This window comes from Filicampus tigris, chromosome 4 (assembly GCF_054856515.1).
Source record: "Filicampus tigris isolate MCC_2025a chromosome 4, RoL_Ftig_1.0, whole genome shotgun sequence".
NCBI lineage: Eukaryota > Metazoa > Chordata > Actinopteri > Syngnathiformes > Syngnathidae > Filicampus > Filicampus tigris.
Genome location: NC_141220.1, coordinates 12,147,191 through 12,435,548, shown reverse-complemented (window position 1 = coordinate 12,435,548; position 288,358 = coordinate 12,147,191). Strand labels below are relative to the sequence as shown.

Genomic DNA, 288,358 nt, shown 5'->3' with positions numbered 1-288,358 from the left:
CAAACCAAAAAGAAAACAGACAGTAATAAAGGGTTGCCATACAGCAGCTTCTCACCACCGAGACCCAGCTCTAAGTCTAAGGCAACAATTTAGAGGCTTCAAGTAGAAGTCACAACACTGACGCTCAGGTTGTGTTTGTATGCTTTGTCAAGGCTTTGTGTGACATGTTTTCCCAAAGTACGCTATGTGTCAATATGACACATACTTAAAACTACAATGTGCCCTTACTAAGCTGCTCCTGAAGAAAGAAAAGAAAAGAAATTGCTTTTAAAGTTATGTGTTGGCATGACAACTGTACATCTGGATTTGTGTCCTTGTCAGTCTTGAGGCTGGAACACAGGATGATTGTCAATACTGTATTTAACCTTGTGAACCTTGTGAATTGAAAATCAATGCAATGCCTAGAATACCATAAAATAATAATTATTTATATCCTCCCACTGTAACCAACAATATTTCAGAGATGTCTTGTTGGGAGTGTACATGTTGGACTGTCTTGCACAAGGGTTTGTCCCAAATTTTATTGTATCCGCCCATACAATGACAATCAAGGCTTTCTATTCTATTGTCATGATGTCACATATAAACTGAGTCAGTGACTATTCTGGGTTTCATTCCTTCCCATCTTGCTCTTCAGATACATCTTCATCCTCTTGCTCCTCCTGAGCTCCTGAAAAGATCTCATCCCGGAACTTTTGGACAGTGAAATGTCTACTCATGGCACCAGCAAGAAGCCAAATAGGGGTCCTTTGATTCAGGGTATCTTTATATCCTCTTTACTCAATTTGTCTTTATTATGTCTGAGATCGTTTTGGGTTTTTTTTTGCTTTGTTTTGGAGCTTGTGTAAATCAATGGGTTAGCTGCAGATCAAAAGTGCAGGTGCTGGTCAAATGCAAGTTCAATTCGTACATCAATCCAGTTTCTCTGTGTTGATTTTTTGTTTTTGTGTGTGTGCATGTGTGTGAGTTTATGTGTCTGGGTGTGCATGGGTTTGTATGTGTGTGTATTTGTGTATTTGACAGAGTTTGTGCGCCCTTTGAACTTTTTTCTGGTGTTTATATGCTTTTATAATTGACGGGTCAAAAATAACCCATAAGACAATCTTTGCACCCTAGTCGTGTACAGCTCACATGGAAACATACACAAAAACAAGGTATCACTTTTTTCTAATTGTGACGCCCATTTAGGAAAAGTCATCAAATTTCAAGTGGAAAAAGATTGTTTCAATTGTGTCAATTTTGACCCACAAGACAACACAAGGGTTAATTATCAGTATTTAGGAGAAATGTAAAATGATGGTACTGTATTTGGTATCTGATCTAGCGCGAAGGAGGCAGCTGGGCAAAACTTGAACTGTGGATGAAATAAGATCTATAACCCAAGAGATCCAGTGTATCAGGCCAACTCAGGTCACACATTAAAAAAATGACAGACTACGTTGTTTAACATTTCTACAAGTAGAGTGAACATAAAATTTAGCTGCCAAAGGTTCTCTGAATGATTTAATGATCCTTTTCCCTCTTTAAAATTCCTTTGTGGTGGTATTATAAGCAGATGATTCCATCCTCTTTCTGGGTTCTACAATGGCCCACTTCCAAATAGAGAATACTGGTGCAGCCGGGTCATTAAATATGGATCCTCTCCCCTGAGTGCGGTGCTGCTGCAGGAACGTGTGGGAGGGATGAGAACAGTAGAAAAGAAAAACGAGAGCAACGAGTGATTGGGTTAAATCTCTTTGTTTGCAACGTTTGATTACGGGTAAATTACAGTTGTAGTTCTGTTTAATGATCCTAGTTGTCAGAATTTATTTTTAAGTGTGTGGCGTGCGCTGCAGTATCTAATGTTTAATGACCCGGCTGCACCAGTATTCTCTATTTAGAAGTGGGCCATTGTAGAACCCAGAAAGAGGATGGAATCATCTGCTTATAATACCACCACAAAAAAAATGGTAGAAAAAATACCTTAAACAATCTTTTTCCAACTTGAAATGTGATGATTTTTCCTAAATGGGTGCCATGATTAGAAAAAGTTATACCTTGTTTTTGTGTATGTTTCCATGTAGGCTGTACACCATTAGGGTACAAAGATTGTCTTATGGGTAATTTTTGACCCGTGAATTATAAAAGCATATAAACACCAGAAAAAAGTTCAAAGGGCACACAAACAATCTCAAATACACAAATACACACACATACAAACCCTGGATTTAAAAGGATTTACACTAGGGGCTGACTTAACTTCTATTGCCAGCTCATTCCATTTGTAACAGCTAAATGCAACTTCCCCATGTTTACCTTGAACTCCGAGTTCCACTTATTGACCCAACCCTGCAGATCTCAGAGCCCTAAAGGGTTTATATTCAATCAGCATTTCATTAATGTATTCTGGACCCAAACCATTCAGTGATTTATAGACCAGTAGAAAAATTCTAAAATCTATTCTACAGTTAATTGGGAGCCAGTGTAAAGCCTTTAGGACTGGAGTAATATGTTCCGATCTCTTTATTCTGGTAAGAACCCGAGCTGCAGTGTTCTGAATGAGCTGTAGCTGTTCGATGCTCTTTTGAGGGAGACCAGTAAGAAGAAGACCGTTACAATAATCAAGTCTACTGGAGATGAAAGCATGGATAAGTTTCTCCTGGTCTGCTTGCAGCATGCAACCCTTCAGTCTGGATATTTTTCAGCTGGTAAAAGGCTGTTTTCGTGATTGATTGTATATGATTGCTGAAAGTCAGGTCTGAGTCTATCAGCACCACAAGATTTCGGACTTGGTCTTTGGTTTCTAAAGACAGTGACTCCAGGTGTTTTCTAATAGCAATCCTCCTTTCTTTATTGCCAAAGACAATTACGTCTGTTTTGTTTTGGTTTATCTGAAGAAAATTTTGGTTCATCCAGTTGTTGATTTGCTCTAGACAGTGACACAATACGCTGATTGAACTCGTGTCATTTGGGGACATTGATATATATAGCGGTGTGTCATCTGCATAACTCTGATAGCCAACATTGGTGTTCTGAAGCATTTGACCCAAAGTTAACATATACAGACTGAACAGAAGGGGCCCAAAGACTGACCCTTGAGGAACCCCACATGTTAAGGCCGTCCAATCTGATTCAAAACTTCCAATGGTCACAAAGAAAGTCCTTTCCTCTAAGTAAAACCTAAACCATTTTAGGACTGTTCCATTTAATCCCACTACTCATCAGTGTTCACATAAATACATCTGAAACTAAACCTTTTCAGTATTCTTTTAATGACTGACTGCATTTCAGTATGAGTTTTTATTATGAAGCTTTTGTGTTTTCAATAGGAGCTTGCTGGAGCGTGTGTGCACGTGTGTGTGCTTCTTTATAACATTGTTGATCTCTATCTCATTAAAGAGAAAGTGAAGCACAAAACGGAGATTGATGTACAACAAGCCTTTTAAATTTCGTCTTGTAAAGCAACAGAGTGCTGGTGTAGATCACACGGGCAGAGTATAAATAATCAAAATGGTACTTGGCAAAAGGCCTTTTTAAACATCTTAAAGTTGTTAATATGTCCAAGTTTACTGCAATATAACACCATTTCAGATTGTCTGTCAGCCCTATGATACTCTTATCCTCCTTCCATTGAGGAAACTTATATAGCATGCAGACTTCCTCTAAGGTTTGTGTCAGTTTTAAAGTACTGCACTGGACTTGCACTCACTCTGATCCCTACGAGTGCCCCCCTCTGCATTATAATTGAGTGAATGACTAATAACTAATTAAATAAATACTGTAATAAATAACTGATAACGCGGCATGCTTTGAGCTGTGGTTGGTCGTTACCTGAGCCCTAGGCAGAGGTGGGTGATCCAGGTCCAGAAAGTAAAAACGATGCCACAGTTTGGCTTTAGCCACAGGTGCATCTACTCAACCGTCAGGTAAATGAGCTCAGTTGATTAGAAGCACCTGTGGCTAAAGCCAAACTGTGGCAGGGTTTTTACTTTCTAGACCTGGATTACCCACCTCTGGTCATAGGCAACTGTGATATCATTTTCGGTTGACAAGTGACAAAATGGCCTCCCCCATAGCTGGCTAAAAACGGGTGGATTAACTCTTATTCCACAAACGCAATATTAATCTGAATGCCTTGTTTCCACTAGTGGGCCTGCATAGAACATATTCTTTAAAAAAATATGTTTGGGTTGACCTTCACTTTTACAAAATAGTTTTTTGTGTTAGAAATATATATGTTTAGTCAAAATAATTGGATAATTTACCACGACACACCTGATGATCTCTCACAACACACTAACATGCCACGGCACACTGGTTGAGAATCACTGTGCCAGCGGCTGAAATGAGAAGTACTGGTACTCCGTATCCTGGATGTTTTATATGTCTCCCTGCTCCAACAAACCTGATTCAAATGATTATCTATCTTATGTGTAGCTTGGTCTGATCATTTGAATCAGGTGTGTTGGTCTTGGAGTAGAGAGACATCCAGGATAGCAGCCCTCAAGGACCGGAGTTGCCCACCCCTGCACTAGACCATCTGACTGAGAGACCACGTGACTGAACAGGGCTGGCCTGGTATAATAATGGTTGCAGAGGCGTCGCGGCCATGTCACGGTGACTTCAGGACGAAAGGGTCTCCGTGAGACTTCGTCCTGGTGAGAGCACAAGCCATTTTTTGGTCTCCTCAGTCGCCTGAGTCTCTGTGAGTCGCGAATGATAAGTGACTCAGACAACGCATTCGCCAGTGAGAAATGCCCTTAAAGAGGAAGTCCGCCCCAAGCATACTTTTTTCAAGAATATGTTCTATGCAGGCCCACTAGTTGAAACAAGGCATTCTGATAAATATTGCATTTGTGGAATAAGAGTTAATCCATCCGTTTTTAGCCATCTCTGGGGCGGCCATTTTGTCATTTCTGCCAATTGTAAATGATATCACAGTGTCTCAGGGCCAGGGTAACGACCAATCATAGCGCACCTGTTTTCTGAAGCTGGTCCGTGATTTTACCATTATATGAGCCCTGAGACACTGTGATGTGATTTTCAGTCAACAGAAGTGACAAAATGGCCGCCCCCGGAGATGGCTAAAAACGGGTGGATTAACTCTTATTCCACAAACGCAATATTTGTCAGAATGCCTTGTTTCAACTAGTGGGCCTGCATAGAACATATTCTGGAAAAAAATATGTTTAGGTAGACTTTCCCTTTAAATGACAAAACGCGGCAATCCCACTCTTGGCCAACATACTCACGGCTAAGCTCAACTGAACTGAGGTAGGAATGTATCTTATTAAGAAAATGTCCCGTTGAATACATTCACGATAAAGAGTTGTTAGTTTGAAAGAATCGTTCACGAGCAAACGACACAACACTAGCTATACTTCAAAACTGTCAGTCTTCAGTGACTTAAGTGCTAAATGAACCCTTTTGAACCACCATAATGACCCGGCAGATATGATGTAAAACCTCCAACCTGTAAACAGACATCCTTCAGGTACCGAGAGCCAATTGAGCCTGTTTGGTATGCAGGAGCGAGGAGGGCAATAAAAAGGCTCACTGCAGGTGACATCCTCCTCGGGGCACACAGCCAACATAAAGGCTGATAGCGCGTTCATTCCGGAGCATCAATTCATATTCATTACCCTGGCAAGTCAGTGGAACAGGACAGCTTGATGGAAAGTGAAGACCCAAAGCTGGTGAGCCAACTTTGTGCCAGAAACTGCATGTCTTTGTGACTATTCATTCCGATTGCAGCCTTTAGACACAGCAACAACAAAATATTTGTGTGGAGAGGATGTCAAGACATTTTACAATGAGCTAATGGTTCTTAAGTGATTCATTGTTGATACAACATGTCAAACTAGAAACAATGGTTGTGTGTATCTCTGCTTAATGGCTTTACCACTGATATTTGACTCTATGACCCTGCCGCTCAGTGGTTCAAAAACTCACTGATGTTTAACAATCTTAAGAATCCATCCATTTTCGATACCACTTATCATGTCCATAGTAGCGGGAAGTTGGAGCCTATCCCAGCTGAGTTTGAGCAAGTCGGACTACACACACATTTAAGTGACAAACAGCGATTCACTCTCACATTGACATTGTCACTGAGTGGGAAGTGAACATAACTGCCAGTCAGGCAAATGTAACACAACCCCATCAGTTACACTCTTAAGAATTACAGTGTTCCCTCACTTTTCGCTGGTGATATGTTCCATGGTCTTCTGCGATTAGGTGAATTTATACAAACTAGATGTTGGCTTTTTTTTTGTTTTTTTGGTAGGGACTTTTTGCCTCTATTAAGCCATTACGAACTCCGACACATGGTTTCCACCCTTCTAAACACTTGTTTCACTTAATAAATTCAATTTTCAAAATGCAAAATGAAGAATAAATACTGGCGGTGCAAATCCTTCCGGAAGTTCTTCTTCTTTGTCTTCCATTTAGAAGACAAGAAGTCAGGGTAACCGCAGTCAGTGTTTCATTAAATAAAGACAAAAGAAGACAAAAGTGCATTAAAGAGTACCTCCGACGGCTCATTTTGAGGTTTTGATGGGGAAACTGAGCAATGTAAAGTTTGATAAATATAGGTTGTTCCCATCTTTGCGTCTAGTCTGCACTCCACCTTGTAACTTTAATGCAAGGCGCCATGTTAGGAACATTACTTTTTATTGATGATGATAATGTCATTGACTGGGCTTTCCTTTTGCACCCACCAGTTGCTATTGAGTGATACACCAGATCGTTGTTGTTGTCATATACATTATATTGCCATATATAGTGCTTAGGGGCTGGACTCATACCTCAAATCTGCGAATGCTCTTTGTTAACCGTTTAACCAACGATAATTATCAAATAAATAAATATTGTTATACACGCGCAAACACTTCGGTGTTTTGTTCTCGAACATACATACTGTACGTCACACATAAATGTGAGACGTGTGTGTGTGTGTGCGTGTGATATGCCATATGTCCGAACACACCCATGATGACGGAAACTTGGATTTTTAGGGTGACGAGCTTCAACGTCCATGGTCTTGTTTTTTGTAAAAAAAACAAAAAAAAATTTAAGAGGAAATAAAATTGCGAGAAAACCAGCAAAAATAGCGAAGTACAGCCGCAATAGTCAAAAATGAAAACCCCGCCACAGAGTTAAGCCCAATAACCGAACCGCAAATAAGAAGGCGTACACTGTAGCTTCAAAATGTAGCGGTTATCCAGTTACAACATTATAGCATTGTGTGATGTGGGTTAAACCCTACCTTTAACTTTCAAGGTGTTCTGCAAGGCAGTGTTTTTTAAAATCATCACATGGGAGTTGTATTTCAATGGTGACTTTATTAAAACAAGCTAAAAATTGAGGCATAGTGTCCTAAAGTGTGACAAGTGAGGATGGGGCAGTCTCTCCAACTTCTGACAAAATCTCCTGCCTACCACACAAGGTCTATGTTTGTAATTGACACTGGGCTGTATGAATTAGATGTTAACACCAAGCAAGTGTTTATTGAGGATAGGCACAAATTTTACATTTGAAAAATCACAGTACACCATCAAACAAAATTATCTCCTAGAGGTACAGCATGTAAAGGAAAATGATGATATCTTCTAAATTTACTCACGAATGTTAATTAATGATGTACTTTCTGTCAGTGCACAATACACCGCCAATGTGAAAAACGCGAGAGGTACTTAGCTGCACACACGGATGAAGCATTCTTCACTCCCCCACTGATGCTACAGGGGCCTCCTCTTGCCTCTTATCACTCCCCAAATGGCTTTCCACTGCCAGGCCTTCAGTGCTGTGTGCACACTGCACCAGTGCTTGCACTTCCAGTTTCACTTCACCCCCTTGGCTGTTAGCCATTATTTGCATGGAAGTCTCTATCTCCAATGCCTTTCCCAATTCAAATTTAATTGACCCTTTTATATTAGCATTCTCCCCGACAAACTGGTCCTCAGATAAGAAAAAATAATCAGGCATTAAAAAAAAAAAAAAACTACAAAAAATAAAAAATAAAACTGAAATTTGACATTTTCATCATCAATAGAGAGTAATCCATCCATCCATTATCCAAACTGCTTATCCTCACGAGGGTCGTGGGCATGCTGGACCCTATCCCAGCTGTCTTCGGCCAGTAGGCGCGGTCCAGTGATCCAATTTCACTTAAAGCAACACTGTGTCATATTTCAGTTTTTGTTGATCATGGCGGCGCTATGTGGACAAATGCAGTAGTGTTTTGACAAAAGTCAACCACATTTCCCATGCGCGCTAGTGAGTAGTTCGTGAAATTCTGAGCTCTCGCTGACCTGCAAGTTGGGTTGAATTACATTTCTGTTTCCATTGGCTGTGTTAACGATGAATAGCGATGAGGTAGTGAATCTAATTGTGTTAAACAATACTTATGTTTTTTTTGTTTGTTTTGTGGCTTCTGCCATATCACCAGTAATAGCGCGTAGACGTTCGAATCGACTTCCGTCGTTATAGCGAAAGGAGGAGGTGAGTATGCTGTAAAGCAATTCAGGGCATATGTATTTTTTTTGTGTGCCAGGGTTGCTCCGATCCTCCTCTAAGTTGCTTAGTGCCAGTACAAACGATGCAACAACTAAGAAAAATCACATCAGTAGTAAAACCGCCTTTAACTACATGAAGCGTTGTTTATGCAAAGCAATAGATGTCAAAAGTTCCAAAATAACTCAACTTGAATGCTTCCGTGTTCGTTTTTTGGGGGTTTTTTTTTTTTAAAAAAGAGCGGTTATATGACAATTAGGTCTCCCAAGTAGTTGACTATGCATTTTGTCTGCTGTTTATAATCAGCTTTGCCTAACAAGATTGCGCCATCATCGTGATAACAAGCTGCAGGGAGCTAGGGGTTTCAAAGTTCTTGCTTGTGTGTTTTGCATCGTGATTTATGTTACGATGGTTCATCAAATTCTCTGTAGCCAAAGTTTCTATGCCAATGGCATACCAAAACGCTTACATGTTAGCACTGTCTTCATTATTATTATTTATTTTTAGACTAAATGCTTCCAGGAATGATCCTAAAACATGTTATACTCACTGGTCCCAGTAACATCAAAACTTATTTTTAATTGGATAAGTGCATCTAATGAAACTATTGTTTCATTGGTTGATTCATCCCTCAGATATGAAACAATGGTGGATATTGGCTTTAGCAATTCAGACATGCAGATCTCTCTTTACAGTTCTGGCCAGAGATGGGCATTTTACTAAAATTTCCCGGTCCGTTTATCGCCTTCCGTCTGCAGCTGGGGTACCCTTCAGCTGTCTGTCTATACGATTACAAAGATGGGAAAAATGCGCTTCCAACTATGCTTAGTCTGTCTATTTTTTTTAAGTTTCCGTCCATCGTTTATCGCCTACAAAATGGGCGTCCGTCATAGGCGGATAGACAGATCGATCCGTTTCATAGTCGGAATGCCCAGTTTAGCTAAGCATGAAAAACACAGACCTTTATCAGGAATTCGGTTTTCTTGTTGTGTGCTTCACTATCTTTTAAGACTTTTAAGTCGGCCAGTGGCGTGGCCGCTGGCGTGGCCGCTGGCGTGGCCGCTGGCGTGGCCGCTGGCGTGGCCGCTGGCGTGGCCGCTGGCGTGGCCGCTGGCGTGGCCGATGTGACACAACACCTCAATGAAAGGTGGCCATCCGCACGTCCATCATTTATCATAACATCCACAGTCAGGGTTTCATGAAATAAAATTTACACATATCCAGAACAATGTCCATCACACTTATAATCAAGCAGTAACTAATATAAGTAAAAAACATCGTTTTGCTGAGCTGAATTTACTAGATAGTTCCATTTGATTTGCTGTTACTTTGCTCTTCCCAGTTCTTCCCTTTCATATAAGCTCTCCTTTTACATTTTTGTATCACCTTCAATTTTGTCTGTTTTTCCATTTCAGCAGTCTTGTGTGTAAGGAGTGTGTGTAATTCCTGGCGTTAAGATCAGCGTCCGCCATTTCTATTATTAACTTTTCCCTGAAGACTGCAGCTTTTGCATTTAATGTTTGCTCCATTTCTGCGTTCAACTTGTTATGGGTGGAGCACTTGAAGGCCTTGAAGTCTGTGAGAATTGTGTCACGTTCCTGTATTCTGATCCAATACTTTGTTCAGGTTCTATACTATTCTTTTTGTCATTCTATCATGGGGTGATGAGCATGATTTCACAAGTCGTGGAGTCATATCTTTTGACCAATTTCTAAATTTTTAGTAGAAGTTATTTGTCTTTCTCAGTAAAGTGTTCAAACTCTTTTGATGGACCATGATATAATTGTCAGTCATGAAATTCTGTAACTCTTTGCACGACTTACACGACCAAATTCTGATATCATTGATGCCAAAATGTTCAGCTTGATTTGAACAAGGCCGACATTTGAATCATATGCCATTAACATTGCCATTTCATTTGTTCTCTTGAGCTCTTTAGGTAATTTTCTATTCCTTGGCATTTCATTTTCCTATTATTTTTCACTTTTTCATAATTCTTTATTCTGACACTTAATTGATATTCCTTTACCCTGCTCTGTATTTAATTGTAATTGAATTTCCATGACCATTTTCATCCATTCTAATGTTTACTGGTCTTACATATTATATTATATGATACACGTATCACCTCGATCCAATTGATCTTTTAATTGGCATTCCATAACTAGTATGATGCATATTGCAGTCTGTTTTCTCTTTTCCAAAATATCTGTTTCTTTGAAGTGTTCCAATGAATAAAAAGTTTAGTTTGGCACTCAAAAGGATTATTCAATCCACATGATAACTATGCTATTGAGGCAAGTCCACCTCCAGAAGAACAGATTGGCAAAAATCAAGAATGGATCTAGAGAGGAGCAACAACAACAATCGCGTTCACAACGCCGACTGAGGGAAACATGGCGCCGTGGCAAGATGCAACCCTATTAGTCAATGTCAAGGCGCTATATCGCAGAGGTGTCATGGTTAAGTCACGTTACATTGGAGGTCACTAAAAAAAAAAAAAAAAAAAAATCAAACATGCTGGAGTTTTTATTTTAGCATCATAGGACTTCTCCAACACCAAATCGTTGATTGTAGATTATGTCACACTACAAGGAGTTTTAGTATTCCCGACAAATTATGTGGGGCCCAATCTGGAAAATTGTTCACAATATCAAATCGGGCCAGTATAAGGGCTAAAATATTGTAGTCTCATCCAGGCAGAAGAGACCATTTTAAAACAATCAAATGCAAAACAACTAATGAAACAAAATAACCACAGACAAGCTGAAATAAATGCATTTTGTCTCTCAGGGAGATTTTACTTTATTAGACTTGACTTTAGTTATTATGACTTAACTTATTATGTTATTATGTTTATGGTTATATTTAACAATGATGTTCAAGCACATACATTGAACCTCCCAGCAATAAATGTCTTATTAGTCTCATCTGCTCTCTGTAAACCAATCATCTCCTCCCCTTGTGTCTTTCCCAGCTGTCTCTCATTGTATAATTAGTCAGTGGTTCTCCAGGCTGTTTACTTTTTTTGTTTCCTTCTGTCAAAATTTAGTCATGGCTATGAAGAAGAGGGAAACTGAAAAAAACAGGGTGGTTAACTGCTCAAAGTCCTCAAAATATGTTAGCATCAATAATCCAAACAAAAGCACTAGGGGCAATTACAAGGAATATTAAAAAAAAAAAAAGAAACAAGTTGATTAAATGACACTGGAGTCCATGGAAGACAAGACCAGTCACAGGGAAAGCAAGTCGGACAAGAAAATGACCTCAACTAAAAAAAATAGAATAAAAATAAAAAATCAAAGAAAAAGAACAATGACAAATATTTATTTTACCTTAGTTAGTTTGGTTGTATTTCTTTATTCTGGCTTTACTTCATCTTATTTTACTTCATATTTCTAAACAGCAATGAGGGAATGAGTGAGAGAGGTTTGCGTTTTCAAGATGGAAGTACAGTCACTATTTTCAGCTAAAAATGTTACGGGTTGCATCAGGAAAGGAAATTGGCGTAAAAACTAAAAAACAATACTATGCGAGTACCGGTAACTCACTGTAGCTTCCCCTGCCTAAATGGGAAAGTGAAACACCAACATCTGATCTGTTAACTCATGAACCTAAAAATGCTAGTTTCAGCATTAATATTTTAAGGCTTACCAGTCAACAGATGTTGACTTGCTGGCATTTAAACCTTTATAATTTGCAAGGGGAGGAAAATGTCATGATAGACTTTAATACGAACAATCAAAGTCAGTCCACAGAGTATCAGACAGTCGAGGCTGGCAGATAAATCAAGAGTAGACATGAGATATACAGACAATCTACTTTTATAGGGCATACATTAAAAATAAACAAAAAAAGATCTTTCATCAGTCATCTGTCTATCCATCCATTCTCTACCACTTATCCTATTCAGCAACACGGGTGGGCTGGGACATCTTCCAGGAGACCTTTGGTGAAAGGACAGACAAGACTTGTCGCCAGTCAATCGCTGGGCACACGTAGACCAGACCAAACTTTTGCAACCGCATTCACACCCATGGGAAATAAATTACCTCTTGATTTGTGTCATGTATTAAATCATTACAGCTAGGGATAGCATGATCATTTGCCGTGGTCTCCTTTTAGCTGAGCATTAGCAAGATGAGAGCTACCTGGTGGCTGTTTCCCCAACCCTGATGACTACCAGATGACCGTAAAAGATGGTTTGAGAATATAAATCATTATGGATCTGACAGATCAGAAGGATCAAAGGGGCCTCCCAGGATGCTGATGAAAACCAACTACTGGAGTATGGCTTTGCTTTTCTCTTGTCTTTATTTATCAGCGATCCGGAAAGTGGATACAAGGGAGACTCAATTTTGGTGACTTGACCATAGATTTGCTGAACGGTTTGTTCCTTTTTGTTTTTGTTTGAGGGCTATCTCATGGCTTTCAGACAAATAACGGTTGACCATGAAATGTGATCACTCACCTTTAGACATTAAAATTCTACTCCACGACTCTTGAATCGGATCTTAGCATTGTGAGCCTCAATGAAAATGCCCCTCGGATAACTCAGCTCATAAAAGAGTACATCCAGGGAATCAATGGCTGGAGCTCCAAGGACATATGACCTCAAGCAGCTCCAAACACATTGATACATCCTCCCTTTGTGACAGTTTTAAGAGCTTCTTGGTCTGATATGATTGGTTGATAAGGACATTGTAAGTATCGCAAAATAAATCTGATCGGGACAGATTATTGTCATTCATAGTTTTAGACAACATAATGTGAGGATTCAGTTGTCTCTTTTCTCTGACTTTTACATCTACAATAAATATGGTAGTTTCCTTGAAAGGACAAATCTTGGTAATAGATCCTACTTAACTGTGATAAAAAGTTTCTCCTTGAACCAAATAAAAAAAATTATAGCCAACCATAAATATTTATTTTAGCAGTGACGCTTGTTAAACTTTTACTTCTTGCAATAGATAAAATCATCACAGTTGCAGCCCCCGTTCATTTATTATTCTAGAATGTTGGTAGGCCAACCCAGACACCTTTTATATTGTTTTAGCATTGAAATTGAGACTAGTGTTATTATAAGGCATTATATATTTTATGAATTTTACCTTCATGTATGTGCTGCTTATTACAATCACAATAAAAGTGGAATACAAGCATTTACTTTTTAACGGGTACAGCATTTTCCAAAACGTTGCAGCTCATTATTGTCTGGGTTCTGTAAAAATGATCTCATTCAGTCATCCATTTTCTATAGCCCTTATCTTCATTAGCAATATGGATAATTGGAGCCTTTCCCAGCCGACTGTCAGCAGAGAGAATAAACACTTGGTTGCCAGCCAATAGCAGGGCAATTCTGATCTTACACATCCCAAAATAGCCACAATTTGTAAAAGGTTACCTTTCTGGAGTTTTCAATAAAGTCAGAACAAGTCCTTTTCAATGTGCGATGTGCTAGAAAACTTCAGGGGAGGAATGAGAAGATTGAGAAAAGTAAAGGCAAGTTAAATCTATGCTTACTTGGTAATATGTCAAAATTTACAGAGAAGAGGTAGTCTGTCAATTACGCCGGTGTCCCATTAAATTTTGCTGCTGAACTGTGAGTAATAACCATTCATAAAGGTTGGCCAGGAGCAGGGCAAGAAGGTGGCTAATGGGTGGGCCTCACTGAGCACAATCCTCCTGTATCAAACACAAAGTATATTCAAATAGAATGACAAACTCAAACTCAAACAAAAGAATAATATGAAGGTCAGATCTTCCTTAGACAACCACAATTATGCCATTCTTAATATTCAATCAAATAAACACAATGAAAAACAAATTCAAAAATCATTTAATAAAAATTTACAAAACATTTTAAAGTGTTTTTTTTTTCATTGGGTTGGGCAGTCTGTCAATCTGGGTGCGGAGCCATAGGTGGGCCTGTGCACAACCAGGCCCACCGATGGCTCTGCCCCTGGCCAGGTGTACCCTTGGCTGAAGATGGCTTAAAGTAGATGTATCATGCTCAATCAACTTTTTTGAGCATTTATCCATATTAAAATGCCTTTTCCTTGCCAAAAACACACCCAAAGTGTTTCTCCTCCATTCACCCATCTTCAAGCATTCCTGCTCTATCCTCCTCTCTTAGCACCAGCCCCGCCCAACAGAAGAAAACGACCGGGTCTTGACATTGTTATGTAACAATGCCCCGTACCGCCCCTACCGAGTAAACACACACCCACTTTCTCCAGAATCCAGCAGTGGTCGGCCAAACGCATATATTTTGGCACTGGAGTCAGGAGAGATCTATGTAGTTGCAACATTTTTCTTTATAAAATGTGCAAAAGGCAAAAATGTGTGTTTGGCTGTCAAAAGTTTAGATGCTTTGGGATGACATAATGAAAGAAGTGTGGCAGCCACACGGGAGAGTTTGGGTTTTGGTGAACCAGGCTCTTACTTAGGCATTAGAAAAAGAGCTACCAAAATAACTCATCTTTCATAAGAAATTTGATCACCATTGTTTTAGGTAATGTATCATCATGTATATTAGGGGTGTAACGGTACGCTAAATCATGTTTCGGTTTGGTTCGTTCTTTTGGAAACTTCGGTTCGGTATATTTTCGGTACAAAAAAACGTTTTTAAAAAAAAATATTTTTATTTTGAAAGGATGTCAAGTAAACTATACTTTTTTTCAAAAAAACAAATAAAAGCGAACCAGTCGGTGATATTTTAAGAAATTACACCAGAATAAAAAATACACTAACAATAAAGAGCTCTTAATTTTGTAAATTATTAAGACAATGAAATCTTTAAACACTCAGCAGCAACAGCCTATGCAAGTCTAAGTATTCAAGTTAAAGCCAAGTTGTCATTACAGTACATATATACACTTTTAGTAATGGAAAAAAATACATACAATAACAGTTACAATTATTGCTTACTATATTAAAACTATTTTTTTAATGAAAAAAATACAGTAACTTTAAAAAGTCTTTATGAAATTGTATACACTTTTTAGGCATTGAAATCTTTGAATGTTCAACAGCATATTGTAACAAATTGGGTTATCTGTGCTGTGATCGGATTTGTGTGTTGCTGAGTTGTTATGTTTCCAAGGTTCATGAATGCATCGTATGGCAAGCAAGTGGAGCAGCGGAGAAAGAAGAGCGCGAGCAGTTGTACTTGAATTAATAAAAACATGATAATTAAACTACATACGTCTGACGCCGTGTTCCTGGAAGACGCTACAATATGATAAATCTCGCTATTTAAATTTGACGGTTTTGCTCCCTCGTCTAAGAAACATTCACAGTCGGATGATGCCGTGCATGTTAGACGTGCTACCCATCTCATGTAGCAATGTCGGCACACAACTTTCGGACTTAACCACGTACCTTTCCCCATCGCCGATTTTAACAGGACTGCCAGAATGTTCCCAAACAGGAGACCGCAGTGTACGGGGGGACCTTCGAGCTCTGGCTCTTTTCTGGCTCTCACTGTTGTGCCGCCATTCTTCTCTCCCGCATGCAACAGTCAATAGCGCCAGTGTGTAAGCTTGCGCTAATAAGTGGACCGAACCGAACATGCCATACCGAAACATATTAATACATCCAAGTGTACCGTTACAGCCCTAATGTATATGCCTATAGACATTTTTTTTTAAGTTTCCTGTTTATCAAATACCGCCGCCAAAATTGGTGGCTAGGCTACACAGGCTTATAGGCGGACCAGTCCATCACATAGGCGGTATGCCCTGCACTGGAAATTTCCTAGGCAAAAGCGAGAATTTGAAAAGGCACCAAGTGTCACTTGTTGGCATTTCATGCTGAGGGACAAAAAAATACACGTTAAATAAATGTGTTTTATTCCTATGTTACAATACTGTAAGAATAAATTTTAAATAGTTTTTCACACATTTGCTGATTATGCTAAATGAACATATGTTTGAGTTATTTTGTTTACTATATATATTTGTATTGTAAACTAAATATAAAAATGATGTTATATTTGCTTGCAATGAAGAAATTGCTTCTGCTTTCATATCTATATTTATTATAACCAGCCGAGGAGAAAGTGTGAAAAGAAGAAGCAAGAAGGAAAAGCAAGAAAGAACCCAAAGTTGTTAAGTTTTTGCAGTGTAATGCTTTGACACATGTACACCGTAATCTCTTTTGCACACACAAACACATAGAAACCCAAGTTCACGTATCTCCAACAGCTTGCATGAAAACAGTAATTTCTAACCCACATACACTCATATAGATAACAAGGCCAAGTGTTTCCAACGGTTTGCATAAATTCCCCGCCCCTTAGGTTGGAAACACCCATGTAACCACGTAGTCCTGAAAGTTAATAAACAAAGAGGGAACGGAGAAATAAGTTTAGAACGCAGAAGAATGTAGAAAGAAGCGTTCTCCTCACGAGGACAGCGGGAAGCCGAAATTGTGCTATCTCTCCGTTCTCCTCATGAGCTAGTAACAAAGAATTTAGTGTATTTCCTCTTCATTTGTGTTGTGTTATAAAAATGTCAAATTGATGAACCTGACAAATACAGAGCACCATAATCTTCCAAATTAGATTCACATTTGAAAATCAAATGAACTATAGTAATGGAAATTCAGGCTCTTTTTAGAGAACTGTCTCTTTTGCCTTGGCTCACTAAAAAGACCTGGCTCTTTCTGCTTTCAAATGGCTCTTCAGATTTTTTGTTCACTTAAATTAAGTTATTACCAAAAATAATGTAAAAAAAAAAAAAAAAAGCATCCACTGTTTTTTTAAATGTTTATTATAATGATTGCAATTCAATTAATTGGGGTTGCTAGTTGCTGTACAATATAGTGCTAAAAAAGAAAGTACTTACATTTGAATTTTGAAATAATTTAACATTGTATTGTTTACTACTAATTAAAAGTCAAACAATACAATCACACATATTACACAACACAAAATACCACTTAGAATAAAAACAAACAAAAAATAATAATCAGCATCCAGATAACTTCTGTATAGTTAATATTGGCATAGTGAAACAACGTGCCTCAGCCTTGAGGTGCTGGTCCAATTTATTTTGTTGGAAATTATTTGCACTGTTTTGGAGAAGATTCTCTCAGGAGGACTGGCTTTGTTACAGTGCACATCTCTAGCATCAGCAGGAAGAGTTGATGACACTAAATAGATATCACGTTTTCCGTTTGCAGACTACACTCTGCCTTGGTTTGGTCAATAATGTATCCAGACTTTATTTTCTTAACTATTCCTCAGTAGTTTGTTGTTTTATTTCTACTATGGCCTCTAGCACTGTTTGCTTGCTTTCCTATCTGCCCCCCAACTCACCCACTGTAAAATTTCCACCACTGCTTACTCACCTCCATGCAGTTAGACATGACACTACACACTTTGAGACATGCAGGCTCCTTGAAGTTAATGAAGTAAACTCGTCATTCACTTCAAAGAGCCGACGTTAAGAGTTTTTTTGTTAAGTCACTGACTCATCACTTGAAATTAAATATTTATTACTTATTTTTCAAAGTCACAGAGAGCCACAACAGAAGGATCAAAGAGCTGCATGCGCCTCTGGAGCTGCGGGTTGCTGACCCCTATTCTAAACTTTATGCCTGCTGGTGGAATCACGTCTAAGTTTTGGCTCAGATAGACTACGACGATTTTGGTGAATTTGGTCAATTTAAAGAAAGCAGAAGGATTCAGAGCTCCATGGCCAATTTTGGTGAATGTTGTCATATTTCATTCATAAATATAACATTTGCATTTGACTCATTGCAGAAATCAATTCATTAAACTGAATATCATTTTACATTATTACCATATATATTTTTAAAATCATCCAACTGGCAAGGTATGAAGGCCTGGTAGGTGGGTGCCACACATGGAAACAAATGATTAGGGTGGAAGGCGATCTCCAAGTGCTAAACTCACTCGATCTCCCTAGCCAACTTTATGTCATCTGACTGTGGACATCTGATTGCAGTTCCTTATAAACATACTTTGTGCGCTTTGACTTGACCTGTCTTAGAACTTGAGCAAATGAGCAAAATGAGAGAAGCTGTTTCTCAAGTGGTAAACCAAGTTGACTTTGTTCACGCCTACAAAACACCCATTTTTTGAAATCTGACACACTGCCACACTTGCAGATGTCTGTGAAAATACCAATACAATGTCTAACCCGCCTCCACGCAGATTTAGAGCATGCCTTGTGCTATAGTGCTGGGCATGAAAGAAGAGCCCTAAATGTTGAAACAAAAATGCAAAAAGCTGCAAGATGCAGGGGATGCAGCAAAAAATTATTTTATGGTTATAATCCACTTACTGATATACAGTACCTGTCATATTGGCAGGGGCGACATTTCCATCAAAGGCAATGGAAGCATAATGTCATATATATTCCATAATTTGTGAAAATGCTTCATCGAATGTTAATAAAACTTTTTCTTTATGTACAGATTTCCTTTTGTTTTTTTAAAGAAATGTAACAAACGTAAATTGTTAAAATTCTTTTCATGCCTAAATGGATACAATAGTATAGAACCCGCAACAACGATATCTATAACACACCATCTGTAGTAGTGGTACAAATATTGATTTCACAACATATGGTATCATTTTCCTTTGTGATAAATTATCGAGTCAATATTCATATTGCTGTTATGCAATGAAAATCTGGTACCGGTATGTAAACTAATCAAAACAATGTTGAAGTTTTAATATGATGTGATTTTCCATAGTCTGTGATTGGCTGTCACGCTATCCAGGGCATAGCCTGCATCTTGCTTAGTGTGAGCTGGTGGCTCGAACTCTGCGACACGAATGACGACCAATGCTATATAAAGTGAAAGGATGGATTGATGTCTATAGTCCCTGTGTACTGTTGACTGAGCATATATCGATCACTAATAAAAAAAAATGTGTCAGTCCACGCTCTCAATTGTTCTTTTTTCAAGAAAAAAATACAAGAAGTTCCCAAAGGCTGGCTGCTTCCCATTTTGAAACGCCCTACTCTAGACTGAATGATTACACACGAAACAGCCGCTAAGTGTCCACCGCACTCAAACACGGTAATGAGAAAATAGTGTTGACAGTAGACGATCCCAATGTATGCAGGCCATTTTCCCATCAGACACAATCGTTTCAAATGAGATTTAACTTCAATTTAGTGAGCTTGTGATTTCCGTCATACTCAGTGCTTCCACTCTCCATGCTACCTGCTCAGGATAATGTATTTTGCCACTAATATGATTAAAGGTCAGGACAGCGCTTTAAAGCTGTTTCTGACTTTAGCCCATGGTTAGGACAAATGCAGCACTGATCCAAACTTACCAGATGTCATGTAAAACAAATGTTTAGGGGCATAACAATTATGCCCCATAAAAATGTTGTGGGGAAATCAATGTCTTCAAGTTAGGCGGGCTTCGCAAGTGCCAATGTAAGATGGCTGCCAGTGGCTTCACTTCTGCAGATAGGGAGTGAACAGCATTGTTAGTACATTCATATATACAGTAGGTCCATGGTGTGTTCGAGGTTAGCACTCTGGATTTTGAGGGCCTTGGGCAGATTACCCTGGTCGACAAAGGAAAGTTCATAACATTGTGGTTGGATCAGTTTGTCGTGGAAGAACATGTGCTCCCGCCCACCGCTTCGGAACCGGTGGATGTGAATGAGGCAGGTGGTTCAAAGGGCCTGGTGCTTGTGTCATCTCCATGTTGATGCACCATTTAACAGAATTCAGCCTGCTGGGAGGAACAGAGCACTGCAGATGCGTTCTCACGATCTCTAATGGAGAGTACTGCTACTTTGTACACACGCATGCACGTCCAGACTTCCCATCATATCCATTGCTGCTGTTTTATGTACAGAGTTGAGCACATCCATCATTGCGGAAAGGGAAGCAATCATTGCAGGCTGATGTAATGCAGTATTGTATTGCCAATCTTTTGAAGCACACACAAAAACCTTCACAAATGAAAGATGAATAAAACAAAAAGAGTAGTGCATTGACTTAAGAGTTCGAATTGTTTTATTACCAAGCATATAACTCAATTTACTAGACTTTATGGGGCCGCCCTCCATAGTGCCTGCATCTACGAGTTTTCCACTATGATGTGTTCTTTATAGTTCTGTATATGAAATCACTGCATAATGCCAGTTTCAGGATCACATTCCTACCCTTGAATAGTAGTTGTCTAATCCTGCTGTCAAGGGGATGGTGTGCAGTATACAGGAGTGCAATAGAAGTAGTTAGCCACTGAAAACATGGTTTTCTTGGTTCCCAAAATATGAAAGAAATTTGGTATTGTGACTTTTGTGCTACTACAGTGGTACATATGTATATGTGTGTATGATGGATAGAGTGTATGCATTTCCTTTGATTAATTTAACACTGTTTATTGTACATAATTAGAGCCTCTCTGATGGTACCTATAATGAGTGAGCCATCACTTGGTGATTAACGTCATTAACCTCTCCTGCCTCTTCAGGCTTCTGCTTTCTTTCAGCCATATGTTTGCTTTTTTGCATTTGAAAGAGTCTTGGCTGTTTATTTTTCCTCACTTTGATAATGATGTTCCATTATGTTTACTTGTGAATGAGGGGAATGAACTCTATGGTATCGATCCAAATGGGCATACTTTAACGTTGGGCTCTGCCTTAAACAACCTTAGCTGTTTTTATGGTTAATATATGTTTTTAAATTTAAATCTGTGGGTGATTTGTGACGCAAGGTGAAATTTACGGGAATTTATGGGAACTCACAATGGCACAGCGGTCACGGGGGGTGGGGGCAGCGGGGTGTTCACAATGGCACAGCTGTTGTGGGGGGTGGGGCACATCTTAGACGATAAACGATTTGTGAAAAAATGTGAATATGAATTTTGAATTGTGACGTATGAGGTTTTGGCCCAACGCCGAGGATATGTGTATCTGAATGGGCAGATAGATTTTTCCATTATGTACATATCTGAATGATGAGACAATTACATAATGAATGCAATTGAATTGCCATTGAGATGATAATACTATTTATACATTGATTTTTACATTATATCTGTGTAGCATGTGAATAGGCAGGCAGCCTTTTCTAACATTTGTGCATGGGCAGTCAGCTCTATTGCAAAATTGATGTATCCATAAAATTAATATCTACAGTATATATCTTTGTTGCTCTAATCCACTGTTACAAACACGCAAAGTTCTTTTTCAGGATCAATGACGAATACGAAAAAGTTTCATCATAAAAGTGCAACTTTAGGTGACTTGATGACTTCTCACATTTAATAGGATCTCTGTGTGAGCTCCCACACTAATATGGTTAGAAAAGCCAGAGTGGATACATTTATTTTACTTATACCATGCAGTCAATTAGAGATAACCCAATTTATATCATCAAGGCCTTTTATTAAATTGGAGTTCAACATTTTTTCACATCATAATATTGTGTGCATATTTCACCTTCTAACTTGAAGGATTCCTGCTTGACTCAGATGGTTATGTCCTCCTATAGTTTTATTACTGTTACCCAAAGCAACTGGTTTCTAAAAGCGTAAAAGGCAGAACGGATCAAAAGACAGACGGCGGTCTGGTTGTAGGTCCAATAGCCTTTGCCGCGAATCCCTGATAGCATAGAGAGCTCCACATGGGCTACCAGCTGATAAATGAGCTGACAAGGATTCTCTCCACTACACTTTCCTTCCAGAGGGAGGCAAAAGGGGAAAATGAACACATTAGAAAGGGAGACAGAGAGAAAGAAAATGAGGAAATGACTATGCGACAAGGCTATTTTTAGTAAGCCTGTAATATGCTCTGCTATCTTGGCAGGGTTATGGGGTTAGTTCAGTGTGAAGAGAATGAGAACTAAAGCCGTGTTCCCTGGTCTTCTTTGAGCCAAGACACATATTTTACAAAAGAAAAATGTCATATAAACAAAACTGCCACAAAAACGAGTGTGCAAGTGGAAGTAGGTCGAAGTTACTAGACAAACGCAAACGGAAGCCCGTTTAAAATGATAGGCGAACCAGCCTGTAACGATCACCATTTGTTCCGGCCGGACAAAAGGTAGACTGGTGACGGAAGTTTACCCTGGTTGCAGGCTGAAGGCCATAAACGCATTCACCAGGCACATCCACCTCACAGTTCTGAGGCTGTGCGTTCGAATCTGGGCTCCGGCCTTACAGTGTAGGTTTCACATGTTCTCCCTGTGTCTGTGTGGGTTTTCTCCAGGTACTCTGGTTTCCTCTCACATTCCCAAAACATGCATGGTAGATTGATTGAACGCTCTTGTCCGTAGGTGCGAATGCTTGTCTATTTGTTCCCTGCGATTGGCTGGTGACCAGTTCAGGGTGTTGCTCAATGGCAGCTGGGATAGGCTCCAGCAAACCCGCCACCCTAGTGAGAATAAGCGGGTCAGAGAATGGACGGATGGATGGACAATTTCTTGTGCCACATCTGAAAATATATACTAATGTGTCATGCCGCAGTGGTTAGAAATCACTGAGCTAAAGAATGGTGCAATGATAATGAGTTTATAAACGGCTCAACGTCTTAAAACATAAAAACGCACATTTGCATTGAGCCATATTGTGCAATCTGCGTAGTGAGGCAACCACTCCAGAGTGTTGATCACTTTTTAGATGGTATTTAGTGTGCTGGGACAGGTTCTAGCTGTGCTGCTACCCTGAGTAGGATAAGTGATGGATCAAAAGCAAGATGTTATTCATTCAAGAAGTCTTGGGGTGTCAAATAAAAAGGCCACTACTTTAGCGTAATTTACTCTGGTATTAGAGAGTGGCTTTTAAACACCGCTATTATTGCTATTTTATTAATTTAACGTGATTTGTTACAGCTGTAGCTGTCATGAAATGCGCTAAATAAATAAACAGAGCTGGGCATTTTACTAAAAATTGAGCGTCCGTTATTCATCATCCGTCTGCGTTATGGGTACCCTTCCGTCATTCGCCTTTTTTCCGGGGTTGAAAAAAATAGTACCCGTCTATAGGCTGGTCGGCCTCTAAATTTAAACAGCCTTCCGTTGGCGAGTTCGACTAAACTTTGACTCACTGCGCTTTGGAACACTCTTCACAGCCTGGTCCCTCAATCTAATCTGTCCCCCAAGCAACAATGACTCACTATTTTCCTCCCCGCTCTCGCCGAGGCCATCGAAGCCTCACTGCGAAAAGTAGACTAATGACGTACTGCAGACAAATGGTGGACTAAATAAAGGGGTTTCAGTCTATGCTTAATCCATTTTAAATTTTATTTTAAAATATTTTCCATCATTCGTCAACCATCAGCAAAACGGGCGTCCGTCATGACAAATAGACGGACCGGTGCGTCACATAGACGAAATGCCCAGCTCTGTTAATATAGTTGTATTGTATTGTATTGTATTGTATAGTATTTGGTTCTTTCATGGTGACTACGGATTGGAAAAACGTACAGCTGCCAGTTCCACTTCCGCCGTAGTTTCATCCCATCAGTCTTTTTGACTCCAGAATAAGGTAGCCAAAATTTAAACATGGCTATCACAATCATGCTGTACATTTCAAAAGTGCAGACGACAACCAAAATAACATAAAATGTTAAATCAATACCTCTCCCTAAAAATGCCTTATTATAGCATATTTGTAAAGGCGGAATAGTTGATACAACTTTTGGATTGGATATCATTATATTGAAAATGTGGTCCCAATATTATAATTGGCATGTGCATAGTGATAAAATAACACAATATATCAAGATAAAGACGTAATAGTATAACTCTGAGAGTCACAGATGATGTAGTGGTACACACGCCTGCGTTGTGTGCGGGCAGCGTGGGATCGGTTCCCGCTCAGTGGCGGTGTGTCCCCTGCGAATGGCTGTTGACCAGTTCAGGGTGTAGTCTGCCTTTCACCCATTGTCAGCTGGGATAGGCTCCAGCCTTGAGTGTTTGGTGAAGTTGTCAACGTTTGCAGATTTGGTGGGTATTGAGAGTATTTTTGCTCGGCTGACCAGAAATAGACGGTAGCCGAGAGGCGGAAGCGTGCTGCAAACTGCCAAAGGCTGCCAAGAGAAGCTATGTGTCAGGTTCACACCAAGTGAGACTTGAATTAAATGTCAGGTAAAAGACAGAGTAAGTCTATAAAACTGTAAGGGTGACGGTGTCCTGTACGTACTTAAACTCAGTGAAAAAACGCTGCTAAAAGTGTGACTGTGCAAACAGTGTGAGTGGATAAACAGGATTGTAAGTGACAACTGTGTGACAATTGTGTGGACGGCAAGAATCCTCTGCCACTTGTGGTAGAAGCTTGAGGATTGCCACACATTGAGTTGATTGTCACCCTGTTTAAAGGTAAAAGTCAGTATAGGACACCCTAGGTGTCATAAAACTGACTTTATATCAAGAAAATGGGGAGAGTTAACAGTAAAATCGGTGATAAAAGTGATCCGAAACAAAACCTCGCATGCAAAGATTGTAAATTTGTGGAATTTCACTATCCTCCCAAAATACAACATTTGAACCTTTGGATAACAAAATATAACTTTGCTGGCCAGCTCAACACACAAAAATTGATAAACGTGGAGTATGAAATACGGACTAAACGCAAAAACAATGAAGCTAACAAGCCTAATAATAATCGAACACATGAATCATAATATACATTATTATTCTTACACTATGCAAATAAGATGAAGAACTAAGTTTCCACTCATGACTCTGCGTTAGTGACCAGTCCTACAGTATAAGACATCACCAATTACAGGTGACAGCCACACCAAGTGCAACAATGGCCCGCTTGACGACCAGAATGTTTGACTGCAGGTTGGAAAACATCACACCCTTCACCCCACCACCAAGACAGCTGCCATCCACTCCCCCCAGCTCTCGAACCTGTAGCAATGGCCACCATCACACCTCTAACTGCCTTTCTTACTTCACCATTCAAGAAGAGGAGGTGAGTCGGCTCTTCAAGCGATAAAAGATCAAGAAGGATCCCGGCCGGGATGACGTGTCCCTCAATGCTGCCTGAAAGTCTGTGCTGATTAGCTGGCTCCAGTCTTCACTCAGATCTTTGGTCATAAAGTCCTTTGAACACTTTGTGTTACCATCTCAAGAGCCCCTGCTGGTCTTCCTGAAGTTTCCCTACCAAGCAAATAGATCATTGGATGATGCAGTTAAAATCGGGTTGCACTTCATCCTGGAAGACCTCAATGGTGCAGCGGTCTATGTGAGGATCTCTTTTGTGGACTTTAGCATTCAACACCATCATCTCTGAACTCCTGTCCTCCAAGCTCCTCTGGCACAGCATTTCTCTTACTATAGCTATCAGCGGATGCATATCTTACTGACAGGGAGGACACAGCAGGACTCCAGGAGACATTCTTCACCACAGCTGCCTCTCATACTAACATGTCTAACAGTGTGTTAATATTCAATCCCTTGAGGTTTCTGGAAACTACAATTTCTCAGAACTTGAATTTGGAGGCCAATTTCAAGCCCATCTTCAAAAAGCAACCCTCTATCCTCTACACCAGTGTTTTTCAAACTGTTTTGAGTCAAGACGCATTTATTTCATTGAAAAAATCCCGCGGCACACCAGCAGCTGAAATTGTGAAAAGAAGAAGCTTATTTTAATTATAAAGTGTTATATTGTTTGTATAAGCACTTTTTTTTAACATTAAAGAATGACATTATATTATAACGTCTTGAATAGGAATTAAATAAACACAAAGAAAAAAGTATTCTATAATGTTTCATATTGATACTTAGTGTGAAACATGGGCCTGTTTGGATAAACATGTGTCACTAATTCGCTTGTCTATATAGATAATTAGCTACCTGCTGCGGCCAACTGCTGGTATGGAAGAGTACAATGTAGTAAAGACATGATTACGCTGCCAGGCGCTGGACCGCACAGGCACACAAATTAGATAATTTCCCACGGCACACCTGACAATATCTCGCGGCACACACAGTTTGAAAAACACTGCTCTACACAACAATTACAGAATCAGTTTCATGTCCATTCATCACAGTCTGCTTTGGTGTTGCTGAAGGACGAAATCAACATTCAGGACTGCCAACTGGACCGTCGATACCCTTCTACCCACAGGACGTAAGCTCTTTTCACATCACACTAACTATTTATTGATTGTGTCCAAATTCACAGGATGGGTCCTCCGAAGTCATGATGTTACTTCCATCACGACTCGACTGGCCGTGGTGTCTAAATTCACATTAAGCCTGTCCTAATTCGCTATGGTGTATGCAGTCCATAATCTACATGAAGATGAGCCTTTGAAGTTCTTGGAAGGACCCAGCAACCACGTGCTGTCGGGTTGCACAGGAAGTGACGTCATGTGGACGAAAGAACTAGGTTAGTGGCGAGGGGCGGGCATCACGGAATGGAGCATTACTGGGCTTGAAGGACATCTGCCGTGACGGCAAAGCACTTAGAGAGAAAAAACAAATCTATTATAAAGTGGTATCACCACAACATCGGACTTCACCTCCAATAGAACAGGAGCTGGATTTAGTGCTATTTTGGTGGACTTTTTCATCACTTTACAGACGGACTACCCATTAAAAATGGGGAGTATCTTGCTGGGTTGCACCTATTTGCAATCAGCCTGGGCTGGGATTTAGGTGCAGCTCCAGTCGAAGGAAGGTGCCAGAATATTGCCTTGCTTAGTATTTTGCTTGTTGCCATTACTCTAATACACCCTGCCTTTTTAATTCTGTCATTAATTATTATTTCCTAGTTGGTTCAAGAAATATTTAAACTTTGATTTTGTTTTAAGCACTTCTGCGATTGTCAGTTTCCATTTTTCATCTTCATTCCACTGGGCCTCGGTCAACCACTTTTTGTCTATGTAGTTATCCACATGTACTAACTTTCACAATGGCCTTTCGTCATTGTTTTTTGTTTGTCATTACATTTATTTGTTGTGTCTTACACTCGTGTGCTGTTTTAGTTAGAATAAATACTGCATTATTGTTGCAACTTGTCCTGTCTATTTCATCATTCAGCCGTAAGCTGACAATCACGAAAATAATGGGATAATATTCATCACGATAAAAGCCACTGACTGAATATTAAAACATCAACTTTTTCATTCTAAACTTTGTGAAGAGAGAAAAATAATTTAAAAAGAAAATAGAGCACGAAGGAAATACCAAAGCCTTTGCAATCATCTGCTGTTTCATGAGCTTCTTCTTCTTGTCTTGTTTCGGCTATCACCGTGGATTGGTTGAGCCGGCTCCACCCGTTGAGTTGACCGCATCTCGAATTGAGGAGGACCATGCCCGACGATCCGATCATGCACTAGCCAGGAGCGTGAGCCATCCGCAGTTCCAGCGACGTAGACCGCACAGGTGAGGCCCCAGAATCAGCTCGGCATCTTGTTTCACCGTCTTGATCCAAGTCTTCAGATGTCCACGAGACGATTCTTCCAGCCCTGCAGCGGGGCCGGGTCGATGGCTTCGGGGATGAAATCACCCGGTTGTCGACGAAGGGCATGGCCAAACCATCGAAGAACCATTGAAGACAAGGTGAGCGTTGTTGATGCGGTTGTGGATATCTTCTTCCCCTTGACCGTTTGCAGTGATTATGGAGTCAAGGTATTTGAACCGGTCAACCTCCTCGAGGGTTTCCCCGTTGAGAGTTATGGGTTGTTTTTCGGCTGGATGGAATCCCACAGTTAGTAGCTTTGTTTTCTGGGCGTTAATCTTCATACCGACCTTTGCGGCAATGGACTGCAATGCGTTTACGGCCTGGTGGATTTGGCCAAAGTGTCTCCAAGAATGGCAATGTCATTGGCATAGTTGAGGTCCGTTAGTTGAAAATTGGACCCTACCGTGACACCGGGAAAAGTTGCCAGTGCGGTGGAGGTTATCCAATCAATGGCGTACTTGAACAGTGTCGGTGATAGAACGCAGCCTTGTGCGGAGCGGATGTCAAAGAAATGGGATTCCTGACCATAGCCACTAACTTTAGTGCGGGTGGAGAGGTAATAGACTTGAATCAGATTCAGCAGCCTCGGTGGGATGCCATCTGCATGCATGATCTGACTTCATGAACTGACTTAGACAACCCAATAATACACCAACTCAAAAATTAAGTTTTTCTTTTTGATTTTTTTTTCATTTAGGAGCAAACTCTAATCCAAGACAAGAACCACTTCACTCTCATTCTCCCTTCCAGCCACCTTGAGGTCTGTCATTGGCACATCTTCATTCTCTTTAGCACCATCTGGGAACCAAATGGAAAAAGAAGTGATTAAATCTGGCCTTTATCCTTCTGTTTTTACTTTAATTTCCTATCTCTTTCCTTCTTATCCCTCCTTTATGAGAGTTTTCTGTTGTTTTTTTCCCCTCTATTTGTCTGCCACACAGGATGTAATTGTAATCCATTGGAATCTGTACTCCCATTTGTTTTTGTTGTTGTACATAGTACCATGTGTCACCACTAACAAATTGCACGACATCCACAAAATTCAAAATTTTGTGGAAATTGTATGAATATTACTACAATGCACCTCCATTTTTAAACACGTATTGCAGTACAATTTGTTTTGAACAAGATCAATTAACTGTCAGTTTATCATTGTATTTCTGGACTGCAGTTTCCTAAATAGGCATACTGCAGGAAGTGATGTTGTCTAACTGACCTTCCATCCATTTACAATGGTTGTATGAAAATAAAGTAGAAACAAAGAAGGTCATGGAAACCTCTAACAATGAGATATCTTTATTTATAGCTAATATACAGGGAAATGCGCCCAGATGGGAGGCCTAGATGAAGCGTTTAGAATGTGAATCAAATAATTTTCCTTACATTAGGCCTACATATTCGACCTAATTTGGTCTGGCAACTCCAGCTGTAAGACTTTCAGGGTTCAAAGACTTCATAATAGCAACTTTCCAGTGCAAATGTCTGTTTTTGTTAAAAATCATTTATCAGTGTCATAGCCTAGCTCAATGGCCATGACAAACAATAGGAGCACACCACTTCTGAAGATAAATCTGAGTAATTTAATGTAACTGAAGGCATGTACAACAAAAGAAACTAAAGGCGAAGGAAAGTGTTCACTTGTCAGGAGCAGAGCCCGTCAGGGCTGGCCAGGTGTTCGACATTTCCCTGAATGTCACTGATGACACAGCACCTTAGAAAGTACAGATGTTGCCAGTTGTCATAGCCCGGGTGTTACTCCCTACCTGTGTCACCCCCACCCCCAAGACGTGGCTCCAAAGTAGCACCTACCCAAATCACTGTTTACAAAACAAAAAAAATACTACCCATCCAAATTCCATCCTATCCATTGTTCACATTGTCCCACCCATGAGCTGTGCACTCTCAGCAACCCTGGTACCTGAGAAGCAGATTACACACACAAGGCACAAATAAAGCAAAGGAAAACTGTAAAGGCCAGAGGAACCTAAGGTCCTTGCATAGTCAAGGTCACTGGCGCACGGGACAAAGCATCAGCCATGATATTCTCTGTCCCTTTATTGTGCAAAATATTAAGGTCATAGCCCTGCAAAAATAAGACCACCTTGCCAATCTCTTATTGGGCTCAGGAACCCCATCTCCCTCCGACCCCATCTGTCTCCGAACACCGTGACACAGAGCTCACGGCCAGCACAGGCTGTACAGACTCAGAAACATCCCCTATTAACAGATCTGACTCACGTTTGTAATAAGCTATAACCCTTTCATGCATAGTGGTCACTACAGTGGACAGCTATTTAAAAGTTACTTTCACCTATATTAATTAATCTAAATTTAAAAAAATATTTGGAACCCTTTCATGCATCAATTATGTCATGTCATGTCATCTTCCAAACCGCTTGTCCTATACAGGGTCGCGGGGAGGTGCTGGAGCCTATCCCAGCCGTCAACAGGCGAAGGCAGACTACACCGCGAACTGGTTGCCAGCCAGTTCGGGGCATTAATTATGATTTAATGTTATTATTTAAAATATAAATATGTTTTTTAGTTTAATTAATATAGGCGAAAGAAACGTTTAAATATCTGTCCACAGTAATGACCACTTTGTATGAAAGGGTTAAGTAAATTAACATGACACAACTGTTTGGATTGTTTACAGCCCGGCGTTGACCTTGCATAACTGAGATCAGACAATTTTTCTACAACAATGTAAGGGCCTGTAACGGCCTCAAACGATGAACCCACAACAGGCACGAGTGCCAAAACCTAATCTCCTGGACTGAAATCTTGACCTGCTGAGCGTCGATCATGTAATTTTTTTATTTTATTTTGGGCTGTCTGCAATCTTTCTTTCTTTCACCAATGCCCCAGCCACAAACAAGTGATGATAAATCCACTGACAAAGTCCATTAAGTTTTGGGGGGGGTTCTGTTTCAACCCAGTCATCTTTGAGGACAGACAGCAGACCATGCACATGTGTGTCCAAAAACCAACTAATTTGGAGTAAACCCTGTGCTTTCCTGAACTGCCTCCCTCGCAGATAATATCAACCACGGAAGACCTTCTTCCCAGTCCCTGTCCAACTCTGTGCAGTGCGCCCGCAGCAATGATTTCAAGGTCTGGCGAAACCTCTCAAGCGCACCCTGGCTTTGAAGACTTGTGTTTTATTTTTAATGGTTTCAATACCTGTCCAAACATGTGATGTAAAGTTTGAACCTCTATCACTCTGTACAATTTTGGGAAAACCATTTACTGAAATAAATTAAGTGCCTTTACCACAGAGCTGTAATTGACCTCAGTGGATATGCAGCAGGATAACGCGTGCTTTCCTTCGGCTCCAAACCAGATGTATTTTACAACAGCTGGCACGCACGCAGCGCAAGAGCCGCAAGGGACAATAGGTGCTCCACCAATTGTTTCTCATTCATTTATATGACATAATTTACATTAAATTATACTCACAACAAAATTTTAATTGACAAAATACCTTTATTAGACACTTTGTCAATGACGTCATTGATAGAGTGCACCAGAGCGCATTCCGTCAAACTGACGGGTCTCTTACTTCTTGTAGTGTCAAAATCCTGTTAGTCCTAGTGTTAAGTCAGAGTGGAACATGTTCCGCACCTCCATTATCAAGGCATCCAACCGGAATTGTGGCCTTAAAGTGGTAGGCGCGTGTCGTGGCGGAAATCCCCTAACCCATTGGTAGACACAACACCAATGGTAAGTAATACCGTCAAACCGAAGTCCTATCAGGCCTTTTTGCCATGTGAGACTCCGGATGCAGCTGATGGGTACCTGCTGGCCAAGGGGAATGCAGCTTTAGTGGTTGCCGAGGCAAAAACTCTGGTGAACTCGAAAACGACTTCTGGAGGTCTTTTGGTGTCCCAGGAAGGCAAAGCAGTGTACCATTAATACTGTGTATGGTGGAGATGGGCGCTTCTCACCACGACTTATGACGTTGTGAGTTGGTAGGGAGAATATTTTGAAGACCTTCTCAATTCCACCGACATGCCTTCCTTTGAGAAAACCTAGTCTGAGTACTCTGAGGTGCACTCTCCTATCTCTGGGGTTGAAGTCACAGAGGTGGTTAAAAAGCTCATCTGTGGTAAGGCCCCAGGGGTCAATGAAATTCACCCTAAAAGCGAATTTCATTCCTAAAAGCTCTGAATGTCGTGGGACTGTCGCGGTTGACACGCCTCTACAACAGCGAGTGGACATTGGCGATGGTGCCTCTGGACTGGCAGCCGGGGTGGTGGTCCCCCTTTTTTAAGATGCGATCGGAGGAAGTGTTCCAACTACAGTAAATCACACTCCTCAGCCTCCCTGCTAAGGCCTGTTCAGGGGTGCTTGGAAAGCAGTGTCCGTCGGGAAGTTGAATTTTGGATTCAGGAGGAGCAGTGTGTTTTTTGTCCTAGCATGTAAACCAGTTTACATGTATTTTGTGGACTTGAAAAAGTAATTTCACCCTGTGCCCAGAAGAGTAGTATGCAGGGTGCCTCAATAGTACGACGTACAAAATTCCCTGGTATGGGCTGTTCAGGCCCTGTGCGGTCAATGTCAGAGTTTGGCCCGCATTGCCGGCAGTAAGTCGGATTCATTTCCAGTGACGGTTGGACTCGTGGCTGCCCTTTGTCACAGACTGCATTCATAACCTTTATGCACAGAATTTCTTGGTGCTGTCAAGGCGTTGAGGGGTCCGTTGTGGTGGTCTCAGAAGTGCATTTCTGAATTTTGCAGATGATACAGTTCTTTTGGCTTCATAAGCTGCGATCTTCAACTCTCACTGGAGCAGTTTGAAGCTGAGTGTGAAACAGTTGGAATGAAAATCATCACCTGTAAATCTGAGACCATGGTACTCAATCAAAAAAGGGTGGCATTCCCTCTCCAGGTCGCGGACGAGATCCTGCCCCAAGTGGAAGAGTTCAATTATCTTGGGGTGTTGTTCATGTGTGAGTAGTGAGTAAGATGGAGTGGGAGATCAACAGATGGATCGATACGCCATCTGCAGTGATGCAGACTTTGTATCGGTCCGTCGTGGTAAAAACGGAGGTGAGCAGAAAGTCGAAGCTCTCGATTTACCGGTTAATCCGTCAGTCCCTCAGTGGTCAGTCCCTCAGCAATGGTCACGAGCTGTAGGTTGTGACCGAAAGAACAAAATCTTGGATAAGAGTGGTCGAAATGAGTTTCCTCCACAGTGTGTCTGGGCTCTCCCTTAGAGAAAGGGGGAGAAGTTTAGTCATCTGGGAGGAATTCACAGTCGAGCTGCTGCTCCTCCACATTGCGAGGAGCCAGATGAGGTGGTTTGGGCATCTGGTTAAATAACTCATTCACTGCCATAGATGAATACATTTGTCAAACAAAATAGCCACGCCCACTGCCTTTGACGAATTGATTCATCAAACCGTTTTTTTTAGCTGGGCGGGTGGACCAACGGGTGGGTGGACCAACTTCTCTGAAGTTTTCAAGGGTATCCGGCACGGGGAAGCATTTTTTTTCCCAGCATTGGGTGGCTGCGCTGCGGAGGATGAGTCATCAACCAATGTGAAAACACGAAAGGAAGAAAAAGGTGGAGGGATAGGGCCCCTAAAACGGGGGACGACTTACTGTAGAACAGAGAGTTACAGATGGTTGACGCTCAAGCAGAGTATATTCTGAGCTAAACGGAAGACAAAGATGTCGTCATCCTTGATGATGACGGCCATGAAAGAGAAAAAGGAAAGCTGATGTCTATGGATGAGTCACGGTTCTCAAGAGGCAAGTGCCACCATGCCAAAAGTGACGCATCAAGACTTCTCCCCAACAGTAGCGAAGGTACTTTGCTAACTGCTCGCTATCAAAACACCTCGTCCTTTAGTCACGTACATGCCATTATTCTGCTATATTAAACATTTGTTGGCAGTACTAATGTGTGTATACATCGTGCACCGGCGTGTCCATATGGAAAAAAATATGTAACGTCGCACGTGTGCTCGTAACGTGATCACGGCCAAACTGCACAGCTTGAATCAGACCCAGTCAAACGTTTGGAGAAATGATGTGAAACTGACTGTAAATGTGTATAAAGTGCAGGAGATTCTGGCATGTGTGTGTTGAAGAAAGGTCAATTTTTTTCCATGCGTGAGGGTAGGTGGCACAGAAGATGGATAGATGGATACTGCAGCAATAAAAATATTTTTGAATAATTGTATATAATTCTACAATTTCCAGATTGTGCATCAAGCAAGAAGGTCCTTCCCACTGCCGTTGGCAGAGCAAAAAAAAAAAAAAAAGGAGTTAAAAAAAAAAAAACATAATGCAGTAATGTATTTTCTATAATTCATCGGCTGGCATCAAGCTTGCTGGAATCCAAAAGAGTTGCTGTGAGTTGGACTCTGGCTCTACTGTTGACTGTTGACAGCTATGTTTCACAGACAAGATACTCCAACATATTGTGAATGAGTCGCACTCACAGTGCCTTTATACGTGGAAAAGCGCTATACAAGTGAAAGACCATTTATATAGTTCAAACTGAAAGTACTTTTTTTTGCCAAATGTAAAAATTGTAAATACTTATAACTGATGTGAACAAATACGCACGCACTCACACACATGCACACGTGCGTGTGGACATGCACACAAGCATGTACATACTTGCATATAGTTTGAAGTTCATACAGTTTGGTCAGGAAAGCAAAAATTATTCTTTATTTTATGAATAATTGTAACGATGAGTGCTCTTGTTTGGTTTGAGCACCCGTCCCCAAAATTGTGTGCGCACAGCTCTGTGTCACACCGATTTTACCAGCAGCATCGACTGTGCTTCTCATTAGCAGTTGTTAAATTTCTGATAAGCGAGAGTAAAGATGTTGAGCAGAGCCAAGTACTGTAAATGTCAGCACGTTATAACTTTTATTGTAAGCACATTAGCAGACCGGTATTTTACACACTGGAGTATCCACTCTACATCCTGTGTCTGATTGAGCTGCTCTTGACTGAGCTGTCTATCTTTAGATGACTTTGAATGGAATAAAATGTAACAGACTAGTTGTAGAATATCCCATTTAGGCCTTCAAATGCTGTTGGAGTTTGTGTCTAACAACACTCATCTTATACCAGCGGCAGTCCGTGCATTTCACAACAAGGCCTTCAGTGTTGTCCTGTTTAGTCTGACTTAGATAAATACTCCAGTTATAATGCCATCATTTATGACACCACGGCTAGAGAAATCACATAGAAGTACTCATACGCATGACTGGGCGTTGCATCGCCTTAATCGTGTACAACACAGGCCATTTTCCGGAGAATTTAAACATCAATAAACCCGCATCAGCAATTAAAACCTATCTATGTATGTGATACTGTCAAAACCTATAAATAAAAGGGAATTTAAAATTGAAAAAATAAATAAATAAAATGCTTGCGCTTACCAAACCAGCTGTCCCCCAAAACACTTATCTCAACACGAAATCCATTCTCCTTTCTTTCCTCAAGAAGACTTCAATGACTTGGTTGGACAGGTTGTCTCTGCGTTTCAGTTCCAAGAATAAATCATTTTCTATGGACATGGAGGCCAATGCTGAAAGCCGCCTCTGTCCCGTGGTGTTTCTGGTGTATGTTTTAATTCACTTGAATGACCACTCAACAAGTTAGCTAGGGCGGATTTTTTTTCTACTATAGGCCGGGTCTGCATAACACTTCCCCCATTTTGGTCAAGGTGAGTATCCAATCACAGGGCGCGTACATGTCACGTTCAAGATGAGGCCTTCTAGCTGGCCTTCATGTCGCCACCTTGTGATCTGATTGGCTATCGCAATCATCCATCGACAATGTGCCCGTTCTTTCGCCCGTACTGTTCATTCTAAAGGCCTCGGGCCATACAGCCTGGCGACCCAAACTAGCTAAATTCTGATTGGATAAAAACTCTAACCAAAAATTACAACTTTGGAAGGAGGGTAACCAAATGGAGGTAATATGACATGAAGATAACAGAATATGGAGATATGATATAATATGAGATATGATATGATATGATATGATATGATATGATATGATATGATATGATATGATATGATATGATATGATATATTATATATTTTCAGGAAAAATACATTTAAAATGAAATTTACTTTTATTGTAATTATGATACTGATAGAAGGCCTTGCTGGCCCTGAGGGAACACAACTGTCTTATACTCAAAATTGTTACAGAAGCTGACCCCGGAATTTCTGCAATAATCCCAGAGATTAAACTATCCACCGCAGTAACAAAACAAGAGCAGACCTCCACCTAGGTTTAAAGATTTGGCACCTGTTAAACAAAGGATTGAATGGCCACAATTTAAGATTATAATAGAAAGGTTGCTAAAGGTGCTAAAGGTTCTAATCTCTAATTGTTGAATGACAACTCTAAAATTCAAACAGATCTCAAGTTTACCTATTTAGATTTCCCCTTCATAATCATGTTTTGTTAAGACTTGGATTAGATCATGTTTTGAAATTAATTGAAGAAAGTTGTATGACATTAAAAATACAAATCTGTCAAATGATTGGGATTTTACAATATTCATTTTATGATACTGTTAACAAGTGTATTGCCCCCATTAAAAAAAATCTAAATGGTAACATAGTTGGGAAATAAAACTGTAGAGGTTGTACACAGACCAATGAACAAACCCGCACAGATGAAAACAACTTCCATGGCAGAGGTTGTAAATCATATTTAGAGCTGGCAATATACTGGAGACTTCAACTGCATCTTAAAGATAATTTGTTCAAGTGAAATGCTTTTCCACATTTTTAAGACCACACACACTGCACAATAAAGAGATGTTTAAAGTTCAAGCCTGTCAGTTCCAATTTGTTCACATCTTCAAAAGTGTTAATAACAGTAATAATAAATGATGTTGCCTACAGAATGCGATGTTGGAGATACACCACACAATTTCACATCACTTAAATTGCAAGTGGAGTATTTTACTATTTTACTCGGACTTGCTGTGTGTAAATCTAGCAATTCATCCTCAGACTCATCAATATTTTGAAGCAGATGTAACGCCTCCTCTACTCTATAGGATTTCTTTTTTAAATCAATCATGCTGACCAGCAGCATTTCTCCATGCAACCGCTGGTTGCTAAAGAAACCAGGCGGCGCCGTCCCAGCGCAACGTAAGTAGAAATGTCAAATTGACTAGGACGTCGTAGTTAAAGAAATAATGACCCATAACTATTTTTAGATTGTTTAATAGCCCTACTATAAAATTGCACCATAGTAATGAAATATTAGAAAAATTAGGAAAAGTCAACGGGCCAGGTCGTGGGTTCGATCCTGGCCCCGGCCTCCCTGTGTGGAGTTTGTATGTTCTCCCAGTGCCTGCGTGGGTTTTGTTCGGGTACTCCGGTTTCCTCCCACATTCCAAAAACATGCATGGTAAGTTGATTGGACTCTCTAAATTGCCCCTTGGTGTGATTGTGAGTGCGGATGTTTGTCTCTGTGTGCCCTGCGATTGGCTGGCAACCAATTCAGGGTGTCCCCCGCCTACTGCCCGAAGACAGCTGGGATAGGCTCCAGCACGCCCCGCGACCCTTGTGAGGAGAAGCGGTATCGATAATGGATGGATGGATATATATATATGTATATATATATATATAATAACACATCAAACTTAGAAAACAGTCAAAATGACTGCTCTCTTACTCCTCGTGTTAAATATCTCTGTAATATAATATATATTATTTATGTTGCAGCCTATCCACCTTCAAGGAGTAAGTTATTGACATATGTTTTTACTTTTGTGTTTCCGAATGTGCATATTTACCATGGAGTTGGGTGAATGCAGTCAGCATGTGTGCATCATATGTTCGAACAGTAAAGTCACTCAAAGCCAAATGTATACAGTTTGTTGAGGCCGTCTGGAAACCACGGGTGAAGTCATAAATCCTCTACAAAGTATTTAAAGTATTCAGGTTTTATGGCCCACAATGGAAGCCTAGAGTGTCATTTCAAACATATTTTATGACAGTTTTAAGGATTTTTTTGTAGCCAAGTTAGGCCATAGACTTATTCATTGGTGTGACGGAAACACATGAACCATAAACCAGAGTGAGCAGGCATTCAAAGCGGCTACAGCTGTCAGAAAAAAAACAACAAAAAAACGAGGAAATCACATGAAAGCACCGTGCCCTCCTGTTCTCATTTTGCTAAAAAATGCTATAGTTTAGTGTACTGTGTTAATTTCACAACTGGGGCAAAAGGTTTCATTTTGGGACAAAATATAGCATTTTATGGCAGTGTGAATGTAAGATTTTACGTTGCCGTGTCCATTCTATGAGTTTTACTTCAACACACACATCACACATTAAAACTGTAGCAGTACATACTAGCGAACATGAACATCTGAGTCTTGATTACAGTCGCTTGCTATAGTTCTTACTGTTGATTTGTAATGTTATATTTTTGTAACCTAATATGGTACTCTGTCATTACTGAATTTCATCTAATGCCATATTTATGTTTTATCAGGTTGTTTATCACTGACATGAGCTCTAATCACTGTGCATTTGCTTTATTTCATAAACCTCCTTGATCCCACTGGACATTCTCTGTTTCAATATACTGATGGAAAGCAGCCATGTACTGTAATGAATACAGGTGAAATGGGGAAAAAGACCATTTTGCCACGTCTGTCGACTGAAAATGACATCACAGTTGCTCGGGGCTCAGGTAACGACCAATCACAGCTCTCCTGTTTTCTGAAACTGAGCCATGATTGGTCATTATTTGAGGCCTCAGGGAATCTGTGATGTCATTTTCAGTCGACAGAAGTGATGAAATTGCCGACCCCTGAGATGGCTAGATTTTGCTTCTTGACTCATATTCCTCAAACACAATATTGATTAGAATGCCTTGTTTCAACAAGGAGGCCTGCATAGAACATATTCTTGAAAAAAACAATGTTTGTGTTGACTTCTTCAAATGAAAAAACAAGCATTGGATTCAACTCACACAAACAGCCAACTGTCACTTTCATCGTGCTTTGGCAATGACTTTGACTAAAAAGATTATTACTCGCTGCTCGAGTGTCTAATAAAGGTATTTTGTTTATTAAAATTCTGTTGTAGGTATATTTTAATGTAAATTGTGTCAGATAAATGAATGACAAACAGTTGGTGGATTGCTGAGATTGTCCCGTGCGGCTCTCCTATGTGTGTGTCGTGCTGTTATAAAATACATACATATTATTTTGTATTTATTTTTTCTAAAATGTCGCAGTATGTGAGTATATATTTATTTATGTATATTGTGCTTAGGGCGGCACGGTGGCCGACTGGTTAGCACGTCCGCCTCACAGTTCAGAGGTCGTGGGTTCGATCCCGGCCCCGGCCTCCCTGTGTGGAGTTTGCATGTTCTCCCCGTGCCTGCGTGGGTTTTCTCCGGGTACTCCAGTTTCCTCCCACATTCCAAAAACATGCATGGTAAGTTGATTGGACTCTCTAAATTGCCCCTAGGTGTGATTGTGAGTGTGGATGTTTGTCTCTCTGTGCCCTGCGATTGGCTGGCAACCAATTCAGGGTGTCCCCCGCCTACTGCCCAAAGACAACTGGGATAGGCTCCAGCACGCTCCGCGATCCTTGTGAGGATAAGCGGTATAGATAATGGATGGATGGATATTGTGCTTAAGTATTTATTCCTTTTTGATTTGGTTTGGTACGGCACATTTCCTGAGCGAAGAAGAAATGAGAGAGAGAGGTGAATTAGAGCGAGGCTCTAAGACGCAACAAAACACTGTCCTGCCGTGTCGGTTGTCCTTAGCAAGGAAGACGCCAGAAGAAATACATAAAGTCAAACCTATATTGTAACCCGCCATACCACGGCCTCAGAAGATAAGGAAGAACAACTTTTAAGAGTTTCACCATACTAACAACGTACGTCACGACTATCACTGGGGCAGGGGGACTCAGCCGCGCACGTGTCAGCCGAGCAATTCATCCTCATCGTCAATATTTTGAAGCAGATGTAACGCCTCCTCTACTCTAAAGCTTTTTTTTTTTAAATGTACTTGCAAAGATCATGGTGACCAGCAGCCTTTATCAATGCAGTCGCTGGTTGCTATGGAAACCTTAATCACACGATCAAAAAAATTGACGGTGTCAAAAGAGGGTTAGGTTAACGCCGTTATTATTATTATTATTATTATTATTATTATTATTGTTATTATCGCTCTAAACTGACACCCATATATATATATATATATATATATATATATATATATATATATATATATATATATATATATATATATATATATAAATATATGTATATATATATATCAATTGGTGCACTTACATCTGTTGTCAGGAGATTTTTTTTCAATGAGCACCTGCCAGACACATTGATGGCCCATGCTGGATAAGACGATCAGGTGTTCTGCAAGTGGCCTGCAATGTCCCCGACCACGGGCCTAACTGCTTGTGACGTATTTCTCCAGCACGCCCAACATCAATGTTTGCAAAGTAAGAAGAAGGGTGCACATTGAGTGTCTGTAACTCTATCCTTTAACACATGAGACGGACTGAAATTGTGCATCTGTAGCTCATAGTGTGAAAGAATGTGACAATAAAATTACATCTTATCTGATTAAAATCTGAGAGTGTTGTCGACACCCCATAGTACAGCACATGGAGTACATCTGGAAGGTATTCACAACACTCACTTTTTCCACATTTTGTTATGTTACAGCCTGATTCACAAATATACGTGTTAAATGGCAGAATGATACTGGTAAATGATAACTTTACATCTACATTATCAAAAGGAAAAGCTGTGGTTGATTATACGATCATATGATCCACATGATTGACTGGATTGCCTGTGATGAATTGCAGGCCATTACATTATTTGAGCTTCTTAATAATAAGCTTGCCTATATTGATGTTGTTGATGAAAGATGTAGTCAACAAGATCATTCAGTATTATTGCTGAAATTTGCAATTTCCTCTTGAGATGTAGGGCCCTATTTTGGTAGACTGATGCCCGTGCACTTGGCGTAAAAACGGATGTAACAAAATTTTTGTGATGACGTGTTTGGGGCTGTGTTGTGCCAGTGCACGAAGCAGCCTCGCCCTCTAGCACACCTGATACTTTTGTGACAGAGAGAACTCTGCGTAAAAACAGGCACATGGTCATTTTCGTGCCAAGGTCTAGTTCAGAATTTGGTTGACACACTACGCTTCACTGGTCGTTTCTGCTCCGCCCCCCAGCGCATCTTGCAATTTGGGCACAAAAAGTAGACAACATTTTACACTGGCTCAAATGTGGTCTATTTTGCATTGCAGGGGGTCTTAAGTGATTTTGGTGTATTTAATCGAGGTGCATCACGGTGTACTTGGGCATGCGCTCGACATATCAATCAGATTTTTATGCAAATGAGGGATGTCACGAGGATTGGCCAGGAAAATACTTTACGTTCCATCCCAGAATAGCAATTCCCACAAAGGCGCGAATGCACCGTACACCCATTTTTACTGGCCCAAAGTCAAGCAAAATAACATCCATCCATCCATCCATTATCTGTAACGCTTATCCTCACAAGGGTTGCAGGCGTGCTGGAGCCTATCCAAGCTGTCATTGGGCAGTTAGCGGGGTACACCCTGAATCGGTTGCCAGCCAATCGCAGGGTACACAAATACAAACGACTATTCACACTCACAATCACACTTAGGGGCAATTTAGAGTGATCAATTAACCTACCATGCATGTTTTTGGAAAACCCACGCAGGCACGGGTAGTACATGCACACTCCACACAGGAATTGAACCCACAACCTCTGAACTGTGAGGCAAACGTGCTAAAGGTCGACCACCGTGCCGCCAGCAAAATACCAAAAGAAAGAAAACTCTCTGCGCTTGACTTGCGCCCGGAACAAAAATGGGGCCCGTACTCCACTGGAGTTAAGTGGCGTTAAGTTACTGGAAAGACAGCCGAGAACATGTCAAAAGATCACTTTTTTTTCTTCTGATATGAGTTGTGTTGTTCTGTTTGAACTTATGAATAAATTAGAAAAAGGTGAGAAAACAAGTCGATCATAAGACTACACACTTTCACCCAGTTTAGTCTTTGCTCTGCAGATGTGTTTAAGTAAACCAAGCAGTGTTGAGCATGGTCACCCTGTGTGCCAGTGGATTTGATTGACTCTACTAACAGAGGCTCTATGGGTGTCTGTGAACAAAGGTTTGTGGATACAAAGCTGTTTTTGTTGGTGTTGTTGTTTTAGATCTCTGTGTTATCTTTCCAAAATAATCTCAAGCCTTTCATTCTGAGTCCTGGTAATCAGATCCTTACTCACTGTCGCCCAATACTCCCATCTTCCCCCTCGCCGCCATTATTTTGCAACAATAAAAGATGCCTAACCATCTAGTGAAATGTGCCGTCTCTGTCATAATGGTGTGTAGTTTTCTCCAGAGTTCCTGACATGAATGCTGATGACTTATGTGAGCACGCCCCTCACCAGACAGCAGCAAAACAACCTTGAGACAGGACATGCAACCAGATAGCTCAACCCCTTTTCTCAAAATTTGACTTGGCCTGTAAAGGGAAAAGAGGTAGGAAACGTAACGTTAATGCTCAGATGCTTGAACTGTTTTTTTGTTTTTTTCATGTTAAGGGGTGTTTTTTGTTTGCTTGTTTTTGCTTTCATGCATTCAAAAGACATTTGTCAATTATTGAACTATAAATATATTTAATCAAAGTCAATGGATTGCGCTATATACAATGCATCTGGTGAGTATTAAAAGCAATCCCCCATTTTCTACTAACGGTACTTTGCTGTATATTACAGATTTATTCCTTCCATTCATGTTTAAATCGTTTATCCTTATTATGGTCACAGGAGAGTTAGAGCCCATGCCAGCAACTTTAGAAAAGAAGCGCAGTAATCTGCACTGGTTGCCTGTCAATTGCATCCTCACAGGGCACATAGACAAACAACCATTCACACTCACTCACATTCACGCCTATGTACAATTTAGAGTCTTAAACGAATGTAACATAAACCTTTCTGGAATGTGGGGGTAAGTTGAAGTACCTGAAGAAAACCGGGACAGGAAGAACATCCAACTCCACAAGAAGGACGTGAAGGACGCTGAGATTTGAATTCAAAACTATGAGGCAGATGTTTCTTCACAGTGTTGCCCAGCCTTATTCCACAATAGAGTACAGTAAATACATTTTTTCCCCTAAATTTGCATAAAACCCCATGATGACAACAACTAAACAAAGGAATAATAAAAAAAAAAAAAAAAAGTAATTATTAGTAGCCTACATTCACCACCCTTGCTCAATACTTTGTTAATGCATCTTTGGCAGCAACTACGCCTATATTTGGGCAGTTTCACCCATTTCCTCTTATCTAATTGCCCTCAATGGATTATATATATATTATATATATATATATATATATATATATACATATATACATCCCCATACCCCAGTAGCATAATTTAGAAGAAATGGAACACAAACTTAGTCGATCCCTTTTTTTCAAACGTGTCACCCCCCGCCCTTGGCCCTAAAAATGGGCGTCCAGCCGGGCCGGAGGGTCCGACCGGTCCGGCCCCGGGACGGACTGCCCAGCTCTGAGAGAGTGAGAGAGAGAGAGAGAGTGCAGAGGGGGCGCATATCGGGCCATTATTTTCATGTGTTTATTTGTGCAGCTTTTCTAAAATATCGAGTGAATTAACTTCAAGTCGGTGCACACAGTGAAAAGATAAGCACAGGGGCCTTCTGTGGAACAAACCCTTCATGCATTATAAAATTACAAAATTACAGTTAAAAGAACCGCAACGCTTAATCATACTGTATTTTGAATTCGATAATATGCAGATAACAATAAAGCTGTCCAAAAAAGCAGTCTGCAAATATGTTTTTTTCGTAATTGCGGGATAAATCTGTTTTTTGTTGTTTTGTATTGTTTTTCAACATATTAAAAACAATAACTATACGTTTATTCACAAAATGTGACTGTAGTTGATGATTTCCAAATTTGTTTGTGGATGTTTAGCATTGTCTTCCTCCCAGGCTCATTCTGCGTGGACTGTAAATTCATTTGTCATGGTTTTATCGTACAGAACACAAACACTGAGGCCAATTGTTCCATGAACCAAGCTGTGTTGGCAGTGTATATTAAACAAAAGGAGGGTGCAGAGCCTGCAGACAACCCTGAAGACATTGCAGTCCTTAGTGAAGGCGTAGAAGTGTTCTGTCATTCGGCAACAGAGCTCAGATAATACAAAGAATGTGTCCTAAAAACATAAATAAATAAGAATATAAACATGCAAAACACACAAAAACAGCAAAAGATTAACACTAGAACTCCCATGGTTTTTCAACCTACCTTGAACTCCCATGCCGAGTCATTTGACCAGGAGGGAGAGCTGCGTCGGGGGATTCGCCAAGCTATTGTTATGTTAAAGTATATTAGCTCCAGAAGCCAGCCCCCTTGCTTTGCAATGCAACCATCTAAAAGAACTTATGACAGTTTAGAAAAATACTCACTGCTGCTTTGCTACTGTTTCCAAGAAGTAAAACTATTTGCGAACATGTTTACAATGTTTTATGAGCCCTGAAAAAAACAAACATTTGCTACCCTGCAAGTACTCACCGCTCAATAAGATCTGGCCTTTAGGCTCAGCCATGGCTACCCCTGACAAAAATAGTAAAAAAAGTATTGTAGTTGACTATTTATGCGTCGGGTAAAAATAAAAAAAATCAAGGTGTGTGGACACGAATGAAGTCATTTTGTTTTTATTTTCTTCACCTCATTTTTGTTAGTTTCACCAGGTTTTGTCTATGTGTTTGTGAGCAACAAATTCTAATGATGGGTATGCGACAAAAACCTGTTTGCTTTGTTGCGCTAACTAACGTTGCCATACATGTCAACAATTGATATTTTAAAATTGTTCAAACTTAAATGACTGTTTTAATCTAAAACAACACAAGTTGTGTTTTTTACAGTGCAGCAAAATAGACTTTGTTCTGATAACATGAAGAAAGATTCAATGTAATGATGGTTTGTCTAGATGGAATTTGGGTATGAAGATAAAATCATCTTCATCCAATGAATTAAAAAAAAATGTTCTGTACATTTATATGTCAAGTGATTATCATTTGTTGGCAAATCAGATGGTTGCCCCCACATGCCATCAGTGACAAAATGCAGACCTTCCTCAAAAGATGTATTGTAATAGGAACCTGCAAGAATGAGGACACTACCAAATTTTATGAGGTGCCCAGTTCTCATTATCTATTCACAAGACTGCAGTAATGATACAATAGAAAATAACCTCATGATTAGGTAAGATTTATTTTATTGTTTTGGCTTTTGTTTTAATAATTACTTCTGGGAAACTAAGAATAATAAAATTGATTTAATATGTTTTGCGCCTTCAAGGGCATATACATTAGAACTTCGCAACACCTTCAACCATATGGTCTTCAGCTCTAAGCTGTGGAATGCCTGTGGACACAACAGGGTAGATCTCACTAAATAGAGCCGCTTTTCATTCATCTTGAGGCAATTTAGATTAATCCCATATCACTATATTTGCTATCTAGATGATTATGGGGGGACCACCCGTAATTTAGTGTTTTCTTTGTTGTTGTTATTTATGGCTCTTATTGTGGGTGACATACTGTAGTTCCAGCCAGACCAACAAGGACTGGAAAGAGCGACAAAGCAGAATACAGCTTAAAAAATGTGGAAACAGTGATAGCAAACTTTCAGCGGTGCCCGCCTGTTCCATCAAGTAGATCATTGTCCTTGTGTGTAAAGAGTGAAGGACCTTAAGGGAACTGTTCCCATATGGGTCCATCGATACAGATGATGATAATGTGATTTGGCTGGCTTGCCTGTAATTTTCCAACTTTTCGGGTCATGTGGGACCATTTAAAGGCTACTCTGATACCCTGGATCTCTTTATGCTCTATTTGAATTGGAGTAAACATAGCTGAGTCGAATAGGGCTTGCCCTTCAGCAATGAAACCCTCTCACAACTACTGGACTTGGCACGAGTCACCACTGTTCCATTTCATATTTAAATCACTTAATATGTGATGCATATAAAAATAACAATAATGGCAGAATATATATTGACAATACTCCTTGAAAACAAATCCAAGACTAAAATTATTATTATTATTATTATTATTATTACATTATTATGATTATTATTATCATAATTTGGTGAATGTGTATATTTTAGCTGGAAAGAGAAATACCTAAAGTAATATTTTGGACATTAAACTTTTTCTTGACAAAATGTAAAAAAAAAATTTATATATATATATATATATATATATATATATATATATATATATATATATATATATATATATATATATATATATATATATATATAATTAAAATAGCAAATACATGCCTTAGTCACTATATTGTCATCATGTGTCATTTTCAGGTGGAAGATGCAGAACAAACAAATACTCCCTTGACTGTTTTTGGCATGGAAATGAATTACTGGATTGAGAAAAATTGTATTTGATCTAATATACTAAATACACACATGGCATGCATACACACACACACTCGCACCCCCCCTACGTAAGAGTAGTTTTTCATCCCCTTCTCAAATCAAGTCTGTAAAATGTGTTTTCCTTGTACTTCTTTTCTTTTAAACTTCAGCCCTCTAAGTCACATTGCAATTCATTTTCAATCAGACATGTAATAATTTTTTTAATAGTCATCTTTTAAATTGGTTGTCATTAGTGCTTTAAGCAATTTAGATGGTTAGTTAAGGACAAAATTAATGTGTCGATGTTACTCATTTTAGTTTAATAGAAAATTGTGTATTCTGTTAAATTTAACTAAAGAAAACTTCACTTCCTTCTAACTGAATCAAAATAGCTTCTTTGTTTTCCCCTTAAACAGCATTTTCACTTCAAACCAAAGTGTCATCAGACCAAACGACATAACACCAGGTCGCTCGTGGATCCCTCGCCGAGGAATGTCTTCGTTTTAAGAGGGAAATTGTGTTTTTTTGGGGTGCTTTATAGTTGGTAGAAAAAGAAGCATGAACACAAAAACAAATAAATAAGGAGGAAAGGAATATACTGAGAGCATATAATGTGTATGTAACCGGGCCTGCATGAATGATGCATAAGTGGTTACCACGTCTGCATCACAGTTCTAGGTTCTGGGTTCAGATCCTGTCTTCGAAAGAAAGAAAGTAATGAAGAGGAAATGAAAAAGGAAAAAAGAAATTCGAAGGGGAAAAAGAAATGGAAATAGTCTGTAATAAATTATATATTTAGTTTGTGTTCATGTAAATTTTTGAGTAGAGCAAAATTAATACTTTTACATTGGATGAAATCAAAATTTAAGATGTTAACTATCTAATCACAATCGGAGACAAACTAGAGTATTTTACTGTAATGAATTTGAGTAAAATTTGTAGAGTAAACAATATACAATATAATCATCATTTTATGTTTGGGTATAGTATGAGAATTTAGTAATTCCTATGCTGGCCAAGATGTACTGATTTGTCCAACTTTGCACTGCTTTTATAGGGTGTTACCAGATTAGGATTCACATTGTGCATTTCACAGTTTTTGTCTTTTTTTTTTATTGACTGTGTTACACATCTGTATTTTCATCAGATAAGATTGTGTTTATGGTGGATCTTGTTCCATGTTTCCCCAATAGATCTCTGTCTGTGGATATAATTTTACTTCCATAAATATTTAGATCATGTTCATTAAATTCATTTTTGGGTTTTAAGGGTTTCCATTTTCATATTGATGCGACAGAGACTTAAGTCATTGAAGTCTGTGAGGTTCTGTTTATGTCTTCAACATTAAAGAAATGTTTGTTATTAAATGCAACGTGCTGGCTAGCTAGTTTTTGGTACTGGAAGTGAACAAGCTTCGTCAGTGCATGCAAAAAGTATTCTAGTCACCAGCAGATGGGTGTTGAGCAGCTTCATTAATCCTTCTGCAGGTGGAGCAGATAATCACACACCTTGATTGGAAATGAAGGACATTAATAAATGACGCTTTGTTAGCAAAATCAGGCGAGCCAAAGCATCCCTTGTTCTAACCTCGTTCTCACATAGAAAGTGAAGAACCCATCCTGCTGGAATGGAGCTTGTTGATCACTTCCACATTTATCACTGGAGCGTGAGAGCGTTGTTGTTGCTGTGTCATACTTTATAGCTGCTAAAAAGTCAGAACTTTACAAGTAATTGGAATCAGCTCTTGGAAACACAAAAACAAGTGTATTCTATTTAGTGAAGTACTTGTCTCATTATGAAAAAAATACATTCATGGGCATTCAAACTTTTAGTCTGCTGCACTTTTGTAAGCTTTCACTATTATATCCAGAACTGGAAAATCACAGGCTAAATACTGACGACAACAATACAAAAACATTATTAAAACATAAAACTTTAGAACATTATTAAATTCATTTTTAGCATGGCATCTGTGGGTCCTGATTTCAACATAACCTTTCAGCAGACAGTCTATTTAAATGCTCAGGGAAAATAAAATATTATTTCACGTGAATTATGCCAGACAGATGTACTATATTGTTCAAATGTACAATAACTACACTTTGACTCATCATTCCTGTTTGTCACTCTGTAAACCAGCCGGAGCTTATCCAGATAGGTATTGGGTATAGGGCAGGTAACATATGGACAAAAACAATTTATACTCACATCGACATGCTTTTTTTTTTTAAAAAAAAAAGAGAGAACCTGCTGAAACACCATGCAAGCAAACACGCAGGAAGGCCTGAGCCAATATTCCAGAACCTCTCGAGTGTGAGGCAGGTAATTGTGAACCAGTTGTGTCCTACTTCACCGTGGTGCCCACTCTCGTTTGTACAGCCACAAATTGTTTTGCATGCTTATCCGTCCATCCTTTATCCAAACCGCTTATCCTCACGAGGATCGCTGGCGTGGTGGAGCCTATCCCATCTATTTTCGGACAGGAGGCAGGGTACTCCCTGAATTGGTTGCCAGCCAATCGCTAAGTGGTAGAATATGTTAGCCTTAAACATTTTTAAGAAGCAGATGACAATCTGTTTTTCTGTCAGTTGGACATTTGTTTTGTCAACATTTGGACACTGTTGTGTTTATCTATTCCAGATTGATGACTTTTCATCCTCATTTGTGTCTGTGACTTGTTATAGGTTTTGAGAGATTAAATATGATCATAGAGTCAATAGCCACTTCACAGATAACAAAAGATGTGAAATCAATGTTGAAGTTGGGTTAAGAAGGTTGATTATGAGTCACGGCTGAAGATTGATGGTCAATCAACGTTGATTCAACAACATTGAAATTTGTGATTAAAAGATGCAGTTGAATCTACATTGTATTTTGGTTGAATTAAAACGTTTGAAAGGTCAATGTTTAATACATGCGTATTAAATCTATGTTATCTATGTTTGCTCTTCTCCCTTTTCTCCTTCAGCAGAGGAGGGTTGGATGGGGCGGGGGGTATTCTGAGGGGGATGGGCCTTTTTTCAACCGCAAAATGCGTGTGCGTGTGTGTGAGAAAGCTTGTATAGGCTATGGCACTGGTAGGAAACTCTGGTTCCTCGAGAGCCATATTCTCCCTGTTTTGGATCTCTCCCCACTACAACACACCTGACTCAAATGATCAATATCATTTAAGATTTCTACAGAGCATGCTGATGAGCCGATCACTTGAATCAGGTGTGTTGTAATAGGGAGAGAGCCAAATCAGGCGGGATATGGCTGGCTCTCGAGGAACTGGAGTTCCCTTCCCCTGGGCTATGGTGTTGGTCCTGTTGCACAGAATTTTTTTAATTTCTTTTCCATTTCAATGCAGAGTGCTAACTCAAAAATGGTCCATCCAAAAAAAAGGCCAACTTTTAGTATGTTGTTAAGCCCGCCAATATGAACATGTGGATTGTCGGAGCCATTTCATGTACATTATGTAATTCGCCAAGTTGACCATTTAGGTGTCACTGTTATATTCGTTCACAAGTTCACAAACCTATTTAAGTTGGAGGTAGTCATCATTTTGCAGGTGTGCAAGTACACAGAGGAAGCAATACAGTTTATTGTCATTAGTTCACCAATATTATGTTTATTACTTTTGAATGGCTATAACATATCTGTGGGTCTAGCATTTTAATCATACCTGGCAGATCAATCACGTTTGTAAGTCTTCGTGCAGGTTTGGAGAGACGATTGGTGCTGGGACCAGGTGCGAGCAATCATCATCAGCGGCATATAAAATGGTCCTAAACAACCGCCATGTTGCCAGATTAACACTCTTGAATTAGAGTTTGTGCATTCAGCCACTATCCTGAGCATTCTCAAGTAATTCCTGACTTTGACCTGCTTTGTTTGTTAATTTACAAACACCTTGCACCCTGCCTGTCAACCCTGTGCTTTGAACTCCAACTACTACCACACAACGCTGGATTTACTCTCCACACTGCACCTGGACAACTCAATCTTGCTCAACTGAACACCCAACTATGTTTGACTCAAACTCACCGTTGTATTTCCCAAGTTGTCTCCAGTCTTTGCAATTGTGCCCTCCACATGCCCAGTTCCCTGACACCATGTCTAGTGACCCTCAGTGGCTTAAAGATAGACTTAGCCACTACCAGCTGAGATGATGGTGGAATCGATATTGTTTCCTTAACAATGATTAAATTAATAAACAACTGCAGATTCTTGTTTAGTTGATGGTTGAATCAACATTGATATTGTGTGATTTATGGTTGAAAAGCAAACATTGACTCAACATTTTATCAACCTTGCGCTTTCTGTATTTCTGTATTCAGGTCTCAACGCAGATTCAAGACTTAAATTTCAACATCGATCCACCCCTATTTTACTATCTGGGTGAAATGAATGATTAATTGATTGGCTCCAGTGTTGACAACTTGAAGAAACCATGACAAATGAATTACCACTGAGATCATAATCTTTGGAATAGTAGATATGGTTTTTTTTTCCCTCAGAACCAAATCCTACCTGAAAAGGGCACTTAATAAGGACTGATACCATTGTTAATACTGCAGGACTGAATGACAGAATAAATAAATAAATAAATAAACATTTTAGATTTTCCAGTTGAAAACATTTTCTGTCAGCTAAAACTATGTTCATAGCTTTGGCACTCTATCTGACCCCACTTTGAGTAATTGGGTTCAAACGGGTTGGATCTGTCTGCAATGAACTGCTCTTGGTTCATCCTGAGTGATGTGACAGATGCTAAAAATCCTGACACCGTTTGCTTTGGATAATTAGATGGTTTCCTGCCATGTAAACATAATTGCCCTACAATAGTAGTCTGTTTAATAGTTTACAAACCTTTTCATCAAAATAAATCTTTCTTAGCGACACAGTGATTAAATGGAAGCTGCGGTTGTTGCCAGGATTGTTCTGGTCTCTTCGAAACTGGTGAAGTCAAATCTGTACTGTTGTAGGTTTTGTTGTCAAAACAATATTTAATGTACATTACATTAGGATATCCTCACATCCTTTGGAATAATACTTAAACTACTTTACTCTATGTCTAGCCAAGAGCCCTATGTGTTTTAATTTTTTTTTTTTCAAAGAGGACTGGTGGTATATGACAGAACTTTGTGTTTTAAAATCTTCTCACTGTTAATGCTATTCATTGCTTATTATCAATTGAACAATGATCACACCACAATGCTATTCATTTACCTATTTTATATCTAAGTATGTCTGTTGCTCTTCCGCCATGTGGGCTGGCTTCTGGACAGTCAGTTGTCCATTTCAAAATAGTAGGAAACTGCATAAACCAAGCAGGATGGAAGCCAACAGTTGAAATGAAACAGACAAATAAATCATGGAGATGGCCAGGGTTAAAGATAGATTTTACTCGATAGGAGATGGCAAGGGCAGCGAGAATGTGGATCAGTGTCCAGATCATAACATTTTTTTTTCCTTTTGTATTGTTCTTTATTCCTTTGAATCCAAGATGGCCCCAAGCTACAAATACAGTAGTTCAGCTACCTGCTTTTGCCAAATGACAAAGGACAAAATCACATAGAACCGTTGTGAGTCAGGAGTTGGTACCATCCGGTGGACACAAGTGAGCTAAAGCTTGAAGTTTATTCCGCTATGCTTCATCTCCCATCATTAAATTTGTTTTCATTTGTGTAGCCCACAAATAATAACGCATTGTACCAAATCAATATCTATGCTTTGTAAGAGACTGCAGTGTTCTGTTAAGCATTATATAATGCATCTCTACCATTAGAATGCCATTAGTAGTGTGTGCATTCTCGGACACACTAAAGTGCAACAATAGTAAAGCTTTTGTTTTTAATCAAGCCAGAGTTCCAACTTTCACAAACAGATCTTGGCATATGTATAATGTGCTAAACCTTTGGCAAATTATTTTAAACGCCTTAGGATAGCACTTCTTCACTTTGCTTCTTTTTTTTTTTTTTGCTGATGAATCTCAAGAGCATTTCCTCAAAGTGTGTGGCTAGGAGAGACCTTAAATTTAAACAACCAAGACCCCCCAGGCTGCCTCTGAGAGCAATTATCAAGCCTTGCCATCTGTATCACAGACAAGGGACAATGTACACTGCCATCCTCGGGCTGGAGCGAGTCTCATAATGTGTTCCATATACGGTACACACACTACTGTATGTTTATAGAGGGTGATTTGTATGTAGCCTATAGCTGCCAACCCGTGTGTTTCACTTGGCTGATTCTGCAGATGCTACTCATCACTAAGGCTCTTTTCTTAGGGTCCAGGACAACAAATTACCTTGACGATGACCACCAGAGCCCGTATGGACACGGATTGTAGTACCTGCATGATGAGTCAATATGCAGTGCAACCTGAGAGTAATTTGGAACAGTAAGTGATGGTTTTGAAGTGGTCACTGATTAGCGGAATGATTAGAGGAAACTAGTTTACAAGAACACAAGCACTCAAACATCGCAATTATCTCTGACCTCACATACAGTAGGTCTACCAGCTCATGTTGGAAGCAACTGCTTGAATGTGAAAGAGTCAAATTTGCTGCAATAATATCTTAAACCAATTATGCTAATTGGTAATCATCTCCTTAATAGATGCACCACCACCCAGTGTACATAAGGAAGGTAATAAACTCTGCTAAATTACCTTGCCACTACAGATTACTGTATATGGTATGTGTTGTGTTAATATTTGTTGAATGTTGTTAAAAAAGTGAACAAAGCCTGAGTCTTTTTTTTAATGTAATTTAATTTAGTTATTTATTTATCCAAGATGTTTTATTGTTATTAATTTCAATGTATGTTTCCCATATCCTTGAGAATTGGGGTGAATTGTGTGAAAAGACACTTAAAAAGGATGCACTTTCATTTTTCTTACTCTAACACAGGGGTGGGCAATTCAGGTCCTCGAGGGCCGGTATCCTGCATGTTTTTCATGTCTTCCTGCTGCAACACACCTGATTCAAATATAAAACATGCAGGATATCAGCCCTCGAGGACCGGAATTGCCCACCGCTGCTCTAACATCCACAGTATATCGGTTGCATTTAAAACCAACATCTAATAATACTAGGGATGTAACATTTAATCGAAAATTGATTTAAAATCAATTCAAACTGCTTGAAATATGCATCAATGCTTTCACATCTTTCGCAAACTTATTCGATTCATCGAATAATCGATCCGAGTCATGCATGCGTGCTTATATGGGGACTGTCTGGTCTTTACAATAAACTCATTACTTTCACTTCAGCTTGACCTGAAACCATATACATCCCGGTATCCCAGTTTAAGATGAGCAGAGGATAGAGGCACTGAGGAATCAAAGGATAGAAATGACAGAGGTTGGTAGCCTACAATTATGTGATGATCAGCTCACACGAAAAAAGTGCTCTCCATCTGGTTTTAGCAGTGCCAATGTAAACTCTGGCTTTGTCGCGATTTCTTCGGTCAGGAAATGTTCTTTTATGTGTGGCAGGTGACTTCAAATTACTGGAATAGGTGGCCATCCATTTCGATTTTACATTGTGATAGAATTTTTTTTTTTTTTTTGCCATATTATTGAAATTAATAGTAGGTTTTGGAACTAATGAACACTGAAAAATCAACTAACTTTTACACATTATACTTTTAAGTTGCCCAACCCTGTTTAGGTCTTCAGGACTTCACCAAGTTATTTTCCATTTGTCAGAGAGGGGGTCCAAATTTTTAGTAGAATGGCTATGACTGCACCACAGCCCTATTGTGCACTGAGTGGGCTTTTGTTGATGAATGGCTGTGTAGAAACATGGACTACCTCCCGCTGTTTTATCTCACCCTACTGTATGTCAATGCATCACAAATAACCCCTGCAACTGACTGCTGTGTACTCACTTCAAAACAAACGGTTGTGGTTTTTTTGTGTTGCCATTCCGAAGGTCAGGACACTGCAGAAAAAAAAAAGCAATCGCTGAGGTCTGTTATTGCTTCTGTTATTTTTTTTTCCTTTTTGCTCAAAGTTTTAATCCCCACTGCAGGGTAAATGGGCCTAACCATTCCACATGTGAATGTGGATAAGACATTTGACTGCAGCTCTCTTCGTGATCTGTGTTCAAAGTGTTTGGAGTTCTGAGCGTACTACTACGGGATATTTGTGCCACTGCACAAGTGGAGTGGAGCATTGTTCGCAATGCCACTAATTGAAATTCGTGGACAGACATTCTAGATGCAACCAAGGTGTAGAAGTTGGCCTGAGGATCTCAACTCTGTCATTTATGGTTGAAGTGGCGTTGAAGATGCCGGGATGAAATTCACCATGTCTGATTTTGGAGGCCATGGTTTTCCTCAGGTGGAGGAGTGTCTGGGTGGATCATGTCATTGACAAAAGGATAGGTGCAGCATGAGCAGGAATGGAATGTATTGGACTGTGAGACATTCACCTTTTGGTTCAGCTCCTGCTCCATCTACTCTAAATTTCTACCCACAAGGTTTGGGTATTGATGAAAAGGACAAGCTCAGATCAGCTCACACGCAGAGACGAATCAACTGCGGTAGATACATCCAAGTGAAGTATTACAGGTAAGTTCAGCCTGTAGGACCTGGGTCAGCCCTGATGACCCAGAGAAAGATGGGTGGATGTTACTGACTTCTAGGGACTAATGCAAGTGGTGTAAAATTAAAGGTTTGGATGACTTTTGTTTTGCTTTTCTTTTTTACACTAGAGTGGTTAAAAATGTGTTAAAAATTACTTGTGTGCAATTAGACATGACCATAAATATATGTTTGTACATAGAAAATGCTTTGCATGATGTTTGAATCAATAACTCAATAGTCAACAATGAAATGTTCACTAATGCTGGTCTTCTGTTCCCATGAACACAGTCATTGTAAACATATCTGATTTTACTTGGAGGATGTGTTCTTTTGAAATTTATGGACTACTGAAGTTTGCATTGTGAAAACTTTTTGGGGTGACACAGTAATATTGGTTGGTATGCCAAAGGCCAAATGGAAGCTATAGCATTTTTCACCGTGTACAAATTTTCAGCAGGTTTCAACATTGGTGACGTCTCTGCAGGGATTCTCACTGATGGTCAATAAAATGAAATACAGTCAACCCTGTAAGCAGTTCGTTACCCACGGATTTGCATATCACTGGATTTAGCATTTTTTTAATGTATGTATATATATAAATATATATATATATATATATTTTATTTTATTTTTTATTCATTTTTTCGCTATTCGCTGGTCCATAACCCCCATGAATGGCAGGCATTGTTTACACTGTATGTAACAATAAATTGTCGTGGCAGTTGTGTATATGAAATAATATGGTAATGTGACTATGCATTCATATGCTTTTCATAGGCATAAGGCACTAGACTAGAGGGACCACGCACCATAGCACACTTTGGGAACTACTCTTTTAGGCAATTGTTTTAGACGTAAATGTTCTTCATGTGACCCTCAAGACAAAAGTTACACCACTTGTGAGGTGCCTTTTGAGATTTTAAAATACAAAACTAAAACCTTTTCTACCCTGTAATCAACAGCTATGTGACAGTTTAATGACTGAGGAAAAGTCCCGCAGGCCCTTTGCAGCTCCACACAGGGAAACATTTTGAAACATGTCTGAAAGGAAGTTGTTATATAAATTATGACAATTTGCATTGCGATTTAGTTCTGCATAGCTAGTTAACCATGACATGATAGGGTAGTTGTTTCCATACAGTTCTGAATGGCATCTCTTAGGCCTGCTGCAATCCTGTGTCACTCTCCCAGTGGACACTGTGGGGAAAGATTTGATTGACGATAGACATTTGCACGCCACCCTGATGTGACCACTGTCAACTCTTTACTTGCTTCACAGCTCAGATGTGTCATTTGAAAAACATCACTCGAGACACCCTTGGGCTAATCATGGTTCAAGAATGTAAATCCTCTATATTTCTATTGTTGTTGAACCACATAACAGATACTTGGAAAACATATTTTGTGGATTCTGAAATTAATACAATGCACAGTGAAATGCTTGTTGTCAGGTCTGCTGTCTCTGCAGTGAATGCTCCACCCCCTTCCCCTGTGTGTGTGCATGTGTGCGTGGGTGTGTGTGTGTGTGTGTGTGGGGGGCGGGGGTACGTGTGTGTGTGGGTGTTCGTGCGTGCGTGCAATTGCAGATTTGGACATCGGCTTGTTGCAATTTGCAAGCAGCTACATCCTATTGAACAAATTAGCAGCGGTCTGTTTTTAAGACAGTCTTGGGCTTCACTATTCTGACCGATCATCAACACTTTTCGTTAACTTCGTTGCATCTAGCATTTTTGACCTCTGCCCTATTCTTCATTCTGTTGCCAGCTTGCCTCCCTCCTTGCGTTCTGGTAATCCCTTGCACTCCTGCCTGCCTGGACCCTGTACCCGCATTCCTCCGACACTCTCCCAAGAGGAGCCTTTCACTCCAGCCACAGTCTTATCCACCGCGTAGTAATAAATACTATTTCTGCATCATAACAGAAGGCTCGAAATGAGCATTTTTGTTGATTCTATAAAAGAAAACCTATTGTTTGTTCATTATATTGTCATATTTGTAGTGTTTCAGTTCCCTGAGGTTAACCTGCCCCACAATATGAGAGATTTAGCCCCTCGAATGAAGTCACTAATTTGCAAAGCTGCTCCACAAAGTAAAACAAATATATATTTCAAGCCTTTTAACCTGCTGTTTATCTCCCCTTTCTGACCCTGGATCCTCCCCATAATTGGAGCCCTAACTCATTTGTAACTCACTAACTCACTCACTTGTCATCCATGAATTGCTTAAAATGGCAAATTGTGAAGTTTAAAATGCGCAAAATTGCTGGCCAACACATTAATGTGAGCAGAAAATATTTTTAAGAATGAATTGCAAATTGAATATACATATATTATGGCTGACAAAAAATAGTCTTAAGAAAGCTAAATGCTGTGCATGTAACCACTTTAAAAATAAATAAAAATGCACATCTCACAGTTCTGAGGTTTGGGGTTTTAGTCGAGGTTCTGGCTTTTGTGAGTTTTGAATGCTCTGTGAGTTTTGAATGCTCTTCGCTGGCTGGTACAGCTTCTCCCACGTTACAACAACATGCAAACAATTAAGACTATAAATTGTTCATAGCTCCAAATGGTTGCTTGCCCTGCGATTGCCTGGAGACCAGTCCAGGGCGTACCCCACCTTTGCCCCTTTACCCCCTAGGCAGGATAAGCTCCAGTTTATCCACGACCCCAATGAGGATAAGTTTGAAAGAAAATAGATAGATGATTAATTTGCACATGCAGAGCAAATGGAGTTTGCAGTTTATTGTATGACTTTATTTGTTCAAGCAATTGTTTTGTTCTTTTAAAATTTATTTGCAAAATATTTGATTGTTGTTGTTATTTTATTATTTTTTTCATATTTTGTTTTCATTGTTATTGTAATTATTGTGTTTTTTCTCTCCATGTTCAAATAAATCATTCATTCATTCATTTTAATAAAAGGCAAATAAAATCAGCAACATACACTTTAAAGCCAATGTGCTCGTGTGCAGTGGTAATACATTACTATATAGCCATTTTCTTCCTATTTATTCCATATTTACTACCTAGTACTACTAATCTTGCAGCAATTTTAAAGTATTTTACAAAATCCAAATCTATTTAAATGAATGCTACAATAAATGAAGTAACCTAAATATTTGAATCCACTTAGTCTGCTGCAGTGTTGTTCTTCAGTTTTGAAAATGGCAAACGATACAATGGTACACAATAACCATATTAATAGATATATTTTCTAACAACCGAGTTTACATGGGGCCTTGTGTTCGGATTCAAACGCCAAATCCAAATGAAATTGCTCCATATGAACGCCTCAGTCGGATTAAACAGACTGAATCTGGATGGAATGTCATTGGGATTTATGGTTCAATTGGAATAGCCAGTCGTTGTCCTGTCAGCGCAGGCTCTGTCTTGATGTAAATGTGCTGTGAAGCTCACATACGTGGAAAGGTGGCGGCTTACAATCAGAGCGACAGGAGAGCTTGATTTTTGGCACGCTATTTCTTCAATAAAAGTGTAAAGCAATCACAATTACTGTGCCAAATAGACGACTGATCTCAATCTTGATAAATCGTGTGATGTTTATGTTGATCTGTGCATGTCAGATCAAAAATTGCTGTTCCAATTCGGCATAGTGGAACATATCTACCAAAACAGAATAGATCAGTCTGCTTGTAAAGCCCCTGAGTATTATTATGTTTGTCAAGGCAGAACATTTGATTTTTATTATCTTTGCAGACATCATTTCTATATGCAGCCAATTCATAGATGGTGTCCAAGTTGGTGGTTTAGAAGAATTTCAATTGTGTTATTTGTGGTTAATGTGGTGTTGCAAAAGACGATTGATGTGATGCTGCTTGGATGAGATGCACCTCCTCCAATTACGGAAGCCATAGTTCTCAGTCAGAAAAGCACATTCACACACTCATGGCACAATATCAGTCAGAAATGAACATTAGACTAAATGCCCTCAACTATGCAAAATCCATTCAATGAATAAGTTTATTCTTATGTGTTGGATTAGATTTTTAATGGGATCGGAGGATTTCTGTGACTGTTCTAAACCAGGGCTCACCATCATGGTGATCCATGGGCCTGTTCTAAAAATAGTTCACCAGAGATGGGACATTGTGATTCTTGTGGAATGTTGTAGAAGTGATCATTTGAACATGTAAACGCTTGCATAAATTACTACAATTAATACAAAAATAAAATTAATGCTAATAATAATAATCAATATAAATGTGCATATTGCAATATCTTGGTAACTCATTGGGAGAAATAATTGACATGATCAGTCATCACATGAATTTAATTGATTATAATGGCATATCCATGCATCAATTTTTTATCCCACTTATCCAGTTCAGGGTCGTAGAGTGCTGAAGCCTGTTCTTGCTGTCTTTGGGTCAAAGGCGGATGACACTCAAGCTAGACTGATTGCCAATCACACATAGGGCATATACAGGACACTGTAGAGACAGACAACCATTCACATTCACATTGTCACTGTATGGGAACTGAACTCACGCTGCCTGCACCAAAGTCAAGCGAATGTACCAATACGACATCAGTGACCAAATAATTACATTGACGGTAACTTGAGCAAATGTGTTCTTCTTAGACGCGTGTCACCGATTTTACATTAATCAGTACCCAAGAAGTAGCTCATACTTTCAAAAATGTTGGTGTCTAAACACCTATTTTAATGCATGTTATATAAAGAACATAATAATGCTGACTGGAGGAAGTTGTTACCATAACTGATATCAGTCTGCTTTGACATAGTTCAGTTTCTCCAAGCAGATGTTATGGTATCTTTCTTTTAACAGTAAATTAGCTGAGCTGGAATCAACGCTCTCAATGGCTTGAGTAGGCTACATGACTAATTAACCACTTTCAGATGCAGTCAATCAAACATCAATTTCGCATATATCAACCTTATCCATTACAATTAACTGGTCAATTATTGTGCCCATGATCATCCCTAAGCAACTAAGGATAATCGTGGATACGAAGTAAGGAATTGAACCTACAACCTTCAGCTTGAAATTTGACTGCTCTTTTGCCTGAGCTAAGTGGCTTAATTCAGATGAGAGTACTTACATGGATCACTGGAGCATATGACAACATGACTGGTGCCATTTCTTTAAGCCATGCATGTGCCATAATTAGTGCAGGTCTATTTGGCAGCTGTCCAGGTTCATCCCACACTGGCTATTAAGTCATTAGCCCCTTATGCTCCTCCACGAGGCTCTCTCATCATGTGTATACCACTACTGCAGAGAGTAATGGCCAAATCACAATCAGATTATAGCCCCACGCTGTCAGAAATTTAGAGGTCACATCCAGATGCATCCCCTTTTACTATTCTAGAGTTTATGGGAGTGCATGAGGCATAGCTCAGAGAACTGTCACTCCCGAGGCAAAAGGCTGCTGGGCCACACACTGGTTGGGAATGTTATTAGGCTAAAGCTAAATTCCCAAGATAAAATCATATGGTAGAGGAATAGATTCAGTAGGAAGTAAAAAAAGAAATTGAGTGAATTTTTGATAAAGCTTTATACAAATTAAATTAATCTGCAAAATTAACGCTTGAATTTTGTCACCCCTAAATATAATATAATATAATATAATATAATATAATATAATATAATATAATATAATATAATATAATATAATATATAATATAATATAATATAATATATTATATTATATTATATAATACAATATAATATAATATAATATATTATATTATATTATATAATACAATATAATATAATATAATATAATATAATATATTATATTATATTATATTATATTTGTCATGTTTGGTTTGTTTTGGTTTTGGGCTTTCTTTAGTTTCATGTTTTGCTCAGTGTTCTGTGTCTGTCTCGTCATGATTATTGTGTCCACTTGTGTGCCTTCCACTCCCTAGTGTTGGCCAATCAGCTCACTCCTACCTTGTGTCTCTTGTCCAGGTGTTTCTCGTTGTCTCCTCAGTGTGCTTGTATTTCAGTTGCCAGCATCATTATTTTGCTTCAGTCGCCATTCATATTTGGTCACTTACCAAGCAATCACACGTTAAATTTAATGCTTCCTGTAAATGTTAAAGAATGTCATTAAAGAATAATGACAATTATAATGGAGAAACAAGCCCAAATAGCCATCCATCCATGCATCCATCCATTATCCAAACCGCTTATCCTCACGAGGGTCGTGGTTGTGCTGGAGTCTATCACAACTGTCTTCGGGCAGTAGGCGGCGTACACAGACAAATTTGTACCAAATCCATCCATCCACTTGCTATTGCACTTATCCTCCTGAATGTCACGGGTGCAACTGGAGCCTATCACAGCTGGCTCTGGGCTAGGGGCAGGGTGAACCTTGCTTGAACTGGTCACTATAACCAATTCCAGGGCACATTTTGACAAACAAACAATTGTACTCACATTTGCACCTAAGTACAATATAGAGCATCCAATTGACATAACACACTTTTTTTTTAATGTGTGACTACCTAGAGAGAAAATGTAAACTTTATATAGTGGGGCCCCACACCAAATCTTGAACCTCCCCACCTGAGAAGCAGACATGTGACTGCAAACCACTCTGCTGTGGAATTTACCAGATCAAATATTTTATTCAGTTAGAAGTTTAATCCAATAAACTATTGCGTGGATACTCAACTAAAACATATTTTCTAAATTAGTCTTCTTACAAAATTATGAGCATCTATAATTGACATGATGGCCACTGACTGTAGAAGCTTCATTGTTCAAGTGTCTTCAAGTGTTTGTTTTTTTCGTCAAATAAAAGGTGTCATCAGACATCCATCAATTTCATATAGTGCTTGACCTTTGCAGGATCATGCATTCGCTGTAGCCTATCCCTCTTGACTTTGGGCAAGAGGGGGGTGCACCTTGCCAGTCAATTACAGGGTGCACACAGACAACCAGTCACACTCAAGCACACTAATGGACAATACAATTACTGTAATTGTTTTTGGAACGTCTACTGGTAAGCCCACAAATAAAGAACACTTGTCGACCGTGCTGCTCAATTTACCAAATTAAATGTTATATTCAAAGTTAAATCCAGCTTCACTACAAACCCATGCAATTCATTCAGATACTAACTCAAAACATATGTTTAAAAAGATGCATTTAATAACACAACGGGACTGCGTCAGATAAAACAAATACACTTTACTTTTCATTTCATTTTTTAATCATACAGATTTAGTTAAATCTCAAGAACCGTAATTTTAAAAAAAGTATTTACATTTCATTTAATTTTTTATCATACATATTTTGTTAAATATCAAGAACCGACATTTTTCAACAACGAAATAATTATATAAAAAAAAAAATCCCCAACATTCTCTTAGTTACCAAAGTCATCAACATTTTGCCCATTTTGCTCAAGACCCATATACTGTACAGTAAGTCAAAGTATAAAGTATTGTATTCTACTACATTATATTTACTACCCCTACATTTTTTTAACGCATGTTTTAACGTAGCCCTACAGTAGAGTTGTTCAGCATCAATTCTAATTCTGTCAGCTTTCCCCCTCCAGCAATAAAGTCCCCCTCAGCGCCCCAGCGCGCCTCTAGGAGTCAGTAAGAGATTAATGTTCCTCCGCTTCATTTCCTGCTCGTCTAAACTCTCAACGTAGAGCAACTTTCATCAGAGACGCACAGAGTACACCCCGAAAGTGAAGAAGACACCCCAAACTGCCAGTCACAAAAAGGAGTGTCATCCCAGCGGCTCTGACTGGGACTGCCTGGAGGCCAGCAATCGGATTAAGAGACAAAGCATCGACTGGAAAGTTTGTGTTGGAGCTGCGGGCTTGTGTCGTCTAACAGGTTGTTGTGACTACAAACTTGTTGGAAGGTAAGTCAGTGCTAGACTCTCACACGGCTCTGAAACTAAGTCTTTTACTGTCACCAAAACCGTTTTTTTTTTCTTTGTCAGCGTTTTATTTCTGATTTTGATACACGGACGTGACACAGTAAAGGAACAGTAGGCTATTATTACATGACCACGGGCCACTTGATGTATTTTGGGCTGGATGAAGATCACGTCTCGAAGTTTACACCTCCTATAGGGTCATAACAGACTGACATGCTAAGTATTGTGATTGCACGTTGCACTGCATTATAATTTAGCGCTAAGTAGTATGCAATGAATTTCTACACCAGTCCAGAATGCCATGGACTCTCCGTGGTGTTTGGGATCTGACATCACACAGTTAAAATCTGAATGAGTTTTGAACTGGTGGTTGAATCCACAGACCTGGTAGACAGCGGCAAATTCATTTCCTCTGAGCCGCGGCCACGGTGAGCGACAAGCAGTGAATGACTTGTTGCTGATTTATATATGTCCCATACACTGTTTTTTTTTTTTTTTTTAGACCTGCAAAATATATAAATAAATAAATAAAAATAATAATCCAGAGATTCTGGTGCAGCAAGAATTTTTTATTTTATTTATGCCATCATGCCATTTGGTAACATGCTTTACTTGATGGCACTCAAAGTTTTTCATTTATATGCAGTATGTTCTCTCTCCCACTATTTAATTTTTTTTCTAATTTGTTAATTTTTAGTATTTATAATTCATAAAAACAATGCCTTATTCACAGAAAACTTACCTATTTTATGGGTTCTTTCAAGAACTGTGCACTACCCCAATTGCAACATTACATGGAAGCCAGTTTACTGTTGGATTAATGAGATTTCCTCATTGGAGCTAGTCAGTATGTTTATTTTCTCAGTGGATGTAGTCAGTATGCCCTGTCTTGGTGCATATGTAAACAGCTGCTCATTGCTCATGCGACTCGGACACGGGTCTCATTCACCCCGCATTTCACCTCAGCTTTCACCCTACTAGGAAGAATTATTTGGGATTTTGGAATATATTTAAGGGAATTTGTATCCATCCATCCACACGTACATCTGTGAGTTTGACATTGGACCCTACAGATGGCTTGGCTCAAAATTTATTGTAGCTTGTGGGTTTATTTGTTTACATATGACTTTGTGTCTACGGTTTTTGAGAGATCGGCATTATGTTTTTATGACGGGTAGGAATTCTTTCAAAGATGTACCCACTAATTGTGACACAGATGGTGAAAGCAACAATAGCCACAAACTTGTGGATCAATCATCAAATCTCATAAAATTTTAACATAATTTCTCATGTGTACCAGAAAAGACAAAACATTTGTAAGCAATTTGAATTTTAAGTTAAAATTGATCTTGGTTCAATGTATAGTTGTAATGAAGCAAGTTGTCGTTTTTTGTGCTTTGGAAGGATGCTTTTTTATTTTGTGGTCATTGAACAATAAATCTCACAAATATGTGATTTGCCGAAATCCTACCTCCTTTTACATGTTAACATATAAGATTGAAAATAATATTATAGATTTAACTGGTGACAATTGTTTAAGCCTTGATGACAGTTTGCCTCTCTTGTATTATTATTAAACAAAATAAGCAAGTTTAAATAATTCCTGATTTCATGTCAAAATCTGGAACATATTCACTATTTCAGCATGTATGTGTATCCCTCCTACATGTAGTTAGGCGCGAAATTAGGCATGCAGCTTTACTTCTCCCCTTTTTGCTGTCCCCATGGGACACTGTATGGCCACATTTTGACTGGAGGGTTTGTTTTATGCAGACTTTGTCAGTACTGAGGATAAACAAAGTGCAATGATGAAGCAATGTTGGTGTGCATTTCAACGATGCTCAACAGTCAAACGCCACAAGACAAAGTTTTCCAACTTCTCTTGTTATGTGGTTGTTATGTGTTATGCCTTGTACTTGATGTGCAGCAATAAATGTGGTCCAAGCCTTGAGATACTTGCCCTTGGTTTCCTCAGAGCATTCTCAGTTTGTAAAAAAAAAAAAAAAACACAAAACAAAAAACAAAAAAGAAAAAACAGTGATAGGTCACTGATATCAAACATAACTAATTTTGTGTACCGGTCTGGACCACTATGATTCCACAACAATTGTAAGTTTAGTTTGTTGAGAGTTTTTGCTGTAGGGAGCACTGGCTGATTCTCCGTGACAGTAAACAAAAGCAGCAATGTGTTGCTGTAACACACTGCGACACACTGGAGAGCTCGGCTCTGTGTTCTAGCCCTTCCTGAAAGTTCCTATTCTCTGGGACCGGGACGCACCAACATCCGCACTGCTCACGCTGCAGGGCCTCACAATAGACGAGCTGTGTTGCTGTATCAACATTTACTCCTCACTTGTCGTCCCCCCCCCGAAGGTTTATTCACATACTTGTGGGCCAATCGGTAACAGGAAGAGGCTGTCTGTGTATGTTTGTGGTGTTAGGCTTCATGAGATTGTATGGCTCAAGGCCCGTTGCCTCTTGTGTCAAAGAAACCTAACCGTTTTTTTTTAAATAGCAAATGATCTCTATTTGCACGTGCCCCTCGCCGTATCCGAATACAATATTAATATGTCATGGTTTCGATACTATGGTGCATGTGCCCGCAGCGTCCACTGCACGCACTCTGCAAGAAGCGCTGCCTTCCCAGCGCTCAGCCTATGGCAGTCAGGATGGCAAGATTAGCCGACTAATGGTGGGTAGGACCTACCCACTACAAATATGCAAAACAACACTCATTTTGACTCGGTCATTTTATAAGTAGCTCGGATGAAAAAGTGTGAGCACCCCTGTTGTAGATGATAAACGATAGACGTTAAACTTAAAAAAATAGTCGGACTAAGCAGAGTCATAAGACCATTTTTTCTATTTCTATTCTATTCTATTTCTATTTCATCTATGTAATCGTCTATTTTTGTTTGTGTGTGTGTGTGTGCGTGTGTGTGTGCGTGTGCGTGTGGTGTGTGTTTGTGTGTGGGGTGCGTTTTGCGGTGGAGGCCGCAGTTGGTCGACGGCTCATTTAAAATGGTAGTTGGACCGGCCTGTAGATGATTACTATTTGGTTCGGCCGGACAAACTGGCGGATAAACAGACGCAAGAAGGGTACCCTGGCTGGCGGAAGGCGATAAATGGACCACAAATATTTTGTAAAATGCCCAGCTTTTCATAGAACTATATCACTGAATGCACGATGCTTAAATTTAGCGATGGGCGAGTATTAGGGCTGCAACCACAGACAAAATTCACGGTTTGGTTCAATTTGATACTTAAGTGTTACGATTTGTTATTTTTTCAATACAACAAATATTTTTTAATTTTTCAAAAATTTTCTAAATTTTCATTTTATTCATTTCAATGTTATTACGTTTTGAACTTGGATACCTCTACTAATGATCAACGACATGTGGATGGTTTGACATCATTTCCTCTTCGCTCAAAGCTCTGGCAGGGCACGACATAGCCGTTTCTTCATCCTTAGCTCACAGGACATGACTCAATATATCAGGAGCAAAGCCCATAGCAGAGCTACCAACATTTCCAGAACAATTTGTCTCAATATCCATATTTTTAACATGACATCAAAAAAATGACTGTTGGACCGTTATTGCAGTACAGTGGTCCCTCATTTATCGCGGGGATTACGTTACAAAAATAACCCGCGTTTGGTGAAATCCGCGAAGTAGGAAACTTTTCTCTTATTTTTTTTGCAATGATTATGCTGTTTGTTTTAAGGCTGTAAACCTCACATTAACATTTATCTCTTGTTTAAACATGCTCAAAGTTCAAACCTTAGTAAGAAAAACTATACTTTATTGTTATTATTGTTGTTGTTGTGCTAATTATTAACATTGTTAATATTATTTTATAACGAAAGAAATACCAAGACCTTTTGAACCCTCCTGTTATGTTGTGGCTCAAATTGGCCTGTTCTAGGGAGAAAAAAAGAATAAAACTTGTTTTTTAGATTTTCATTTCTTAATATTAAAAACATTGTGTCATGTGATTTTTTTTTTTTTTGGATGATTAGAGCAGGCCACTGACCCATGAACATTGTTAATTAATGATCACAACAGCAAGTTAAATGCCCAAACATTTAAGAAAAAAAAGTAAACATTTTCCTAAAAATAAAGATGACCGGACTTTGGACATGACTGATCTATGGGGAGGAAAAAGCTTAATGTCCAAAAAATCCAAAATACTTCGGCGATTTCTTTGATATTTTCAAAATTAAACAATTTAATGGCTATCCTCCGAAAATGGTAATCCCATATTTATGTCCGTGTTTGTATACTTTCTTACTTTGTGACTGCATACTACTTCTACAGTGTTTATAATGATCATGATTTCCAGAAATTGTAGATTCTACTACATACAAACATTTTTATAGAAACAGAAATGTAAATTAGAATTGTCAACAAATGTTTCTCAGCAATGCAAAGACCCAACAAAAAAAAAATTACAGATTGTAACACTACCACAAACAGAATAAGCATATTGTAAATCACAAGCATAAAAAGCTGTCAGTAACAAATAAATATACAAATAAATGACAGCCGTCTAACCACCTGCTGTGCAATATGCAATAAAATGTATATTTCTGTTCCAGCAGCTTTTCTACAATAACAATGCTCCAAGTTAGCATTTCCTGAGGAACTAACTAACAATGTGAAATAAATAAATAAAATGGATAGAGCTATTATTTATGAGTGCACAATGAAGACTTCAGACACAACCGGTCTGACAAAAATACATGTTTCTACATGTTTCTTGCAAGACTACTATTGAATTTAAATTACTGTTCTTTTCTGTACATATCCAGGCCAGGTCTAAACCGATAAAGAAGCCAATGCATGTGATGTGTGCAACTGTACACACACTTATTAGATTACAGACAATTTGTGTAGGTTTGTAAGCACTATATCTTTGAAGCTATATCAGGTGCACACAACTTTTGGCCGAACTACTGTAGGTGGCGAGATGATGCTCCTTTCACCCCGTTTAGCTGTGGGGATTTTTCAACATAAAAGTTGCTCGTCGATATTTATTTGTATGTATTATTGGAAGTTATTCTTGGATTCTGTACTTTTGTCCATACTATGGGCTCTGTGCAAGATGCATTAAAACAAGGCTGAGGACCAAACATCAAACCAAACGTTCTTCTCTGAGTATCAAACTCCTGTTTATTTTATAGTAATACTATTAAAGTGGAAGTCAAGTCAAAAATGTTCTTTGTAATACATTCTACAACGTTTGTGCCCCCACTAACGTTCGCAAGGTTTTGCTTTTTGCAAGGCTTTTGATGTGAGCATATAGTCCCAGATGGACGGCCACATTTGGGGACAGAGGACGAAGGATGAGAAGTTTTCTAAAAAGGACGGCCTAAGCAATGACAAAAGTGGCTTTTCACCCATCCCTGTAATCGTACCTAACTGGGACAAGAACCGACGGAGGCCCATTTCACTGACGACTGACAGAAACTTGTCTTGTGTGTGAAATCCGCCAATACACTACTTCAGACAGAATGTGAAATATCACAACGCACCACTGATTAATATATCATCCCCTGTAGCAGACAGAAACATAATTCCAAAAGAATTAAAGAGCTTAGACATGTGGTTTTCACACAGGCAGAATTTATTATTATTTACTGTTTCAATCGATGATGTGTGATGTAGTGCAAGAGAAGCACCATTTTCATTTGTAAAAAAATCGAGTGGTGGTTACCATCCTCTATTCTGTTACAAAGACGTCTATATCGTCATTGTCTACAAACCATATCATATCACGTTTGACTGGTTCACTGGTATCACTACCGTTACTTATCAGAGCTCCGGGCGATCGACGGCGTCCGCCATTAGCCTACCTACAGCTCGAAAAAATTCCACGACATCCTCCGCGGTCTCGCGCCACCCTCACGTGTATATTCTGATACATTAAATTGGCTTAGAGACGGAGAATTGGATTAAAAAAAGACACCGACGTATCCGCTCTCCAGGCTTTAAAGGTAGGATGATGCAACAGCGCTCCCGGCACAAGAGCGTGCAGGTTTTGTATAATTTTAAGCATGATGACAATATATTTTAGATTATCAAATAAAAAGCTCGAGGCGTTTATCTGGGGCGACATAGATTTCTGACAGGGCTATAGCACCCCCTAGCCATGGTGTAGTGTCATCCCTGTTCGACTGTTACAACTGAACCCTGTGACCCTTGCAAAGAAAGCAACCAAATCTTCATCTGCTTGATAGGTAAAATGTGGTTTCAGTGGTAAAATTGATGAATACATGTTGTTGTCCTGAATCATGGGTCAGTTATGTTGTCTTTGCAATTTACAGTCTTGTCACTGGAAGGGAAATGTAAATGTACATCTTAAGTGACACTGCATGTTACTTAAAACAAAAGAAAAAAAAGAAAGTAAATGCCAACGTTCTTATCGTAGCATCTGACCTAGCTGTAGGTGTTTCGAAAATTGTCACAGATCATCTTGACACCAGATTGCTCAGGAGAAGATTCTAAGACAGTAATTTGCAGAACCTGCTGCTAACTGGGCATGAGGGAGCCTCATTGGGCAGGCAGACCTCGCTCTTCACCAGCACCATGCCAACACGCTAGTCAAAAGCACCTTTGTGAGTTGAGCCCGCTACTTCTCGGCCTGCACCCTCAAGTGAACTTTTGAAACATGAACCTTCTTGCTTTACATTATTACTCTACGTTAACTGCTTACATATGTGGTTTTAACATGGATGATTCTTTTTTCACCTTTTGTTCAAGTCAGGTAATAAGTCAAAAGACTTCCCAATGAACCTGCCACATTCATAAAAAAAGAAAACATTAAACTGGCTAATGCAAAAATGGGTGAATTTTTTTATTTTAAAATAGTTTCCCACACTTTAAACACATTTATTCATTCATTCATTCATTATCCATACCGCTTATCCTCACAAGGGTCGCGGGCGTGCTGGAGCCTATCCCAGCTGTCTTCGGGCAATAGGCGGGGGACACCCTGAATTGGTTGCCAGCCAATCGCAGGGCACACAGAGACAAACATCCGCACTCACAATCACACCTAGGGACAATTTAGAGTGATCAATTAACCTGCCATGCATGTTTTTGGAATGTGGGAGGAAACCGGAGTACCCGGAGGAAACCCACGCAGGCACGGGGAGAACATGCAAACTCCACACAGGGAGGCCGGAGCCGGGATCGAACCTACGACCTCTGAACTGTGAGGCGGACGTGCTAACCAGTCGATCACCGTGCCGCTAAACACATTTAAATTGAGAAAAAAATATGAACACATTGTAAACATTTATAACCATGAAAAAACTAATTGCAATGATAAAAATATATAGAAAATGTTGTATGGATTGTAGTATTTCTGTGCATGCATTGCCTTTAAGAGGTGGGGCCGGTGGGTAGCATGTGATTTTTGTCAAATTTGCATGTGAGTGCCTGAGTGAGAGCACAGCAGCCCCTGTGTGAGCATGCTCAGTGTATTTGATTGCTCTTCTGGCATTTAACTCATTCACTGCCAGACATTTTCAGACCCTCTTTTACCCTAACGTTTGAAAAAATTGAAAGAAATATAAATAAATTCCTGGGATTGAATGGCTGGAACGTGAAAAGACAGATAAATACGTCAATGGCAGTGAATGAGTTAATAAATAGCTGAAGTGCTTTCGAACCAGAACCAAATAAAGTGAAGCATCATTTAGTTATTATGCTCCTCACATGTGGAACAACCTGCCCGAACACCCGAGGTCTTCTCAAACTGTCAGTTCGTATAAATCAGGGCTGAAAACAGTGTTTACTGCAGCATTCTCATTAATCTATCCTAATTCTCTAGTTTTAATCGCCATTTGCATGTTATCTTTTTCTTTATCTACACTGATGCTTGGTTTTAATCATTTTAATCTAATTTATTTTGATTATTTTAAATGTTATTGTATTTTAAAGATGTCTTAATATTTAGTTTTTTTTTCTGTAATTTTAATCTTTTACGTCTAGCACTTTGAATTGTATTGTACGTGAAATGTGCTAAAGTCAAACTTACCTTGCCTTGCCTTAATGTGCTGACAACAGCGGCTCTCCTGCGAGGGCATTACAATATGTAAGTACTCTAAAGGGATGGGCAACTGCAGGCCACTCTTTGAGTGGCCCCGGAATTAATTTTAAAAAATAGTGAGGGAATGGCGAAGAAAATCCCAGAAAAAATGGGAAAAATTCTAAATTTGAAAAAATACTGAAAAGAAAAAGATGAATAACGTCATTGATGGGCTCTGCAAAATAAAACATTACAGCTGCAGTGTTTCCCACATACGCATTTAACTGTGGCGGTCCGCCACAAATACATTTTAGCCATTACTAAAATACTTTGGTGCTTGTAATAACTTTCATTTCTGAAAAAAAGAAAGCTGCTCTGCTGCTTGTGTGGTCCTTGTGCAAGTCTGCTAATTTATATCAATACCGATTTCCTTTGTAAACTGAAAATACAGTGCCTCACGTGAATGGAGTATCAACCGTATGGATGTTTAAAGTTTGGGAATCAATCTTAGTGGTATCAGCTTTTGTTGTCTTTTTTTGTGTCTGTTTTGGATTGGAAACACCGTTTCGCATTGGACAAAGACTACGTATAGGGTTAAGGTCTTCTGAGTTTTGGATTACACGGCGAAAAGACGTTTTTTCTTTTTTTCGGCACACATATTTCAAGAAGCAGAACTCCCTTAACCCTGTTAACCCGTTAACGTGTAAATATGACAATAACTCAGAGGGAACCCCACAACAGAGCACATCTTGCATTGTAAACAGCAGCCTGGTAGGCTCCACAATGTCACATACGCCGATGAAAAAGACACAATGCACATTCCCTAGTGCCCACATGTACAGAACCGTATACAGTCTTAAAGTTGTTTGAATTATCTTTGTGAAACCAATAAAGATAAATACTTTAGGCAACTGTCACTTAATGTATCAACCTCACTTTGTAATGCTCTCACTCACTTCAAAGATACAGTATGCATTATGCCAAAGTCTCATGTCCTTCAATAACAGCATAAGACTGCTGTTCAATTTCATTTCCACACTTCACTTCATCCTGTTATGCAGGAGTTCACTCATAAAACCACAAGCTAAGTTAGGCATGAAAATATGTTGAAAAGGTTCCAACTTAAGTTATTTGTTGTATAGTTTTTTCCAGTGCATGTTTTCAAAGCAGCTATACAGTACATTGTTACTAAAGATCAAGTTCTGCTTATACAATACAGTACAATACAATTGTATTTATATAGCGCATTTCATAACAGCCAGGGCTGTAACAAAGCACTTTACAATACAATAAATAAGACAAAAACAATAAAAGGCTGTGGTACATGTATTAATAAATACAGACATAAATAATATATAAAATATAAATAAAATATAAATAAATAAAGCCAATAAATTGACATAAAACACTATATACAATTGACACCGGAAAAGAGCCGAAAAATTCAGGTCTGATCAAAAGCCAGAGAAAAGAAATGTGTCTTCAACTGGGTTTTAAAAATGGACAGAGAGGGGCCTTGCCTAACAACCAACGGGAGGGCATTCCAGAGGGGAGGACTAGCGACAGAAAAGGCTCAATCCACTCTGAGGCTCCGCTTGGTCCTCGGCACCTTGAGCAGCGCCTGATCCGCAGACCTGAGGCTGCGGGAAGGTGCGTAGGGGCTATGAGAGGGGCTATGAGAGGTACGCCAGGGCGAGGCCATTTAATGATTTAAAGACAAATAGGGGAATCTTAAATTGAACCCTGAAATGCACTGGGAGCCAGTGAAGTGAGGCCAGAATTGGCGTTATATGCCCCATCTTCCGAGCTCCAGTTAGTAGGCGGGCAGCAGCATTTTGGACCAACTGGAGACGTGTGAGGCAGGACTGGCTGACTCCAAAATAAAGTGCATTGCAGTAATCTTGCCGAGATGTGACAAAGGCATGGACGACTGTTTCTAAGTGCTGATGGGAAAGGAAGGGCTTTACCTTAGCCAACTGTCTAAGGTGAAAGAAGCTCAACTTTACAACAGCGCTGATTTGCTGGTCCAATTTAAGATCACTGTCCATTTTAAAACCCAAGTTTGAGACTGTTGGCTTTAGATGTGAAGACAGGGGGCCCAGGTCAACAGGGTGGGACATCCAGTCTTTGATGTCCTCTAGGCAGGGCAAAAGTGGTCTTAAGGAGGAAGCCTCTTTTTTGCTTAGCGGGATATAGATTTGACAGTCGTCCGCGCAGCAGTGGAAGGAGATTCCGTATTTTGTAAGGATGGAACCCACTGGCAGCAAATACAATGAGAACAGCAATGGCCCCAGAATAGAACCCTGTGTGAATGAAGCACCAATCAGCCAAAACAGTAAAATGAGCCGAATTGTCAAGAGGGTCGCCAAAGACACAGGCGCACTTTCTGCCATCCTGACCAATTGCTTGATTGAATACATGTTTTGTATTCAAATCACAGTTATTGTTTTTTCCCCTCTACTTTCCTTCCTTTGGGCATTGCAAAAATTGGTAAACACTGGCAAAAATGCTTGAGAATACTGCTCAGAAATCAGTACACAAGTATACTGAAAATGTTACAACCTGCCAAGGGACTACAGGTGCGAACTAGCCAATGGCTATAATCTGGCATATGTAATTGGTTATTAATATAAACGGTAGTTTTTTAAATAAAATAAAATAATATATACATTACATAACATTTTTTTTAAATAGACAAATTGCTCCAGCTTTTGATCAGATCAGTTATTGTTTTTGTTTGTTATTTTGAATTCACTGATTGGCAGTCAGTGATCGGGCCCAAAAATGGTAATCATGTAAAGTCTAGTAAAAACACATTAAAACAATCTCTTAGGAGTTTGACATAGCGAGGGTATGAATGATAAATTGTTATATTATGAGAGAATATGTTACAAAATAATACATGGATTAATACAGCTACATGGTTATCTCATGCAATTCCTTTTGCCAATTTGCTGATTGCAGATTTTCCTGCCTAATTTCTGGTCATGGCTTTGCATTTAATAATTTCTGGTCCAGTTTCCTTTGGGTGTCATTATTAATCTGCATGTTGAAGCTACGAAGTATTGGAAGTTGGAGGTAACCTGATAGTTGCTATTATTAGTAAAATATGTCCTCCAATCAGCGAGGCAGCTGCAGATGTCTTGATGCAAAGCAGCATTTTGATGGTGAAGTCATTTCATAAAAACAGTTCGTAAATGCAGTATTTCAAATGTGCACCATTTTGTTCTGATTTGTGGTTCTAGCTCGCACACTTTAAAATGTCATAGAATCTCCCTTTATTACAAAATGTGCTCATGTGCAAGCGTGCATGTGCGTGCATGTGTGCGTGTTTGCACTTAAAAGTTCTGCACAACAGTTTATTTTCACAGAGGCGCCTCTTCTCATGGAAACATGCCTTTCGTTATGCCCCCTCCTCTTTTTGTATGCATATGTTTTTCATTTAGATTAAAAGATCTGGGCTTCACCAGCGTGAGGAAATGTGTGATGACTGACATGTTTACTTACCTTCGCAGGGTTGCCAGAATGCCTCCGGATGAGGATGTTTATTTCCTCTGACGGTTCATCTAACCTTTTTAAAATCAAAATTTTATGTGAATGTTTGATAGGTGTGGTGTTTTCAGCCTGCCGTTTGTCTTGCCATGTTTTCACGTTGAGTACCATTAGAAAATGAATAGTTGATACCAGGCATCAGTCCCATCTCTTTATTTATTATAGTCACGTGGCTGTCTCAGGTGCTCAAGCGCTCAAGAACAGCCATTCCTCATTTCAACATTTTTGCTCCACAGCAGGATTTGAACCTTTGACACCTCGGTCTCCAAGCCAAGTCTTCACATAATAAACTGAAGCAAAATAAACAATTACAACTAAAATATTAGAAACGATGATGGGTTGAGAGCTGACACTTCATGTGGGCACCATTGACAGCCATAACACAATCACAATCGTATATGAATTATATTATAATCATATGAAGGAAAAAAAAAAATCTTTCATGAATCAGTTGTATTGGATCACAGATTGTGATCACAGGTGTACCCGATTGACTAGCGTGTTCAAGCATTATATCTAGTTTTTGTCCCCCATGTAAAAGGAGATGTCTTTTATGTCCCGAGATGCATTGTTGTTGTTGAATGTGGTACTTTCTTTTATTTGAGGGCAATGACCCGGATTATTGTCTTGGAAAACAGGCACTGTCTTTTGTTGTCACAAAATGAGATTCTTCAGCCAAGCAAGGACACCTCAGCTCCTACAATACATTTCACGCCACACAGGTTGCAGGCAGTGTCGTGTCAAAGAGAGGGACATTGGCTGTTGTTAGGCTCGTTAACTGTTTTGAGCATTTTTTTTTTTTTTCAATTTCACACATTTACACAGACAAAGAAAAACACTTGAAATGAAAGAGCATAAACTCTCAAATGTGGGGCAGTAATATGGCCCACAGCTTTCATTTGCTTTAGTTTGTATGTTTGACAAGCTGAGAAAATTAGGGCTGGGAGGACACACTTTTGTCCAAATCCAATACGGATACAGCCCGATACTTGGGCTGTGACCTGATACATATTGTGACACTTAAATATTACAAACATATATATTAAAAAAACTGAGGCATGTGTTTCCAAAGGTTTAACGTAAGTGCCATTTGACATTTATTCAAGTGTCATGCTTGAAAATTGCATAAACTGTTCCAGTAACTGTTCCTGACAGACAGGAGTGCAATAAGTAAAACTCAGTTCACAAAGCTCAACTTTAAGCACATCAAATGTTCCAAAATTATGTTATACAACATGCAAAACATAACATAGGTTATCATAAAATGTCACGATACATTTGATATTTTTTCCCAGCCCTAATATAAAAAATCCATCGTCGCCGGCAGCCACTCGTCATCGAGAATGTAATCTCCATGTCACAAGCAGGCCCCGCACAAAACAACAGACACACACAAACTTAGAACGTGGTGATCGGTGAAATAAAAAGAATACAGGAAGTCTTTGAATTATGACGTACGCGACCTATGGTGTTTCGACTTTACGACGCCTGTGCCTCTTCCTGTTCTCTTTTGTCCCCAGCACCATAGTGACTACGTTTACATGCAGTCAATATTCGGGTTAAGGTAAAAATCCAGATTAGTGAAACATTCTGAATATCCCGTTTACATGAATGAGTGGACAGAGTTACTCCGGCATTTGATTAACCTACTGTGACGGCGATGCACGGCGTCGTGACTCAAATGGACGTCATTTCCCCTGGTTACTTTCAACTGTCAATAAAACACTTGATATTCATGTCACTCACCACAAGAATGAAGCAGCCGGTTTCCTCCACGCTCCAAAAGTGTGCTTTTGTGCTCCGTCTCAGAGCTTATTTACCTCTGCTTGTGTATTTGTGGTGGTTGCGCGCCAAACACCGCACTTCCCCATACAATCTCTTCCTGTACTACAAAGACCAGTATTCCTTGCGCTTGTGCATGTGCAGAGTGTCTTGATCGTGTCTGTGCGCGCCGGCAATAACTTTGCCTTTTTCACCCTTCTCTCCTCTTTCTCCATCCACTTCTCAGCAGTAATGCTAAGTACAGCATCTTATGCTTTTTATTTTAATATGTTTTCTTTTTTTTTCATACAAAGTATTTTGATAGTAAATTTTCGACTTTATTGGTGAAATCCGACATACACTGAAAATCAGGTTACATCGCCAGTGAAGGACCTCTTTCTTTACGAAAGGACTTGAGGACTTCCTGTATGCGGCATGTCATTGCATTGTGGGACCGCAAGGTACACAAAACTGTTTTATTTTTTCCTTACTCTGCCTCGTGTCAGGAGTGCAGCACCTGCGTGTGACGTGGTACAGGTTAAGTCCGTTCTGAACATCATTTGGCTGACTCGGACCAACTGGGACCACGTGGAGACGGGAAACAGGCGATTGTCAGCTCTCCCAATGTGTATGTGTGTGTGTGTGTGTGTGTGTGTGTGTGTGGGTGTGGGTGTGGGTGTGGGGGTGTGTGTGTGTGTGTATATATATATATATATATATATATATGTATATATATATATATATATATATATATATGTATATATATATATATATATATATATATATATATATGTATATATATATGTATATATATAATATTCAGTTTAGATATTTATAAGTATCTTATTTACAACATGCAGTTTCACTAAAAATAAATTATATTGTCACACAACACATTTGACTATAAATTAAAAACTTTCAAGCGCATGCTGTGAAGTTAAATTAATTTAAAATGCATAATATAGCTACTGACAGTGCAAACCATACCATGATCATGATGACTTATTGCTGGTAAGGAAAGAAAACATTTTTATACCCTAACGCTTCTTTTAAATAAGTATTCTTTGGAAACCATTGCATGTTTTTCCAATTTAACAATGTTTAGCGACTTGCTCAAAATGGTAATAGAAAGGAATTGGAACGGGAATGGAAAGTATGACCCCCTACAACTAGCCATCAGGTTTGCAAAAATTGTAGTTTAATATTAATTTACTATTAAGTGCATTTTCCTTTGCAAAACATACCATATCCTTAAATACACAAAAATGCGGAAGTGTTGCTTTTGTTTTGGAACTGGGAAATAAACCAAATCAGGCACATCTTTCTGAGGTTTAAGGAAATAGGAAGGAAGGAAATTCCGACCCACTGTTTGCCTTTAGTTCAAATAATTCATGCATGCCCCTTGTCCCTGTTGCTTTCTTTGTCGTGGCAGCAAACACCACCGAGTAATGTTAACTGGGTATTCTCTGCCCAACTCTTTTTGTTTGACTCATGCATTCTCACACTCTGGGAGATCCTCTTTAACGTGCAAATGAAATGCAACCAGACCGTGAATGCCAGCGTGCTCTCTCATCTCAGTCCAGTGCTTTAGGCTCAAGATGAAAGCTACAATACTGGTGAGAAATTTTTAAAAAACTTGAGAAGACTTATTTGTTTGTTTCGGATAGAAGATGACCTATCTGGTATTCATCTCCATCTGAGCTGAGTTTTCTTAGTTTTCCTATTGTTTCTTCATGATTACAGAAAAGGGCTGCTGCTTTAATCCCGTACTTTATGTGGCTACGAGCATTTAATCACGCCGGAGACTGACTGCCATCCTGCATGAAATTGGCTCTGTAGCCAGCAGTCCTGTCCAATTGCATATCAGGGGCACTTGATATCCAATCTAGCTGTGAAGGGCTTCCATGGCGTTTATCCCACATCCACTCTAATGAAGTAATGCATTAAACGCATTCACAATGTTTGTGAATTATTAGTGTTCCGACAGTAAAAACAGAAACAATTCCAGCTGGTGTCCTAATAAGGGCAATGATGAGCTCAGTCGGGTTTAAGTTGATTATGATTTAGTGTGTGGTAGAATGTCTCTTCAATCTGCAGTAAGTAACAGCCCTCATCTCTTTCTGATGGTAGGATGCGGTAATTAGTTTACTCTGAGACGTCACTCTAGATTTGACATCATGAGCTGCCTGAACTTGTGCTGGTCTACCATGACACCACCTGAGTTGTGTGCTCAACCATTCGTTTTCCAGCCGACTTATTGCATTGAAGGTCACAGCAGGGAAGCTGGAGTTGTTCCCAGCTGACGACTACAAATTTCCAAATTCCAGTATGATGCGAGAAAATACTGATTGAGTACATATACAGTACAGTGTACAGTACACTAGTCTAGCAACCTGTGTAGTATAGTGCTGTGGTTCAATTTTGTACGTCACTGATCCACTACTAATTGCTGACTTGTCTGCACAAAGCTTGCCAATGTTGACCTGGTGCAGGAAAGGGCGAGACAAATTGTCTGTTTTTATAGGCCCGTATGGATTTTTTGTGATATACTGCAACAACAAACCAATGGCCTTGTTTAGGTTCTCCAGAGAGACTTAAAGCTTTGTAATTAAAATTCAATAGTTTAAATAATAGCTGGATGTTGTTGTCATGGCTGAGTAGCTCTTTTTACCAGAACTGCATTTGTTGCAGGGGGTGGCTGCTATGGGGCTTGATTATTGCGTCGGCCGTCTCTGTCGATGCCTTGGGGCCTACCCGCACAGCGCCTGTGCGCCTTGGCGCTATGTCTTGGGCTGCGGTAGTTCTTTCACTTCTGTGTCCTGGGGGCTCGAGGCAACTTGCTGCATTGGTGAGAGGTTGAATGCATGACCTTAGCTCGGTACATCTACAACCACTATGACTCAACATTTGGTACTGCTTGAGTGCTTGGGCTCAGAATTGGTGCTGGATAAGTGTTTGCAGTCACAATTGTTTTATGTATAGATGTGAGGACTCTTGCTTGAGTTTTTACCTTTATGTTTTTGCCTGTCTCTGTTTTGATTTGTTTCATATACTGTATGGTGTATGGCACCCTTTTTGAATGAGACAGGTTTTAGCTTGGCAAAAAAATAAGTGTTCTGTTTATTTTTGAGCTTTAGAGAGGGCAGGTATCGGTCACCATACTCGCATGGACAGAAAAAAAAATTGAATGCTACTAGATGAAAAAAAATGGTAAGACATAAGAACAAAAGTGAAGGCTTTACTTGTTGAAATGTTATTGTTTCTCTCAAGTACTTTGGAAAGGTACACAAGCTGCTTAGCTTTTTGGCAGTCATACCTGCCTGCTCATTGATCTAAGTGGGCTGTAATGGATGGTGTCAGAGAATATAATCATAGGGCACAGTCACGTTCCAACTCTGTTCTCTTTTCCAAACCAACTCTATACACTGTTAGCCAGATGGTTATGGAAGTAATACACGATTATGTGTGTCATGTTAGAATAGTGCTAAACCTGCATTTGAGTTAGGATAGTGCTATATCAAAAGTCAGTCAAAGAGCTTCAATGCGCTTTCAGATGTTCTACAAACACAACTAGAATGTGGCAAAACAAATCTCACTCCATAAGCACACATAATACCTACGTTTACCAAATGAAAGGCAGCTAATTGTCAGTGATCATACTGTTGCTGGGTCATCAGTAGGTAGATGAGGTGCAGTGTAAAGCGCTTTGAGTACCCAAGGTAGAAAAGCGCTATAAGTGACAGCCCATTTACAGTATTTTAATTCCCATTTAGATGATGGTTGAATCAACATTGATGTTGTGTGATTTATGGTTGAAAAGCAAACGTTGACCCAATATTTTATCAACCTTGCACTTTCTGTATAATTTCTACTTTAGGTTTCAACGTAGATACAACACTTAAGCCGAACCATATTTCAACATTGATTCATCCATATTTTGCTATCAGGGTACAGACTAGCTTTCAATTAACCTTAAATTGTGGCGTTTTAGCACTGTGAGGAAACCAATGTACTAATAGAGTGATATGCAAACACATCATTTCCATACTGCATATGCCAAATAGTTGGCTTTTCGATTCTATTTTTAAATATTTAATGCTGAATAAGAATAAAGAATTGGATCTCAATCCGAATCCCTGACCATTGATTAAGAATTGTGACTAATAAAATGAATGTTTAGGAGCAAATCATACAGATCATTCAGATCAGATCAGATCAGATTCCTTTTTCAAGATAAATGTGCATTGACCGGCACGGTCACTGTCAGTTCGACCAGCTTTGACGCTTATGTGGGTCAAAAGCATCTGTGAAGAAATACTATCTTCACAAAGCCTGAAGAGAAAGATGATACAGTTGCTCTTAGTGCCTACGCTCACAGTGATTGATCACAACAATGCGTTTATGTCCATGCAACAGCAATTCCTTCTTATTTATGGTGTGCTTAAAATGAAACGTTTTTGAACCTGGAAACATACTCAATGCTTCATGCCTTATTTCTGCCTTTTGGCTAATACTGATGATTAGTAGATGGAATGGAAGATCTTATTAATAGATGGACAAATGGCGGTGACCACAGTGCGACACACAGTAAGTAAGTTTGACATTTTCACCATGTGAAAGTTGGTGCGCAGCCAAAAATGGTTTGCAAGGATTAAGCTAGTCATTTGCAATAAGGTTTTATTCTTCATGTATTAAATTTAATGTTCCGTTTGGTATTTTTCAATTTCTGTATTGCCAAAAACATGACAGGTCCAGAAAAAAAGAGAGAGCAAATGAAATAAACGGAATTAACTCCATGCACAAATATTTTTTTAAAAGCTTTAAGCAAATGGGAACGGAATCTTGGCTCATAAGAATAATATTATTCGCTGTGTTGTCATCATTCACAGATGGTGGACCAGGAAAAATACTGTTAACGTGGATTCTATTCTCCATAGGTTTGTTCCTGCACATTCTCAACATGATACTTGAATCCTAACACTGTTATTCATGCACACAGGAGGCACGCGTTCATGGAAAGATGGCAGGGAGATGCTGATAAAAAGAGATACTAACCCAGCAGTGGGTACAAGGAGGAGCATGCGGGGAGTCATGTTGCTTCCAGGGAAATCTTTTGCAACCACAAATAATAAAAAAGGCTGCGCTTTGCTGTGATTGTAAGCAGTCTGCTATAGATTGGAAATGAAATTAACATTGTTTTCAACCTAGACATCCTAGTATATAATTGTGTAAGGTTTTAAGACATTTGCTTCAACACTACAACATATGTATTTACCTATGTTAAGAACCTTTGGTTTGGAGAATCCAAAGCTAAGGCAAATTCACATGATGAAGGATCTGTACTCATTGTCCCTGGACACGAATGCTTTACAATTGCGGTATATATTTGAGTATAATCATTCCAAATACTTTAAGACCAAAAGAAAAATGGTAAAAGCCTTTTCTTGCATAATATTGTTTTAGTGGCTGCACTTCTAAGATGAAGATTAAGTTTTCTCTGGGTGCTCGTAGTGTGGCTTGACAGATTCTCATTTTATATAGAAATTGAAAAGTGAAATATTGAACAGGTAAAACCTAAAAAAAGAGTCTGCCGCTCCAGATTTAGAAAAAGGAAAATGACTTCTTTCGGCTCTCGTCCCTGCCTTTATTACAGATACCCTGAGGGATCATTACATTGCTATCCAATGACTATTGTATCCTTTTATTCCCGGGATCACAGGATAAAACGTAATCAGTTACAGAGTCCGAATTATCTGTTCAACTACAGAGATGGTGACATTTTGTGTTTGTTTGTACGCATTTGTTATAGAAGGCGGGGGGCAGGGGCGGATGTTAATTGGGAAACTCGGGACAGCTCCCAAATGGCTGGTCTATTCCAGACGGATCTAGTCAAGCGTTCTTTTTTTACCCCTGAATAAATGGTATATATGTAAGTAGTCTTTTCTCACACACACCACTATCACCGACTGTGTATATTCAGTATTATGGTAGCTCATGTGATCGCATGACCGTAATGAGCCATTCAAACTGTTTGTTTACCAGAGAAGATTTGTTGTACTAAAAAAACAACACGGCATAACTGTTCCGAAGTTCGTTAAGGTGAACCGTTGTGTCTCATACATTACGAGACTATGACTTTATTATTTTATTCACTCCCGGCCCATCTAGTACAGCAGAACTACACCACTGAGGAATAAATTAATGTTCCCCTCGGATAGCGTGGATTTTGGAGTCACGCAAATGAGCATTTTGCAATGTTTCAGCCTTAAAGAAATGTATCAATGCAGCTGCCTAGACGTTACTGTTCTGTCTTCACATGAAAATGACCAATAGCACTCAAATAGGTTCCTGCATTTATTTTAAAATACATGTACGTGCAGGTATGTGCAATGTGCATGGTTGAAAAGTCACTGTTAAATAAGTAAAGCTGTGAGTGATTTATTCTTTGAAGCATTAATATTAAATAAACAGTAAAACACTCCCATGCTCAGTCCCGCTGTAAGGTTCCTGACAGAATTTTAGAAATAGTATAAGATACATTTTTCAGGAAGTGAATTTCTTCAATTTCTTCAGCTCACATTCACAGAGCTGACAACTGAGAGAAATTCACTTCCTGAAAAATGAGCTGATATATATATATATATATATATGTATATATATATACAAATATATATATATATATATATGTATATATATATACAAAAACAATCGTGAGTCCAGCTTTAAGTGATTTTGTATTTATTTTATACGTGCAGTATATTCTCATGTTTGGGGTTGAATAAATAGACATAGGCACTTTACCCTTTTTTGCCGGTCCGTCCGCCTCCTGGGTACCCTTGCGTCCTCGTCCCTCCGTCCTTATTCATAAAAATAATTGTCCTTTGTCCTCATCCTTTTAAAGCACTTCCATCCATACATTCCCCCCACCCCACATACTCACCAAAGAAAAAAAATCCTTTGTGCACTCATACACCGGAGCCCGTATCACGAGAATCTAAGCGCTGCTTTTGATACAGTAGATCACCAAATTTTATTAAATAGACTTAAAAACCTAGTGGGTATCTCTGGTACTATTTTTAACTGGTTTCCACTGACCGATCTTTCTTTGTAAGTATGGATACTTCAATTCAATTCAATTTTATGCCCAATACTTTTAATCTTTATATGCTTCCCCTTGGGGATGTCATCAGGAGACACGGCGTCAGCTTCCACAGCTATGCTGATGACACACAGCTGTATATTGCCGTGTCTCCTGATGACACAGGACCCATTGATACCCTTTTAAATTGCATTTTAGATATTACGTCATGGATGACAGAGAATATCCTACAGCTCAGTCAAGACAAAAGTGAGGTTTTAGTTATCGGCCCTGAAGGTCAGAGAGAGAAACTTTTTCCAAAACTTTTTGGATTTTAAACCCTCAGAATGTGTGAAGAACCCGGGCGTCATCAAGAATATCGCCAGAGTCCGCCCGTTTCTCTCTCAGGCTAACATGGAAGTGCTGATGCATGCTTTGATTTCCTGTCGTTTAGATTATTGTAATGCCCTGCTCTCTGGCCTCCCCAAAAAGAGTATCTTTGCTTTACAACTACTCCAGAATTCAGCCGCTTGGGTGCTGACGAGAACACATTACACCAGTTTTAAAATCACCGCATTAGCTACCCGTGTGTTTCAGGATCGATGTCAAGGTACTTTTATTAGTTTATAAATGTGTTAATGGTTTTGGGCCATCTTATTTGTCTGATTTGCTTTTACCATACCAACCCTCGCGCATCCTGAGGTCCTCTGGCGCCGGCCTTTTAATTATTCCTAGGGTGAAGACCAAAACCCACCGTTTGGTCCTCAAGTTTGGAATAGCCTGCCAGAGGACGTCAGGTCCGTAGAGACTGTTGATATTTTTAAGAGGAAGCTCAAGACCTACCTTTTTAGTTTAGCTTTTAAATAATTGAAGTAATTTATTTATTTTTTTCTTTTTATTGGGGATTATTTTTACTTTATCATAATTTATCATACTGATTGTAGTTCTTAGATTATATTACTGTTTTGTCTTTTACTTTTGTTGTTTTCTGTTGTTGTTAGCTTTTAGCTCCAGTGTTTCCTCATGGGGGGCCTCCACGTTGGGGGTGGTGGCTGCCCTTCCCGCGGGGGGCGTCATCGCAGGGGCTCTTTAGGTCCAGGTGACCGGGGGCCCCCACACTAGGTGTGGGGTCTCCCCGGCTGATCTGGGCCAGGGGTCTCTGTGATGGTGGCACTCCCCGTGTCATTCCCCTCAGCGTGAATGAGCCCCCGTTGGGTACCCTTTCCTCATATGGTCTCTCCGTGCCTTGTTAAGTCTTTTTTAACACAGTTTATCAAGTTGTGTGCTTTTGGTGTGTGTGTGTGTGTGTGTGTGTGTGTATATGTGCGAGTGCTGATGTACTGGCGGATATATGTCTTTGGGTTTGTTGGGAGGGAGGGCGGGAGTGGGTCTTCCTTTTATGATGTGTTTTGGACATTTTTATTGGACAGCACTTTGAGTTGCATTTTTTTGTATGAAAAGTGCTATAAAATAAATTTGATTGATTGATTGATTGAATATTTGAGATTGCTTTATATATTTTGCGTGTTATTTCCAAACTTTTGCATTATCATGCAATATGTTTTCAGTGTTTATTGCTTTATTTTGCAATAAAATAATTAGTGTAAAATACCGCTATTTTAGGAGGAAACAAAAGACTTCCACTTCCGGGTTGTTTAATTCTACCTCAGAGCTGGCAAAGATTTTTACTGTCTAAAAATGCCCCACAAAGGGCATCGTTTGCATGCAAAGGGAAAAGGTTAGTTAACAAAACAAAATTGCTATCCACCCTTTTCCTACGCCAATACATACATTATCCCGGATTACACACACAAGACAGGCTGGGGGTGTTACAGTCAGTGAAATGGCATCCTGACTCCTGTGGCTTCCATGGTGTTACATGCATTGAACCACTAGAGAGCAGACTATCCCTGTGCAATGTTACTGCTGCAAAGGCACATGAAGGCGGCTCCGTGGTATCGCAGAAGAGAACAGTGGTCTTGCTTTTTAAAAGAACCCAACACAACACGTAAGTCAGTACTTGACCCTGGTGAGGGACGAATAGAGTGACTGACAAAAAAAACACTTTCGTCCTTCCTTAGTCCGTTCTTTCACAAAATGGGTGTCCGTCCGGGACAGAATGCCGGTCTCTGTTTATTTGTATAGCACCTCATCATACAACTCAAAGTGCTTTACAGTAACAATAAAACCAGACAACAAACAAAGACATCAACAAACCCAACTACCCACCAAAACTATTAAAAATGCTGAGAGATGGCTGACCACAGGACACCAGAATAAGGACACACCGTCTCATGCATGTATCATTCCTGCAGATACCATATGATACGATATCGGACGATGTCGGTATCGGACAGTACTCTAGGCCGCAACATCAGTATTGTATCGGAAGTGAAAAAAGTTGTATCGGGACATGCCTATTGGCCATGCACATGACACAAGTTTGCAGTGTACACACTGTGACTTGCCTCAGTTGCTGTCAGACACATGATTTACATTCTGCAGCATGTGTTTATGCTAGGCTACGTCTTGTTTTGATTCATTGGTGTTAAAGTGATCACAGAGCTGAGATGGTCTATTTTTCAATAACACGCTCAATGTATGTATTTTTTTAAGCAGGAAAATGATATTAGCTTGTATTCTAACTTTTATCAATTTGTTTCGGAGAAATCAGTACAAAATTAACATGTTCAGGAACGCCTACAAAAAATTAGCAATTTGACCACAACCCCTCCCCGCGCCTCATGCCTTATGTGAAGACATGATAGGGACCGATTACATTTTGTCACAATATTTGTCAATATTGTCAAAATAACTGGGATCAATCGGCCCCAATACATGTGGACATCTCTACTATGACCTCTCAAAACCTCACAAATCAATTAGCCTTTCCATGTCTGACCAAAAAGAGCAAGAAATTAGCAGCCTACATGCGTCTGAGGTGCACTTGTCACATACGTCGTTTCATGTCATAAGTCCCCAAGATACTCAAACACATTGCGTTCGGAGAAGCTTTTTCATTAGCTGAATTGCTCATAGGTTGTTACGCGAAACAGAGAAGAATAACAAAGTACAAACACAAAGAGAATGCACAAACAGAACACAATACAGAAAGTACAACTGGGCTACAGTAGGAAAGTGCAAATGAATTTTAGTGGCAATTAATCACTTTCAGACACCAGGTGACAACAGATCGTGACAAACCGAAACAAGGAACAACACAAATCAAGCCTCCCTGCGATGATGTTGACAGCCTGAGATGGAGAACCAAAAAAACCACGCGCCAAAAGTGGGCGTGCCCATTTGCGGCTTTAGTCATCACAAAAAGCCCATAAATCACTACATATTCTTTTAGGGGGTGAATTTTAGTGCTGACATTATTTTTTCACACAGACCTATTATATATAAATGTTGATGTTCAGCCCAATCAAGTGCCGATTTAATCCAACATGTTTATTCCAAGTTTACTAAGGCAGGTGTTAACATGACATCCTGCCTCGACAACATCATTAGACTCCCTTTAGTTTACACTACAAAAAGTATAAGACTTAAAATCACTGTCACTGTTTCATTAATTAGCACTTCAGGCTTTATCGCATGGCATGTTTGCCATGCCAAGGGCATGTTTCGCAAGTCTCACGTTTTAGTGTACTGTAAATGCCAAATGCATCAAGTTTCTGCATGTGAACTCAGCGCAAATGTGTCTTCACATGCCACTGAAGTGTAAAACTTGGAAATCTGTCAAGGAGTAAATATTGATCCGAACCACATTTCAAATTTGGCATAATCCAGCAACAGTATTTGCTTTTTTAAGTAATCAATTTCAATTTGCATCTACAAGTTGAATCTCCTGTATTCTGCCTTGGGGCCCTTTTTAAATGAGAACAGGTCAACATAAGATACCATATTTTGACAAACGTCTGTCAAATGTTGTCCAAAAACTTCATAAATATCATAAATAAATGAGTGAAAAATAATGGGGAAATGTAACTTCTTTGCCTCCATAAAGCGTGCAGTTGTGAAACCGCATTAGAAAACCAAATGTCTCCTTGGCTTTGGATTTCAAAATAAACGAGAGAGGGAAATTCATAAATAAATGCCACCACTCAGGCTCATATTTTCTCATTTTCAACTTCTTTCATCATATTTCGATTCCTCTTCATTTATTTTTCTGTACTTTGTAACTCCTTCCAGTCATCTGTTTGTAACGAGACCTGTTAAATAAAATGTTTCGCGATGCACCTGCTTTGACTTTGTGGTTGCATGTCACACCGACCAAGTATTCAAGGATTAAGTCATAGCCAGTGGGAATGTCTTTTCGCTGGACCGTTAGGCCAGTGCCACTGGTTTTGGACCAACTAATATTTTATGTATGATAGTTTCACGCTAAAGTCAGACTTCAAAGTTGTCTCGTGCGTCCATTCAGATGGCCCATATGTCTGTTGTTAAATATGAGCTCACAGGCCATGGTTTTGCTCTCCTTTAGACTGTCGCTTGAATTTAACCATTTAGTGGTCACTTATTGAACTAGTAAATATGAATGAATAATAATGCTATTAATGCTATTAATAATGATAATACAGCTGGGATAGGCTCCAGCACGTCCACGACCTTTGTGAGGATAATAATAATAATAATGATAATAATGATGATAATAATGACAATAAAAGTAATAACAATAGTAGTATTTACTCATGTTTTATTCTTGTTTTATTTTTCTGGATGAAGTTTTTCTAATAATGAAAAAGTCTTACAGGCCTTGACCTATACTAAAAATACAGTAGATGCTATTTCAAAATGTATTGATGATGATGATTATTTCATTGTATGAAGTGCTTACCCCGATAAGGAGCCGGGAATTCAATTCAATTTGGCAATTGTAACCTTGGAACAATATTTCTTATGATACTGTACATTTCATTAAAAATGAGAGCGCTGAACAAATTTAAACACAGTCATTATGTCAGGGGCAAAGAAAGTGTTTGGAATGTACTTTCAACTGAAACAAAACCAAATATTTGCCCAGAGCCATACACATGTACATGTTTAAAACACAACGCAGCAATGGGAAGCAAATGAAACCACACTGTGATGAGTCTTTATTGGTAGGAACATTTCATCAGGTCTTTATTTACAGTGTTGTGTACCTACAAAACTTCAGTTGCTGTTGTAAGCAATAATATCAATGCTGGTACGCTGCTTTGCCAAATTGGTGTAACAGACTTATCCGGTTGTGGTCAAAATAGTTGTGTAAAGACGCATGGGCAGCAGGCAAATGTATGTTGAGTAGGAGTGAATCTGTGCGCTCATGTCCAGTGGCACATTTATGCGTGCATAACTTTCTTTTCATTTTGGTTTTCTTGCGCCAATGCCATCAGTATATCATTTCCTTACCATCTACTTTCATAAGCATATGACATCATTGTTCCTTGAAACCCTTTTTTGAATTAGCGGTAGAGTCAAAATAAGGAACTGGTCTTAGCATCTGCCTTTCTTTGACAGGCTGTCGCAGGCGAGCCCGGTGGAACCATTTCCCTTGTTTCCAGCTGCGTCTGAGCAGGTGAGGAATGACGCAAGCTTCCACTTTGCTTTTTTAATCCACTGATGCAGTCATGGCTGCGGATCCTGTCTTTGTCTTGAAATGTTTAAGATAATTGGTTCTAAGGATATGTAAACTCCCCTTTTGGGGGTTGAAATTAAATACAGTTGAAAACATAGAGTGTTTGACTTATTTAATTAACCGCCACCCAATGTAAGTCTCAGACCACAACAGCCCTAAAATAACAGCCTTTGTAATTTTTTCAAATCTTATTTTGTTATGTTTCTGCATATTTTAATGCTAAAATTATCTAATTCTTGTTAGAATATAATTATGGATGTTGTATATGGATGTCATCATTAACTATTCTACACACAAAAAAACCTTTAAAAAATCAAAGCACATTATTTCTAGATTAAAATGTCCGATTAAAGTTATTTACTTGCATTCCTGAACAGGAAAAACACACACACACACACACCCATACACAAGTGGTTGGATGTTATGCTTCATTTAATTTCTGACAGAGAAGCCCGGTGATCCAGCTCAAATCTGGGTCGAAAAAGATTCAGTTTGAAGTTCAAAATTCCACATTCCTTTACAAAACGGTACAAGACATAGAGCCCATTGAAATTGAAAGAGGCCACATTATAGTACTTCATGTTTATGATTGACTTCTTATTTTTAGACAGGTGATCTGATAAAAGACTTATGATGGTTATGAAACAACAGAATATACGTAATAGAAACATATGTAATGTAGTTTTATTGTAGTTGTGGGTGTTTCCAAGTTGCTCTTTGGTGTTTTATATTGAAGAGACTGCAGGACGCACTATATTCTTGAAACTTAAAGAGGGCTGAGTTGACTTTTGGGAAACGTTTCCTTGTCCGATAACCTACACATGTGCACAAACAATCCTGCTGAATTACTGTTATTATGGTATTTTTGACTAATACATAAAATAGAATTGAAAGTCATTATTGTTTATTTATTATTAAATAAAAACATTCAGTGTTGGAGTCAAAAATAGTGAGGGAAAGGTTTCTTCACTTCTGGCCATAAGTATGTATTTTTCTTTCAAAGTGACAAACAAAGAAACCCAGAAAGTTGCACACAATTAGTATTTCAGCAGCTTTTGATTAATGTGTTTTGCTTCTTAGATGTGTAAGAGCGCTTGTAACCATACGTCTCGGACAGCAGCCCACCCTCTCGACATGAAACCTTGTAAACATCATTACAGACAGTTGTGTGATGGTTTTGCAGTGGAACTATAAACAAATAGGCATGACCTTAACTCAGAAGTAATTCATTTCGTTTTATTTATAGGCCCCTTTCTGGGCACCTAAAGACACTGTATAATGGAATAATTTCAGAGAAGCAAAACAAAACACGGAAATAATGTAATCCATCCGTCCATTTTGCCTTTTGCAAAAGGTGAGTTGGAGTTGTGAGCTTATCTGATTGTGGGCGAGCGGTTGATGAGGCTAATGCAATTATGACAACAACACGATTGCATATACTGTAATAACAAATATATTTTTCTTATTAATGTTCTTCACGTTATTATAATAAACATTGTTTAAAGGAAATAATCATCTCGTTTGGGGGACTATGATGTGCATGTAGGGGGCAGTTATATTTGCAAGCCAATTTGTTATTCCTTAATATAATTTGATTTAATTTTACTTTAATTTAATTTAATGTAATTTTATTTTATTTTACTTTCATTTTAGTGATACATTTTTATAATGAATTCCAAATGATTTGTGTTGCCTGTGGAAGACAAACTAGGGAAGGTTTTTGGGTCCCTACTGATTTTTTTCATATGCAAACCAAAACTCAACTTCCAAAAGGGTGTTTGTTTGTTAGAATTTTGGAAAGTACACCATTATTTAAATTAAAGTATTGGTCTTTGGTGATAATCTGCACTCTTAGCAATGTTCTAGTTGAACTTGACTTGGGGGTTTCTTGATGATGTAAATGGCCACATGGAAAGGTTCAGATCCTGAACCAATGTTTTTTTGGTTTTGACAAATACTAAAAAAAAATTCTGCTTGCAATGAAATGGACACTGTTACTCAGCACAGTACTTAAGCGCTTAGGTGATTCAGTGTCAAAGCAGCAAGTAGCCGACTTTGCTTTGATCTAACAGGAGACAGTGATAATATTGGACAGTGTCGGGGGGCATCCACTCAGCAGGCTTGTTAAGTCATCCGAGAACTGCGCTTCTAGATTGTTGCGCTTCACTTTAGTGACGGTACATCTGCATTGTCTGTCAGTGCCGAATAAAGACATACATCATCAAGTATGGCCTGGCTGGACCGACCCGATCTGGAGGCAAATAACAGCCAAAGGTTGCAACTGTAAATCGGAATCTGAAGTAGAAACTTTTGGTCATGCAGGTTTTGACTTTTAGAGTCAAAACTCATTTTGTACTTTGTACATGAGTTGAAGTCCGCTCCCAGCATCATGCATACTTGATTTAGTTTTGTTCTGTTGTGTAAATGAAGTAATAGTTTTGTAACCAAAGTATTTGAAACATGAATACATTACAACCACAATAACAACAGAATTGTTGAATTAATACCGCTCTGAGTGGATCACAACATTCGTATTCTTGTGAGGGCAGAGTTTTTGATACACCCCTTGTGTTCAATGTGGTATTTGGTCGTATTCAACTAAATAATAGAATCTTTATTTTGAAATTGCAGCTGTGTCATGTGTCATCTTCCAAACCGCTTATCCTGTACAGGGTCGCGGGGAGGTGCTGGAGCCTATCCCAGCTAACAATGGGCGAAAGGCAGACTACACCCCGAACTGGTCGCCAGCCAGTCGCAGGGCACACACAGACACTGTCACTGAGCGGGAATCGACCCCACGCTGCCCGCACACAACTCAGGCGTGTGTACCACTACACCATTAGTGACCCAAATTGCAGCTAAACTAAATTTTTAAATGAGTTGTGACAACATTTTCATGTTCTATAAATATATCTACAGCAAAAGAAGTGTTGGTGTTATTTCAATGCAAAAATTACACATTAAATAATATTTCTGATAATGACACAGTTAGGGTTAATTTTGTGTATTACAGTTTGAGATGATAAAAAGGAGTGTGATGCCTTTCAGGCGTGGCCAATCAGTACATTGAGGATGAGGGCAGCAAGGCGGGTTTCTGCAGGCCTATGTGGAGTAGATGGAAAAGTCACAGTATTTCAGAGGCCCAATTTATGTTCTCTGTGTAAAAAAACATCAAAGCTTGGCTTCATTGCTCCTCGTCACCACAGAGCTCCCCTGCCTCAGTGTTTGATGGCTGTGTCAGCACACCACAACACAACATCCTTCGGTTGGTGGGGCCGAACGGGTTCACTGAAGAGCCTGGCCTTAAATCAAGCTAAGGATACTGCTTAGTGAATATATATATAGTATAGAGTGTGTAAGCTGGAAAAATGCATGGAATGTTTTTTTGTTTAAATCAACTAAATGCATAGTTATGGTCAGTATTATTGTTTGTCCATTTGGATTTTTGTTATGGGCAAGTAAAACTGTAAAACTTCATTGAGAGTATCAACACACATCACATCACACATCAACAAAGGAATTCAAAAATAAAATGATACATTTTAACTGAGTAGCATCATCACAAGCCTTTGTTTGGAGCCTAGATACTTATTTTGAATTCACAAAATCACCAATAGCGGCCCAGGCTTAGGTCATATTAATTGACCAACTAAAATATAACCTTCTAATCAACAGTCAAATTATTTAGGTATGCCCATAAAGTCTCATAATTCTGATCATCATTATTTTAAAATTTGAAAACAAGTATTAAGTAACACTTTGTAGATATTATCGTTGTATATCCATCCATCCATTCTCCGAGCCGCTTGTCCTGACAAAAATAACTTTAAAACACACTACTAGGTAAGGTTTGGTCTTATTTCACTGTTGTGCTTGTAATTCAAGCTGCAAACGTTCTGGCGTTAACCTTGCCTTGTGCACCACCTCGTGACATTCAAGTGACACTGCATGCAAAAAAATAATAATCATACCATGTCAAACACAGAGGCATTCTGCTGGTGTTGGATGTATTAGTAAGATCAACCTTCTTACTTTCTTTCTTTCTTTCTTTCTTAGAGAGAGAGAGAGAGAGAGAGAGAGAGAGAGAGAGAGAGAGAGAGAGAGAGAGAAAGACCAATGGCGTGGAGGTTGATCTGAAAGCACCCATTTGCTGTGTCTACGTGCGTGCGTGTGTGTGAGCATGTGTTGAAAACAGTTGTCAGAGCGGCCATCAATCAATACCACAAAGGTGGTGACACACCAGCCCGAAAGACCTTGAATGTTTTGCCAAAGCTTGTTGACGGGCAGGGTTGCCGGACTGACGATTGTTTTGATCTAATTCCTACCACTAGGAGTCAGTGTGACCATGTCACGTGAACACACAAGAAAAAGGAAGCCCTCATGTCCTTTCTGAGTGTGGTATTTTCTTCATGGTTATCCCTGCGGGAACACTGCGTAGTGTGAATCCGTGTGATTTTGCTCTGTCACTTTCTTTGCTTTCCAATGCGTTTCAACTATGGGGTGACTTTAACCTGTTTATATCATTTGCATAAGCCGACTTCACAAATCTGCGCTTGCCCCTGCGTCTTGCACAGAGAGCTGCCTTTTCAAAAGGAATAGTAAATGACTACATTTACGCTCTCAGTCTATTTCAGGCTCGATGATGACAATTCTCATGCATGGTAATGAAAAAAACTTGTCAGTATGATGTCAGACAACCGTGTGATGTGATGTGACCTAATGTGGCAACAGTAGCGATTCATCAGCACTGTCCTCCTCCTCTCTTCCCTCAGTGGGAGCAATTCTTCAACCCTCTGTATTGATCCACCTTTGGCCAAAGTTCTGCTTTACCCACCCGCTCTGTAATGACCATGATCAGTCTCAGTCCTCAGCCCAGCTGCTAATGAGCCCTGCACTTTAGGGTCAGAATTCGCATGGAAGTGTAAAAAGAGGAAGCGTAAGAGTGGCTTGGTAGGTGGACACTCTTGGCATGAGGAGGACGGAACATGGAATGCTTGGGCAGGAAGCGCAGTGACAGCCGTAGATGCTTTGTGGTCAAACTTCACATGACTATCTGCATGCAGGGGAGCATAAGGGTAATATTATCCCACCCACCATGATGCATATGAATGCTTGTGCATGGGATAAATTTAGCCATGGCCTCAGGCAGACTGATCCTCATGACAAGCACCGAAATGGACTTAGAGTAAGTGTTGGGACACATCAGACAGTATACTTCAAACTAAAAGTCAAAAGTAAATAACATAATGACTTTGATCAGATTGCAGTAACTTATGTAAACAAATAACGGATATCTAAAATTAATGTTTTGAAATGATTGCATACATTTGCACCACATATACATGTACGCCACTATAACTGTATGATATTTGTTCAAGAAAAGCAGTTCCATTCAACTTTATGGTAATGAGTGATGGACAAGCTACTTGGAAAATGTAGTGAACTAAGCCACAAGCTGGTCTACATTAAATATATCTTAACTACACTGAAGCTACCCACCACTGAAGTTTTTCAAGCAAAGCTACAAAAAATGACAAAAGTAGTTTCTGTGTAAACGACCACTGTATGCAATTCAGGGTGTCCCCCGCCTACTGCCCGAAGACAGCTGGGATAGGCTCCAGCACGCCCGCGACCCTTGTGAGGAGAAGCGGTATGGATAATGGATGGATGGATGTTTTGTTGTTAATAAAAATATGTGAACACATGTCATTGAAAAACATGTATTATACTGTAAAAGTAGAAAGTGTCACATTTTATATATTGCCATCCTCACCACAAATGTTGATTAGTAGAACTGAGATCATTAAAAAAAACAGGCTTAACTGATTTTTGATTGGTTAAAGCTAGACTGAAGATAAATAACTGTTTTTAAGATGATAGTTGTACATAATTCTTTAAAACAACATATTTACATGTTGTTTTATTTCATATAATTTATCACGGCCAATTTAAGATGAATCATCTTTGATTGATTACTTAATTACAAACAACACTGCATTTGCTGAAATATCCTTGGGTAGTCTTTGCATTTGAGCCAATTACCTTGGTGTTTGCTCTCTAGTGGAGACTGTTGTTTTCACTAGCGGATAATCATCCTCATGGTTTTTTTTTTTCACAAAAATCTCTGTCAGCCTGTTCATAATTGCAGGTTTATGGTATGTAGCTATATTTCTACAAATGAGGATGAGAGTTCTGCATCGTACAGATTGCAGTTTGATGTGGCGCTTATGTACTTTTCAGCCATTTGAAGCGGATTGTGCATTTGCCATTAAAAAAAGGGAAATAAATAATTCAATACCCCACACTTACAGTATGTGTGTGTTAAATGAGTAACTGAATAAAATGCAGAATGTGGTGTTTAAATACTACATGTGTGCAAGTCGTGTGAGTGAGTCCATTCTTAACAACTAGCTCCATTTTTTTGCTCTTTGTTTCTAATTTTTCTTTGGCATGGCTTTTATTTATCTCTGTGGTCTCAACTATTATTTCATATTTCCTCAGCGCCATAAACAATAGCTGAGTCTGGCAGTGAGTCCAATTTCCATTGTCATTATATGACAGCTTGGGGGCGATATATTTTCCCTTTAAGGCATAACACAATAAAACAATGTTTGCAACAGTGCTAACAGGGCACCTGTTCTGCCCTAAAAATAGTACTTTGTTAGTTCAAAAAAAAGAGCTTAAAATTTAAAACCCTTTTTTTATGTTTATGAACTGCAATACCTTTGTGTAAGCCTATCTATTTTTGTGTGAACTGTGGTCTTGCAAAGCCCTTTGATCACTCTTTTGTGATGAAAAGCTACAGTAAATAAACTTGACCTGACTTAGCTCTATGCCAGGGGCGGAGCCAGAACGTGGCTAATGGGGGGCCCTGGGAAAATCAGGGTCGGCCTGAATATTTCTCTATGAGCACATTCCTCCTGTACCGACACATCGTATGTTTAAATAAAATGATCAAAGGGGAAGTCAATGCAAACATTTCTTTTTCAAGAATATGTTCGATGCAAGTCTGATAAATATTGCGTTTGTGGAATAAGTGTTACTCCACTCGTTTTTTGCCATTTCTGGGGGCCGCCATTTTGTCTTCTGTCGACTGAAAATGACATCAGAACTGCTCACAACGACCAATCACAGCTCAGATTCAGAAAAAAGGTCAGCCGTGATTGGTTGTTGTAAGCAGTTGTGATATCATTTTCAGTTGACAGAAGACAAAATGGCCGCCCCCTGAGATGACTAAAAACTAGTGCATTTTGCTGCTCAATTTATATTCCACAAACGCAAAATGAATCAGAATGCTGCTGTTCCTGCTGGGAACATATTCTTGAAAAAATATGTTTGGGTTGACTTCCGCTTTAAGTGAATAATGTGAAGTTCAGATCTTCCTTAGACAACCACAATTATGCCATTCTTAATATTCAGTTAAAAAAAAAAAAGACAATGAAACACAAATTCAAAAATGATTTAATAACAATTTTCAAAAAATTGAAAAGCATATATTTTTTCATGAATCTCACTGGGTGCGCAGTCTGTCAATCTGGGTGGGCCTGTGCACACCCAGGCCCACCCATGGCTTAACCCCTGCTCTATGCTCAAAGATTGTTTTTCATCTAAACTTGGTTTGCTGGTTGCTGGTTTGTGCTGCAATTATTTTTATTATTTACATCAAAAGTTTACACTCAAATGTGGGGGAAATTTGGCATTTATTTTTACACCTATTAAACATACATTCTATGGCTGGCAGTATGTAACTTTCCATCCATTTTCTCAAGGACTTGTCCTAATTTGGACCATTGGTGACCTGCATCCTATCCCAGCGAACTTTGGGTGTCAGGCGGGCCACACATACCTTGGACCGGACGCCAGTCACTACTTTTAGGAATGTGGAAAAAGTGAGCCCTGGGAGAACATCCAAATTCCGCACAGGAAAGAACGAGCGGAGATTTAACCCCCAAAAACTCTAGTGTGAGGCAGTGCTAACCTCTAAATCACTGTTACTTTCAGTTACTATATATGTGAACATGAATACTATTTTTTATTTCTAATGACAAAACTGCTGGAAACTATATTCAGGAATTGTATTTCTCCTTGGAAGCATCGAGTGAAAATATTGTATTACAGATGCTGTGGAATGTGCGTTCAAATGAATATGGCACGGAAAAACATTCTCCATCTTTAGTCGTAAATCACATTTCTTTTTATTCTTGTATTTATGTGTGAGGGCAACTTCCTCTTGACAGCATTCAAATACGCGTCATGAGTCTCACACAAAACACTGCATGTTTACAAAAGGTTTTCAGTGATGTTAAATATAGACAGATAAATGAAACTGGCCAAAGGCTTACATTTTTATTCCATGTGAGCTAAATTATATTGTTGATTTTATCTCGACTTCATCTGAGCAAAGAGATTTTTTTTAAATACATACAATACAATGGGATCTTTCGTTCACATAGGGGCATAAAATGTGGTCACTGTCCAATACCTGTAGTGGCTTTCTATAAACATTTTATTGTCTGTATGTGTGTGTGTTTGTGTGTGTTTTATTTGTTGACATTGGTTAATGGCGAAGCAGCCTCTCACATTCCAAAAACATGCTTCTGAGGTAAACTGAAAACTCTAAATTGTTTGTCGAGATGTGCCCCGTGATTGATTTATGACATGCCAAGGGTGTAACCACCTCTGGCCTGAAGTCAGCTGGAATTGCCTGTGACGCTAATGAGGAAAAGTGGTAGAGAAAATGGATGAATACGTTATTGGCAAAATCTTTATGGAAAATACTTCAGACCGGAAGCAATGCTTAATCATCTGCATATTGTACTATAATTTGAGACAACTTGGCAAAGGGAATATACTAGAATTTTAATTTGTTTGCATTATTTAAAGAGTGGCTTAATGTCGGACATGCACTACACAGCTTCCATTTATATACGCTCACTAATTGGAGGCAACACTCTTCCAAAGCTTTGATTTTCTCTCCTATCATCAGCTGTTGTACCCCACTACAACAACAGACTGTGACTAATTCCTGGCATAACTTATTGTCTAAACAAAGAGTCTCTGTCTCTGTGAATTTGGGCCCTTGTACCACTTGCGCCACAGGTGTGTTTGTTTTGATGTCTTTAGCTCTCTGCATTGTTGTTATGGCTTTCTGCACACCCCTTGCTCAGATCACGGGTGGTCCCATTGCAGTACTAAATTACCAGCGACCAGAATGAATACTTGTATGACTTAGAGCGTGCATAGAAAAGATGTATCTTTCCATGTGAGGTATTTGGTGTGGATTGCTAACCTACCCATATTTGGCCATTATGGGATTTGGTCACAGCCATCTTGATGTGATTCAAATCTTTATAACAGGTTTCCTTCATGACCTCCTTGATCTTGAGAAAGAGGAGAGAAATAAATCGTACATAGCCAGGTCGTGTGAGTTGGGAGGTTGCTCCAGCACCTCAATGTTCTTCAGCCATGAAACGCTCAGTGCATTGTGAGCAGGCACATTTTCGTCTGCCACAACTCTCGCCTCTTCTTGCATACAGGACGAAGCAAATGACGCATAATGTCTTTGTAGGCATGCTGGTTAATGGTCTGCTTCAAACTAAAGGGAAAACTCATAGTTTAGTTTGAAATATATCTTTTGTGACACCGTTCATCCACAGGGCTTGAGTGGAACTCTTTAGTCAGGATGTTTAAATTAAGTTAGACTTGCTGTGGATTGTTTGGCTTTCGCAGAGGTCTGTGAGTCTATATAGATTGAAAATCTAGGTGTGGAGGCGTAGAAGACGTGGCATTTTGTGTAAGGGCAGAGACGGTGAAGGCATGTGAGTGATAGCGGACAGGAATGCTTCTGACACTGTGACTCAGTGTTCATTCAGCATGCACTCTCTGTCATCTTTCCCCTTTTATTTGTGTCACATGTGTTTTGGCCGGTCTTGATTTGTCGCTGCAAATGCAGACCAGTTGTATCTCCTGAGAGAATTCAGAACTGATTTTGCACCGTGCACACATGGTGGTCTTTGTACGCCTTTCACTACAATCCCCTGCCATCTGGAGTCACTATTGTCGTTGAGTTTTTTCAGCTGTGATTTATGTTCTGTATAGAATTGGCGGCCAGGGTTCTTCGAATGGATTTCTCCTCACCAAACCCAGGGCATCCAAGTAAAAGTCATAACCTTCATGAGTCATTTATGCGTTTGTTTCATTTCTTTGTCAGTCATATTTTCCAGAGGCACTGACTCCATATTAAAGCTGGACTTTACACGATACATGACAGCATTATGATGGTGACATTTAGGCTAACTAAGACTGAATGCGCATGTACACATCTGTGTCGAGGGCGGGTGTTACATTGCATTCAATTGGATCTCTCAAAAGCCGCTGAGAGTGGTCACCAAGATACAGAGTGGGTAAACATTGGCCTGATGCCAGGGAGACAGCGTGGAACCCAATTTATCACACCCCTTTGTTGGAGTATCATGCTATGTGGTACCACTACATTGTCTCTCCCTCACCATTCCTGCCTCCTACTTGAATCATTCTCTCTAATTAAAAAGGTAACTTCGAAAATACTAACATAGCAGTGTTATAATTAGCGGGGCATATTAAAATCACAACTGTGAAGCGTGCCATAAAAATCATCTGCTGCGTGCCACCTCCGCCTTGCCAAATGAAAAAAGCTTAAAGCGTTTTAGCGTTTCATTGCCGCAGTCCCCTATATGTCATTGACACGCTTTTTGGCCCAAACGCTTGTCTTGAATGGAGATGAATAGTAGGCTGGACGATTATGGAACAGATAATGGTGGCAATTATTTTGATTTAGATTTAAATCACAATTAATAAAACAAGTAAACACTGATTTCACAACTGTGTATTTATTCAAATGCTAAAGCTCAACTAAAACTATCATCATAAACTCATACCCATTCATCTCTGCACGTTAATCTTGAAAACTCTATTCTTTTTGTCAAGTACAAGTACCTGGAAGTATCATGTGAAATGGAAGCCTCTTGCATTTTCATTCTGCTACATCCACAACTTTGATGCCTTGCATCTTTGCACACATTGAAGCTGTAAGTAAGCAGTACCCTTATCTCTTCACCATATTTGCTTATTTTATTTTCACAAGTCTTAGGACTTATTGGGCTAACCTGGGGTCTCGGAGATTGTATTTTGCAGAGATGGGCACTCTACACTTTTTTGCCGGTCTGTTCTCCGTCCGCGACCCGGGTAACCTTCCGTCCTCATCCATCCGTCCTCATTCATAAAAATAGTCCTCCTCCGACCCCGTCCGTTCTCATCCTTTTAAAGCGCTTCTGCACATTCCATCGGTGGGCGTGTTTCTGTCAGTCAGTGAAATCGTTCTGACCCTGACATGGTCTTACATGTGTTGAACCACTAGAGGGCAGACTATACCTGTGCAATGTTACTGCAGGGAACAGACATGAACAGTGTTGTGCAGGCAATCGATGAAGGCGGCTCCGTAGAAGAGAGCAGTGGTCTTTCTTTTTAAAAGAACCCAACACACCACGCTCAGTCGGTACTTGACCCGGTTAGGGACGGACGAAAACTCACTTCTGTCCTTGCTTAGTCCGTCCTTTTTAAAATACTTCCATCTGTCCGTCCATGGGTGTCCGTCCGGGATGGCCATCTCTAGTATTTTGTGCCATGTCATGTGGAAATGTGTGTTGGTATGACAAAAAAAAAATTGGCTCTTTGTATCGTAGAATTTTGAGTAAAGGGAAAGTTCTTTGACTCCTTGAAAACTCGACTTTAAATATAACTTGTGAAAGGACAACGAGAACATAAACAGTAACAAAGTAAAACAACAATGTACTAAAATAATAGCAATTTAAAAAACTATTTAAAAAAATTGGTATTTCTGCGTGTGTTGGCCCCTTTAGGGGCAGTGTGGTGCCGTGCATCAATGGCGTACACACAATGAGATAAGAAGATAGTTGCGATTGAGCGCTATTAATACAACTGATTTTCCACAGAGTCCGCTGATAGTGTAGTGGTACACACACCTGAGTTGTGTGCGGGCAGCGTGGGATCAATTCCCGCTCAGTGACAGTGTCTATGTGTGCCCTGTGACTGGCTGGCGACCAGTTCGGGGTGTAGTCTGCCTTCGCCCATTGACGGCTGGGATAGGCTCCAGCAACTCACCGCGACCCTATATAGGATAAGCGGTTTGGAAGATGACATGACATGACATTTTCCACAGATTAGGAAAAAAAAATGTGGCTTTGAGTATTGTTGTTACCTGTGTATATGCATTTCCAAAGCGTTTTTGAATGAATATTCATTACTTGAAGGAAGATCAATCCCAAAGTTAACGCTAATTTCCTGTTAGCATGTCAATGGGATATTACATTGACTTTAGCATTAGGGTGAGCAATGTTTTAAAAACAAAGCATGTTTTGTATTTAAATATATAATTTGTGTAATTATTTTTGTAGTGTGATTAGTTTACACTAAACTTCAACTGGGTGTCATTAAACAGCTTAAAGCACGCTCAGGGACACCAGAATCAGATATCCTAAACGTTTGCTACGCAACCATGGTGCATTTAGGTTCATTTCACCATGTCGCCAACACCATTCTGCAGATTAATCGTTTTTCTTCGATTAGAACGGTTTATACATCGAGAGAAGTCACACATTAATTCACCAGTACATTTTTATTAGTCACCCAGCCCTAATGAATAGGAAGCCTGACTGATATTGGTCTGCTGTCGCTAAACATCTGGGGTGACGATCAAAACCGGAGGGGATAGTCTTGTCCCATGATGATAATTGAGCCGTATGAGGAGTCACATCCAGACATCTCATTTTTACCATGTCTGCCAAAGTACTGATAAATTAGAGCAGCAGCTATGGGGGCGTTCGGAAAGACGGTTTGAAAAAGGCAGTCACCGTGGAATTGGCTTCTCCTTTTGCTCATTTTTCTACTTGTTACTCATGGACAGTAAAAAACGATGAGCGGCAGAGTGGGGAACAGGTGGTGAAAGAATGTGTGGGTTTTTCTAGGAAATGGTGTTCTTCCCCAAGTTGCTGGAGTGGGCGGAACTATCATGTACTCTCCAGCTAGCCCGTTCAACACTCATGATCAGACTGCGGCACTCTCAATCACCACTCAGAAGAAAAGACTGTTTTTACTACCATTTTTTACTGTAAGTCTTTTTTACTAGACTATAAGTCGCTCAAAAGTATGAATTCGATTTTTGCGACAAATGTATTTTACAGAAGCCGAGACCAATAACAGTAGAGTTCGGACTTATACCCAAAAGGCCTGTTCCATAATCGTGGGTACGTTTGGAATTATGCTCCGAACATACTCTGACCGTTCGGAAATTGAGAGCATTGTTCAAATGTACTGTTCAGTTATTCAGAGTGCCCCAAAAAGAACTGCCGGAGTCCAGTGTGTCAGACAGTACAGATGGAAACAGTTCTAGCATGAGCTACTGATTGGTTTACAAAGACTGCGTTCGAAAATTAATGGGAGGGGAGTGCACTCCGCCTCACTGAACGAACACACACATTCTCACAGTGGTGTTAGGTTTTCAAAGTCAATTTGCGATTGCATCCTGCGTTGAGGGCAGCTAACGAGTTCCAGTTGGACGAAACTTTCACATTTAACTATGGAAACGTTTTTCTTTTTAGTTTGAAGTGGCATACCTTAACTAGAATCACACTTTGCATTGTGGCAAAACGTAGAATCCTGGTCAGCTATCACGCCTTTTGCTGCTGTAAATCCTTGCTGTGCTGTGAGGAAGCCGCATACTAAACTAGCGATACGTCACACATTTGGTGCCCCTGACTACTGCTTTTTCTTTTGCATCCATTATTTCTCCTAGTTCTTCTATACTGGCCTAATGGCCACCTTCTGGCCACCGGCACCAAAAGAATTTGCCGGAGCTCGGCGTTCTGCCTATCTGACGGACCGGTCCATTTACCCGTCACTGACGGACGCCCATTTTGCTGACGTTGACGAACGATGGGAAAAATGGTTGGGGAAGGTGAAAGTTTTAGTCAGACTCGACGATGGACCCCCGTTTTAAATTAGAGGCGGACCGGCCTATAGACCGGTACTATTTTTGCCCGCCGGAAAAAAAGGCGAATGATGGACAACGGAAGGGTATCCACTCTTCAGACGGATGACGGATAACGGACGCTCAATTTTTACCAAAATGCCCAGCTCTGGAATTCGCCAAGCCCCAAAATAAAGTCAACACAAATCGGGAATGGGGATCTTGGGTGCCAGTCCGACCTCTTTAATATAGAGTATTCCCTTCACTGTTTAATTAATACAGCTTCACTATATTGTGGCTTTTCATTTGTGAACATAATTTCATAAATTGCAGTTTTACCTTGCTATTTTGTGTGTTTTGTTGCTTTTTTTCTTCCATTTGAGTTGGACCGGAATTTTTTTGGGGGGGCGGGGCAATATGATTTGCTTTACGAACCTTTCTGTGGGTGCGTACGGAAATATGCTCCGAGTGCTCTGCATCATTCAGACTGTTTGGAAACCTAGAAAGTTGGTTAAGTATGCTATTCAGTTATTCAGAGTATCCCAAAAAACGGAGCCCAGTGTAGGCAGTGCATGGAATGTAGATAGCTGTGTTCAGAAATTAACATGAGAGGAGCGTGCTCTGCAAACCGGCACCACAAAAGGATCAGGACAGCGAAATGTCGGCTTAATAACTACGTCTACGTTTTTCTGTTATCTCAAAATGGTTTACCTTAATCAGAATCTGTGTCACATTGTAGATTAATGCACCTTATAAATTGTTGTTGTGCAAACCGAAAGTTAGTTGCCATGACTATCATTCTTCTACTTCCGGCAGAAGTTGCTTCCTATTTGTCTTCTCTAAAATAAGCTTTTAGACTTGCAAGAGTCAGCATTCCCATTCGAAATTTACACTGTAATTTTCTAGTTTATATATTCTATAGCTACACTATGCTTTCACTTTCACACATTCTGCTCACTCCTTCCTCAGTTCATCCCTAAAACATCCCTTCACGCCCCCACACACTACTCCATCTCCACACCCTTATGTTAATACAGTGCAGACGAGGATGCCTGACGCCTTGAAGTTGGCAGTGTTTTCTCTTTCCTAGATTGAATGGCCTGGAGAGGAGAGGAGCACAAATTGGGAGGTGAGGGTGAGCTTTTATGCACCTTAGCTGGAACAAAGATGTGGAAATTTAACATTGTCAAGGTGCCTGCAAACACTCACAAACAGGGTAGATGGAGGCTCAACATAGCGTTGTTAGACATTGGAATTCCTTTGCATCTAGAGATCTACACACTACAGTCAAAGAAATAATGCAATATGTGTGAACTAGAAATGGGTGTCCTCTTTGCTCACAACTGGAGCACTATTGCAACATTGCTTGAAAAGTCTTCTTATAGTGTCTTTTGTATTGCACACAAACCACTCTCAAATATTGCAAAGCATCAAGATGAGAAAATCATCTTCAGTATAGTGCAGTAAGATATGAGGTTATTGCAGCCATTTTGGCGGATGATGTTTTCCAATTACATGCAGTTGTATTTCATCTGCTCCATACGGCTCCCACTTTATATTTAGCAAACACCCCTTGCGAGTCCCAGCTTTCATTAAGACACCCTTTAACCACACATTAATTTTCTTTGTTTGAACTAGCAAGATGTCAATTGCCTTAAAATGAAACTTGTGGGAAACTAATGAAATAACGGGATTTTTATCATCTATAAATCTAAAATGGTACTACTTGGCGCAGACAGAAATTTTTATTGAAGTACGTGAGACACAATCACTCAATTTACTGTGCGCTTGTTTCATCAGCCTGTTAGAAAAGAACACAAGACAAGATTAGAATAGAATGGAATAGAATAACCCATGTTAAGAAAAAACAGGTTGAATTTTACACCAAAATGGCCACAACATTGCCACCATTTGTTTAATCTATCAAAAATTCAACCTTTAAAGAGGTTGAACACAAACAATTATACAGCTCTGGCTGGATTTGGATTCCAACACAATTTTTTTTCAAATTTAGTTGAATGCCATTTGAATCACTCCTTTCCAGAGTCAAATTGTTGCCATCATAAAACCAAAATGAACTAGTACAGGTGCAAGAGTGTGAACGTAACAATGAACGTAACATTAACTATCATCCAAGTGTAACATTTTGTTAACAATTGTTAACATTAGTGAAGTGAAAGCCAATAAAACAGTCATTGTGCATCGTAGATATTCCAAATCATCAAATCAGATGTCCAACCTCCACAATTTTATGTGACGTTTGAAGCATTTTTTCACATATTCCTAATTTTTCCACATCATTGTTGTGGCCAGTCAGTGTATGCTCTGTTTTTGTCTGATGATGTTTTGAGCAGAGAATAAACTTTACTTACCGGGGTAAATGAAATCAGCTTTGAGACACACTTTGCTTGATGTGTATACTCAGTTCCAAGTTGACATCTTTGAAATATCGGTCAATATTTGAGGTTCTGTGCTGTACAGACTTGAACAGAAGGCTGTGAACTTTGCCAAGTGGTGATGATTTGAGGTCATCTGTGATGACAGCTCGGTCCACTTGCATTGAAGCGACGGTTCCCTTAATAACTCATTGTGTGTAGTTTCATGTCAGATGTGTGTGACCATTTTTGCGTACATCTGCCCCCTTGCTGGAGTATGTATTCACAGATGCCACGGCATGTTTTGTGCCCTTACTTGGGGATAAATGAATTCTGCCAAAGTGGAACCCACAGCTGCTTCTTCCTGCACATGCTGGATCAAGATTGAAAAGTCCTTATAGATGAAGACAGAAGATCAACAGCTAGTTGTGCCTGTCATGCCAACTTGGAGTATCAGCAGTGGGCACAGGTAAAACATCCATATGAAGAACAAGACATACACACACATACACACACAATACATGATGACTGCGGTTTATCTTTCGACTGAGGCAATCATCTGCTCTCATGACTCTTCCGAGATTGTGAGGCTTCTCCTCTGCATTGTATCAGTCTCAGGAAGTCAGGGCTTCTGGGAATCGAGGTAGAGGTTGTTTTTTTTTGCAGAGGAGAAAACCAAGAGATTAGTTGTCAAACAACGCCTTGTAGGGAGGTTAAGTACATTTAGATGTACATTTAGACATCTGCTGTTTTCAGTATATGCACACAGCGGGAGGTAAAGATGTACACCAGATGGAATATGAGGCATTTTTGTATTTGTCTTTTATAATGTGCAATGTAGCGCGAGTGTGTGTTGTCTCTGTGTGCCCTGCGACTGGCTGGCAACCAGTTCAGGGTGTAGCCCGCCTACTGCCCGAAGACAGCTGGGATAGGCTCCAGCACGTCCGCGAGCCTTGTGAGGAGAAGCGGATTGGATAAATGGATGGATGGATGGATGTGCAATGTGGTTTGACCTGGCTGTCATTGAGCATACAAGCAACCCGATTCCTGCAGGGGAACATGAGACTAATGTTGGCACTATTTCTGGATGCGGAAGTAACAGATGCAATTGTCCTATACATTTGAAGCTCCTAGTTGTTCCATTAAAAAAATGTCATGACTTTGAGAATGCTGCAGATATTAATGCAAGCAACAAAAGGTTTAATGGTTACAGTTTGTGAGCTCGAGTTTGCAAACTGTCAGCGACTATGCAGGGGAATGCAATTATCATACATCATTTGTGTGGCTGTATCAACTGTTGTATAATTTTTTTTTTTTTTTATGTTACCATTGAGTTGCACAAAAGGCTGCATTATTAATGAGTCATGCATCCTGTGCAATAACCATATGGCAGATATATTACTCATGTGTATAGTTTCCTACATATTTCCAGCTAAAGTGAAGTTTTAAATGTGATTAATATAAGAACTTTAATTTGTACTTATCGTAAAGAGGTATTTATTTTTTCTGTATTTTCAATAGTTTATTTTCAATTCCGTTTGCATTGTTCCATCCTTTTCTGAGTCCATCTGTTTATTTTCCTCCCACACATAAGATCATCTCAAGCACTGAGACCTTGGGGAGTAAGTAAGCTGACGACTGCATCAAAACAAAGTATTTTATTTTTGTATAACATTGGCTTTATTGTAAACAAACAGATTTATTACGTGGTTGGCATATCACTGGCGTCAGGACGAAACCTCCTATGTCACAATTTAAATAAAAGTCTTAAAAGTCTATACTGTTGGTAAGTCCACAAGCGTGGGTGTTATTTTCACAAATTACTGACCAATCAAAAGTTTTGAAAATAGTGTTCTCTCTTTGATAAAATGATTGATTGAACTAACATGCTGTTTCGGGGATCTCCTGAAACGTAATGATTTTGGAGGTATAAGAATTCCACTCTCCGCCAGTGACATGTGGCATCCCGTAATAACACTTTACATTGCCGGTTCTGAGCAGGACTATTGCAATAAAATGATACTCCCACACACTTATTTTTAAAACAAAATCTATGGTCAACATCTTTTTTTTTGTCAGTCCACATAAAAATGCATACGGAGGCTGTTCATTGCATTCCACACAAATAGGTAACCACAAAATATAAGGCTATTCATATCATACATGTGGCGTTATTGTTAAGTATTCCCCTTAAAAAATATCGGAAAATACCCAAAAGCCAATCATCTGGTCTGCCACCTGGGGAGTCCAAGCATATGTCAGGGGATCCAGTGCCCCTGCACTAGACATGTACGACTATTGCAGCCAAATCTAGAATTAAACTACTTAAACAGTTTGAGTGGATGGGACACTATTTTTTGTCTGTTAAATCAGGGCTCCATTTGCTACAGGTCCGATAAATCGAAGTTACACTGTGATTTTAGGATCCTTTTTTTTTAACTTCCTTTAGTGGCAGAGTGACATTAGATGCTGATGACAAACATACTTGGCTAAGAAGGATGTTTTGGCTTATAAGCTTCAAAAGCCGCTGCAATCAGGGGGTTAATCGAACTGGACTGCAAAATATTTTACCCTCAAGGAGACTTAAGAGTGGATGGAAATCATTGATCATTTAATCATCTATTTGCCTTCTTATTTGCAAATCGGAGCATTGCTGAAGGGTGCACACTCCACTCTTAATGTAATACAATTTGTTTTCCTCTATCTTTGTCCAATGAGACGCTATATTCATTGATAACACAACAAACCTGCCTTAGGGCATGCGTACAACATCTCCTAGTTGTTGTGTCCCACAAGTTTGCCAGTGTGATAGCCATCTGTTCAACAGACCCGTTGCTCATTCTGCTGGAAATCTGCATGGCAAACATCCTGAAATGAGCGAAACATTCTGTGATGAGCAAAGCGTATTAAAAAAAAAAAGACAAAACCACATTCAAGTTGCTGCATTTTACTGTTAACTTTATAAACGTGCACCTATAGCATTCTTTATTCTTGTTTGTGTCCACAGGATCATAATAATGCTCCACTTCAGAGTGCTACGGTATTAGTTTAATTAATGACTTGTTCACTACATTGGTGTAGTTTGTAGTAGAAGTACACTGTAAGAATCTTTGAAATAATGTTTCTAATATTTTTTTTTTTACATTATATATTTAGTACTTACTCCAGTTATTAGAAAAAACTCATTATATTGCAGTACTTGAGATGAGCATTTGATCACTTCTTAGTTAAACAGATCATTTGGCTGAGCTCAAAGAACTGGCTCTTTCAACTCCCTAATGGCTCTTTACTTAAAACCACTTAGAGCATCGTCTATCATGAAGCCAAATGTTCCTTTTGTCCCCCCTTCTTCCTCCTTGCGATTATACTACACAGTGTTTTTTCCAGAAAAACTCAGTTTGGTGTAACATAAATTTAAATACAGTGGACCCCTACTTTTCATGAAGGGTAACAACCACCAATAGCGAAAATCCTTGAATAATTGCCGCTCATTATAAGTGCCATTAAATTGTTTTTCATTTAATTGTTTTTTCAAATTTAAAAAACGGGCATCGGATCGAAAAATTGTGAGTAAGCGGGGGATCGGGGAAACTAGTGGGATGGACTCCGCTATAACCTCCAAAAGACAAAAATAACAACAATAAACACAAAACAAAAACATTTTCAAATAAATTGAGAACACCACTTTCAATCATTGACAGTTTATATCGCTTAACGCAGGGGTACCCAAGTCCAGGCAAAAGCCTGATAATGATATTGATGAATTGAATCAGGTGTGGTGCCGTAGGGATACATCTAAAACAGGCTGGATAGGGGATCACGAGGGCCGGACTTGGGCACCCCTGGCTAAACCTGTAATGTGTCTTTGGATGTCCCGAAAAGTGCTATATATAGTCACAGAAAAAATGATCAGACTACACTTGTATCTTCAGTTTCTTGTGTATTTTAAATACCTGGTACAACTAAATGTACCTTATTTTGAATAAACATACTGATGACAAAACAGCTCATAAGAGAAAAGCTTATAGCTAGCCATTTTCCATGGTTTGCATGATAGAGGGTGACCCAAAATGATTGCAACCCATACTATAGCTGTTAAATAAAATTATTATTAATAATATTCCTATCATTCTAAATGAAGGGATAACAAAATGAACCTTCCATAGCTTTTTCCAGAAAATGCGCTGGACAACTGAGCAGAGGATGTCTAGTATGGAGACCCATTTTCAGACCAGGTGATTTAAAACAGGCAAAATATCAAAGAAAGTTCAGTCTCACTTGTTTCACAGGCAAACATCTGATTTACAAATGGGTCAGTGAATTCAGGACAAAAGGAACTGTTCAAAACCTTAGCTCTAAAACTGAAGAGGTTCAAACTGGACAATGTTTGAGTGTTAGTGTGACTGGTGATGTTGAGACTGTCAGGGAATCTGTTGCTAGCAGCTCTAAGGAATCGATTCGGGAGCTAGATATTCCCCGGAAATCACTGAGGCAGATTTTGATCATAGAGCCAAAGTTGTACCCTTAGAAAATTTAGATTAAACACAAGCTCACCCTGGGGGATGGGGACAAAAGAACTGTCATGTCTCGTTGGTGGAAAGAAATTGATGTTAACTCTGAATTTCTCCACGATTCGCGGTACTCAGACAAGGTTTGATTTCTTCTCTCTGGTCATAAGAACAGCAATAAGTGTATTTTCCCTGTTATTGACAATTTTGCACGGCCACAACCAAGAGTGTATCTGGCGCCAAGTTGGACATTTGGAGCATATTTTGGAGAGGAATCAATTTTAATTTATTTGTGTAACAAAAACAATTCTATAATCAGTTGTAGAAATGGCAGGTACTGACAAGGGTTACAATAATTTTGTGTCAACCTGTAACAGCATAAAAAAAAAAAAAAATCACATGAGTTTTTACATTCATAGTTACAGCATTGTATTGCCCAAATCTTTTAGGTTTTAGGCATTATGTCTCCTCTTTGGCTTTTTAGTCACATGATACACCTTTGGTGGTCCCAGGCATTAAAATGAACAAGAAATTGAAGAAATCATGATGGTCTAATAATTTAGTCCAAGACTGTAAGTGTAATTTATTATTTTATTCTGCCTGTGTATGCGGTATATATATATATATATATATATATATATATATATATATATATATATATATATATATATATATATATATATATATATATATATATATATATATATATGTATATATATATATATACGTGTGTGTGTGACATGACATGAGATGGCGCAGAGGTGTCATAAATCTGCCCACCCCAGAAGACCATGGCCCTTGGCATAGGGCCGACCCTGAAAGCTTTCTTATAGTGGCGGCTCAAAGTCTGTGAGTGCGTGTGTGTGTGTGTGGGGGGGGGGCGTGCGTGTGTGTGCGTGTATGCTTTATGCAGGCAATGTCACAAAACACGAGGGCTGCACTTTCCGAATTGGCAGCGAGCTGATGAATTATGATGCCATTTATAAATATTGACTTGTTGGATTCATGATGGTTTCTTTAATTTTAGAAGAAACGAGGCTGAGGCTCAGTATTTACCTTGACAACATAAAGCTCAATTTCCTACCTGCTCTGTTTAAAATTGAAGATGTGCTCTGTGCTGTATAGCCACAGTGGCAGCAGTTTTCCCAGTCTCTATGTTCAAGTAATTGCTGGGTAAAAGCCAGCCATCAAATTCTAACTCTCTGTCGTCACTCTCTGTAGAAACCTCAGCCGTTTATCTCTTAACCTAGCAATGTCGCCCTGTTTGGACCCCGGCCGCACACAGTAGCGCCCATCCACACATCTTAACTTTCACGCACATCAGCCGGTAGTCTTGGCCAAGTACTGCACTACACTGTCTTAAATTACACAGCGATTTGCTGGAGTAACTCTTCTTTCCTCATAACCATTTGTGACAAAAACAGCATGCCGATTTTGGAAAGACAAAAGACAGAAAGGCGTAATCAAGTCAACCATTAGCACCTTTGACATCTTTATATTTCTGCCTCCCTGTAGTGTCACATTAACTGTATGCGTGTTGGCTCTTGGCTGCATGTATTTGCTTGAGCGTCCACCTCTACACTCTTTGCAAGGGGATCTGTTCTGGCTCCTTTTCGGCATACCAGGGTCGCTGTATCATGACCCCCATTTTTCACCCTGCTGTAAGAAATGGCCTGAAGAGGCAATACTGGTGGAGAGCCAAGCACCACGACGATACAGAGTGATTACAGCTGGAGAGTGTATCCTCCCTGAAAGTTAACTTTTCTTCAGTGCACAATAATAGGATTAATGAACTTAATGTTGAGAGAGGCTTTTGGCTGAAGAAATCCTGTCATTTCCTGTGTTCAAATGATTGTGATAGAGCACACTTCATGAATAAAATTATTAGGACGCCAGGTCACACACACAGAAGAACTAAAAATGAAATAAAATATGCAACTGGTTCCTCCCTTTGAAGCTACAACAGCTTCCACTCATCTTCCATTGGGACGTACCCATTCAGCTCGAACATCATCAAAACCTAGCTTACAATCGATCGAGGTTTTTGATGGGATTCAAGTCAGAGCTCTCAAGTTCCTACTGACCAAAGTCAACCTATAGGATGCCTTTACTGACCTTGCTTTTGTGCACCGGAGGACTTAAAGACCTTTTTCTCAAACTGTTTCCACAGCATTGGACGTATAAATCTGACTTTGTAAGTTTAGGAATTATGATTAAAGATCCATTAATTGATCAATATTTTTTGTCGGTATAGTGCTACCTAGCTGGAGAACAGAGAGCTCGATGTCAATCCTTCTGAGCGCTAAGCAATTGCGCACTCTCACCCTCTCCGTGCACAGGGTGATGCTGATGGGCAACACGCACACACATTATATTTATACACTAATTCCTTCATTTCCACCCCAGTTGAATCTACATACAAGACACCACACCATTCCCACTTCTCACAGTTTCAGTTGCGTGACCCAGGGTGCACACTCACTTGTTCTAGTACATTGAGCCATACAGTTCACACACCTACACTGACACTCAGCCCTGACGAGAAACTGCAGGCGACACGCGGACCGCTCCATTCAGGAAGTTCAAACATGTGCGTAGTTTACGAGCCCCGTAAATGAGACTGTTTCGTGTGTTTCAGAGGGCAGGTGACTAGTATTTTTTGTGTTTTATTAAATGACATGTTTTCCATTTTTTATGAGTGGACAATGTTGTTCAGATTATATTAAAACTTAATTAATTGTGCTTAAAATGACCTGCGATTTAAAAAAAAGTAACAAACTAGGGCTGCTTTTATTTGTTTCACAAATATATATTCAATAATTTGTTCTATGATATATACCGGTAGTTGATTTGAATTTTTGAATAGTAACATATTTACATCATTTAACTTAGCTTAGGTTAGGTTTTGGAAAGGTGTGATCCTGGTTTGCATGTCTGCCAACCGTGGTCCAAGGGACGCTCACGGAGTTTGTGTGAATGCTCAGACTCATGGAAAAATTAGAGGGAACATTGGTAAATGTGCACATAAGAATTTTGATTGGATAATGGTCTTTTTGATTACCTTGTATGTTCACACTGCAGTGTCAGCGATACTCACCGTCTCACGCTACACTGCCTGTAAAGATGATCTCCCATTCTTTTATGCACATGCAGAACCTTAAAGCGACACTTGGAGGAGCTTAACTTTGGCACTTATATAATAGGTTTGCATGTAAAAATGACATCAACACTAAAATTCCCCCCACCCCTCCAAAAAAAGACTCTGTAGTGATTTAAGGGCTTTTTGTGATTAGATTTACGACATATTGGCCTGCCCCCTTTTGGAGCTCGGCTTGTTATATTTACAGTCTCAACGGTCTACGTCACAGGATGGAGGCAAGCGTGGTAATATTGCTCGCTTTGTCAGTTCTGTGGTCTAAAACGGCGACCGATCGCCACCAAAATGCAAATGCACATTACTACTCTTATCCACTTCAACCTGTGAAAGTACAGAAGTGTTCTGCACAATATTTTGGATTTATTGACATAAAACGTGAGCTCATCATGATCACCTTCACAAAATCAAAAATAGCATGGCGATCGCTTCTCCACTTACACAGGCTGAAGCAGACAAGAGCATGAATCCGCACACGAACCCCAACTGGTTATATTTCGGACATAGAGCTACGCTAAACTCGTGTCAACTCTCAGGAGGCAGACGGCGATTGTCAGTGGGCAAACAGCCTTCCCTCCCCGGCTAACCTTAGGGTAACGGCATGGCTAATAGTAACAACTAGCTTCAGGCCGTTAAAACAAAAGGCGTTAGCCCAACAACATTAGCTCCTTACTGTCCGCCCAGCGTGTGGAGGTAATCATGAGCCTGCGTCTTAATTTCGCGGGGTTGCCGCCTAAGCTGTCGCATGCGTTGTCCAACACTACTTGCAGCCGCCAGCTTCGGCGTGAGTGAAGCGGCGTGAGAGTGAAGCAGCGTCAGAGTGGGGTAAGACCTCATCGAACACCGGGGCTGTCTTGAACGTGCGTATCTGACTCCACAGCCGAGTGGGGCCCCATTGGAACACACCATTTCGGCTGTTACGTCCCAAATTGGACGCCGTGTTGTAGGTAAAAAAACTGGGGCCATTCCTCATCCAAATAAATGTGCACGTCTACTCATTCCCACTTCAGTCTCTGTAAATATCCTGAATGGTGTTAAACGCCTCGCTCGTCCTAACCGCAAAGAAGCAGTGTTTTTTTTTTGGCAAAGAAGCAGTGTGCGCTCCTCCCAGCATACATCTATGTAGCTCTGCTCACTTTCACATGTTCTCATTCTCATATAAAAGAGCCACGGAGAGGTTAATCCTTTTGATATGTTGAAGTGGTCATTAGTAGGGATGTCCACATAAACTTTGGTGCCAATTAATCACAATTTTTGGACGTTATAAGCAATGAAGGGACAAAGATTTCCAATGGAGAGTTTGGAATCAGTCCCTCCAGTGTCTCCGACCGAACATGGATAGAACAGTAGGGGGCGCGGCCATTTTCCGCATTAAAAAAAGGCGGTTTTCAGGTCGTCACTTATTTCTTAATTTCTCCAAAATGAATTGGTAAAATAGAAAATGACAACTCTTTTCATTTTCCCGATCGAAAAATATATACAATGAACTATTTAGTGAAAACATGGCCATCCCTTTAAAAAATATCATCATCACATCTTGCATTCTATTACTGCTACATCACATGTAAGTAGGACACATTTTACATATATTGTCATTTTCACATTCCACAAGTCCACCAATTTTACTGTACCTCAACCACATGTGTAGTGTGGGCCGCAGATCAGAATTGTGCCTTTTCAATGTATGCATTTATGCACTAAAAGCAGCTTCAGTGCAGGATTGATTGACTACTCTCTCCATATAAATGATAATCCCTATAGAATCTTAAAGCTGACATTATTCAAGGCACAACAACAACAACAGCGAAAAAAAGGGGACTGCCTCACCAGGGCCACTGCCACCCCCTCAATAACTACTGAAATCAATTCTATCATTCGAGTGCAGCCTTTCTCTCAGTTGCCCATTGTTGTTCCATTTTGTATGTGCAAATTCATTCACAATCTTATTACAAGAACACGGCAAGGTGAATGTGATTGTCCAAAGCCATTGTGCATGAGAATTTCTACCTCCAGAAATGTCAAAGCTGAATTTTGTAAACACTCAGTTTGTGAAGACAAATGTCCCTGACCTGCTGAAATCTTTCTGCACTTTCTGACACTGGTTGTGTGAGCTCTGCATACACCACAGCTGACACAATGATAACCCACCAACACACAACTGTGACTTGCTAAGGACCTCGTTCTCTGATTTGTCATAACAACACAGTCATTTTTGCCCCTGAGCAACAAGTAGACACTGAGATTTATTTCCCCTATAGTCTCTGCACTGCGTCAAGGATCCACCATGAAAATAGATTGTGTATTTGTTTTAATCATTTTTTATACGAGGTAGCTAAGTTCCTACATCAAGTATGTACCGTATTTTCCGGACTATAAGTCACAGTTTTTTTCATAGTTTGGCTGAGGGTGCGACTTATAATCTGGAGCGACTTATGTGTGAAATTATTAATACATTATATTGTATCTCTTTCCTTTTCAACGTCAGCAAACAATACACCAAACAACCACAGGAGGGCGTTCTAAGGCTGCATATAAACCTGCATTACATATTGACTTTACAACGGGCAGAATAACATGTATAATGTATATCATTTCACACCTTATTGTAACCCACATAAAGAAACATAAAGTTAAATCATAAAAGCTATTAAAATGCATGAACAATTTAAACGGTTAAAATCTAACATTTTGATGAATAATTAAAATAGTATGATAGAGGACAATTTGACTGTCTATCAATATACATCTATACAAAATAGTGTACTGTTGCTTTAAGACACTGGCTGCATCAGCCACACGTACGGAGCTTAGAGCGGGTAAGAGAACAAAGAGATAATTAAGACCGATACATGAATACTTTTGGAGACTTGGAAACATTCTACACGGTCGGGGATGAATAAAAGACTTACTTAATCGATCTACAACCGTTTTGGTGAGTTTAAAGTTATCTTACCGTAACTTTCTTGTATGCTACATGTGTGAATGTTAGCCAAATGTTACCATCTTAGCTTGGTGGAAACTATGTGTACTAAGAGCACAATTAATTTCCTCCAAAAATGTGATTTATACTCCAGTGCGACTTATATATGTTTTTTTCTTCTTTAATATGCATTTTATGGCTGGTGCGACTCTGGAGTGATTTATAGTCCGGAAAATACGGTACATTTTCTTAGCGCTCCAATAACCACTATTGCAGACTATTCTCTTTTTTTTTTTTTTTTTTTTTTAAATCTGTGTTTGAGAAACTAATGTTGGCCCAATCAAGTCAGTTTCACACTTCTGACCGCTAACCCACATCTAAAAAAATATTGTCATAGAAAATGTAATTCATATTTGGTGCCCGACAGATTAATCAGATGGTTGATTAAATCGGATTAAGATGGCTCCTCAAACAGTGGCCAAAATAATTGTGTTTGCCGACTGTATTTATGTACTCTAACCATTTACGGCAGATGTACACAAATACCACTGGTCTCAATTTTTACTACTCTTAAATTTATTCTATAATCATTTTTCCTTAATTATGTATGAAGAATTAAATTGATAAGTTCAGTCTTTAGATCTTCCATTAAACATGATGTACAACTTCTTTTTTACAAGCATTGCTTGGGTGAGCAATGCAAGCTGTGCAAGGAATTTGACCTGAATAACACTATTTTACATAAAACCAAGTCACGTTTTGATTAAAAAAAAACAGAATCACCTTTATTGGCCATGTATGTAAAACACACAAGGTATTTGTCTCCGGTAGTATGACACACTACTATTGCCATAACAAGCAACTATGATAAACAAAGACATGACATATAAGTAAATTCCGTACCATTGTGCAATAGTACCACCCAATTGCTGTGCAACTGATCACTGGTGCGCTACTTATAATACTATGACGGATGCAGATAATCTTTGCACTATTTTAAGTGACCAGAAGCAGCAATGTAATGCAACTTTGGATGTGCAATTATGCAGAAGGTTTTTGAGCGCTTGGAATATTGATCAATGACAGTTGTTCAAGTATGTATAGAGCTGAAGCTACAATGGTCTGTGCGGTAATACTGTCCCACAGGAGTGTGCAAAATTGGCAAACATTTGCATAATGCCATTGTAGAGTTTGAGTCAACTGTTTAGGGAGTTATTGGCGAGAGGGAAGAATCCGTTTGAATGTCTGCTGCTTTTGGTGTGCATGGTTCGATAGCGCCTACCTGTGGGGAGGAGCTGGCAGAGGTGTTGGCCAGGGTGTGGGGGCGTCCAGGAGAATTTTGCATGCCCTTGTCTTAGTTCTTTAAGTGTCGTCCTCAAGAGTGGGTAGGGTACCGATGATTTTTTTTCTGCAGTCCTAATTGTCCGTTACAGTCGGATTTTGTCCTTTTTTTGTGGCGGCACCAAACCAGACTGTGATGGAGGTTACAGTTTAGAAATAGCAACTCCATATCCGGCCTGCAGTGCGTGTTGAGCTCCGTGACATCAGGACACCATTTATGTTGATATAGAAGCATATTCCGCCACCTTTTGACTTTCCTGATAGTTCCGTGATGCGGTCCGCTTGGTGAAGATGGAAGCCAGGTGGGTGTAGTGCGGCGTCTGGGATGCGATCGCTGAGCCACGTTTCGGTGAAGCACAGCAGGGCCGAACTTGCAAAGTTTGGGCCCAGTCTGAAGTCCCGAGCACTCTGGAAGAGGTTATCCTCCAGGATATCTCTTGGCCGCATTCATCTTTCCTTCATTTGCAACCAGCCTGCAGCTGAAAAAAACCCACAACATGATGCTCCCACCACCACGTTTCACCGTAGGGACTGTATTGTCCAGCAGTGCCTGGGTTTCTTCACATATACCGCTTAGAGTTAACACCAAAAAGTTCAATCTTGGTCTTATCAGACCAGAGAATCTTATTTCTTATAGCCTGAGAGTCCTTTATGTGGTTTTTGGCAAACTATATGCAGGCTTTCATGTGTCTTGCACTGAGGAGAGGCTTCTGTCCAGTCTGCCATAAAGCCCAGCCTTTTCTACACCGTAGTGTGCTGGGGGGGTGGCAGCATATCCAAGAAGGACATTTCCAGACTGGACAAACTTATCAGGTGGGCCGGCTTTGTGGTTGGCATGAAACTGGACACTCTGATGACGGTGGCAGAGAAGAGGATTCTGGATAAACTGCTGGATATTATGGACAGTATCAGCCACCCTCTGCACACTGTGATTAATAACCAGAGGAGCCTATTTAGTAAAATACTGCTGCTCCCCAAGTGTAGGACCAACAGATTAAAGAGCTCTTTTATCCACTGTGCTAGCGTACTATACAAGTCCCCACTTGGGGGGGAGGGGGGGGCGTAGATTGCACTACACTATACATAAAGGGCACTTAACTTATTCAATGTGTAATAAATTAATAAATCCATTTATTGATTTATTGATTATTTTAGTTTTTTAAAAATTGTTCCTTTATCTTTTATTTTCCTTTAAATTTTTAAAGCGTTACTTTACTTTTTTTTCTGCTCATATTGTCTACATGACCTCCTGTCTACATGCACCTTTGTTCTTATTGCTGCTGGAAATGCAAATTTCCCAGAGGGAGCCGTCCCAAAGGGATCAATAAAGTCAAGTCTAAGTCTAAGTCTATAATATTTCAGTTTTTCTTTTTTCATAAATTTGCAAAAATCTCAGTCTGCATTTCTGTTTTTCTCTGACAAGATGACGTTCTGAGTGTACATCAATGAGAAATATAATGAACTCTGCAAAGACACAGAAAGTGGAACATTTCAAGGGGTCTGAATACTTTCCGTACCCACTATTCAGTAGTTACAGTTGACCCAAGCTATTCGAGGGGAAAAGGGAACAAGCCAGTTCATGAATAGCAAAAATCTGTGTATAACTGACGCCCATTGAAATTCATTAGGGGGGGAAATGTTATAATTTTAATTAATTGTTCGATTAATTGGTAATCCGTATTTTCTTCCAGAAAAAAATCTGTATCGACCTAAAAAAAAAAATCTATATTGGTCAGGCGCTATTTATAAATTTTAAATATATAATGCAGTCATACCTTCCATAAGTCTCCATTCAGGCATTTATTTATTCCATTTCCCACTGGTCTTTATCATGCCTTAGCAGGGTTACTACCCTTCCCTGCCTCACACTGACACTGCGTTGCATTTATCCATGCCTATGCATGTTTCCATGGGCTTTCACTTCATAATAAGTACAGCTGTTAACCAATCATTTGAGGACCACACACAGTTCCTCCAAGTCCTCATTTTTGATTCCTCTGCTGCAAGCCATGGCTCTGAGAGACTATAAATCTCTTGGTTTTTTGATTTTCATACTCTCCAGAACTATGCATGTTGGGATTTGAAGGTCAACAGCCATCCGGTGTCTGACTTTATAGTTGCGTATTTGAATGCTCTTATGTGGACACACTGAATTTTGTTAGTGGGTTTTGAATGTCCACAGTGTAAAACAGAATGTCATTTGTGTACCACAAGATTATTAGCTATCATCGTGGAGGCTGCAGTAGTGAACTGGGACCACACGCAGGAGCATATTCTCACATTCACACTCTCTATATGAGTAGAGGGCCACAGATGGTAAATATAGTTCACAGGGCTGAGTGATCACATACAAGTTAAATTATTTCTGTTTACAGCTGTAGTAACAGCTTACTGGATAGACTTACACACTGCTAAATCTCCACTGCACTAAACAAAGCCTGATGACCAGAAACCAAACAGTTATTCTCCAAGCATGAATTGATTTGTTCCAGTATTCTGCTAACCGAATGATGACAGACATCTTGTTTTTGTTACGTTGCCACTGTTTAGAGTTATTTGTCCATTGTGGAGGGCTGCATGTCTCCAGGGAATGAGGAGCAGCTCATAATGATGAGAAGTAATTAGGCAGCATAATTGTATTTGACTTGTTACACAATGTGTTGATTCTTAATTAATTGTACAATAATTGAACAAAGTGTGCAAAAGTGTCAATCCTTTGTTTACTCTGCTTTCATTCAGTGCACTGATTGCTATTCTTTCTATTGATTACTCAATTTGTATATTTATTTTGCCCAGCCAACTGTTTTCTTTCTTCTCTCTCTGTCCTCAAAAGTAAGCAAGCACTTATTCAAGCACTTATTCTCTTATTCCACCATCATGCCCCTTTACATGATACCCCTCGCTAGAGGGGTGACACAACTCAGGTGATAGAGTGACCTTCTCCCAAACTGGAGGTTGCGGGTTTGATTCTGAGCATCCATGACCATGTTGAAGTGTCCTTGAGCAGAGTCTTGAACCCCCAGCTGCCCATGATGCGGCCTCATTAGTAGGTGAAATAGGACAGCTAGCATAGCAGTGTATAGTAGCGTTATACAAATCAAAGCCATTTACTCATTATCTCAACCGTGGACTTTTGTGAGGAATAAAAATGGTAAGGTTAATTCATTACCCACAATTTATCGGGTAATGTTTTACTTGCAGTTTGTCATTTATTGTAAAATAGTGGGCCTGAAGAAAGAACTCGTAGCAACATCCAGATCCAGGTCGGGCTAAAATAAGTTAATGGTCGATGTTTGACCATTATTTTTACCTTTATGTACTCTAACCATTTAGAGCAGTTGTACACAAGTAACACTGGGCTCCTTATTTATTACACATAAATCTATATCATAGCCTTGTACTCTTAAATATATCATGAAATTATCAATGTAAGGTTGATACGGTTATTTAAAACAAAGCAAATCTTGATTTGCAATGCCTAGGTAAGCAATACAAGTTGTGCAAGGAATTGACCTGGATGTCACTATTTTACACACCACCTTGAGTCAAAGTTTGTTAAAAAAATTTAATAATACAACAAAAACATTGTGCAACATGAATAAAAATGTGTTAATTATGTCAGATTCAACTACTGGTAACACAAACACACATATGACAGGTATTAATGTTCTTATAACCAGAGGAGGGCATTCCATCAGACTGACGGACTGGTCCGTCACTGATGGACGCCCATTTTAATGACGATTGATGAATGAAGGCACGCCATTTAAAAATGATGGACTGACCAATGACAGAAGTATGTTTTCAACCGTCAGTGCAATCGTCAATGAACCGCGTCTGTCAGTGACCGCCCGTCAGTCCGTCACTTACGGACCATTAGTCCATCATTGGTAGACGCCAGTTTTTCTGACATTTTTTGGGGGGGACCGACTGACGGACCAACTGACTTCTGACGGACTAACTGATGGACTTAACTAACGGACTGACTGACGGATTTATTACAATTCAGTTCATCACGAATAATGATAGTCTGACGAATGACAGACAGGTATCCTGGCAGCTGATGGATGACGAATGACGGACCAGCAAAATTTTGTAAAACGCCCACCTCTGCTTACAGTTGACCCCCGCTATCCGCGGGGAATAGGCACCAGGCCGGCCCGCGAAGAGCAAAAATGTGTGTCTGATAAATGACTTTTGAAATGAATTGGGGGAAAAACTTGTTTTATGCATTACATATATTTTTTAATTAATCTGTATTTTTTTCTGCCAAAAATCAGCATTGGTCTCAAAATAATCTATATTAGTCAAGCACTAATGGAAGAAACTGAAATTGCATTAAATGTGTGACATTGTTACACTGGTCATGAGCTACATGCCATTGCCAAACAGTTGTAGCCTTTTTTAAACCATGTGTAATGATCATTGCATTGTCCTTCACCAATATTCTGCAACAGAGAGAGGCAACTTTTGGCCACCATACATCACAATAAAATGGAAATGAAAGTCGTGAGTGCTCTCTCGTAAGTCATCCAGTGGGGAGAAAAGTGACCCCTCTTGTCTGAGATTGAAGTGCTAAATCAGGCTGGAGACACCTCCTGCTACCCTCATCTTAAGGCGCTCCTGGAGAACAATCACTCATGCTTGAGGGGAAGAGTAGGGCTTTGGTATTTCGGGTGTTCTACCATGACAAAGTGCTGCAATGTGACTCTACAACTTGTCTTTCTTGTTTACATGTCCGTGTATGTGTGTGTTTACACTCATTTTAAAGATTTAGCACAAATACTCACTGGTTGCATGCTGGGCCCAGAAACGCACATATTCCACGGCTTGACATTGATCGAAACACATTTCACCATGTTGGTATCATAACTGGAGTCACATGCTTCAGGCTGCTATTGATGACTGTTGTTGTTTGCAAGACTAACGCAAGCCCATGAGAAAAAAAAATATTACTGTAAATGCAAATCCACCTCCCACGGATCATGCTGAGGGCCTGGGACCAGATCTGTTTCGCCACATCATTTTATGTGGCCTACTAGTGGTAAATCAGTTGTGTCTACTTGATGTCCGTTGGTAATATCTCTAAAAAATAAAACATGCAAATTGTATTCACTTTACGTGGATAGATTGTAAGCATTTCTGTTGCTGTCACCATTTGTAACCAACACTTATCAAAACTAGTTATTCATCAACAGTAATTGTTGTCCACATGTAATAATTGATTATATTAGTGATTATGCATTTATAGATTTTCAGTCATAACAGCCCTCTAAGGGAAACCATAATTATAAAGTAGTCAGCGACAAAAATGAGTTTGACACCCCTACACAGGTGAATGGATTTATTTTCAAGACAAGTTAAAACTGTGCAGTTGGCAAGCCCTACTACATCCCCTGAGGTATGTAATAAAATAAGTGATTTGGAAAGTGTTTCATAAAAAAGTTAAGCTACTCTTCATGTCCTAAAAGTATGTTCTATTGTTAACATCATGGAAAAAAATGCACAAAAGGACTATGGAATCCCATCCTTTGTAAGCCTCATTTATAAAATCACATTCCTTCTTCCTCTGGTCATCAAGAGCAAACATTCATCATGTCGTAAGCCAGCCAATTTGACTGACGTTAACATCAAAATTCAATGTCACATCTTAATATAACTTTATCCCACTGGGGTGAGATTGAAACTTTATAGATGTGATTTGATATGTAAATTAATCACTTTGGGGGTCTCACTGATAAACACCACTGCTTCTCGGTTGCCACACACAAGCTTGTAAGTCAAAATTAGCCTGGCAACAGATGACCTCTGCCTTGAGTTTAAAGCTGGCCAGAACTGTCATCCTGGGCTATGGCGTCTGTGCTAGCAGTAGCACTGTTAGAGCCTTGTGAAGCAGGAATGTAGGACAGGAGAGGAACACAGTGATTGACACCACATGACTGCTCGTGCATGTGAGTGTGATGTTTGACATCCTTTTGTTAAATGTTCCCATAGGACTGAAATTTAACAACCTCACAGTATAATTTACATTTAATAGGATCTTTGATCACTTGTCTTGACTTCCCCATGCACATTTGGGAAATTTAAGGAAATCTCACAACAACAACAAACAAAATATTCACTTTATCCCTTCATGTCGCAAAACAATGTTTTTATACCGATTTCACAAATGTTTTATCTTTAAAAATGTAAAACCTCCCCAACTACCAAATGTTAATGTGAGCTGAGCCAACATTAAAGGGCAAGTCAAGTAAAAAGTTCCTTTCCAATAATACTGTATGTTTTATGTGGCCTCAATAATCTAAACACGGTATTCTGATTAATATTGCATTTGTGGTTTACCTTGGTTTACTATTGGGACATTGATAAATCTAATCTAACCCTCACGTCTGGTCAGCGGTACATACATGCGTATGACACTCAACCTTCTACACTAATGTAATTAATTGAAATGCACTAATTGAAGATACAAACATGACTGGAAAGTTGTATGTATTGACATTGACTATATATGGTCCCAGCTACATGCAAACTTGCTCCACTATCATTTATTCATTCAAATGAATAACATTTGTGATGCATATTCCTTTTCAATCCAACATCCTGTTAATGATGTAATTTGTTTCTTTAAGTGAAGCTCATCCAGGATACAAATTAGGCTTTCTTGTTGTAGCACTAAAACAGCATTTTACTTAAGGGCAAATTAGTCTCCTACATTTACTAAAAGGAAATGTCAGGATGTCACTTCATCCTGATCTTGGAATTGTTACAGTTCATTTATTTTATGGTCACGGTGTGGTCCCTAAAACGTTGAGATAAAATATACAAAACAATCAGACAATGGCCATGTGATGCACAGGGCAAATGCTTGTTTTTGTCTGTCTTTAGAATGGCTTATTTGGCAGATTGCTGTGTTTTGCTGTGAAGCAGGGACAAATCCAATTGAGCCTTACTCCTAATGTGGTAATTGCACCATAGGGTCTCTCTGTTCTGTTGTCATCTCGTAGCAGAGACTGACTGATCCAGTGCTTGTGTGTATTTGTAAGTGTGGGCACATTATTGATAAGAGGGTGACCTGAACCGATGATGTTCCTCCCATCTTTCATTTACATGTTTATTTCCCCGGCTAAAGAGAACCACACGCACCACTGACCACCAGAGACCATGTGTCTTTAATTGGCTATGGATTGACTCAGCTATGGGACTTGGAGACAATAAATTACTGCCTGCTTGAACGGATGGTGGCTGACAAGTTGAGTGTGGGGGTACCAATGTGAGGCTAAGTCATACATTTGCTTACATACAGCACATGTAAACATATCGGGGTTTTCTAACACAATGAGGAGTCGTGAGCAATGCAATATGGAATGATGGAAATACAGGGACCCTGATGGGCTATGTTTATTTACATAGGTCAATGCACACTCGCTCTATTTGCTCAAATATTGCGTTCAATTCATCCTGGGAAATTATATGCATTCGTCATCGAATTGGTTCCTGCTCAATAGACTTCCCTGTCCAAATAAATAATTCAATATTGAATGTGTCTTACTCACATGATTTCTCTAAGATAACATTGTTTATAAATTGTCTCTCACAACAAGAGCAACATTTGAGTGGATGCAAATAGAAAACATTGTCATCCCTTTTTTTTATCCACTAAAATCCACATTTACTGCATGTGTCCTGTAAATATGCAAAGAGAGATTTCCTTTCTCCCTCCAGGAGGGTAATATCACTGCTTCTTTGTACCTGAATGTGACGTTGAGGTACTCACAAGAGGCTTATTTACATTTTCCTCTTTCTTATTTCACTCAGTCTAGGAACTAGATTTAACAGTCACTATCTCTGTAATCAGAGATGGGAAAAGTACTGACTTTTCTCAAGTACTAACTTGAGTAAAAGTACAATTACTTGAAAAATGACCTTGGCAAAAGTACTCATTCAAATACTCAAGCAAAAGTAAAAAAAAAATACAGGCTCTGAAATGTACTTTGTGAGTCAAAGTAACAAGTATTTTTACCGGATGTTTCCTTCTCATGTCATATAATTTGAAGGCTATTAAATTTGAAAGGTCGGGGAGGAGGCTTCATCCAATATATTTCAGTGGGCATCAGTTATACACAGATTTTCGCTATTTGTGGGCCGAACCAGTCCCTATTCGTGAATAGCAGGGGTCCACTCTATTTTCAATTTACCACCAGTAATCGCTATCTTTTAGGTTAAAAGGCCACTGCTGCACGCAAACAGTCGCATACAAGCACACGCTCCACCCCCGCGCCCCACACACACAACAGATTCACCATGCAGATAGCTTGCAATTTCTTCCTCAACCTGCTGCTTCAGTCAGTCTGTCAGTTCTACCATCCAAACTGCTTAATTTAACCAGTCGGCAGAGCCAGTGAAGTCTGTGAGCTGAAATCCACACAGATACATCATCATCCAGTCACGTCTGCTGCGGGACTGGAAATATACCAGCAATGTGCACCCCTGCTGTGTTACACAGTTCCGGGTCCTGTTCTGCTAAATGCCAACCAGCTCTGATGGGCTTTGATGCTAGCCTTGCACGTGAATAGCTCTCTGTCTATATGTGTGTTAGTGTGAGCAAGAGGACATTGGTGTGAATGCTGACAGGCAGTCTGTCAGCTGTAGTATGGATCTGTAGCCGCTCTGACTAGAGCCCAAAGGGCAGGCTGCATTATCTGTCAGCGTACAGAGAATGGACTTTACAGCTATACTGATCCTGGATCACAAATCCTACTCAATGACCAAGGAAAAAGTCCAAGAAGTAGATACGCTTTCAGGCTGTGTGCGTGCATGCGTTTGTTGCTTGATTAATACACGTGTGTCATCATTTATTTCCTCTGGTTGAAGACAACACTTGGAACTGATCTTTCACCCCCTGACCACCCAGGCACTCTGCTCACTGCTGATGACCCCCACCTTTTTTGCAACTCATTCAAGGAACACATTTGCACACCGCTCAAAGGACAAATCAGGCTTAAATTCGTTTCCAGTAAAAAGCTGTTTTGGTTTTACCGGTCCTAATACTCAGTCTTTATTCACAGGTCTTAAGCAAACAACCAAATCGTTATAGTTTTTAAGGTGTCTCAAAGGCAACAAACTTTGTGCAATTTGCTTGTAATGAATCTGACAGATTTGTTGACGAAGCCACCTCAACTGGTCTTACATGACCTTACTCTAAATCGTCCAAATCGGGTTCCACTGCACATCTAACACACTGATGACTCATTGTCTGACGTCAGCGTGAATGTGTCATGATGCCTGCTTCAGAATAGTACAGCAACTGAGACTCATTAAGTAGGAGTGAAGATAAAGTCAAATTGTTCAATATTTGTATTTATATTATCTTCTTTATCCATGTCAAGGTGTGAATGATACATAATATATCCTATATATTTTGTACTTTTTTATTTTTATTTATTTTATTGCATTCAATAATATACAATTAAATACATTTACTACAATTAAATATTTTTATCTATGGGCACCAAGGAGTGGCAACCTCAGATTTTTTATGTTGTATACAATGAGAATAAAGTCGATTTTGATTCTGAACATGTGAATGTGCTCACGATGGACTTGTGAAACTCCATATGTTGAGAAAATGTCTTTCAGTATGTTGTTCTTTTATGACGGGATGACTCAGCATACAGTTTTTTTTTTCATTTTTTATTTTTTTATTTTACAATTTTTGCTCTGTGACCATCGCAGTGGATTTGAAATAACATAATCAAGATGTGATTTTCAACATTGATTTCAGAAGTTTTGCAAAATTTACTGTGAACTAGTGTTTGCCTACAATGCTATAACCGCTAGGTGCTTGACCCCAACATGGAGCTACCTGGCGTCCACTCTGTGAGGAATGCGTCTCGAAGGAGACATGCAAGAGGACGTGCTGTATGTGACAAGTGTCGTGTTGAAGTAAATACGCATGGACTGCTCGAGATGACGCTAACTGCAGTAAAATGTGTATGGCACTTGTCGGTTTCTGTTTTTTTTTAAGAGTTTGACATAGGATTTGCTTGGTTTAGCACGGTTAAGAAGTGTAACATTGAATGATACAATTGTATGCAGTCTGGTAGTAGGTGTGGCTCTATTTAGTCTAAATATTGGCTTTTGCGCTTGAACTCGTCTGTTGTTCCTTTACAGCTCCAAGCTTTTCTTTTCTCTTCCCATCATTTTGATAGGCCACAAACGTCTGCAATAGTTTTCATATCGTAAGCAGTTTTAAAACTCTAAGGACAGATAAATTAGTAAAGGGCAAGGGAATTTATGGTACGTGACAAGTTGTCTTCCACTGTCATTGTACATTTAGGGGCATATTCTCTTGTTCGTGATAAAGTCAGTTCCTTACGCGCCGTTTGTGCAAAATATATTAGACTTTAAAGGTGAAATTAACTTCCGTCGTGGATCCGAAGGATATTGCCAGTGATGTGCGCAGCTCATCTACAGGCTACTTTGAAGGAGTATGTGTTTTTGCGTTCACTTTTTAATAAATCAGAATACAAGCAATTTAATCAGAATAGCATGCTCATAACGGAATGCTTAGGAGGCATATTGAGAGTTGACCAGGGTGTCAACAACGTGCTTCATAAATGGCGCATCATATACCAAAAAAACACCAATAACTCACCGCCCATTGTTACGATGACTGTATTGATTGTGATCAGCCCTTCAAATCCAAGTCCACCAGCATGTGGAAATGCTCCTCACAGTTGAAGAAAAATGTTCACTGAGGCTGATCTTTTTTTTTTTTTTTTAATGATGGTAGGGCTCACCTTTTCTTCTCCAGATTAGCTTTTTTTCCAGACACCCCAAACAATCCAAAAGGGGATTCATTAGACAAAATGACTTTACTCCTTTACTACTTTACTATTAACATTGCACTGTCAAAGGGCGCAACTTGACATGATGTTGATTAAGACGCACGTTCAGCCAACTATGGGTAACATGAAGACACTTAAACAATAATGATTAATGACCTTATGAAGGAAAAAAAAATAGTATTGCATGCAAGCGAAGAGTGGCTGAAAATGTAAAAAAACTAAACTTTTTTTTTGCCTTCACACAAACGTTGTCAGTTGGTTTGAAGTGCACAAAGTGCAATACATTGGCCATCCCTGTTCTAGATTACCACTCTGTTTATTTCTTTAGACTGTATTCCATACAACAGTGAACTTTTTTGAAAGGCATTCACAAAGGCCTAGCACTTGTTTGTACCTTACATGCAAACATAAAGGTCAGGTCCCTTTGCCCGTTTGGCCCATTTGTATACTTTTTCTAACCATAAACAGTACTTATTTGTACTTAGGCATTCAATTATGAACTCTGCAGCGTACATCACCCCCCCACACACCAAAAAAATAAATATATAATAATAATAATAATAATAATAATACCTTGGAGAATAAAAGTTAACCCCTACCGTACCTTTTTTTTTTCTTTTTAAGCATTTATTGAGTATAAATTATGAATTACCACATTTGTATTAAGACATGTTCAAATGTATTCATCTTCATATCTTGTTACTAATCATTTCATTACCTTGATACTAAAACTGCTAGGCTGTACAACAATAATGATAATCTATGGGAATATTGAATGGAAGCTCTACTTCAGTGTTGGCCAAAATTGCTGAGTAACAGGGTTCCATTTTTCACCTAAATGATTTATCCGGTGTGTTCTCAGTGATGGATGTGATTGTACAGTCACACCATCAATTCTCTCATTAAATGCTCTCCCTAATGTGATGTGCAATACAAGCCGTATGCATATCACGCTGTGTGTGTAATGATATGCACATTCCAGTGTCCTGTTTTGAGTCAATAATAAAAACAATTAAACAATGTTTGATTAATGGCCAAATGGCGTCATGATTTATCAAACCTAAACAGTTAACTTCAGATTGTTTCTTTTGGGTTTTTTTTTAAGGGAGGAAAGTCAGTGTAAACTTGCTGATACCCTTTGCTGATGAACTTGCTGATTAGACATGCAACAAACAGTTGCCTCTTGCTGGCAATAAAGAATAATATGTTGAAATTCTTTTCATCGGAAGTCTTTGTAATCAGTTAGTCATTGTTTTAATACCATAAATATGTGGCCAAATGGCAACAGAAGGACCCTCAATTGGCTTTCACTGGACATTTCCTTAGCTCCAACTGCATAATCTAATGAGGTCCAAAATTCAAAGTAAAAAAAAAACATCTAATAATATAAAATTTGCAGCAGTATAGAGCTTCACCTATGACTTTATCATAGGTAACAACGTTTCAACTGTTTTAACATCACTAAATTAATGGGACAAATATGAAACGTATCAGAAGCATTCTGTGAAGTTCTCCAAAACTGCAAACTATAACTACAATAATCAACAATGTTAAGTTTCACAACTAAAATTGAACACCACTACCTTTATGCTGGGCGGATTTGGCACACTATATTGGACCTTTTAGATTGCAGAACTACCACAGGTCCTGTATTTCTTGATGAGTTTACTGTATATTTATAATTTCAGGAAAATAATAGCTTACACACTTCTCTGTATCTCATTTAAGCGACCTGAAGTTCCAAACAGGAATTGAATAGCTATGAAAAATATTGTATTGTACACAAACATTTCATATTCCACTCCCAAGTTCTCCCTTCGACCAAATCCCAGGGACGCTATTTTGGTAGATTGGCTTCCATGTGCTCGGCATAGCTTCATTTTTGTGCCAGTGCAAATCTAGTCCACTTCTTAAATGAGGGATGCCGTATGCATTGGCTGGGAAAAGACTACTTCCATCCCACAACGACGCACAAAGGTGCAAATTCTCCATTACACCCAGTTCTACCAGTGCAAAGTCGAGCAAAATACCTAATGAAAGAAAACTCCACCCACGCACAGTTAGATTGCGCTTTACGCTAGACTTGGGCTCTATAGGGACTCTTAGCGAATACCCCTTCTTATTGCTTTATAGCATCTTTAGTTTTTTCCGAATTAGGTTTAAAATTGTTCACTCTACAAATAAAAGGTCATGCATTCATATGCATTGTATCACTCGTAATGAAGATACAGAAGTTTCCTTCTGTAATAATCACACTTTCTTTTGAATGGTGTTTAAAAATATTGTGTTTGTGAGTATGCGCAAGCATGTGTATGTGTATGTGTGTGTGTTGGAAAAGCAGGGATACAATTTTGGATGGCATCCACACGGATTTGTGTGTCACCACAGTGAGGCAATAGGGCAGTCGCCATCGAGTTGCTGTGTGTCTGGAGCAGAGTGGTGTTTAATGTACAGTGCTGGAACTGTGAGCCGGGATTAATGGGAGATTTCAAACCTCAGTGATCCAGGACGTTTTTAAATAGCACTTGTGTATGTGTGCCCCTATGCACCCCTCCCTGCTACGAGAGTGAAAAATATGACAGTTAAATTGTGTCCCTTCTTTTGTCTATTCGGCTCAATAAAGGGTTCCATTTTAATGTTGTATATGATCGGTTATTAATCAGTAAATTATGGCTGGGTCTGTATTTGCTGTTTTCTTTTTTTCTGTCTGCTTCACACCCTGCTCTACTATTTGCAAGCACTCACCTTCCGTGTAATCCTCTAATGCTAAAAGAGACCACATTGTATTGCTCAGTTATTCCTAGCACACACCTCTCTGCATCTATATTGCTTTATCTAAATGTAATATTCGTTGAAGTGATATAATCTCTTTGATTCTTTTCATGAACACCCCTTTGTGGGGAGGATGTTGGCACAGTTGCAATTTAAAATGCTGAAATTGGTCTAAACAAAGGATTATGTGGTGAAATAGGTCTGAGGCAGTTTTAATCTTTCCCAGGGGCAGATGTTTTTGTTCTGGAAAAAGAAGCGGGGGCTAGTGGAGATGAAGTGATCAAAGTACTGTAAATTATCTTACAGGGCCAGCACATGTAGACAGACAGATGGGTTTTTGTTGGGACTGCTGAAAATGGATTTTAATGCGACGGATCATATGAGATCAGTGCCAGCATGTCACCTCAGAGGTCTAACAAAGTATCATGACCTGGTTGGGTTTTACACTGATGTGTACACAGATCATTGCTTGACCTGTGCACTTAGTGTAAGGTATAATTTTCCGCCTTTATGTAATCATGCAATCCTCCAGCACTGGGTCACTCCAATGCCTGGGTGTTGAGTGCTGAGTGCACTAGCCAGGATCGGATTTTGCACTGCCTGCATGAAAGTACCAATGCACCACCAGTACAAGTGTAAGAATTAGTTAACCCCTTTCTATAAGAAAATATTCCAACACAACTATCGGTTTAATTTTAAGGAGGACTCACAAAGCAATAGTTGTGTGTCATGTTTCAGATGCGCCTCAAACATCTTTTAAAAAAATTATTATTGTTAATCGTCACACAAGTGTAAAAATACAGTAAGTTAACTACAGCTGATGACAAACACTATGGGGCATATTGTAAAGACAGAAATGGTGCGCTGCTGCACACTTTTTGGGCTGCGCAGATCTTCCCATCGTCTTAAGTGTGTCACGTACGCACCTTCATGAAATGTCCGGCCTTTGGGTGGACCCTGAACTCAGGGCATTCGTTGTTTATAACTCGCCTGGACTGCACTCTCCCAGACTTACGCGCCTTTCCTCCTGCTCCAAAAGCTGTTGTAAACCCAGTGCCCGGTAATGGTGGAACATCATATTGCCAGTAGGAGTGTCAAAAATTATTAATAAGTTAACTTAAATTCCCTTTAACGCAACAATTTTTTGTAAACAACGATTAACGCACACCCCTAATTTGGGCTTATTCCCGTTTACAATGCAGCAGAGTGAGCCGATGCGTCCATGTCGGAATTACCATCAAAAACCGCTCTGCATTACAGCCAATTTGCACACCTTTTATAAAGAGGAGAAAGCACCTTGGAGTAGTCATTTGGACTGTAAGTTCTGCACAGGCTGCCATCTTTTCCTACATCGATATCATGAGGCATGAGGTAGGAATTCTGGTCTGATGGTTAGCAGCAAGCATCGGTGTAGTGTGCTAAAGTTCTCAAAGAGTTCCAGTCGTGAGGTTGTGTATGTCTGCCTTGTGTCTTGAGGTGAACACGCTTTCTCTTCTTCAGCTGTGATGTTGTTTTGTTCAACAATTCTTGGATATAAAAAATAACCTCAAGCTTTAAATGTGCGGTAACGTGGTTTTGTTTAATAACCACGTTCAGTTTGGAACTGGTGCTTTCCAAGGTGAAAATGTCAAGACAAGATCATTACTCACCATTGTTTGTGTGGCGGTATTTCGAAAGCGACGTGGAGTAAATGAAGCCGTTGTGCAAGCTAAGGGCTCAAAAACAGGCAACACAACAATCCTGTTGAATCATTTGAACAAGTAGCACCCAAGTGATGATGTGATGATAATGTGAGAGGAGTTTGCACAGGCTGCCGACATATCATTAGCAGTTTAGCAGCTTCTAAGTAGCCGTAGTCAGTCAATCGTGTCATCATGCACCCACCCCCTGTGAATTATTGTCAGTCCAGTCTGCAAAACTTGTTTTGTACTTGTTTGAAGCAGTTCGGGGTGCAAAAAAGGTTGGGGACCATTGATTTACAGTAACTTGTAATTCTACGAGACGGTGATTATGGCGTATTATGAAAAGTTTGTTGCTGTCAATTGTTCGTCGTTTCCTCTTAAAATAACATTGCATTATTTTGTAATGATTACATACCTGTCAACCTCAGCCAATTGCTCTCCTTATTAATGATTGCAATTCCCCATATTAAGCGATAATAAACTTTACAAACACAAGGCGGCACCTATTTACTCACAGCAGGACAGACTATGTAGGATAAGAACAAAGATAATTTGTGTAAACAAGTTTATTTTATTTACCAAATAACGTTGTCGTCTGCTACCAGTGGCCGAGACGATCCGGATTAGAGCCGAAATGGGCAAGACGAAATCGGTCTGACAACAGATCAACAGAATGTTAGGACATCTTAGTGATTAAATTACACACAATTTTCATCATCCTTATGACACCGTTTCTGCTTTAGTGGTGAAACAAGATCTAACCATCAGCTATTGGACAATCTCCTAATTTGTGCACAGTCATTGAGATGCACAAGATTTGAGAGGCTGGCATGGAAACACACACCAAAAGTAAGATCTTGCTGAGGCACCAGATGTCATTCATGCTCCCAAACTACTCCTTCGCTAAAGACGTCTGTCAAATCCTCTCAGCCAACACTATTACCAAACAGATTTAAATACTTCAAAATATCAATTATGCACAGGGATAGGGTAGCTTCGGTCTGATATCTCATATTTCTGTGGATTTTATGTGCATGTTCATCCATAAATGCTTGGTTTACACAGTGTATTGTTGTTAAATTCAGAAGTAGCATTGCCCCTCCCCCTCCATCCAGGAGGCAAGATGATGACTGACAAGGATACGGTATGGGGGACGTTGCCTGTCCCCTTGTGAGACCGCCTTTGTGTTGAGATCATCTACTCTCCCAGCCTTAAGAGGATTACCTAATATTATGACATTGCACTGGAAGCATGTTATCGTCTCCTTGTGACGATGAGCCTTATTTAATCCCTACACATGAGAGGACTACAAGTGGCGCTGCATTACTGAGGCCATACATCACAAGAAATCAGTGGTCGCACTCCCCTGTAACAACATATCGCCTGCAATGGTTGATATATATTATTTAGCTTTGCCATACTGTATGTGCAGTCAACTTACCTAACTGATGCATACATCATATGAGTGGAACCTTTTGTTTTTTAACGTTACTTTTAGTAGATAGTAATCATGTGTTTTGAAGTGTTTTATTTCTTCCATAATAATGTGTTTCACTTATTTAGACATTGCTGGCGTCGAGCCAAGACCTTGTACCTCAGAAATAGTCACTTTTCAGGAGATCCCAAAAATGGCAAGTTTGTTCAACCATTGCATCAACCATTGCATTATGAAATAGAGTAAATGAGACTCATGAGGTTTTGGCTTTTTTTTTAAATCAAGGTAAGTAACTCTTAGTTGTGTCTTAGTTTTGGGGCCGGGACCGATTATATCTCTGACACATTACCTTGCCTTGACATTTTAAGTTCGTAACCTGAGGAGGTTCCCACTGTATAGGGATGGGTATCATTAAGATTTTAATGATACTACTCCTCTTAACGATACTTATTTTAACGTACCTTAACGGTTTTCTTATCTGTATTTTTTTTGTTTGGAAAAACATTAAAACAAATATTACAATGAACACTGCTTTTTATAATATATTTAAGACCGGGTAAATATATTGTCTGGAATAAATTGTTATCAGGCCCACCAATAAATAATGTACTAATAAATACAGTACACTGACTAAAATAAAATATCTGTTATGAAGCTGGTTCACCTTCTCTACACCCGGCAACCTTTCTGGGGAAATTTCTGTACTGTCACTTTTAAGTTATTATAGTTAGATTTACGATGTGCGTCCTCCAACTTTCTTCTTGAAGACACATACATATTATTCCACCATTTCCAAGAAAACACACAATAGAGTGTGTTTTAGAGTTCAAAGGCAGAGATGAAGGAAGAGAAATCCACACAATAAAGCAGGATAAAAAGTGAAGTGGACAGGATCACAAATGACAATTTGTTGACTTTCCGTTTTCATTTTTGAGTGTGCATACTTGTGTATTACCATGGGCTGCTACATGGGGCTTCAGCTAGCCATGTATTGTTTTTTTTTCCTCTTTTCCCAACCTTTTTGAAATACCCTGTCTTCTAGATGGGTCTACTATTATTTTTTTGTAATGTACCCCACACCAAAGAAAACATGTTCATCTTTTTCATATTATTTCTGGTTGTCATATTTTCCTCCTCGGCTTCTTCTCAATAGCCTTGAGGTTGAGCACCTGTATCTCCAGAATTCATCACTCATGTCCAGCACACAACACTATTAATCTGTCTATAACGCAATGGGCTTGAGGCCCTCAAATCACTTTTCCCCTACCTATGCAGGCCCTTTGTGAGAAGCCTGGTTGCCTACATCCTGTGTGTGTGTGTTCACGTGCTTTTCAAGCTTTGGGCAGCTGCAAAGGGAGTTCTGGCCAGTGTAAACTAAGGCCTTCTTAACGTTGATATATAGGTGTACCTGACAAACGGCTTTGGTCTGGGTTTTGGTGTGGTCCCCCCGTTTCACAGCCAGACAACTTGATTAATATCATGCCTCCTCAGCAGTAGTGTATTTAAAACAAGTAGAGGCAGACATGTGCTAAATGCATTTTGAAGCAGCTGAGGGGAATAGTCAGCTGAGATCCTTGACTTTATGGACATTTCACAGAGTTAAGAGAAAGCAGTTAGCATGTTTGACTTTTATATTGGCTTAGCAGCTCGGGAGCAGAGGCAAGGTTCGGATCATGCGTCATGCCGCAGCTCTTTGTCTGCACCATGTCCATACGCACTTTGTGTGCTAAGACGTTTCCCACTCAGAGGGAAGTTTTCTCAATTTTAAAAGGAATTTAAAATTTAACTGTGTCAGAGAGTTAAAAACAAATATAGGGGTTAGCCTCTGCTGTCTATGATAGTAGGATGGGAAAGCTCAACAGACCTTGTTTAGAAAAACTACTCCTGTTAACTTTCATGTCCCTAATATCATGTGCTCACATAGTGAAGCTATCATGTTTGCTGATTACTGGGGATCAGCGGATTCAGACCAAAAATGTGCCGGAGGACCTGAGCTTAAAGTGTGTGAGAATGTGTGTTTGTGAGAAAGATATTAATAAACCAAGTGTAGGCTAATATGATGAATTGAGTGAAATGTCATCTGCTTAAAGGTAACTCATGCAAATATTGTATAGTTATTGTAGTTCCATACTACTGAAACCTACCGACTATAACTGCGATAATACTGTAAGGTGTTATGATAAATGGTAAATGGACTGTCACTTGTATAGCGCTTTTCTACCTTTGGCACTCAAAGCGCTTGATTAATAGGGGGACATGGCATTTGCATTAAGCTAACCCATGCAAATATTGCAGACGTTCCGTACTACTGAAACCTACCTACTATAACTGCAGTAATACCTTTAGCATTGTTATACTACACATTGGAGCTATTTTTGTTAATAGTACAATTTCAATAGTTCAACAAACATTGGCCTTTGGTTTACTTTTTCCTGTGAGTATGACAGGGATGCGAAAATCATGTGTCTCCTCTTCCCTCCTCACCTTATTTTTGGTTTGTATAACAGTGTACAGTATAATAGAATAGAAAGAATAATTAAAAATAGAATGCCTTCATCAGTCCTACAATGGAAAAAATTAGTTTTTACACAAACGAAGTGGACGGTAGCGGCACATCAAAGAATAGAAAATTTAAAACGTTGTTGGTGCACATGATGCATTTGAAACATCATGCAATAATAGTGAGCAGAATGATAGCAGTAGTTTATGACTCAATTGTATGTATGAAAAATAAATCTAAGTGCAGATATGAAATCCAGCTCGGTATGAATGAATAGAAACTATATGAACAAAAGCGAATGTGAACAGCAGCAATTTGGATAAACATATTTTCATGTATTCAAGACCCTGTAAAGTGAAAAAAATGTCAATGATCAATTTGACACATCATTTGAATGAATACAAGACATGCCAACTATATAAAATCAGGCTTCAAAATGTTGAATAATTGAGACTTTCCCTCAGCTGTATGCTGTCTTCGGTATATATTATATAGTGGGGAAGGCTGACTAATGCCAGGGGCCCATAGTGCATCACTGGGCCCTGCCCTGTTTTCGCCCCGCCCAAAAAGGTAGGAAGGAGAAGAAAGTTTAATGTTATATCTCAACAATTCAGAACAAAATTGTTCTGAGTCCTTACACATTTTCAGTGTATATCGTCAAACATTTCTAATGTATTTAAAAGTATATTACAAAAATCACCTTAAGTGTCCTAAATAAATTGCCTATAATATACAGTTTCTATTGAAATGGTTCCTAAATACTAGGCATACTATCGTATACAGATGCAGATGTGAACAAAAGTAGGTAGGAAAATAACGGCACAATGAAAAACACTGAACTGTGTGGTTTGCTGTCATCATTTGGTACATTCTTCAACCAGACCACCTACTCACACATGCGGCGCGCACACCTGCTCTAGTCAATGCTCTCAGCATGCTCACTTGCCCGTCTGGTCAGCAGCCAGCCAATCAGTCAGTCACTGCTTAGTAGTTGACATCAGACAGCACTCTCCTCATTGGCTATGTCTGAATCAGACAGCTGGGCTCACAGTATCATTTTGGCTGACCTAGTCACAATTGTTTTGCTTCAGAAGCAGACATCCTGTATTCAGAGCAGGGGCTGATTCATTAGTTTGATGCTTTAACTAAATATAGCTTTTCTTCTCTAATCAGATCAGCTAAATCAGACTTAGTGGACATCATCATCAACGGTTCTCATAGGTGAAGCCCTCCTGTTCACCAAAATTATTAACCCGTGGGAATTTTCAACCTCTCACTCTCTCAAGATTACATTTTTCTTCCTACATTGTTTTCTCCTTCAAAGTCATGCCCTTTCTTCTTCTTCTTCTTTTTTTTGGGGGCCTAAAATAGATTTGCCCACATCGTAGTTCACTTTGCATTCCACGCACTACATCTTCTAAGCGTCTTTCCTGGACTCTGTTTTCTCATCGATTGCCACTGCTGCAGTCACGTCAGGGGATGAAGCCACATTACCCACAGTATTTCATATATATATATATGTGATATACGAATTTAAAATTCTAAATACAATTGCACAGAATACATTGGAGGCACTGTGTCTGCCTGTCACTGGAGTATCGTTGCCAAAAAAGTCAGAGCATTAGTTTGCTATTCTAGTGTAGTGCCCTCAGGTATTCTTGAACTTCTGACCTTACTTCTCTTGATCTGCACACCACTCATTCAGCCTTATCCTCCCAGGACATGAGCATGAGTCAAATGGATAAGATGACCTGATTGATATTTCATAATCTCTTTTCCCCACAATGGTTTTCTGAAACGCATCATTTACTGGCACATATGCAGTTGGTATGAACTGTATTTTAAATCTAATATCTGTATCTTGTCTCTTACGGTATGTCATGAGATTCAATAATAGGTGTTAAGTATTGTTAAGACTAATACGTTTAATTATCTGTCATACTATTTGCTGTCCCATATGACAAACATATCCATATAACAACCTTGTTGATTATCCCAAGTATTTAGTACACACACGATAATGAAATTTTGGTGTTTAAGCATTTTTATGGTACTGCAACATTAACAACCCAGTCAACTACATAAAAAAGGAAGGAAACACTGTATTGTATTTGCATATTAATTGAATTCTTGCTCTCACATGAATGCATTTGCAAAAGGAGAGCGTGATAAATAAGTAATATGCTCAGCTGGCTTTCTGTGCTGGTTGGGGAACTATTGGCATTTCCCAGATTGTTGTACTGGGATTGGATGTAGCTTTTCGTACACATGCATCGCTCAGAGTAATCCCGTTGATTGTTTGACACATACTGCAGGGGAATTGGTAATACTTTATGATACAGGGAACTTTATATTGGCTGTAACCATGACTATTTCATTGAAATGCTTTCTGCTTTGTCATTGTCTAAGGTTTCTGTCATATCAGGGTGAGCGGGGGGATGTTTTTACTCATAATCCCTCAATTTTATTACAATACCAACATGTGGGTTATGCAGTTTAGGGGAACTTTTATGGCCAAATAGGGAGCTGCTCTAGACTGGCTAAGTCAGTTTCATTTCCTCAGTCCAGGTGTTAAAGTTGTTAGAACCCAGAGTGAAAGCTCAAAAACTTCTCAATTAAATGTAACCCAAATAATGGTGCCTGTTGTTCATCACCAAATCTGTCGGGAAGTCTCAGACGCTCCCTCGACATGCACTGAATCAGTTAACTACCAAATATTATATACAGAGTCCTCCCAAACAATTTGACGTTCTTTCGTAGGCCAGTAATTTCGGCAAATCTTGATGAAATAACCTCACATTTTTACAGAATATGTAGAAACAGATCAAGATTTTAGATGTAATGTTTTATTTGAACCTGTCTATTTCCCCCTTCTTTGTGTTGGCATTGATGAACTCAGACAGAGAATCACTTCTACGCTGGATAATGTAAGAAAGCTTCCAAGAATTTAACTACCGACTTGATGTATGCCGTGTCACAGGCGGTGCACATATTGAACATTTATGAAAATTGGCCCAGAATAAATTTATGATGTTCAAGACATAAACTGTGCAATTTCAGTGAGATAGAAATAGTCGTTTTCAAGATAATTGATTTTAAAATGTCACATTTTTTAGGAACCCCCTGTATATTCACTTTTTCCCAATCTTTAAAGGGAAACAACGCCTTGTACCTTGCAGTCCCACAGACGCAATGAAATGTGCCCTATATTGTTTTTATTTCACCATGCTGTGCGTGTGTGTGAGTGTGTCTGTCGATTTAGTTTAATGTTTTTTCTTTGTTTGGCGGCGTGCCTACTCATGCGGTGCCTGCTTGTGGTGTGAAGATTACGTTCTCAACGCCGATTGGCTGTCCCTGACGAGGGATGGACCTGGACCATGTGGTTGATAAAATATGCAGTTAGGCGATGCCCAGTTCTGGTAGCAAGCATACACTGACAATTTCAAGCATCTGTGTTTGCTTCTATGTAGTGTGGTCTGCTAACCAAGCCTGTCAGCCCATACTGTGGGAAATCAGATGACCTCACCTGTCGAAACACACACACACATACACACACATACCAAAAAACAAACAAACAAAAAATAAAAAGAAATCTGACATGAAGTCTGTAGAATATGTATACCGTCAGTGGTCCATCAACACATTGATAGATGATAAAAAAAGGACTCAGACAGTTAATGGTACATATTAAGGTGCTGTACCAGATTTACTTAAATTTTCGTCGAACATTGGATATGGGTCAAGCAATTCTGGCATCCGACACAAGATGTTGCAGATGTTGCAGTTGCAGCTATAAGGTCCTTGTATTTAAATCAGCCTCCTCCAAATGTGAGACTAGTTTTGCTTGTCAGAGCCTAATGGGCTCAGTGTTTGCTTTTGGGTTTCAGCGTTTCACAAAAACTTGTACTTTCTTTCATGTTTTATGAAATTACAAAAAAGTACAAAAGTTAATGCCTTTGTAACTGCAAAGGCATCCAGGTTGTACAAGCTTTGTTGTTTTTGTTTTGTAGTTAAGTCTGCTGCTGCATTCGGCTGTTATATTTTTGAGGGCAAAAAAGAGGCCCATTAGCTCACTCAAAAACAGAGCATAATTTGTGCACCATATTCCCAATGCCTATTATCCAAAGGGCTACAATTCCATTACTGTTGACGTGGGTTTTAGCACAATCCATCTATGAACTGGGAGTCAGCACTCTACTCTGATTGCTCCATATTCTGATTGCTAGCCAGTGCTCCATAACAAATCAAATGCATTGAAGTAGAGTTAATACAATGAAGAAATATAATGCCATCTTAATATCCTTTCTACATGCACTATATCAGTATGCACATTGCTGCTAAGGCCATAAAATATAGCAATGCGCATTATAATATGCTGTATATAATATTCTTAATGTGTTACAAACCCAGATGCTAGTTAATATATGTTATCTGCTACAGCCCTGTGGAGAATCACAGCATATGCACAAAAATAGATTCAAGCCATATGGTGCCTATTAAGTACAGTATATAAGACCCACCATAGTGTGCTCAAAAACCACAGACTTCGAAAACCACATAACCTTACAGCACTCATGACACCCTTGGCAGATGCTCCATAGAAAAACCCACAGATCACAATGTTTTAAAGAAGGTTTTTGAAGCAAAACAAATCAATCCTCAACTACAGATAAGGTAAGCACTAATATTGCAAAGTTTGTCTTTTGTGTGACGGAATAGTCCCTTGAAGGCACATTATCCCCCATTGGCTGTCAGGTGACAGACAGCCAGTGGAATGCATTCACTGATGTAAGACCGTTCCATTCTGAGAAACAGCAATGAGGCCAAAACTTTGACAAATATAAATAACGCTAGATTGTTTCCACCGAAGTTTGTCAAACAACACAATGGGCATGTTGTTTATCCCTCTACACACAAAGACTGATGGATTTGAAGGACGGAAAAGGGTACATTTGTTAATTCATTTGCCCTCCGACTATCATGTGTAGCATCACTGCTGAGCTGGAGCCTATTGCAACTGACTCATGGGTCCCCAGTCAAACACAGGGCACATACATACAACCAGTCACACTCACATTAACATGTATGTGCAACATGCACACTTTTGGAATGTGAGAGGAAGCACCTGTCAAAAACGCATGCAGGGACACAAATGAAATGTTCCGAGGCGAGAGAAGCCTTGAACCTCTGACATTGAGGCAGAAATGCTAACCAAATGGTGCCTGCCAGAGGTCGACCTTTTCAATGTGCAACTATTTACAGCTGCCAGATATTGTGTTTGGTATTTATTCTGAATTATTTAATTAATAAAAGTAAAAACAAAAAAATTAAACACACAGCAATAGCAAGTGCTGTAGGTCAGAATTTTCAAGATGAGGGAGACAAAAGTTGAGTCCATTTTTGCTTTGTGAGGTTCATGTGAACATGTTAGTTAGAATACACATTACAGTGTAGAAACTAAAACTGTCTCCCAATGTTATGAAGGTCTTTAATTCTAAAATCATAAACTTCATTTGTGTGCACCACTTTAAAGCCTGATTATTTTCTGAAAAGGCAGGGCACACATTATTTGCAATGCTGCTTGTCTGCATATACTGACAGCAAACCTCCACACCGTCTCACCGGAGGCTGCTGCAGACGTGTTTTGTATTTGAACTTGCCATTCTCCAGTCAATTAAACTTAACGGTAACAGCTGTTTATAAATCTACACACTTACCTTGATCATTTTTTTGTTTGCACAAGTATATAGACACAATAACATTTGTTAAAAAAATGAGGAAAACAACTTTCTGGGAGATCAGTACCTTTTTGAACAGTTTGCTGTAATTAACATAGTAAAGGTTGACTGCTTTGTTTTTGTGTTTTGTCCAAGTTCATTTAGCATATTTTTTATTTTGGCTTTGTGTAAAGAAAGCCACTATACCCCTATTTTCGGAGTGTTTGATGTTTTTTTGCTCTTCATGTTTTTCTCCTTCCAACTGCCCATTTAGCTTTAGTCTTCATCAAATTCTAAACAAATCCTTGTTGATATGTGTGTTTGATGTGGATATCTGCCATCAGCACATGCACATTTGTGAATATAACAAAATGTCTGTCTTATTACCTTATGTACAACTTCAGGTGCTTGATCAAACATAGCTGTTTTTTTCCTTTTTTTCCCCTCTTTTTTCCCTCTCTGTACAATGTTTGATATTTGTCCAGTGTCATTTGAAATGATTTCTTTGAAGTGATGCATGAATTATCACACAGTTGACTCATTTGATGGAAATTATAGATTAAGAGCATGTAAACAAAGCAAATTATAGAATCTTGGAATTTCTTGACTGCCTTTGATTCTGAGTTATGTACTTCGCTAAGTCTGAACTTTTGACTGAGAACTGAAAATAATTGCTAATGATTAGATTGCTTTGTGTTCAAACAGAAGTTCTGTTCTGAAAACTGTATCTGTGATCATTGTGCCATACAAGAAATGAATATAGAAGAAAATAGTTTTAGTCCCATGGCTGGAGAAAACACTTTCTACCAGAAGAGGCTGGAACCTATACTAGGGTGAACTACAAAGGCGGGGGGAGTAGCACACAGGTGGATTATTTATGTGCTGACAAAGTCATCTGAAGCAGGTTACTGGCTATAAGGTAGTGGTAGGGGCGAGTGTAGCGAGACAGCATAGGATGGTATGAAAACTTAGGTAGACATCTTTTAACATACTGTATATGCCCGTTTTCCCAGTTTTTCAAAGCAGTGGTCCATCTAGTGATCCAATCACGCTCATGTCAATCGTACTTTGAATTTACAAGTTTAAACACTTCTCGTGGTTCTCTTAAAAGCCACAAGGTCGTTGCGTCTTCAACATAATCACAGTCATACACACTGTTTTCACCAAGACTCCCTTTTCTTTTCTCTAAAACACCTGTGAGACCAACCATTATGTTTATCTTAGAGACAGTGGCACTGAAGAAACAACAGGAAGCAGTTTAGTTGAGGAGTGACCAGGTTGGGTAGGATTATAAATGAGATCATTAGAGGGACAGCCAAGGTTAGATGTTTTCAGGACAAGTTAGAAAGAGTAGACTTACTGTAGATGGTTTGGCCACATATAGAATAGACAGACAGTATATTGGTAGAAGGGTGATGGGGATGGCGCTGCCAGGAAAGAGAACGAGAGGAAGAGATGGTTGATAGATGTAGTGGAGGAAGATATTAGGTAAATTGACGTTCGAGATGAGTGTGCAGAAGATAGGCTGGGGGATATCTTGTTTGTTGTTTTAGTTCCTTGTACACTCTATGAGCACATATCAGAATCTATTTTATTGTGATACACCTGAATTGATCAAGATTTTATTCCGAACGAGACGGGTGGTTTATGTTGATTGATAATCCGATCGGTGCACATAAACGAAATTTCGGAACGAACCGTCTTCACCACATATGTCTGTGACATTAGTATACACGTTTCTGTTATTCACGGAAGCTAGTTGAAGCAGAGCGAGCAAAAGATGGTGTGCACAAGACAGATTTAAAAATTGTTGAAAGACTTGATGTCGAAATACCCAAAGTAACACTAACGTTTAAAGTAGAAATGGATGGAGCGATGTTTTGTTGACTTGGAAGTCGTTACTGCATTCTCCTTATACTGCTATATCCGGTATATTTGGTCAATCATGTCAAAATAATTTGTTCCGATCAATGTTCCGATGCATGAACATGCAAGTCCTAATTGATCAATATTTTTATTGTCCATGAACACAGTGCATCCGATCATAATTTTAATCTGAACTCTGATCAGATTAAAGAAATGTTGTCCATTTAAACGTAGCCATTGTAGATTCATCAGTCATTATTCAAGTACCTTCCCACTTCGTGATTGCCAAACACCCACTGAACTCAGGAAAAATGTCAGAAAGTGACAACACACCTGCATCATATGCAAAGCTCAAACATTGTTTCCAACCTCAGAATAAACTGATTTAATTTTGTTTTTGGAGAAACTCCTAAGCGTTTCGGAACCAGAATTGCAGTGCAGTGCTCAGGTACATTTTGTGGAAGATGGCTTCCTCAAAGTAAGCTTTCACTCATACTTAAAATCTATTTCTGGGTTTTAAGGGACACAGCCACAGATACACATACATTGGTCATTCCACCCTGGCAGCTGTGAGGTCAAGCAGCATCAAACTGAAGGTGGGATAAAAAAAACAAAAGCAAACAAAAAAACACTGCATAATAAAGAACCAGCCAGAGGCCATGGCATTATGCTGGTCCGTCCGCCTCAAGTTGGGCGGCTACAAAGTCGCCAGGCATCACCGTGGAGGAGAAAAAGAAAGGAGGAGAAAGGAGAAAATTTTCCTCCAGGGCGACTGGGCCGGCATGCTGTTGTGGCCTCCTCACAGTGCACTATAACCATTTTCAACAGCACCAACAAAATGAAAAGACACAAGACTCTACCAGTGTAAAGCTGAAAGTGGAAAGCTCTTTTCCATATCAAATTATAGACAACAGCAACTTAATCGGAGAAAAGCTCATTTCCATTAAATTACATGCAATAGTTTTGAATATTAATGAGAAAATGGACTGTTCAAAACTACAGGCTTTTCTGACCAATGGAAATAGCTTGACAATGTGGCATCATTCACACGTGCTCATTTCCAAAGCTAATTAACTTGCAAACTGTATTAAAGGACAAAGATTCTAAAAAAAAATAATAATATAAATAAAAATAAATATTTTGTTTGGGGGTTTTTTCTCCTTGTTTTGAAGGCCATAAGTGCCTCAATACCTTTTGTCCACAAGGTGTATTCTTGTAAATTACTTCTTTTACATTACAGCTCACATAATTAAGGGTAACGGACCTGTAAATGAGACTTGGCAGTTTGACAGAAAGGTAGTGAATCCATGTCTTGTGGAGCATGAAGAACTGCTGAGGCCAAGTGGTGCAGTGGTTTTGTAGAGGCAGAAGTGCGTCTCTCTTTTCTTAAAAGCTCCATTCTAACTCTTGTAGGTTTGCTTATGTGAGTATGTGGTCTCTGAGATGACCACATTGGCACTTTCAATACAAAATGTCATAATTAAATAGCCACTTATGTCTCAAAATATCAGGCTTTTGTTATGTAAAACCATTTGCCATCCGTAACTGTAGATGTTCCTGGTACCACATGCATATTTAGATATGTGCTGGGGCATAGATGTATTTGTGAATATAGGCGGAGGTAAGCTTTCTAGCTAGTAAGTCTTTGTGGCCACACATCTCATCACTAACTCTACATTAGGGTCACACAAGCACTGAAGACTGCTGTCGCTCTTCATTCACCACTAAGAAAGCCTTTATTATCTTTCAATTTGACTTTAAATACTCTATTTAGTAGCAACCCTCTAGCCACTGTAGTAAAAATGGGGGTCACTCGTAAGAGTGTCAATAGTTTGTAGCGGCCGAGAGCAATGTCTGCATTACTCCTGCCCGCCTCTAGGGGCACCACATCAAAGTTTTATGTTATTTAGACGGGAATTTGACAAAAATACTCATTCAATCAGTCATAAAATGTGAAGGTGCTACAATAAAATAAGTTGTGAGGTCTTGGAATAAAATAGAGGTTAATACCTTGACCAAAACACACACAATTCATATATATGGACAATGTTTATTAACTATTCTAACATACAAGAAAACACTACGAAATAGCAAGCCTAAATAAATGAAGAAAAAAAATAAGAAAACAAATATCGAAATTAATTGGGAGGAAAGGAAAAAGGGGATGTCTGATAGGTGAGCATAAGGACGACTATAGTCAAGCCGGCGGACTTTATGAAATGCACAAAGTTTGCTCGCGTTCACTATCAAAAATTGGTATGCACTCACTGTGAAAAGCTCACGTGATGAGCGAAGAGGGGAAGGACCATAGGAGAAAGTTGTGAGAGAGGGTGAGATACAAAAGCCAGGCCTTTTTATCTCCTAAAGAAAAAGGGGAGGGGGTGAGGTGTCCACCTCCCATCCAGCTCAGGTTTCAGGTGAGCCTCAATTCATGACAATAAAGTTAGATTTGAGTTTATTAGATTGTCCTGTTTAAAACATTTGTGCATTTCACAATTTGTAACTAGCATCAACTGTCATACTTCAGCTGGGAACATCTCATTCTGAATGCGTCTAAAGTTTAGGACACAAAGATATGAGTTCAAGCCTACACTCATAAACCGAACCAGGAAAATGATTATTACCATAGAGAAGCAGATCCATCAATGCAAAATTAGCAGGATACACAAAGTAAGCAATACACAAACATACATTCAACTATGTTTCATTTCAAGGTAATTTTGATTGATTGATCAAAAGCGTAGGAATTTCAATGCTGCATTTCCCATGTCGACCTCTTGGGGTCGGTCTTCATCCAGCACTGTCGATGTTCATCGGGTTTGTGAGAGGAACTTTCTGGCTTCCCCCTGGGGGGAGGCTCCATGAAGTCTGTTTTAAGGCCGTTCGAATCCACATCCGTTGTCTGGAGAGGTTTTCAGGTGATGACGAGTGGCTCCTTATCAGGATTTTGGGTCTTCCTGAGTCATAGCACGTCCGAGTAAAATCCAATTGTCTGGGTCCCCTGGTGATTCAATTGTTTATAACTGAGTCTGGAGCAGACTTGATGGCATCTCCGGGCTGACTCTTGTCTTCAGCCCTGAAGATGTGGTCCAAATTAAGTCATATTCGCTACACCACCACTATCTTATACACCCTTCAATTTATGTGTCCACATACCTAAATGTAACATTTGGAGGTGGTGCATGTGAGATTTCATTGTGATATGATGTCAGTAATGTAAACTAGCTAACATGAATGCTAATGGTCTAGAAACATCACACAAATCAGACATCATCATTATCTACCTCACATGGCAACCGTGTAAATGAAAGCTAACGTTATTAAGGTCTATGTAAAGTGTAATTGTGTGGTTTGGCAGTAGTGTTTGAGTAACTATAATGTCAGACGAGATTCTCTGAACTGCAGTGCTACGCTAAAGGGTCCAGCTGGTTATTGTTCTCACGTCTTTTGCACCCGCTACACCCAAACATTTTAAGACATTACACCTTATTACCAGAAAGGTGACTATGTTAAAAGCTAAGGAACGGTTAGTCTATATTGTGTGCAAATGAATACTAAAAACATTTTATTTCAAATCTGTTGTTGCCATGCGCTTTATAGAGGGAACATCACATATACCGTATTGACCGGAATATAAGACGGTGTTTTTTGCATTGAAATAATTTCTGGAGCTAATTGAACATTTAGCTGTTTTTAAATACAATCATGTGTTTTTTACTTAATTTGTATTTTGTACTTTGGTCAGATAATACTGACCATATTTCAGTGCACCTTAAGGTAACACTTTACCAAAATGTGTGACGATTTGTGTTAATTTATTTTGTGTTAATTTAATTTAATAATTTGTGCTACTGTGTATAAAAGATGAGTGACAGATACTCCTCTAGAAAAAACACCACTCCTTCCCTCTTTTTAAGAATTAACATTCATCCCTTTTCACCTAAATGTGCATATCCCAGCCAAGGAAGAGAAGATGTTCAAAGTCTTAACTGATTTTCATAGTCCTACATCATGCACAGGTCTCTGTGTATCTTTTTATTTCATTCATCATTTTCTCTTTGAGAACCAAAATGCCTCCACTCCGAATTTCTTAACTTTCTAATGTGCGCCATAGTACTATAAAACTTTCCTCACAGCATGTTTGGTGCGGGTTGTGAGAATTTTTTTTTTTTCGTTTTTGCGAGTGATGCCAAGTAAATGAAGCTTAAAACTGCATTTTTCAGTCTGCCTTGACTGATAATTTCTTCACTTCAACAAACTGTTGAATTACATTTTCATGGAAGACATTTTCAATGTGTATGCTGCAACCTCACAGCAGTCCGAAATAAAATCAAATTCTGCCAAATCCTGATCAAGCATCCACAATATATTTGGGTCAGGGCTCTCAAGTTCTTCCACGTCAGACTCATCCAAGTATACTTTATGGACCTTACTTTGTGCACTAATACATAGTTGTGCCAGGACAGAGAAGGGCCTTTCCCAAACTGTACAGTGGTACCTTGACATTTAATTGCCAAGATATGAATTTTTCGAGTTACGTGCTGTCGTTTGGTTGATTTATTTATTTTATTTATTTTTTTATGCTTTGTGTTGCTGGCCAAAATTTCATTTATGAGCAAGCTTGAGATATGCCACCAGTTGAGTGAAGACGGGGGAAAAAAGTTGCTGATGCATTTGGAACTGTTTATTGAACAGGAAAACAGACAAACACAGACCCAAAAATGTATAACAATTGGCGCATGGAGCAGACTGTAAAGCTAAACAAACAGCGTGGGCAATGACCAGCCCGCGCTCAAGTCAGAACTCCTTGCGTCACTCACTAGGCCTTGCTCCTTCGAGGCACACCTAAACACTATTTTACAACAGTGTGTTTGTTTTAGAGGGTGTGTTCCATCCCACTCCCACCAAACCAGATATCATTTAAAAAAACTAATTTACAAATTCACTGCGAAATTATCAACTGCAACACACAAGACTGTTCCCTTTACTGCTTTACCAAAGGACTCAATGAACACCACTCTGGCTCTGACTAACCCCATACAGTGCAGCATCAACATCAACATTATGACTGGCTCTTTTCCGCACGCTGAATTCTCCACTCCCAACATCATGAGCCTGAATTTGGTTTTTGGAAGCTGTGCAGACATATATTGTATATATTATACATACACATATATTGTATATATTACCATATTTTCCGGACTATAAGTCACACTTTTGGGCGGCACGGTGGTTGACTGGTTAGCACGTCCTCCTCACAGTTCAGAGGTCGTGGGTTCGATCACGGCTCCGGCCTCCCTGTGTGGAGTTTGCATGTTCTCCCCGTGCCTGTGTGGGTTTCCTCCGGGTACTCCGGTTTCCTCCCACATTCCAAAAACATGCATGGTAAGTTGATTGGACTGTCTAAATTGCCCCTAGGTGTGATTGTGAGTGCGGATGTTTGTCTCTGTGTGCCCTGCGATTGGCTGGCAACCAATTCAGGGTGTCCCCCGCCTACTGCCCGGAGACAGCTGGGATAGGCTTCAGCACGCCCCGTGACCCTTGTGAGGAGAAGCGGTATAGATAATGGATGGAAGTCACACTTTTTTTCAACCTTTCATATCCAAACCGCTCAACGTCAGACACCTTACATCATGTTGCTAACTGAAGCACATGCAATGATGACCCATGCTAGGAAGATCAGCAAATACCTGCTTGGTGTTTCAAGTGGGTTTGCTATTTCAAGATCCTCGATGTACAAAAGGAGAGGCAACTTTAGATCATCTGAGGAAGAGAATAGTTCATTCTCTCTATAGTATGAGCCATCCAGATGGCTCATGAAATGACCCTCCTGGGCCATCTTTTTTTCTAGAATTTTGTCCAGAATGTCTGCATGCTTAAAGATTTTCTGAATCATGTCAAGAATAGGAACATGTACTGCTGTGTGTCCTGGCTACAGCATGTACTCCACGGGCTTCACCACAGGGTAGTTTTTCTCAACAAATGTTTTCCTTATTTTAGTTGAAGATGACTCTCTACCTCCCTAGCTGTTGCATTTACAAGAATGTTGCTTTCCAGAACATCAATAACTGATCACAAAGAATATCTTCCCTGGCAGACATTTCATGTTGTTCGAATACTTCTCTGAAAGATTTTCTGACTAGAGGTTGGGAGAGGGAATATATTTGTGTCAGATGCTCCACTATGTCCTGAGTCGCAAGGTCAGAGACATGGAGAATTGTTTTCATCTTTAAGAATAGCAATGCTAAACTTTGGTGCAGCTGTGCTCTTAGAACGTCTGAGTCACACTGACCATCTACCTCTACAGGGTCAAAGGTGTCTTAGCTCTCACACTGAGCCAGTCCTTCCTCAACATTTTCACCAGCAGGTGTGTCTGGGGTACCATTTTATTCTGAACATACATTGTTATCAAAATCCGAACTGCCGAACTAGTTTCGGCATTTGTGTGCATTAAAGGATGATTATCGATTTGTACTCTAACTGCAATTACTGTATGGGCATACTACCACCTCATGATTTCTTAAATGACACCTTAAATGAGAAAATAGTGATGCTTCAGAAAATATCTGTTTGATGCCACACAAGGGACATGAAACATGTATATTCTGACTGTCAATCACCGGTCACATTTATTCTGCCTGCATCACGATGAAACTGTGATGAATGAGCCTTAACTGCATTAAATGACTGGAAACTACAAATGCAGTCACTGTACAGACATGGTAGAGGGCTGACTCTTAAGTAGGAGTTATGGTGCAATTGATAATGCATAAATAACTTTGCATGTGTCCAAGGATACGGAGCACAGTTTGCACTTCCAATCCATTCAATTATACTCACAAAAATAAGGACATCAAGACAGGTACCTACAAAGTTGGGAGTAGATGCAAAAGGTACATATACTGTAGGTCTGCAATTTGACAGGATACATTTATTTATACTTAATCTATTGTTATATTTTGTACATAGGTTGACCTTACACTATGAACTGGGGCAGAAAAGGTCACACAAATCCTGCAGGCAGTGAATAATCAAATGTGAATTATAGCCAAATCATGAATGTCATAATCAAATAGGGTTTTACAGAACTACATAGCTTACTCACCAACACTGTTGCTCACAATGTTAAAAATATGCTGAAACATAACAGCATAGCAGTTTAATGTTGCTTTGGATGTAACAATGTTCGGTTATACAGTAAATTATTATGCATAGTATGTGCTATTTTGGCAATCTTTTATTGGCAGGGCAGCTCCATTAGCTCCGTTGTAATGTCGAACAAATAAAATAAACTTCGACATATTTAGCAACATTTTACGGATATTAAAGCGGTTCTCTGTGTATTTTTTCAATTCATGGGGAAGAATGGTACTTTCCATGGTTTGGTTTTGTTTTTGTTTTGTTAAAACGGCTAATTGGGTTTAGTAAATCAGTGCCGTAGCCACTTTGGGAGTATCAACCTTCGAGTAGGACGCCGTTCGGCCTTGTAAAAAGGTGTTGTTAATTATCGCCGAAGTTGCTACGCTGAAAATAACAGTGGCAGTAGGGTTAGCGACCTGGGCCAGACTGACAACAATCATTATGCTTTTAACCAGTTGGAAATATGTCAAACATTGTAACATGTAACTTCGTTACACATATTCACAGCGTCTCCATTAAATAAATAAATAAAATATTGGAATGTAAAATCTGTATTAATGTTTTGCCAAACGTTTGTACTCACCAGTTGGCGGGCGAAACTTTCAAATCCTCAAGTCAGGGTCCCGGAACACAAAGTGCAAATAATAACAACATTTTGGCACAGCACAGTGGAAAAAAGTGAAATGCACACCATAGTTTTCCCTCCTTTAATTCGCCCGATTGGATCCCTAAGGTCCAGCCATCTTGATTTTTTTCTTCATATGCGCCTTGAACTGTTGTGTTTAGTGACATCAGACGTTACATGCCCTCGACGTACGCCAGTTAACTTGGATGTTTGGAAGTTAGGTGACATGGTTCTCTTAGTCAAATTATGTCCTATAAAATTAAAACGAGATTAATTGTAAATAATACTTAATGTTTCAGTGTCGGGTGAACTATGTAGCTATGTAGCATGTAATAGTTATGAGTTTGTAGTACTGTTTGGGTTTAAGTGTGGGTGTGTTTAACTTCAATGTGGCCAGAGTAGACAATCTTATGCGAAAACATTGGTGTCTCCATCAATTCAAAATTATATATACGGTGTCCCATAAAAAAAAAAAATATATATATATATATATATATACACGTTTTAGAAGCTGATAACAATGTTGGGGGTTTTCTTTGCAAATCAAACTCATTATAATTAATGATGCCAGCCAGACTAAACTTTGAAGAAAGGAAATTCATTCTAAAATGCTACTGCAAGTATGAAAACACAGTTGTGCAAATACCAAGAGAATTGTTTTGTAATGTGTGTGATTCCATTGCTTCGCATTGTCGGACGTCGGTTAGAGAACAGGTGGTGACAAAACAATAAATGGTTTGTAAATGCTATTACATTTTGAAAATTAAGGAATTGTATTAAACATTCTCATACTTTACAGTTATCTAAAGCATGCATACATTTTTTGGGGACACCCTAGCCTGTAGGGGAGCGGAGGTGGTTTTATCACTGGTCTTCAGTCCATGGGGGCTTAACGCATATAAGCACCCCGACCTTGCATGTACAAGCAGCCAGAGCAATGAACACAAAGAATAAACACATGCTTTGAGGAGCGCTTGTATGTGGAGACTTGCCAAAATTTCTATCCATCGTTACAAAAGGGAAACCACTCCGCATGTGTGGAACGCTTACTGATACCCTGAAACGATTTCAAATGGAAACGTGTGCACATTTTCAGTGCGTGTGCAAGTCCAAAGCAGCCGGCATATGCACAATGCGAAAATGATAGACTAAAGAAGAGATTGACTGAACTACAATGCCTAGTACAGTGCCTGTGTTGGTGGGAACATTAAAACTAATTGGCAACAATTCGACCAGATGAAATTCTTACTCGTGCCCACTGTAAAAAAAAAGCACAATTTTCGACCATTATTCTCACAGTCTCGAGCCCTGAATGGTATATTTGACGCACTTCTATATCACTATTCCAACAGTGATACAGTATATGGCACAGCATTCCATTTGTAGAATATGTAACATTTAACATTATTTAATTATGATTGTGCTTGTAGTTTACCAAGCCCTCATGCGTATGACGTGCTCCCGAGGCAGCCAAATTTCATCTCAGCGTATTCGGTTAAAGGCTTCTTTTTAGGCTTCTTTCAAAACAACTTGTGTCCGAGAATATTCAAGCTGCGCGCAGCACTCAAGGATGGCACACCATGCACTTTCCTACTTCCGGAAATACGCCTGAGCAAAACTGCTGTGTAGTGGTTTGCTGGCATGCTTTTATTTTGAAGGCCGGGAAGTGTGAAGCAGGGGAAGTGTGAAAAATAAGTAACTTGTTGAATGCTTGCAGACCTGTTGTCTGATGTATCCAAATAATTATACATTATGACAAAACCAACCCACTCGCAATGGAAGTTAGTACACGCAGCTGGGTAAGTACGTGAGTAAGTGGCGCGTTTGAAGCGTGTCCACAGTGGGTTTGAATAGTAAGTTAGCTAGCTAATTGTCTTTAAATAAACCTCTTCCGTTAGCATCTCTCCCGTGGGGGCATCATGCATGTTTTTTTTTTCCTTTTTTTGGGGGGGTCTTAACGGGGTGGGGGCCGACAATATTTATGAATATGGCCGGGGGGGTAGCGGCCGGAAGGGTACCCAGGTCAAGGGTGGAGGGTCGCGGCTGGACGGGCAAAAAAGGGTCAAGTGCCCAGCTCTGCTAATAGCTACAAATCACAGTGGGGCAAGGAGCTTGCTGTCATCGCCATAAACCTCTCTGGGCCTGTGTTGCTCTTAGGGCATTGCACAAAGGTTTCACTGTGTGATGTACGAACAGTTCCTCCCTTGCAAATTCATTGTGAGTGTTATTCTGTCTGCGGGGATTGCTGAAAATGTGTGTGCGACTTGCTGTGTATTTCAGGGTAAGAGTTTGTATTTACACATTACACAGGAGGCAGGCAAAGTGAGGCTTCAAAATGTGACAGTGTGAGGCCCTCCAGGCACACTGACAGAAAAGGAAAATCGCCATAATGTACATTTAGACCCACGCAAACGTACATGAGTCGGCACAATGTATTTCTCGCAATGGCTTAAAATGAGACAAGTTATCGTTCTCCTGTTACTCATGTGAATGGGACAAGTAATTCACAAAAGGGCAATTAAAGAAAAGGGTGTTGAAAGACAGCCTACTGATTCCGTTAGACTGAATTTCTCGTTCGTTTTAGGGTTGTGCTTTTAAACTTCTGCAGTATCTTCTAAGCCATGAGGCAGCAGGAACAGCATCTTTTAGCACCAAAGTGAACGGACAGGTGAAAGCATTCAAAGGAGATGAGAAACAGTCTAGACGTTATAGTTTTCTTTTGTGTGTGTTATAGGGAAGACAAAAAGGGAAAGATAATTAGGAGCCTTGGACCCAGCTTTGACACTGAAGGGAAAAGAGATTGAGAGAATTAGGACGTGTTCAGCCTGCCAACTGTATGCATGTAATGGCGGCTGCTGTTTATGCCTGCGTGAGCAAGTTGGATGAGCATCCACTGAACTTACTGACCAGTGTCAACGCGTAAGGTCAAAGTGGCATACAATCAGCCGGGTTGCCAATCTTATCCAACCCGAATACAGCGGCATTAGCTAGCCAAAAGCAACAAAGGGCCATCATATAGTTAACTTACATTTTGATTACTTTGCAAGTTTTTCCTCATATCGCTATCCTAAATCATATTGCTTCAGACAGTTTAAACATTGCTAGCTTACATTTTCATTGATAGTGTTTTTCTCATATCACTAACTTACATGATATCGCTACATTTACAGTACATATCGCCAGCTTTTGGATTGAAATGATGAGGGCCGTGTGCAGAGCACAAAACTGGAAATGGAAGTTAATGTGCTGTGTCCGAATGTCCACCCTTATCCCCTAACCCCTCATGCACTATATAGTCCTGCACTCTATTATATATAACTACAGTAGTCCCCTCATTCTGTTTGGGGATTTAGGCAACCATCCAACTACTTGCTCCTCGTCGCATATCACGTGATCACCGTACCTGTCAAGATGCATCGGCGTATTAAGATCTCAGACTATTTCTTGTGACAAAATATATTTATTTTAAACTGTATTTTATTTCCTCCGTTGTACATATTTTCAATAAAATAAAATAAATTACTTATTTCAGTGGTGGTTACTGCTTTGATATTCGCGCTTGCGCCGTGTTTCTTTCCTGCTCGCGTTGCATTGTGGTCTTCATTAACCTGTTGGGAGATCATCGATGCTCACTACTTTTCCAAGTTGGTTGCGGGTGATTTTGAGTGCACTACATTTTTACTTTTGGACATTCGGTCACACCTACAAAATGGCATAACCCATTAATAGTGCACTATATAGGGAATAGTGTTCACATTCAGACACAGCAATGGAATTACGACGTGCATATTTGTGCTGTTATTGGAGCAGCAACATAATTTTGAGTGTCAAGTATGCTCATTCCTACATTGGCTTGTTAAGCACAAAAGGTTGCATGTACCCTGTAGTTGGTGTGGATCGGCAGTGATTTTTATTCAGACCTGAAGCGAACTGCACTACCGTATGGAAGATCACCTCAAAAAATTTGTCTCTGTCCGGTTGTTCTAGCCGCACCAGGATTTGTTTGTTTGTTCGTGTGTGCATTCACATAAAAGGTGCATAAAAGGTCCGGACCAGCGTGGGAAATAAATCCCGGTCCGTTCAAAGTGGACCAAACAGTGCAGGTGTGAATACACCCATTAGTGTAATATTATATAATATTGGATTATAGGATGTCCGCTGATAGTGTAGTGGTACACACGCCTGAGTTGTGTGCGGGCAGCGTGGGATCGATTCCCGCTCAGTGACAGTGTCTATGTGTGCCCTGCGACTGGCTGGCGACCAGTTCGGGGTGTAGTCTGCCTTCGCCCATTGACGGCTGGGATAGGCTCCAGCAACTCCCCGCGACCCTATATAGGATAAGCGGTTTGGAAGATGACATGACATTGGATTATAGGGAAGATGTCTACATAAAGTTACATGTGAACAGTTGGAATTTACTTTCCTGTACCTGTCTAGTTCTGTAGATGACAGTAAAGTTAGAGGTGGGCATTCCATCAGTGAAACAGTGTTTCACTGAGGGACGCACATTTTGCTGACGAATGACGAATAATGGATATGGGTTTTGATCCGTCAGCGTAATCGTCACAAACCGTGTCCGTCAGTGACAGTCCATCAGACCGTCACTGACGGATCGATAGTCCGACACTGACGGGCGCCCGTTTTTCTGACGTTTCTGGGGGACCGACTGACGGACCAATGGTCTTCTGACGGACTGACTGACTGACGATTACAATTCAGTCCGTCCCGAAAAATGATAGACTGACGAATGATGGACATGTACCCTGGCCACTGACGGATGACGAATGACAGACCAGCAAAATTGAGTGAAATGCCCACCTCTGAGTAAAGCATCTGAGTAAAGCAGATAAAAAAATGGTGGCAAAAAGGTTTTCCTTGACCGTACTTCAGCCCTCTGATTCATAGATTTTCATCAAGCAATTTTTTTCAGACTTAACATACATACATACACACAAACCAACTCATATGCTATCAAAATCATGATGTCCTTGGTGGAGCTAATAAAAGTAGTTTCATCACTTAAGTTATTAGAATAGACTGCCTACAGAGCTGCTGTTGGGCCTTAGATTCAATCAGCAGAGAAATCTTGTGAAAATTGTTCCACTGAAAACTCTATTTCCTTTTCCTCTGTATCTCTTTCAAGCTATCAGACATTTTTGAAGCTCATATAACTTAGGGTACCTTAAATGAACTTCAAGCTGCATTGCATGGCACTAAAGCCACTAATACTTTGGCAAGTGAGAAAGCCAGCACTTTGAGTTGCATTTTTATGTATGAAAAGTGCTATATAAATAAAATGTGATTGATTGATTGATAGTCATCAAAATACCAATATATCTCAGCAACCATCTTGCATTCATACTGCAGTAGTGTTGTCAAGTTTCTCTGAGGGTATGGTACTTCACTGGGAGGGCATGTGAGTGTATTTGGAGGAGGACAAAGATGGAGTTGTTAAGTGACACGGTCAAAGTAGCAAGATGTGAGCTATAGAGCCAGTCTAAAAGGCTCCCACTTAACAGGCACTCTACTCAGCATTTGATTTTTGATGTGTTAACGTCAACTTTTCAATAATGGGGACAACCTTAAGCTTGCACTTAAAATGCATGGTTGTTGTAATCATTTCTCCGTGCCTTAATTACAGTATATATATATATATATATATATATATATATATATATATATATATATATATATATATATATATATATATATATATATATATATATATATATATATGTATATATATATAACATTATTAGAATAAAAACGTTATTAGAATAACTTACTGTACATTAAGCTCGGGTCAAGCCTGTTGTGTCAATTTACAGTATGTGCAGTAACATGCCAGATCAATTACATCAGTCATTTTAGTGCAGCACTACAGTTAATCAGGGATAGACTGGAACAAAAAAGGGTAGTATTTTGGACACTGACTACCCCACTGCCTTCATTTATACACCGGCTGTCTCTCTGCAGAGTTTCTGGCTTGAAGCAAGAGCTGCTACATTACAATGAATACTTTATGAGGCTATTAGAGTAGCTTTTGCAAAAGCTCACTGTTGAAATTGAAGAGGAGCAAAGCATCTTCACCCTGGTCCTCTTCACTGTCACCGAAATCATCATCCTTGGGTGCCAGACAAGGTTCTGCACTTAACATAATTTTACATAAGTCCATCAGATACATAGATACAGTACATCACAGATTTGGGGGGGAAAAAAACCCAACCTTTCATTATGTATTCATCTACCCATCCCTGTTCCTGTCCAATCCCAGCTGACTTTAGGCAAGTGGTGGGGTTCACCCTAGATAGGTCATAAGTGAATCACAGTTGTCATACTTAATATATTCAAAATAATAAAAATAAAATGTGGAATTTATGACAATAGTAAATGGCTGATATTCTCTGAGGAATTACATTTATGCATATGATTGATTAAAACTAAGTAATCATACAGTTTACAATGTTTTTGTTTTGATGAATCATGTGTATACAGATTGAACTGTATATATTTTCTTTAATTAATGACATTGTTTCTTTGATTTATAACCTACAATGAATAAAAGAAAATAAATACAATATGCATATCCTTACTTTGTATTCATAAAATGCTTTTCCAATGCTAAATTTATAAATCATTACTGTTAGTATAATAGAAAACAATAATCATACCATTAAAAAATAAACAAGCACATTGCACATGTTCACATTTCAGACCTGAAGCAAAATTTGAGGTTTGTTACAGTGCTAGCATGCAATTAATTCTGTGTTGACTAATGCTAAGTAAAAAACGTTTGTAATGCTCTAACACGCAATAATCCAAATGCACCTTTAGACATGCAACACGTTGCAACTACCCAAGTAGTGAATTTCAAGCTACACACAAGTTTTCAAGGGAAAATGAGATTGAAGAGAGTGGATGCCATCTGAGAGAGCTGATTCAAGCCATGAAGTAATCCATGAACACAGAGATACCCCCCTCCCCCCATGAAAGCTAGGCAAGTCATCTTCCTTGGAATGACCTGACAGCTGCTGCATGCCTCGTAATATCCTCAGGAAGTGTGTATTTAGTTCTTTATTACAAGGAATTCTGTCATCCCAAGTGATTTGTAGACTGTGATAGCAAGGGAATCTTACTTATGTCCCCAGCCCATGTTTTGTATATCTAAGGTATGATAAATCCTAATCTGAGAATAATTATAAATAAAACGTTTACTCTTTCGCAATTTTGTCATAACTAGATACTCAGCATCTTTTCTAAGCAACATGTTTGCTTGTGTTTGGGGAAAGGTTCTGTATTGTACTGATTCTCAGGATGGTCTTTTGCTGTCCATCTTCCAGGTGTTAATAATGTGGCAAACTTCAGTCACAGTACGGGCAGTCCTCGAATTACGACATACGACTTTACGACGCCCGAGCCTCCTCCTCCATCTGGTCCCCTGCACCAAAGTGACTACGTTTACATGCAGTCAATATTCGGGTTAAAGTCAAAATTCTGGTTTCGGAATCATTCTGAATATCCCGTTTACACGATTGAGTGGTCAGAGTTGCTCCGGAATTTGAATAATCCACTGTGTAGTGTGTACGGCGACACACGGCGTCATGACTCAAACGGACGTCATTTTGGCTTGTTACTTTCAACTGTCAGTAAAACACTTGATATTCATATCACTCACCACAGGTATGAAGCAGCCTGTTTCCTCCTCGCTTAAAAGTGTGCTTTTGTGCTGCGTCTCTGAGCTTGTTTACCTCTGCTTGTGTATTTGCGATGGGTTTCGCAATACAAGCACTTCCTGTACTTGAGCAATGAGCATGCGCAGACAGTATCTTTGCCTTTTTCACCCTCCTCTCCTCTTTCTCCATCCACTTCTCAGCAGTTATGCTAAGTACAGCATCTTATGCTTTTTATTTTCACGTGTTTTACAAGTATTTTGACGTAGATTTTGACTAACGGTGAAGTCCGACATATGCCGAAATTTGTGTTACATCGCCAGTGTAAGAATGGAACTCATTTGTAATATGAGGACGCCCTGTAGTGATAGTCAGAGACACTTCAATTTGGTGGAGGAAGGGGCTCTGTTCAAAAAATTTTTGCGACACGAAAACAGTTTGCGAACGTTTTCACTGAGATATGGCCTTAAGCAGGTGTCCGTTTAACAAAGCAGGTTTAGTGAAAACTCGGAGTCTTCTAACCCTGAAATGAGGGAAACTGACTTTTGCGTTTCAAAGGGTGAGGTAACTCAAACCAGAGAAAGAGGGGTAACTCTAGCTGGTCTCAGAGAGAGAGGTAACTTAAGCTCTCTGTTAGTTACCGCAGTAGCAGACTCTCACCCGAACCTGGTCGGGACCAGGTTTGTCTCAATGAACATCGAGTTTCTCTCTGTCTCTGCCCTCTTTCAGAGCCACACACTATATTTCATTTCCTCATTCATTCAGTTCGCAGAAGATTTTGGCATAGCCTAGTTTTGCCGTCTGTCATTTAAAAAAAAAATCTGCGTCAGTATATGATAAGTGCCTATATGCACAGTATACTGAATAAAGTTTCTTTTGAATTTACTCAATTTTATTTCTTCAAGTGGTTGCACAATCCAGATACAATTTTTATGTAGACTACACATCTACTAAATACATGTATCTGGATCCAGATGATGTTATTTTGTGCAATTACTAAAAATAAAAGTAAGTAAATTCAGCACACCAGTTTTTCAGTGATACACTGAAAAAAATGCTGTGCACCATGTACCCAATTTTATTTATTCAAGCGGTTGCACAAAATATAATCATCTGAATCCAGGTACATTTTTTAAGTAGACTATACATTCATTCATTCATTCATTATCCATACCGCTTCTCCTCACAAGGGTCGCGGGCGTGCTGGAGCCTATCCCAGCTGTCTTTGGGCAGTAGGCGGGGGACACCATGAATTGGTTGCCAGCCAATCGCAGGGCACACAGAGACAAACATCCGCACTCACAATCACACCTAGGGGCAATTTAGACATCCAATCAACTTACCATGCATGTTTTTGGAATGTGGGAGGAAACCGGAGTACTCGGAGGAAACCCACGCAGGCACAGGGAGAACATGCAAACTCCACACAGGGAGGCCGGAGCCGGGATCGAACCCACAACCTCTGAACTGTGAGGCGGACGTGCTAACCAGTCGACCACCGTGCCGCCTTAGACTATACATTTACTTAAAAAATGTATCTGGATCCAGATTATATTATTTTGTGCAACCACCTGATGAAATATAATTGAATAAATTCAACCATCATTTTTTTCTGTTTTGGTGCAGACAAACGTGTCATGTCCTTTTGATAATAATCCAGAGGATGACGGTGTAGCATTACTACGCAAAATCGTTAAATATTCATCGTGAGATCAGACCGCACAGTGATGTTTTAGCATTTCAAGAAAATTATCTTTCTGAACAGTACCGTTTGACGTGACGGTCCATATACCCCCATGAGATTATCACAAGGTTTTAACTGTTTGAACAATGTTTACAATATATATTTCATCTTCAACTGTTGCTAAATGCACTCTCCCCCACGAGATTACCCCTAAATGAAATAAATTAATAGGCTTTCATTCAAGCAGTTTTCCCCTGTTATGTTACTGTGATTGCAAAGGACTACATTGAAATTTATACGCATTGAGCCGAGCAGAAATGTTCTTCCACACCACTTACCCATTGCCACTGTGAATCGTCCACATTCTTGCTATCTTTTCATAGTTGTGGTGCACCCACTAAACTCCAGGTGAAGATACTCTGAGTTGAGTAAATGTATTCAAATCAGCTGTTCTGTAACCGGAAACTCAGAGTTTCCAAACTCAGAGTAGACCTCAGACTTCAGGATTAGTATCAGAGTTTGTTGAACCTGCTTTGTAAACCGGACCCCTGCTAAAATACAGTGTTCAATGTTAACTCTAGTCAAAGATAACCTATGCCCAAGTTTTTTACTTTTTCTGAAGGAGTAAAGCGAAGATTGACGTAAATTTCTCTCTTTGAACTCCATGACTAAAAACATGAGTTTTGTCCTGGTTTAGCTGTTGGAAATGCTCTTCCATTCCATTGTTCAATGTATTAAAAAAAACATTTAAAAAGAGTATCAGTCGTTCTGTGGTCCTCAGGATGATAGGACATGTAAACCTGAGTATCATCAGGATAACTCAGCTCAACTCAGCTTCCTAAGATCGACCATAAACACAAACAATAATAGTAATAATAATAATAATAACTGTGAAAACATACTCCATATTTTCTGATGGTCCTGCCAAGTGGCAGCATGTAAAAATTAAAAAGTGTTGAACCAAAAATTGGAACTTTGGGAATATCACAATCAAAAAATTCTCTTGTCAGTGAAATAGTCTTCAAAGCAGTACCCGAGAAGCCCATTGTTTAAAAGAATATTGTAGTTAATGCCCTTCACACTGTGGAATAATATACTGTGTGGTTTTACTACTTCATGTCTTCACACATGTCAATCCATCCTTTATTAATATTTTCTGGAATAATTTTGGGTAAGTGCAAGAAACTATATTCAAAACTGCTCTCTGGCTTCATGGCACACAAGGGGCTGGTGATGGGATGTTGGTTTATTATTGTACTCTGAAGTTGTTAATTCCTGCAACCTGTGGGCCAGCCTTGTAATGAGTATCCCTGAGGTCTGCACCAGAGTCTGCTCTCACGGCTGCATAAAGTGTAGACGCATGGATTGGGAGTTCCGGCTAATGGAGGTCCTGGCACAAAGCCCCCATCCACACTGTAATCACAGCTCTGCCTGGCTCTGAATGTGCAATGTGCTGAGATGGGATTTCTCTTATCAGGCAAGGCATATAGTACAGGGGCTCGGCTGCTCAATCCCATCCATTAATCCTCACAGGTGCACCAAGGATCAATCTCCAGTGAGAAACCTTTATGCTATAATGCTGCTTCCTTTGCCGCGGTCATGTCGCTATATCTTTCATTGTATCTTTATTAATATAGCACATTTATAGTTATATTATTATTATTATTATTATTATTATTATTATTATTAATAATAATAACATTCTTTTAGTAAATTTAATAAAAAACTTTTCATTTTATGTATTATTATTAATAATAATAATAATAATACATAAAATGAAAAGTTTTTTATTAAATTTACTAATAATAAAATACTTTTCATTTTATGTATTATTATTAATAATAATAATAATACATAAAATGAAAAGTATTTTATTAAATTTACTAAAAGAATGTACAGTGCAAAAAGATTTTGAAACAATTGATAATAAAAATGCTTTAAAAGACCTTAATCATAGATGAGGGAGGAAAAAAAAGCAGTTTTTAACGTGGATTTAAAAGCATTTACACTTGGGGTTGACCAGTTGCAAGCAGCATAACAGCTAAATTCTGCTTCACCATGTTCGCTTTGAACCCTGGCCTCCTTTAATTGGCCCAAGTCTGCAGACCTCAGAGGCCTACTGGGTTTATGTTGGATTTGCATTTCTTTAATGTAACCAAGACCTAAACCATTCAGCAATTTATTGGCCAATAGCATAATTTTAAAATCCGTTCAATAGCTGCAGCTGTTTGATGCCCTTTTGAGGGAGTTCAGTCGGAAGACCATTACAATAATCACGTATACTGGAGATAAAAGCATGGATGACTTCTCCTGGTCTGCTTGGGGGATGCTGCTATGTTCTGATGTCGCAGTTCTGGTCAGAACCCAAGATGCAGCGTTTGAAAAGCGTGTAAATTAGACATTTGAATTAAAATGTACGGGGAACGTTCAATAAAGAATCATGTTGTTGGTGCTTCATTCACCATCACTAATTCTTGGTGACTCATTGACTTTCAACATGTTAGGACTAATTGTATTTTTCACAAAATGCTGCAGTTCCTCCTTATGGAGCAACAGCAACCATATGTTTTCAAATAAATATACAGGAGCATTTCCAAACAGCTCCATCCTACAGCCATCACTGAGATTTATTTTCTGTGTGTATCACACAAGTTGTTGTTTTTTGTTTGTTTATTTGTTTTATCGGAATGTGTTTAAATGTCTTTTGAATAGTACTTGCAACAGATCTCAATCTGGTTAAAAAAAGAGGTTTAATATTTCAATTGTTATTTTTTTTAAAATGAACACATTTTTTTTGAGCTGGAAACTGTTTTGATGACCAACTGTTTCAGAAACAGTATGCCTCATATACTATTAGAAGATCCGTGGTAGGGGTTATCGTGGTTGTCTACAACCATGCATCTGAAATTAACTATATGCATCCATTTGTTTTTATCTTTTGCGGCCTAGTAGAACAACTGAGGTTTAAACCAGACGGATAAAAAAGTGAGGGGGGGGGGCGTTAGTATGTAAATTAACCACACTGTTACATCACTGTCTGGCAAAGTTCTGAACAGATTGCTTACAGGCCCATTTATGGAACGAGGTAGCTAAAAAAAAAAGATTTATTTGCTTGTGGAATTTCACACTTGATGGGTGGGCTATCATAAAATATGAGGGTTGAACAAAAAAAGTTCATTTAAAACAGTACCCGCAAACCAGCAAACAAACCCCAGGGAATAAAAAACACCTTCTTGGCTCAGGTAATTATACTTTTCCTCTCCACTGCATCACAAATTAGATATTCATTTCTTACACTGGCGCAGTAATCACTTCACAGTGTGAGGTGCATCAAAGTCATGCCGCCTTCACTATCATCTACATTTGTTTTACTCAGCAAAATAACAAATCCCAGGTAATTGGTTTGCCCTTTAGGTTGCAAAATTAAGATGAAACTCATTGGGAAAAGTAAACAGCCTAAATAAAAATGCACGAATAATACTTTCTTATTCACTACGTTGCATCATGCATTTATTGAAGTACCGTATTTTACGGCCCATTAGGCACACCATATAATTAGGTGCAATATCAACGAACGAGTCCATTTAAAAAAAAAACATACATAAGAAACACCGCATCATAAGGCACAATATTTTTCTGTAGCATTGTATGTGAAATAGTTTATTCTAATCGTATGTTTATTTGATAGATTTAGTGCTATTATGGTAGTTTCAGACAGACTGGAAGGGTAGTGCCGCATGTTTAACTTGCTTTTGCTCACCATGCAGCTACACGGGGGTTGCTTTGAGCCGAGGAGAGGATCCTACGACGGACCAAAAAAAATAGTTTGAACATCGCTAGTCAATCTGGTAACTGGTGGTTGTGTTATTACTTTGGCTAGTGCAAAATTCTATTATAGTTGACAGTTCAAGAGCTTTAAATAAGTCAATACACTCACCATAACCTAACATTTTTTGCTTGGTCTCGGCAGCTATTGGAAGCTGACTATGTTGTTTACCTTGCGCCGGTTCCGCTCCCGCATTGTAACGTTGAACATATGCAGTCAGAAAAGCTCAACTTTCTTTGGGTGTACTGGTGACAGCAGCATTGGGCTAGTCGGACTACATTTCCCATGATTCTCACACACGAAAGCAGGAGGTAGTTCTAATTGCGGTATGACGAAAACAGTTGCCTGCTAGCGATTAGATGTGGATGAGGATGAGAACGCAAATATAAATATGAAAGTAAATTGGATGGAATTTAACGTAATATTTAGCTCTTGGTCCCACAGACCACAATGTTATTATCCCACATTGTAACTTTAGAAACGCGCAAACAGAAACGCTCAGCTGATCGCAGCATTAGGCTAGTTGGACTACATTTCCCATGATTGTAAGACACTGAAGCAGGAAGTAGTCCTAGTTCCTACAATGAAAACATGGACGCACGCTAGTGATTAGATGCGCATGAGAATGACAACGCAAATGCAATAGGAAGGTGTGATGAAGTGGCTCCATCAGGTGCTGCGGGGAGAACAGTGTCGCCAACCTAATCCCATACGCACATTCGCACACCCGTACATCGAGCCGTTCGTCCACTCAGTCTGTCCGCATGTGTTTTGTTGGTTGGCCATCGCAGTGAGCTTGGGCGCGCGGGATGTGGCCACCGTCAGGACATTTTCCATGCCATTGTCTCGTGTTCCATAAACTTTTCTCCAGCATCCACCTATCATTCACAACCCTCCACTGTCAAACAGAGCAGCGAGCACGTCGTTATTTCCGGGTTTGTATACATCCTGCGTGGGGCGTCGCCGTGTGACGTCATTGGGACGTCATGGCGGAATACCAGGTTTTTGAGTCAAATAATTGTTTTGTTATTTCTGAGCGGCCTAAGGGCGCAGGGTTATGACTGGTTGAATGATTATATTTTTCTATAATTATGAATATTTTTGTTGGTAATATGGATGTGTTTTGACGGAGAAAACTTTGGGAAATAATTGGCTTAGGGGAGGGGCCTAAGGGTTTAAAAGGTGGCCATCCTCTGTCATTGGGGCAGTGTGAGCCAGGAGAGAAGCCAACAGGGAAAAGAAACATTTATTTTTTATTTTTTTACATTTGAGAGATGACATAGCACAGTTTTATCATTGTTGACACATTTCTCTTTCCAGTGCAATTTTTTTCTAGAATGTTAGTAGGCTGCTTTTTCTGTTATTCTTGTTTCAGCTTTACTATTATTTAATTTATCTTGAACGATTTGTCAAGGCTTATATGGATAAAGTTGCGGTGAACTGACTCCCCATCAAAACGGTTAGACGCCGATGCAGCCTCTATTGTAATATGTAAGAATTTGCACCCCTAAGCAGAAATATGGTGGTGATATTCTAGAGTCAGTGGGTGTTGGAGTAGAAAAAAAAAGCTGGGTGTAAAGCTGCAGGCAGTTGTGGATCAGACCTCTCAGAGCGATTTCCAGGCTGTAACAGATGTTGACATCTTGCGAATTCAGCTTATTATTGTATTGCTGATGTTCGAACCCCCAATGTCAATCTGCCTCGCCTTGCGCTTACAACCAACATAAAGAAACATTTTGCACATTTGACTGCCGTATTATGGATCTATGCATCAAAGATAATATGTGACCCAAATAGTGATCAGAGATCGGTTTTGTGGTTCATGCGGCTGTCAGATTTAAATACGGTATGTGCCGAGAGGCTTGTTTAGGACAATTTGTATCACACATACCTTTAGCGTGTCAAGCAATGCAATAGAAAAAAATCAAATCTACAGAGGGTTCACTTTTGACTTCTTGTAATTAATAACTATTTTGACATTGTATTATATCTGAAAGCAAAAACAGAATTTATTTATTGGCCAACTAATGAGGGAAACAAAGTTCAACTGTGTCAGAATAATGCATTTGTGGTACCATTCCATGCATTTCCATTTGCTAGCTCTATTGGTAAGAGATTTGCAACATAAGGCCGAAGGCATTTTGTTTACAAGCATGAGCTATTACAGCATATACATCTTATTTAGACTTATATCTTTGGCTTCAGATGGAATGTAATGTGTTGTACATATTTAATACCAGCCTATGACTGACGCCCATTTTGTAGGCAATAAACGAAAGATGGGAACCTTAAAAAAATAGACGGACTAAGCATAGTTGGACGCGCATTTTTTCCGTCTACGTTATAGTATCTTTTTGCGGTGAGGCCTCAGTGGCCGTGATGAGGTTTCTGTTTCCCGTTGGCTGCGGCTGAGGCTTCTGGATCCTAAAAGGAGACACATTTAGTCCAGCTGCGCTGAGGCTTCAAAGCGCTAGTAGAAGCCTGTTGCTTCGACGCTAGTCGGCTGTAACAAAGCACTTTACATACAACAACAAAATAGCCATACTACAACAAGTGAATTCAATAAATTAACACAAAACACTATATACAATAAACACCGGAAAACAGCAGAATATTTTTCCAGTCTCATAATATAATACATTCAAATAAAAGATTTGACTCTGAAAGGTTCAACTGTATGAAAATATTGTTTCTACAGACTTTTGTTTTTATAAGCCTGTCATGATGAAGGGTACTGTACTTCCTCTAATACTTTCCTTTTCTTTAACATTCTCAGCGGGGTGCACTTGCCTCCACTTTGTCTCCCACCTGTGATGATCAAGAATACCACTGCAGAGACAAACTGGAGCCAAGCACACTATGAAAGCACACTGCGTTTCTAACCTGTTTCTCTTAATTAGAAGCAACTGATCCATCTAAAATCCACATTGGCACATTTGGACAGATACCATCTATCAAAAACTGAGCCTTGTCTTGTGCCGGCGTGTCTTTGTTTTAAGGGACAGGCACGTGACAAATGTTCGATCTCCTTCAGCTTTCTCAAAGATCTTCACCCTTAACCCTTATGCCTATTGTTTCATCATATTCCGATGGTCTCTATTAAGTTTGAATTATGTATTGAAGGATTATAGGTCCATTATATGGACAACATAATTGGGACGTTTTTCAAAATTCATTAACTCAATTACGATTGGTCAAGAGCCTTGAGTCCATCCTGGATCATAAGACATTTTGAACAATATACAATATGGGCTTCAAACAGTTGTTGTGAAGTTGTTTTCTGACTGTGCTCCAGTGTACAAAGCAAGATCCATTTATAGTTTGATGTACAATATATTGAAGGTACTTTACTTCTACTCCACCAAACAATGGTGTAATATACCGGTACTACTAGAACGGAGTTTGTGGGCCGTTGGGCCTTCTCTCAAATACAGGAGTCTAATGTTGCTCTGGACAAATTGACAGAAAATAGCCACAGACACACTCCAGCATCAACATTGGAAGCTGCAAAGTATTCTCTATCAAAATCCTGTTCATATAAAGGATGTTTGTCACAATACATTTGTTGTGTCTGCATTATTCACTTGAGATTATTGTGTCGTGCATATAACGCACTCTCCTTAAAAGGATCATTTAGCTTCAATATTATGTGTGAATAACAATCCTCTAACAACGAATTTAGGGAAAGTTGTGCTCAGTTAAAGGTTATTGTGTGTAAAGGGAATGTCTTAGCAGGGAGTGTGTGTGTGACCAAAATATACAATACAGTACAGTAGGTGCATACAGTAAGATATACAGTTTTGGAGATCAGGGAAGCGAAAGTGCAAACTGTACTAGCAATGTGCAGGTAGGGTGCCACTTTATCCGTACGTTTTGGCTACATGGCGTGACAAATAATGACAGATCTCCTCTGTTCTTTCGACATTATTTTTATGCTTTCGGAGTAATGGCGCCTTTCCTGAAGGTTTGCTCTCATCCTTCTTTCACAGCAAAGAATATTGGTTTTCTACCTTGCTCTCTCTAAAGGGAACATTTTTAGGTTTGGCCTACCAAGCAACACTGCAAGGTGTCTCAGAGAGATGATTACATCAGGATGGTTTGGCTTTAATCGTGGTTACAGAAGTGTGTGTTTCGTTCAAAAGTGTGTTTTATGCTTGAAAGGTAGCAAAACGTATTTGTTTTGCAAATACAATATATTGTTCCCTTTGTTCCTGCGTGCTCACCAGCTTCCTTTTACAATGTTTTAACGACACCTCAATCCTATAAAAAGCCTTTCCTTACAAAGCTGTGTTTATAGTCATAAACACTCATCATTCAGTACAAACTTAAAATAAAAAAATATCCAATGCAAGATCTGTTCAAAATGCTGCCTTGGCAAAATTTGTAATGCCCAGTATTTAATGACCATGTCAAACCATTTATTTGCTATTATATTTGTTGCGTGTAATGGTTTACATTAACTTACCTACTCTCATTTTGTGAAATGATATATCAAATGTCTTAAAATAACTTTCCATTCGATTAATCCTACACTACTGCAAACCAGGGCAAGTATAATAAACTGTTGCCAATAAAATACCTTTCTGACAGGATTGTGCAAGATTGAGCATTATTAATGTTGTATATGTATGCATCGGATATAAATATGAATAATATATACATACCGTATATTGTCAGTGAAAACTGTAAAACTCACATACTACCATACTCTTATGGTAAGAATGCAAGCATCATAAGGAAAATGGCATTAAGATCTTGGTGGGACATTTTCAGAAAAATGGAAGTTTTATCCAATATTTGCAATGCTCTCTTCAGCTACATTAGGGATGTATTCAGAGAAAACTGTGCAACACATACAATTGTTGTGACATTTGTAGGTCGACAGTGTTTTGTGACAGATTTAGGCTACAAGCACACACAACTGATACCACAGAAGTAGGCAGTCATCTCAGTCAGCATGCATGCACACTTTGTCAGTGAGGTTGTATACATTTGTGTTATTTTATAATTGTGGTTTAGAGGCCCAATTTTGGAATAATTATCCATTTCTGACCCATTTCCCTGCCGCAGTTCCAGGGCAGCTGGACGTTATCCCAGCTGACATTGTGCTAAAGGAAGACTACACACTGGACTGGTCGCAAGTCAATCACAGGGTACATATAGAGGCAGACAACTTTTCACATTCTGATTCACACCGTCACTGAGTAGAAACAGAATCCACTCTGCCTGCACGGAAGTAAGGCGAGGAACAACTACACCATCAGTGACTGCACGGAAACATACGTAGGCATACGTTGTTGGGAAAGTTCAGGATGATTTCTTCAATAAGTAAGGATGGATTGATTTAAAAAAAAAATCTAGTAACGATGATAATAATAGCGTTTTGAATCCATTTATTTCTACAAGGATTCAGAGAGTTCTATGCACGCTGTTTTACTTATGAATGAAATAAGATGACATCCACCAAACAGCCTTTGCTTCGATCAAATCAACCAAAATCACATTAACCACTTGTGCCACAACTTAGACTTGCTTTTAGCTGGTCTAACGTCTAGTCTACTTTCCATCACCAAATTGTCAGCGTGGGGTGTGTTAAAGAAAACACCCTTGGTCCTCCGGAACACCCAGCCATAGTGCAGTGAGGTCTGCTAAATTCCCAAACACGGTAAACTAATCTTGTCCCTGCACGTAAATTAAGATGTGCCAGTTTTTACTCTGAGCGCACGTGCGCCTGTCTGTCTATGAAAATAGAGCTCTTATTGTTAGGACATCAAGAGCGAGATCTGTTATTTCAGAAAAGTTAAAATAGCTAAACGTTGTATGGATATAAATTTGTTTTTTTATCAGAATACAATGAGAACACATTGAAAAACTGAAAAAATATGATAATTTGGAAGTCTGCAAGTATGACATTTACTTGCTCTACAAATATTATGTAAAACTCGGAGTACGAGAGCAGTCATTTTGACTGGTTTCAAACTTTGACGTGTCATGCGTTTATAGATATACGATGCTCCTGGCCTCTTGACTTTTCCTAATTCTGAATATATTTCATTACAAAGGTGCAATTTTATGGTATTAAACAACATAAAAAAAGTATTGAGTCATTATGCCTTGAACTACGGCATCTCAGTCAATTTGATGGTTCTACTTAATCTTACACATGCTGCGCTGGGACGGCCCCACCGGGTTTCTATAGCAACCAGCGGTTACATTAAAGCCATTTGTTCCAAACCAGCTGTATTTTCTAACAGCTGACACGCACGCAACGTGAAAGCCGCATGGGACAATATAGGTATTCCACCAGCTGTTTCTCATTCATTTATATGACATAATTTGCATTAAAATATACTCCCGACAGAATTTTAATAAACAAAATACCTTTATTAGACACTCGATCAGTGAGTAATAATCATTTTAATCGATGACGTCATTGCCAGAGCGCAACAAAGCACAATCCGGCAAAATGACTGCTCTCGTATTTCTAATACAGGAAGTCCTCAATTTACGAACGAGTTCCGTTCGTAGACTGGCGATGTAACCTGAATTTCCGCGTATGTCGGATTTCACCATTAAAGTTGAAATTTACATCAAATGGTTGGTATAAAAAAAAAACGAAAATTCATTAAAATAAAAACATGAGATGCTGTAGGCTACTTAGCATTACTGCTGAGAGGTGGATGGAGAAGAAGGAGAAGAGGGCGAACAAGTCATATAAAGATAGTAAAGAAAGTATATGCTCTCCAGGCTTTAAGGGGAGAAAGACGCAAGGGTGCTCCCGGCTCTAGTGGTAGAAACGCGGTTATGCGCTCCCGGCCTTAATGGGTAAAATGAGTGGTGACATAAAACCTTTGTTGAATGCTATATTATGTGACAATTCCTACAGAAGTCACCCTTTTTTCCATCGAAAATCATATTCACACAAAGTAACATTACTACTGGCTGTATGACAGTAATGATTTAACCACTGGCAAATTTTATATTATCATGTATTGGTATGGGTGAGAGGGCAGACGAAAGCTATTTTCTGGCTGTGAATCATTCTCTGGGAGATCTTGTGCTCTTGAGAGTGATGTAAAATTGTTGGCTGAGTGGTAGAGGCTGAATTTCTTTTCCTAGTGGCCCTTTCGCCTCTTAAGTTTTGAGGAATGTCCGAGCTAATATTGTTAGATTTCATAATCAGCTACACTGTTTCCTGTTTCTGCGAAAATGCATTCATTTAAGGTGCTTATTTTCCGTCTTTGGCCAAGCACACCGAATAATGTGCAACAAACTAATGTGGTGCTTGAATTAATTATCATTAATGAAAATAAACCAAACCTTAAGACATCTGCAGGTAATTTTGCTGCCAAACCGTGGCACAAGCGGAAAACGATCATGTGTTCATTTATAATTAATTCCACAAAGGATTGGATTAAATGGGAAAGACCAGCACCAGCATTTAGTTAATTTAATATTGTAATCATATAAAATGTCTCACATTTGAATAAAGATTGACTACCAGTTCATTAAATAGTGTAAAACTGATGTTTTTCCAACCTTCATTTGATTATACTTTCTGATTAGTCATTTGGTAATCTACAATGGAGAATGTTATTAACAATGTAACTTGGTGCAAATCTATTGCTGTTGGAGAAGCTCCATATGGAGTAATAAAAAAAAAAAAGCGATTACAGCTGTATGTGTTTTTATTATGGAGTGGTACAAGTGGTCTTTATGAAGTTAATTTGCTGATCTTGGTTTGTTGTGTTGTATGTATGTTGTGGGCCTTGTATTTTTGTGAGTCAATATGTCAGAGGTGCCTCATTGGAATATCGTCAGAATTAGCATGTCTTAGTTCTGGAAATTGACTTTGAAAGGTCAAGGTCTATCCTGATGTCTGTCCTACTTAATGAAGGAGATATGCTATGAGTGCAGCCAAGTAATTTCATTACACTCAGAGTTTAAGTTAAAGGTGATGAACATGGTGTTCAAGGTTGACATGATCTCACAGCTAACTTGTGAAAAGCCAGCCAAGCTGATTTCTTAACCATGTATCCGGTTTGTTTGACACTGGGAAGCTGATCATTTTGGCCCTGACCTGAAATCAAATTAGCTTATACCTTCCACTCATTAACGTCTGCGCCATTTATCAATATATGATAAATAATGCCATAGGCAAAAGTTAAGTATGCGAAGTATGCCACAAAGACTGAGACTGATTTGGGGAAAAAAATCTTTAGCCTAGATAATGCTAAGTTTTAGCTGAGCTTTGGGCCAATGAACATTTCTCTTTGATGGTATACGGTCACTTTTTCTGAGATGCTTTCCTGGTGCATTTTATAATTCATCAGACTGGCAATATACACTCTGTACTGTCATCCCTGCACCGAGCCTCATGGTTTGTTGCTTGAAAGAGCCATTCTGCTTTAAGGCAGGTAGTGAAAGGCTAATTCTTCAAAATTGGCATCGATATTGATCAAAAGAAAGCAGCAGAAGATAAAAGGCCATTTGCAATATTGCGCTGGAGTAGGCACGACAGTGCATGGGATGTTGCTTGTCCCTCTAAACTTAACAATCACAGTCAGGATTGAATTTGATCTAAAATCGATGAAGCGCATTTTCAAAATATAGAAATTGGCATTGTCACGATAGTGACTGCAGGGAATTAGCAAATTGGTATTGATTGTCCTTATGGAATTGTGCAAAGAAGAGCAGGCTCCTAACTTAAACTACTGTGCCTGCTCTATAAATTATACACCCGTTGGCATGGGTGGGCCATAATGCCGGCCCACCAAGATCCTTGCCCCCCACTTGAGACACAGATCTCTAAAAATGAAGATTTTTAAAAAATTGTAATTTATTTAATTTTTAACTTATAGTGTAGTGTTACATACTACTTCCTATATTACAGATGGCATGGGTTTGATTCCCACCCAGTGGCCCAGTCAGTGCCCCAAAACCAAGCCACTGCCAATATGGGTATATTTTGCTTGGGTTGGGTTGCATCAGTAAGGGCTTCCTGCCTAAAAACTGCTAAACAAATCACGCTGGTAACTCGCGCTGGCAAACCTTGTTGATACCAAATGAATGTTGCAACATGTTTTTTTAAATAATTACATTTGATACTATAAAGGTATGTTGTGATAAATGTGATACACATATCTGTAAGTGAATTATTACTGATCAAACTCGATCAAAAGCCACAGGCTTCTTTGTTTCCTCTGTATATACACAGCTCTGTGAGCATCTTTTTCCTTTGTTAGCTGTTGTTTACACAAAAAATATCCAATACCCCTTGTTCTCGACCTCTTGTGGAATCCTTTTGTGGTGTATTGTGATGGGAGCTATTACAACGGTGCTTAGTCTCTTCCAATGTTGCAGGGATTTTTGCTTTGATAAAAATAAAAGTGTGCATGCTCTACAATGGTTATTTCATGTGGCGGTAGGCTGTTTCTGTCCGCTCATAAGCAGTTATGGATTTTGGAGATTCGCCCACAAACACAATGGCATGGCAGCTGCCACTTTGGAGGAGGGCAATAATCCACAGCAGGGCAGTTCCTGTGAAAGTGACACGATTCACGGCATTTTGCCACAGTTTTATACCAGGCTTCACAAGACTTGTCTCTGCTTTTTTTGTGGCCCCTGAAGGATGGCAGTCACAAAGGCCCTTCCCATGAATTATCATAACCATCTTGTCTGCGCCAAGTCAAGACCTTTGCGCCGCAATTCTAACATACAGTATATGCACTCTCACATGATGGCTATTCAGGGCATACAAGGTTGTGGGGAAGTGTGGCACAGCTAATGCTGCACATTTGTAGATTTGTAACTCCTTCCCATACCTGATTTTTAAATTATATTTCAAAATGCTCCCTCCTTTTGACAGCACTTTTGAATGTATTATGTAAACCATGAGGTTCACCTACATAATGTAAAGAGAAGCCATCAACTGAATGATGAACAGTTGGGCATTGCCATTTTGATTGTGGTGGTGGGGGAGGGGGATTACGCTCGGGGGTTGTCGTTGCATTCCACCTTGACATCACAGTTGCTCAGAGCTCAGGTAACAACCAATCACAGCTCACCTGTTTTCTGAGTTTAGTCATGTGACTTTTGCAAGATGAGTTTTAATTGGTCATTACAAGAGCCCCGAGCAACTCTAATGTCATTTTCAGTGGAGAGAAAGCGGTAAAATGGCCGTCCCCTAAGATAGATAAAAACGGGTGGATTTTGCTGCTTACCGTATTTTCACGACTATAAGGCGCACTTAAAAGTGTAAAATGTTCTCCAAAATGGACGGTGCGCCTTATAATGCCTTATGTGTGCACCGAGTTCCAATAGCTGTGAATGTTATGTGACTTTGTTGAGCACTGCGTTTGACTGGGAGCATTTGCTGCCAACATGCTGGTTATATGGAGAAAAGGCGGACTTGAGTGAGGACATCATGTGGACGTTACAGGGAGAAGGGTAGGCGTGGCAGAGGACACTAAAGGCACGCCCCCAGTAGGTGTATAGTGCCGGTATATGCATTCATTGTGCATAACAACATTGAAAATGGCACCCACGAAGAGACACGCCTACAAAGCACAGTCCAAACTGCAAGCAATCTACGTGCAGGAACATGGAAATCAAGCAGCCACAAGGAAATTTAGGATCAACAAATCCATGATTCGCAAGTGGAGGAAACAGGAAAAGATGGCCATCTTCCGCTCCTACTGTAGTACAAAGATTGCCAACAAACGCATCCAGGCCAACCACATCACCAACATGGACGATGTGCCACTCTCTTTCGACATTCCGGTGAACCACACTGTGGAGAATGGGACCAGCACTGTAGCGATACGCACAACGGGGCACGACAAGTTGGCTTTTACTGTTGTGCTTGGTTGCCATGGTAATGGACAGAAACTGCCACCTATGGTGATTTTTAAGCGGAAGACGCTGCCTAAAGAAAAGTCTGCCGGAGTCATCATCAAGGCCAATCAGAAGGGCTGGATGGATGAGGAGAAAATTTAAGCGTGGCTGACTGAGGTGTACCCAAAGAGACCGGAGGTTTTTTTTCCAAATGTCACCGTCGCTGTTAATCTGTGACTCCATGCGCACCCATTTCACAGCCGCTGTGAAAAACCAAGTGAAGCAAATGAACTCCAATCTTGCATTATTCCCGGAGGCTTAACAAATGAACTCCAACCACTGGACATCGGCGTAAATAGGGCGTTCAAAGTTAAGTTGCGAGCGGCGTGGGAGCGATGGATGAAGGGTGAATTTAATTGAACACAGCTTCACAAAGACTGGGCGGCAGTGCCGAGCAAGTTACGCCACAATTTGTGAATGGATTGTTTATGCTTGGGCTAAAGTGTATGCTTGCACTGTTGTGCGAGCTTTCGCAAAAGCCGGCATTGTTTCTGAGGAGCCGCACGGCAACCAGACTGACTCGGACTATGACGAAAGCGAATCTGGCTTGTTTAATGGAGAGCTTGCCCAGCTGTTCGTTTCCGATACCAAAGATGAGGACTTTGATGGATTTGTGGGTGACAGTTAATCACTGACAATTACGTGAGTACATTGTTAAATGTTTCAATAAAAAACAACCAAACTCAGTTTTGCTCCCACTGCCTTTTTAAAAACATACGTTAGCATGCTTGCTAGCATATGTTTTAACGTGCATGCATGCTACCGTGTGTTTTAAGATATCGTGTGTTTTACCATGCCTGCGCCCAATAATACGCACGGTGCGCCTTATGTATGTGTATGTAGGCTTGAATGCCGCGAGGCGGCCACATTTCATCTTAGCCTACTCGGTGAAAGGCTTATTTTTAGGCTTCTTTCTACTCCCGCATCGGCGCAAGCGACAACTGCCGCATTGATTCACATGACCTACGCATTGTGCTGTTGGCGGCAGGTCTGCAACACATGCCACGCACACATCAGGAATTGATACTGCGCTGATCGGTCCATTATGTCACATGTTGCGATGACATACAGTTTCCCCCAGAGGAGAGGATGCAACACGCAGCTCGTTGCTCCTGCAAAGCAAGCTAGTTTGACAGCGGCGTGGGTGTTATGTCACGTATGTGTGTAAAGAAGCTACTCACCTACTCACGATCATTTTTATGAACAAGGGCGGGGGGTCGAGGCCGGAAGGGTGCCCAGGTCAAGGGTGGAGGGCCGCGGCCGGACCTGCAAAAAAAGGGTCAAGTGCCCAGCTCTGGTTAAATACAGAAATAGCACCCGTAACTGAGATTGCGCCTTTTAATACGGGCCTTTTGGTCACGAAAATATGGTAACTCATATTCCACAAATGCAGTATTAATCAGAACACTGTGTTTGGACTAAACATTTTTTTTACTTGACTTCCGCTTTAAGTATCATGATATCATTTCCCTGAACACTGTTTTAGTGATTTCTTCCTCCTTGGATACCTTTGGTCAATGCCACCTCTTCAAGTACTTTTGGTCCCCTTGTTTCTGCATTGGGATGTGGAGTGTTTTTAAACTGGATCGAACCAGCTGAATCATTCGACGACCATCCATTTATAGTTTTCACAATTTTGTTACTCCTTTGATTGATATAGCATTGAGGGATCAATACCTCTGTAGTCTAGCCAAGAGTTGAGAAGATGAGACAAGGTTGTGACATTTCTCTGAAGTTCTTTTTAGCAGTAAAGCACATTTGTTTCAGTAGGACCAGTACCGAATGGTTGCTATTACGTAATTCATTCACACTTTTTCAGACGCATTATGAAATGACATAAATATGGTATTGGAATAGAATGATTTAATCACAAAGAGCAACCTTCCACACTTTATTTTTTGCACATTGTAGTAGCAGCCAAAGAAAGCAATGATGAACTCAGACTGAATCCTTATCTTTGTGAATGCAGCTTTAATATACACCACCCCCATCAATGTCACTCAAGATAAGATAAGATAAGATAAGTTAAGGACATTTGATGGGTGTTTTTAGGTTTTGCTTCAAAACTAGGGATGCCACATAAAAGGAAATGTTGACCTTGTTTGCTGTGTAGACTGACCTTTTGGTCCATCTCACTGATTGTCTCTAATGATCCACAAGTCCTCTCTCACTCTTTCCAGCTGCTGTTGTACTGAGAGGACATTTTTATCTGTGAGCGCTCCTGTGTGCCCTATAACCCATTTCCCTGCAGCAGAGGAGGATATTTAAGCATGTGTCGCATTGCTTATGAGGCGCCACATGGACACATCTCACCCTCTGGGCTTTGAGGATCCAGAGCAAATCAAAATCCATCCGACATATACAATATCGTACCTCCACAGCCGTAAATAGTTTTAATGTTACACCCGCATCAGTGGCAGGTTCTGGAAATTTGAGCCCTGAGTGGCATCGCTTCCGTTGCGGTTGCCATTCTATCCAGATGACATGTCCTTAAAGTAATCTTTCACTTCCTAGTATACATAAAAAGTCCTGACTCATTTCCTTTCCCCATTTTTGGCTCACTAACTTAAGTTGCTTAGCGGAAGGAAGTTATCTTAAATTAAAAACTGTACAAGTTTTAAGTTATAAAGGTTACACCTTCTCTGCAGGTTTCTATATTTAGTTTCATAGTCTAATGAATGTACAAAGATATAAATTATACAGCATGTTCACTTATGGTACACCGACATAGTACATTTTCAAACTAAATTCTACTCCAAAACAAGTGGTCGAGACAGAGATTTTGTCTTGAGGTTAGCATTCGACCACATTTCTGACCAAATTGTTATTTTTTAAAATTTAAATTATTATTTTTTTATTCAGTTTATATTTTGCTTACACAACATACAGAACCAGATCAGACACATGGAGGATTATAAGAAGAGAAGTCAGAGTGAATGGTCGTACAAAACATATGGTGTTGACTTCTGCATCTTTTTTATTTAATTTATTGTGAGTGCCAGTGTAAAATGAGTATTAAATAAAACAAGACCTAACATTAAACCAATTATATTAAAGAACTGCATTGTTTTGTAAATAAAATGTGATAATTAGGCCAGCAACTGTCAGGTTTGGATACAATAAATGCAGTACAATCCATAAAAAGAGTTGATTCATTCTAATTATGGTCATTGTTGAAAATCCTTGATGTAGTTATTTAATTTGTCTGGACTGTATTGCAATACAAATTGAAAGCTCATATATCATATTTTGTGAAGCCTACGTCATTTTAATGAAGTCATTGGCCACATTTTCTCTACACTCAACACGCAATCATTATAAATGTACTAAAGCTCATATATCTTTTGAACAACATGCGCATCATGATATATGGAAAACATGGAGTATCAAGGGAATCTGTGATGTGGCAGTGAAAGAGGAAGTCGGCATACTTTTCAAGGGCGCCTATGTCAGCTTTCAGAGGCGCTAGTCCAGAAAATTAATAGTCAATGCTTGAATTCTGAGGCTCACCCTTGCATTTGCCAATGAACTGGATGGAATTCATTTCGCAACCGCTCCATTTTTGACATAGTTGTTGCATTGAGATTAATTCTTCCGCTCCTTTGATCATCATCAGTGGCCCTGTGTCACTCTTGATTTATCCTTGAGCCTATTCTGGGATTCCGGTATGGGTCAGTTAGCCACGTCACCACCATTTGACCTCTTTGCGACTGCCTGTGTTGACCCAGACATTACTGATACTGTGTTACATTACTATGGCAACTGACTATTCTGCTTTAAATGCTAATGCAGTGTAATGATGTCTAAGCAAGCACACTTTGCGCGTACAATCATGAGTGTCCTACTTTGTGTTGCACAACTCTGATGTGCCTGTTGGAATTAAGTTTAGATTGGGTCTTTGCCAGAAGACTTTGTGCTCTGAATGAATAAATGATTCATCAATTTTGAACGTGAAATTGGCATGAGAAAAAACAGCGAATCAGACAATAATTGAAAGTTGACCCCCCCAAAAAAGAAAAAATGTGGAATGAGATCTCACTGTTCACTGACCATCTATGGAAGTTCTCCCGTCCAGACTTAAAGAGGAAGTCAACCCAAAAATGTTCTTGACAATAATATGTTCGCTGTGCCTTCACCAGTCTAAACATGGCATTCTGAATAATAATGTGTTTGTAGAATAATAAGTTAACCTATTAAGCCTAATAAGGCCTAAAGCGCCTTGACGAAGCATCTCCCTAAAACCTATGGGCGACTATGTGTGACTACGTTTTCCCGGAAATGAAACACCTACAAAATAATTGATCTCTCAGCCCCTGTCACAGATAGAAACATAATTTCAAAAGAATTTGAGAGCTTAGACGTGGCTTTCACACAGGACTGAGTTTATTATTTACTTTTTCAATCAAAGATGTAAAAATAAAGTGCCAGTGCAAGATATTTTTAAAAAAACGGCCAATGCCTATATTCGTTAAAATACTGAATATCGGAGCGGACAATCAGACTATACCGAATGTACTACCACCCCAAGTAATTTGATTGGCACCCTCTCCAAAACAGCCCCTGAACCCATGCTTGTTATTTTATTTTAACTTTGGTTTTTGCTGTTACACATTTTGTCTTGATAAGATTTTCATCGTTTGTTTTTAATCAAATCATTTTTTGATTTTGATTAATTCTGAAGTAATACTGTTACAACCCCTCCTCAAGATGGCAAGGAGGAGGAGTCTAAAATAGGTGTGAGAGTTGGAAGGGGTAAATGAAAAACATGCACTAACATAAAACCTAGCCATTGAAACAACAAAATAGAGTGATTACTCGAATCCCGACACCCTTAGTGCACACATGGATGAATAGAATGGATAGTGGCTACAGAAAAGGATAAGTGAAGGTTATGGCGAAGAAGGTGCACTAAACAAAAGACAGCGGTACTAAACACAAAATACAAGGACTGACTACATCACCCGCAGTCAGCGCAGGGACTGACTGCATCACCCACAGCCAGACCCATCCACCAGCAACCAAGACCCTCTCTATCATGTCGTCTTATTACGGCAGTTTTTAACTTCTTTCTCAGAACTTGTGCAATTTTGGTGATCGGCATTCGCCTTCTTCAGAGACGTTTGACAGAACTTGAGGACGTGTCAGCAGGCAGCCGGCGTGCTCGGAAAGCCCAGCGACACCAAAACTGCACAATACCTGAAGAAAGTATCATGTTTGTGTTTGTTCGTTTGTTTAATTTTGTTGTAAATTGTAAGATAATTGTGACCTCAAAATATTAAAATAACATTATAGTCACTGTCGGCTGCAAATCTCAAAGTCCAAATATGGTCAAATTCATTTTTATCACAAATCGATTCTAATGGTCCGTCCCTACTTCGTCTGTAATTTGTATGCAATTCTAGCCAAATTTAAAGCGGTGAAAATGGCAAATACTCAAATAAAGCACAATTTATTTATTTATATAAGTCGTTCAAGTAAGGTTCGCTGGATTACGTTGGCTTGTTTGCTTAATATGAATCGATGAGATGCTTCGTTAGAAAAAAGAAGTCCTTAACGTTTGTCGTGACGTAAGTCTCCGTTTCATTTTAATATGCACTTTAGATGCATTTATTTAGATCATTGTTTTAAGCAAGCAGACATGCAGACAAATAAAGAAAATATAAAAACTAAATGCTTTATAAATTTGAAGCTTTTTGGCTGATTCTGACTCACTTGGCGAATACTGACGGGAATTCACAGACAGACTAAAGCCTTGACAAATAACATTAACATTAAGGAAAAAATAAGCTATTTCGTGAGTGAATAATCAACTAATTAGCAGGTGTATCCCAAAACTTAATCTGTATAGAGTGTGTCTTTATAAAGGGAACAAATTAAAAATGGGCCCTTTTTATGCCTTCATGCTTGGCTTCGAAAGTCATGAAGTCATAAATTCTTAATTAGTGCCCTTTCCAGTCAATGTTATTGATGTTTTTGTTGCGAATGACCTCACAGTGAATTGAAAAATGGCATTACTCACAGACCAACATCATCTGATTGGTTAATTGTTTGTGTGTAGTAAAAGGCCAAGATGGAGACGTAAATATCAAACTAAAATACGATCATTTCTGACATAAGAATTTCATCGAATGAAGACCTTTTTGCGTATTTTCATCTTGTTGTGTACTCTTTTTTTCTTTCTAAACTGAACAAATGTCAGTGAGGTCTATTTCTACTCACATCAACACACTTGCCAAACAGTCTGTAGGATTCAAAGGCCTCCAGCAGTGGGACGTTGCTCATGCAGAAACCCTTTGTAGTTTAAATCCTCTCCTTACATCGGCCTTGATCATACATCCATCTCACGATCACACGCTGTTAAATGTCATTTGTATGTCTGCAGCTCTTAAATGGTTTCACAATGCCTCTGTAAAGCGATACAGCAGTAATTCCTTTTGTAACCTGAGCCATGGCCATACAAGGAGCTGCTAATTATCACTGCAGAGGACATCACTTACATTCCTTCACACTGACACCTTTACTGATATTTCAAAAAATACATCACTTTTTTATATTGCTGCATCATCATTTGACATCTTAATGGCATTTTATTTTTGTGAGGCTTAGAATATGCTCGAGCCATTTTTGTGATGCCTAGGTGAGCTTCAATTCAATTCTCTCACACTGAACTACACATTGGGGAATGAGTTGCTGACCTTGTAACAGGCTGTGATTGTTACCACTCAGTTCTAGTCTGTAAAACAAAGACATGTATTGTCTGGATATAAACGGCATCAAAAGTACAGTGACATCACACCTGGAAGACACATTTCAGGTAATTAATTCACCAAAATTATTCTTTTCTTAATTTATGTAGTCAAATGAATGATGAATTCCTTATAGGTATTACTTATAGATTGCCTGTGGATAGATATAGAGAGATAGAGATATATACTGTAGATGTGTATATGTTAGACACCAATATGATCCAAATTCGTTTATGTTTGACATTTTATGCAAAATCAGTGTTTGACTGTAATGTCTCGGTATGGGGATCACGGTTCATTACGGGTTCGGTACGGCAATAAGTCTCAAATGCATAAGACTATTTTTTTTTTTTTCATTAGTTTCAACAGAGAGCAAGCTACAATTCAATTTGTTATGAAGCAAAAAACATTCCCTGTTATAAGAGCACAAAATAGAATTAAAACTTGCGCATTAGGTTTGTTCATAAACAATAATAATAATAACTTATTGAATCGAAAATGAGGGGTTTAAAAGACTCTTCAAAGTACTAGACCCGCATTGTGAGCTGTGTGTTTACGTTATGTTACCTGTTATGTTTACATTCACTGAACATTTTGCAAAAAAATGGCACTATTCAAATTAAAACCTGTTCAGAAATCTTAGCTGGCTTAAAATGGCATTTTAATGGGCAAATTCATCAAAAAAATTATGTAAAAAAAGAATCGTGGTAAAATTATGTTTGTGATTTTATTCCAAAAAAATTGTGATATGATATTTTTTTCCATATCGCCCACCACTAACATATATATACATATAAAATCAGCAGCTAGCAGCTAGCTAATAAATCTGTCTACATTGTCAGCGCACATCTTGTCGAACTTGTCGATGACAGCACATCAAAGTCATCCAAGTCATTTCTTCATACAATGTTACAGGTCAACACAATAGAACAAAAATGGGAATTAGAAATTAACTTAAATAAAACCAATAACATTGATAATCTTCACATCACAGAATTCTTAAGGTCCGCATGGTTACTGGCAATCATCTCCAATGTGCATGACATCGAAACACAACTGGACAAAAGTACTTGGACGCTGCCAGAGGCTTTTAATTTACTTCATGGAAATTTCTGGAACATATTTTTCTTCTTCTCTTACCACATCATTCTTCTTTTACCACCGTTGGCCTTCCAGCAAAAAGTCAAAGGAATAGGCCAAATACGCACACAGTGAATTAATCCTTTAATACTGGCTGAGTCAAAGGATTAAACAGCCCACGTCTACAGAGTTGCACTGACAGTTTGCGTGAAATTACGCGGTTTGAACTCCAAACATTGTTAAAGATTTGGGGAATACTTTTAGCAGCATTTACTGCTTTTTTTCAAACTCATCTCCTTACGCCTCTCTTCATTTGTTTGTATACTTGCATTCAGTTTTGTTCCTTGTTCCCCGTCTCCTGTATTGTTTAGCTCTATACAAAATCGTCCCCTGTGTAATGGATGGGAAATCAACAATCAGCATTATGTGCAATATATCCCATTCTGGTATTAATAGTTAATCTGGTTGTAATTGTTGTAGGTGGCAGTAAAATAGAGCAGCATTAGAAAGTGGCTGAGAGATGTAAATCCTCAAAGCATGAGATGATAAACAAAGCTGGGATGTGCTCACAAACTCATTTGATACCAAAATGATGTGAATAGTGAAAATAAATTATTGTACTGCATCTGCACCTATCCTCAACAAAGTGTAGCAAGATTATTATTATTATAGATTATATTCGATGGAAATTGTTTTTCCATTATTCTTTTTATATAATTCTGATAATTGTACATTCTTCTATTTAATTTTTTACAATGTGAAAATTAGCTTTTTAATAAAAGACAATACCTTTGCAAAGAAATGTGTATGTATGCATCCAAACAAACAAAAACAGTTGAAGAGCTCTTTTCCAAAAAGGTAAAACAACTTTGATTATTCAGTGAAAAAAAACTCACCTAGATCTGCTCATTTAAAAAAAAATCGAGATTTGAGATATTTAATGGTTTACAGAGCTACATGATGCAGGTGCCCTAATTTCATGATGGGAGGACTAAAAAAAAAATATTGGTTGTAAACATACAACCAGCTGGTGGAGGGGGAAAAAAGGTGTCCTCATCAACTCTAAAAAACATATTTACAATTTCATATCTACTAATGGATGAAATATTGAAGCTTGGAGGAAAAATTGCCACGAGTGCACACACGGCTAGCAGGTTCCCATTCACTCACCAGGGGGCCCGACGGTCATGACCCCCACCTCGGGGGTGACGGATGCCGGAAGGCATAAAGGCCGGAGAGTGATGACGACCGTGCCGTGCCTTTTCCTTTTTAACTGTACTTTTACCTTTGCTGCTGTATACTATATTGTGTGGACTCAATCGACATTGGATTAAAGTACAAATTGACTAGGTGTCGCAACTTTCACCACACTTTCAACATCCCAGATGAGATAGCGGGACCTTTGTGGCTAGATGTTGGATTTAGCGAGCGCCGTAGGCGGCTAATGGAACATAAACAAGAATGGTGCTGCCAAGCTAATGGCTAGGCTAAGAAGCAGCCACTTAACCGAAGGTCGATTTTGGTGCAACTAACTTTAGTGCTGGTACAACCAACAAGGAAAGATAGGCGCACTAGTGCAATCAGTGTAAAAAGTTAGTCTAGAGCCCTGGCTTAGTCTGAACATACAACACAATATCATTTTATTTATATGTCACAACAGCTACAGCTGTAAACAAGCACTTTAAATACAACAACAAAATAGCCATAATATAACAAGTTAAATCAATAAATTAACACAAAACATTATCTGTAATAGACACCGGAAAAGAGACGAAAATCTGTCAGTCGCAGGTCAGATCAAAAGCCAGACAAAAGAAATGTGTTTTCAAACAGGTTTTAAAAATGGACAGAGAGGGGGCTTGGCTTGCCTAACATCCAAAGGTCTTTCCAAAGGGAAGGACCAGCAACATGTGCATCAAAAGTTAAGAGAGTCCGTACACAAAGAATGGCATGCTGAAATCCATCTTTTTTAAATTTGGCTTTTATCCAATTTTGGAAATCCCTCGCCATAGCTTTCTTTCTATTTTGTACTTCCTCTGGCTTATTAATTGATGGAATTTTAAACATAATCTCCTCCACAAATTAAAAAAAACAACAACTTGCAACTTTTTCAACTTATTCTATTTTTCTGGAATTCCTCCTACAGGATGTGCCAATTCCAGCAATTTACAAAATGAGAGATGAGCTTTTCTGATTCAAATATGTGTAATGATGCACAACTAAACCATCTTCATTTTTGTGTGATTGTGTTTACCATATTAGCATTACATGACAAACATTAACAATGTTGCACAGTGTAACATGAATGCATCAGTGAAGGTCAAACTTGCTTACAGTATGTTAAATTGTGTCATCTTCCAAACCGCTTATCATGTACAGGGTCGCGGGGAGGTGCTGGAGCCTATCCCAGCTGATGTTAAATTGTGTTTTATACATTAATAGAATTTTGCCTTTTTTCCTGGTAATATCCTTTGAGGTTTGCATCAGCTGCATATGCCTTTGGCAGGATATAAATTAAGTTTGAGTCGCTGCAAACACTGTACAGCAGTTTGTCATCTGCGTGTTGTACATCACAGAGCCCCAAAAGACTTAAACTAATGTGTTATCAGTTTAGGCTACAGGCAAGGAGACAAGCTTTAAGATACAACTGAGGTCAATAACCCGGTCATAGTCAGAAGGACAGGCGAGAGATGAAAATGTACAAAAATGTGGAATGAGGTCTCACTGTTCACTAACCTAGAGTATTTGCTGCGTATGGGCTATATTCTCTGCTCGCTCTATTTTTTTTTATGTGCACTTTCCATCTATGCACATTCTCCAGTCCAGACTTAAGAAACACCCACGTGCATAAAGTGGGAATTTGTGCGTAGCCAAAAAGAGCTGTGACTCGTTGAACTCTGAGGCTAGCTCTAAATCATGGAACATGGAGTTTTCTTGATACTTCGGAATGTCATTGAAATCCATTTGAATTATATAGCACACTTTAAAATGAAATGAAAATCCCTTATGTAGCCGATGTGTAAATTCAATCAAAGTAATCAGAATGCCCAATACAGAATACTGACTGAAACAACACGGGATGGGCAAATGTGAACATTGAGCTATGGATACTGGCACACATTTTTAAACTGTCAAAAACAATTGCCATCATCGGTAAAGATCAGAAAACTAGTCAACCACAGTAAAATGGGGTTTGTGCAACAAAATATAACATTATGTAATAGGGTGTAAAATATTTGCAAGTAATTGGTATAAGACGAGACAGCTGGGATAGGCGCCAGCACGACCCGCGACCCTTGTGAGGATAAGCGGTATCGATAATGGATGGATGGATGGGATAAGACGAGAAGCATTGCTTTTCCCGAGCATTTCACGCATTTCAAATGATGTCATCTTCTGCAAGGTCAGGGGGATATTTTGTCTGATTTTGCCATGTTTTCTCAAAGTCCTCACGATAGTTTTGTCGCATTCAATCATGTCACCTCCCTGCGTGTGATGGTATACAGCTCTGTAGCTATACTCTGCATTGCGTTACACTATAATAGTATGCCACAGCGCACGCGGTACAAGAGGGAGTAAAAAGTCGGGATTGGAAGTGGAGCTTCATTCGAGTCTACCATGGCCACACATGCTCCGAAGCTCCTGAATAGATTGACAGAACGTACTGACTGAACTTGATTGAACATGAAAAATGCATTAGACCTTAGTCATAGCATGAGAAACGAGAAAGACCCCATCATAACATGATGGGCCAGGAGGGAAATGATGAATCTGGGGTAGACGACAGGCCGAAACCATAGCACACTTTAAGCTTCTGGGACTCAGCTGACTCTTCCCTCCATGACTCATCACGGGTACCAGGAAAGACCATGAGAATACGGGGGTTTTGTAAATTTTAGACCAGGGGTGTCAAAGTCAAATTGACGGAGGGCAAAATAAAAAATATTGCGACAAGCCGAGGGATGGACTGATAGAATGTTAATTGAAATTTGTTTAAATGTCCAGTTTGGATCGGGTCCTTCGCGCCTGCTGATGATGTCACGCTTTATATTTCTGTAATCTATTTCTTTGCCTCTATGTTTGTCACCCCCCTGGCTGTTGTGTTTTGATGTTCCGAGTCACTAACTGAAAAATAAAATAAAGTACATTTCTGCTACTTTTGCGAGGCAGCTCATACGTCACTTCCGTTTATGACGAGAAGAAGCCGCTGCCCGTCTTGTGAAACAAGATCAGTGGAACGATAGCGTTTCTCCTGCCAAACTGGAAACAATTTTCTGGTTGACTCGGGCTGCGAGATTGTATGAACTGTACATAATGTGAAGTAAAACGGAGAGGATCATATGATTGGTATGATGTCTCCAACTGACATGGGTGCTCCTGTCAGAGAACACAGGCCCGTATTTCACGTCTATTTATTGTGGTCTGCAACAACACAGACAAAGAATAACCTAGCAACATCATCCAATGCATATCCATTAGTTAACAATATGCCTAAACATTACAATTGACTCTATTAAGAAATTAAACAACCAAACAATACATACAACACACATTCACACGTTTCATCACTAGAATAGTAAGCATACTAGCCGAAATAACTACCTAGTGTTCATCAACGTGACATCACTCACGAGAACATATCAAGGTTATTATGTACAGCAGTTACCTGACACGAACCTCAATTATTAAACTCACCTTTTAACATTTACACACAACAACAAACGTGGTGAAACACGGGAAATCTGCAACTACTGAGTTTGCTGGTACAAACAAACTACTAGCTAGCTGTGTCGAAGGAGGAAAATCAAAAGAAACCACATCTCTCGCTATCAACACTGAGCGCTTGAGGAGCGTTCAATGCCTGCTCACAGTGTGGGACAGCTCAGAACTACATCGAAACTCAATGAATGTATTATCAAATGCCAACAATTACAAATACTAAAACAACGTGGAATTTCTAACATGCAGTAATTCTTAATACATGTTTTACTCCGAATAACCTTTCACCACAATCCGACTCTGAAAGCCAGGAAAAGTGACGCGAAGTCTTCAGTCGGCACATAGACGACCGAAGGACGATCCTCGCAAAAGTTGCGGGAATGTTCGTGATAACAACAGCCAGTGGGTGGCAAACATAGATGCAAATAAATATATCACAGAAATAGTGTAACGAATTGGGTTATCTGTGTTGTGGTCGAATGTGTGTCTTGACAAGTTGTGTTGGTTCATAAATGCATTGAGAGCCTCGCTGGATGGGAGGGCATGCGAGCGAGAGGAGCGCCGTGGCTCTTTTTTGACTGAACGTTGTCGTACTGTATTGGCGTCGGCTGCGGCCCACAGTAGCCGGTTGGACTAATAAAAACCTGATAATTAAACTACGTCTGTGTTCTTGGAAGGCGCTACAATATTTTTTAAAGCGTGACGTCAACGGCAGGCGCGAAGGACCCGATCACATCTGCTACTCACACCGGCTTGCTACGGGCCGAATCTAATAATAAATCAATATCATCGCAGGGGGCGTAGAAAACCTTCTCGTGGGCCACATTTGGTCCGCGGGCCTTGACTTTGACATATGTCTTTTACACATTTGAGTGTTAATCAGACTTTAGAAGTGGTTTGTTTATTGGGAAAAAGAAATACTATTAGTGCAGAGGGTACAAAAGACACAATGTGACTGATTGCTGTGGGTAGGCTACCCATAAGAGCAATGGTCTCATCGAGCTGTTATGTCAAAACAACTGAATGATCCATCATTAATTGCTCAGAAAAAGACATGCAAGAACATTTATTGTTAGATTGTTATATAGCTATATTATGTTGTATAGGTTTGGTTAGTTATGAAAAATATTGGATTAAAAATTAACATTAATTATGTTACCATTATGTATGATTTAATAGAAGATGATATAGCTCCCAAACAAAAAAGAGCTCTTTCAAATATTTGTTTATGTTGTTTGTGCTACTATGTGGAGGACAAGATCTACCAAGTGTATTAAAAATACTATGATAAATAGTAATATAGTGGTCAAACAGGCACTTCACTATTTGAGAAGGGGGAAAAAAAAGGATGCGATGCCCATGTAATTTTGATGATGCTCTTTGCATGTTTTTATGAACCACTGTGTTTTGACTTTGTATGATATATTTTCTCCTCTGTATTGTTATGGTGAATTAATCCAATAAAGTTGTATAAAAATCGTAAAGAGGGAGTGAGACAACCATTTAACTGCAGTGTCACTGAGCGGGAAGTGAATCCAGGATACCTGCACGGAAGTCAGGGCAGTGCATTACGAGACCGTCAGTGGCTTGTGCTCAAAACAAAACCATTCAATTACTGGTACAGTGATAGTGCTCATTGTTTCTCTCTGCTCGCGTGTCAACTCAGTGAATACACCCCATGTTGCAGGATATTTTAAAAGTGTTTTCTTCCACTGTGATGCTTCTCTTTATAAAACAAACTGACCCAGCAAGTTTTACTCATCAAGTTTAGGCTTTTTGTTCTCCTTCCCTGCTGAATAATGCAACCACAAATGTAGAGGCATGGCTATTAAAGCTGCAGGTTAGTCATGTGTAAAATTACATTTTTCATTAAGTGCTGATGAATTATAGAATGCAGCTCTTTACACCTTAATAAGGTCTAATTATTTTTAGCCATAATGAAAAGCTCGAACTTAGCTGTGCAACAATCAAATAAATATATGGTGTTGTGAGAAACTCATCACCCCGCCAATGAGGATTTTTTTGTTGTCGTTGACTGAAGTTATACTGTGTGGCAAGACAATTGGATTTTTTTATATTATCGGTATATGTCCCCCCACAAGTTTCCAGTGTCAAGGTCATACTCTGAGTGAATGTCACGGAATCACGGACCTTTTAAGAAATATTCACAGCAGCTATAAAGGAAAAAGAAAACGTTTTTAATATGTTATAAAAGTGGAAGCTATGATATGATAGGCCTCCTGATGAGATTTTTGTAGATACTTAACATTCAACATTTTTTTATTAAAAGAAGAGCAAATAACCAGGCTAATCACTTTTCTGGATGAAAGCATGCTTTAGACTTTTCTTGTGATTGGCTTCAACAAGAGAACCTATCCCCTTTTACACTGCCCAAATGCTGGTGTTTCCCACACCCGTTTTCCCTCATTAAACAATTTATCAGCTTGTGTGTGTGGGGGTGTGTTTTGTGTGTTTGAGCGCAGGCGTGCTTGTGGGGATATATGTCTTTTGTCTGCGTTAGGAGAGGGGGCGGCAGGACTTTTTTTGTTGTATTTTGGATGTGTTTATTGCACAGCAGATTGAGTTGCATTTCTATGTATGAAAGGTGCTGCACAAATAAAATTTGATTGATTGAGTAAAACGGCAGGAGGGATGAAGTCATCGCGTGAATATTTCGCCTTCTTAAGTAGTAACCAGAACAGAAGCAGGACAGCACCTGTTTGTAAGGGAGTGCCAGAAAGGCGATATTTTTTGACCGAAATGTGGTTATAATGTCTTCTTCTCCACTCTTCACTTCTCTGTTGTTCATTTTTTTCTTTCCTGGTGTGGCCTCGATTGCTCAGTGTCATCCTGCAGATAACTGTTACTCCTGAGTCTCTGTGCTGTTCTCTCATTTTGCTATGCTGTATACCTGAAGCAGCAGTGCAGAACATATTATTGATTGGAGCAGATTTGTGATTCTGCGCAAGGTTCAGGAGGGAAATTACTCCAGAATTATCCTTCAGGCTGCTTGTGGAATCTGCAACATGCATGCTTAGAGTCCCACTGAGCTCTGATAGATGAGTGAAACTAGAGAGCGTTGCACATGTATACTCCATTCACCGCACCTGGAAGCCCTCTAGTAAAAAAACTGCTTGTAGATTCACACCAAATAGGAATATGTCATGTTTTTATTTTACTCGTAAGTGGTTATATTTCACCCTAATCATATGTTGTCACAGTTTTTGCAGGTGGTCATTTCAGTTGTATAAACATCAATGAAAAAAAGGGATCATTTGCCAAAATGTCAAGGTCAAATGAAGAAAAACATAATGATTCAGCGAGAATTAAGGAGTCCCGCCCCAAAGTCTGATTGGTTAGCTTTTGTCAATAAAGTACTTATGTCAAAGCACCAAAGACATAATGTTTCAATAAAAAGCTATTGAAACAATCTGACACAAACATTTCACCAGATGCTGACAACTTTTGAGAAAATATAAATGTTTCCCTCCAACTGCCTTGATATTGTTTTGAACTGTGAAAACCGTTGAGCAATACACTGGACTACATTTGGCATTTGGCATATACAGTGGTACCTCTACTTACGAACGTATCTTCATACGAAATTTTCAAGTTACGAAACGCCTCAACAGGAAAATATTGCTTCTTGTTATGAAAGAAATTTCAGGATACTCAAGGTAAAAATACAGTATGGGCTGCTACTCGCAGCTCCAGAGTTTCCTGAACGCAACATACTCATAGCTGCTCTGCCATTGGCTATTACCTGGCACATTCTTGGCATCCCATTGGCTAAGAGGGACCTCTACCGAATGTGCTATGTTTGTAGGTAGACAGGTAGATAGATATATATGTGATAGCTATATCTATGCAACATCCCTGTCCGATAGTTTTACGTGAATTAGAAATGAGGAAAATAAAAAAAAAAGAAGAAAATTGTTTTTTTTTGTCCATACAAACAAAGCAAGAGGTAATAGAAAAGTATGAAAAAGGGATGCGTTTTGTTGATCTCGCCAAAGAATATGACCGTAATGTATCGACAGTCGCCACATTATTAAATCAGTTCTTTACAAAACGCCAGGCAAAAGCCACTTCTGAGAGAGAACATGAACCAAAGAGGGCAAAAAGCGATGAAGACAGCAATTAAAAGGTAAATGACCATAAGTTTTATTCTTTATTCTTTGTTTTTTACATTATGCACAACTCTCATTTATTGTGCAATAATGTAATTGTAACATGTATCGGTTACATGTTTTGATGCATTTTTATGCTTTATAAAACATTTATGTTTGAATTTTGGGGGGCTTGGAATGGATAAGGGCTTCACATGGAAAACGTCTCTACTTACAAAATATTCTAGTTAATAATTTTCTTCCAGAACCAATTAATTTCGTAAGAAGGGGTACCACTATACTATGTTTTATACTTCTTCTCGACATGCCTTTTCTTGGACTAAACTTTGGGTCATTTAAATTATTGCTTGAAGTGGAAGTCAACCCAAACCTATTTTTTCAAGAATATGTTCCCAGCAGGCCCACTAGTTGAAACACGGCATTCTGATTAATTTTGCGCTTGTGGAATATAAGTTAAGCAGCAAAATGCACCCGTTTTTATCCATCTCTGGGGGTGGCCATTTTGTCTTCAGTCGACACTGTCGACTGAAAATGACATCACAACTGCTCACAAGGACCGATCACGGCTGACCTGTTTTCTGAATCTGAGCCGTGATTGGTCGTTGTGAGCAGTTGTGATGTCATTTTCAGTCGACAGAAGACAAAATGGCCAACCCCGGAGATGATTAAAAACGAGTGGATTAACATTTATTCGACAAACGCAATATTTATCAGAATGCCCTGTTTCAACTAGTGGGCTTCCATAGAACATATTCTTGAGAAAGAAATGTTTGCGTTGACTTCCCTTTAAGTTTTTTTTGTTGTTCTTGTGAAGTCCACCATTATAGCCAAAAACTAATTAATCTCTACCGTACAGCCATAATGCGTGATCTCCCACTCGACTCTTTATTTTTATATGTATTTTTTTTTCATCTGTGAATCAGTTAGTCAATCAGAAGGTTGGATTAGAATGTTATTGACAACTGTGTTTTACTGGATTGTTCTAAAACCGTTGAGTTGAAATTCTCCGTCCTAGTGTCGGGAGACCGAGCACAGGCACTCTTCACATTGAGGACCAATATCATCCAGACTAGGGAGTCAATGAGGGCAATTACACTGTTATTAGAATTTGTTACGGTCCAATGAGGACTTAATCAAAATTAGGCATAGAGGAACAACTTTAATATATGAGTGTATATATATATATATATATATATATATATATATATATATATATATATATATATATATATATATATATACATGTATATATATATATATATATGTTAATGTATGTTTTTTTTTGCTAGCAGTAGAGTAATCACCTTGATCTTTCAGCCCCTTTTGGCTTTAATTCTCCAATTCTCCACTGGTTGCACAGATTTGGGGATGCACTTTAGATTAGAGGGTGAGGTCTATTTTAAATCAAAGCCCTGCAATATTTTGTCGGTTTAGTGTGTCACTCACCAGCACTATTTAGTTTTTGACCCTGACTATGCCTTGGAGAGTGCTCAGCATCTTAAAGTCTCTATTTCCTTTTGATTTGCTTGTAACAATTCTGAAGCCAGCTCATTGCCAGTAAATGGCATCCCCTTACATGGATGTGGGCAGTGCTGTAATGAAGAACACAGAACCACTGCGAAGTGCAGCTGTAGTTCTTCAACCCTAACCCACATCAGAGAGCTGCCTAATATTACAGCATGTTTTGTAAAATGGCAAATAAATTACCATCTGCCAAATGAATCGTGGTAAATTTAGAACAACAGCAGTCAAAAAATATTTACACTTTGAATACAAATCATGAGGAATTCTATTTGGGTGTGTGCACTTGCACTTGCAAAATGTCACACTCTATCTTCTGACCCCAACTCTAAAGCACCAGAGACAGCTGTATAACCTTGAGGCACGTCATGTCCTCTTTTAGTTTTTAATCACTGTTGAATTCATCTCTGACTTCCCATGTCCCCTGACAGTATAAATTGCTGAACATGTATAGTCAAAGCAAACACAGCGATGAGCTTATTAAAGACACTGGGAGTGGAAAGGTGGAGCTTGGATCTTCCTTCAGCTGCTGCATTGGTTGTCTGCTCAGCAGTGGGAGGGCTTCCGAGAGGGAGAGAGAGAGTAGCAGAAGGGTAGGGAGTGCAGTGCTCTTACTGGGAAACAGGCAATAGCCGTTAGTTGTGTCTCTACTGAGAGGCACATCAGTTGGGCTGCTGCTACCGGGAGAGCCGAGCACCGGCAGTGCGGGGAGCAGAACTGCTGATCACAGCACGCTCCGCTAGAGCAGAGAAGCGTGCTTCGAGAAACAGGGGCAGGAACAGCGGGAAAAGAAATTGCACACTTCGCAGAAGAGAAGCTGAGAGTGTCAGGGTGAGAAGTTACCGGGTCAGCAGGAGTGGAAACGTGGAAGTGAAGCAGCGGACCGGGTTCCCACTTGCAACTGGGAACATATCAAGCAACGATCCAGGGGAAAGTCAGTTTGTCTCAAGAGATGAGTAATACTCTTGAAAGAAGCATCCTGCACAGCTACTTAAGGACACTGAAAGCAAGACATCAGCAGCAAGCCTAAGCAGCACAGCTCCACTCACTTCTTCACTGGACTCTTTCACACTCAAATTATCGGCTCAGCTGTGTGATTTGGGGTGGATGTAGTTTGAGTTTTATCTGTGCATTTTTCATCTTTTTCTTTTCTGGTTGGGAGCAGTGGAGACTCGTAGGGCACATTGATCTGTCCTGTCACCTCTGAGACTATGTTAGACTGTGCGTCAGGGAGATCGTCATCAGCAGCAACAGCCCTAGAGCATGGAGAAGTCCAGCAGTGAGGAGTCAGCCATTCATCGTAGCCCTTCAGTAGAAAGCTGTGACTCTGATTTCCCCCAAGCTTCCACGTCTGGCCGCCCATTTGGTGGCCGCGGCTTCACTGCCGGTGCTTTCTACGGCTCCACGGGGCCACGTAAAAACACACAGCAGGGTCAGGCTGCAACAGCAGCAGCTGAGGCCAGCACAGGAGACAAGAGCAACAACAAGTACAGCTCACCCAAAGGGAGCAAATACGTGGTCTTTTACCTGGATCTATCCTTTGTGTTCCTTTTAGAATTCAAGAAGTTTAACATGGCAAGAGGCTGCCTCTGCTGCTTGAAGTATTTGATGTTCATCTTCAATCTCATCTTCTGGGTAAGTGCCTCGGTTCTTCATCTCAAGTACCATAAGATCCCAGTCAAGTAAATGTTTTTGATGCGAATGTGTAATGTGTGCAAATCTGATCAAAGGTTGACAGAGTACAGCACAATGTGTATTATATGTAAAGGATGTTATTTATATAAAGTATGCTTGAAGAGTGAAACTCTTGAAAGATCAAGGCAGTGTCGTCAGTGAAATCATGTGTTTCTAATTATTACATCAGAGGGTCTGTGCCTGTTTTTTTTTTTTTTTTTGAGTGCAGGTTGCTATTCTTGGATGTCATGACACAGGCAGTGGCATTGCAGCAGCTCTTCTTTTGTATGTGGCCAGAGGAGGGGAGGGAAGGCGAGTGGAGTAGATTATGGTGGCATCGAGGATGAGAGTTCAGTGGGGTCACTTTCAGGGTGGTTGTACATTTGGGGGTTGAACCCAACACTTTGAAATCATTCTTGCGCTGTGAAGAATTGTGCATGCTGTCATTACTCCATTATTAAATGTGTTTGCTATTAAAGAACAATTCATGATCTATTAGTGCGCTCATAGCCAAACATGCTGATCGACTTCAGAAAAACAAAAACAAGTGTCTGGCAAACTCCACTGGGTGGCCAAGCATGGGCATCTTTTGTAAAAATGGGAATCCCTTGAATGTTTTCAGAGTGGATTATAACGCTTACGGGTCATGGGGCCAACCTTTTGTGTGAATGCAGCTAAGCTTAAAGCATAAAAACATCCCATACCTATGTCAACAGCGGCCCACCATGCCACTGGCTTATGAGCTGATTCTAACTGGGACGCAGTTGAAGCAATCGAGATCATTAGCCAGAGCCAGCTGTGAACAGGTCAGCATTGAAAAATCAAACACGTAGAGATTCATCACACAAACCAACAACTAGCTCTTTGCCTGCTCCCTATACAAAAAAAGGACAGAGCTGCACATTGATAGACTCGGGGCAGCAAAGGGTAGTGCTGTGTGCTGCTTCAGGGCAACTTGCAGTATCTATATCATCCTCGTATCATTACTCATTTCACAGAGAGAAGAACCGAGTAATTGGCAGAGACGAGCAAAATGCCTTGGGGGGCTCCTCGCTGCACACAGCCTTGATGTAAATGTTAGTGCAGTAGAATGAGAAGGCTCGGAGAGGCTTAGCTGATGGGGGATTCTTTCAATCTGACATTGATTTACCTTGATACCGTATTTCTTGTGAACTCCGTATATGTGTACTACGAGTACTACAAGTTCTCGGGATTTGACATGTCTAAAGTTGGGGGAATCTAACAATATTATGCACTATCACTTAGAGCGTACTGGGGGACTCAGACTCAAAGGTAATTACTTTTGAGTAAGGTTGGCAAAAATAATCAATGCATAGTCTGTCAACAATTTGGCTGAATGTGTGGAATTCATTAAGTAAATGAACTTCATTATTTGCCCCTCTTGACTCAATCTTGACTAATTGGTGATCTGAAAAAAGGAACATAACATCAGCTGTATCAAAAAACCCCAAAAATTATAAATTAATAAAAATATCAGGCACTCAATGCAAATGCTTCAGAACAAAACATCAGGGACAGTTTCTCCCTATCAACCAACAAAATCAAGCATTTTTCGAGATAAAATTGATTGTTAATTTCTCCCATAGTGCAGTTCATTCTGCAGTTTGCACATGATTGTTCTGTCTTCGTGCCATGGGGACATTTTATTGGGATACACATTACATAACTACAGTTAACAATTGCCTCATTTCAACAGCAATAACGTGATAGCCACATAAAATGGACCAAGCTGTTTTTGTAAATGGTAGTTCAAGTGACTGTTAGTAACACTGACCACAGAAGCCACACCGAAGATGACGATCCATTCCAACCGACTCTCCGGGTTTGGGTGAACCTCAGCACATCATTAATGTAATCAATGGCATACACCTCACTGCTCTGTCTACTCCTATAAAAAACATACATCTGCTTCTTCAGACGCTGCAGTGCAATTCTAACATGTGCAGCTAATTCATTTGACATATTATTGTGAAATGTGTGTAATGCAAATGCATGAAGTGTGTAATGATGATTTTAAAGTGATGACATGATGGTAAATTGTGTTTGTGCATAGTGTTGTAAAAAATTCCACCCTGAGTGACAGAAGTAAGACTGCATTAAGCGTTAAAAAGTAATTTTTCAAGAGAAACGGCAATAAGAAGCCAGAAAGCATCCCTTTTATATTTAGTATTTTCTCAGCTCCAACTAAGTGTCTCCACTGAGCTTAGAGCAGAGTTAAAATATGTTGATGTGACTGTAGGACTGTTCTGTCCCGGGCCATGTTCCTGGGAAAGCAGCAGAACTCAGGAGTCCCGCAAACTAAAATACTGACCAGAGCGACAGAGGCTGTTAAGTCTGACAGCGAATGGACTTGATATTTTAGAGATAAGGTGAATTCCCTGCCCACACTTCATTCTTAATGTATTCAATTTAAAGTGACTTGAAAGTAGTCCACTAGTCCCAACTTCCTCCTGTGATTTCTTCGGTTTTCTCATTGACATACTGTATCCTCAATTAATTGTGATTAAGAATTTATCAGTGGATTTAAAAGTGCATGTGATCTGAACAGTGAGCAAGGACTTTACTTACATTTAGACCACCTCTGCATTAGAATAACACAAGTCAATTTCCTGTGTGTGTCAGTTATGGACCATTGTGCACATTTAACAGATCAGAAGCAGCCACGGTGTACGACTAAAAGTCAACCTTTAGCAGCTTTCTCCAGGGGCAGTCTCAGGGGATTTGCTTGATGGCATTTACTTCCCCGGGTCTCTGGAAAGCTCAATTTCAGCTTAACCCCCTTTCTGTGTCAAAATCTCAGCACTGCTGCACTCCCTTTACCACAATAGTTAGAAAATAAGCTTTGAAATCCTGTTTTTTTTTTTTTGGGGGGGGGGGGGGGGTCAAACTAACTTGCTGCCTTCAAAAGCAAAGGTTCTCATGTGTTTCAGCTTCAGCAAACCATTAAGACGCTATGTGCTGTCCACTACCCCAGACAAGCCCTGTGGTCCAATAACTAAATTCATACCACAGTAATTTTCTTTTAATGAGCATCCACTACTCATACAGTATTTACTTACTTCTTCATGGATTGATATTAATGATTTCGTTCCACTCTGGGTCCATTTTAACAGCAGTTTAATCTGTGTCCTGAGGGAAAGTAATTAGGTGATGTTGGGTCAGACTGCAGCTTGTGGTTGTTAAGTCTCCTTTGTTGGCGACAAGAAGACTGGTATTTTGGATTGCGGTGTAGGGCCGTGCCCAGTAAAAGGTTAGTGGGCCTGTGGGTTTCTGCAAGTCACTTAAAAGTCATTCGGGATTCTTGAGCATTCAGAGATGTCAGGAGGGAGGGTGAGCAGTACGGTGACACTCCTGAGACTGTGCTATACCTTTGACACTCTCATAGTCACAAGGGTGCTCCAACTGGTCGTCAAGTTGGCCTTGAAAGACCTGAATCGTCATATTAGTTCCGAGGAGGGAACGTTGCACACTACTGAACAAACACTAGGGTTTCTTCTTTCTGGAACCTCATGCATCTTGTTGGACACAGCACACACACACACACAGTTGGAAAGTACACTCATCATATGCACGCGGTCCACTTTAGCGGGCTTACTGTGGTAACTTGAAGCACAAGGTAAACAGCGGCAGGCACTCCAGGCATCCCTATCCATGTGCTCATCCTCAGACCCCCCTAGCAGTTGTTCATGACCATCTGGCTCCTCTTTCTTATACGGGATTAGTGGAGTCTGAGCTGTAGGGGTCGTTTCGGGCAGATTAGAGCATTATTGTTAGGATTGAGATCAGGGCTCCTTCACGGAGCTCCGTGCTTGAAGCCAACACTCATCAAAGCAAATGGCCTTTATGCCATGACAGCGTACAGTCTGGTGGGAGAAAGAGGATAATCAATTGCTGTTTGAATGGCAGGGTAGGATGATCGTATCAGATTTGAGGGAGATTTTCTGACCTGCCCCACAACTGCGCCTATGATCTCCTCCATTTGTGGTTCACTTTCAAGTGTCGTCTCTTATTTTAGGTATGCCTTAGACAATGTTTGAAATCCCATACAAGAGCTGTCAGAAATTCACATTTGTGTTACCTTTGGGGTGGCAAGGCAAGACGAGGCAAGACGAGGCAAGGCAGCGTTAGTTATATAGCGCATTTCATACGCAAGTAACAAGCAAGTCAATGCGCGTGATGAAAATTACGACATTTAAAAGCATTTACAAACAAGAGTTAAAGAAATTTTTAAAGTAAAGCAGTAAGAAGTAAATTACTAAAATTACATAAAGAATGTACAGTGCGAGAAGCGTGACCAACACAGAACAGAAGGCAGCAGCAGTTAGGACAAGTGTGTGGAGCAGGTGCACTCAGATACAAGCGTGGATGCCATAGAAACCCTTTTTCTGCTAAAATGGATAGAATGAAGTCCCATTTGAATAAGCAAGAAATACAATATCCTTTTCATTCGTCTGTGTTTCACGGCTGTGGTTGAAGTCACTGGACCGAGAAATGCTCTACAATTACGGTTTGAAGCCGAGGACTATGACCGCACGCGGAAAATGTAGCAGTGTGCAAAGCTTGAACGTACATGTTTCAATGTCTAATAAAGGTGCAGGTCGGAGATTTCAAATCTCATATTGACAGAAAAACACTAAAAAGCTTTATGAGGAGAGTATCTGCAAAGTTGACTGAGTTCCTCAATTGTTCGACCAGGGAACACAGGGTGGAGAAGTAAACAATTAGGAGGAAGAAAACTAAAGACTGAATTGACTTTTTTTATTTGTTAAATTAATATCATTGTGACACTACTGTTTTATGAATTACATTATTACACCGAAAAGACAATAAGAAACATTTTGGAGTTTCTACAAAAGAGGTATTATTGAGAGCATTGTCATATTTAAGAAAGACTTCAACAGAGAACTACTATTATGTTTTTTTTAATGTTTTTTTTTAATTTTCTACCCATACATCCATTCAGAGGAGGCATCATTTAAAATAGGGCTGCACAAATGTTTAAAAAATATTATCATTGTGATAAAGAGACATGTAGTTAGTGCAGAATGCAAAAGACGTGCAGTAAATGTATATGGAATTGTATGCCTTTTCCTAACTTTGATCAGTCAGATGCAACCTTAAAGCGGAAATCAACCCAAATATATTTTCTTCAAGAATATATTCGCAGCAGGCCCACTAGTTGAAACACGGCATTCTGATTGACATTGGGTCTGTGAAATATGAGTCAAGCAGCAAAATCCACACGTTTTTAGCCATCTCAGGGGGCGGGGCGGCCATTTTGTCATTTCTGTCAGCTGAAAATGACATCAGAACTACCTAGAGGCCCAGCCGTAGCGGGTTGAAGCACCTCATTTTCGAATAGGCGGTGGAGGGCTTGGAGATGGACTTGAGGGAATAAAGTAAGTCAAGCTAACCCTTATAGATTTCATCCATCCATCCATTATCTGTACCGCTTCTCCTCACAAGGGTCGCGGGGCGTGCTGGAGCCTATCCCAGCTGTCTTTGGGCAGTAGGCGGGGGACACCCTGAACTGGTTGCCAGCCAATCGCAGGGCACTTATAGATTTCAATGTAATAGATAATGACATATGAACAATTAATCTTACGAAAAGTGTCACGAAGTTCCCGTCTGCATATTTAGCCGACCCACGTGGTCTCAGTCCGTCCCTCGTCGGCGACAGACCATCGGCATAGAGAACTTAATGTGCACATCACTAGCAGGCACCGTACAAGCAGACGCCACCATATAAAGAAAAAAACAAATTTTATCAAATAAAAACAACAGATACACACGCACTGCGTGGTGATCGGTGAAATAAAAATAACATTGAGCACGTCATTGAGTCTGTGGGACCAAGCACTGTTTTATTTTTTATTTTTTTGGCTGCGTGTCAGGTGTGTGACACCTGCGTGTGACATGGTACCGCTTAAGTCCGCCTTCGATGCCCTTTGACTGAGTCAGGCTTTGTCTACACGTACCCGGGGTTTTTGCAAAAGGTGGATATTAGCCCTATCAGCCACACATCCCCTGAGTTTTTTTCATTTAAAACGTAAAACTCCAGCCACAGTGGAGTTTTGCGGATTCCTCCGGACATTTAGACCCGGAGATTTACGTCGTCCATATGCAACAGAAATGCTCTGACGTCACTTGCGTGACTACTGCTTCTCGATGGACGGTTTAAAAGCAGTTCTGACCTCTTGTCGGTCCTCACGAACGAGCCTGGTGCCGTGTTTTTGGTTTCATAGAAGTGACGTCAAAGGACGGCAGTTCCTTCTGAATGGACAATATTTGGCAAACTACTACTGCCTAGAGGCTTGGCATGCTTGTAAATGCGTTTGAAAACGCACTTCCGCGGTGTAGTTTAGCTGCATTTTTAACAAATGAGGATGTGTATTCCAACACGGTGTGGGGGAGAAATATTCGGTTGTTTAAAAAAAACATGTAGACAAGGCCTCAGACCAACTGGGACCACGTGGGTGGGCTAAATATACAGACGGGAACTTTGTGACGGTTAGGCGATGCCCAGCGCTGCTAAAAGCCTCTTGGAACGCATTATGTTTGCGTATATTGTTCAAAGAAAAAAAGACAGACATGACAAAAACTACATGTAAGTTGTTCATTTCTTGCTATTTTAAGTCAGCCTTGGAAAGGCTTATGGTCTTCATCACAATGCTGTTTTGTTTCCACTCTGCCTTGGGTTTTTCCTTTCTGTTGCAGTCTCATAGAGTGTGTCAGTGGGTGGAGTCTCCTGTGTCACACCTGCTGCCAATTGTCGTCAGCAGGCTATTTAGGTCCAGGGGAAATGGGGGTGAAGATGCCAAGTTATTGTTTTATTTACTCACTGTTGTTTTGCCATTTTGTTACTCTTGTGCTCTCTGCTCCTGTTTGGTCCTGCCAATAGTACCACTTATCTCTTGTTTTTTCCTGTAATTACATTGATTTTGCATTACCTGATTTTACTGCGTATTGTACGTTGTTTTATTTCATATTTTGTTTGTAGCGGTGTCTTCCCTTCATTGTTCCCTGTCCACCTTATTTTTGTTTTATGCGGTACATTGCTTTTTCATATCGACCTTTTGTCACATCACCTTTTGTTAATTGATTAACCTCCTGCTTGCATGCTCCTTTTGTTCAAATAAATGGTGTGTAATCTACTTTGTTGTTTGCTTTGGAATCCAAAATTGGCGTTCTTGCACACACCCTGACAGTTTTGACATTTTTAAAGGTTGAAGTGGGCCCAAGTAGAGATTGATCTCCATTATTTGACAATATTAGCATTGCATTCAGAATTATTTTGAATGGACAAATAGTCTCCGGTGACTCCCACCAAGACATAGAGGGAGCACAGGGGTGTGTGGCCATATTGCTCATTTCCAATGGCCGTTCCTAACAGTATTCTTTCTTGATTTCTCCAAAACAAAGTGATTAAAATTCAGAATGCAAGGTTATATTTTTCTGATGATAAAACAAGAATAAACTGAGCTTGTTAATGAATGATCCCTTTTAATCATGGCTATGAGGTGGGGGGGTGCAAGCATAGTTTTTAACCTGGATTTAAAAGTATTGGTGCTGATTTCACTTCTGTTGGCAGCAGGGGCTTAGCCAGAACATGGCTAATGGGTGGGCCTGGAAAAATCGGGGTGGGCCTAAATATTTATCTCACTGAGCACAATCCTACTGTCCCGACACATTATATATTCAAATAAAATGACAAACTGAATAATATGAAGTTCAGATCTTCCTTAGACAACCACAATTATGCCATTCTTAATATTCAATAAATTAAAAAACACACATTCAAAAATTATTTATTTACAAAAAAATAAATATATATATTTTTTCAAAATCTCACTGGGTGGGCAGTCCGTCAATCTGGGTGGGCCTGTGCACATCCAGGCCCACCCGCGGCTCCACCTCTGGTTGGCAGCTTATTCCATTTGGATCCAGCATAACAGCTAAGTTCTGAGTTGTTACATGGCATGTTACAGAATGTCACAGATTTAAAATCTCTATACTGCCATTGGTACTGGGTAGGTGTAAAATGAGCAGCCACCCACACGTATGTCCTTGAGCAAGTAACCTATCTGCTCCTTGGGGAGCCACGGAGCTGCCCTTTGCAACTCAACTTTTGTCAAGGCCTAATTTTAACCTAAACCTATCCTAAAAGTTTGGATCAGAAGCAAATCCTAAAGTACCATTGATACACGCACGGAAACAACATAAGCCGTAGCCCACACGATGATACCTAACAGATTGCCTGGAAAAAGAATAAAAATGCGATTGAATAAAAGGACATTGACAAGCAATCAACTAGTGTGGAGGGATAAATCAGAATCCAACCAAGTGCACCAATGTCTGCAATGCTGCAATGGATTGTGATCATAAGTGTAACCTCCTTGACAGAGATTTCTATAACGTTATAAAGTAGTTGCATTTCCAATACAGGTCCTGTGTTGAATATCTTGAGCTTTTCCAGATGTAGCTAGTACATCCTAGGTTTAAATGAATTAAGTGTTCTTTAGCATTTATCTACTTTAGTATCTCACATACTGAAGTGCATAAGCACCATTTTCCTTAATTGCGGTGGTAGTGATATAGACTTTGCCTGGTGGGGCCATTACAGTCTGTTATCAGTATCTAAAGCCTCATCTTATATTCATGTTGAAAAGAAAATTGTCAGCTCAGCAGTCTTGTCCTCGCATGTGCAACGAGGTAGTGGTATCAGAGCTCTCCTTTCTTTGAGGAGACAACACAACTGTGGCAAACATTTCTAAATTCCTCCACTTCCTCTGAAGGCTGCTGCTGCGTTTTTGCGCTACAGCAATTTGTCCAAGGCAATTCAAGATCAGCCAACATACTGATTCAATCCCTGATTCTAATATCTGTGAGGATTCAACTGTGGAGGCATTGACACATTCTTCTATGAAGAATTATCACCCCACATCTGGTTTGATGGAGTGTCACAAATGGCTTCACACAAGCTGTGGTATTCCCACTGGGATCCCAATGTGTTGTTAAAGTAATTTGTCTGGTTTTCATTTCCAAATCAGCATTTAGGTATCAGCGTTTGACAGGGATAGCTCTAAGATTTTTTTCTCTCCTGGGGCTAAAGGAGGGGCTTGACCGATACATAGTGGGCTTGAGAAAATAGTTTATGTAAATATTACGCTCTCGATTAATACGCATAAGAAGCTGACTTTGAAGTATTTGGTATGTTTTCACTAAGAAGCCAATAAGAAGCCATCATTTGCGTAGACACCATATTATTTACTTGCATTTCGGATCGTCTAATTAGCATCCGTATTGATTGTTATACCCTGATACAGATTGACTGACCTCCTTGGCAAATATCTCCGTAGGCATGCTTCGTCTATTTGCATCATCAAGGGAGTTCACTCTAATTTACACATCTCTACAGCTCCTTCGATTTCTTGTCTGTGATGTGTTGTTGTGCAGTGTGGGCCATGAGCACACATGCAGATCAACTTATCCGTTGTGTGTGTGTTACTACTTGGGAATAGAGGTAACACAAGACTAGAGGATTTGTGTTGCTTGATGTTACTGACACACAGTCTTGTAGGTGAAACTGGCTGGAAGAATATAGATTGTATAGACTAAAGCAGTGATTCGCAACAAGGGTGTCACATGGCACATTAGTGTACTGTGACTGATTATCCAGGGTTGATGTGGAAAGTTGTCCAGTTTCCCTTAATTTGTTTGAAAATGATAACATATTGCCGCTGTCCTGTGAAAGACACGTGTCCATTTTTTTTTTAATTTATACGTTAATGGGGTTTCTGCGTTGCCTTGGCTCAGTAAAGGTTGGGAAGCACTGATGTAAAGGACTCTTTCAGTGAAAGAAGTCTGACACAACAGACCCTTTGCACAACACAAATTCATAGTCTACAATTTTCTAATTCAGTTTGTGTTGAAATCATGCATAAAATTTGAAAATTAAAACTTTTTATAAGCAACTGATGTACAATCGCACAAGCATAAATTCATCAATAACTTAAATCAAATCCAGTTGCACTCAGTAAAATGAGCATTTCCTTAACTATCATTTGCCTATCTATCCATCCATCCATTATCCAAACCGCTTATCCTCACAAGTGTCGCGAGCGTGCTGGAGCCTATCCCAGCTGTCTTCGGGCAGTAGGCGAGGGACACCCCGAACTGGTTGCCAGCCAATCACAGGGCACACAGAGACAAACAATCACACACACACAATCACACCTAGGGGGAATTTAGAGTGTCCAATCAACTTACAATGCATGTTTTTGGAATGTGGGAGGAAACCGGAGTACCCGAAGAAAACCCACGCAGGCACGGGGAGAACATGCAAACTCCACACAGGGAGGCCGGGGCCGGGATCGAACCCACGACCTCTGAACTGTGAGGCAGACGTGCTAACCAGTCGACCACCGTGGCGCCCCATTTGCTTATCTAGCATCTGAAATGTATGCAGGCTATTCAGCCAATAATTTCACCTCTAATATAAGAGGTGTGTTCTAGGACTGGTGTAACAAAACATGTTTCAAACTACAAACTGGGGCCCTCTTTCCATGTGCAAGTCTAGTACATGGGTGGAGTTGTCTGTCTCCTGGAGTTTTCCGAGACTTTGCACAGGTAGAACTGGGCGTAAGGGTGCGTTTGTGCCGGTGTGGGATGGAACCTAGCCAACTCCTATCAATCGAAGCGGCTCCCCTCATTTCCATTAAAATCAGAGTGGTCGAAGTATGCGCAGTTCTTGATGTTGCGAGAGCATAGATAATCGCTGGGGTCTGTGCATGACATTGGCACATGCAAATTGCATTCATACAGGTAAACTGCAAGATGTCCCCTTGCAGATGATGTAGCGGGCTGCGCATGTTTCGTGAGCAATTGGAGACAACCTTGTATCCATGACCGTGCGTCCATGTATGACACCCCCTACACTAACTGTAGTGCCGCATAGTCAGGGGGTTGCTATTATTTATTTAATATAATTTAATAATATTTTTAAGATGATAATGATTATAATTCAGTCAATGAATTGATTTCTACAATGATTCAGAGGGATTGTCTCACGTTGTTTTCATATTTAAGAATGAAATACGAAGACATTCACCACACGCGTCTGCGGAGCACCAAATCTGTCAGCCTGCGCCTCAATCAAATACACCAAAATCGCGTTACACCACCCACTCCACCATTTAGACCTGGTTTGACGTAGTCTAAAATGTAGTCTACTTTTTCTCACCAAATGGAAAATGGGGCCCTAGGTGTTTCCCCTTAAATGTGGACGGACAATTAACTAGCTAATTTACAAAGAGGTTCTGCGTGTTTGCTTTAACAGTGCATGAGAAAAGATGTCAGAACCTGTGGCTGGTTCAACATGAATATGCCCTTCTCACAGTGCCCTGAGCATCAGACTGCTCCTGGCCAAGTAAAACATCTCAGTGCTGTAGCAACCTCCCTACTCGCCCAACCTGGCTCTGATTTTAAGTGCATAAGACTTCAGAGTGATTATTTTGAACGGCGAAAAATGGTAGGTTGTGATTTGGATTTTACACCAGGCCTGGAACTTTTCTGACAACACCTTGAAGGATATGCCATAGGTTGTCGCATCCATACCTGTTCCATCACTTGACTTCTTAACGTGGCGAACAAAATGAATTACTTCATGTACCCATGATATCCACAATAATTCCCCACTGTGATTATTCTAAATGCAAAATTACAACACCAACCTTCAAATTTTGAATCTAGATTAGCCGCCACTTTGACTGGAAAATGTCCAGTGCAGACTCTGGCATTTAAAGAGTGATTCTTTACCTAAAACCATTAATGATATTCCACAGTCCGTTCCATGACAGTAATTTGACTTTCAATTGTGTGGCTCAAAATAATGGCTATAGGAATACTCCATTGCAGCCAGGGTAATATAGTCCCCATAATAAAGTCATTGTGATGTAGCATTTCACTTCGTTGCTGTCATACAGACTGTAAAAATTGGTTTACCACCATAAATTCCTGACCATAAAAAGAATAAAGTACTCAGTCTTAAAGTTAATGAAGTATAATAAAGGCATATAGTAAAGGTGATTGGCTTGGCAGATGCACCACACAATTTTTTTTTTTAGCATTCTCTTCATCCATCCATACATCTATCCCTATCCATTATCCAAACCGCTTATCTACACAAGTGTCACGGGCATGCTGGAGCCTATCCCCAGCTGTCAGCAGCCAATCGCAGGGCACGCAAAGACAAACAACCATTCCCACTCACAATCATAACTAGGGGCGATTTAGAATGTCCATATAACCTACCATGCATATTTTTGGAATGTGGGAGGAAACTGAAGTACCCGGAGAAAACCCACGCAGGCACGGGAAGAACATACAAACCCCACACAGGAAGGCCAGGGCCGGGTTCGAACCCACAACCTAAGCACTGTGAGGCGGACATGCTAATCAGTCAACCATCGTGTAAAACTGTAACAACGAAACACTTAACTTCACTGTGGTAGCAAATTGTGAGGATGAGATTTTCTGCTTCAAATGTTAACCTGATGACTTCATCAACTTCAAGTGTATATTCTACTTCCCATCTGTCAAGTTTTGCAAAACAGTGAAAGAAGGAACATAGCCCAAGTTATTGTTGAGATGCCCTGCCGGGCTGAAGTCTGATGTTTTAGGCTGCATTGTTTCCCACAAAAATGTATTGAATCCCTAAACGTATGACCGTTGTTCCCTCAATTAGCATTTAAACAACTCTGTTAACAACAATACTAAGATAAAATGAGCACATTGTTGCCTTAATGCTGCTGCCCCGATAACACAGTGCAGATGCGTGTCAACAGTGCGGTGACTAGACAGGTGTGGAATGAGGAAACACATGGATCAACACTCCAAAATTGTGAGGAGAGACACAAATTGATCACATAGAAGCCATGTTACTCATGTTATGTCATGTTACTCTGCATTCTGTGAAAGCACCTCTCTGACACATCACACATCAGCACCTCTCCCATGAGAATTAGAATGCATAGGGAGTACTATCTGCTCTCCATTTTTCACTTGTCAAAGTCTCCTCCACATTGCCCCAGAACCGACTTTATTAGTTCAATGTGGTATGATATTATGTAATATTCCTCAAATATTTCTGTGGGGAAATAAAATAGCTCGACTACCAAATGCATGAATTGCGTTACTAGCACAAGAGACGTAGAACCTAACCTAAGTTTTCATGTAGAATGTAGGAGTTCAAAGGAACTGGCAACTGACTACTGAGGAAGTGTATCTGTCATTTATTTTGCATATGTGCACTTAATCGTTTGCTGTGACAAGGTGCCAAACCGTGCACTTGCAGCTCCAAGGAGCACACTATTGCTTTATATTTTGCCAAACTGAGAAACCATAAATATAATTGAAGGTCACATGTCAAGAAGTATTGATCCTGCTTTTAATGCCATTCTTTGAAAATGGTCCAAGCAAGGATTTCACTCGAAAGGCTGTTGACTTGAATATTTTTACTAAAGGTGAAGTCGGATAATTTCACTGTTCAGAAAATATTGTAATTTGCAGCAATCTGTCTGTGAATAAAATTAATCAATGATATAAGATTTTCAGACTTTGTCATGTGGCCTTGATAACAGTGACCCAGTTAAAACTTCCTGCAAAACTCTGTGCTATGGTCGCAGTGCTACAGAATTCTGTGTGTGACATGCAGTAAATTACATTGGTTACCGGTTTCGTTAGCGTTTAGCTTGTGAACATTTCATTTAATACTACTTAATACTAGCCACGATGTTTTCCAACAACCAAACAAATCAAGTGTATCCTTGTGCACGAGTGGCGATAGTAAATCATCACCTTGTCTTTTCACCTCAGGAAGACCAATCAATGCTAATCTGTACCAAAGCAGTGAATTAATGTGAATGTTCCTGCTTGCTAGTTGAACGACTCAGCATTTTTTTTTTGAAGCACCCAAAGGCAAATCACAGTGAGATCAATGTTTCACGGTCAGACTCCTCGGCTGCTGAGAGGTTTGGAGGCCGGAGAATATCATCTCATGTCTTCTGAGAGCAAATAGGTTCCTTCCTGACTCATGTTTAATTGTGTATGAGGTGTATAGTGCTGCAAGTTCTTCAGCAGAACGAACACACTGCATTTTGATATGAGCTTTACTGTGAATTAGCACCAGATGGGATCAGTATTGTGCCGCTCACCATGGTACTAGGTACCACATACCATATATACACAAGCAATTTAAAAGAGAGAGAGAGAGAGAGAGAGAGAGAGAGAGAGAGAGAGAGAGTTTATGTACCTCAGCTGTGTATACAGTAACAAAAAAAAAAATGACAACCAAAACACACAGTAATGGACAAGTATGGCCAGATGAAGCATGGCTTAAAATATCCTGACCCTTTTTATTTTAACAAATACAAATACTACAAATGTAGAAAATTGCCTACTGTTTCTCAGTATCAGTTTCTATGCAAATTCAGTATTATTATTCATTATTTTGAACACTGAAAATAACTATTTTAAATACGTTCAGGAATGTCTAGTTTAATTTTGAATTAACTTTAAAAAAAAGAAAAAAAAAAACAATTAGTATGAACTGTATGTGTGTAAAGTGCGCAGGCCTGGACACCAATGTACGTTACAACCAAAACAACATGGGCCACAGTGCCGCTGTTGCCTTTGGGCTTTTTCTCCCGCAAAGTGTACATTTACTAAACCAGTTATGGGTGAGATTTGTCGGACAAACTGTTGGTGGACATGCCCGTAGTCTAGCTTTTCACTACTGGCCTGGCATGCATATTACAATGATTTCAGTGTTGTTGTTTTTTTTCTTGGGCATATTCTTTTTTTAATCTAATTCCAATTTCCCCTGCAGAGGAAACATTTAAAAATATAAAGAAAAAACATGTCATGTAAGCATACCCTCAGTCTGCTCAAAGAACTAGTTGAAAGAAACCACTACAGCACCTATGTGTGTAGTTTCCTCAAATCAACATCCGCTTTATGAAACGAATACGGGGAGATCCAGGAAACATTGGACATCAGTGCCACAATACGCTGAAAATATGAGTAGAAGATTGACTTTGAATCTGTTTATTTTACATGTGTCATCTTGAATTTGGGTCAGGGACTCACTGCCTGAATGGTAATGAGCGCACATTGCGAGCTAGGCTCCAACACGCAATGAGGCAAACACACTCATTTGTGATGTTAGCCATAACAAATGAGACAGATTTATGCCTTAAACATTAGACCGCATGTATTGATTTATTTAGCCAAACTGCCACAGATTAGTGCTGTGTTATAACTCAGCCATAAAATAAAGCATAATGTAGCTTGCAAGGTTACATTGTATAAGTACACTGCCAGACAAGATGGTATTCAAATGTCAGACATGTTTTTATCGTTATTTTTTAATGGGGCCATTTTGCGTGACTTATGCGGCGAGCTGTGCAATTCAGCCTGTCCTCCGAGACGTTATTTTGTTTACTGCAGCTCAACTGTGTTCTAATTTGGAAGCCCAGGTCTTCATTAGAGCACGTCGTTGCATTCCTCTGGTTATGTCCAATCCAATTTGACTTTGACTCTTATTTGTGTACACAAGATGATGCAAATAAGACGCTGTAATATTTCTGCTGAAGACACAATAACAACCACTAATCCAGGTACTTGGCAATACCACATGATAAGGGACTTGAACTGGCACACTGTAAAGCAAGCACAGGTTATTGGCAGCCAAACCACATGCAGATTCATTCTCCGGCTTATCACTACAGACATAAACTGTCCTCTTGACATTGCCCGCCTCTTATCACACCACTGAAGCAAATTGTTCCTCTTGTTTTTTTTACGCCAATTTGCAATTACCACCTGTACTCACAAACACAAAGGCGACTTTCTCTCTTGTATATGCTTTATTTCTCAAGACTTGATGTGTTCTAAAATGAGTTCTGCATAGTTCTGTGATTGCTCTCCTAATGCCAAGCATGTTTGAAGAGGCATACAAAGCATTACTTTTTGGTGTATAAGAGAATGCATGTAGTTTTATTCTATTGCCTGAAGGTGAAGGCCACAATATTACATTTTAGTAATGATGGATCATTGACCAGTAGTCATGAATGATTGATGATGAATGCACTTTCCCTTTGTTAACACAATACTTCCCTCATAAACCTGATTGACTGTAGACATTAATGAGTTTTTAAATCAACTTCCGTTTCGAGCATGCGATCTTAAAACTGCAACCTAAAAATGAATATTCACCAACAAACCTTTCCATAACGTAACATCTACAGTATAACCTTCAAGCTCAACGGGGACATTCTGAATTGCAAATACAGACATAATGATACATTTTCACTTCAATGTCTACTTACATTCAATTCAATTCTTCCGAGTTTTGTATGCTGCCATATAAAGCCGCGAGGATTATATTGTATTTCCAAGTTTTTATTTACACTGTATTAGTTTAACAATGTTTATTTTGGGGTGCACTCTGAATGTTGAGATACCTCTCTATATGATGTCCTATGACCATATATAGACGACTATGGTTTGGGCAGTGGCTGTCACTAGTTGTTAATTTTGCCTGAATGTCAGGCTTTTTCCTGTTAGGGCACACATGCTTCAATAGTGGCTGAATTGGGATGGCAGTAGCATACCAAATGAGTCATTCTGAGAGGTTCTCTGTGGGCATCGTCACCCTCACTGAATGCTATCATCCATGGGAGTAGTATCGTAATTATTAATATAGACCTTTGTGCCTATGAATGCAATCGTCAGTGAACTGTGGCAAGGCTAATCCTAATCACTGTGTTTGGTACAGGAAAAACTGCAAGGCCTGCCAGAATTTGGGGGTCAGCTCTTTAACACCTCATCTATTTCATTCTTGTCATCTATTGGGGACGTTTTTAGGGCATGGTTTGTTCTATGTATGCGGTGGTTGCATAATGTTGCTCAAGTGCAGTCCACAAGAGGATTGGGACAGATGGGTATGGACAGATTTTTCTCCCTAGACTTTCTGAGAAGACAGACTGGCAGACCACAAACGGTCTCTGTTTCTTGATTTGGAAGAAGTGAAGTATGACAGCACGGACTGCGGGAAGGATGGATGAAAGAAAGGAGGGAAAGAAGGACATATCCTCAGGAGAAAGAGAGGTGAGGAGCACACTGATCTTTGGTGACAGCTCCCCAAGAGGTGACTCACACTCATAGTCTCTCTTTTTCTTTCCTTGCATAAGGCTAAGCTTGGAAACATGTTACTTAACATTTGCAAGATTTAAAATGTGTGGAGACAACAACAAAATTCACAGCAGCTGTCCAGCTTTGATGGCTAACCCCATGTGCGCCCACAATTTGCAACTCACCATTAATTCAGTGTTTTCATCAGTTAAATCCCTCCACTGGTTTGAAGAGTATCATTGCAACCAATCTTTCTATGAAGAAGTGATAATCTCGTACTGGCCTTGCGGGCTTGTGGGCTACTTGGGTGTGTTGAGGATGGGTGTGCTCTAAAATGGGCAGTAGGAAAGTAGTAATAGGAAAGATAGTGATCTAATGGTGTTGTGGCCAATCAAGTGTTCAAATTAAATGCATCTCTTGTTTTGTTTATATTGCTATACAGTATGTAAGCGGGCCACACATTGGTGACCTACCACACTTTTATGTATTACAGTGCAAAGCACAGTCTGGAAATGCTGTGAGACCTTCTGCAGTTGCATTTTAAAATCAGGTCCACAGTAGAGTAGCAACCATTACAGGAATTCCCTGTGAGATTTCTGTGCAATTTCAGTCATATTTGGTACTCTGTTTTTAACAAAAGGAAATGAAAAGTAGGTAAACAGTTGGGTTGAAGCTCCTTTTCTGTGGATTGTTCCAGCAAGGCTTATTAACTCATCCCAAAACGACAAAAGTACCGTCATTATTTATTTATAATCCAGTCCATCAACGTGTTTCGAACTATGCCTGCACAATGCTGTGTTCACTGAATATACAGTGGGTGCTCAAATAGTGTGTTGCAGCTCTGTTATAGTATATTATTTTCATGGCAAAGAAAGATGCTGAGTTGTCAGCAGAATCAAATCACAGTGGTCTTAAATCAAAAGCTTGAACCACTTCTGCTGATCGAGAAATATCCTAATGAAAAAGATGAGGATAGTGGCAACCCACGTTGCACTCTGGCAGATTAGTCTGTTACTAGACTGTGTCAAAATGATAGCAGCATGCACTCTTTCTGCCTTTTCGTTACTTCAAGATATAATTTTTAATACAAAATCTATACAGTGTCTACATAGTTTTTGCATTTAGACTTGATCCATGACAATCAGGCAATTAAACACTTCATCATCATTTCTATTCAGTCATGGTTTTAAATGAGGAGTGATGAGAACTGAGATGTGGACGCTGCAGTGCCTTCCTTGGTTTTAATCATTAGGTTTACATGCAGGCTTTTTTTGTCATCATTCCAATTGAAAATTTCTGGCCAACTCTTTACATGTAATGTGATCTTTTGTGATCTGATGTCTACATGTGCCCAGTCCTGTCACGATAATTACTATATCAATTTATTGAGCACAAATGGACACGATGACTTTTTCGATAAATGGTCATTTAAATGCGTGTTTATTTACATGTCGTTGCTTTGTTCCCTTTTCCGTCTGTCACCTTGCTTGCCGCTGTGTGCGAGTGGCAGAGCTGGGCACTTGACCCTTTTTTGCCGGTCCGTCCTCCGTCCGCGACCTGGGTACCCATCCGGCCTCGTCCCTCTGTCCTTATTCATAAAAAGTATCGAACCCCCTGACCCCGCCCTTTTAAAGTGGTTCCGTCCTTAAGTCTGCCCCCACCCACCAAATACAAACCAAAAAAAAATTGTCGCCTTGCATGACGCCGCGGGAAAGCTGCTGCTAACAGCAGAAGCTTATTTAAAGCTCATTAGCTGGCTAATTTACTATTCAAACCCACTGTGGATACGCTTCAAACACGCTTCAAACGCGCCACTAGTAGTTACCCAACCGCGCGTACTTATTTTCATTGTTTTGCCAGTTGTCGCCTTCTACCACGCAAAGCTCTACCTCTCCGATATGCGCGAATGAAGCTGCTGCGGCATTCAGGTTTCAAATTTCCCGCGGTCAAATGCCAGCGCTCCTTCTTCTTCATCTCTTTCTTCTTCTCCTTCCTGGAAGGTGGCGGCGAAGGTGGTACATTCGTGTGTAGCTTCTTTACACACACATACGTGACATAACACCCACGCCGCTGCCAAACCAGTTTGCTTCGCATCAGCAAGCGAAGTGGATCCTCTCCTCCGTGGCAATAAATAAATTACCGGACCGAGCTGGGGAAAACTGGACGTCATCACAACATGTGCCATAACGGACCGATCACGAGAGAGAATGCGCGCGGAGTCATATATACCAGCAACAATTTCTGACGTGTGCGCACCGTGTGTGGCAAACCTGTCGCCAACATGTCTCACAACACAATGCGGCAGTTGTCGCCCGCGCCGACGCGGGAATATAACGAAGCCTAAAGAAGCATTTCGCCGAGAAGGTTGAGATGAACTTTGGCCGCCCCGCAACCACGTCACACGCATGAGGGTCGATTAGTGGGCCGGATAAAATCCACTTCGGTCCTTGCTTAGTCCCCCCTTTTTTCTAACGTGTCAAATGGGCGTGATTAGTCAACTAGCAAAATAATAGTTTGCGGCAGCCCTACTTAACGCGCTTGCGCCAATCGTCATCGCATATTGTGTTTGCGTATGGCTGCAGCACCACACTAGCGCACAGAGACAAGCATGGTAACAATTGAAAAAAACAAATCAATCGAATCGAAAATCGGTGCATGCAGTCATACGACGAATACGTCTGATGGGGGGGAGTCAACACGAGAGACCAAGCAACCGCCACATTTGTTGTTTTAAGATGAAATAGATCAAAACAAATGTAGAAGAAAAATGGTGAGTGCGGGAGAAAGCATGGAGCTAGAGGAGCCGTCGGCCCTATGCAAATCAGCCGTTTGTATAGTGTATTGTATTTAATAGTATAATCAGCCAGGAACATTTCGGCTTCCATACGGCGGCGATGGAGTGCAAGGGGGCAATAGAGTGCAAGGCTGCGAGCGGTGGAGCGAACAAGAACTGTGTGTCGGCGTTGTCGGACCTCCATTCAGTATGCTGCAGGTAACATTTCAAACATGCTAACATCACTCCGATACAGTTACTGGGGGTAGAAAAAAAGAAACCCACTCAACACCAACAACTTATCCCCGCTACGAAAGCAGACAGAGCCGACGATATTCATAATTACTGAAGCAATCGGCATATACATAGCATCTATGCGCCCATATGCTTTAGTCGAGGAGCCGGGCTTCAAACGTTTATTAAACATGCTGGAGCCCCGTTACAATGTTCCATCCCGGGCGCATATTAGCAAGACCGCGCGCCCTGTCATATACAATCGCACAAGAGCCGTGGTGGAGCATAAGCTGTCCTCTGCTGCGCCCTAATTCTTAGAACGAAGTTAAAAGTTACTAGTTGGCAAGTGCTACCTGACTTTATCTGCAACCTCATTCACTCCATAAAAGAAAGGGGGGTTTTGTGTTTTATTATTATCATTATTTTTTTATTTTTTATTATTATTATTGATGAACAACCCTAATGCGCAAGTTTTTATTCTATTTTGTGCTTTTATAACAGGGAATGTTTTTTGGTTTATAGAAAATTGAACTGTAGCTTGCTCTTTGTTAAAACTTAAAAAAAAAAAACCTAGTCTTATGCATAGATATTGCATCAATATGCTTTCCATAGACATCAATATGCTTTACATAGACATCTCTGCTTGCATGCTGGTATGATAGTTGGAGACTGCAGCATCGGAGACCTTCATTGCATCACACTTACAAGCATTTTTTCATGTCTATAGATAATGGTTTGCGACGCGAGCAGTATAGTGAACATATTGAGCCTGGAGTGTCGACCAACAGAACCCCCCATAATTTTGTCGTCTCATTTAATGTATCCAGTTCATTTACATCAAGAACTCTGCCAAGGTCATACAAATGTAACCCATGTATATTCATACCAATCTTCTGGCATTCATTCTGAAGCTCTAGTTGCTATTTGTTGTTGCCTGCATGAAAATTATGCACCTTGTTAATGGCTTATACTTGGCCGCTACCACAAACACTGTCAAACACCTGCATGCCCACCTGACTGTGAGATTCAGCATTAGCATTCTGTTAATGCAACAAGCTTACTTAGTTTTTCCTTTTTCAAGTGTGGCATAGTAGCAGTAATTAGTTATGCATGAAAATGAAATTGCCCTCAAATTGAGTGTTTTCACAGTGTACAGTACACTTGAAGCATCTTTCTTAGATGGACTCCAGTAGGACAGTAGTTGAGTCTTTTTTTTTTATCTTGGAACGTGCTGTACCTGCCACACTATACTACACTTTCTGGTATTCTGGTTAGACCCTCCAAGTTGTCTATATGTTGTGTGGCCCTCCTTTTAAAATCACCGTTGGGATGGACTCGTGGACCCTTTTATCTTGCCATCCGTCCATCTATCTATCATCAATGTTCTATCATCTTCAGATGATGAGTAAATAGATATCTAATGTGATTGTATAGTACATAGTATAGTATAGTATATATTAGTATAATTTAGTGTATAACTGGGATATTTATAAAGTATATAATAATGTGTATCCATTTCAACTAGAGTACAGGTTACCAAGCAGAAATTTCTTAGCCCTTTAAACTAAACCAGAATTACAGTTGTGCTGCCATTACAATTTGTACTACACTATGCCTTGATACTGAAAAAGTAAAAGGGACAGGACTGGTGTGTCTTGAAGACAATGTCTCTTACAGAAAATCTTGAATAATTACTTCACTTTACTTTATTTCACTTCCCTTTGGAATTCTGCTGGCAAGCACGCCGACAAAGAGAGAAATAAAACTGGGGGATAAAAAAACCACACAGAGACATTGGAAAAGGGTATGGAAATACAAAAGGTGATAATGATTGTGTGAAGCAATGACAACTTGGGCATTCAAATCTTATGTGCATGACCGCTGCAAAGCATCGTATTTTCTCATTGAAGGTCAATATTGAACTCTGTCACCTATTGATTCAAGGGTATTCTTTATAGTCTGTCCCTGTGTCATTCTATATGGCACACTAATGTTTACACAATTGGGAAATAGGTTATGGCAGCTATTACTTGCTACCTACTGTGCCTGCCTTTTCTATGCCTTGAACGGTAGTTGACATTATGGAGGACACACTTCGCACATGTGGATCATACGGTGCATACAGAGGGTATCTTAAGCAGTTCAAGTGTAACATATTGCTCCAGTTATCACTCATCCTAAGAATACATTCCCTCATGTTTTCTGGTTGTAAATCATAAATGGAAATAAGCTGAATTTGAAAAGCTTGTTGTGGCAGAAGTCTTATTACTTTGGCAGGGCTGGTGATGTTATATTTTTTATCGCTATTTGTCTGTTTGCTATTGAGCAGTAATCCCAAAAATGACTTTAATAAATTCCAAGAATGTTTGTGCTGTGGTCTGTCACGGGCCATGATAGAGCCCAATAAATGAAGGTGCACATTCAGTACACCACTGTAATGTTTTTTTTATTATTATTTAAATCCATAGTGAATAATGCCCTGCTCTTAAAAACAACATTCAGGCATAGGTGAGGGAGTGTGTACAGTACCAATGAAGGTGTACAATTTAATTTACAATGTATATTCAAATTTGATCAGTGGTCATGTTGCCCATGACTCTGTGACTAGTTTAGTTAAAGGATTAAATGGAAATGGGGGCATTTTCACATGTGGTCATGAGATGCAAATCTAGTGACAGCACTAGCTATTATCATCTACCAGCTTCAGTTAGTAATGGCCTGTGGCCACAGTGATAAGTCATGATGGTGTGGATGAGCTCTATCTTCTGTCTCATTTGTGCCTGTCTAAACGAGATAGGGCCACTATCTGCTGGCAGGTGTCCTGCAGCAACATGCAAACAATACGATTGACTCTTTAGAGTCATCACCTGACTGACTTACACACTATACTTGTCACACCACCATTATCCATTCTGATGCGGTCCTAACCTCCAAGAATGGTGGACAATCGGAGGATGCCACATACAGGAGATGGATGTGCCAGAAGCATGTCAAGATGTTGGGGAGCCCAGGATCACATCCATCAGTCTCCACATCTGATGGCGTTCCTGTTGTTTGACAAGCAGACTGGAAGATCGCCTTCCTCGAGAAAAGTGTCCCTCTCACCGTCAGAATCAGTGTGGAAGCGAAAGCTACATTTTTTTTTTTCTTAATCACTGCTGCTTTTTAGCAATGCTCGCTCTCTTAAAGCTTCTCCATCTGAGGCGGCATTCTTAAGAGCCTCTGTGAAATGCACCTGTTTCAATACGTGTGTGTAACTTAAGAGACATTCTCTGGTAAATAAGCTCACAGTGTGGAGGGTAATTTACATGCTGAAGCAAAGAAACGGAGTACCAAAGAGGATGGAACAGTCCACCTGTTGAAAGAGTGTCTGGTATACAGAAGCTGTTCTTTGATTAAAGAGGGAAGCATCTTGGTTCAGCGTCTCCATTGTCCTTCAGGGACTTTATATTTCATTGACTTTCAAAAGATTAATAATGGTTTTCTTACCTTGAATTTCACATTGGATTGATTTAGAGACAGTGCAACAAAACAGTGAGTTGCAAATTCTTTGGTGATGGGTTAGGGGGTTACTTGATTACTTCTATCAGAGCTGGGCATTGGCCCTCCGTCCCCAGTTACCGTCCTGCATATTCAATTCAGTGCCGCATGAGCAGCGTTGTCATCGTGGAATAAAAAGAATATGGGACACGTCATTGCATCTGTGGGACCGCAAGGTACACCACACCCTTTTTTTTTTTTTATTGTTTCCTTACTCCACCGCCTGTCAGGAGTACGGCACCTGCATGTGACGCGGTATCGGTAAAGTCCGTTCTCGACGCCGGTTGGCTAACTCTGACCGACTGGCACCACGTGGATCGATTGAATATGCAGGATGGAAACCGGAGACGGAGGGTCAATGCCCAGATCTGCTATCTATTAATTTTCTTTACGACTTATGCAGTTGTCCAGGGTCACAGGAAAGCTGCAGCCTGACTTAGGACAAAAAGCAGACTACATCCTAGAATAACACATACAATAAAAAGAGAGAACAAATCAGATCTATGGTCAACTTATAGTGCCTTCAGTTACCCACAGATTGTGGATTCTGGTATCCATTAAGTCCGCAGTCAATTTAAAAGTATGGCAAAGTCAGGCATAATGAAATATTTCTTTGTCAAAGTAGAGCCTTTTAGCACTGTGTGTCCACCATGTTTGTGAAGTGTGAAAATCTGACAGCCTCTCGCCAGCAGTGGCTTTAAATTGACTGTTTGTTAATCATTCAAACTTGAATGGAGTGCTGCTTCGAGGCTGAGCCTGAATAGCAACAAGAGGAATCACAATGTGAAGCGAGAGCTGCTATGCTACATTCTTTGATATTATCCACATCTCTGCACAATCATTGCACCTCAGCTTATCCTATTTCACTGTAAATGAAGACTGAGTGAATGATTGAGGACGGGACGGCAATAGTAAATAAACAATTTTCCATGGAGAAATGCATTATGTGTAGAGCTGTGAGATTGGTTTACCTCAGGTTTTGTTTCTCAATTAACCGCTGCTTGCAGTTCAAAATGAGGTCATATTGGTGAGTAGCATAAAGCAGTGAACCTTATTTCTTTTCAACTACACAAGACTGCTTCGATACACACATTTAGCCAAATACAATATTTTGGGGATAATTGATCTTTCAATCAAAACTTCCTCAGTATCACAATAATCCCTCTGTCGGTGTATGTTTTTATTCATATACTAAACTACTGTCTTTGTTTATTTCTTACTTATGTGTTGTTTCATTTCTTTGCTGTGGAATTTTATGTGCGGTAAGAAATCACACTGCATATTCATTGAACATCTTGTTTGAGTACTTCAAGCTACATTTTTGACAAGGTCAGGAATACAACCAATACTGCCTTATGTGCACTAAAATCACAAAAATGTTTTCCAGTCTGAAAATGTATTTTAAGATGATAATATCTAAGTCAGGGGTCAGCAACCCGTGGCTCCAGAGCTGCATGTGGCTCTTTTATCGTTTTCCATTTCATATTGTTTTTTCTTTTAGTTTGCACATTGTTCAAATGTGACTCTTAAATTGAATGTCATAGTGATCTTGTAACAATAGCATTTTATAAAAATTATGTCGCTAAAAATATCATCATCATCATCTAACGGCAAGATTTAACGAGCTATTCGACCGCAGGCAGGCAAACCAGGGATAAATCAAAGAAAGGAAGAGTTTGTAAACAAAATGTTTATTGCTTCATGCTAGTGGACTATATTAAAAGCAAACATCACTCTCACAGATGACAGTTTACAATTCTGAATTAAGATGAAGTAGACGATTTACAGCCCTGATGTTCAGGTCAGGAACAAAAATGAATATTTTAACTAACTGCTATTTTGCAAATATTTATTTTAAACTGTTTAATGAAATAGTCATTTTTATGAGCCGTGTTGACAACTGATTGCTAAAATGTTAATGGAACAGAAACAGGTGGCAGTTTTGGCCTGCTTTTGTGGTTAGCAGTAGGAAGGTGGTTAATTTGGCTTTAGGTTTCATGAACAGAAAGAGAACTCAAATAGACATTGACTATTTTATTTGAAAGTTTTATTTCTGAGATTTTGTCACATGTAGAAATCTAATGTTGTGTTCTCTGTAGCAGTTGACCAATTCCATAAACGCAGAACTTTGTTTTTAAACATGCAAATAAAATGACATCTGCAGTGTTATCCTCGCTTTAGATATCAAAATGGTTTGGGGGCCTAGTGTTTTTGTTTATTTGTTTGCTTATTCTGTACTGAAAAAATGGTGTGTTGAATTTACTCACTTTTATTTTGTCAGGTCGTTGCACAAAATAAAATCATCTGGGTCCAGATACATTTATTTAGTAGATCTATAGTCTACTTAAAAAAAATTAGCTGGGTCTAGATGATTGTATTTCGTGGAACCACTTGAAGAAATCAAATTGAGTAAATTCAACAGAAACTTTTTTCAGTGATAGGAGATGATCCAAATGGCTTTTTGAGTATTTATGCATGGTTGGCGAGCCCCGATCTAAAATGATGCAAGTTCACTGCATACTATATACAAAAGGAGAAGGGTTTGTCTTAAAAATCAGTTAAATACCAAATAATGTCATCTGCATGAGATGTAGTGCATAACTGTTTACAAAGGAATGACTATAATCAACCTTCTGAGGTAATATGTTTTTATTCCAACTTTTATTGTTAATATTAGGGTGAGAGTCTAATCACTAAATGGCTTGCTTATTTGATTGTGTATAAATATTCATGTAAATCAGATAATGAATCATAATCATGGTGTTCTCCAGAATTTCCTTCGAGCACCATTATCATCATCTGGGACTATAATTTGTCTTTTATGAGCATTTGCATGAAAAACTGCAGTTGTAGCTACAGTCTCATATTTCAACGTTCTTGCAGCACATTTAATCAAGGCTCGTTGAATACAACAAACTATGTTTGACAAATTATTAATATTAATGTCTTTTGTCACACTTTGGGATGAGCAACATTGCCAGATGGTCCAAATGAATTCTGCTTGTAGGCTGATCTCAAGGGAAGAGGAAATGTATCCAAACTGATAGCTACTGGAGTAACGCATCTACTTGGACTGAGGTAATATTCCTGTAAATAGAGGGGAGAGGGAGAGGTTAAGATGAAGAGAGAGAAATTGAGAAATATGTAGGTGAAACAAATGTTAAGTAGAAGTAAAAGAGCATACTTGTGATACTTAGCAGTCTAATTAGATGTATCCATCTAATACATTGGTTAAACACTTCAGATAGTGCAGATAATCTGGACTACATTATAATCTACTTGAAAATAGACAACTATCACCTCTCTGTTTATGACTGTTTGAAAAATAAAATATTAATTTAGAGAAGCACCAACTGTCCTGTCAAGTGGTCAAACGTAAAGTGTCTGAAATCATTAGTTGCTACCTTCACAAAATTAGTGCCGCGTCTTTGACGCTGACATATGTATTACATCCATTGCGGCATACTGTACTTTGTGCATGGATAATCATGGGTCGACTAGTTCCTTGAGAGCTGCTACTCTGCCTCCTCACTATTGTTGAGGGGCCCCCAAGCAAGGCATTAACCCCGGCCGGGTACTCCTCACACTACACGCAGAATGAGTAATGATGCAACTGTGTTTGTGCACCCCTTCACTCTGCCATGTCTTCTTGTCTGCACCCCTACATTTGTGTGGTTTAGCTCTTTGTTTGGTCTGAATCATGCAACACAGACTTTTTTAAAATCCCCGTCAGTGATTAAAATTACAGTCTTACCCTGAATTACAAGATTAATTTCTACCATGACGGTCCGCTGATAGTGTAGTGGTACACACGCCTGAGTTGTGTGCGGGCAGCGTGGGATCGATTCCCGCTCAGTGACAGTGTCTATGTGTGCCCTGCGACTGGCTGGCGACCAGTTCGGGGTGTAGTCTGCCTTCGCCCATTGACGGCTGGGGGAGGGCTCCAGCAACTCCCTGCGACCCTATATAGGATAAGCGGTTTGGAAGATGACATGACATGACATTTCTACCATGACCAAATTCATACCTCAAAGTACTTGTCCATCAAATCAATATTCCCATTGATATTAACTGAAATGCCATTGCAAAAAAAAATGCCTTTATGTGTTTTAATAAATAAAAACATTCTGTATAACAAAACAAAGATAACCAAAGAGACTGGTCTCGTAAAGTATAGTTACTGCACTTTGGTACCAGATGAGTCATCACAACTGTGGTGTTGTGGCCTTTAAGGGGCGTGGCCATGTGAGTGACTTCAGGATGGTTAGTCTTCATCTGAGCATCTGGATATGGCTTAGTGTAGCCACTTGTGAGTGTTGCAGATTGTATTTGTGTGACTGTTTGTACTGAGATGGCACAATGGAGAATGGTTAGCACGGTCACCTCACGGTTCAGAGGTCGTGGCTTCAAAGTTTGGCTGCAGGCTTCCTGTGTAGTGTTTGTATGTTCTTCCCGTGCCTGCTTTGGTTTTCTCCTGGTACTTCGGCTTGGAAATTTGACAAAGCGAAGGCTCATAATTCAGAGAACGCTTGTGCTGTGCCACTTGGAAGTAGGGCTGAACAATTATGAAAAAGAATCTATTTGTGATACCCCCTGCCCCCCCTAAAAATTGTGATTGCAATGTTGTATGCATTTTTTTTCTAGGCCCTTTTCAAAGTTTTTGTTTTCCAAGTAATGAATTCATCTTTATTACATTACACAACATGAGATCTTATAGTTTATAGGATTTTAAAATAAAGAAATGAAATATGAATTAATATGAAAGACAGTTCAGCGCTGTTTTTTTTTTTTTTTTTTTTACCTTATAAGGCAACAAAAGATCGAACATTAGATACTAGTCTCACAGTCTCATGAGACAGAAAACTCACCCAAAATTACACGCACCTAGGCAGGCTTTAGTTACAGCGATGACGTCCCTGCCTACTCTCCCCATCTCTCATTCCCTCCTCCCCTCGGCTCCTCTCCGCTGTGCATCTCAATGACTATTTAAATCACGTTTTATCAAATTGTGATTATATTGCAATTGCAATTCATCATGCAGCCCCAACCCCAACATAGAATTTAAGAGTACTATAATAAATATATGCATAACTTAACATAAGACAGTGGTGGACAAAAAACAAAACAGGCAAAAACAGGCCTTGGGTGGGTGGTCATTTGCTTGGTTTGGCATGTGGTGGCTACAGTCAAACATTGAAACTTTGGACACCATGGCAAAATATACCTGCAGAAAAGAAAAGTAAGAAGAGGAAAAATGGTGGCATGCAATAGGATTATATTGTCACATACAGATGGAGGAAGGACCTCCTGCAGTGCATCGTACGAAATCATCATGCCGATCTAACTACAAGAGAAGCATTACTACGAAATGCCTCACCTTTCACGTGACATTTGGTGCCTTTGGGAACAAATAAACTTGAACTCCCTGAGTGCTTAATACTGGTGCAATGTGGTACCAGAAGCCATTTAATATGTGATGACTTCAAGACTCTGTAGATTACTCAACCAGTAGTTGTTCATCATCTTTAAGGATGTCCTTGATTTTCTTCCATGCTTTTTTTTTACACACTCAGATTGGTGCAGTTAATTGGCTTAAAGTGGTGTAACTGCTTTTGTAGCTGCACCACTAGGAATACCAATGGTATCCATGTAGCACCCCAACAAATTTCAACCTACCCCCACTTAGATTGAATTGAACAGGTTATGTTGCATCCGTTTTTTTTTTTCTTTTCAAAAGTGATTTCCCATGTTCTGAATGTTTTATATCAGGAAGAAGATGATATTTTAAAAGGGGTGCCTTCACTTTCTGAATGCACTATACAATGAACGTCCTAAAATTTCATTTTTTGCGGGGGGGGGGGCAAAAACCATTTGACACATTTTTCACATTTTGTTTACGTTTGTTCCTTCAAAAACATCATATGAATTATATATGGAGTCCAGTTGACTCACATGTGCAGAAACGGACAGAATGCATCAAGGAAGATGTGCCAGAGTGGGGGAGCCATATACAAGTCCCTGGCACACTTTGGAGGTTGCATGCCTGACTCAATTTCCTCTTGGCAGTACTCAGAAATTGAGTAACTGGTATTTCTCTAACAACCTATCCAGTTTCCATACTTTGGTCTTGTGTGTGAATGATATGTCTATAAATAAATAGAGGTTATTTTATTAAAATTTTATCCACCCTTCTCTTCTTCTCCATCATAGTCATTTTCTCATTATTTTACCACACAGCTCTGCATGTCATTCAGTGACATGCTGGAAACATGAAAAAGATCAAACCTATGCATGAATTGCTGTGGGTTTTCTGTCTTAAGAACATGTGAATTAGGTCAATAATGACCACTGGAGTCAATATTAGGTTTTATGGTTGTCTCTCTAAATGTGACTGACAGGGGATCAGTCTAGTGTTTACCCAACATTTTGCGCAATCTCAACTTGAATTCAGCCTTGAAAGGATAACCATTATTGAAAAAATGATGGGAGGGTGGGAATATGAGTAAACAAATACTTTCCCCCTTTAAATGGGACTTTGACAGAGTTGTCTGTCTGGAATACAAAATATGCTCTGGGGGAGAAAAAATTGCATTGACCATCTTCACCACTCACTGCTATCCAACTTGGCTTTGCACAGTATCTTTTCCTGTTCTGTATAGACAGTGTTTTTTATCTTTGCTTTTCAGGGGAAAAAAAGCATCATTTTTCTCATAGTAGAGCCTCTGAGCTCACCAGTCCACTCATGTGGCCCATGTTCTTCTTACACAAAGCTCCAAAAGGTTTTATAATGTATCTATGTCTGGAATATAGATTTCATTTGGTATGTAAACATTTTCAGATGTATAAACAAAATAATAAGGAGATCAGATACTAGGCCAACTGTAGTTTCATAGCTTGGAAGATAAAAACAAAATAGGGAGGAGCTTTTTTGGCAAGACCTCATATTGGGTCATTATCCAGCAGGGAAAATATAACTAAGCAGGAGCTGAGGCTGTGTCATTATTTATTCATAGTCATGCAAGAGGATAGAGATGAAATGAGGATACTGTAAGTGCAGGTCATATCTGCATGGAAAATAAATGTGTGGCTTGGCTCTACCAATTTGCGGCACTTCCTTTCCACGAGCAGGCTAATGTCATTCAACCAATCAAATTGACACCAATCCAGCCTCGCAGCATGGCTGACTTTTTAGAATTAGGTTAACTGTTCACAGGGCTTCACACTGTTCTTTTATTATTTTGTGCATGTATAATCCCTTTAGATAATGCAGGATAAGTATGGAAAAGGTCTTGTATTGTTTTTCAATCCAGCAAATATGAGGGTCATAGTCCATAAAGAAAGAAAGTAGGCAAGTATAATTCTTTAGATTCTCTTTTCTGTCCACATACAACATGCAATATGTTTTAACCTGAATATTTCAAGTGAGTGGCTAGGCGAAGCATCACTTCCCTCAGGCCAGTGTCTGGAAATGAAATGCAGTGATGTGTCATTCTGAGCTCTTCAAACAGTCCACAAACAGAATTATTTGGGTGTAGAAAGATGCGCATCTGTGCATGTTTTTGGTGTGTCTGGAAAGGCTTTGTTTGCGATGCAGCCCGAGGTGGGCATTTGAATGTAGTTTGCCAGTCCATCATTCATCATCCGTCGGTAGCCTATTTTTCAAGCCGAACCAAAGTGTAATCGTCTGTCGGTCAGTCTGTCATGTTATTTTAAAAGCGTTTCCGTCAGTAAACGTCAAAGATCCTCCAGTCTGTCAATTGTCAATCCAGAAGAAAAAGGTCCAACAGACAAAAAATCCATCTGTCCATCCATCCATTACCTGAAACGATTTCATTAAGATGGTAAAGTTTTGCTTAACCACAATCCCACGTCACATTGATGCCAAATGTACAATCCTGTTGTATTAAAAATCTTCCTAGCTCTTGCAAACCAAAATATCGTAGGAATTACAATGAATTAATGTTTTTTTCTTCTAATTTGTCTTCTTTTTCTTCTTCTTTTCTTTTGCTTCCTTTAGCGGTTGGCAAACAACCTTTGGTGCATTACTGCCACCTTGTGAAATGGAGTGTGGGCCTAAAAAATACCGTTTCACAACCTCCTAACCTCACTCTTTTCAAAAATAGAAATCTAAAATTTAACTCATAAGACCTTCTGTAAAACTGTCCCTTTATTGGCTCTCGTCAGCAAAACGGGCGTCCATCAATAATGGACTATGAGGTCCATTCGGGCTTGACTAGGTTAGTGATGATTACACAGACGGACGAAAATCCATTTTTCCCGTCACTCGTCTAACATGAGCAAAACGGGTGTCCGTCCGTGGCAGATGGACGGACCGGTCCGTCGGTCGGACGGAATGCCCGCATCTGGATGCAGTCATGTAGAAAGGCTTCATTGGAAGGCCTTCTCTCCATTTAGAGTACTGATACATCGTCGATCTCCAAGCATTACATGCCCTTCTATAGAATGTTCTCATCTAATTAAAGGCCGATTAACAACAGTGTGCTGCTGTGTCCAAATGCTGCGGAGGGAAAAAGAGACTTGACATGCTGACACATATTGTCTGCACATTCTTTCATGTGCACTTCTCTATTTGCTGGTGTTTGTGTAGTTGCTCACAACAAGAGGAGAGGGATCAGCAGCATTCCTATGTCTGATCACACACACTGGAGCCGAGGATGCGTGCGTATTTTAATTGTAAACGGGTCTTCTGAAAGCTGGCCACCTGTGGTTTCCAGCACGTGTTTCCATTTTTGTCCTCCATGATGAGTCAAACCATTTAATTCTCATTGTTGTGTCCCAGAAGAATTGATTTGCTTCTAATTACAGACAATCTCATTTAAATAAAAGACAGGCTTCCAGTAGGCTTGCACCAACAACCTGCACCTCTGTATCAAACTGCAGTGGAACCTCTATTATCACAAGCGGCTAAATACATTTCGGAAGTTGCACATAAGTAGAACCATACAAGGCTTGCGTATATCTCTCAGCATTTTGTCTTATTTCGCGAGATTTCAGATGACTGAGTGCCTACAGGATTAGCTCCACAATGTTTGGTTTGCTTGTTGTTTGGTCTTGATACTCATCATCAAAATTGAGTTGGAAAACACATTTTAGCTTTTACTTTAACAGCAATTTACTTCCTTTTACAGTGGTATGGCTGTTATGAATGTTACTTTAAATGCCATCATTGCCGTAACTAAAAGTACTATGATGGTGAGTTTGCCCTTGACTCCCCATCCAGGCATCCATTTTCTCATGTTCATCCTCTTCAGGGTCACAGGTGTGCTGGAACCTGCCCCAGCTGACTTTGGGTGAGCTGTAGGGTACACCTTGAACTGGCTTTCTTAACATTAACATCCCCCACCTATGGGGAAAAATAGAGTTTCCAATAAGCTAAAATGGTTGTCTTTTGAATGGGGGGGGGGGGGGGGTGGAACAAACTCAAGACAGTAAGACTCGAACCAAGATTCAAACTGCGAGCCTTTAACCGTGAGGCATATGTGCAAGCCTCATTATACACTTTGCTGCCCAATATTAATTATGTTTCCATAATGTTGTAGAAGAAACAAGTGTTTCAAAATTCCCCAAAATTGGAGATTGACCAGCATCCCATCCATAATGTAATCATTCTTATCAAAAGTTCTATCTGTGTGGTATTGCAGCTTACATCTGTTTTACAGATTCTCTCCAGCCTGTTGTCTCACAATTACTTTTTAGGATCCTACATCCCAAGATGAAAAGAGAGTACTATTGTCTCTGTGGAGAAAATAAGCACTCAAAGATGTCATTTTTGGTGTCATTTTATGCTGGTTTCCACATCCAGCTTGTCTAATAGCACAAAAGGCAGTAATGGCAGGAAGAGAGTCTTGCCTCCAGTGTGCCATTATTCACGTGTTGGATCATGGATTGGGAAGGCTGTGCGGTTACAGCAGGTGACTCTTTATTAGGCCACATTGCCTACTTGGTGTTTAGCTGCACACAGAGAGTTTCTGAATCCTGACCTGGAAAATTCTAATGGTCATACATCTACAGAAGACAGGCAACAAAAGTAGCCTTGTACAGTATAATTTTACTTCTGTCTCATATATTGTCAGCCCTCATCCAGTCACGAGGGGGAACACTGCACTGCATCTTTAATTCATAAGCACAAAGTTTCTTTTCTGCTGAGACTCCCAAAATACAAGTCACAACCGTTTTCAACATTCTATTAATTAACTGCAAACTGAAGTCAACCCCTGAGGCTTGGCTGACTCGACCACGCCACCCTATTGTTTGTGTTTTCTTCAGCAATTCCATGACAGTGCTGTGTCTTTCTGAGGTTGGAAAGCACTAATAGGCAGGCTCAATCAAGAGGAAAATTAAGAGTGCACGACAATGCCCAAGGGAGGGTTTCATCCATCCATCCATCTAACTAGGCTCACGGATGTGCTGGACTCTATCCTGGTGAGTTTTGGGCAAGCCTTGTACACCCAGGGCTGGTCACCAGCCAATCGCAGAACACAGAAAAGCACTCTACAGAAAACACCATTTACATTCACATGCACACTAAAGGACAATAATGATGAATTGAGTTGAAAGGACAAAGTTTTTGACTAATGGGCAGTGTGATGGTGGCAGTTTATTTCAATATTTTGTCACCGAGAGTTAGATCATCATCCATTGCTTTTTTTGTTCTCTAAACTTTAAGACTGAAAGTGTGTTTGTCCAGGTTCATATACTTACGCTGTTTTCAGCTTTTTGTCCATAACCGGTTTGAACCAATACTGAGCTGAACAAATGCAAGCTAACCAATAAGACTTTTGATTTGGGTGTCAGTGTTTACACAGACAGCGACTGTACTGTAGCTATTGCCCTTATACAAATACATGAAATATGACCTTATTTAGAATGTGACCTGACGAAACAACAAATCAATCTGGCAGAATCGATAGAACAGTTATAGGGGGCATTCACTTTTAAATTAATCTTGAGAATGTAATTTGCCGAATGTCACAGCTCTAACAAGTCAGTCAGACAAAGTGGACGTGTGCCATGAATAATGTAAACTCCACTCCACTATCTAAATAGGCAACAAATTGAAACTTCATTTAACCCATTAAGGACGGAAGCGCATAACCGTGTTTCTACCACAAGAGCCGGGAGAGCCGATATGTCTTTTTCTGTTTTTAATCCAACTCTCGGTCTCTTAGCCAATTTAATGCATCGGAATATACACGTGACGTGCAGATGAACTGATTTAATCACAAGGTTTAATTACTCTTATGCAGTGCCTGCAAAAAAAGTCATCTGCTGAAAATAAGCCTTCACCTTCTCTGAACAAATCATATTTACTCACATTTTGCTTGTAAAAGTCAATGTGTGAGCGTTGACCCAAACAATCATCTTACTGCATAGTATGCCATCTCAAATCAGATTTGGAAAACCCAATGAGAACGTGGTTGAGGTAGTGACGAAAGACCAAAGGAGCTTTGTGACCACTGGAGGGGCTTTTGAAGTGCAGTTAATTTGACAGTGTGGATACCTTTATAAGCTCTCAAGTGGATCCACGCTCTCTGTCCCCGCTTCCATCTCAAGATTAACTCATAGCTAGCCGGGACAAAGTTGTCTTCATTAATGATGCTGTATAAATATGATGGAGGAGGATTTTGGGTGAAAAGATATTTAGGTGATTCTTTGACGAGGCTTTTTCTGTTGTAGCTTGCCAGGGTGTACTATAGCAGCACAACTAAGCGTTCTACTGGGACAACATTCATAATTAAAAGGAAAAAAAAAATAAAAGTCTTACCTGGATTATTGTCATTTTGTGTCTGGAAGAATATTTTGGATTTTTGAATTTCATCATCATTTTTGTAAAATGTTACCTGCAAAAGTGAGTGGCCATTTAACAGAGAGTATTTGAGGGCAATGGATGTTAATGTCAATGTTAAGTCCAATAGCATATTGTCATATGTATCCTTGGATGTATGGCAGTGCTAGCAGCACACTGCGCTTTCATATGTAATTTGCAATTGTTTTTTCCAGACCTGGCCTGAATACATCCAGATTTAAAAAAAATAAGTTAAAAAAAAAAAAAAGGTTTTACTGTTCATGTTTTTACATTTTTAATTTGTCTTACTCTCTACTGTGAAACGCTGATTTACTGCTGTGACAAATTCTTTTCACAGCTGATGTGATTTCATGTAAACTTAAATTATGGTTATATGGTTAGAAAATAAGAAGAAAGTACAGTCAAAACAAAAGAAACAAATGATATCCCTGTTTTAATAGTTTACACATATAATCACAGGACTATTCAATAAAATTCAACATAAGAAATGTTTTAAATTAGAAATGCTCAAATTTGACTGACACTGTCAGAGAGACGTTTGATTAACAGTGGATTTCTTATGATAGTTGGGAGTAGTTGCAGCTCTGCCCAGCATCGTACTGAGAGGCACTCCACCCATAGTATTACATAACACAAAATACTATATATTTATGCACACAACAGGTTGTGGCAGGCATTTCTTTTACTTCATATTTGGAGAGACATTGCCACATTGTATTGATCACCTGCTTCTATTCTTTTAAGTTATGTTATCAAATGCCATGACGCAAAGGCCAGAATTGCTGTTGCACAGGATAGGGTAGCCATAGATTTGCAATGTCATGAAAGATGAGTGAGGGGGAGGATTATAGAGTCAAGCAGGAGCAAGGCATTAATGTCAGCTAGCAAATATAGCTCAAGGATTGGAGTGCTTCTGGCCACATGGGATGGATATGGTGGTGTCAGCCCACTGTATGCCAGGCCTGACGGATGAGTTAAAGCAAGTCGTCTATCACGACGGGTCCTGTTTCTTCTTATAGATCTGGCCTCATATCAGATGTAATCGTCTCTCCTTTGCCTGCATGTCCACGGAAAAAGCAAAAGCCCAAAAAACAATAATCCCAAAATGCATTACCAATGGATACCTCTTCATCTGTTTAACCAGGAAAAGGTTTTGTGCATATATTATCACACTAATCAACTTCTAAAGACTGCAGAGTTCAATAATGGAATTGTATGCATATTCATGAGACACAAGATAAATCATCACAAACTTTTGGCACTGGGCCACAAAATTAACCTGTTATTTAAAAACAATTGTATGTCTGCTGACTTAATTAGGATGTGTTCACATCACCACACTTTCGTCCATTTCTGTCAATCAGTGAATGGGCCTGTTTCTCTGCTGTTTTTATTTTCACACTGGAAAAACAAATCCAAATAACCCTATATGCTTTACAACAATAAGAGTACATATGAGAAGAAAGAAGGCTTGTTGTATGAAGAAGTGAGTGAAACAGTGCACAGTTGTATGAAACATGAAGCAAAATGTAATTAACATCTGGAAAACCTACCAATCTTCACCAACAAATTGCTGAGTGCCGTTTAAGTACCCTTAAATAACATTTTTGCATTCATTACCTTGAAAGTTTGAGTTGGCACAACTTTTTTGTTTACAGTGTTGTGATTGCATCCAAACTTCAAGTGCAAAATGTTTAATCTTCCCTTGACGCTTGACTGACTACTCCTTAAGTGCTTCAACGGAAACATGCTTAAATCAACTGGAGAATACACGCGAGGCCAGATATAACAGGTATGAGGGAATCTGACATGAAGGTGTGTAAATGAAAGACTTAAGTCAATGGGGAATCTCTGTAGCCAGGAAAGAGCACAACTGTGCACTTTTCTTAAGGCCTAGATACACCAAAAAGAGTGACAAACGCTTACCCCTTGTGGCGTCCGGCCGACTGTCGGCACGTCACGCTGGAGGAATACACCGCAACGACAGACAGCGACGCTGACCATTAAAGTACCTTCTGCGCATGCATAAGATGTAATACCCTTCCATACCATCTGCGGCAGTAGTCACCATTTCTCATGGTTAGAAAAATCCAACCGGAAAGCTGTTTATAAATTATATTATTTATAAAAACGTAAACAATGCATTCAGCTATATTCTTCGCTCACGATGAACTCCCACGCGAAGTAAACCATCACGCTCTTGACACGGTATTGTGAAATACTTACATTGTCAACCCTCGCTCTTGAACTTGTAAGAAGATTAAGGCAGCGGAGGCGTGCTCACTGTTTTTCCGCATTTGTCACTTCGCGTTGGTGCTCCGAGCGCTGATTTGCTAGCTAACAGCCAATAAGAGCGACCAAATGTCACGACTGATGACGCAGATTCAACATACGTAAACGCCCCCAAGACGCTTACAGACAGGTTACGACACTACGACGGTGTCCACTACACCAAACAGACAGTGCATTCGGACGCCACAACGCTTCACGACCTCCGACGTCGGTTTGGTCTATCGGGGCTTTTACACATGGGAGAATATACCCCTTATGCATTGGTTAAATCTGTTTATTACCTTCGACTCATATCCCCAATACATTGTTTAGGGCCATTTGGATGGGCTTCAAAATCAGATTTCTTTCCCAACACATCCAAAGTGTGATGAAAAGGAAAACCTTGCTTGAAAAAAGAGAACACACCCTTAATATATTTAGTTGTCCGGTATGGTGCGGTTAATTTGTGAGTGGAGCAACCAAATTCTGGTCATATCGGAACAAACTGGGGTTGCTCAGTTGTGATGTGAAAACAGTGAAAACCATGATCCAATATAGTTGGCATATGAACCAATCAGGTTTGACCCTAAATGGCAGCATTGTTTCAAAAATACAGTTGTGTTCAGAAAGGTAGGATTCTTGTTTTATTGAGCATGTCTTTTGGTTTAATATGTAAGCACTTACCATGTTGTGCAATAGTAACAGGTCTTCCTTATCATTTGTGGACAATACATTGTGCAAAACTAAATAAAGTTGATTAGGCTGTTTATTGTTTCACAATAGCCTGGTAGATTGCCCAGATATTTTTTCATCATATCAACAATCACAGTTCTGCTCTATGTTGTGTTTATTAGCACTATTTACCTCGCTAGTCCACATCGAACCTTTTCATTTATATTTTTACAACCAATAAGAGAAGAGACTGGTGTCACGTCATTTGCAGAAATATGATTACGACAACAAATCATCAGTAAAGTAAAACAAACAAAACTCAAGAAGGTCATAACCCAGCTCACTTTCCCTATAGTGGGTGAACAGTCCAACGCTTGATGAGTTCTGTTCTTCAGCGATAGGAAAAGCCGACATAGGCAATCATCAAGAAAGCAAAGTTGTTATAAACACTTGGCCGCCCAAGCTAATAATCTCTGTGATTATGTTTCTGATGCGTTCTGCTTGAAATCCAAAGAGTTATCTCAACCCTACCAAGCCAGAAGGAAATATCAACTTCTTCAGCAAAGACCTTTGCTTTTATCGCTTTTACAAAATGGCATTGAGGCGAAGATAATGATTATCCGCCACACATTTTAACATGTGTGCTGTAGTAAACATGCAATTTACTACATGCAGGCCGCAGTATTCATGAGGCATTCATAAACAAGGTTTTCTTTATTTGCCAAAGATGCCGCATTACACATTACATGGAAAATGGGAAGAAAAGCAAATATACAGTGCAATACAACATACTTAGACTTCTTTGTAATGGTAATATTTTTCTTCCCCCCCAGCCCCCATCCAAAAAAAAATCCTTGGGAATATGCACACGAGTAATGTTGATATTCAAAAGAATATACATCCCTGAAGTGCTCTTCGGATTCTTCCTTATGTCAGTATATTTGCCCAGGGAGCCTTTATATTAATACGCCTTTGCCAGGCCAACATAGAGCAGAGACACTGAGTGCCCTAGGAATTTTCATTTTTATGGAATTGAATTAAGAGCACTTGTGTCACTGCGGTAGTGGGAAAAAAAACTCTCCAAAACAGCCCAGCATTCTTTGATTTTGCAGAACGGCAGGACTAAATTCAGTGAAAGAAGTACACATTTGTAAGTGTGTGAAATATCTTGTCAGGATTTTATAAAGCCATAATCAATTAAACCACCTCTTTGTGATTGAAGCCATGTTACATAAATGAGTTTCTAAACTAATTAACCAATAATGGAATAATGCTTCAAAAAACACACTTTTCAGTGAATGATTCCCTTACAGCCAAAAGTCTCACATGGAAACTTTTGATCAATATTCTGTGTCTGCATTCATATTGATATTGACTAATTTAATGGGAACATTAGCGCTATTCAATATTACTTTGGCATGCACTATTCTCAATTTTGTTTCCAAATTTCTCCTGTGATTCTCCATTGTGATTATTTAGAACTGCGAATTACATGAAATAATATTGCCCCCATACAAGTAACTGTCAACTAAAACCGTAAAATAGCATTACAATGACTATAGTAATACAATAAAATGGCCATTTAAAGATGATTCTGATCTTAAGATGAAAAAGTTCAGTGGCAATGTCCTTACTTAAGGCTCCGGGTCAAGCTTCATCTTGACAACAACAGCTCTTGAGGTGATACAGGGGACACAGCTTCACTTTCCAAGGAGGAATAGTAATGAAGAGCACTATAAAATGATGCCATTATTACCTTTGGATAGTGTGATGCTGTGGTGTGGGAGTGTGTGGGAAGGTAAGGTGAGACTGCAGGGCAAAGGGAGGTGTAAGCACTGAACTTAATTTGAATTATAAGGTCAAAGCTGCCGTTCGCTCTTGTGTTTTAATTGTTAAGGTGCAGTTTTAGTGTGTCTAACTGGAAGTCGGTGCCAAAAGCAGCAGGACTATAATTGAATCGTCTGTATAAATTTGTGTGTGATCGATGACTCATAATTCTGTAACTCAAAGGAAGGTTTCTTGCAAAAAAAAAAAAAAAAAAAGATTTTTCTTTCGCAATTTTGGATGTTGAATAAGTAGCAAAGGTCAGAATGAACAGAAAGTGTCAAAATAAACAATCGCTTGATTTTGGGTGAGAAGCTTGGTCATCCGCTAGTGGCTCAGAGTTGAGTCTGTGCTCCACTGTTTTAGAACGAACCAGATGAGGTGGCTCAGGCTTATGTTTAGGATGTCTCCCTGGTGAGGTGTTCCGGGCACTCCCACCGAGAGAAAGTCCCAGGGCAAACTGGAGAGACTATGTTTTAAATTCACAGGCTGCATCCTCCGAAGACCGCACTTACGCGAAATTCACGCAGACACGTGCGGCATTCGAACGCAGCCTTTAAATCTGGCCTTTGTTTCCATGGAGACAGCTCCTTCAGCAAAAGCGCCATTATTTAAAAAAAATATTTTCAAATACAATTTCACAAAATTGTGCTTTGAAATGTGCAAATCGAGCAATAGTTGCAATATATTTTATTTTTATATTAGAAAAAAAACATTAAGATTAACAATATAAAATGTATTTTTGTTCAGAGTCGCTGCATCGTAACACTTAAGTATTTTTGAATGAGAAGCATTTTACGTTGTTGTGAAAACATGATATTTAGCATGAAGGCTGCTTCGGTGCAGACATTAGTAACGCCCACATTGCTCTGCTCTTGCCTAGTCTGCCGGAAATGAAGAAGAAGCTCTTTTTCTACGCATGTGTTCCATGTTTCCGGTGGAGCGTTCTGCTTGGAAGGTCCAAGCAGAAGTGATGTTTTTCTGGACAATTATTTTTGGGGGAGTGGTGATTTACTTGTGACCGGCAACTCTCCTGTTTATTTTGCCGTGAACGTCTCTGACTGGTCAATCATTGTAATGAGGATTTCTTGACCTGTTGTGAATTGGTTATTTTTTATATGTATGCTGTCGGGAATCGGTCATGCACTGTGCATGGGTCTTGCCTTGCTTTACTTGATTTCACTCGGTATTTCAGAAGGCTACACACAGTACTGTCTTGCCAAGATGATCTCCTTTCTTGCTCAATCCAAAACACAAGCAAATGCATTGTGTCATCTTAAAAATCTACTCTTCCTCGCCTGCTTGGTCTATGTTGGATGCTTGACGATGCCGACTAGAGATGATGTGTATGAGCCAATGACGAATAATACTTGATTAAAAATAACTTCCAAACCTGAATAAAAAAAAAAAAAGGCTGTTAGGAATTTTTTGTTGAAAATGTCATTAAATATATTGATTAAGTTGATCCATACCTAAAAATGATGTGTCGATGTATGGTCAGCATCAATGTAAACCGATCGATAGAGCTGGATCGTAGGGCAGACACATCTATTAAATAGATGTATTGTTAGACCACTAATACATATACAACATTGACTACTGACTCTTAAAAGATAGATTTACATGTCTGGTAATGAAGCTGTCCAATAATAGTCCCTGTTGACGTTTCTGAGAAATACTTAGTTATAAAACATTGTTTTATTGCTTCAGAAAAAAAGGATGATGTGACATGCATTTGTCTTCCACCAGCGATAATACAGTATGCACTGCACTGGGGATTAAATATTTTATTTCTAAGTGTCTCAATGAGTGTACATACAGAGTAATGGCACTAAGTCCAAATAAGAGTAAAAATCAACAAAATGACTTGCATTACAGTTACTGTGATCCCATAACAAGATTATCTTAATTTATAAAGCTTAGTAAGTGTCATTAAAGGGTAAGAAGGCCTTTCAATCTCTTCTGCCAAGTCTGCTTTAATCATATGGCTTGTTGCCGAGAAGGTCTTTATTTCTTTAGTTTTCCTATTTGTGCTCAGCTAAAAGGGATTAGCACTACAACTCAGAGTTGACCATGAGCAGAATGGATGGCAGATTTGTTTTAACTTAATGAATCACGGCTGACACGTAGACAAGTACACTTTCGCTTCACCTCCTCTGCTGCTTTCAGGTCCACAGTAGAAAAAAAATGTAAACACTTGATTGATTAAATAGTGTTTTATTCCGACACTTACAAATGAGAGTACATATGGGTACATACCCTATGTGGCATGTGGCGTGTAATAGACTTTTCATCTCAGTTGATTGGCCTTCAGATTTTGATTGTACGTCTTTACATTCTTTCATTTTCATTTAATGCCATCGTTCATTAGATCTTTTTGATGAATGCGTGTCTTGAGTCTCTGGAGTAAATTCAATGAATACACTTTTGTTTTTGTTTTTCTATTTTAAAAGAGGCCATCAATCAATCGTTACCGTTTCAATGGAAGGAAGTTGAAAATTTGAAATCGGAAGGAAGAAATACATTTGGGATTTGAGTGCATTCAAAGAATTTATTCTATTCCTGCAATCCATCAAATTGTCTGACTCGCAACTGTACAACATGCAGATTCCTTACAGCGGATAATAATAGGTGTTTTGAAACTGAATATACCCACGTTATGATATTTATATAAAATAAATATTATTTATTTTCATCGCATTTTACAACGTGCACTGTGGTGGGAAATTGCTTGTGGGCTAAAATAACACCATCCGTTGTGAAGTAATAATATAATGAATTAAAAAATAATAATGGCGTTGAAAAGTGTTATATAGCTTAAGTGGCATCAGCCACGTGTCATATGATGTAAGAATGCTAAAGATTTAAAATATCATAAAAAGAAAGATGTTTACTGGATTACCCTCTTGCAAAATTGCATACAACTATTAATCCAAGTGTTAAATTTAGTTCACTCTAGCACAAACGCCGCCCGCACGAATCATTGATTTGTTCCATCCATCCATCCATTATCCATACCGCTTTTCCTCACAAGGGTCGCGGGCGTGCTGGAGCCAATCCCAGCTGTCATCGGGTAGTAGCCTGGGGACACCCTGAATTGGTTGCCAGCCAATCGCAGGGCACACAGAGACAAACAAACAACCGCACCCACAATCACACCTAGGGGCAATTTAGAGTGTCCAATCAACTTACCATGAGTGTTTTTGGAATGTGGGAAGAAACCGGAGTACCCAAAGAAAACCCACGCAGGCACGGGGAGAACATGCAAACTCCACACAGGGAGGCCGGAGCCGGGAACGAACCAACGACTTCTGCACTGTGAGGCGGACGTGCTAACCAGTCGACCACCGTGCCGCCTCCATCCAATCAAAACATTAAAAAATAAATATCTTTGAATTATAATTTTTGGTTTATGTACTTAATATGCATGTGCCTTATTTTAGACCAGGTCAATTCAATTTTTGAGTCTTTTACATATCCTTTGTTTTGATTAAACTAGAAAAACTGTGATTTCAAGTATAACACATTTATGACATGATATGATATCTGTGTTCACCATGATTTAGATGTACCGTAGACTTAAAACTTAACCTCCATTAAGGGCAAATGACCGTGTCATGTGAAGTGTGTGTGTGTGTGCTTGCGTTGGATCAAATCATGCGTGGATCAAATTTGTCTTTGAGTCACATTTGCCTGTGACATTGAAAATATGGCCGCGCTGCAGTTCTGCCCCTAAAACTCTGTGCTCACATACACTGCATAGCCTCACTCACATAAACATCTTCCAAAATACTGCAGTATTCCAGCCATGTTCACTGAATCCCACAGGCACGCACGGTGTAAGAGGTAAATGGCTTAACCCCTTTGACCACGTCCCTTGCTGCACTGCTTCTGAAACACTCCTCGTGCACGCCCAATTACTGTCTCATCATCTTCCATTTATGTTGGATTCATTCACTTCATCTTTTGAAACCACAAGGGAAATATTGTTATGGTTTGTGTCATGGAGAATGTTCCATTACTCCACTGGCTGATTTTAGATGAAAGATCTTGCACTAAATCAACCCAGGCCTCGTGACTGAGCCCCGACCGGGTCCCCTGCACTCTTTGACTTGCCAGTACCTTCTATATATAACTACCTCAATCAGCTCACAGGCTGGTTGGACTTCAGCTGACCTTAGTGCATTTTTTTTGGATTCGGGGTCTGACTGACTCAGTTTGTAGGGTGCAAAAAATCTGTGATGGGTTTACTTGTAGAAAATCAATGCCCGATGATAAATGGAAACAATTCTCTCAAGTCTGTTTATTTGGACTTTGAACACTTTGGGAAAATTAAAAAAACTCCAACTTTTAGTTGTCAATGTTCTTTTTCTTTCTTGTCTTTGAAGTAGCAAGACAACTTAAAGCCATGTTTCCACCAAGCAGTACAGTTTAGCAAAGTAGTTTAGTAACTTTTTCCCACAAAAATAAACATACTATGTTTGTCCTGTTTATCATTCCAAATCCCCCAAAAAGTATCAGGCCAATTCAGTATGCAGCATAAGACCCCGTGTAAGTGTAGCTAAGATATGTCTACCACCTAGTTTTAATTGGTTATATTACAGCTTAAAACTACAGCCGACCCCTGCATATCGCAGTTTGGCACCCGTTCATATTTTTGCAGATTTTATTATTTTTTTTTCTTCAATTTTTTTTCATATTTTGGATTTTTAGCCTTAGACCTAGACTTCACTTTATTCCCCATTTCCCCCATCTTTTGTGGAGAACATATATTGAATGTTTATGAGCTTTTTTGGGGGAGGTTGTAAAATATATATATATATATATATATATATATATATATATATATATATATATATATATATATATGGGCGGCACAGTTAGCACTGGTTAGCACGTCCGCCTCACAGTTCAGAGGTCGTGGGTTCAATCCCGGCTCCGGCCTCCCTGTGTGGAGTTTGCATGTTCTCCCCGTGCCTGCGTGGGTTTCCTCCGGGTACTCCGGTTTCCTCCCACATTCCAAAAACATGCATGGTAAGTTTATTGGACACTCTAAATTGCCCCTAGGTGTGATTGTGAGTGCGGATGTTTGTCTCTGTGTGCCCTGCGATTGGCTGGCAACCAATTCAGGGTGTCCCCCGCCTACTGCCCGAAGACAGCTGGGATAGGCTCCAGCATGCTCCGCGACCCTTGTGAGGATAAGCGGTATGGAGATATATAATATATATATATATATATATATATATATATATATATATATATATATATATATATATATATGGTCAGCATGTAGCCAGTTGCCCATCCCTGTTGTAGAGGTTATGACTGCTTGGCCCACTTTTTTTTTTACTTTTGTACTTGTTCCTCTGAGTATTTTCAGAAGATCCTGGGTTTACAACTGCCCCGACATACTGTACCTGGTCTCGAGTTTGACTGTTTTAAGTTACTACTTACACGTGTTTTTCACACACTGCACTCAGTCATCTTTACTACCACGTTAGTGTAAATTAGTACAGCACACACTTAAGTAAAAATTTGAGTTGCCACCATACAAAACAGCACTCCCAGGAGTCATAACGATTTCTCTGAAGGGACTTTAAAAAAAGATGTAGTCATCATCTGTCAACTACCATATACAACATGCAGCTTCTTCCCATCCAAACTGTAACAGAAAGTTACATGGAAGGTTTCAGGTTACTTATGTAATTTTTTTGTGTGTGTCTGCTTCTGGGGAACTGACCTTAGTTAGCACCTTGACTCTGACCTGGACCACAGGCATGCTTAGCGGGTCTTGTATCAGTCAGGGGCCAGCATATTCCCACGAGGACACTGTTGACAAAAGCAACCGCGAAGGCATGACTCATAGCCAAAAATATCGCACTATCCTCGGAAGCAGGAAAGCCTAAGTGAGAGTTTTACATACAGAGCACACATACATGCGTCAGTAATAAACACTAAATGAACCTGATGGTGAACTGGTCTGCTAGTATGGCTGAGGTCAGGTTACAATGTGACCTATCCTACACTTCCGCCATTAACCAACACCCCACCTTTCATGTTGCATACCAGGCCTACTTACTTTGGCCCCTTTTACACCTTCCGCTGAAGTCATGATACCTCTATCTTTTTTTTCTGGTTTGCACTTCAGCACTGACACAAAGTTGTCCCTCATACGTTCCACCTTGGGAGTGGGAATGGTGTCTGTGTTAAAGAGAATGCCAGAAAGGACACTGTGGAGGTGTGAAGTTTTACACTTAATACTTACTTAATCGGTTTTGTTATGTTGTATGTCCAGTTGGTGGCGCTGACAGCGTCGCAGCTGAAGTTGTCTGATTGTGGAGTGGTGTTTAAGAGTGCACAGAGTTGAGGTAATTTGCTGCCTTTGCTGGACTTTGTGTTATGTTGTGATGTGGAAAACTTGGAAATTTGCACAATCTGCATATTTTGTTTGAAAAACTAAAGAGAGGGTCAGAAGTTGAGCGAATTGAGTTATTCGCCTCTGAATTTTTGTGTGGGTTCTGGGGAATTGAGAGAGTCAACTTTTGCAACGTTAATATTCCTGTGGAAAAATCTTATTATAACTTCAGACTTACTGATAATATGAATACCAGGAATTGGAAAATTGATAGATAACGATGTAGCACTTGGGGCATGTGTAATGATTTTCGCTCTTGCTGTGTTAGACTTCAGCCGCATCATAACCCTCAGATCGTTATAATATTTTAGGGCTGAGTCAACAAAAAATGTTTTTTCCTCATCCAATCTTAGGATGCGTGGAGAAAATAGGTCACTGGATTGAATAAGCAGGTGTTTATTAATAAATGAAAGTAAATTCTCCAGCCATTGGTTGACAAAATTAGGATACAGGTTCTTGGATGCTATCGAAGCATGCTAAATATTTGATTACTTTGATGTTCTGACTTTCTTGCTTTGCATAGTAGAGTTTTAAGTTGCACTTAGGGATGCAGCGGCGAACTGTATTCATTGACAGTGGTTTTGTGAAGTTGTTCCTGAGCCCATGTGGCGATATCCTTTACACAATGATGTTGGTTTTTGATGAAGTGCGTTCAGAGGGATCGAAGGTCGTATTCAATGTTGGTTTTCAGCCTTGCCGCTGACATTGAATGGATTTCATAAAATTCTAAGTTAATTCTAAGTTAATAATTATTTGCTAAAAACAATAAAGTTTATCAGTTGGATGAAATATCTTGTCTTTGTAGTGTACTCAATTAAATTTAGGTTGAAAATGATTTGCAAATCATTGTATTCTGTTTTTATTTACATTTTACACAACGTGCCAACTTCAATGGAATTGGGGTTGTACATCCATCCATCCATTATATATACTAAAACACACACCAGTACCTGCTCTTGGATGTTGCTCCACCGTCTGTGCTTAGTCCATCTTTTTCTTTTTTGTAAGTTTCACCTCTATCATTTAGCGTCATCGAAACAGCTGTCCGTTATGGACGGACAGATGGACCAGTCCATCAGATAGACGTAATGCCCACCTCTGTAAATAACAATGCATGAGAGTGTATTGTAGAAGAACATAATACAGCAATGAAATAACAAAAGAATGGAAATAAATAAACCGGTTTTATAAAGTGTAATTTAATTTCTAATTTAGTGTTGTACTGTGTGAGTGTCTTAAAAGTTAGTTTGCAGTCTTGAAACTTCTAGCAAGATTTGATTGTAGCCTCACTTAAATCAATCAATAAACTTTATTTATCCATCTTATTCGTACGCCCCATGAGCCTTTGTGTGAGTTAGGTGACTCCCTACTCCATTTGGTTGACATGGAAAGTGTTTGTGCGATTCCACTTTCTATGACAGTTACAGACTTTAATAACAATGTGGGAACACCAGGTGTTGCAGTGTAAGAGAAAACATATATATCCCGCTTCCTGCTAATGTAGCAGGGTAGGAGATGACATAAAAACAAGGCCGGCAACAAGGTAGAGTCATGTTTAACTACTTTGTCAATGCTGTTGCTTCAGACGTGAGGCAATAGGCAATCCCAAAAAGCTCTGAGGCGTATCAGTGCCTACCCAGTAATAAAGTTGATCATGTTATGTTAAAAGAGGTTGGACACTGTCTTACTTAGCTTCAAGCAGACGTAGAGGCCAGCCAAACCAACTGTACTTCCTACTGTATGCGAACCACAAGCTTCACGTCGCTCGATGTCATAAGACTGCAATCAATCTTCAAAGTTTGTGTGAACATCTCTACATATGTCAACTTCAACTGCCCGCAGCAAATATCAGAACGATCAGCCCCAATAGTTTGACATTTATGAGCATAACGTGTTCCTCGGCATATGCGCTTACCACACCTTACTGACAAAAACGGTTACTGTCCATAAAATCCAAAATATTGTGATGAACCTTCTCATAATTTCAGAGGTTGATTAACACTAAAGCGTGATGTCTCCCACACAGAACATACCTTATGTTCTTGTGTCACTTAGCACCCGGCAAATCTTCTCCTGTGGTTTGTCACAATGCAAACACATTCGCATAAAGTTCAGTGCACGCGTGTGGTGCTGTGCTCTTTGTCCACAAAATGAAAATGAGCACAGGTACAATGTTGAGTAGGGTTGCTCGAAAAAAATACTGATCACGATAATTTTGGTAATACAGTGGTCCCTCGTTTATCGCGGGGGTTACGTTCCAAAAATAACCCGCGATAGGTGAAATCGGCGAAGTAGGAAACTTCTTTTCAATTATTATACTGTGTTTTAAGTCTGTAACCCTCACCATTCACATTTCTCTTTTTTCAACATGTTCAAAGTACAAACCCTAGTAAGAAAAAGAATTATACTTTATTATCATTATTATTATTGTTGTTGTACTAATTATTAATATTGTTTATATTATGTTGGAAAGAAACAAATGCCCAAACCTTTTTTTAACCCTCCTGTTATGTTGTGGGTAAAATTGACCTGTTTAGAAAATCTTGAGAGGAAAAAAATGATTAAACTTTGCCTGGTGGCTGTTTTTTAAATATTAATTTCTTAATATAAAAACATTGCTATGTGGTGTTTTTTTGATGATTAAACATTCGAGCAGGTCACATGGACCCATGAACATTGTTAATAAATGATCACAGCAGGAAGTTAAAGATCACGGAAAAACTCACTCCTCACTCAGAGCCTTCATGACGGTGCAGAGTAGTGAATCTAAAATCTGACTGGTTAAAGGAAGAAATAGCAATTTCAATGGTGTGTGTGTGTGTGTGCGCGTGTGTGTGTATTCGACGCCAGCACTTGAGATTCTGGAGGCTTTGGGCAAATAATATTTGCATGGCAACAGGTCAAAGCTAAAATTTGATTGGACAGAAAAACTCACACGCAAAAAATGGAAACCATGCAAATGAAGACAAAAGAATGTTGGAATTAATAGTTAGCCTTTCATGTAAATTGTAAATTATTACCATTACCATTTTGTGGACGGACAGACAGGGCTGAACTTACCAACGGGCTTACCTGGGCTGACCCCAGGGGCCTACGGAAGTCGGGGGCCTATCAGAATTAATTAAAAAAAAAAAAAAAAGAAAAGAAAAGATGATGTTTTCTGTCAATCACATTACTTTCTTGCCACGAGTTGACCAAGCCGCAGAGGATTCTGTGCAACGCTGTGGCCGTAGAGAGGGCCTATCAGAAGTCTTATAGTCAAATAGTTTCATGAAATTTGCTACTTGCTGACTGAAAATGACTTCACAGTGTCAAAAGGCTCAGGTAACAACCAATCATGACTCACCTGTTTTCTGTGATTGGTCATGTGACGTTGCAAGCTGAGCCCTTAAACCCTACAACCCCCACAACCCTCATGAGGATAAACGGTACAGAGAATGGTGTGGATGGATGGGTGTCCTTCAAGCGGAAATTCAACTCACAATCCGAATTTAGCCATGCAAGAAAGATCTAGAGTGAAAGAGGTGTGCAAAGAGTGGTGCATCGCTTGAACATATGGCAAGCTAAGCTAATGTGAGCATATGACAGTATCGTTCAAACTATATGGTCTTGGTTTCATGCAGATCTACAGCATATTGAATAAATGTTTTAATGTTTTATAGTTTTTTTCTGAACCTTTTTTTCATAGCTTCTAAGTCATTGTAAGCCCACTTTGCCTGTAGTGTTATTGATGTGAATGGAGTATCCAACAGAGCTCACTTCGACGGCGCTTTATTGAAGCATGCTCAATGCATCACCTCGGCCTGAATGCAGCCTCATTCAGTGTCGCTTTTCTTTTTCTCTACCTCACCATCTCCTATGCCCTGAGGTGTTCTCATTGGATAACATGGGGAGGATTATATTGAAAAATTAATATGGGGATTGATGTCCTACTATTATTTAGTGATTTGTCGCTCTTTGCGGTCCAGTGCAATAAGATAAGGAGATAAGGGGACTTAAAGGTTGGCTGACCAGAATGAGCGCAGTTATACAGTCCATTTCCTCCTGTGCTGATTAGCATGTCAACTGTAAAGGCGCAGCCAATGAGCCATTTATGGGAAGGGCCATGGAAGCGTTTTATCAAAATGACACGAAAACCTGATTGTCACATTTACTTTCAAAACGAGTGTGCTTGGCTTGATGGTGTGCTACATTAGTTTGGCATATGAATCATGGGTTGAGAAAAAGGTTTTGGTCATCTTTTGGGGGCAAACTTGTATCAAAAGCTACATATATGATCTTTCTTGACTTGTTATACCTGCTCAGCTTTTTTGGAATCAACTCCATAAGACTAAAAGGAGAAGAATAAAACGAGGCCTCTACAACGACCAGTGAAGGTTTGACCTTGTGACGGAAGAATGTAATTGTAGCATGTAACATTTTTATATTCTAACCAATGTTTTTATGTTGGGCAGGTGTTCTTTTGTAAGAGTCCACTGGTTGTCAGTATTATACAAAATTTCAAAACGCCCTCCCAAGTTTAAAAATTATAATTGTAAACCATCCTTATTAAAGGGAATCCTTTGATGGAACTATATGAAAAATAAGGATTACTTATTCAACGGGTACTTGTTATTTAAATTTAAATTTCTTGGACTGCAAATTGTGGGCAGGGAAATGCGAAAGCTTCAATATTGAGATCTACAGAAAACACACACCAGTAACCTGCTCTTGGATGTTGCTCAATTTCAGAGAGCAGGCATCATATTGTTCTTTTTTTTTTAATGTCAAACTTCAACATTGTCACTGTTGGTCTTCTCCATATTGCCTCAGTTGTCTCAAGACACAATTAATCAGTTTAACTGTCAAATCAATTGTATTTGACCCAAATTTGCTTTGTGTACAGTATGCAGACTCAGAAGCTATGTCAAACATCATCTGGGTAGTGCAAAATTTGAGACATTTTCATGCATAAAAGAGCTGATGTTTTTAACAAAAAAAAAAAAAACCTTTAAGATTAAAGCTGAAATATGGCAGTCTTTTTTTTTTCGATTTTGTGTCAAGTCTAAATCGGCATCAATTCCCTTTTTTGCCTGTCAGTCTCATATACATGAGGTTTTCATATTGATGGATGAGTAGGCCTTTTGGCTTTAAGTGCTGAAGCTGTCATGACAAAGGTGAAATAGAATCTCTTTCCTCTACCTCCCCTTTGGATGGGGAGCAGTAGCAGACATAGTGTCATCAACATTCACACAGCACAGAGGCACTGCACCTCCATGAATACTGATGTCTCTACCTCTCTCTGTTGGTTCATATTAGGTATTATTTTCCCCCCCACACTGTCGCCCACTCTAAGTTCATTATCGCTAGTCAGTTGTGCCACACAGTCTCAAATGAGGTCAGTTTTTCTGTATGCGTGACATTGAAATTAAACAATAAGAAAAAGGACTAAAGGTTGTTTTCTTCACTATCCCATTAGTCTCAAGGAGTTGTGATGCATTCTGAATTGTAGAATGAATTACAGGATGAATTGCAAACTTCGACGATGGCTATGACAAGAAAGAAGGTTCCTTTCAGGTGGCAAAACAATAAAGACGGGGTGAGGGCACAGCAAATAGGGCCAAGAATGCAAGACTCGATTGTATACCATCTAGCTCCTTTATCACTTCCAAATAAGGAATACCTACCTCTCTCAATGGTATCTCCTTTTGATCTCCGTCTTTAAAAGTGTGGTGAATAATTTATAATATGAAGAGAAATGAGTCTATACCTAAGCCCTTTTAAGTGAGGGGAAATAGTCGCTCTCCCAGTAGCATGCTATGCAGTTTGACTATTGATTATACATCTTTCAATCTGAATATCCTCTTTGCGAGGTATGCGCCTCATGCTCTGGTTTTCACTTAAGAGGATGTGCATATTTTGTGTCTTTATCTCCCTCAGTCCTTCCAGGGATGCATAATGTAGCACATTGCATAACATCACTGTGTTCATTCACACAGTCACTGCTCCAGGAATAAACATATGCTTAGATGTTCACAATTCTTCTGTTATGCATTTGGTAGAAATTAGTTCCACCTCTTTGCAAACCATATGAAAGTACAAATATGAAACAGACTTGGCCTGCTTTTCACACAGTTATGCTCACCCACCCCACCCCCAATATTATTTTGGGTCACATTCAAGTGCATGTATTAGCAAATAGAAATATTCCTGTTCATCATGCTGATGGATGTTTCAGCAGCAGGGGTTAGGCCTTGGCGGGCTGTGCAGTTCACTGAGCATCCCTGCAGTAAGGCCAAGCTCCAGGCAGACACAGCTTTATCCAAGTGAGAGGATATAATCAAGTAGGGCACGAACAAGTGCATGCACAACGATATAGTGTATTTACCTTTGACTCTCGCATAGCTCAACCCGACTACTGCAGCCTGACTGTTTGTACAAGGTCACAAAGGCTGCCACTGTGAATAAAAACATAACGCCACTACTTTTGCTCAAATACATTGCTAACCTCGAGAGAGAGATCCCAAGACAGCTTTTCACCCCCTTCTAGCTCAGAACACCTGAAATACATTTGTAACAATGTGTTTTTTGCTTTTCTCACAAACTGCCAGCCAATGTCACCTCAGTTCATTCCACCAAGTTCCTGCTCATGTTATTAATCGTAAATTATAAAGGAATTGAAGAAGTTAAAATTTCACGTATCTGGGTTTTTTTCTGGGAAGTGTTTGCATACAAATCACCAGCGATGGACGGATGCCCACTTTGTGGACGGAGGACAGAGGATGAGAAATTTTTGAAAGACGGACCAAGCAACGACGGAAGTGGGTTTTCGTCCGTCTCTGTAATCGTCCCCAACCGGGTCGAGTAGCGACTGACGTGTTGTGGTGGGTTCTTTTCAAAATAAAGACCACTGTTCTCTTCTTCTCTACCACTAGAGTCCTTTTTTTCTTTTTTATGTTAGCCGCAGTAACATTGTACTCACAGGCATAGTCTGCCCTCTAGTCGTTCAACACATGTAATTCCATGGATTACACCACAGGACGCCAGTTTCACTGATGAGGAAAAACGTGGATAGCAATTTTGTTATGTTAACTGTTAACATTTAGTATATATCTAGTGCATATTTGGTACATATCTTGTCCCTTTTCATGTGAAGTGTGTCCTTGTCAAGGGACATTTCTAGAGCGGAAAAATCTCTCCAAACCATTATCCATGCTCATTCAGTCAGTGCCGCCGTACACTTGAAGCTACTATCCAAGAGTGGAAGTCATTCATTCTCCTCCTAAAATAATGTTGCTTTATTTTGCAATAATTATTATTTTGTGAAATAACGCAATACAAATGTAAAACTTTTTGCATTTTTTGCATTATAATAGAAATGTTTTGCAATAAAACGCGATAGCATTGCATTATAATACAATCTTAAATATTCTTGTGATGTCCCCTGGTGGGCTCTGTAGTCTGGTGACCGACAGTGGTTGTGTTGACAGCTAAATGCTATCTTGTAAACAATGCTATTGTTTAACAGTTGTAAACCATTTACTCCACTCACGATACTCCCAGCCGGTAAGTGAATGTTAATAGGAAATTAGCCAGGTAATGAGCTTGAAATAACGTTTATGAATTATGAAACCTCTGGTGTTAGCATCACTCCCACGGCTTTTTTAAAATTATTTTTGGACTGATGGAATATAAGGACGGAAGCGCTTTAAAAGGATAAGGGCACGGATGAAGTCGGAGAATGATTATTTTTATGAATAAGGACGGAGGGACGATGACAGAAGTGTTCCCAGGTCGCAGACGGAGGACGGACCGGCAAATAGAGTAAAATAGAGTAAATAAAAACAGAGTAAAGTGCCCATCTCTGTAAATCACACTGACTGAGGGGCTAAAAGATCCCATACGAGGCCGTTTAGATGCTGCACTGCGCTCTTTTACATCTGGGATCTATTTTTATATGAAGAGAACTGAAAAAGAAGCAGGGAAAGGTGCTGAGACTTTAGCTTTCTCTTTTACTTACAGCTTACAATAACTGTCATGTACTCCATCAGGGTTTCCCATTTTCCTGAACCTTCTGCGCCTCGGGTCGTGGTACAGTGCAAGGAGCAGGTTGAGCGTCTAACCTGTCCAACACTTGAGTGTCTGGCCTCGCTCCACCTCTGCTGAGCCAGCATGCTCATTAAACCCTTCGACTAGTCAACCTCAATGGGAGACTGTCCAAGCGTCTGCCCGCCTCTGAGGATTTTAAGCTTGGCTGCACTAGCAGACAGAGTGAGATATTTATTCCAGCCAAATGTCTGTGTGCTTCACAGATGAGGGAGTTTATGTGGAGAAAAAGTCATAAGAAGGCACTGCCTACACATTAATTGTTGTTTATTTTCTTAACGCGTGGACTCTTTAGTGTGTGTCTTGTGAGACATCTTAAAATTAGACATTTTACAACACCAACAGCAAGTGGCATTAATATATAAATTCACATTTAACCTTCTGCTATGGATATGGCACATACGTACACATGAACACAAATGATAGCACAAAACCATAGCAGACACTCAGCGTTGAAAAATTTGCTAGAACATATCTATATTGGGCCCTGCGACTGGCTGGCGACCAGTTCCGGGTGTGGTCTGCCTTTCGCCCATTGACGGCTGGGATAGGCTCCAGCAACTCCCTGCGACCCTATGTAGGATAAGCGGTTTGGAAGATGATGAGATGATGACATGATATCTATATTGGCGGTTTGGATCCGATTTTAACGTTGCAATTGTTTTGGAATTCTGTCAATCGTGTAGAAGTGATTTTTGGTGGATTGCAACTTCAAAAAGATGGTTTGCAGTCCAAAGAACAACAACATGACCTTACCCCTGAGAGTGACTCCTCATCCTCTGAGACATACACTGAGGCAAAATTCATCCAAATAGTATCATTCTGCTCAAAGATGAGGGTATTGAAACAAAAGTTCATACCGCTAAGGGAGATTCCCACATCCAATTAACATGTTAAAAAATAATAATCATCATCATTTTAACTGATTGTTAACTTTCCCTTAGACAGTCAAGGACATTTAGTCCAAAGTCCATCACTAACATTAAAGTTACAATTTGTAATTTTAAAAAAAAATACATTTTTTCATTTGTTAAGAGAGTCATTATAACTTGACAGTAATATGATCTATGCAAAAATCAGCCATCTCATGCCCCATGTAGTGCCTCTAATTTGATGTGCAAGAACCCACCGAATGGTAACGGATCAGCGTGAGGCCGCATGGGGTGTGCTGGCAAGTGTGCGGCAAATAATTGACACTTCTTAGGTCACGACTTCCGTCACTCATTGGTTGTTTTTGCTCAGGCATGGTGTGTTTTTGTCTATCAAATTTTAGGCCCAAATGGGGGTCGGAGATAGCTGCAAACTCTCCCTGTAAGTCATTCACTGACAACCCTCCCAGTTATATATTTAGAGAGAGAGAGAGAGAGTTACTGTAGAATAATTGTTAGGCCAAAACCTGACAAATTATGCCATAATTTGTCAGGTTTTAGCCTGTTGTTTTGTGTATGATGTCACAGGCTTATTGTGTCCATGAATCTTTGCTTTCCTATGGAAGTGTTTGCAACTGGAACATTGGTCTTTGGCTCCATGCTTTATTTTGAGACTCGCCAGCCCATTTCCTTGTGGCTCTCTGTGTCTCTCCGTCCACACACTCTCACTGACTGACTAGCTGTGGCAAGCACCGCTGCCTGGCTTTCTGGCTCCTATCATAGAATGACTACTGCTCTTGCACTTGTTCCCAATGCATAATTGAAGTGCCTGTGGGTTCTTTGGCTGATTGAAGAGTCTTGTTGGGTTGGATAAGATCTAACAGGAGAATTGGTCACCAATATTGCTTCATCTGCCATTGCCATAGTTTATTTTTGTGTCTTGTACTCTTAGGTTGGAAGCTGCTTTCAGGTGTTCAAAGTGTCCATGTGTCAGGCCAGACATCAGAGATAGCGAAGGACAGGCAGAGAATGGCTTGGCTGTCTTTAATCCTTCCTGGGCTGATTGACTTCTGGTCACACTGTAGTGGACAAGACCTTCAGCTCTTCTAGAGAGACAGAGCAAGGGAGGCAAACCCTCCAACGTGGGTAGCTACATCAGCAAATACCCTTCAAAAACAGTCATGTGGTGTCCACCCAGCTCAGGAAATCAAGAAGAACCAAAAGGATGGCATCATTAAGGATTGCTTGGTTAAGCATGTGTGGGATGCTGGTAACCCTAAGCATCAGAGTAGTCCTTGTCCAGAATTCTTGTCTGTGTCATAATGTGTTTGGGGAATTTGAGATGAGTATAGATGTATAGATGGAATTCACTTGACCCCATAAAAACTTAACTGTCAAGTGCACATTTTCATAGAAAGCAGCATGTGTTGTGATTTTGTCAGAACTCCAGTGGGTGAATGAAACTTTAACCAGGCTGATATAGCTTTTTAATCTTACACCCTGCCTCTGTCTCTTTGAATTCATGCAGTGTTTATTCCAAGCCTGAAAGCACTGTTTCCCTAAGCCACCAGTGCAGACCCTGTGAATAATTTACTTTTTATACAATTTACATTGGCTTTACATTATTCACAGAGGAGTGACTAGGATGCTACCAGCAAGCCAGGGGAGACTGAGGCAGGGAAATTTTAATCCAAAGCTGCATTTATTTCCTACTTGGGGCAGATCAATATTAGATTTATGACATTTAGGAGCCTTAGTCATAAGTAAGTTATAGTCTACTGTATGTAAAAGATGGTTGGATGAGTGTCTGGGATGCTCTTTGTAAATGAACCTTAAGAAGGATGGGCTGCAATGTCCGACTGGTGTTAACTATGTGGGTATGTATTTATTCTTATATATGCTCTAAATGCTTTATATTAGAGATAGACTGATGTGTTTTTTTCAGGCCCAATACCGAAACCGATTATTAATAGTCAAGGTGGCCGATAACCGATGTTTCGATCTGATATTCATTTTCAGCTAAAGGAAAATATTGGTGTCAAAATAAAAAAAAATTGAACTCTTAACTTTGATCATCTTTAAGCATATATTTATTGAACATGTTTTCAGATTTGCATAGTTTCTTAATAATTTCTTTTTTTTAACCATGATTATTTCTTTGCCAATATACATCTTCATTGTGAAATTCTAACAAAAAGGGAGCTCCCAGGGTCATTAGTATGGCTTCAAAGTTACATGATTATTTCTTTGCCAATATACATCTTCATTGTAAAATTCTAACAAAAAGGGAGCTCCCAGGGTTATTAGTATGGCTTCAAAGTTACATGAAAACTTCAACAATAGCTGCATATAGTTTTCGACTGTAAAGTCCTCCAAAATGTCTGAAATTATAAATAATTTTCACTTATCTTTGTTTTGATTTGGAACACATAACAAAAACAAAAAGTGCAGAGTGTTCCCTGGGTCAGTAGAATCTCTTATAAAGTTTTTTGAATTAATAGTTCCTTGAAGTTAACGCGGTTTTAAAGTAATTTAATATCTGCCATCAGATTTTTTAAAAAAGGCAGATGCCGATATTCGTCAAAACACTGAATATCGGATAATCGGCCTGGCCGATAGTCAGTCTTTTCCTCCTTTATATTCAGTAGAAACATTTGAACTTTACTACTGTACTGTACTGCGCTATACTATATAATACTAGCCTTTTTTTTTTTTCATTTCAGATTTCTCACGGTCGAACTGTTTGGAATAATTGTATCCTTGTTATTAGATCTGTGAGTAAAATTATTCCTTGTTTTTTTTGTTTTATCATATTATATATAATTATGATATTATAATATTACATAATAAAATAATATAACAAATATAATAAATATAATATGATATTATAATTATCCATCCATCCATTATCTATACCGCTTCTCCTTACAACAGTCACGGGGAGTACTGGAGCCTGTCCCAGCAGTCTTCGGGCAGTAGGCAGGGGACACCCTGAATTGGTTTCCAGCCGATCGCAGGGCTGTTATAATTATATATATTATAATTATTTCTTTAATTGTCTGTCTCTGTCTGTGTACTGGTCACCAGTCGAGGAGGAAGTCCACCTTACGACAGGATAAGTCAGATGGGTTAGGCTCCATGTCACCAGGACCCTGAACAAAATAAGCTGTTTGGCAGATCAAGCCACACCTAGATAGATTCATGGCATATAAAGGGAAGTGCGTTGTCTGTGATGGTGAAGCTGCATCAACGATAATAGTTGAATTTCAGCAAAAAAAAAAAAAACTTCTCTTTGATTAAGAACACATCTTTAAAGAGTCTCTTTGGGCATGTGCACACGTAAGTACTCCCTGCTGAGAGTGTACTCCCCAAACGACCCATTTTCTCTCGCAGAAATACTCAAAGATCTTCTGCTTTGGTAGACAGAAAGGCTGTTTTTTTACTTTTCATCTTTATGTCCACTCCTTTTAATATTTACATCAGATGACTTTATGGTAATGGTAATCCCAGGAGTGCAACATTAGCAAGAAGAGGTGAATATCTGCTGTCTTCATTTCAGTGCAAAATCAATGCTGGCTAGACAGGTTAAAGATGCTGTGAAGCATGAAAACAATCTGCAATGCAAATGTAATTGCAGAAAAAAGCATGTTAAAAAGTGATAAAGTGGTGCCTCCTATCGGTAATGCATTCGGTATTTTCCACAGTTTTAATTTTTACACTGCTCATGTGGTAGAAATGTTTTCTAATGACCAATAAGTGCTTCTTATTTCGATGGAAAAATGGCATTTTTACAGAGTTGGTGGTAGCTGGACTGTGTTTATTGATATCAGACTAGAGACTGTAGCCACACATACACAAACTGCTCACCCTGGGCTTAAAAAACGTATTCCCTGCAGTGTTCGCCTCTTGTGGTAGTGTCCTTGGACAACAATAGTAATTTGACAAAAGCTGTCACTCCTTTCGACACAACTCCCAGAGTGACCGCTCGGGTTGGGAAAAGGTCAACGGCCTCGAAGTTGCACATAGACATATATGTCCAGCAGACCTCATCCCCTGAAGAGGATAAAAGTGGGCTCTTGTGTTGTGAGGGCGTGTGACACTGAGCCACTTACTGCAGGGACTGATTATTCTTGCTGTTGGCCACTTGGATGAAGAGTCAGCCTCAATTTTACTCTTCCTCTTAGCCCAATCTGTCTTCCACTTCTGCACATCTCACTTGTCCATTCAGTCCTTCATTTCCAACCCTCCTTTCTCCACCTAAATGTTAACCCCCTTGACCTCATCCTTCCCTCCATTGGGCGTATACTTCACAATAGCCACGCACAGTTTATTGCAGTCACCTCAAACTTGTTACAAGACACCTAAGCAGCAGAGCCCCATTCATCTCACTGGAAAGAGTCAGAGCTCATGCCCCCTCGTTTCCGTTATTTACTGTATATTATCAAATCTTTGCCTGGCTCATTCTCCCGTAAATTTCATTTAAACATTGGGCTCCATTCAGGCATTCAAAATATTGGCAAACACTTGCAGAAAGGTCACGCAACTCAGTCAACGTGAAGTCGTTTTCTTGAAAACGAAAAAAAAAATCACATAATTCAAAGATATTCCAGGGTTTTAGAAAAGAAAGTTTTGCAAAACTGAAGGATGCGAAGTTCTCAACTAAACTCAACTTTATTTCTAGAGAACTTAAAAAAAAATGCAACTTTGAAAAAGTGCTATGCATAAATATCGAACATGAAAAATAAAACACAATAAATGAAATAAAACATGTCCTATACAGCCTATCTTGTTCAGGGTGACGGGTGAGCTGGATCCTGTCCCAGTTGACTTTGGACAAAAGGCAGACTGCACCCTAGACTAGTCGTCTGTCGGGTCAAGTGCAAATGAATAAAATATTCTTTTCAACTTAAAACGTGCCATGTAACCATATTAACTGGCCAATTTCTCCCTATCAACCCACATTTTAGTCACAACCTGAAAGCTCTGATTGATGCAACAGCAATGGAATATGTTGCTGCGTTGCAGATTAATGTGTACTGCACTATAGAGTATATGGAGGAGTCATCAATCCTTTTCTGCAAATGGGATATCGAAACAAGAGTGTTCAACAACTGACAGAAGATAAAGAGCTCGAAGAATGGCTCAGTGAATCTCGAACCAACACGCGAAGGTCAGATAACCTACGAGACCAGAGTTTATACTGAAACAATCCGTTATGGTGCTGGCACAGAGGTCTGTTGACGTTGTTCTGTGTTTAGTAGTAGGCTTAGTAGTGGTAGTAGTAGGGAGAAAGAAGGGAAGATCAGACAGATGGAGTGGGGGCAGGCTAGTTTTGCAGTCACTTAATAGGGCGACACACTCGGAAAAGCTCCCCTCGCTGTGTATTAAACACAATTAAATGATGGCACCGCATCCCTGCCCACCTGGACTCTTAAAGCTCCTTGTGCTCGCCCCGGTAGGCTGTAAATCCACTCCATCTCTCTGGCCTCCGTCCTATTCATCCCTTCCAAACCCTCATCATCTATATAATTTGTCTTCCTGATGACTTTCAGATGCAAATGGGTTTATTAGTAGTACATTATAGGGATATGTCCTTTTTTCTGGGATTTTAACATATTTTTTAAAAAGGATGCACAAAGAGCCAAAAAAGGGTTTTTGTTTATTCTAATCAAGTGGGATTTTTTTTCAGGGTGAGAAATGCAGTGCACATTCAGTATCATTTTATCCAACTATCATTCTCCTAGAGTCTGCTTGCAGTCCATTCACGCATTTACCATAATCCTTGAAAGCAGTGCTGTATACTTTGTCTGAACATCAACTCCAATCACAAAACCACGCTGTTTGCATTTGGTTGAAGCCTAGCCAAGATCTTTAATTGAATTCTAGAAGCATAAGTAGGGAGTGTTTCCTTTAGTTTTCACTTGAGACTTTAGCCTTTAGCAAAATTGCTGCCTCAGAGCGTAACAAAAGATGGAGCAATTAGCTGCCTCTGCACTTTACACACAACACAGCCAAGGATTGTACAGTTTAAAACAGTGATGGGCCATCGGGCACAGCAAGGATTTCTCTGCTGGTCTAAACCATATCAGAAGCACTGACCTACATTTACAACCTAATTTATAGTATTTGTTCCATGAAGTTGTATTAATTTATTCCCAACAATATTATCCTCATTTCATAACGTTTCTCCTGGCTGGACTGATTTCAATGGGTATATGTGTATATCAGACTTTTTTTTTCCAGTCAGATTTCAGTCTCCATGTGCCATGTCATTCTCATCAGCCCAGGGCCTTCACTAATATTAGTGCTCACAGGTGGGCATCCTCCATCCGTCACTAAGTTCCACTCTGTATTACCAGCCGACACACGTGGTCCCAGTGCGTCCCTCGTTTGTGGCAGTCAATCGGCGTCTGGAACATACTGTAAATTACATGTAACATGCAGGCGCGACACAAGCAGACACTGGAGTTTTATATATATATATATATATATATATATATATATATATATATGTTTTTTTTTTCTCACATTCTCACATTTGCATTCTTAAGACAGTGTGATGTACCTAAAAAAAGTCCCGTGAGTGTCTACATGTGTGGCAAGTGTTTGAATGTGCAGCGGGTTCCTTCCTTTCCTTTTATTTTGCTGACAGGCATTAAAGTGTGCTCGAGCTGTGTTGCAAAGATGAAAACGGAAGAGGGGCGTGAAACGAGATCACGGAAAGGTAGTGGCGTGATGATTTACTGTGGCACCTTCCCGTATTTTACCTCATTTGAGATTTTTGTTTTATTCATTTTGCGATGGCCCTAGGTATTTCATTCCATTTGGTGCAGACAGAAATATGCCACCGCTTTAGTCCGGCACTATATTTCACAGTGCGGTGGGTACGTTTGTGCCTTCTTTTCTGTGATAGATGAGGGCATTACATCAGTGGGTGTTGGGCGGGACGCTCCACTCCGTCAATCAAGAGCCCTCTCTTAAATCTTTTTGACAGCAGACTTGAAAAGCACTGTCAGACCCGCGATTAGGGAAGTGCTCCCCCTAAGTGGACTTCAAATCAACTACATGTGATGTGGGGATGTTTTAAAACTGGTATTTTGCACTGGGTGTTGGCACTGTAATTACATGTCTGTTTACTCTTGGATTTAATGCGATCAGTTCAAACATATAAAATTGGCATAGTTTGCATCCAATGTTTAGCTCTAATCTCTAGCAGTGTTTATGGGGTTAGCATGCTTGTAATTATGGTAAGCCCCTCTGAATTTTAAATAGTGTTTAATGATGGGTGACTGAAAGTGTCAGACAAATTGAGTTGTTTGTTTGAGGCTTTGTCTTCACAGCTGACCATTCTCTACGGATAAATGCAATGTCACTGTTTGAGAAGAATAAGTCATGGAAGAGCTGGAAAGGACCTTGAAACATTGTTCTTTTCTCACCTCGTGTACCTTTTTCTTGCAGTTGTGTGGCTGTGGGCTGCTCGGCGTGGGCATCTGGCTCTCCGTGTCTCAGGGCAGCTTCGCCACCTTCTCGCCCTCATTCCCCTCACTGTCAGCTGCCAACATGGTTATCGCCATCGGCGCCATTGTCATGGTAACAGGCTTTCTTGGTTGCCTGGGTGCCATCAAAGAGAACAAGTGCCTGCTTCTGAGTGTGAGTTTTTTTTAATTGGCACTTTTACACTACCTTTGTAGATGCGTTGTTCTTCATTAACACGTGTAAGCACTAGACCAGTGTTTCCTAAGCTTAGAGGAGCCAAGGAGCATGTTTCACATTATAAAAATCTGACAGAACACCATCAAACAAAAATGTCACAAAAAGTACTGAAATGATAATGATGGGCTGTCACTTACATAACGCTTTTCCACCTTGGGTACTCAAAGCCCTTTACATTGTACCTCATCTACCTACTGATGACGCAGCATCAGGAGCAACTGGGGGTTCAGTATCTTGCTCAAGGATACTTCGACATGGTCACCATGGCCGGGGATTGAACCCACAACCTCCGGGTTGGGAAAGAACCACTGAGCCATGCCACCCCGAAATGATCTGGTCTTAATTTCTTCAGAACTTAATCAATGTGATATCTGGGTCTTATGTGGGGAAGGGACAAGCCACACGTTATGGATAGATACGTTACCGATACTTATGATGGCAATTTCATCTATGCTGTTCAAAATCTGATACGGATTCATTATTGACTTTTTTTTTTCAGTCAAAGTATTATTATGCTTACAGGCAAATCACATGATGAATACTGGAAAGTTACTGTACACCAAATGTATTAGGAATTATGAACAACCACTTGACGAAATGAAATTGTGTTAATTATAGGGATAGACCGATATGCTTTTTTCAGGGCCGATACAGATACCGATTAATTGCTGTAGTCAAGGCGGCCGATAACCGATATTTGAAGCCAATATTTATTTGTAGAAAAAAGGGGTAAAATGGTGTCAAATTTATGAAAAATAAAAACTCCAACACTTGACTTTGTTTAAATGCCTTTAAGCCCATGTTTATTAAACAACTTTAGTGATTTACTAGATGTTAAAGCTTTTCTAGATCTTAGAAAATAGACAACTTTGTTTTAAGTCTCACAAAAAAGTGCAGGGAGCTCCCAGGCTCAGCTGCATATCTTATAGTTCAATGAAAACAAACATCTCCTTACAGTAATTGTTTTCTAAAAATCCACTATAACTGAAATGTTTACCTTTCACACATCTTTGTTCTTTGTTGCACCATGTACAGCACTTGGAGCGGTGGTTGTTTTAAAGTGCTCTATAAATAAAGTTGAGTTTAGCTTTTCATGACATGGCTTACACACAGACACGCACACACTGGCACTCACGTCTTACTTTTTCGCTATATTATAAGCAATGTTACTTCTCTTAGGAGCCATGTCTTTCAAAAAGCAAATTAACTGTTGTGACATTGGGGGAGTGGTTAGCTTAAGCCGCAAGGCAGCTTACTGTGGCGAGCAGAACTGCTGATAAAGATCCATGCTTGCCTGATTGCTTGCCCACTGCCAGTCGCCGTCTGCCTCCCGAGAGTTGACACGAGTTTAGCGTCGCTAAATGTCTGAAATATAAACCAGTCGGGGTTCGTGTGCGCATTCATGCTCTTGTCCGCTTCTGCCTGTGTGAGTGGAGAAGCAATCGCCACGGTATTTTTGATTTTGTGGAGGTGATCATGATGAGAACATGTTTTATGTCAATAAATCCAAACTATTGTGCAGAACACTTTTATACTTTCACAGGTTGAAGTGGACAAGAGTAATAATGTGCATTTGAATTTTGGTGGCGATCGGTCGCCGTTTTAGACAACGGGGCTGACAAAGCGAGCAACATTACCGCGCTTGGCTCCCTCCCGTGACGTAGACAGCTGAGACCGAAAACATAACATAAGCCACGCCCCCATAATGGGCGGGGCAATTTGTCATAAACCTAATAACAAAAAAAGCCATTAAATCACACTGTCTTTTGAGGTGGGCATTTTAGTACTGATGTCATTTTTACATGCAAGCCTATTATATAAGTGCCAATGTTAAGCTCATCCAAGTGTCTCTTTAAGGCACTGCTAGAGCCTGTCACAGCTGACTTTGGGCAATAATACAATCACAAATACTAAATAAAATGTTGTTTTCCAAGAAACGGAGCACAATATCTACTGTATGTAACTGCAGAAGTGAAAACACACTGAAACTCTTCTTGTGCATTGAGCGTACATGAATAAATAATATCCTTACACGTTCAGAACACATACTTAAAGACACACACAACATTAAAGTGCTGGATGTTATCATAGCCTCCATTATTTACATATACCCACTGTGCTCAGTTTAATCCACAGTTTAATAGCAAATCAACGTATTTGTGCAGATCAGTCAGAATCCGCCCTGCAAAATAAGAACATATTACCAATCATCAGTGAAAAACAGTATCATTAACATTATTATGTTCATTACCCAAGGTTGCCAGTATTGGTTTTATTAAAACAGAGTGTCAATCGGCCACATTATTGATGGTGTTGGCACTCTTTAAACTCCATCGAAATAAAATCGAACAGTGCGGTAAGTTGCAAAGCAGCTAGTCAGTACAAATAAAGCGCCATGTATATGCAGTGTTGACAGGTCTTGTGGAGAATACCAAGATCCACTCAATCTACAAAGACCCAATCACCATTTAGGCACGACTGCACATGATGTACCAAGAGTTGTGTTTGTGTTTATTCACAAAAAAAAAAACCCAAAAAACCATAGTGTTGATGCAAACCTTCCGAAGACGTCCTCACGTGTCATTGCATATTCCACATTTGTGATAGAGCATCAAGACTTCAGATCATTGCTTTATTGCCTTTAGCAGCAGGTAGACAACCGACACATCAGGGGCTCACAAAGAGAGCTTAACTGAGGGACTTTTTGTTCTGGTAAATTAGCTCCACTGTGTCTGTGTCAGTGTGATTTCTACATGGTAATCACAGCCCACTCAGTCAGACATCCCCTGGTGTCGCCACGGTGGTTGGTTTGCAGTACATCCAGCACACCGGAAACTTGTTTCACAATAATGTACTATTCATGACATCTCCTGGTGTTATTTATTATTCTGTTTGCACAAAGTTCTACAAGCATGTTATCTTTTGCACAACTTGATCACACAGGTTCAACCAGTTGAGTAGATGTTGGTGCTGGAAAAACAATGACAACTTGTGTTTGGGCTCTCTACTGTACACTTCAGCTCAATCTCTTTGAGTCCTTGCATCAGTCAAAAGCTCCACCAAATCCTCCTGTTTGACATGGCTTCCCTTACCTGCCAAGCAAAAGATAGCATGTGTGTGTATGTGTGGAGCGGGGATGAGGGGAGTGTTTTGGGCATGAATTGGGTGGGGATTGAAGCCAATTCATTGACATGACGTAATTGATATTATTTCACTACATTACAGAGCCACCCCACTCCCTGGTTTCACAAAAAGACATATTTGGATGGACTGCAAAAAATAAATGTTAAAAATAATCTAACTTACTATTAGGCTAAATGTTGTTGTAATCAATGGAAGCACATTATGTTTTTCTCTTAAACTGACCGGTCTTGTCTTCTACAGCATAGCCTGTTGTAAGACAGGACATGGCAGACTGGCTCAAAAAATCATTTCTCTGTTTCACTGTTTCTATTTCACTTGTGCTTTTGTTGTATTTGACGATGGATTTTGCAAGTGACCATGCGGGCAGTCTTGTTTTTGTTCAAATATTTCCATACACTTGTAGCATAATACAAAGTACGAGTATGCTATACTGCAACAAGTGTCACAACTCATTGTCAGAAAGAGATTTGATCGGTGCATGTTGTGTTGTGAATAATATTTTTGTTATGTGACAGTTGCCTGTGCATTATTGGTCATAACATTTTGGCAATGAAGATGGAGCTTCACTTTGGGCGGCTGCACTCATTCCTCGCCGTCAGTCATGTGGTCCCTCTGGTTTGATTACTTAAAGACTAGGAGCAATCTGCATAACTGAAGCTGACAAGGCTAACAGCGATTCTAATTCACAACCCATTATTTTTTTTACTGTCCAATCCGCTCTGATAGAAGAAGAATGTGCGACCTAGTCAGGTAGACATTTTGCTGCTCCACAGAGCATTTCAGTCCGGCGACAGCAGCAGACGCCGAGTCGAAAGTCGTTTGGAAATTGGCCAATTGGCTGAAGACAACATGTCGAAACACATGATTAGCAGTTAGTCGACTTCAAGTTTTAAACATCATTGTGGAGTAATGGCCTCCTCACAACCAGGGATGGTGCTACACCAGGTATGCAGGGGGCCAATAGTCCCGTGAGAAATCTGTGTAGTTAAGTCCCTCCAGGATTTTATTTGATATTCTAAAATATAGTTCTAAGTTATTTTCTCACCCTCCCACACATCTATCGATCAAGCCCACCATTAGCCCCAGGAAAGAAAAAGTATTGGAGCCATCCCTGCTAACGGCTACACACTGTCAAGATAGAAAGGCTTAACTGAGTCCGGTTGTCCCACATTGTTGTCAGTTGGGGTTTCTGGGCAGGATTTCAGCCAGACGTCCACAGTCAAGTCCTCCTCCGAGCCGTTCGAGCATGCCGCTCCTTTAGCCAGCTAGCCACGTGGCAACGCCGCTGTTGATCTCACAGCCAGCCAGGCTACAACCTTCCAGCATGGTATTCCAGTATTCCACTATTGTTCTCAGCTCTGCTCTCGTAAAAGTTGCCAATCTACTTCGATCATCTGTTGTACGGAAGAGAGTTTGGCATATTCTATTTGGTTCAACCCCTATTACAGAGCTAAAACTATTTACCTGTATATCCAACCGGGTGTTTTAGCTTTTCCTTTTGAGCCTCTACACAGACAATAATCCCCACAAGAGATCGTTGTATTGCATTCTTCTGGAATTTTGGTTTGCATGTCCTCTTACATGCCAAGTGCTGGTAAATATTTGGCTCAGGGGAAGCCAAGTAAGGAGAGAAGAATAGTAGATGAGCTCCTAGGCTGCGTTGGAAATTAATCTGAGGATGTATTAAAACCATTCTCCCTTCGGTCATGAGCCCTCCAGCTCTTCGATTCTTCTTTTTTCCTCCACTCCTGCTTTCTTCCAACCGCCTCTTTCAGCCTTCATTTTAAGTCTTTTCTGCTTAAAGGTTTTTAAAAGTGTGCTACCGTAGTTGATAATCTGGTTGCTGAAATGTCATGAATTCACTAAAGGTGTTGCTTTCCCAAATTGCATATTGTCATTATTATTAAATATAATCTCCATGTGGCATTTTGAACTAGTGAAGTCAAATGGTTGTTTTTCCACACGTTGCACATATTTTGAACAGGCCTTTTATATGTCAGCTAAAGTGGTTTCATATTTTTAGCTTTTTTTTGCTGGCTTCTAAAAATGTTTTTCTCTCCTTTTTTCTGACAGTTTTTCATCGTCCTGCTGATAATTCTCCTGACAGAGCTGATATTACTCATCCTGTTCTTTGTGTACTCAGATAAGGTAGGTTCAATTTGTTTTTTGAATAAAGTGAAGTTTGTCTCATTTTCCTTTGTTAGGTTCTGTCGGTCAAAAATTGACAACTCCCTCCTCTTGCTCTTCCATTCTAAAATCGACTCCATCTACAACTCCCTTTCCACGCCTCACCCTTCCCATGTCCTCTCCTCTGCTCTCAAACCTCTCTTCTCTCTAAATTTCCACCAATCTCCCAAGCCAATCTGACTGAAATCATCACTTCCATGAAATTCTCCGCATGCCTCTAAGACCCCATCCGGTCCCCCCTAATGATACAGAGCCTCCAGCTCATCTCCCCATTTAGCACAAGAATTGTTAATGCCTTCCTTAGCTTCAGCACTGTTTGTCAAATTGGCTGCCATAATAGGTCCCAACTTCCTCACCTCACCAGCCCTAGACTTTCATCTCTCCTTTGACAACTCCACCCTCTCACCCTCACTCGACAGCCGTTACCTTGGCGTCATCATACACACAACAAGCTCACCTTCTCCACACACATTAGTACTAGTGCCAAAAACAGCTTTCTATCGCCTTTAGTATACTGTGTGCCTTCGCTGCTCTCTCTCCCTCTCCTTCTCTGCAGCCGGAACCCTTATCCATGACTTTATCACATCTTGCATTGACTACTGTAACAACATCCTATAGGGCACACCCTTCAATCTCCACAGCAAACTTCATATATACAAATACATTCAAAACTCTGCCACCTGCCCCCTCGGCCACACCCATTTCTGAGAGCACATCACCGCTCCAGAACCTCCATTAGCTTCCAATCCCTTACTGCATCAAGTTCAGAATTCTCCTACTCACCCATAAAGCCCACCATAACCAGGCCACCACTTACCATAAAGACTTGCTCTACAAATATAAATGCATTTGGTCGACGGAAACCTTAACAGAAGCCCGTTTAAAATCATAGTCGGACCGACCTATAGGCGATTACTATTTCGTCCGCCTTAACAAAAAGACGGATAGACAGACGGCGGAAGGGTACCCACACTGCAGACAGAAGGCGAGAAACTGACTGGCAAATCTTAGTAAAATGCCCAGCTCTGATTATAAGCAATGCACAGTGTATATAAAATACAATGTCAGATATTCTCAGAGTGTACAGATCGTCTCTCTGGTTTCTATTATTTATGTGAGTAACTTGATAACATGACAAACTCTAACATAACCATAGTTAAAAGTGTACACTGCAGCTGTCAGGCCTTAGCCACAGGCAGTGATAGTCTCTTCTCAAATTGAGGGCACAATATAGAACATGTTCTTGCCAAAGTTGCACAAATATTCTAATGCAATCTGTCAAGCATTGTGTATTTTAACAAGGACAAATTATCATATATTAAATGGGTTAATGGGGAGTGTTTTAATGGGGTTATATGTAAATATTGTCTGACTATTTAGCTTTGGCCCTGCAGGAGTTAGGCCCAGTTAATTTCCCTTCTCTTTTGAGAGATGTTTATTCAAACTTAGTCTTCCAAGAAGATAAAGGCATTCATTTACCAGCCAATCCATCTCGAGATTTGGATCAGGGCTCCAAGCACACCCGCCAGGAGCAAGTATGTCTGCTGCCTTATCTCACAAATATTATTGGCTGAACTTTGGGGATTTAGTTGGGCAGAATCCTCACCTTGATCCCTCCTATGGAACTCAAACAGTTTCTCAACTACTTTGCTCCCATGTGATGTTGAACAGTCGAATTGAAGTAGAGCTCTGATTTTTCAAATACAGATTCATTAGAACACCATGTTCTACTCAGGAATAAGTGTCTCATTTACATAACTTCCAGCAAAAGTTAACATTGCTTTATGTCTCCCCCGTTAAGCAAAATCACACAGCGTGGATACTGATTTGTCGGATAGGCAAAACCACTAAAGCACGGATCACTTCAATGTATTATGAATAATGTTCTTCAAACAGCATTAGAAAGGAAGGCCATTACATTTAAGTAAAGTGTTTGTTATTTTAGCCCATCGTCCTGCAGCTCTGACGATATAGTATGCTACTCAGACTACACTTTACGCAAAGGCAGTGACCATCAGTGACAACAAGCTAGTATGCCATATGAGGCATCCTCTGCTACAGGCTGTGATCAGAAGAATCATTAATCTTCTCTTGCTACTTGATCTTCTAATCACAAGGCATGTATTAACAAGCCTGGCATACGTGCTGCGGCTGACCGCTTTTAATTTTGGATTGACAGACGGTTGTGGATTGTTTAGTCTTTAAAATTATATAAAGTGCTGCAATTCACTTCAAGGTTTTTGTCTCTGTGGTCAAACAAGTACAGTATTACAGTTCAGCAGTAAGATTGGACTGTAGCAATACAATGGTCAACCATCATCTTGTTTAAGCTCGATAGTGGGAGTAGTTTCAGCTGTAAATAGCATAACAGCATAGAACCATAATAACTATAATTAATTAAACTAAGTAGAAAAATATAAACCACTAAACCAAAGTGAGCAATGGAGAGTGAAAAATGAGGAGACCATCTACAGGACGTAATTTAAATAAATAAATAAATAAATAAAATTCCATCATTGTTTCATAAATGGCATGTTTTTAGGTTTCAATTACTCATAATAAAATATTTTTAATCCATCACTCTTGGTTTTATTAGATTAAAGGGTTCCCATTTTTTATATAATAGATGGCTTAAGGATAGGTGGAAGCGCATTTTCTCCGTCTATGTAATCGTCTATGGCCGTGGTGAGGCTTCCATGGCTGCGGTGAGGCTTCCGTTTCGCGTTGGCCGTGATGACGCTTCCATGCCATGGTGAGTCTTTCGTTTCAAATTTCGCTCAGAGACGGGTGTAGAGGATGCAGTTGGTCGACGGAAACTCTAATGGAAGCCCGTTTAAAATGATAGTTGGACCGACCTCTAGGCGATTACTATTTGGTCCAGCTTGACAAAAAGGCTGATAGATGGACAGCAGAAGAGTATCCACGCTGCAGACGAAAGGTGATAAAAGGACCGTGAATTTTAGTAAAATGCCCAGCTGTTGGTTTACATGTTAAAAGGGAGTAGGAAGAAGTACAATACTTATCTAGTCCTACCCCTTTGTTCACATATCCAATTATTACATAAATAGTTTCATTTTAGTTTATTTTATAGTTTAGGATGCCAAAGTAGAACAAACACCTGTATACCAGATTCACATGTTAATTAAATGTGTATGTACTGTATATTTATTATTCATATTTATACTTGCTTTGAACATTATTTGTGCTGTTTTAGATTTGACTAAGTCGTAGAATTTGACAATGTTTGATTTGATAAATAATGGAGTGATTGGTTCCAGATTATTTGAACAGTTGATTTTTCGTATGGCTCTTGTTTGTAGCTAAAAGATAGGCTGAGTATTTGTTTTATATGATTTCCCAAAATCTCCACCCAATAAGTCAGGTATTGCAGTAATAATGAACAGTATTATGTATATAATGATTCCTTTTTTAAGAGATGGTTTGGTTTTATAAAGGATACCTATAGTTTTAGGATATTTTACTTTTAACATTTTCTATTTGAGAGTTCAAGCATAATTTTGTATCAAGTAACAACGCCAAGAATGTACTCCATTTCAGTAGAGTCAACGATGATTTTGACTTGATGTTTAATTTGAGTGGTGCCAAAGAGTATACACTTGGTCTTAATCAAATTCAAAGAAAATGTATAAATTGTGTATAAATGTAACAAACCAGTTTTTTTTAACACATTTAATTCATTTTCCACAGTAGTCAGAAGATGCCCGAGATTTTCTCCGGAACAATAAAATGTTGTGTCTTCAGCAAATAGAATTTTTTAAGTACTTTACAGAAAGAGCATATAGTACAAATAATTTGGGACCAACCACAGACCCTTGGGGAACCCCGTAAGTAACATATCTTCAACTGGTTCAATTTTCGTTGTTCAACTGTACATACTAATTTAAGTAATTTCTTATCCATTTATATTCTGAGAATAAGCGGTTTGGATAATGGTTGGATGGATGGATGGAAACCTTTTATAACATATCTCTGAAAATGTTTCATTATTATATTATGACCTAGGGTGTCAAAAGCTTTTTTTAAGTATGCGAAAATACCAACAGTAGATTATTTTTTATCTATACTAGTAGCAGTTTATTCCACAAATTCCATTACTGACATTTGTTTAGTGGAATAAGAGTTTAGGTATGACTTTGCTCTATGTCATTTCTCTCTGTAGCCCAATGTTCTTCAGTCGGCTGATTAGATGCCATACAGAATCTGTACTATAATTAAGTCAGGTCCTGCAGTTAGCAACCAGCTGACTATAGCAGATGGCCGGGACACAAACCAGATTATTGCCATTCGTCTTTAATGCTGTGACCTCATTGTTTCTCTGTCAACCCAACACGCCAACCCAAACAGTGGTAAAGGTTTATGAGCTCACAATGCGGATGCACAAGCTGGCAAAAAAAGGGAAGCAGCAGAGCATGTGCGGCAGGATGTAGGGCGGAAAGAAAAAAGAACGACATTGCAGGAGGGGGAAATGTAGGAAGAGACAACAGTTGGACTCAGGAGAGGGAGAGAAGAATTAGACTGGTGGAGTAACAGAGGGACAATGTCAATACTTTAGACAGAAAGCTCGAATGTCATTCAGTAGAGCGCAGACCTCAGCCATATTACAAAGATTTTTCATCCAGGCTCCTTCCTGGCAGAGGTGGGAGTAAGTCACATATGTGCAAGTCACAATTAAATGTCAAGTCGTAACCTTCAAGTCTCAAGCAAGTCCCAAGTCACTGTGGAAAAAGTCAAGTCGCCATCAAATTTCAAGCAAGTCATGTCAAGTCATAACTTGGTTCAAGTAAGTTGTAAGTCAAGTCATAAAATATTGCTCAGTAAAACATATGTTGGAATGATAAAGTATTTTTTTCACTGATCCTACTACAAAAAGTACATTATCTCTAAAAATGTAATGGACATTTACATCTCTAAAAAATGAAATGAAATACGGTTAACTTGTAAAATCAAAGTCTACATTTAAATTATTTAAAAAAAAAAGACAAGCACTCTGTCTGCATAGACTCTATTTAATGATATAGTGCTCTATGTTAGACTCTATGTATCGATGTCTATGCTTACATGATGACTGCTGTTTTAAGCGGTAGAGTTTCAAGATTACAATGTCCGTGGTGTCTAATCTATTGCTTTATCGGCTTCACAATGAAATGGAGAACCGACATCAAGTATTTGACCAGCTATTGATGAGCTAAACTGTCAAGCTAACCTAGCTATCTTGGGTTCACAAAGCTATCTTATGTGTGTCAGACAGATGAAACAAAACTTGATGTCTCTCCCATCTTCAAGTTTCAAACCTTGCATGTTGCTTATTGTCCTTTCCCAGTATCATCAAAACGATCATCAAAAACTATCCCGCCTCTAGTTATGTTACTTAGCTGTACTTAAAAATTCACGGTCACAATTTTTACTGGTCCCAAACCAGTGTTCGTATTGATAGCTAAACAGTGACATTAGTTGTCCTCTCTCTGGGTTTTGTAATGACGAATGAAGTTAGAAGTCATTGTTGTGTTCATTCCGTGAGGTGCAAACCATGTGTTTTGCCATTCTATTTTGTCAACGTCATGGAAAAAAAATTCATTTAATTCAGATGAATGATCCTCTGAGTTGCTCAGACGCTGCTGGTGTTTACGTTGTCACTTAATATTAACAAGTTGACGCTGACTGGTTTGCCAGGTTGGAGTTAATGAAAAAAAAAAACTCTTTCCTATCTTTCTTTCCTACTTGCTTTCCTCCCTAAAAAGACAAACAGTGTTAAAATACAAATTTAAAACTATTAACAAGATGACTTGTAAAGTCTTGTAGTTCAAGTCTAAGTCAAGTCAAGTCATTTAGATACCAACTCAAGTCATTCTCATGTTTTTGGCAAGCAAGTTGCAAGTCATATTTGGTCTTCCACTTGTATATGACTCGAGTCCCCCATCTTGGCTTCCTGGTTCACGAAGGATGACATTATTGATACGGCTTATCCTCACAAGGGACGCGGGGCGTGCTGGGGCCTATCTCAGCTGTCTTCGGGCAGTAGGCGGGGGACACCCTGAATTGGTTGCCAGCCAATCGCAGGGCACACAGAGACAAACAAACATCCACACTCACAATCACACCTAGGGGCAATTTAGAGTGTCCAATCAACTTACCGTGCATGTTTCTGGAATGTGGGAGGAAACCGGAGTACCCGGAGAAAACCCACGCAGGCACGGGGAGAACATGCAAACTCCACACAGGGAGCCGGGATCGAACCCAGACTCTGAACTGTGAGGCGGATGTGCTAACCAGTCGACCACCGTGCCGCCATTAGCCAGCTAATAATTTTCAAATAATGTTTATGAGTGCACAGTTTTTTGTTTTTGTTTTTTTTGTTGCGGCGGCCTGGTGGGTCGGTGGGGGCGGACCGACAGAATGCAAGGACAGAAGCTATATGTTAGAAGAACATACGTGTTTATGGAGAAAACTAAACTTAAATATTTAAATTCAAACTAAGATTGCTTGTTATTCCAGTTGACAATGCCTCTGCATGTACATAAAGTATGGATGCAGTTTCACAATAGATCACATTTTTCTCAGAAATATCACTTCTTACATTGTGTCTTCACACTTTACTGTCACTTCTTATATTAGTGGTGCAGTGGGCTAACATCTAGCTCTGCCGTAGCAGTCCAGATAACAGCTAAATCTTTTTCTTTGTAAATATTATTTCAGATAAATCAATCCTTCAGTGTGTACATTTCAAAAATTGAGTGCCGCTCACCACTTACTTTTTTCCTCCGTGATGCTTTTAAACTGACAATATTGATGGCACAACACACCACTGCCACTTCCTAAACTGCCACTGCCATCCGCCCCTTCCTCACAATAGCAACCAAGCGGCCTCTCCCTGTCGGATATTGTTATCCTGTGTAATAATCACAATTGGTAATAAATGTACCTCTGATCTGTATTCTGAATACCTAACACAGGTACATGTATTTTGTTACCCTGCCTATACATCATTATTTTATGACAATTATAATAATTAGCCACTCGGCATGCTAAAGAATTTGTGTCAACTCACTGATACTTCCAGTTTATATGCTCCCAAGGTGAGGCCGTCATACTGAGTACTGACAGTAGGGACACTTTATTCATGAATAATGAATGACTTTGAATGTAATTGAAAATAAATCTGCATGCTGAGACATCCGTTAGATCATGCACCAAACATTGCCAACTGGAGGTTCATACTCAGGGAATGAAAGCGATTGCCAGCCAATCGCAGGGCACGCAAAGACGAACAACCATTCACACTCACAGTCACACCATAGTGTTCCATTAACCTATGGTGCATGTTTTTAAAATGTCGGAGGAAACCGGAGTACCCAGAGAAAACCCACGCAGGCATGGGGAGAACATGCAAATTCCACAGAGGAAGGCCAGAGCCTGGAATCAAGCCCTGCACCTCTATTCTGTGAGGTGGACGTGATAACCAGTCAGCCATTGTGCCACCTGTTTATAATATTATTTATAATCTATATAATATGTAGTTTAACACAACAAGGACGAGCAATTTCTTGGTTTGGCTATAAGCTTCTGACCAACCTTTTGTCAGTTGACAATTTCACAGTTACTTCTTTTAGTATGCCTTATGATGTACCAACCTGTATTGGTGCTGTGTAAAAGAAAAAGCCAGCACTTCTCGTCAAGGTCATTATGTTTTACACTTGACACTCACTTCACCTGAAAACTCCGCTGTTGGTGACATCTCAATAGAAAAAAAAAAAAAAGCTGCCTGCTGACATTTGTTTGTGTCAATGATAAACTCATGTCAAGCGACAGATATTGCTCCTAAATTGAAGCTTTGTTCAGAGTTTTTATGTAAAAAAAAAAATAAGACTAATGCAGCACAATTGCCTTTTTGAAAGTAGAAAAATAGGTCATTGCACGACCAAATTTATATTTGCTCTGCAGTCATTTGTCTCCCTTTCATTAGCTTTAAATCTAGATCATTATTATTTCAGGTCAAGCGCTAACAAAGGCTCTCACGCTGAAAATGAAACATGCACAGAGTCATTGGAGACCAAAATGATTTTACCACAGCCTTGTGTGTGTGGATGCCTGTTGTGTGTGTGTGTGTGTGTGTGCATGTGTGTTGAGGTGGGGAGTAGAAGGAGGTTGCTCTCCAGTGACTGCAAGGAGTCGGTAATGAGCAAGCAGTATCGCATAAAGCTGAGATTGAAAGCAGAAGACAGAAACAAAGTAAGAGGCAGAGATTGATGATAAAGCTCCTCATCTCATTTTCTCGCACAAGGACAGACGCAGAGGATGTTGAGGCCTGCAGCCCGAGGAGGCGTACACAGATATGCTCCTCTGCATCAGGAAAGTTACAGAACCACTCAGAACAATGTGAATGGAAGTGATCCTAATCTTTTTGTAAAGGTTTTAGAGGTCTTAGAAATGGACTTTGCACCTTTAATAGTTACTGAAGCATTTTAGTGCAGAAAAGAATTAATTACTCAGACCAAATCACTTTTGACTCTCATTACCCTGGCAACCGCAAATTGTCTATACAGAAATTGATAGCATCTTCCCCACTGTCTGCTAAAACTGTGATTTCCAGGTCGCTGTAATTTACATACAGTCGCTGATATGGGATGTCGTCAGAGATGGTATAAAAGCTGTAACAGAGGCGGGACAGTGCCTGCGTAAAAAGGGAATCCCAGAAAGGCAGAGGTTTCACATTCAACCGTCCTTTCTCCCGCCTGTTATGGCGAAAGCAATGTTGCTGTCTGCCAAGTATTTTACATGTCACACCAGATGCTGGCATTAACATCATCTTGCATCTAATAATCAAATTACACGTCACTGGGTTTTGCATGAGTGAAAGGCGAATGCAAGTTGATTCTGTGTATAAGGGGCTTATAATATTCCATCCATAATATTTGTGGATGTTCTTGCATCATACCAACACATGCATAATGCTAACAGTACTGTTCAGAATTGTGGGCACTTTTGTCAAAACTTTGCTACACTAAAATGATTAATACTTACTTTAAGTCCAGATGTTATTAACAAGTATGTTCATTGGGTTGGCTTCTTCAGCCTCCAGTCACAACTTTGGCACTTAAGGGTAAAAAAAAGATTAAAAAACTTGCAACTCAAACTTGGAAGAAAAAAACAGAAACAGGCCAAGATCAGACAAATCTGCTTGCTTTCTGTGATCTCACTCATCTCTGGTTTTGAGCAAAGTACTCACTGTTTTTGCTTATTTTGATTAAACTCAAACTATATACTGGAAATGATTTGTCTCATGAATAGAATGTATTTTTATGTATCTATTTTTTGTCTTTGACAAATATGCGGCTTTATTAGCGGTCTGTTGGTGGTGAGCTGAGGCATTGCGCCTTAACTTGTAAATAACGTTTTGTTGTGGTGTGACTAGTGGTGTTTGTGTAGCTGTTTGTGTGGTTCAAGGACTATGCGTCTATTTTCTCTGTAATAATTACCACATATCTGAAGTGCCCCTCAATCTGTTGCGGCTTTTTGTGAAATCCCCCATGGGCAAACCAAACTGCAGGAGAAGTAAGCCACTGACTTTTGTTTCTCATTAACTCATCCAATAAGATATTAATCTCTCACAGACATGACACAAAACTGAGCACATTGTTGGAGATCATTCAGCAGGAAAACGATTAACACACATTTGTTGAGGGTATGTTGAAGCTGCGACATAAGGTATTAGCACAAAGTTGAGCCTGATTTTGACAATTACAAGGCTATATAGATGAATGTATTATTATATTATTTATCCAGTAGTCACAACCTGTTTGGCTATGTTTTCTAACAACAGATTGTTACTGAGGAAGGACATGATATGCTATTATGGATGCAGTTTGACAAATTTGCACACTAACATTATTTTGGACATACTGTCATTTTGGAGTCGTGATTCCCAACGAAGGTGCTGTGGCACAATTGTACCATGAGAAATCACCAGTAATGTCCTGGGAAATATCTAATTTCACTTAATTTGTGCAAAAAGTGTTAGGAATTAGGTGAACATAAAATATTTCTATTTATGACTGTGGCATAGCAACCGTCCCAATAATTAAATGCCTGTGTAGTCCTGTGCAACCATCTGTTGCCATTCATACTATAAAGTCAGCCCTGGCTTCCTGCAAGTATATTAGTTATGTTCTATTAAACAAGCCTAAATTTCACGCAGAGCAAGAACATTTTTCAGTAAATTGAGACAAGATCATTATTTCAGTATTTATACATGTTGTAGACAGCTGGGATAGGTTCTAGCACGCCCACGACCCTCGTGATGATAAGCGGTTCAGATAATAGATGGCCGGACATACTTTTGTGATGTTTTTGGTGGTATTTTGTGGAATGTTTCCTTGGCCAATTGTTCACCATTGTGACTATTCCAGCATCATCAAAGTAATCTATGCTAACCTGAGTAAAGAAGTATTCCTTACTCATCAATCATGAATGCTCTTATCAATCAGCGGTACGTCTAGTTCTGCAATAATTCCCCTGCAAATTTTTGCAGATTTGATGTCAAAATCAGTCTTTGTGTATTAACTTGTTGAATTGTTTCCAAAGCTGTCACTAGTATTGTCGCATATGAGCCTAACCTCCACAAATGTTATTTTATTTATTTGTCAAAAGGATCTTTTGAGTCATTACAAATTCAGACAGAGGTACCCGAACACAAAGGTCACATCTGTGCATGTTTCCGACCAGTAACGATTTCTGCTCTATGGCACAGCAACAGTTCTGATTATGGGTGATCTCCCACTAAACATGCTTGAAGTAGCTGAGATAAAATCGCACAATGGTTCATTCTTTTTGACAGCTCTCTCCACGTTTTTTCTCACGGCTCTTCAGTGATCACTCCACAGGGGAGGTTTTCTATTCAAAGGTATTGTAACCATTGCTGATATCTCTTCCATCTGCAGGTGAGTGAGAATGCTAAACAAGATCTGAAGGACGGGCTGGCTCTGTACAACTCTGAAAACAACGTTGGCCTGAGAAATGCCTGGAACATCATCCAGGCAGAGGTGGGCAGCTATGCATTAGTAGAACTACTCAGACATTTCTGATAATGTATTGCCTGGCTTGTAGTCTTAAAATTACTGCAACATTGAATTTCACGGCTGTCTGTCTGAGTACATTCCATTACTGTGTAATACAATGCGAATGAAGTCACTTCTAAGTTAAGTGTCAGGAATCTGATGGACTGTTTTGTTCACTGACGGCATTTTGTTTTGCGTGGGATACACAGTGGAAGTGCTGCGGTGTTATAGCTTACACCGACTGGCATGAGGCCCTGAAAGAGAAGGTCGTTCCTGACCGCTGCTGCCAGGAGCATTATCAGAACTGTGGCCGTAACTCCACCAACATGTTCTGGAATCGGGTAAGTGCTGGCTCATGTAGTTCAAACATAATTTGAATTTGAATTTAGAATACAATCGGGTACGTCTTCTTTTTCCCTTAAACCATCAGCATTGCATCGTGAAAAAGAGCAAGCCATTTTCAACACTTCAGATTGGTCAATAATGTGTAAAAAATAACACTTATGCGTATATATATATATATATATATATATATATATATATATATATATATATATATATATATATATATATATATATATATATATATATATATGAGGTTGAATTGCGCTAAGTTTCGATTCCTAGTTAGCCGCGCTGAAGAGCTATGAACAAAGTACGACCGATTAAAAAAGTGTGCGCGCATGGCGCACAGCCTCAGGCTCCTGCCGCCGAAGATGCGTAGCAATAGCATGTTAGCTCGCCCCCACTCACGCTCGGCTCCTCGGCCCACTTCATCCCAGCCGGCAAGCGTGGGCAGCGGCGGCAACTCTGGGCGGGCCAATTCCCACAGATCTCCACAGCTGCGTGGCACCACGGTGGCAGCAGTCGCCCTTCACTGGGTCAGTCATCCTGCCCGAGCCGACCTGGCCGGCTCATTCGGCTGGCACCTAGCCATAAAATGACGCAATGCGGCTCATGACCCAAAGTCAGAATCGGCTAAGTACGTCTAATTGCAACATTGAACCAACAAGTTCAACACACAAATGCACATATCCAGCTAATATCTAGCTTAGATCATACGTAGCTGCAGCATATACATAATACCGTACTTACATACAGATACATCCTATGGTTACATAGACTGCTTAGATTAGATAGACTTTCCTTGCTTTCCCTTAAAATGCAGCGTTGTGTTTGTCATATATATTTTCTCTCTAAAGCAAGACAAGATTAGCCAATCAATTGGTGTTCAGTAGCATGCTTTCAGTAACAGCTGAAAGTGTATGTGTGCGTGTTTGACAAGGGCTGAGGGGCTGTTTGCGTGAGTTGAGAATGCCTTGTTTCAACTAGTGGGCTTGCATGGAGCATATTCTTAAAAGATAATATGTTTGGGTTGACTTCGCTTTAATAAAGTATTTGCTTAACCCTTTCATGCAAACTGGTCACTACAGTTGACAGCTATAAAAAAGTTGCTTTCGCCTATATTAATTAAACTAAAAAATATATTTATATAGGCGGCACGGTGGTCGACTGGTTAGCACGTCCGCCTCACAGTTCAGAGGTTGTGGGTTCGATCCCGGCTCCGGCCTCCCTCTGTGGAGTTTGCATGTTCTCCCCGTGCCTGCGTGGGTTTTCTCCGGGTACTCCAGTTTCCTCCCACATTGCAAAAACATGCATGGTAAGTTGATTGGACACTCTAAATTGCCCCTAGGTGTGAGTGTGGATGTTTGTTTGTCTCTGTGTGCCCTGCGATTGGCTGGCAACCAATTCAGTGTGTCCCCCGCCTACTGCCTGAAGACAGCTGGGATTGGCTCCAGCACGCCCGTAACCCTTGTGAGGATAAGCGGTATGGATAATGGATGGATGGATGAATGGATATATTTATATTTTGAATAATAACATTAAATCATAATTAATGCATGAAAGGGTTAAAAATATTTTTAAAAATTTAGATTAATTAATATAGGTGAAAACAACTTTTAAATAGCTGTCCACTGTAGTGTCCACTATGCATGAAAGGGATAAGAAAATAAATCATCTTATTCGTGTTAATGGTATTAAAATTCAAGAAAATAATGGGACAGAAAAATCAAGGGATTTTTGTACAATAAATAAAATATGACAGCACTAGTAAAAAATGTTTGCAACATCTCATATGTAGTGTTAAAAGTGAAGACAATTTGAAAGAAGCATGTCAAGTCAACATACATGATTTTCTTTCGCGGGCCACATAAAATTATGTCATGGGGCGGATCTGGACCTGGGCCCGAGTTTGACACTCGTGTGAAGTTTGCCGTCGGAATTGCTGACGGAAGCCCATTTAAAACCAGACGCGGACCGGCCTATAGGCGGGGTACTAGTTCGGAACTATTCACTATCTGCCAAACTGTACTCAGTCGGCTCAGGGAGGGCAGAATACTTATGTTATGTTATGTTATGTTATGTTATGTTATGTTATGTTATGTTATGTTATGTTATGTTATGTTATGTTATGTTATGTACGTTCTATAACGTACTTTTGGGAGATTTGAGGTCCTTAAAGTTGAGCTTTGCGATTGAAGTTTTATTTATCTTTTTAATTTTGTCTATCTTGCATTCCTGTGTGTCAAGAACAGTTACTGGAACAGTTTATGCACTTTTCAATTGTGACACTTGAATAAATGTCAAATGGCACATAAGTTTTTTAATTTATATTATTATATATAAGTATCATTATACATATCGGATCCGGACAAAAGTGTTGTGGTCCCGGCCCTAATATTAATATCCATCCATCCATCCATTATCTGTACCGCTTCTCCTCACAAGGGTCGCGGGGCGTGGTGGAGCCTATCCCAGCTGTCTTTGGGCAGTAGGCGGGGGACACCCTGAACTGGTTGCCAGCCAATCGCAGGGCACACAGAGACAAACATCCGCACTCACAATCGCACCTAGGGGCAATTTAGAGTATCCAATCAACTTACCATGCATGTTTTTGGAATGTGGGAGGAAACCGGAGTGCCCGGAGAAAACCCACGCGGGCACGGGGAGAACATGGAAACTCCACACAGGGAGGCCGGAGCCGGGATTGAACCCACGACCTCTGAACTGTGAGGCGGACGTGCTAACCAGTCTACCACCGTGCCGCCTAATATTAATATATATATATATAAAATAACAGAGCTTGTAATAGGAGGAAATTGGGAAATGGAGTGTGCACGCCACACTACAAGCATAAGTTGTAGTTTAAATTGGGTAATTTTGTGGCTCCTGTCCAATGCCCCAAATTACATATTTTTACAATCATCGTCTAACTGTTACAGGAAGAAAACGAGATTGTATTTATCTAGTCCTACAACTACTACTATTTCTGATGCATTTTCACACACCCATGAAGAAAGTTTTATAATATAACTTGACCCGATATACAATGCACTATGTACATTTTTTTTCTCGCAGTATTCCACTATTCATTTTCCTAATAACAATGTTTCAATACAAAAACTAAGGTAAAAAGAAGTGTTGTTTGTGAATATGGTTGCTCTTATTGCAACGATATTCTGATTTGGGGCTGAGCTCTCCTAGGGTCAGGTTCAAGATGGGCCCAATTGAATGTCCATCTGGTCCTGAGTTTCTTTAAAAACCTACTGTGGCTAACCAGAGGAAATAGAACTGCTATTAACTGTTAATTTTATTGCTTTACAGATTTTTTCATTATGTGGCAACAGCCACTTTGTTTACAGCCGTGCACCGTGGTTAGTCCAGTTCAAAGAAGGGAATCACATAATTGCTAAATTGAGAATAAGTAGACATTGAGCTGGCCCACTGGGATAGCACAACACTAAAATCCAGAAGTCTTGCCCCAAGAAAGTGTCCCCACACCACTGTGATATCCTAATGCAGCTGAACGCAACATGACCCCACCTCATTTTTTGAATGATGACCTCTGAACGAACCAGGGCATACATTTTACATCTCAGGAACGTTGCAAGTTTAATACGCACATCTGTTTATATGACCCATAAGTCTCGATATAAAATTCACAATTCATAATTCACTTGTTTTACACCTCACATACTAGATCAGTGCTCTTTCGTCCATTGTATAATTCACACTGCTTTCAAGAAAAAAAGGTGACTGGTTGAGTTTTTCTCATTTGTTCCCCCATCTAGGGCTGCTTTGAGAAAGTAGAGGAATGGCTTGACGACAACAAGCACATGCTGGGAACCATAGGCATGGTCGTCTTGGTCGTGCAGGTAGGAGGCGTATTGATTCTTCTGGTGCTAACTTTTGTGGTGCTGCATTTGTCTCTGTCTGCCTACATTGTAACATGTCTGCATTAATTGGCCTTCAGCCCAGTGTGCCTCAATACACTGCAGGGCAAGTTATAAGATTTGTCCTCAGTGGGTGTTCTGCGCGCCCACATCTTGAAAAACACAGATGCCTCTATTTTTTTTTTCCACACTGGTCATGTTTGAGAGACTCAAAGCACCATGGCTATGCTCCAAGCTAGCAGTGGGGATCCATCAGAAGACAAACAAACAAACAAAGTGGATTTAAAAATACAAATAGCTCAGGTTTACGTGATAACTAAAAAATGAATATGATAAAAATATATCCATTCTGCACATTGTAAGTCTTATTAAAGATGGTTGAACAAATACTTAGTAGAAATTAACCATTCAACCTTGAAACTGACTGCTTCCATGAGGGTACAGTTACCAAACAGCAATATGTTCCTTTGAGTTTTTGTAAAAGTTTGCATACAGAAAACAACCTTGTCAAAACAACTCCCATTCATAAATCTCAAAAGACTGAACTGACTGCGATCCATTATGAAATAAAACAATCAAGATGTGATTCATGTCTGTCTTAGATGTGTTCAGAGGATTCACATTTATTATTCATGTATTAAAGCCATTTTATGTTGAGAATGTCAAATCATACAAAACAGTGTCATTACTCCAATATTCATGGCACTAATCGTAGCTCTTGTTTTTAGAGAATACAAGTTATATTTTGTAGACACTTCATTAGGCACACTCACCAAAGCTAATAAGATCCAGTCCAAGACATGTGTCAATTCTGGCAATCACAGTTAACCAATAACCAGACACATAAGGTTCTAGACAACCAGACATAACCTGACATACCTCATGCTTCCCAATATTCAAGTGGATTTACTTAGTATTTTACATTTTAACATGCCGCTATTCAGATTAGTGTCGGTGGTGTTGCAGCTGGTGAGTGACTATATTTGCCTTAAAGTGGAAGTCAAAACCCAAACATATTTTTTTCAAGAATATGTTCTGTGCAAGCCCACTAGGTGAAACAAGGCATTGTGGAATAAGAGTTAATCCACTCGGTTTTAGCCATGTCTGGGCTAAAAACAGCCAATCATGGCCGACCTGTTTTCTAAAGCTGAGCCGTGATTGGTCATTACCTGAGCCCTGAGTAGTTGTGATGTCATTTTCAGTAGACAGAAATAGCAAAATGGCCGCCCCCAGAGATGGCTAAAAGCGGGTGGATTTTGCTGCTTAACTCCTATTCCACACACACAATATTAATCATAATGCCGTGTTCCAACTAGAGGGCCTGCTTGGAACCTATTCTTGAAAAAAATATGTTTGGGTTGATTTCAGCTTTAATGTGAAGAGTCTGCTATTTTGAGCCCGGGATGCTGCACCTGAAGTTGCCGCCTGTGCTTTTTAGCATTGTGTGAGCTTTACCTCACATTTGTGAAAAGATCACGAGCTCCTGTTACATCAGTCTTTTATTCGACACTATCTCTTCTTTGTGCAACTCTCCTCGAAACACACACACAAACACACACACGCTAGCACAATCAGGATGGTGACGGATATCGGTCCTCTTTGCCGACTTTGATAAAGACTCAAACCGAATATTGACTTGTCTAACACCTGTTTTAGCGTCTGTATGCAAACACATTCAGTTGGAGCCTCCTAGTGTTGAGCTCTCATATTCGTGAAGGCTATGACAGTAGAAAACTTTGAGCACTTTAGAAAGAAACCTGGTTCATATGAGTGACAATCTAGGAATGATTAGTGATCGAAAGTCACAAATATTAATACAGCACAACCTGTGATCCACTACACACTAGGTTGTTCCCTTCGCAAACAAAGTTTTATAAAATACATCACAAGTCTCCAACATTTCATGATACACATTTAATAGGACAATAAGTCTTGGAAGTTCTTCTTCAGTGATTCCTAAATCTCGACAGTATTCAGTGTTCTTCTTCATTGATAGATAAGTACCTGTCATACTCAATCTGCCAAAACCTAATGCGTACCAGAGCTGCACCGGTCAGCTGTGAAGAGACCTTTTTTATTAGCTCAATGTTTGCCATCAACAGCTTTTGACAGACAACTACTTACAGTGGGATTTTCTTACACGTACAGTAACTCTAACTTCTTCTAAACAACTCTCACTGTCAGTGTAAAAGGTGAGAACAAAACTTTACCTTTGTAGAGAAAGTGACAGGTCTGTCTAACTTTAACTTTGTACGAATCATATCCCTTCTTTCTTTTTTTTCTTTTAAAAATCACGTGTCTGTTACTCGTACTGAAGAGCAATCATGAGTGATGGCAGCTCAAGGTTCAGATTTTGTGTGACTGGTATGTGGCGTATTTTTCCCAAAATGTTTGTCAATTTCTAAATTGTATCCACTTGGGGTTCTAAGTAGGAGGTATCTGTTTTATGTTTAGTGTGAAATATAATACATACTTGAATCCTAAATCGTGGAACTGTACAGGTCACCGGTACTTTTCATTGCTGTCTTCGATGCTATTGAGTTAGAAATAGTGGTGCGAAGTAACAAAGTACAACTACTTCCTTACAGTACTTAATAGATTTCTCAGGTATATGTACTTGAGTGTTTTTCTATTGACGTTTTACTTTTATTGTATGAAAGTAGGCCTGTTTTTTTTTTTTTTTACAACCTACATGGATAATGACAGTGTAAAAAGATATAGATGGAGAGAGGTAAAGTCAACCTCGGTTGAGATTTTGACTGCTTGAATGATTGTGGCATCTTGGGGAAAAGATAAACAGGGACAGCAGCAAAGAGAAGTCATAAAACTTAAGGGAAATTATTAATGACAATGACACTACACATTTGGAAAAGCAAGCTATTCTCCATCCACAGCCTTTTTAAGAGAATTGTTTCATGTTGTTGACGGCATGAAACATCAAATACATGTTAATAGAAGAGTAAATTAGTCCATGTCAAAATCTGTACATTTGAACTTAAGCAAAGAAGGTGAATCAGTACTTTTACACAGGTGTCTATACTTCTACTCAAGTACAGAATATAAGTACTTTAGCCGCATCTGGAGCTAAATATACTTGGTGTAAAATGACCCAATATAAATGCACGCTCTATGCTCAGAGATTGTTCATCGACAGTGTGTCATTTTCCTTAGCAGTTGAAATATTATTCACTTTTACTTCACAGTGAGGTGTACTAAGATGTGCTTCCTGTTTTAGCTGATAAAGGTTTTAGACTGAGCCTTGCAACTGTGTTTGATGTACAAATTGGACGGGAAATGACAACTTCAAAGACACGGTACCCTGCCTCCCAGGGCATCTCCATTTACTTCTTTGACGTTAATGCTTTTGCCCATCGTTTCCTTTCAGAGATTCTCCAACTTCTATTTGTAGGCGATTGAATGAAGATTTACTAGTGCTTCACATCAGGATGTATCGTACATCAAAATGCGTACGGGCCATATAAAAAGGAACGAACCACATGTGCTAGCATATGTTACACATGTTTTACATACTGCCTCCTTCTCTTTTCCTCCACAGCTTCTGGGCATGGCATTCTCCATGACGCTGTTCCATCATATCCACAGAACAGGGAAGAAGTATGATGCCTAGCCTCTGGAGAAGAGGCCTGTCAATTCCTGAAGGGATAGAACTCTGATTAAATGTACCCTCTCCTACCGCACCACCGCTGCCACTACTTTGCAACCATCCTTTGACTTTATTCCCAGACTCTGTGTGCAGATTCCATGTGTCGCCGTTCGGGTACTTCTCCCTTTTCGCCACTCATTTTTGCCAAAGAGTAACACAACTGGAAGAGGAGGAGAGACAAGTAATTTGGCACCGAAGAGAATCCTGTTGGTTGTCACGCCTTCCTTTTTTTTTTTTTTAATCTTTTTCTTTCTTTGCTTGGAATAACAACTTGCTGGAGGGAACCGCACACAGACACTAAGACATTTAAGACTTTTGCTAACACTCCTCACACATTGGGGAAAAGAACATAAAACGCCACCTATTTCTTGTGGAGTATTTGTCTTTACTTTATGCATATATAAAAAAAAAAAAAATCAACCCCCTTTTCCTTTGTAAATGGAAAAAAAAAATCCAAAATGGCATGCTAGTTTTCTACGTCACCGACTTACCTTCAAATCCTTTATCACCCATTTTTTTTCCAAATACATTTTGTATGTGTGACGCTCCTGTGGAATGTAAGTACATTATAGTGTGTGTTGCATTTGACGTGAGGAGCATAGACATGTCAGGATGGTGTTTATTATGATCCATGAGTCATTTATTTTCCCTTCGACAAGCATTTTGCGTAAAGTGAGTGGGATTGAAGGAAGTTATTAAAGGGAGAGGAATCATTTTGTACTAAATTCCGCTGTATTCTTTGGATAAAGGTACAAATCTGCCTGGGTAAAAGCACACACACACAGTTGCTGCCACACACAGGCATCAACCCAATTCCCACTGAGGCAGTGTAAATTGTGTAAAATGGCTGTTTATTAAAGCTCCACCAGGACTGTCAAAAGAAAGATCCCGGGCGATGAAATTCCCCCTTTGAGAGTACAAACTAAATAATGGTATATGTGTTTGTTTTATCACACTGTTCCAAACTGCAAAGGTTAGAAAAAGAAGGGCATAAAAACACAGAGAATCATGGGCACTAGAGGCAAAAACAGTATTCATGCCGATATCATAAATTGTGTTTGTGGAGGCGGCAAAAGGTTTCCTCTTTATTAATCTACCGTCACACATTTGTCCTCCCCTCATCAGTCTCCGAGTCTTGGGGTAAACTCTCTTCCCCTCTATCTTTAAATGTCCTCACTACAAAGGAGCATTAAGCCCCCACCCCCAAAACGAGGAACAACGTTGCAGTGCTTGTAAAAAAAATATTTTTGAGAAACAAGCTGTAATATAGTATCATAATGTTGTGTGAGTGAATGTCAAAATCCCCATCGGAACCTAAATGCAACTGTCTGAGACGAGCAGCCAATACAATTAAACTATTTTTATAAACAAACACAACAAAAGAGGGAATTTCCTCCCATATTTCCCATGCCTAAATGAGTCCCTTCTTTCAGATTTCATCCCAGATGATGTTCCCACTCATGACACGCCTCTGGTTTTTCCAGCACTCCTATTCCCGAGCCTTCTGCTTCCTGGCAACGAGAGGACAGGGTGGTCGGAGAGTAGGTTGATCAAAGATGAGATGGATCGCTATGGCAACATGCCCTGAAGAGAAAATCTATTTGGGACTCTTTATCACATGTTCCCGAAAAACTTGAGAATCTATCTGCCTCCTTAAACACCAAAAATACGAGTGGTTGTTTTGATATGTCTAGTGCAGTGACTTCAAGGGAAATGACCTCGGGTGGGAAGCACATGAAACATCATTCTATCAGTACGGATCAGTTTATTTCAGTTTGGTCTGGGTCTTTTTTTTTTTAATTTCTATTTTCAAACAGGAAATACAATCTGTAGTGTACCTCATTTCACACCCTTCAATTGAAGTGACAGTTGCAGTGAACCTAACAAACCTCCAGTGGAAATATAGACGGCACTAATTTGAAGTGTTGGCATTTATTATGATGCTAGCTAAATTAGGCTAGTGTATGTAGAGACATGGGCGGACAGCTTGAAAAGATGTTCGTTGCACTTTTTCCCCCCTCGAGATGACACATAATTTGTAGTCTAAGAATGGACAGTTTAGCTACAGCAATATCTGGAGATTTCCTTGAGATTCCCTGATCAAAATATGATTCCTACTTTACATTGGTTTTAATATCAAGGAGAAAAAAAACATGGCTGTTTTTGTTTACTTAAGATGGATGTTCTTAATCCTATGTACCCACTTTTTCCCCCAGAATATTTTGTTACTAATGTTTATCATCTGGACCTTTTTTTGGCCAACTGCAAATCCTACTGACACTCAGTAGCTCAATATGGCATACATTTGCCTTTGCTCTTGTCATTCTGCAGTTCCAATATGTCATAAGATTTCAAATACAAATGTATCCATCATTTTTACTATTTGAATAGTTTGTATTTGTACAGTGTTAAGATAAAGTTGTATTAAAACAGTGCAACATTACCTCCCCCACATTTGAACTCATCTCACCAACGTTTAATGATTTTTCCACACTTCCCTTTTGTGTATTATGTCCTTAATCAAACTGAGAGCTCATTTTCTCAAGAGGAAATGCACGTTTGAAACTAATTAGGAAAGGGTTGCATGCAAATGTATTTTTATTTAAAACATGTACGCACTTGCAATAGATGGCCCTGTAAAAAACAACAACATCCCACTTTTTATATTAGTTGTATTAAGCTTTTTAGTTTATTCTAGTTGTGTACGTTATTTCAAATGACAGCACTGTAAGTTTGTATTTTTTTTCAAACAAGCATAATTTGCAATGCGTTGAATAATTTCAAGTGCAGTGGCAGCATTTATAAATCCATATTTAATTGAATTAAGAGCAGTTTTCACATATTGTACTGGATTTTTTTTAACCACCACCACACATTTCCCAACATTTGCATATTTGGGTGGAATTACAGTGTGTGCTGTTTGAGCACACAGTCAGTACAAGTACACTTAAAGCTCCAGGGATTGTTATCAACACATTTGATGGAGAGTTATTAGAGTACTTTTCTAGATCTAGAAATATGAGAGTTTCTTGAATTTTGCAATTCAAGAATCATGTTGTTGGACACAGTGTGAGCAATGTGACAGTTCCCCTAAGCAACTCACAGTTCCCCTGTATATTTTTGCAAGGAGGACGATCTTCAAATATCATCCTAGTCCGAACATTTCTTTGCTGGTGCTGGTAGAAAAATAATTGCAATGTTTTTGTTCCAAGTACATCTTTGGACCGCTGACACACGACTGCTGCTATCACAAAGAATCTTCTCCCGTTTGCATTGATTCCAACATTCTTTCAACAGCTTGTTTGAGATCATCATGAAATGTAACATAATTGGAAAGTCCCGAGTTTTATATTTTAATGTTGCATCTTTAGTTTAGTTTTTAGTCATACTGGAAGCTGACCATAAGAAAGAACGTATCAGACCTATAGAGGATTCCTTTTTACAACCCCCCGCCCCTACCCTTATATGTAGGAACTTTGTTTTTGAGGGACAGTTTTCCGAAGAGAAAGTCCTGGGCGACAGAAAGCAAAAGAATTACACTGACATGCAGCTACCCATATGCTCCAACTCGACTTGTGATGTCCATAGGGTGGAAAATGACAGCTGCTGATGTGCAGCTTAGGCACAAGTGGGCACGGCTCCTCCGCTCAGCCGCTTGCGCAAACTCTCTCGGCACATCTCATATGTGCAGACAGAGAGCCTAAAAACAGCAGGAAGGCTGCTGTGTAGGCCATCTCAAACCCTGGAGAGACTGGAGAGGAAACAGCTGTGACAGTTCAGTTAGTCAGATGGCATGTTAGCCTGACTGGAGGCAAAATGTTGAGTGCATATTGCACTGTTGCCCATCCATCCATTTTCTATACCGCTTGTCCTTGTGGCTGAGCTGGAGCCTATCCCTTGATTCTGGGGCGAGTCTCCAATGAACCTGTGTTTAGCAAAACCAAAAGACATTTCACACATTTCCTCAAAATTGTCAAGTGCTGAAAATCCAAAATGCTCATCTCAGCGTGAACTCTCTCTCAACTCTTCACATCTTCATGGCTTTGTAAATGTTCCTTTTCAATCCAAGAATGAATGCTGTTTCAACAAAAGATGTTTAATACTGTTGTTTTTGTACACTGTCTGTCGCTGTTTCAGTGTGTTTTGTTGCCTCTTCCTACTGGCTTTTCCACGCTCACAACGAAGACCCGTTGTGAGAATGTGACATCATTAAGTGTTGGTTCGCTATGGGGTTACTCAAATGCAATGTTCCTCTCTACAAGGTGTAAAAATGTTGTTCTGTCCTTACACAGCTACAGGCAACAAAGACAATTACGTCTGAATTGATCGCGGCGGAAATTTGTCACGAAGCACTGCTTGAATCCCACAAAGGGTTTTCGGTACGTCACACTTGTACTTGCGCTGTCTTATTAAGATCTCGTTTAATTGAATTAGAATGTGATGGAATAATCAGCAGCGTCTGCCTTTTATAAGTGGCAGTGTGTGAGGCCCCAATATGAAGAATGTTCAATTAATTAAATCAGCTTTTCACATGCAAAGATGATTGCAAGGAAGCAACAGTACCTTACCGGGTTGCCCTGACACTTTTTAAGTGGAATTTCTTTTAAGATCACTGGTACACACTCACTCAAACCATAGTACACATGTGTTTTTTTGCTGTGGTGATGTCAATCTGTACCAAAGACACTTTTAACTCCACAGCAACAAAATGTTGCGATAAATAAAAATCAAATATAAAGTTAAATTCATCCTGAAACGATTATTACCAAGGCCAAATTTTGAGTCCAGGTGAATCTTCCTTTGGTGGGTCATTATATTTTC

At 39.6% G+C, this 288,358-nt stretch overlaps 1 protein-coding gene across 3 annotated transcripts; it reads left to right on the top strand.

Moving 5' to 3' along the window:
- Positions 1–62,614: 62,614 nt before the first annotated feature.
- On the top strand, positions 62,615–284,839 carry tspan9a (tetraspanin 9a). 3 transcript variants are annotated; one of them, XM_086028878.1, is made up of 9 exons: positions 62,615–62,875; positions 88,827–88,884; positions 195,680–195,759; positions 258,981–259,172; positions 264,453–264,527; positions 275,522–275,623; positions 275,848–275,979; positions 279,772–279,855; positions 283,430–284,839. In XM_086028878.1, the coding sequence occupies exons 3-9, from the start codon at positions 195,697–195,699 to the stop codon at positions 283,499–283,501; spliced, it is 720 nt and encodes a 239-aa protein (XP_085885004.1). In that variant the 5' UTR covers positions 62,615–62,875; positions 88,827–88,884; positions 195,680–195,696; the 3' UTR covers positions 283,502–284,839. The 3 variants fall into 3 exon arrangements, with proteins under 3 accessions (XP_085885004.1, XP_085885002.1, XP_085885003.1); XM_086028876.1 differs by lacking the exons at positions 62,615–62,875; positions 88,827–88,884 and having other exon boundaries at positions 194,707–195,759; XM_086028877.1 differs by lacking the exons at positions 62,615–62,875; positions 88,827–88,884; positions 258,981–259,172 and having other exon boundaries at positions 194,707–195,759.
- Positions 284,840–288,358: the final 3,519 nt, after the last annotated feature.

What these genes read in the sequence shown, in the direction of transcription:
- tspan9a (XM_086028876.1), top strand. Translation starts at nt 195,388, where the DNA reads ATGGAGAAGTCCAGCAGTGAGGAGTCAGCCATTCATCGTAGCCCTTCA. An exon ending in CCAACATGTTCTGGAATCGG is followed by an intron (nt 275,980 to 279,771) that starts GTAAGTGCTGGC and finishes TCCCCCATCTAG; the next exon opens with GGCTGCTTTGAGAAAGTAGA. An exon ending in TGGTCGTCTTGGTCGTGCAG is followed by an intron (nt 279,856 to 283,429) that starts GTAGGAGGCGTA and finishes TTTCCTCCACAG; the next exon opens with CTTCTGGGCATGGCATTCTC.